Source organism: Vulpes lagopus, chromosome 11, assembly GCF_018345385.1.
Source record: "Vulpes lagopus strain Blue_001 chromosome 11, ASM1834538v1, whole genome shotgun sequence".
Taxonomy (NCBI): Eukaryota; Metazoa; Chordata; class Mammalia; order Carnivora; family Canidae; genus Vulpes; species Vulpes lagopus.
Genome location: NC_054834.1, coordinates 33,855,882 through 34,144,239, shown reverse-complemented (window position 1 = coordinate 34,144,239; position 288,358 = coordinate 33,855,882). Strand labels below are relative to the sequence as shown.

Here is a 288,358-nt window from a genome sequence, read left to right as displayed (position 1 = left end):
AGGGTACTCTGGATTTGGGAAGGAGAAGAAAATCCTGTCTTTGGGGAATGGGTTACTCCCAAGAAGTGTCAGCTCAGCAATCTGCAGTCTGTCAATTGCGTAAAAAAGTGGTCAAACTCATAGACAGAATTTTAGATGATGAACGGAAATTCTTATCATTTGGGCTGCATTAAATGCATATTTAAACCACATAAATACACCCTCAGACTTGGTATGCCTGCGTTTCAGGGTCAACAAACCCAGCCCCAGTTGTACACTTATTATCAGACAGATGCCCCATGTGCCCAGCAGGTCAGGATGTGCGATGGATGGTGAATTTGTGTGGGGAGGGAGGCTGTGAGGTGTTGGCTGTGAGGTGTGAGGGTGCTGCCCCCCCCCGCAACCCCCTTATCACCCTGGCACAGTGCTAATCTCTGCCCCGGGACGGGTCATCCCAGAACTGTGGGTCTTGGGACAAAGGGCCTTGAGCCGGGAGCCGGTTAAAGGGCTTGTTCGGGTTCAGGGTGACCAGAAAACTATTCCGAGAAGGTCCCAGCCAGCAGGTGCCAGCTGGAAAGCCAACAGATGGCTCCTGGGTGCAAATGTGAGCGGTGCTTCTCCGTGGGAGTAAGGTCCCTGCCAACCAGCCAAGTGGGGACGCAGGAGCAAGCAGGGGGGTCATTCAAGCAACAGGCTCATTTTGGTCTGGCTGAGCTGAGTGGTCCAGAAAGTCCAGGAGCATTGCTTCAGCCAAAAGGCTCTTTGATCTGTGGAGGAGTTTCTGGAGCTGGATTTAGCTGTCTCCTCCTCCTCCTCCTCCCCTTCCTCCTCCCCCTCATCCCCTCCTCCTCCCCCTCTTCCCCTTCTCCTCCTCCCCCTCTTCCCCTTCTCCTCCTCCCCCTCCTCCCCTCTTCCTTCCCCTTCTCCTCCTCCCCCTCCTCCTCCCCCTCGTCCCCTCCTCCTCCCTCTCCTCCCCCTTCCTCCTTCCTCTCCTCCTCCCCTCCTCCTCCCCCTCCTCCACTTCCCCCCTCCTTCTCCCCCTCCTCCCCTTCCCCTCTCCCTCTTCCCCCTCCTCTTCCTCCTCCTCCTTCTCCTCCTGTCATAGACATGGCCTCAAACAGCCTCTCCCTCCCCTTTCCCATCTCACCAGCTCCCCGTGTCCTTCAAAACAGACAAACAATATTCCACACAGACATCTGGGGAGATTCCAAGCAGTTCTTTCTCTCCTCCCTCTTAGACCCTTGAACATAAAACACACTTTCTTTAGGCATTTTTACACCTCGCATAGCTTGTGGTGGGCACGAAGTAAGTGACAATGAACTGGTTCTTCCCGTCTGACTATTAGGCAGATACTCAGGGCCGTATTTCTTTACTCTCTCAGGTGGTTACTAACTTCTTGGAGAGGACAGAAAAGCAAGAGTTTAAAAAATGATAAATTTAGTGGATGAGTAAACCACAATTTTAAGCCAAGACAAAGTGGTTATATATGTACATACACACACACTCACATAGACACGCTGAGATATGCACATAGTAGATAAAATGCTTACAAGGGTTTGTTTTTTTTCAATAGCAAGGTCTCTGAGTACATGTAAAATATGATTTGATTTGCAACATGTGACTCGAACACAACCTTTGGGGAATGCATTCCTTGCATAAATTGTGGCGAATGTACAAAAACAACACTTCAATGCTATCAAAATCTTTGGCTGAAGAGTAGTCAGCTACATATATCTTTGGTTTACAAAAGGCTAAACATCCAGATAGATTGCAAAAGAAAAAAACAGTTTTCTAAAACCTTCCTTTGGCCCATCATACTAGGTCCTTATACTTTGGCCCAAACTTTATCTTTCGAATCTTCTTTTTCATTACTCTCCTACACAATCCTTCTATTTCTGTTTATTATAAAGCAGCAACTACACATTTCAAAGTACATATGATATTTATGAGGACTCTAGAGTCAAGGATGAATCTTGGAACTCTCTGTGGTGCTCAGGCCCTGGGATTGGAGGAAATGCAGAGACTGGACTTCCCAATGAGAGGTCATCCATTTCTCTCTCTCTCTTTCACACACACACACACACACACACACACACACACACACACACTTCTGTAGAACATGGCGGTACCATCCGGCACCAATAATTAAGGGGAGAACCCGCTCCATGCTGAGGAAGCAGAATGGATGTCATGGGCTAGTCCCACTTTAAAAGGCATTTTAACCAAATAGGTCTTGGGGATCACTGACTTGAGTCTCATGTTAGGGTCAGAGCAACATGGGTTCAGTCTAACTCAGTGGCTAAAGCCTACTTGGCTGTCCAGTCTTTGGCTTAGGGTCGGTGTGGTGCTTCTCTGCTTTTCATGCTATCCTGAATGTCAAGGCTTGAGTTCTCCCTTTGACCGTGACACAAACTAAGTCTAACTGTCCGGCCACACTTTTTCTCTGTCCAAGTGCAAGCGGATCCCAACTGAAAGCCAAGCACCCATCCTTCTGTGCAGTGGTCCACATCTACCTGTGTCAGGGCATCCAGCACTGTGCTCCACTCAGAAGAGAGTCAGGAAATAATTGAGTAAATAAGAGTTCAATAACTATTTGCTTGGAAAACAAAACAGAAATGTAAAAAGATAATTTGTATGAGAAGCTGAATTTTTAGGTTCTACATCAAATATGTTAAAACCTTATAGACCAGTTTCTGTATAGTGGTCTCTTCTCCCAGTATTTCTGGGAGATGAGACAACTTCTGATCACTGCTGACCCTCCCTGGTAGGGAGGCTCAGAATGGCAAAGCCAACGGATATGAGACTGGAGTCAGGAGCCTTGAGTGTGAGTCCATCACTCTAGGGCAGCCTTGTGACCTGGATCAAGTGAAATTCCGTCGAACCCAATTTCTTCATTTGCTGGTGATAATGAGGTTCTGAGGACAAATATGAGAAACTGATGTGAAACTACTTTGGGCATTGTCACTCTTTGTCACCTTTTATATGGCTTTTTTTTTTCTGCTGATAATATATAAGCAGAAAGAGCTTAACCTATATTCGTATCTGAGGGGTCAACTGGTGGAGCTTCTTATGTCATGCCAAGATGCAAATCAAACCATGCAAAGTGCTGGTCTATGTATTTAGAAAGTTTCTGGAAAATTCACAACCATCTTTGGTAGTATGCTCAAATGGCTCATTACTTAAATCCTGGAAAGGCCTTGCCTGTAACATGGTTTGTACTCCCTTTAGGTCCTACAGTACCTACCAAAACAGCTCAACTCTTACCAGCTCAACTCTGACTATAAATTAGCCCCTCCATTTTCTGTCCACAAGAGCATCTCTAACTTTTTGGGGGGCCAACACAGTATAGGGTGATAGGTTATGAATGGTGACATCTGGCTATCCCCTGGCCTACAAAGGGGGTTGCACCCTTGGAACAATGAGAAGAAACACGGGACTTCCTGACCTTCCCTGAAGTAACCCTCACACTGGACCTCAATAAAAGCATAAGACATTTTCAATGAAAGGCTTTAAGTGATCATTCTAAAGTTGCATAGAGAGAGAAGATTGTGATATTGCGATTTATCATAAGAAATGAATATATATATATATATATATATATATATACTGTTCTTCATTTCCATTTCTGGCAAAGAGCTCCTTAAACCATTGGAATTTCCTAAGAGATGAGAGTGTAAAGAAGTCTTATGTCTTTTGTAATGTTAATGAGGTGGCTTTGACCACGTGTGAAGTTAGGGCTGGTTGCCAGAAAAACCAACCATGTGATTAGAGAGTGGAACTTTCAGGCCCACCCCTTCACCCTGGGGAGGGGAGAGGGCTGGAGGTGAAATCAATTGCCAATGGCCAATGATTTAATTAATCATGCCAATGTAGTGAAACCTCCATACAAACCCAAAGGATAGGATTTGGAGAGCTTCCAGGTTGGTGAGCACATGGACATTTGGGGAGAGTGGCACACTTGGAGAGGGCTTGGAGGCTCCTCACTCATTCCACATACTTTGCCTGATACATCCCTTCACAGTAAAATGTATCTCTAAATCCTGTGAGTCACTGTAGGAAATTAATTGAAACTAAGGAGGAGGTTACAGCAACATCCAATCTGTGGCCAGTCAGAAGCACAGATGACTCCCTGAACTTGCAATTGGCATCTAAAAATGCGAAACTGAGCCCTTCACTTGTGGGATTTGATGTTATCTCTGTGTAGACAGTGTCCAAGTTGAGTTGAATTGTAGGACACCAGTTTGTGTCCAAGAATTGTTTGCATGTGTGGAGAACCCTCCCACCCCAACATAGACACATTGGAGTAGATGGAGGGAGAATTGGCATTTTCTCTAGGTTATTTTCTTGGTCCCTCTGGGGTCAAGTTCTCACTGCTACAAGGGGTTTACCTTGATGTTACTGAGGAATTGGAGGGTGCCTTGTAGTCTTTGCTTCAACCTAAACATTCCACTCACCTTGCTCATCTAAGAGCCCTTTCCTTTGTACTGCTTCCCACTTCCAGTGTCCTCACCTGCCCTCTGAACGCCTTCCCTGTACATCAAGTTGCAAGTTCTTTCTCAGGTCTTGTAAATTCCACAGCCTCATGACTGAATGTCAACGGCAGAGGGATGGGGGACCATCTCTGTGTTTGCCTGTCTCTCAGGATCTAGTCCCATGTATGGGAAGGTAGAAATCCCAGGACTTCTTCTCCAGACTGTGGGTAGTTGCCTTGAAGGTTTGAAAATCAAACACCATCACGAAAAATGATTTCCCCCTTTTTGGTCTTCGGGAGAAATTGTTATTTCTCCATTGACATAACTTTGATGCTCTTTCTTGTGAAATAGTTTCATCAGCTTTATCATGTGGAGGGAGAACTGATGGCTGCCTCTCTGCTGAGTTATTTCACAACCCTTCTTATATAAACTTGACACTGAGGAGCGGCATGTCTAATTGCTTCTCCTTAAATCCTCAGAGGTGGTGGCTGGTGGACATGAGGAGCTGGAGGAATAATCTCAGTTGACATCATCGTAGTCATCATGATGATGTATTGAGTATTGGCTATGTGTCAGACATAATAATAATAATAATAATGATAATAATAATAACTCTATGAGTTGACACTTTTGACTGCTTCCTTTGTGCCAGCCAAGGACACAGAGGCTTTACCTGTAGCATGTTATTATAACTTCAGGATAACTTTATATTTGAAGTACTGTTATTTTTACCTCCATTACACAGAGCAGGGCACTGAAGAAATGGGACTAAGCTGTTGTGCCCATAGTCATGGCCGGTAAGGAGGTAGAGCTGTGTCCAAACCCCGTCTGATGAACTCCAGTGCTTTTCCTATTATTCTGCCTGTGGTTGGCATTTTCTAAGTACAGTTGATTGATTTTCACAAGAACCTTCAGATCCTTGATATCGAAAATACAAGGTGTAGTTATGTGTGGTTGTTAGTGTTTGAGCAAGCACAGCTGTCTACAACAAAGAGCATATGGGCATTCTCAGTTGAAGTTTACCCTAACTGAAATGATGTTTTTAAAAAGCCTCCTTTTCTGAATTGCTGAGTGAATTTAATGCTCCAAATGGGTGCCAAATTGGCAGCCTGCAGGATACATTCCGCTATTTATGCAAGAAATGGACACAGTGGCCGTGTGCTCCAGCCCTAACCTTGAAGGACCTTCTCTGTAGAACATAAGGTTAATGCATCCTCACATCATTCTATCTTGGCCCCCACGAGTCCTGCTGAGGTAGGTGCTAGACTAGTAGTTGTAATTGTTCTAGGAGCCTTGAGATCCGTAATTCCCCAAACCTGCCTATATATCAGAATCACCTGGGGGCTTAAAAAAGTATACAGATTCCTGGACAATTGCCAAACTTTCTGACTTGGAACCTGGCCAGGAACCTGTACATATTTTCAAAATCCTGCCCCAGATTTGGGAACCACTGCAATGAGGAATGTTCTATCCTCTGTGGACTATTGCCTATTTTCCTCCACACAGCCAACAGCTTGCTTACCTACCCTTCCACCTTCGTGCACATACTATGTAGCAAGTGTCTTACTGGTGTCAGAGAAGCTGGAGGAAATGTTAGGCTTTGTCCACTGAAGTCAATATTTACTTGAGAAGCCTTTTGGCACATCTGTGGTACTAGCAAATATCTGTCCAAACTGCTCAGAAAACTAAACCTTAATCAGCAGGTTATATTTAAATATAGCCTCAGCTCCTAAATTGCATTCACATTTTTGTTAGCATATTTTTTTTATTACTTCTTCTCAATTTGTTCCATTGTTTATTTATTTATTTCTCAAGAATTGTTTCCAGATACTGGGAGGCAAACAAAATGAAGCATGGCTAGAAACAGATTAAAAAAAAATTCCAACCCCATTGACAGAAACTAACATAAAAAGCTTTTTGGCAGTTGCTTTAAAGAAATATTATTATGGAACAATAACCTCATCGTGATTACTGTAGAATTGGCAATGTTGCAAACCTATGGAGATTATAGGCAAGAAGGAAGATATAAAATAAGTGGCTCAAATTCTTTTGCAGGTGTTGGGGGAGAAAGAAAAGGAAGATAGGGGAAAATGTGCACATGATCTTCATTTGGATGCTCTTAGCATTATCTCCTTCCTTATTGCCTTAGGTTTTTGTTCATTACGTGTAATCTTTGGGTTGAAGTGTTCTTCAGTTATGTTGCATAGGTTTTTATACAAGCTAGAGTCAGAAATCTGGAAAAATGCACTCTACAAAACAGCTGTATTTCTTCATAGTAAGAACTCTTAACACAATGTTAAGAGGATAAAGGATAACAGAATAGGAAATCGTATCAACAGACCTGAGGTCTATAATACGCCTCTACGTTTTCAGTCTCTCAGAGAGGTCTTACCCTGACATTGTTAATTGTTAGACTTCTCCTTTAAAGAAATGAAACTCTTTTTTTCCCCCATAAACAAACTGTATTCAGAATCTTTCTTAGTCAGCTTGGGCTGCTATAACAAAATACCATACACTGGGTGCCTTAAACAACAAATATATATATCTCACAGTTCTGGAGGCTGGGAGGTGCAAAACCAAGTGCTGACAGATGCAGTGTCTGGTGAGAGTCTGCTTCCTGGTTTGCATATGGTCGCCTTCTTGCTGTCCTCCCATGGCAGAAAAACAGGTCACTTCTCGTATGTGTCTTCTTTTAAGGGCACTAATTCCATTCATGAAGAAACCACCCCCATGGCCTAATTATCTCCTAAAGGCCCAACCTCCGAATATCATCACAGTAGAGGGTAGGGCTTAAACATACCGATTTGGTGGTGGAGGAGAGGATAAATATTTAATCCATAGCAGAATCTTGATATATAGGACAGATTAAGAAGCTGTACTTTTCAGGTGGAAGTGGGGCAGGAGCAGAAGACCTGCCATGCAGCCTCCCCTACCTTGGGCACGTACCGGGAATTGGAGGCCCCAACAAATTTAGTAACTTTGAACAAAAAGAAAAAGAAAACAAAAGACTCAAAATGTACCAAGAGTTACATAAATCTAAATCTAATTGAATAAATCTCACTGAAAACAAAAGAAAAAGTATTGATTATGAAGAACCACAGAAGGAAAGATTCTATCCACCTGTTAAAAATAATGGAGTCTTACTCTTCAAAGTTAAAGGGGAACAGTGAAAGCTTAGTTAAATGAAATCTGCCAAGGCCCAAGGCCTCCTTTAAGCTGGAGTGACTCCCATTAACCAAAAGCTGTGGGATCATTCCTACGTATTACCACACAAAGAAAGTGAGTCCTGGGAGCAGCCGGGCTATTTCCAGAATCACAGTGACAGCAAGCTTATGGGGAAGAGGGACCTAGGAGAGTCAGAGGTAGGAATGTCATCCTCTTAGGGTAGAATGACTGTCAACTAGAAAGTTGAGCACGTCACTGGGTTTTAAATGACCATGGATGGAGAGAGATCAATTTAGGTCAGAGTTTCCATATATTAATGACCTTATCTGGCAGATCTAGATCTGGATACATGAATCAATGTCTTTTCCATGTAATACAATTTATTTTATTTTGTTTTTTTAAAGATTTTTTATTTATTCATGAGAGACACGCACAGAGAGAAGCAGAGACACAGGCAGAGGGAGAAGCATGCTCCCTGCAGGGAGCCGGGTGTGGGACTCGATCCTGGACTCTGAGATCATGCCCCAAGCTGAAGGCAGACGTCCAACCACTGAGCCACCTAGGCGTCCCTACAATTTATTTTGAATGTTAATTCTAGAAAAGAAAATGCTTTGAAGAAATGCATTATAAAAAAATAATTTAATAAATTAATCAAGAATTTTGTTTAAAGATATATTTGTTTTTAGAGAGAGCACATCAGTGCAAGCAGAAGGAGGAGCAGAGGGAGAGAGAGAATCTCAAGAAGACTTCCCAGTGAGGGTGGAGGCTGATGGGGGGGACCTCGATCCCACGACCTTGTGATCCTGACCCAAGCTGAAATCAAGCATTAGTTGTTCAACCGAAGGAGCCAACCAAGGCACTCCAAGAAAGTTTTTGTTTTTGTTTTTGTTTTTTTAAAGAAAGCACTTTGAAGTTGAAAGTGTAGAATAAAGATTTGGGAGGAAGTTTACAAAATACAAAAACTTGATCTTGGGTCGTGAGTTCAAGCTTCACATGGGGTGTAGAACCTACTTAAGTAAATAAAGAAAAAAGATCAAAAACAAATAATTGTAATGAAAGAAAGCTTGGAAAAGGTGTGTGTGCATGTGTACAGAGACAGACAGATAGATAGTGAACCTGACTTAATGATGATCTGAAGAAGATACAGGGCTCTATACAGAGGATACTGACTTTCTGGCTGTTTTCCATCTCCACTACAAAGAATACAAGGAGAAATGAGTTTCAACTAGACCTAGAAGGATTTATATTAGATAAAGGATTTCCTGACAACTGATGGCATGTTAATGTGGGTTAATGGGTAAGGTGGTGGATCTCAGCCTTTCATATACATTGAGGTGTGGTCCTGAGTGGTTATAGGGGAAGAGTGGAGACAGGAACTGGAGTGAATCAGTAGTTGTATGGTATTGGAAAGGTCTAGGCACTGGGAAGATTTTGGAGGCAGTCTCTCTTCCTGGCTTGAGTGGAGATTGCCTATTTCACATACCTCGGACATTCCAATATGAGGCAGTAATGCATAGTGTTTGGAGCACAGCTCCAAGGGAGACAGGCATCCAGGCTTGAACCAGACCCTATCATGTACTAGCTACGTGACTTCCAATAAGCCTCAGGTTCCTTAACTATAAAATAAGCTCAAAGATAGTAACTATGTATTTGAATTGTTATGAAGGAATTAATTTAGATAATATATGTAAAGCACTCAGCATAACACTTAGAACTTAGTAGGTAGGTACTCAATGAATAGTGGCTTTTATTATTTTAACATTATTTGGAGATGAACAAGATAGATTCCCCCATCTATATTCTTTATTGTTTCTTTTAAAAATTTATTTACTTATTTTAGAGATGGAGTGCATATGAGTAGGGGGAGAGGCAAAGAGAGTGGGAGAGGGTGAGAAGCAGACTCCCTGCTGAGCATAGCACCCAACAACAATGTGGAGCTCGATCATATGAACCCAAGATTAGGACCTGAGCCGAAACCAAGAGTCCAAATGCTCAACTGACTGAGCCTCCCAGGTGCCCCATCCTTCATTATTTAATAGATAAATTTATGCAGCTGCTCAGATTTTCACTACCCAACTGCCTCCATTTCCTCCCTGCCTACACTCGCTGAGGAATGGCCTCACCCCACGCTTCATGTTGGCCATTGTAGTGGGTTGAATGGAGCTCACTCAAAGATATGTCCACACCCATTCTTCAGAACCTTGTTTGGAAAAATGGTCTTTGCAGATGTAATTAAGTTAAGGATCTTGAGATGAGGAGATCATCCTGGATTATCTGGGTAGTCACTAAATCCAATGACAAGTATCTCTAAAAGAATGAGGCAGAAAAAGATGTGACACAGACAGAAGAGGAGGCCACGTGACAATGGGGAGATTGGAATGACACAGCCACACATTAGGAACACTGGCAGTCACCTGAAGCTGGAAGAGGCAAAGAATTCTTGCTCGCATCCTTCAGAGAGAGCACAGCCAAGCCAACACCTTGATTTCAGACTTCGGGCCTCTAGAACTGTAAAAAAATAAACTTCTGGTGCTGTATGCCACCCCGTTTGTGGTTATTTGTGGGGCAGCTACAGGAGGCGAATGCAGCCATTTAAGGACAGGATGTTTGCTGATGGGTCTGGTGTGGGAAGACAAAAGTAGAAAGACAGCAAGAAAAAAAAATCAGAAAAAAAATAAAGACAGCAAGAATTTCCCAAAAGCATTCCTCTTTCTCCTTCCCACCAATCCCAGCTCTTGTGATGAAATGCACAGAATGGTTTCCTTCTGCTTTTCCCTAGGAAATGGAAATAAACCTCATTTCAGGCTTCCATAAACACAAGAAGCCAGATCTAAATGTGGGAAATTAAAGATTAAATAAGGGAAACCAACATAGAGGATAAGCTTTTATGACTATTTTCTGGAGCTCCTATACATACAAACATTTGAAAAGCCTAATATGTGTTGCTTCAGGGAATAGGGGAAAGTTGTGACTCTGATTTTTGTTCAAAATGAGAAACAAAACATCAGACTGGATGCTTCAGGTGATCAGAATGGAGAAGAGGGTGGAACTAATTCTGATCATAGTAATAACCACATAATGCCGCCAGGTTCAGGGGTGGGGGTGGTATTTTCTCTATGTCATTGAACTGTCTGCCCCAATCCTGCCAGGCTGGGCTTAGAATCTCGAGTTCCCTGCCTGATGCCACCAGGACCCAACCTCTCACTTTTCTTGTTTGTTACCCTGCTCTCTGGTTCCTGAAGTCAGAAACAGATGCAAAGACAAGAGTCATACATAAATTGTGTGACAGGGCTTCAGATTTCCCCAGGCCCGGTGAATCCACCTCCAAGTCTACCCATATGTATGGTTGTTAAACTGTATTCCTTGCTGGAGAGCAAGATAGGGGTTCATGGGTGGGCCTAGGGAAACAAACCATTACTAATACCATTTTACTCTGGAAAAATGCCTTCTAAACAATATTTACAGATGGAAATCCTGGGTCCCAGGTTTTTTGTATGCAGTGGCAGCTCATGCTTGTTGTCGTATGCCTCCATGGTCACAGTCGGGGCACACAGAGCATGCTCCAGACTCCTGCACCTGCAGACAGGCCTCTTCCCTAAGGTGATGGCTAGCTCAGAATTCTAGCAGTTTGTACGTTTTCTCCAGACATCTGTTTCCTTCCTCTTGACCACTTCTCACTTTCTCTTCTAGCTCCTCTCCCTTGAGGACTTTCTGTGGAGGGTCCCTGACTGTGTGACCCTTTCTATTAAAAGTGCTTAGTGTCGATTATCTGTGAACTCCCAACAATAGCCTGATCTCTGAGGCAGGAATCTGGTTTTGGTGGATTTTCTCTCATAATGGAATGGTTGAGTAGTTGAGAGTTTAATCATTTCAAGTGAGGCAGAAACATTTCACACAGAATGTTTAATTTCTGCCAACACTGAAAAGGTACATAATAATAAAATAATAAATATTATATGTATTGGTCATTTACTGTGAGTCTGATGCTCGACTTTTACACGAATTATTTTATGTAATCCAACAACAATCTTATGAATGGGTACTGTTATTATTCCCATTTCACAGATAAGGTAAGCAAAGACTTGTTAGTTACCAATTAGTTATCTCTATCCTGCCTGAATGTAGAGCTAGGCTATCTTTTCCAGGTGTTCTTGCAACTGGAGATAGCTAGAGGGGTGTGAGCATACCTGGTATGTACCATTGGCCTATAAAAACTCACCCAATCCTGCAACCTGTCTCTCTTTATCTGTTAAATGAATGCAAAGGATCCAGCGATAACTCCAAGGCACCAAAGACTTGTTGGAACCACTAAATAGATGGAGCCTGGGTTTTTGAATGAGCGTTGGGAGCAGAGCACACCCTGGTGACATACACAGAAAATAAGATATTTATTCTAGTTGCTTGTTATATTAGCATACTTACCCTGGTGCCTTAAAGTGGGGGTTTTGTGCTTGGCAAATATCCCAAATATCTGACATTGGCTTATAAATTAGGTAATGGGTAGCAAGGAAACTGATATCAAAGACTGGAAAGGTGGCAACCCATGTTATTCAGTGATGAACCACTTGGTAAAACTGTTACCTCCCTTAATTTGGAAGGCAATTGACATGTGTACTGAAACTGTAGCTCTAGGGGAAATTGTTGGAAAATACCAAAGTGTCAGTGAAAACGTCACTATTATTGACTATCTTCAACAAGGTATGACCAAACCAAACCAAACAAAACAAAACCTCAGGAATCAACTGGCCAGTTTATTAGCTACAATAAAAGGGGGGTAGAAGAAGTCCAGGAATTTGGGGCATTGGATTTGAGAAAAACTAGATCCTAGAAGGTAATATCACTTAGAAAAAAACCTATGAGTGACAAAGATCTAGTGACACTCAACTGAACAAAGTGACTCAGCCATTTGACAAAAATCAGGTTAGGTGCGTCCTTCATGCTTATCGTCTCGGATGATGTCAAGGTAGTCGCCATAGGAGAGAGAGAGAGAGAGAGAGAGAGAGAGGGAGGGAGGGAGGTAGATGGAGGCAAATAAGGAAAGAAGGAAATCAGGTTTGAGGATTGTATCTAGTTAAGACACTGGTTGTGGCTACTGGCTTGTGGAACTGACTGGTGACAAGTACACCAGGAGCCTATGAAGTGTTTGAAAGGTAGTTTTGCCAGAGAAATCATGAGGGTAGGCTTTCCAAAATGTAAAACACCCACTGGGCTTCCAAACTTGCTTCAGTAGGAAGTGGACTCCTCTAAAACCCCCAAGGGAAACATACCCCCGTGTTCCCTTCAGACATGGACAGATTATTGATCGGAAAAAACATAAGTAAATAAAAACATACCACAGATGGCAGGGTCAGAGGTCACAGAGAATGAGGAACAGAGGAGTTTTTCCAGAAAGCAAAATTAGGGTCTAATGAAAATACTTCTCCTACCTCAGGGGAGGGAGCCTTCTTGGTGCTGGTCTAGCTATGAGCAAATGCTACATGTCTCCCTTCTACTCTTTTCTAAATAGGATTTCCTATTGAGAATATCCATCCCCTAACCCATTACATGTATTGGGGAGGGGGGTGTCTAAGTTTACTTTTTAATCTAAAGTCCCAGATCTATAGCCTAGAAGAGGCTGCACCTGGACTTGATACGGAGGGATGTGCATCCTCTGGAGATCTTAGCCTTTTTTTTATTATTTTTTTTATTTATTATTTATGTATTATAGTCACAGAGAGAGAGAGAGAGGCAGAGACACAGGTAGAGGGAGAAGCAGGCTCCATGCACCGGGAGCCCGACGTGGGATTCGATCCCAGGTCTCCAGGATCGCGCCCTGGGCCAAAGGCAGGCACCAAACCACTGCGCCACCCAGGGATCCCCTGGAGATCTTAGCCTTAAGCTGGGTACAGAGACTGGATGGAGCTTTGGGCTTTGGGTTGTCCCCTATGGATTGCCCATGTGAGAGAGTATGGGAGTCTATGAAAAAGGCTAAATAATTGTTCATCCAAACACTTTTCTCAGGGTGTACAATTACATGATGTTTTTATACTCCTTTATGGCTGGGGCAACCATATTACCAAGTCTGTCCAGTAGACTATGGATGGGTGTCATGTATGCCATTCCAGTCTTGACCCATAAAAACCTTCTACACAATCCTCCAAACCTCCTTTTTTCCCTCATTTGCCACCATGGCTTAGAGCATCCAGCAGAGAACTCTGAGGGGACAATGGAGCCTGACAGAAGGAGTCTGGACCTGAGTATCTGTGTGAGGTGAACCCCTTTCCCTTCCAATCTGTACTGGACTAAAACATGAATGAGAAATAAACCAATATTGTGGTAAGTCACTGAGATTCTCAGGGTGCTTTTTTTTTTTTTTTTTTTAAAGCCATTTGCCTACTCTCACTGCTGGAAAAAGAACAATTAAGTAATCTGTCCAAGGTCACACAGCTTCCATGGGCTAGAGCAGAAATGCAATTGAGGAGTAAGCTCCAAACTTAGATCTGTAGAAGAACATGATCCGAATCACTAGGGAACTTTCTCAGAATACAGATTCTTCATCTCTACTCCAAAAATGCTGCTTCTATAGTTTTGGAGGTGGGGTGGAAGGGAGCGGAAGGACTTTGAATCTATTTTTAACAAGCTCCCTGGGCAATGTTGCCCAACAAATGTTAAGGAGCACCAAATGCCTACAGTTACTGTAAAACATATAAGCTGAATCCCTGTAAAGAGAGGTCAAATGAGTAGGATGGCCGTCCAATTTATTGTCCAATGAGAGACACGTCCAAGAGTGAAAAGGAAAGCTATTAATAATTACCCTGAGAAACCAGGCATAAAACAAGACTTTCCCAGGAAAACTGGCACATAAGAGCCCTCACGTATGAGAGCAAAAGATGGGGCAGCTGTGTTCTCTGCTAATAAAAATGCTATTTCCCATTAAGAGAATTTTCAATTTTTCTAGAGAGTACTATCTGCCACCTGCGTAGGACAAATGTGGCCTTCAAACCAGGAGCAAAGCTGAATTCAGGAGAAAAGTCCTGAGGGGAAGCCCCAGATACTTGCTGCAATAATACTAGAGTGTCTTCAAGAGTTGGAGGGTATCCACAGCTGCTCACACAGACCCGGGAACCCCCCACATCTTAGTAAATAAAAGCAGTAGGAAATGGTGAGAACAATCCTGATAGAAATCTCTAAAAATGAGCAAAGTTCAGAGCCAGGATTCAGATCAAGGATGAAGGAAGGGCCATCTTGACTAATTTTCTGAGAACAGATTTTGTGCTTCTCCTTCTGAAGGATCTAGAATGTGGTACCATCCACGCTGTACAAACAATGACAAATAATGTTCAAGTGTAAGAGGAAATACCAGAGCTCGACTAATATTCACTCTTCGGACCACATAAAAATTATTCTGGTGTTCTCAAATAATTTGTCATCATTCTGCCACATATTAGCTGCACATTCTCACCATTTGAACCATCCTAATGGGTGGTTCTCTGAGTCTCAGTCTCTCATCAGTCTCCCCTGGGGGGTAATTATACTTCTCTCTACCTACTTCATAAAGGGTGGTTGGGTGGATCAAACAACATCATAGGTAAATAGTAGTGCTTCATAAACAGTAAAGTTTATTGAAATGAAAATAATATTAACAATAAAGTATATAGTATAGTGTAATAAGTTTCTCAGAATATATGACCATTTTCTGTATGAGCTGAGTTGATCCTTGAAAGAAACAAGCTAATGTTCTCCTTCATGTGAGTCAGACACATGTGTGTGTCCCTGATTCCTCATATGTCAGTCTCCTGGGGCTGCTTGGTAAGAATGCAGATTCACCCCAGGTTTCTTACATCTCTGGGGGTAGGGCTAAAATGCCTATGATTTTGAGAGGCTTCCCAGGAGATTCTTATGTATCATTTTGGGGATGAACTGCTTTAAGCAGCAGGACCCTAGTAATCGTCTCTCCCTGACTTGGAGCATAGCTGGTCATCAAATCTTGTAGTTGGGCCCAAGAGGAGAAACTGGTCAATCTATTAACTTATCAATACCCCTCTGAAGCTGACTGAGTTCTCCCACAGGAGAAACAGGTCATTGCTGTGTGTGGTGTGATGTGATGAATTATCTTCTCTAAATTACTACATGATGCCCAACTGTGGATCATGGCACCTGATTGGTCAGTCATAAAGGAAAAGGAGGGAGGAAAGAAGTTTTTTGCCTCCATCTGCGGAGATCAACTTAAAACCAATCACTTGGTCTTTCCACTCATTTCTCGGGTCTTGCTAGAGCTTATGGAGAGATCAGTAATTTCAGGTCCAGAGAATGAGTGTTCCTTAGACAAGGTCTGATTAGAGGCAAGGAACTGCACTAAAAATGTATCTCACCTTTCTCTCCATTAGATGTCAGGAAGCTTTCATTAATTTTGGACTAATATTTATTTCATTCATTCAACCAATATAAATATTGGTTTCTCATTTGTTATGCGGTATGGCTTCTACTAGACAATGAGGACAAAATTAACGGATCAGAATGACACAGCCTTCAGAATAAGCCAGCTATGGATTCTACTTGCAGACTTGCTTTCTTATTCCAGCCTAATCTTGGATGTTCCTGGGATGGGTAACTTCATGCGTCAATGTAGCTGGGCCACGGGGTGCCCAGATGTTTGGTCAAGCATTATTTTGGGTGTTTCTGTGAAGGTGTTTCAGATGATATTAACATTTAAATTGGTGGAACTTGAGGAAACCAGAATGCCTTTTCTAATACAGGTGGGCATCATCCAGTCAGCCCCAGGCCCGAATAGTGCAAAAGAGCCAGCCTCCCCCAAGCAAGAAAGAATTCCTTCAGAAGACTACCTTCAAGTTTCATCCCCATTATTTACTTCTTTCTGGTTCAAAAGCAAACCAGCTTCAGACTGGAACTGGCTCATCAGCTCTCCTGGGTCTCCACTCTGCCAGTCCACGCTGTGGATTTAAGACTTGCTAGCCTCCATAATCATGTAAGTCATTTCCTTATGATAAATCTCTTTTTGTGTCCGTACACACATCCTATTGTTTCTATTTCTCTGGAAAACCCTGACAATGACATTTCCCTAATCCAGTATGCATGGAGTTTCCCTGCATATTCCCACAAGCAGTTATCTGCTCAACTGGAAGGATAGATGCAGAGGGAGAGGGGGAAGAGACTGGTCAAGAAATCAGGGCATGAGAGTGAGCTATGATTAGGGGAAATAAATGCAGCTTCCATTCTTCCTTTGGGAACCCTTAATACAAACCCATACAGAACATTACAGTATTGTGCATGGGCATGGTGGGGTGGGGGAGAACAGTGAACCTAATTCTGTAATCATGTGGGATGACCCTAGAAGGCCATAGCTCCACCTGATTCTCGCTACTCACCAACTACCTCTGCAAGCACAAATGATCCCTAATGGCCTGTCTTCGATTCCATGGAGTGGTGTGAGAGAGAGTGATAGAGGGCAAAGGGTCCCCACTCCTCCGTGTACTCCCTGGAAAGCCCAGGGACTATCTGGATTATTAGAACCCAAACCAGACAGTGATGTGTGCTCTGCCCTTGATCTGCCTAAATTTATTGGAAGAGAGATCAAAGGTGTCTACCTACTAGGAGTCAATAGTTCCAAAGCAACATGTAACTAAACGGATGAGAACAAACCATCGGGTTTATCATTTCGGGTCACCCTCGGATCCTCAATCTGCCACTTCCCAGCTGAGTGAGCCTGAGTCGGAATTGTTATTAGGATTCAGTGAGAATCTTTGCAGGGCGCTTGGCACAGTGGTTAGTGGGCAGGCGGCCTCTAATTGCCCGTCATGCGGTTCTTCTCCATGAAGAATGAAACAATGGGAAGTTGCTCAGAGGAGGTGAAATTCGGGATCTACTTTGATGTTTATTGTCTTTAAAGATCTGGCGTGGGGTTTGATTTTTGTCTTCAAATGTTTTAGAATTAGAGAAAAGGAATCCCCTAACTGGAAAGTAGCAAGGAATGAGCATCTTTCGGCCTCTGGAAAGCGGTCGGTTTTGAGTGGCAAGATAAGCTTGTGACAGCTGTGAAACCCGTGTCCTTGAGCCTTAAGATATTAAATAATTTGTTGCCTATTTTCGCTTCTAAAAATTATTGTCATTCTCTTAACTCAAACCACTCTTTGCCGTAAGAGTTTGGATGGGTGTTTTCTTTTTTTTTTTTAATATATATATATATATTTTTGGATTGGTGTTTTCAAGCGTGGGCCTGTGGTTTTCAAACTGAAGCGTTTATAGGAATCACCTGGAGAGCTTGTTAAACTGCAGAGTGTGGGCTTTCCTCCTCAGCAGGCCCAGGGGGAGTAGGAGTGGGGGTGGGGGCAGGACCCCAGCATTTGCATTTCCAACAAGGAGATGCTGATGCTGCTGGGACAGGGACCACATCTTGAGAACCAGAGTGATGAATAAAGAGACAACAGACAGAGTGAGAGAATTGCTGGTCAGGAAAAGAAAAGGCTCATTAGCATGCTCACATTGTCTCCTCAGAACTCCTATGGCAATTATCGTCTGCACAATACATCTGGCAATTAATCATGTCTCGCCTTCTGACACCCGTTCTCTTTGCCTGAATGCTATTTACATATTTTTGTTGGGTTTATGCCTAAGAGCCAGGCAAGGGTGGTGGGGGAAGGCCAAGGATGGGACAACTGGTAGGAGGAAGGGGAGGGGACTCCAGGCCCAAAGGGAAGCAGGAAAAGGATAATGAAGCAGACAGAGGACCTGCCTTCGGAAAAGGGGAGTCAGAAGCTGGCCTCAGGCTACATCTTAAGATGCAGGAGGGAGAATGCGAGGAGGGGAATTCACATGGAGGGTGCAGTGTGGGAAAGGCAGGAGGCACCCAAAGAGCTTGATGGTAGCCTCATCAATAAGTCACCAAGCAAGATAAAGGGGAGAAGGGGTTCGAGGAGCATGGGATATACCCTTAACAAGGAGCCCAAACATCGTTGGGCATTTTCTTGTATCCTCTGCAGAATGAAAGAACCTATGGTAGTGAGGAAGGTGTGTGTGTGTATGTGTGTGTGTGTGTGTGTGCTGCTGTGTGTGTTTCAGGAAGACTAAATGGGTTGAGCAGCAGTGTTTACTACTAGGAGGCCACCGTCGTGGACCCAAGGACACCAGTGGGCAAGTTCCAGGAAAACAGAGGACTGTCAGATGCTTGGGAAAACTGCCATCCTGAAAGTGCTCCTACCAAGAGGGATGGAGCTAAAGCCTGAATCAGAAGATGAGCTGGGGTGTGGGTTGATCTGAGAGACAGTTGGGTTCTTGAGATGAATGGTCAGGGTTTTGTTTTGGATTGCTATACCCCTCCCTGTGGTGGGCCACTTGCCAAGGGCAGCTGATCTCCCCTGCCTCTGACAGAGGAGTCAATGTGGAGCGCCAAAGGTCTCAGGCAGGCAATTCATGGGAAGCATCAGCAGGGCATCGGAAATGCCCTAGAAAAGGGGGCAAGGCCCTCAGAGGAGCCATCACTTTTTTTGGACCAGAATTACTCTTTTATAACCCCCCCCAAAAAACCCACAAGAGAGCCTCTGGTAAAAAGCAATGGTCTCTCCATCCACAACCCTACTTTCCAGGAGCAAGCTCTCTTCATTATTTCGATTTTTAGTCCTTTGGATATATCCAAACATCTAAATTATGTATTTATACTCCTTTTTCTTGATTTATCTACATATTATATCTCTTGACTCCCTATATGGAAGTTAAATATTGAACTCACTAACATTATTCTATTTTCTCCCCTTGTATTCCTATCACTGTTTGTTTTATTATTTTTATTCTTTCATTAGTTACTTTCAAATGTGACTCTGTAATCTAAAATTTCTACTTCTAAAAAAAATAAAATAAAATCTCTGCTTCTTATTATGTCATTTTGATTCTCCATTTCATAAAATGAAGGTATTTCCTTTATGTTTCCTATTATTTTTTTCTCTCCCCATTTCATCTCCCACGCTGGCCAAACATTTCTACTTTTACGTTGTGTCAAGTTGGTTAATATTTACTTTTATTCCCACCACAACAACCAAATCTGTGCTGAGTCCCTAGTTGACTCTAAAATTTAAAAATCATTTCTCGGGCAGCCTGGGTGGCTCAGCGGTTTGGCGCTGCCTTCAGCCCAGGGCCTGATCCTGGAGATCTAGGATCGAGTCCCACATCGGGCTCCCTGCATGGAGCCTGCTTCTTTCTCTGCACGCCCCCCCACCCCGTGTCTCTCATTAATAAATAAATAAATTAGAAAAAAAAATCATTTCTCTTGTGCCCTTTCTTTAAACATTTTTAATTTAAAAAAAAGAAAGTTAAAAATCAATACATGCTTTATAGTATGTTGATTGCTCTATTTTATGCTGAAGGCTGGGATTATATTCCTTTTTGGGACCGCCGTGGAAAGATCTATGAGCTAACTCAAATAAACTCTTCCTAGCTTCAAGGTCAAATGAGATTCTTTTTTACATTGTACCAGTTGCTTAAAATCTCAAGATGTTTTTGTTTGCTTAATATTTCATCCATGTCTTTCTTGGATAGCTTTCTGTTTTTCCTGGAGTTGCTAAGTTTTGGTTCCTTTTCTCATAATTCATCATCTCTTCAAGTTGGTCTTATCTTTAACTCATCTTCTCTATAGCATCTTTTTTCAGAGATATTCCCCCACCCCCTCAAGTCCTTGGTCCAACTTAGGCTAGCTTCATAGCTGACATCTCAGGATTCTCCTCTCTGTATGCCTGAGAGAGCATCTGGATGTCATCTCTTTCTTGGTTTACCTCCTGTTTTCTGCATATATCATTGAGTAATTTCTTAAGGGGGATGAACTTTTTATCCTTGAAAATATTTATTCTGCCCCTCACACTTACTTCATAATATGCTGTGGTTATAACTCTATGTTAAAAACTATTTTGAAGACAAACATTTGAACATCCAGTGATTCTGGGGAAACCTGATGGCCAACAATTCTTCTCATTTTTTAAATGACTTGTTTTATTTTCTCTGAGAGTTTTAATATCTCTCTTTTGTCTTTGGTGTCCAAAAATTTCACCATATCAGTGGATAGAAGTAGAAGGACTTTTGTTGTTCTCATTAGCTGGGCTGGCATTCAATCAGCCTTTTCCCTCTAAAGAATCTAGTTTGTTTGTTTGTTTCTTTCTTTCTTTTTAAAATATTTTGTTTATTTATTCATGAGAGACAGAGAGAGAGAGAGAGAGAGAGAGAGAGAGAGGCAGAGACACAGACAGAAGGAGAAGCAGGCTCCATGCAGGGAGCCGGACATGGGACTTGATCCCGGGTCTCCAGGATCAGGCCCTGGGCTGAAGGCGGCGCTAAACCACTGAGCCACCTGGGCTGCCCAAGAGTCTAATTTCTAACTTTAGAAATTTTCAACTTATTTTTCCTTAAAAGATGCCCTTTCCTTCATTTTCTCTGTCCATTTTTTTCTAAAATTCTTGAGTCTGTCATCTAGTCAGACTTTTTTAGATCGTCCTTGAGCTATTTGTTCTGAGAGATTTTCTTGATTTTATTTGCAGTTCGTATGGTGACAATAATTTTTATATTCCCCTTTTTCATATCATTTGATTACTCTGTAGATACTATATAATATCTTTTCAAATTTCTCTGACTATATGAAGTGGAAGAGTTTAGTAGTTGTTAGCTCTTTTCTGTTCTCTGAATTATCTGTGCCATCTCCAGGGTCTGTTTTTGTACGTGTTTATTTTGGCCGTCTGCATCCATGCTGCTTTCTCATATCATACACGAGATAAAACACTGATGTCCTCATTCCTTTCTGTTTAAGAAAGAAGAGCCAGGGCTGATTAGCTGGTGCGTGGTTCCTATGATGCTGTGCAGATTCTAGTTTGGAGCTCTGGGTAGGGTAGAGCAGGGTGTAGGGACTAGAAGGCTTTTCAGTTTTAAGATAAATAGGATTTTTAAAAACTTTTAATTAAAAAGTAAGATAAATGGGATTGAACTTAGCTTTCACACTCCCGTCCCCACAGCCATCCCAGATGCCAGTTCCCACTCCAAAAACTTCTCTCTCTGCCCTCTAGAGACAACTGACCCTGTGGCCAGATGCTCCCCAGGCGTCTATCAGCAAGATCGGCCCCCACCTCTCTGAAATTCTCTTGCAGTATATTCTCAGTTTTTTCTCCTTTTTTTGTCTGTTATGTTTTCCATCTTCTAGAAACTAGTTAAAATTTGTCTTCCGTCCACCCCTTCGTATCTTTACCTCTTATGAGTTTATTCCCTTTTGTACATCCAGGATCTTATTTCAGTGAGTTTTGGGGAAGTAAATATGTGTGGCTAGTACATCATGAACTGGAAAGCAGGATGATAGATTCAGAGATTTAGGTCCCTCTCGCTGGAGGAATTATGATTGTCAGTGGCCAGACTATCCTAGGGAACTCTTAGGGGTTTGAATAGCATTAATTCAGTCAATAAATAATTATTGGGCATTTCCTGTATGTTAGGCTTGATGGTAAGGCCTGGATCCAGAGCATTGAATGAGATGCGGTTCCTGCCCTAAGGAGCTTTCTTGCTTTCTTTCTTTCTTTCTTTCTTTCTTTCTTTCTTTCTTTCTTAAAGATTTTATTTATTTATTTGAGAGAGAGAGAAATAGAGCATGAGCAGGGCAGAGGGGCAGAGGCAGAAGGAGAAGCAGACTCCCCACTGAGCAGGGAGCCCAATGCGGGCTCGATCCCAGGACCCCAGGATCTATGACCTGAGCTGACTACAGACGCTTAACCATCTAAGCCACCCAGGCGCCCCAGGAGCTCACATTCTGATAAGGAAGACCTACACGTACAAAGTATGACACAGGGGACAAGTGCTATAACAAGGTATAGGGTAGGTGCTAGGACGGTGGTGTGGCAGGAGGGCCTATTGGGTTTTGGGCGGGGCCACAGCAGGTTTCTCAGAGGAGTTACTGTTTTCAGAGGGTCTGGCCCTCTAAGAATCATGTATCCTTTAGTCCATAGAGCTCTCCAGGGAAAAGTTAGCCTGTTACCTCCCCTGCTCTGCCTTCCCACAGGAGCTGCCCTCATTCTGGAGGCACAGAATCAAACCGCACCTGCGCCCTTCATAGGAGCATGTGAAACCTAGAACTGAATAATTTTACTGTTTGAATGAAAGCACAAAGTACAATGTGTGTGAAGAGTTTATCCTGAGAAACAGCAGCCCCCTGTGCACCCTTCTTTGCTGCCCTTCCCCCCCAGAGGCTTTTGATTCTCTCATCCACCACTTTTGGTGATTTACTTCCATATTTCTAAGCAATAGGTTTTTACTACCGTTCCTTGATGATCAGTGCTAGACATTGTATACTCGTTTCCTTCTTTGGCAGGTGAGGATGCAGACCTCTTGTAGGACCACCTCCACTTTCACCGCCCCACCCCCCACTCGCCATCCTTTAAATAAGCCGATATCACCATTTTCTATGAAATCAGTTACATTTGTTATTACAACTATGTGAGATTTTGCCAGTAGTCCAATCGTGTGCTATGATTAAATTTGTTTTTTGGCTTCCTGATTTTAAATGCATCTTTTCATTCATTTCCTTAATTTCCCAGGTCTCCAGCTTGATTTTCCTACCTGTTTCTTTAGATCTGGGATAACGGGGGGAGATATATATCAGTGCCTAAGAGTGCAAGTCCTGGAGTTAAATTCACTCAATAAACATCATTTTTTATTATTTCTTATAAGGCAGTGATAAGGTTTTACAAATGGTCAAACATATTAAAGAATCTAGAAATTATGTGCTTTTCCTGGAGACTCTATCCTGGAGACTTTTGCCCTCCTCTTCCAAACTGCCTTCTTCCCAGTAGTCTTCAAAAAATTCCTTTCATCTTCAACTTCCCTCTTTCTGTTTTCCTGTGGTGGACTTTCTATTTCATGGTTCCTAGTGTCTCTGTTCCCCAGTGTCCTCCTGTGTCTTTCTGGAACATGTCTTCTCAAAGCTTCCTAAGAGAGAATTTATGGGAGATAAATTGTTTAAATCTTTGTATGACTAAAAATGTATTTATTGTATCTTCATTTTTAAATGGTAGTTTGATTTGAAAGAGCATTATTTTTTTTTAATTAACTTTTATTGGTGTTTAATTTACCAACATACAGAAAAACACCCAGTGCTCATCCCGTCAAGTGTTATTTTGACAGCCATTTGCTTTTAGAAATGTAGGCATTTTCCATTTTCTTTCTATTTTTTATTTATTCTGGTACAATATACAAAACATGAGATTTTACCATTTTAAGTGTACAATTCAGTGGCATTGTGTACATTTACAGTGTTGTGCAACCATCACCACCATACATTTCCAGAACATTTTCATCATCCCAAACAGTAACTCTCTACCTATAAAACAATAACGTCCCATTCCCCTCTTTCCTCAGCTCCTGGTGACTACCATTCCCTTTTCTGTTTCTCTGAATTTGTCTATTCTATATACTTCGTATAAGTGGAATCATATAATATTTGTCCTTTTGTGCCTGGATTATTTCTCTCAGCATGATGTTTTCAAGATTCATTCATGTGTTATAATTTCATTCCTTTTTAAGGCCAAATAATATTCCATTTTATCTATATCTATGTATTGATCTGTCATGGGACATTTGGGTTGCCTCTAAACTTTTAGCTACTATGAATGAAGCTCTATGAACATTGGTGTACAAATATCTGTTTGGGTTTGCAGTATTTAATTTTTGGGGGGATATACCAAGTAGTGAAATTGTTGATTCGTTTTAATTCTATATGAAATTCTTTGAGGAACACCAAACTGTTTTCCACAGTGGCTATACCATTATACCAGCAATGCATGAAGATTCTAGTTTCTCCATATCTTCACAAATTTGTTATTTTCCATTAAAAAATCTATCAAAACCACAATGAGATACCACTTTAGACCCACTAATGGCTGACATATATTAATATATTAGGATAAACATATTATTTATGCTAATATGAAATATTAATATGAAATATATCTCATTGTAGTTTTGATAGACATTTCCCCATTGACAAGTCATGTCGAACATTTCTTGTGTTTATTGGCCATCTGCACATATTCTTTTTTAAAAAATATTTTATTTATTTATTCATGAAAAACACAAAGAGAGAGAGAGAGGCAGAGACACAGGCAGAGGGAGAAGCAGGCTCCATGCAGGGAGCCCGATTTGGGACTCGATCCCAGGACTCCAGGATCATGTCCTGGGCCGAAGGCAGGCACCAAACCCCTAAGCCACCCCGGCATCCCATCTACATATATTCTTTAGAGAAATGTATATTCTAGCCCACTGCCTTTTTTTTTTTTTTTTTTTTTTTTGGTCAGGGTTTTTGTTGTTGTTCTTGAGTTGCAGGAGTTCTTTATATATTTTGGATATTAATCTCTTATCAGATATATGATTTGCAAATATTGTCTCCCCTTCTGTTGATTGTCTTCTCACTCTCCTATAAGTATCATTTGCACAAAAGTTTTCATTTTAATGACGTCTAACTTTTTAAATAATATTTATTTATTAGAGAGCACAAGTGGGAGGCAGGAGCAGAGGGAGAGGGAAACAAGCAGACTCCCTGCTGAGCAGGGGGCCTGACACAGGACCAATCCCAGAACAAAGATCATGACCTGAGCTGAAACCAAGAGCCAGAAGCTCAACCGACTGAGCCGCTCAAGTGCCCCTAATGACTTATTTATCTATTTTTGTTGTTGTTGCCTGTGCTCTTGGTTTTATGCCCATGAAATCATTGACAAATCTAATATTATGACTATTATCCACTGTGTTTCCCTCTAAAATTTTTAAAATTTCAGCTCTCACATTCAGGCCTTTGGTCCATTTTGCATTTACTTTTATATATGGTATAAAGGGTCTGTCTTCATTCTTTTTCACAAAGGTACCCAGGTTTCTCAGCACCATTTGTTGAAAAGACTTCTATTTTCTCCATTGAATGATCTTCTCAAAAATCTTTGTTAAAAATCAGTTGACCATATATGCCCACTGTCTTTTAACTACCAATGTTGCCATTGAGAAACTTGGTGCCATCCTGATTCCTGGTTCTTTGGAAGTGACCAATCTTTGAGTTTTGTGGAGATTCTAACCTTAGTACTGGGAAATTTCATGATAATGTATCTTTATTGAATCTTCTTTTCATTCATTTTTATAGGTACTTGTTGGGGGTCTATTTCAGGAAATTTTTCTTGAAGCTTTTCTTTCTTTGATACTTTCCTCCCATTTTTTTAAGGTTTTATTTATTTATTCATAAGAGATACACAGAGAGAGGCAGAGACATAGGCAGAGGGAGAAGCAGGCTCCCTGAGGGGAGCCCGATGTGGGACACGATCCCAGGACCCCAGGATCATGCCCTGAGCCGAAGGCAGATGCTCAACCACTAAGCCACCCTGGCGTCCCTCCTCCCTTCCATTTTATCCATTTTCTCTCTGTGACTTCTGGTGCTATGTTTCCTATCTCTACTATTTCTTACCTTTTTTTCTGATCTACTTTATGAGAAACTCCTTTGGTTTATATCATACAACTCCTCTATTGGATTTTTTTTTAATTAGGCTCATGTTTTACTTTTAAAGAACTTCTGGTAATTTTCTGATTGTTTCTTAACATTGTATTCTTGTTTTAGGAAAGTAATATATTCTTTTAGCTTTTATTTTATTTTTTTAAGATTTATTTGTTTGAGAGAGAGAGAGAGAGTCTGCAAGCAAGGGAAGGGCTGAGGGAGAGGGCAAGAAACCCTCAAGCATACTCCCAGAAGCCTGAGATCATGACCTGATGGTAAAATCTTGGATGCTTAACTGACTAAGCCACCCAGGCACCCCTATTCTTTTAGCTTTTAAATAGCATTTGACATTTTCTTCTGTTCCTTCAGAGTTTATACATGTTTCTTCTGTTTATTTTGGGTTCTCTTCTGTTGGAGATTTTCAAATGTGTGGGGATCTTTGCTACTTACAAGTAAGGCCCTAAAATATTGATTAAAAGTCTATGATGGGAGGAAGGATTGTCTTTTCAGGGGTTTCATTTTAGCATTATCAAATGGAGATGGATTTTTTGTTGTAGGAAAGCCAGTCACAATATGGTCTTTTAATCGTGTTCCCTCCTCATCTAGACCACACACTCCTGGAGTTTAAAGATGTTTCATAAATCCTTTTATTCCCTTCAATAACTATCATTACATTTCAGGAAAGGATTGATATTTATTGATTCAATGATGGTGCAATGATAGAAAAAGAAGTAGAAGCTTCAGTCAAACAGTATTTTTATTAAAACAAGAAGTGCCACAGTCTTCTCCCTCTCTCATACCCCAAATTGATTGGTCATTTTTCAGGTATAGACCTAGTCTAAAATAATATATATTTACATAAGACCTACATCTATATTTTTGAGTTTTATTTTCAGGATGGTGGGTAGAAGTGGACAGGGAGTGATGGACTGAGGGAGAGAGCCGACAGTCAGTGACTAAATTCACCCAGGAACATAAAAAGCTATTCTTGGGACACCTGAGTAGCTCAGTGGTTGAGCGTCTGCCTTCAGGTCAGGGCATGATCCTGGAGTTCCGGGATTGAGACCCACATCGGGCTCTCTGAGAGGAGCCTGCTTCTCCCTCTGCCTATGTCTCTGCCTCTCTCTGTGTGTCTCTCATGAATAAATAAATAAAATCTAAAAGAAAAAAAAAAAGCTATTCTTGGTCCAGAAAATTCTGAGAATTCACAAAAGGTGGCAGAGGAGGGAGTGAGACAAGTGAGGAAGGTGAGTTAGTCAGAGAACACAGTGGAGCTGTGAGGCTAAGTAGCTTGGCATCAGGTACACAGTTCTGAAAGTAAATACTGGGAAAAGCAGAAATAAGTGTTGGCCCTCAGAAAATGCGAGGGTTGGGGTGGGAATGGGTCTCTGGTTAAATAACTAGAGTGGTTCTGTGGAATAGCATTTTCATGTGTATTGTCCTTTGTTCTAATTCTGTTCTCTTTCTCATGAGATGATCTTGGCAAAATATAGACAGTAGAAAAAAATGATTCTAAGGTCAGATGTCATCCCTCTTGGAGATTTTTGTTTGTCCTTCATTCTAGCAACTGAACTGCTATTCTAACTAATAGAGTGGTATCCTGGGACCTGGCTCCTGATATCATTAAAGAAGCACTCAAGAGAAAGTAGCCCAAACTGGCCTCCAACTATGCAAAGAGCAGAGCAATAATTATTGATGTGCCACTGGCTACATCCTGTAAGTTCTGCAAAGGGAGGGGAGGCAGCCCAAAGATGATTCCAGGTTCACTGAGGTGAGAGTCCAGCCCAGCAGAGCTCCTCTCCCCTCAACAAACATTAAGCATTTCAAAAGAGGAGGCTTTCAATACAAAATTGGGGCATGACATTAATTTCTAAACCATGTCTCTCAGACAGGTCCTCTCATTTAACTGTATCCTACTTCTCCCCTCATCCTGCTGTCAACACTACTGTTTGTTTTCCTCTTTCTCTGCTTGTGTTTGCAGCTCACACTGAGATCCATTTCTAGATCTTTGACCTTAGCTCCCCTCTAGAGTGGTTTGGCCAATTTATCTTAGTTCCTCCTCCCACTCAGTTCTGCCTCTAGAAAGGTAATTTTGCTGATGTGCAAAAGTTGACACTTTTTTCCCTGAGGGCATATACTTTGATTCCTGTTAAGGAAAAAATATATTAAGGGAAGAGCACCAAACCCTTCATGAATGAAGAAAAAATATCTGCTTAAAACTCCAGTATAATAAAACAGACTTTAAAAGAATGATTATTTTGGATTAAAAAGAAAAGTTTTTGTAGATTATGTATAGCATTAAGCACAAACTAGGAAATGGAATAATGTGTTTCTATTCCTTCAAAAAAAAAAAAAAAAAGAACTTGACGGATCATTTGTTCTGTAAATATTTGTTAGCCAAGAAAACTATCATCTGTTGAGCATGCTGCTAACGTAGGAAGAACTACAAAGGTAGATGAGATCTAGTTCCTGCTCTTTCAAAGCACAGAACTGAGGGAGAAAGACAGGAAACTAAGATGTCATATGATGGAATGCTATGAAGCCAGTGTGCTCATGACCTTGAGTTTCCTAGACAGTATCCATTTAAAATACTCTGTTGCCCATATTTCTGGTCAAAATATATACATTAATTCTTAGTTTGGAAGGATGATCTCTTTGGCTCTAAGATTATGTACAATGTACTTTGTGAACTCCAAGGAGGAAATAGTTCATTTGGCAGAGAGAATCAAGCAAGGCTTCAAGGATGACATTACTTTATATCTGGATTGGAAGGGAAAAGAACTTGACAAGCAGGTGGGGAAGAAGGGGAGCATGGCAGCGAGAGGGAAATGTGAGAGTAAGGATTCTTGGAAGAACTTTCCAAGAATTAATTGCTTTCCATAGATAGTTTCCTTTCTGTCCATAGCCAATCCACATACCTTAATTTATTGGAACCTCAAACATCCCTGTGTGCTATCTTGATATATTATGAGTCCCAAGTCTTACATATCCCATATAAAGGAGTCCCTGGGACCATGAAATTTCCAGAACCTTAGAATTTCTCTAGGTTCTCCCTCCTACCTATGATATTATCAGCCTGAGTAACTGCAGTTTCCATGTTTGTCTTCTGTCCCATCCTCATGGACATTTGGTTGGATTTAGATTCTAGTTTTACTTCTGATGCTGTCTTTGGCACTCCCTTGGCCCTCAGCTCTGTAGCTGTCAGATCAAACGTTCATGCATACCCCAACTCTGTAGGTGGTTTATTATTGGTAGACAAGAAAGAAAAGCAGAAATGGACAGATAGGCAGGGTTTGACTCTGTGCGCATGGCCTCATATGCCTTGCTATAGACTTTGGGGTTTTTTTGGGCGATGTATAAACATTGGAAAAGTGACATAGTAAGACTGCTTAGTGACCATGGAGTCAGAATGAGTGGAAACAGTTGCAGGGTCACAGGGGGATTCGGAGCCTGGAGCTCTGCTCCACAGGAGAGGTGTCCACCGCAGGTGAGCGGATCCTTGCACTAGCATGAAGCACCTGCTCCGTGCTTGGGTGGGAGCTGCTTATTCCCGATTCTAGTTGCCAATCATCTTTCTCTCATCCTGTCTTGTTGTAAACATGATATGAAGCAACTGATTAATCATCCTATTTCAGTATTCCCTTCCTGAGATCACTTCACTTGAGAGTCCTCAGGCTCTTCAGAATCTCTTTATAGGTATTCTTCAAACTTACCCTGTCTTTCCTCCTCTTCCTGCCATTTCTCTCACTGATTCCTGACATATAGTCTGCATTCCGGCCAGACCAAACTATTAGCTGTTTCTGTACACAGGCTGGTTTCTACCTGCTTGCTTTTGCTTATTTCCCTCCTGCTGTCTCAAATGCCCTTCCTTCTATCTCTGCTCCTCGAAACCCTGCCCATCCTTGGGAACTTAGCTCCGGTGTCACTTCCTGCCTTAAGCCTTTTCACATTCCCTACAATGCTTGAGATCTCTTTCTCCAATGCACCTATGACCTTTCTCGCCCTCTGCCTAGCATGGTGGTTTCTGTCTGTATGCTTGTGGGTTTGCCTCCAGCAAGGACAAGAAACTTTACTTGTAAACCTCACCAACAATGCCTGGCCATGGCAGGCCCTCTTCTGTAGGAATCTGTGGATCTACTTAAAATAAGGCTAACCATTCTCATCAGGCTGAGGGGAACTTGAATCTGAACAAAATAAAAAGATGTTGATAGAAAACACCTAACAATGGATATTACTGGCAATCGGTTGGAATAAAACTTTCCCAAGCCAAATATGTGTGTCTGTGTGTGTGTGTGTATATATATATATACACACTTTTGTTAAAAGATTTTATTTTTAAGTCCTCTCTACACCCAATGTGAGGCTCAAACTCACAACCCTGAGATCAACAGTTGCACACTCTACCAACCGAGCCAACTACACACTCCATGTATATTTTTTTTAATGAGAAAAATACTACTTAGTCAGATGTAGCAAAGATTCTTTGATTTGGAAAAGGCAAGGGACTGCTTCTACTGTTATGAAAAAGAGAACTAAGTAAAGTGGCAAATGAACCAACTAGCTGATTCCTGCATGAATCATGAGACAGCACTAGAATCTGAAGCAGAAACTGAGTCAAAATTTTAGAGAGAAGATATCAAAAATTTAGTAGAACTAAGTGAATAAAAAAAAAAGTTTCGTACAATTACATCATTATTTTTGTCAATTTTCTCCCCTCCGAAATTCTCAGAGAGTAGCTTATGTAACTCATTTAGATTTAATTCTCAATCTTCTAATTTGTTCAGTTGTGGCTCTTAAATATCCAGTCCTGTTGTTAGCAAAGGCCAAGGACTGTTGTGAAACATCTCAGCAGAGTTTTAAGACCAACCAGAATTCTCTTAACATTCCAAATACTAAGATATTGTGGCAGAAGCTTTCTAGTGTGACCTAGCTCCAAATTTCTCTTTAGTTTGTTCTTACTCCTACCTAGAATCCAAAGAAAGGACCTTTGATCTGGTTCCAAATTTCTTGCCTTTCAACACCACTTGAACCTGAGCAAATGACATCCTTCCTTATAAAACCTGACATATATTTACCTCTAAAAACTCAACATTAGCAATTCCAATCTTCTGGTTGTAAAGACTCCTATTCCAGCGTGGTGTGCCTATCTCACGGAAATTCTAAAGGAAAGGCAAAATTGCATAATCTTTTCTTCCCTGGTCCAGGCAACAGGAAGCACCAACTGTTCTTGAGGATCAGAATAGATTTTTGCTTTGGAAGCAGCAGAAGGGAAGTAGACCTAGAAGAGTCATTTGGATGATTCTTTACAAAAGTAGGGGTAAGAGAAGCTGCTATTTCAGTGGGCTGGGTTCTGCTCGGTAAACAGAGGATCCTTCACTAGAGGATCAGGCTCCATTTATGCCACCTCCTGTGATGCCAGAGCTTCCTGCCAGCATTCTGGAATTTGAAACAAAGAGTGAATTTCTCTAATATTTAGGTCCAGTGTTTGGATCCTCATCCTCGGCCACAGAGGGTGCTGCTTGTGCTCCATTTCCCCATTATCTCACCTCTGCATATTAGGGAGAACTGACCGAGATGGAGATTCACACGCAGGCAGTTTATTGGACTGTGTTCTTGGGAATAATGCCTGGAAGGGTGGGAGGAATGAAACTGTGATATCATTATAACAAAGGTCTCGCTCAATCTCACACGGTGCTTCAAAACTTGAATGGCCATTCAAAAATATCCCAGATGAGGCAAGGGTCCAGGTCTTTTGCCTCCACACTGATCAGTTCTTGCCTCTGGGCAATCCCCAGAGAAGGGTTGTAATCTTGGGCAAGGCAGCTTCCTGTGGTTAAGGGCAATTCTCCAAAGGAGGCTCTGGACGGCCCACCCTATAGGCTCTAAGGTAGGAGTCCAGCTCAATGAACCAGCTAGATGGCATCTTGGTGGACAGAGAGCTTACTACCCATAGTTCACTTCAGTTTATTAGATGCAGCCAGACTAAATTCATATTTTCCCTTTTCACCTTTCTCTCACTTCCACCTCAATACGCAAACACATGTTGTTGAAAATGGGAAACCAGCTTAGTCAGGATTGAGTCAGCCACTAGGTACTAATTCCCACTTAGTCAGGATTGAGTCAGCCACTATGTTGAGGATGAAAGCCTTTCCTACTTACAGATGAGCGGGAAAGACAAGACAAGCATAGACTCCAGAGAGCATACCCCCCGCCCCAAAAAATCACCTTTAAAAAGCAGAGATTGAAAGATCTAATATGCAGTGGCCAGATAAATTAAGTTATATAGCTCTATTTAAACAAGAAACTTGGGGCACCTGGGTGACTCAGCTGGTTGAACATCTGACTCTTGGTTTTGGCTCAGGTCATGATCTTGGAGGTTGTGAGATGGAGACCCCACTTTGGGCTCCCTGCTCAGTGGGGAGTCTGCAAACAAAACAAAACAAAACAACAGCAACAACAACAACAAAACAACAACAACAACAAAAAAAAAAACAAGGAGAAACTCCAGGGTGAGGAGAAGGGTTAAATAGGTAATAGGGATTACGGAGTGTACTTGTTGTGATGAGTACCGTGTATTGTATAGAAGTGTTGAATCACTATTTTATATACCTGAAACTAATGTTACATTATATGTTAACTAACTGGAATTTGGGTTAAAACTTTTTAAAAGATTTGCATGAGGTGAATCACCAAAAAATTTTAAATGTTAAAAAAAAAACCAAGAAACTCTAACTCATTATCAACCTCTTCAATTATATCACTCGTAGCAATGACTATGGTTCTAGCAGCGTTATAGAATATTTATTAATTCATTCTTTAAATATTTTAAAAATTGATTATTTTATGCTAAGTGCTGAGATAGATTTCAAGAAATCCAAAATAACAGTTCCTACTATCAAGGGGTTCAAAGCTAGTGGGGGAGACCGATAACATAAGACCACAGAATAAGTGCTTGTTATCAGGCTTGCTAGGCACATGGAAGGTTCTTTATTAAATAGTAGAGGGTATGAGAAAAAAAAAAAAGACTTTCTGTTCTGCATTTCTGTTAACATTGAATTTAACAACAATTAAAATGGGCTTTTTTCATGTCTGGCAGAGTGGTCTAGAATTTAAGCTTAAGATTTAGTTAAAGCTGTCTGGCTTTCATTTGAAGAGAAAAAATTACATTATGGTATAAAAGATAATTAGCTTTAGTCGATGAGTAGGCAATGCCCCTCTCAGATTATCCCGGAGCGGGGTTAGACGAACTGTTAACATGTTTTGGAGCTCTAGGAAATGCTGAAACACAACCTGTCTTTCCAAGTTTCTACCTTTGTCTTTACTCATTCTCTTTTATGTACTTTTGCCCTGGGGCTTCAGAATGAAGTGACTTCTTTATGCAGCCAAGTCTGTGGTTCCAGTTGCAAGGTATGTTTCCTGGCTCTCCAACATTCTGATCTTAGACTTTGCATCTTATATGGGAAAATAAACTTCCCATAACACACACCACTTTGTACTTTACTGCATAATTTACTTATTCATTGTATTTATTCTCTTATTTCTTGTCTGTCTAACCCTGTTGCAATGTGAATACCATAAGAGCAAGGATCTTTGTTTGTTCATGGTCAGAGCCCTGCTGCCTAGGACAGTTCCAGGCATGTAGTTTGTACTTTGTATATATTTGTTGAATGAATGAAAAAAAATATAAAGGAAGAAGGCTTTGCACAGATCACTGATGATTATATGCTATGAACAGAAGAGTCTATATAATTCCATCATCTGTACCCCCTAAATAAATTAAAATGTAAAATTCAGGTGTTCACTGCTTGTCCACAGAGTGACCCATCTATAGCTTTTGAACTTCAAGGTTATCCTATATAATATGTTTTATTTATTGCGTGTCTTGTCCAAACTTCCCAGATCAGGCCCATTTCACTGTCTATGACTTAGGCCCATTATGATACATACAGTTTACTCTACATCACTTGGATCTATTATAACTTCTTTGAGACTATCAGGTACATATCTGGAGAAATAAAGCAAATCAAGGTGGAGGCAGAGAGAAGCTTGTTACGTTTGCCCATCCAATATCACAGAAAAACACCAAACTTCTAGAGGATACATAGCTGATGACTGGAAATACTCCCTTGGTCCAGCTAGTTTCCCCTGCTACCTTACTGGCTGGAATCTGCCTCTCGTCAGAGTGCCAGGGTTGTTTTGCAAATACATCTCTCTGGCAAAGAGACTACCTTGAGATTTTGACCTTTAATACAGTATTAATAGAATCTTCTTTCTCTTATGCAATGTAATTGAATAAAAAGACTAGAACGGTTTCACTCTCTGAAGTTCAAGCAACGTATAACTAGTGTGCAAAAGTAAGGCACATGTGCAGAAATATAACTCACTTCTGAAGGAAATGATCCTTTTGTGGTTAGCAAATAAGGCTGTCTCAATGCAGAAAAGTGGCTTGCTTCAGAGCTAAAATCCCTCAGATTGAGCCAATTGAAAAAAAAAAAAAACAGAAGTGTGTGCCAGAATGAATTGTAAAGCTCTGAAAATAATTTTTTGGAGCTACAAACACAAGCAAAACAGTGAGTTTGATTTATTAATGTGAACAAATATCATCGTAGAGATGTGTTTTAAATTGATTTCAATAGAATTTTTTGGAGGTTTATTTATTTATTTTAGAGAAAGAGAGCACAGGAATGGGGAGCTGCAGAAGGAGAGGGAGAGAGAATCCTCAAGCAAACTTCCCACTGAGCAGGGGGCCCTACGCGCAGCTTGATCCCAGGACCCTGAGATCATGACCTGGTGGTGAAATCCCGAGTCGGATGCCTAACTGACTGAGCCCTGATATCACTGGTTTTTAAGCCTGGAGTCAGGATGTAGGCACTAGAGACTACTAATTCCCAGGATGCAATCATTGAGAAAGATGGACCATTATCAAGAAAGAGAGATGAGTTGGGAGTCTGGCAACTGGGAATCCAATACAGCAGAAACAATTTTGAGCCTCCATGTCTGATACGTGGGAAATGAACCTGTGTGGGGAAGTGGTAGGCAGCATCACCGCATGTGCCACCTTACGTGAGGGTGGGCTATTCCAGGGGTCTCCAGGTCATGCCTGGCTGAAGTACCCAGGAGAGGGCAGCAACCGTGGGAAAGTTGCATGGCCTAAGGATGACCTTAAGTTGACTAACGCAGGGAAGTTGCTTCTTGAGCTTATGTTCCCTTTTGCTGATATGATCAGTGTGTCCCAAGCCTCCTGAAGACCTGCAGAAAAGCAATTAAGGACGGAGACATAGAGACATGAAGCACAAATTTTAGAACCAGATGACACCTCTGACACCCCTAGAGATGACATGTGCAATGTCTTTGGGACAATTAGAAGGAGTCTAATGCACCCCTCACAGAACCCCAGAGTGAGCTTCCTGGTAGCCGTTGCCACCTCATAGTATTGCCTGTGAAATAATCCTCGTGAACTGCTCTCTCCACCCCTACCCCTACCCTCCCCCCAACCCCTGCACCATGGTGGTTCTTCAGTGTTACTACAATGCCCATCATCCCCACTTTCGGTGTGCCCATGTTGTTTTGCAGCCCTGTGAGAATAACCTTGTTTCAACCAAGGACTCTCAGCCTTCTCAGTCCTGAGGACAAGACTTTTCTCAGGCTTCTATCCAGCTCAAGCTCCACAGTTGAAACTAATGGGTACAGATGACCCAATGAGCAGCCTAAGAATACGCTTGGTGGGCCAGCAAAAAGACAAATATTTGTGAAAAACTTTGCTAATTCCTATATTTTACTTAGTTATTGCACTAGTACTGCTTTTATTTAATGATGTATATGGGAAGGGCACTGGAGTACATTCTGATCTTTTTTCAGTGCTTTAGATTTGCAGGAGTCTTTGTCTCACCCTGAACCCAGCACCTTAAAGCCCCTTATTGTCTTTTCTCTGAACTTGTCTAGTTTTTCCTTAAATTAGCTTTTTTCCTTTGAGTAAGGGAAAATGACCCACCTTTGCTGCTTTTCTCCAGATTCTGCTTTTCTTTTCTTTTTTTTTTTTTTAAGATTTTATTTATTTATTTGAGAGAGAGAGAGCATGAGCAGGGAGGAGGGCTGAGGGAGAGGGAAAAGCAGACAACCCTCTGAGCAGGGAGCCCAATGCGGGACTCAATCCCAGGACCCTGGGATCATGAAGATAGATGCTTAATTGACTAAGCACCCAGGCGCCCCAGATTCTGCTTTTCTTGAGTCATTCCATCTTTGCCTGCTTTTATGTTGTCCTCTCCTCTGCCCCCTCTATAGAAGTTATAGACACCCCCATGGAAAATACATTAAGACGAATCCTATGTTGTCACATGTTCTGTTTGTTTCTTGTGATAACCCACAACCTACCCCCCGCCACACACACACACACAAAATAAGTACATGAACACTTATCTGGCGAGCTCCTTTCTACAGCTAAAGTAGGATGGCTATACTATTATAATTCCACACCCCCAATTCCATCAAGCAGTTCTTTAACATGAAGAACTGTTCTTTAAAAGAATAGTTCTTTACCTGGGTGTCCTACAGCTCAACTCAATTCTGATAATATGTACCTGGAGATAGCATCAGATCCCACAGGTTAAGGGCTCAGTCCCACAAGACTCCTCTTCCTCCATCCAACCCCCAACAGGCTATAGATTTGAGGTGCTAATGACCCCCTCCCTGGGTTAGGTTAATTTGCTAGAATAGCTCACACAACTCAAGAAACATCTTCTTAGATCACCAATTTATTATAAAAGGATATCATCCAAGAACAGCTAGATGGGAAGCACGGGGAAAAGACATGGAGCTTCCATGCTTTTTTTGAGTACACTACTGTCCTCAAATGTCCACGTGTTCACCAATCTGGAAGCTCTCTGAACTCTATCCTCTTGTGTTTTTGTGGAGGCTTTATTACATAGGCATGATTGATTAAATCATTGGCCCCTGGCAATCGATTCAACCTCTAGTCCCTCACCCTTTCCAGGAGGTTATGGGGCTGGAACTTTCAGTTCTAATCACATGGGTGGTTCTGCTGCCAATAAGCTCCCATCCTTAGGTGTGGTCCATAAATCACATCTTTTTTTTTTTTTTTTTTGAGTCTGCCTTCGGATCAGGGCATGATCCCGGGGTCCGGGAATCCAGTCTGCATCAGGCTCCCGCAGGGAGTCCGCTTCTCCCTCTTCATGAATCACATCATTAATAAAAGATACCTTTCTCACTCTTATGACTTAAGACATTCTGAGGATTTTAGGAGCCCTGTGCTAGAAACAGGGACAAAGACCAAATATATATATTTATTATAAATCAAATATCCCAACTGCAAGCACCTTCCTACAGATATCTCTTCCTCTTCTCCAACCCTGCCTCCTTTTGCTCCATCTAGACTGTTGGAGTCTGAGATGGGTGTGGGATAGGGAAGAACAGTTTACCAGAGATTGTCTGAAAACCTTCATCCTCAGACCATTGCTGACCTACAAACTGGCATGGTGACCCAGAAAGTTTGAGAAGATGCGTATTTTTACCTGTATAGGGCGATGAGAAAGTGCCATACTTCACACTTACAAGACCAGTAGAATTAGGTGTGTAGTCAACAAACACTTGGGGAATACATTATATGTGTCTGTGTATGTTTATTTTATGTGTGTGAAGTAAAGACAGAAAGGATTTAAATATATTTGTTTCTTATTGAAGGATCTGTTCTGAACCACAGAATATTTCACTGAAATATAAAAGGGTATCCTGATTGAAAATGGCTCACATATAATTCTTCCTCATCACACCTGCTCCCTACATACATATAGGCAGGTCCATACCATCAAAAATGTTTTTTAATTTACTACCTTTACCAGTTCCTGGTCAAACATTTGACACTTTCAATTATTTTAGTTTTTAACAATCTAATAGGCAAAAATCTGGTTCACTGTCATTTTAAATTATACTTTTCAGGTTATAGTAAAATTGAATACATATTATTTATAATTTGAATACATTTTTTCTATCTCTTGCCCCTTTTTTTAAAATTAATTTTTATTGGTGTTCAATTTACCAACATACAGAAAAACACCCAGTGCTCATCCCGTCAAGTGTCCGCCACAGTGCCCGTCACCCATTCCCCTCCAACACCCGCCCTCCTCCCCTTCCACCACCCCTAGTTCATTCCCCAGAGTTAGGAGTCTTTATGTTCTGTCTCCCTTCCTGATATTTCCCAACATTTCTTTTCCCTTCCTTTATATTCCCTTTCACTATTATTTATATTCCCCAAATGAATGAGAACATACACTGTTTGTCCTTCGAAGATTGACTTATTTCACTCAGCATAATACCCTCCAGTTCCATCCACGTTGAAGCAAATGGTGGGTATTTGTCATTTCTAATTGCTGAGTAATATTCCATTGTATACATAAACCACATCTTCTTTATCCACTCATCTTTCGATGGACACCGAGGCTCCTTCCACAGTTTGGCTATTGTGGCCATTGCTGCTAGAAACATCGGGGTGCAGGTGTCCCGGCGTTTCATTGCATCTGAATCTTTGGGGTAAATCCCCAACAGTGCAATTGCCGGGTCATAGGGCAGGTCTATTTTCAACTCTTTGAGGAACCTCCACACAGTTTTCCAGAGTGGCTGCACCAGTTCACATTCCCACCAACAGTGTAAGAGGGTTCCCTTTTCTCCGCATCCTCTCCAACATTTGTGGTTTCCTGCCTTGTTAATTTTCCCCATTCTCACTGGTGTGAGGTGGTATCTCATTGTGGTTTTGATTTGTATTTCCCTGATGGCAAGTGATGCGGAGCATTTTCTCACGTGCATGTTGGCCATGTCCATGTCTTCCTCTGTGAGATTTCTCTTCATGTCTTTTGCCCATTTCATGATTGGATTGTTTGTTTCTTTGGTGTTGAGTTTAATAAGTTCTTTATAGATGTTGGAAACTAGCCCTTTATCTGATATGTCGTTTGCAAATATCTTCTCCCATTCTGTAGGTTGTCTTTAGTTTTGTTGACTGTATCCTTTGCTGTGCAAAAGCTTCTTATCTTGATGAAGTCCCAATAGTTCATTTTTGCTTTTGTTTCTTTTGCTTTTTTGGATGTATCTTGCAAGAAGTTACTGTGACCAAGTTCAAAAAGGGTGTTGCCTGTGTTCTCTTCTATGATTTTGATGGACTCTTGTCTCACATTTAGATCTCTCATCCATTTTGAGTTTATCTTTGTGTATGGTGAAAGAGAGTGGTCCAGTTTCATTTTTCTGCATGTGGATGTCCAATTTTCCCAACACCATTTATTGAAGAGACTGTCTTTCTTCCAATGGATAGTCTTTCCTCCTTTATCGAATATTAGATGACCATACATTTCAGGGTCCACTTCTGGGTTCTCTATTCTGTTCCATTGATCTATGTGTCTGTTTTTGTGCCAGTACCACACTGTCTTGATGACCACAGCTTTGTAGTACAACCTGAAATCTGGCATTGTGATGCCCCCAGCTATGGTTTTCTTTTTTAAAATTCCTCTGGCTATTCGGGGTCTTTTCTGATTCCACACAAATCTTAAAATAATTTGTTCTAACTCTCTGAAGAAAGTCGATGGTATTTTGATAGGGATTGCATTAAACATGTAAATTGCCCTGGGTAACATTGACATTTTTACAATATTAATTCTGCCAATCCATGAGCATGGAATATTTTTCCATCTCTTTGTGTCTTCCTCAATTTCTTTCAGAAGTGTTCTATAGTTTTTAGGGTATAGATCTTTTACCTCTTTGGTTAGGTTTATTCCTAGGTATCTTATGCTTTTGGGTGCAATTGTAAATGGGATTGACTCCTTAATTTCTCTTTCTTCAGTCTCATTGTTAGTGTATAGAAATGCCATTGATTTCTGGGCATTGATTTTGTATCCTGCCATGCTACCAAATTGCTGTATGAGTTCTAGCAATCTTGGGGTGGAGGCTTTTGGGTTTTCTATGTAGAGTATCATGTCATCGGCGAAGAGGGAGAGTTTGACTTCTTCTTTGCCAATTTGAATGCCTTTAATGTCTTTTTGTTGTCTGATTGCTGAGGCGAGGACTTCCAGTACTATGTTGAACAGCAGTGGTGAGAGTGGACATCCCTGTCTTGTTCCTGATCTTAGGGGAAAGGCTCCCAGTGCTTCGCCATTGAGAATGATATTTGCTGTGGGCTTTTTGTAGATGGCTTTTAAGATGTCGAGGAAAGTTCCCTCTATCCCAACACTCTGAAGGGTTTTGATCAGGAATGGATGCTGTATTTTGTCAAATGCTTTCTCTGCATCTAATGAGAGTATCATATGGTTCTTGGTTTTTCTCTTGCTGATACGATGAGTCACACAGATGGTTTTACGAGTGTTGAACCAGCCTTGTGTCCCGGGGATAAATCCTACTTGGTCATGGTGAATAATTTTCTTAATGTGTTGTTGGAACCTATTGGCTAGTATCTTGTTGAGAATTTTTGCATCCATGTTCATCAGGGATATTGGTCTGTAATTCTCCTTTTTGGTGGGATCTTTGTCTGGTTTTGGAATTAAGGTGATGCTGGCCTCATAGAACGAATTTGGAAGTACTCCATCTCTTTCTATCTTTCCAAACAGCTTTAGTAGGATAGGTATGATTTCTTCTTTAAACGTTTGATAGAATTCCCCTGGGAAGCCATCTGGCCCTGGACTCTTGTGTCTTGGGAGGTTTTTGATGACTGCTTTAATTTCCTCCCTGGTTATTGGCCTGTTCACGTTTTCTATTTCTTCCTGCTCCAGTTTTGGTAGTTTGTGGCTTTCCAGGAATGCGTCCATTTCTTCTAGATTTCCTAATTTATTGGTGTACAGCTGTTCATAATATGCTTTTAAAATCGTTTGTATTTCCTTGGTGTTGGTAGTGATCTCTCCTTTCTCATTCATTATTTTATTAATTTGAGTCTTCTCTCTCTTCTTTTTAATAAGGTTGGCTAATGGTTTATCTATCTTATTAATTCTTTCAAAGAACCAACTCCTGGTTCTGTTGATCTGTTCTACAGTTCTTTTGGTCTCGATTTCATTTAGTTCTGCTCGAATTTTAATTAACTGTCTTCTTCTGCTGGGGGTGGGGTCTATTTGTTGCTTTTTCTCTAGTTCCTTTATGTGTAAGGTGAGCTTTTGAATTTGAGTTCTTTCCAGTTTTTGAATGGATGCTTGTATTGCGATGTATTTCCCCCTCAGGACTGCCTTTGCTGCATCCCAAAGATTTTGAACGGTTGTTTCTTCATTCTCATTAGTTTCCATGAATCTTTTTAATTCTTCCTTAATTTCCTGGTTGACCTTTTCATCTTTTAGCAGGATGGTCCTTAACCTCCACGTGTTTGTGGTCCTTCCAAACTTCTTGTTGTGATTAAGTTCTAATTTCAAGGCATTATGGTCTGAGAATATACAGGGGACTATCCCGATCTTTTGGTATCGGTTCAGACCCGATTTGTGACCCAGTATGTGGTCTATTCTGGAGAAAGTTCCATGTGCATTTGAGAAGAATGTGTATTCAGTTGAGTTTGGATGTAAAGTTCTGTAGATATCTGTGAAATCCATCTGGTCCAGTGTATCATTTAAAGCTCTCGTTTCTTTGGAGATGTTGTGCTTAGAAGACCTATCTAGTATAGAGAGAGCTAGATTGAAGTCACCAAGTATAAGTGTATTATTATCAAAGTATTTCTTCAGTTTGGTTATTAATTGGTTTAAATATTTGGCAGCTCCCACATTCGGGGCATATATATTGAGGATTGTTAAGTCCTCTTGTTGGATAGATCCTTTGAGTATGAGATAGTGTCCCTCTTCATCTCTCACTATAGTCTTCGGGGTAAATTTTAATTTATCTGATATAAGGATGGCTACCCCTGCTTTCTTTTGAGGACCATTTGAATGGTAAATGGTTCTCCAACCTTTTATTTTCAGGTTGTAGGTGTCCTTCTGTCTAAAATGAGTCTCTTGCAGACAGCAAATAGATGGGTCCTGCTTTTTTATCCAGTCTGAAACCCTGCGCCTTTTGATGGGGTCATTAAGCCCGTTCACATTCAGAGTTACTATTGACAGATATGAGTTTAGTGTCATCATATCTATTCAGTCCTTGTTTTTGTGGATTGTTCCACTGAACTTCTTCTTAAAGGGGAATTTTAAGAGTCCCCCCTTAAAATTTCTTGCAGAGCTGGTTTGGAGGTTACATATTCTTTCAGTTCCTGCCTGTCTTGGAAGCTCTTTATCTCTCCTTCCATTTTGAATGAGAGCCTTGCTGGATAAAGTATTCTTGGTTGCATGTTCTTCTCATTTAGGACCCTGAATATATCCTGCCAGCCCTTTCTGGCCTGCCAGGTCTCTGTGGAGAGGTCTGCTGTTACCCTAATATTCCTCCCCATAAAAGTCAGGGACTTTTTTTTTCTTGCTGCTTTAAGGATCTTCTCCTTATCTTTGGAATTTGCAAGCTTCACTATTAAATGTCGAGGTGTTGAACGGTTTTTGTTGATTTTAGGGGGGGATCTCTCTATTTCCTGGATCTGAATGCCTGTTTCCCTTCCCAGATTAGGAAAGTTTTCAGCTAGGATTTGTTCAAATACATATTCTGGCCCTCTGGCCCTTTCGGCGCCCTCGGGAACCCCAATTAAACGTAGGTTTTTCCTCCTCAGGCTGTCATTTATTTCCCTTAATCTATCCTCATGGTCTTTTAATTGCCTGTCTCTTTTTTCCTCAGTTTCCCTCTTTGCCATCAACTTGTCTTCTATGTCACTCACTCGTTCTTCCACCTTGTTAAGCCTCGTCGTTAGGACTTCTAGCTTGGATTGAATCTCATTTAATTGATTTTTAATTTCTGCCTGATTGGATCTAAATTCTGCAGTCATGAAGTCTCTTGAGTCCTTTATGGTTTTTTCTAGAGCCACCAGTAGCTGTATAATAGTGCTTCTGAATTGGCTTTCTGACATTGAATTGTAATCCAGGTTTTGTAACTCTGTGGGAGAGAGGGCTGTTTCTGATTCTTTTTTTTGAGGTGAGGTTTTCCTTCTAGTCATTTTGCTCAGTGCAGAGTGGCCAAAAACAAGTTGTATTGGGAAAAGGAGAAAAAGAGAAGGAAAGAAAAGAGAAAAAGAAAAAAGAGAAAGAAGAGAAAAAAAGGGGAAAAGAGAAAGAAAAAGAAAGAAAGGAGAAAAAAAGGGTGGGATGGGGTGGGGGAAGCAATCAGAAATCAAGAAGAAAGAAAGAAAAAAAAGCACAAAACAAAACAAAAACAAAAAAACACGGGGGAGTATCTTCGGATTCTGTATACTTTAAGTCCCTTGACTTCCCCTGGAACTGGTCCGTCTCGCTGGTCTTCTGGGGGAGGGGCCTGCTGTGCTGATTCTCAGGTGTTAGCACTTGGGGGAGCTGATCTGCCCCTGCCTGGTGCAGGGCTCGGTGGGGGTTGTTCACCCCGTGAGGCCCCGGGAGGAAGCCACAGTGGCGGGGGCAGCTCTGGGACCCTGGATCCAGCCCCCGCAGTAGCTCCGGGGCTCTCCTTCTGCAGGGCCTGGGGGCTCCGGGGCGGGGCCGCTGATCTGCTCAGTTCCAGGCAGGAGCGTCCTTGCTGTCCTGGGCCCTCCCGGCCTCTGCCTGTCCCGGGGGAGGCCGGATCCTGGGCTGTGTCCCGGCGCCCTGTGCTCCGGGGCCTGCGCTGTTGGATTCGCGCTCCTGGCGGTGCAGTCCCCTCCGCGGAGCCGCCGCCCGAGCCCCTCCGGCTGCTCCGGGTCCCGCCGAGCGCTGCAGCCCTTAGGGAGCTCGGCGCACTCTCCGGGGCGCAGGTGCCTGTTAGTGTCCCAGGGAGCCCGAGGGCATCCCCGCCTTTCTGGGGATCCTGCTCCAATTCCCGGGGAGCCCCTTTCCGCGGGGAAGGTCGGTGCAGCTCCTGCTCCTCCGGGACGGGGCTCTCCTGTCCTGGGACACTCGCCCCGGCCTCAGCCCGGCTCCTCGCGGGGCCCCTCCCCTTGGAGGCCTTTTGTTCCTTTATCTCTTTTTCCCCGTCTTCCTACCTTGATAGAAGCACGAACTCTTCTCACTGCAGCGTTCCAGCTGGTCTCTCTTTAAATCTCAGGCCGAATTCGTAGATTTTCAGGATGATTGGATGGTTTTCTAGGTAATTTGTTGAGGACAGGTGACTTGGGGACCCTACTCCTCCGCCATCTTGCCCTCTTGCCCCTTTTTAATTGGCTATTTGGCATTTGCTTACTAATTTATAGGGATTTAACATATGTTAGGTATTAATAAATATATTGCAATCTTTTCTCCTTGTGACATATTTTATATATGGTGTCTTTTGTTGTATAAAAAATTTTAAATGGACCAATCTACCACTATTTTCTTTATGGCTTTTTGACCTTCTTTATAAATTATGTCTTTACCCCCAAAGTTGGAGAAATATTCTACAACATTTTCTTCTGCCATACGTTTTAGATTCATCTGGAGCTTATTCCAGTGAGTGCAACTAGGTGTGAAGTTTTTTTCAAATACAATAGTAATTGTTTCACATGATATAATTTGTCCATTTTTCCAACTGATTCTAAGTGTCACTTTTATCATAAACTAAGCTTTTATTTATATTTACCTGGGTTTGTAGTTGGACATTGGTTAAGAGTTACAATTTCATATTCCAAGAAAATTTAGCATGTAACATTCCACATTGAAAAATATACAAGAATGTTTAAGAAAAATGTGGAGAAAACTCAGATTCACAAAATTAAAAATGACAAAAAAAGAAATAACCACATTAAAAGAACCATTACAGATGACTCAAATCTATGCAAATGAATTTGAAAAGCTTGATAAAAATGAATAACTTTCTGGAAATTTACCACATTTACCAAAAGTGACTCCAGAGGAGTTAGGAAATCTAAACAATCTGTAGATTGTGTTGTAGAAGAAATAGAGACAATTGTCAAAGAGCTAAAACTCTACAAAAGCAATAGGACAAGATAGTGTTGCAGGTGAATTTGATAAAGCCATTAAAGAGCAGGTAATTCCAATGGCTTTCAAAAAGTGTTGCTTTGGAAAAGAAATGAAACTACCACATCCTTTCTCTAAGACAAATATAACTAAAGATAAATCCTATTTCTAAATTCTGATGCACAATAATCCTACATAAAATATTTGAGAATAGAATCTGAAAGAACATTAAAATAACAAGTAGTGTTTAGCTCATTCAGGAAGTCAGGAATGGTTCAAGGTTAGGAAATCTATTAATATAATTCATCAAAATAATAGTTGTTAGGAAGAAATTATTGATTCTCTCCATAGAGATTCCATCTCTCTCCATAGATTCTGAAAAAGCTTTTGACAAAATTCAACAACCATCTTGACTTAGAAAAAAAAAGCCATAGATTCTGAAAAAGCTTTTGAGAAAATTCAACAACGATCTTGACTTAGAAAAAAAAAAGCCACTCAGTAGGACAGGATAGATACTTTTATAAGATGAATAAATAAAGCTATCTCAACCCCAAAACTGAGATTATTTCCATTAAAGTCAGAAACAAAGACAAGGATGCCCATAATCCATGTAGAGAAGATACTTTCCAATGCAAATAGAAAAAAAAATCAGAAGTATAAAGTTGAAAAGGAAGAAATAGACCTATTACCATTTTCAGACAATATGAAGACTTACAGGAATCAAATGAAAAACTACAAACAATAAGAAAGTATAGTAAGGTAGTAGAATACAAAATTAACATAAAGATCTTTAAGATCCACCAGCAATAGCCACCTAGAAGTTATCATGGAGGTTAAACCCTTCCAATATTACAATAACAAAAAGTAATTAGTAATGAACTTAAGAAATAATAAGATTCATGTGAAGGAAAACTTAAAACACTTTGAGTCCCAGAAGAAGAGAGAGAAGATACAGTTTTTTTTTTTTAAAAAGGCATTATTTGAAGAGATAATGACTAAGAATTTTCCAAAAGTAATGGAAGACATCATTTCACAGATTCAAAAAGCCCTGTGACTCCAAAGCAGGATAAATGATTACACCTAAAACACAGTAAAACACCCAATGTGAAACCTGAATTTATTGGGGGTGGTGAGTCCTCTGTGATCTTGTGTTGTTAGAAGACAGGAGGTTGGCCTCTTTTGATTGTCCAACTAACCTTTCAGATCTCCCAAATGATCTTCTGATGCCAAGACCCGGTCTGGTCTCTGAGTCTTTTTACTGTGTCTGCTGAGATGTGGCCAGTGAACTGGTTTGCTCTCTAGGCTGCCTTAAGACCCGGTAGTTCTCACTTAACTATGTCAATCTGCGTCTGCTCTCACTGATCCTGGACCTTCCATCACAACCTTCACTAAGTCTATCCTGTGGTTTCTGTGATCCAGTCACCATGCTTGTGCAACAGATGTTCTTTGGCAATTCCTCTGATTGTCAATTCAGTTGTCTTTAATCTAGTGGTTAAGGGCACAGACTTTGTAACTTGACTGTCCTTGTGTTCAAATCCTGGCCCTATTACTTGCAGTGGTTGGGACCTTGGGCAAGATCATTAACCCGTCTGTACTTCAGCTTTCACAATAAAATGTGTAAACATGACCTACATCATTTAGCTGTTGAAAAGACATGATACGATCATTTCTGCAAAGTGCTCAGAATTGTTCCTGGCGTGCAGTAAATGTTAACTATTATTACATTTTTAAGCTTTGAGAAGGGCCAATAAATAACACCTCATCTCTCCCTTTGAGTGCTGAACTAATTAAAATAAATGCAAATAAAATAAGTGGAGATCAAAAAATCTTTTTTGTTCTTATAGTGTGTTATTGTAAAGAATGCTATCTGTCCTTGGGAAAGTGGCTTCTTTAAAGAGAGTCTCAGGAGTAGAGAGCCTTCCTCAGTCATAGGGGGCAATGAACTGGGGCAGGTCTGTGCCTATAAAATTTATAGTAAAGGGAGCATAACTGATACTTTTATGACCAGAGGATCTCTTCTTTCTATGATCTATTACAGCAATTATTGCCTGTATAAAATAATTTGGCAAATCCCTACAGCCCAGTGCCACCATAGTTGAGATGGTCGGATGTTGTCACTACTCGACTCCCGTGCTATGAGCACACTTGGCTATGTCCAGGCACACTGTTTAAAACGTTGATGGCATACCGGTGTGTTCCCACCCCTCTGGAGCCAGTCTCTACGCCTCCTTGTCAGAAGGCTGCTTTCAAGCAGCTATAATCTGCTTTGCCTGCCAGTAAGATAGCAGGAAATGCCTGGAAAGTTATGAGTCCCCTGCTACTCTCCACCCTCCATCCAGAATGCCCTATTACCTATGACTGATGGGTAGGAGATAGAAATACTCCAGCTCCCTTGCTCGTGATATAGATGTCTTCAAAACTCTCCTGTAAGATGGAACCATACTCTGGATGGGACTCCTCTTTCTGACTCCACTTCTCCAGGCCTCAAACTACCTTTACTTACACACAAATCATCATCTGAGGATCCGACCTGAGACAGAAACTTATTTTATTAGAGTATAATGCTGTTTGTATTTTTTCTTATTTTCAATTGTTTTCCCATGTTCAAGGGGTGCAGCAAAATGTTCCATTCAGATATAAGCAGGACACTGATGAGGTGCAATTCTTTTACTTCTTCATATTCCCCATGATATTATTTTATGCACAGTAGGGAGTAGACTTTTTTACTGCTTTCTCAATTGACTCTTTTTTAAAAAGATTCTTTTTAATTTATTTATTTCAGAGAGAGTAAGTCAGGAGAGGGGCAGAGGAAGAAAACTTCCAGCTGACTCTCTACTAAGTGTGGAGCCCCATGTGGGCCTTGACCTTACAATCCATGAGATCACTGACCTGAACTGAAATCAAGAGTCCAACACTTAACCAACTGAGCCACTCAGGCATCCACTATGGATTCTTAAAAACTGACATCAGGTAGTCTCAAACTATACGAAGAAACAAGTTGTTTGGAGAATGTGCATATTTATCATGCAAAGGACATTATTCACAGTCATTAGAATTTTAAAGTTATCTTCTGAATATAAAAATATGTTACACACATTTATAAAGATCTCAGGGAAAATTTAGGTTGATATGAATATTGTATGAAATTATTATATGGGATTGAACAATTCAGTACATGCTCTTAGAGACATTTTAATGTTGAAGTTGCTTTTAAGAATTATTAACTAGTGAATAATTAAAATGTTGTCAGAATGGATTCAAGGCCAATTAGTTTAGTTGCAGATAAAAGGGCCTAAGAAATCCATGACTGCCAACAAGGGCAATTAATAGGATTTATTTGCATGGTAAAAAAAAAAAAAAATTCAGCATGGGTACCAAAATGTACTTCTTCTAGAATATAGCAATTTAGCTTTCATGCCCAAATTGGAAATATAATACTAACATAAATGAATCCAATAAGGAGGTGCAGTTAAGTAATGGCATAGTAATAATATCTGACATTTGTATATGCTTTATTTCTTTTCAATTAATTTTATAGCTCTTTTATCCAGATTACTGGACCTAAAACCTGTTTGTAACAGTTTATACAGGTTCTAGTGTCCTTCACTTTGAATGGATTGATTTATGAATTTCAAACAACCAAACTGACATTTTTACACCAAATAAACTGGTTATTTGGCTAAACCCACTGACTCGACCTATCGCCGTGGTGACAAGCAGATACTCTCTGAGACAGTGTTAGTCAATCTAATGCTTTACTTCAGCCAAGCCCAGCCCCTGGGTCTCCAAAACTCAGGTTCAGAACAGGCACCTGTGCTGGTACATGGCCCCAGCTCTGCAGTCTACAGAAGCAACTGGGCAGGGGCTGACATCATGCTTGGGAGCTCTCCAACACGCGTAAGTGAGCTTGCATCTTCATTTACTCCTTTACTTCTTTATACTTTTTATCCTTTTGCGCCAAGACCTGTCTTTATGCTCTTGCTCTCCTATGTGGTTCTGTCCACCTGGCCCCTTCTTTTCCTCTCTGTCCACCCACTGCTGTTAGCAACGTACTCCATTCTTGCCTTATGCTAGGGTCACATCACAAATATATTTGGCTAAACAAACAAACAAACAAACAAAAACCCAAATATATTTGGCTAAATAAATATAGGTGCTTTGCTTAACAGTAGTAGTAGTCGTTGTCATAGTAATTTTTATACTCAGACTCCTGGTATTTCAAAAACTATAGTCAAATGGTATCATCAGGCATTTAATAAAACCCACAGGTATCTTTTGGTGATTATAGTAACCTAAAGCCCACCAGGGATATTTAAGTTTCTTTAGCATTCAAACAATTTGAGCAAATATAGAGCATTAAAAATTTTTTTTGAAACAAGTCTAGGAAGTTTTCTATACATTCTTTTCTATACATTTTTAGAAATAGATTCTCTCTTAGTAAATTGGAGATGCTATTTGAGGGTATTTTGTGAACAATGTGGTCCCCAAAATATTTTGAATTGAAATATTCTGATGCCTAAGCAGAAGTATTCATTTTTCTGAAATTAAGAGGTAGCTTTAATTTTTAATATACACAATAGCATATATATAACCTTTTATTATCTAGTCTATTCTAGCCCTAAATGTTTAGCCCACTTCACAAGTCTTCCAATAAGATTTTATCATATGGTTACCAGAGGGGAGGGGTTTAGGGGATGGGGGAAAGTGAAAGCGGGTGGGAGATACAGGCATCCATTTACAGAATGAGTAAGGTACAGCAGAGAGAACATGGCCAATGGTGTAATAGCATTGTCTGGTGACAGATGGTAGCTATACTTGTGCTAAGCACAGCGTAACAGCATAATGTATAGACTTGTCGAATCACTATGCTGTACACGTGAAACTAAGGTAACGTTGTATGTCAACTATACTTCAATTTAACAAAAAAAAGAAAAGAAAAAGAAAAAAACAGTACTATCATAACTTTGTTTAGAGATTTATTCACTGGTCACCTAAGGAGGAAAAATTTGCTTTCCTTTTTCCAGTCAAGGCAGTGAGGGCAGCCACATGGACATATCTTATTTTAGGGCCATAAGAAAGCATCTTGATCTACTTGCCCACATGGATTTTGAGCTAGAAAGAGAAGCTTTTTCTCAGAGCCAAGTAAGGCTTTTATTCAATTAGCTCAGTGCTCAAGATAAAAGTGCTAGGGAGATTTTTTTTTTCTTTGTGGCAAGGGAACGCCAAGGTCATTATTTGGAACCTAGGCTATGACATTAAAAAAAAAAGATATTCCTTAAACAATATCAATCTATTTCCTTCTTTCCCTGAGGACACCTGAAGTATTACCCAAGTACATGTGAAAAAGCACTAGCTAACTTCACAATTTATAACTTGCCCCATTTGTAACAAATATGAAGTCTTATTGGATTCATCTTTTGGTTTGTGTTCTGTTTTGGCAAATCACTCAAAAGGCTGCCAGAGATAATCTCCCCTGAGAAAAAGATACTTCATATCATTACTCTCCTCCCAAACTGAAACTCTGGATCATAACTATCTGGTGTAATGTCCTTTCTTAACTCAATTTCTGGCATGAAATTTACACCAGGAATTAAGGTAAAAGGGCTTTTACCAGTTGTTTTCATGTTGAGTTAGAGTGCTTCTCATTAATATTTAGTTCTTTTGCCCCTTTGGAAGCATTACTTGTTCGTCTGCATCGTGATGGGATGTCAGCCACTCTTAGATCAGGTCTAGACAGGGCAATCATAGTGGCCAAGGTAAATTCAATATTCAACCATTTAAGTGGATGACTGTGTACTGGGCAACCTAGTAGACAGTGTGATAGTTTGACTCAGATTTTGTTATTGAGATAGACCAAGAAGCTTTGTCAGCCATGTCATGATCTTTTAGATATGGCAGGAAGTTGTTTCTACATGGCCTTAACCACCATTGAAGAAAAGAAATCTCAAATGCTATTAGAACAAATGGGCTGAGTCAGAATGTTAGGCTACTAGTCCATGTAGACACACAATCCTTATTTTTTTAATAATAATAAATTTATTTTTTATTGGTGTTCAATTTGCCAACATACAGAATAACACCCAGTGCTCATCCCATCAAGTGCCCCCCTCAGTGCCCGTCCCCCATTCACCCCCACCCCCTGCCCTCCTCCCCTTCCACCACCCCTAGTTCGTTTCCCAGAGTTAGGAGTCTTTATGTTCTTAGACACACAATCCTAAATAATATCTCTCATGGAGAATTTACTCAAGTGCCAGATGTGACTCAACTCAGTATTTTTCATGTATTAACTCAGTGAACCCTTACAATGACCTTATGAAGTAAGTACCATTTTATCCCTACTTTACAGATGGAGAAACTGAGATACACAGAAGTTATGAAATGTATCCAAAACCACACAGCTAGTAGGTGGAAGACTCAGGATTTGAGCCATGTGTGGTACTGACTTTGATAGGATCTTCACATGGATGCCACTGATGCCGACTCCTATTGGCGCAAAGCATGGAAGATTAAGAGCATATCCTGTACCATTCATTAAATTCTCTCACATTTTTGCTGGTAAATCAATTGTTTTATTTTCCACTCAGGACGGCATTGTGCCATTATGGGAATTATCTTTGAATTACTTTGAGCGACTCATCACCTGGAGAGTTAGTTTCCTTATCTATAAAATGCATGTAGAAATGTAAAAATTGAATATTATGGCAAAAAAAATCAGACATCCAATTTTTAAAAAATAAGTTGTTAGGTATGCACAGCATTCCATAGCTGACTGATGCTACAGAATTTAAACAAATGCCTTCAGAAATGGAAATCCATTTCTTTGCTCATATGGTTTCTTATCTTTACAGCTGAATTTCCTGGCTTTGATCACTGTAATAAATTCAGCTCCATTCTTCATGCCATATTTTTCATAGGATCTATTTGTGTTTTCAATAGCAATACACATTTGGGAATTTTATCTTCTCTCTGCACCCCTTTCACTAGAGTGTAACCTCCTTGAGGCCAGAAGTTTTGTTTAATTTGTTCTTGACTTACCACAAAAATCTGGCGCATAGTAGATGCTCAAGAATTATTTACTGAATACATCAATCTATAAACACACATATCCAGATTTTAGAGGGAATTACAATATTTTAGCTATTAGCCTTCAGAGCCACAGGATTCCGGGTTAGTATTCCAACGGTTTACCAATGATGTGACCTGGAAGCAAATGCTTAGGGTCTTTAAAATGCAATTTCCTCATGTGAAAATTAGGGATAATGTTCTAAGTCTAAAGCAAGTATGAAGATTAGTAGGTCCCACAGGCAAAGTGCTGGCTGATGCCCCAGCTGCTGGGAAGGCTCAGCCTCAGCTCCCACCTGCCCTGTGATCTCAGAGCACTTCTTAGTTAACTTTTTTTTTTTTTTTATCACAGGCAGGGAATGTGGATCTCATTTTGCCAAAGGAGGCAAAAGAGGCACAATTGGCTAAAGGCCGTTTGGAAAGCTGGCTCTCCTCACTCTAGGACACCCAGGGCTGACTTGGAATTTAGAATATACTTTGGGAGTTTGAGGGAGGTAGTTATGTACAGCGTCTTTATCAGCTCCTTGTGTCTTTGTGGTGACCTTCAGCAGTGGAGAAAGAAACCTGGGTTATCAACCCATGGCTTGAACTTGTACCTATCTGGCAGGGGGCAGGACGGTGGGGATTGAGAGACGTGATATAAGAGCAGGTGGCGACATGCTCAAGGACTTTAATATGTTATTTATAGCTCACTGCATTGGTCACAGCGATTTCCACTGCGACTTTCCTCTGGAATTCCTCAGGCTAGGAAACTGCTTCAAAATCTCCTTTCTTAAAGAAAACCTGACCTTTTGCTGACAGTGCATTTGGCAGGTTAGGGCGGTGTCTCGGCAGCCGACTCCGGATGAACACCCCCATATGGTGGCAGCTTGCCTTGCCTTCCTGCTCCTTGCCGTAGGGGATGCTGGGCCGGGGAGGGAGTGTGGGCCCATATGTCTGCAAGATAGTCTTATGGGTACCAGAGCAAAGTCCCAGCCTTAGCCAAAGAGAAGCGCATATGTGCTGCATATTCAACGCCTACTGGGATAGGGTGGTGAGGGAAGGGGAATGCTGAGAGACACATAGCAGAAACCTTTGGATTGATGTTTCCAAGGAAAGCTGGCTTCAGGCTGTCACCAGCATCATCCTTGCACTGGCAGCATGACTGCAGAGAAAGAGCAAACTGATGATGAGTCTTGGCAGAGCATTTCCGATTACTCAGTTTCTGCAAAATATGACTCTGGATGCTAGCGTTTGGCGTAACACTCTTAACTATCACTTCAATGCCATTAATGCTCCACTGCTGCATGAACCATACAGCCATCTGTTTAAGAGGTTCCTGCTGTGGTGACACATCTCAAGGAAGATGCTCTCAGAGCATATTGGACAAAAATGTGACTTTAATGCCCTGATTATGGCCAAGGCAGTGAGAGTGACAATGGTTCTTCTGTCCTTACTCAGATGGAACTGGCCGCCGCTGGTATCTCAAGAACAGGACAGTGAGTTGGTGGAGGAAGGCAGGACCAGACAGGGCCCCGAGTCAGGAGAGATCAGTGGGCCACATGGAAAGAGACAGGCCCACGCAGAGGATCCAGAAGAAAAGAGAAGTGCACGCTAGTCTGAGATGTGGGCAGGCACTCCTATGGACAGAGGTCCAATTCACAGATGAGGTGAGGCAGCCAGGCCCCAGGGCATCAGTTTCTGGACATTTATTTCCTTTACTGCAGGATTCCAGCCAGCAGCTAATGGTATGAGCAACAGAAAGTGACAGGGACCCAATGGTGTCAGGCCAGGCAGAGCTGGATTGTGGGATCTGTGAGGCAGGGCTTTTGTCTACATCCATATCTCATACCAAGGACAGTGCCTGACATGAACACACACCTAATAAATATTTGTTAAATGAACGCTTGGAAGAAAACAGAGCAGAAGTCAAGCCAAGCCACCCAGAGAAAGCTAATACAGAGCTGGGCGGGCAGGCCAGGATTAGGTAGGTGTGCAGGTGCTCAGGATGACGATAGCCCATAGGTCCAAGGTAGCAGAACCAATGAAGTCCAAACCCCACGAGTAGATAAGCTGAGGTTTATAGACTATCTCCTGTCATGAAATGAGTAACTCAGGAACTGCCAGGGGTAAGGCCTTTGGTTACAGGAGGATGCTCGTGACCCATCCCCAAGTGCTGACAGAGATTGATGGCCACAGATGAGCCTTGGAGGTGATCTCCTGAAGCAGGAGGTGATTTCCTGGCAGGCTTCTCCTGTCCTATGACATCCTTTTGTGACTATGGCTCTATCATGGAGGACACAGGCACTCAGGATCCACATTCATAGCATGACAGACTTAGAGAATTTGAAGGCTGGAGGGGATTTTGAAGGCCATTGAATCCAACCTCCTTGTTATACAGATGAGGAAATTGAGACCAAAAGGAGATTAATGACTTGTTGGACAGAGTCTAAAGTATTTTCTCTTTTATTCTGTTTTCCATCCTTATGCGGTTTTCCTTTTGTTCTGTGTCCCTAATAGATTGAAGCTCCCCAAGGAAGCTATTTTTATAATATCACCATCTCAAGTACACATGGCATAATTTTATGGACCAGCAGTCTCAAATACAGATGTTGGCCTGATTGACGGAATGAGTGAGCAAATAAATAAAAGATACATTTTTTTTTAAGGGCTAATGAGTTGCTTTGAAATTCTGATTCTTTGCATAATGAAAAAGCTACTAAGGGCTCAGCGTAGCTGCTCTTCCTTTCTTGCAGGTCTAGTCTTCAGGATTCAGAAGTTGTATTTCAGGTAACACCATCTCTACTCCAGGGCCTCGTAGCAGAACCAGCAGAGATGGCCCTTGGGGCTTATTATCTCTCAGGACTGAGGATTCAAGCCCAGGCAGGAAGGGCCTTTCTATCGTAATTTACAGGAGTCATAAACCATAAAAGTCACACTTTGTTCTTTTGTTTGGGTTTGTTGGGTTTTTTTTATTTTTTTAGATCTAAAATTGTGATTTTATTAATTCAGTTTTTGAAAGTTATATGGCATAATGTTAAAAATGAAAGCATGCCCTTAATATTCTTTCCAGCCCTACAGTTACTACACATAAGTAAAATGGATATTTTGTGAATGACAACTTCATCATCCCTGTGAAATTTTATAATTTTGTAAGTTATCCTTTTAAATCTAATTAATAGTACGCCAAAATGCACTAGGAATTATTAGGCCATTTGGAATCTAAAACACAAAACATAATGCAAACTCACAGATAACAGAAAATAGATTTGTGGTGTTTTAGGGGGCAGAGGGGGGCGGCAGAGAGGATAAAATGGGTGAAAGTAGTTAAAAGGTACAAACATCCAGTGATAAACGTGTCCTGAGGATGTCATGGAGCATAAGGATTGTTGTTAATAACACTGTATTGCATATTTAAAAGTTACTAAGAAAATATATTTTCAAAGTCCTTGGGCAACCTGGGTGTCTCAGTAGCACTGCCTTCATTCAGCCCAAGGTGTGATCCTGGAGACCTGGGATCCCTGCATGGAGCCTGCTTGTCCCTCTGCCTGTGTCTCTGCCTCTCTCTCTCTCTCTCTCTCTCTCTCTCTCTCTGTCTCTCATGAATAAATGAATTTTAAAAATCTAAAAAAAAAAAAAAAGTCCTCATCACGGGGGCACCTGAGTGGCTCAGTTGATTAATCATCTAACTCTTAATTTTGGCTGAGGTCATGGCCTCAGGGTTGTGGAATTGAGCCCTGGTTAGGCTACACACTCAGCATGAAGTCTGCTTGTCCCTCTCCCTCTGCTCCTCTCTCTGTGTACGCACTCTAACTAACTAACTAACTAACTAACTAAATAAATAAATAATAAATAAATAATAAAGTCTTTTTTTCTTTTTAAAAAGTCCCATCACAAAGACAAAAATTGTTATGCCTGGCAACAGATAGTAACTAGACTTATTGTGATGATCATTTTATGGTATGGAATCATTATATTTTACCCTTGAAATTAATATGATGCTGTATGTCAATTATATCTCAATTTAAAAAGTAGTCAATTCCAAGGTTGAAGGAAGGCAAAGACAAACAAAGAAACAAACCACCTCAAATTCTTCTTCAAAATAGTTAGCTGTTTTTTATTGTTTTTTGAAGATTTTATTTATTTATTTGAGAGACACAGAGAGAGGCAGAGACACAGGCAGAGGGAGAAGCAGGCTCCATGCAGGGAGCCCGATGAGGGACTCGATCCCGGGTCTCCAGGATCACGCCCTGGGCCAAAGTCTGCACTAAACTGCTGAGCCACCTGGGCTGCCCCAGTTAGTTGTTTTCAAGTGGAAGCTCCACATTTAGGAAACAAAGTCTAGCACAGTAGCCATGTGGGCTAATGATCAAGCACATTGGCTTGAAACTAGGAGGGGACATTCTGGCATACAAGGCACCCTGAAAAATACAGGCCCAGGCCTGACTCAAAGCATAATTTAAGGATGAGGCCTGAGCAAAGCTCGCCAAGGGCTTTTGATATCGATCAACCTATCTACCTACTACCTACCTACCTACCTACCTACCTACCTACCTACCTACCTAATTTATCTATCCATCTATCTATACATACATATACATAACATATATATATATGTATATATCCCATTTAATTAGCAACCACGTAAGAAGAAAAGAACAAAATATCAGAGAGTAACCCCTCAGCACGTGTCCCAAGGAAAGCAAAATTTCCTCTGAAGTTTCAATTTTGAATAATCTCCACCCACTCATGCCACCCCTTACCTCTACCAGTCTCCAAATAGTCCACTTCCACCCCCTTTAGACTGCTCTCACAAAGGATCTCTTCAAGTCGTTCACACTACACCTGTAGTTAACTGGTAAGGCTTAATACTTACTCCCATTGGAGAACTGGTTGAATTTATTATTTTTTTTAAGATTTTTTTTTTAGATTTTATTTATTTATTCATGAGAGACACACAGAGAGAGAGAGGCAGAGACACAGGCAGAGGGAGAAGCAGGCCCCATGCAGAGAGCCTGACGTGGAACTCGATCCTGGGTCTCCAGGATCATACCCTGGGCTGAAGGTGGTGCTAAACCACTGAGCCACCCATGGGTGCCCCTTTCTTAAAAACAGTATTAATACAGGAGTGACATCCATTGAGTAAAGCAGGGTCTCTGAACCTCAGCACTGTGACATAGTGGGCTGGGTAAGTCGCCATCGTACGGGCTACCCTGAGTGCTACAGGACGTTTCACAGCATCCCACTAGATAATAGTATCACTCTCCCGAGTTGTGACAATCAAAATCGCCAGACATTGCCAAATATCCCTTGGAGGACAAACTTGCCCTGACTTGAGAATCACTGGGCCAGAGAACAATCCAGGTGTATCAGTAGGTACTAGGTGCTTAGTGCACAATGATAGATCCTGTAGGAGTTCAGAGGTCGGGGAGGCCACAAAATCTGGAGAACTCCATATGCAGCAGAACCTGTGGGACCTGGATTAAGAAGAGGAGGGCATTAATTATTATTTTTTTATTATTTTTTTATTGGAGTTCAATTTGCCAACATATAGCATAACACCCAGTGCTCATGAGGAGGGCATTACTGCCTTCACTCACTTTGTTGTCCTCTATTTGTAGAGTGATTAGAATTTTAACAACAGTCAAAGGATAGGAATGATTCTAATGATAGAATTTTAGGCCTGAGCTCATGCACAGTCAAAGTGTTTGAAGAATTAGACAGACTTTCCTGGTGTTTCCCAAATTCACACCCTCACCTACAAGTAGAAATGACTCCAAAGGAGCAAACCCAGGTCAGAAGAGGGACGCTGGAGACAGCCAAGGCAAATTCCAGAAGCCAGGTGCCTTGAAGGGCTGCTCTGTTCCCAGTGCCGTCACAATACTCCAGAGCCCTGTGACATGCGCAAAGGACAGCCCTGGCCCTCCCAGTCACCCTCCCTTTAGAACCAGCCACAGTTTAGAAATAGTGTTGCTGTTTGAGGTGAAACAATGAAAGCCCAACCACACAACAGGTGCAATGCCAGCAGACCTACAAGGCCTTCACTAGGAGACATTTCTGAAGTCTGCAGGTGTGTGTAGGGGGGAGTGTAAGTGCAATGATTAATTTTTAACTTCCCCGTTGGTGAGGACTGAATCAGAGGACAGCGTTTCTATGGTGTCAGACAATATTCCCATTTAGGCTAGGGTGTCAGCTGACAGGTACCAGGTGAGTAATGCCCCCGGGCAGTGGCACCCCTGTAACTCTGTGCCATGTGCCCCCCCTGCCTCCACCCCCGGACACACCGGGGCCCAGTTTTAATGACACCAGGATCCAGTGTTTCACACTTGTCCTGCGTGACTGTTCCTTCCAGCTTCCATTGTTCTACCTTTCTCTCCACAGCAGCAGAGGGTCTACCGTTTCGCATTATTAACTCATTGCCATGGTTTCCATTTGATGTGCGATGATGTCACAGCTGATGAGGACTAGACTCTCCTTTTACTCGGATTACAACCGGCTACAGTGCCCTTTTCACACCCTGCCATACGACTAATGCTCACAGCGATCAGTTCTCTTTCACGTGGGGCTCACCTTTCACTGGATCTGTGATTTTCCATTGATCCCGAGTAGGGGGTGCTCAGAAATGAAAAAAGCCATGTGCAGGATCAGAGGCTGGCATCCAGGAACGGGTTCGGTTCATCATCGCAGAGACAGCCCCCGTGGGCAAAGGCAGTAAAAATTAGCGACAGGAGATGAGAAATCCTACATCTTTTATGGACAAATAGAAAACCTTTAAAATAAGGGTCAGTAAAAAGACATGAAAACCATCTATCACCCAGCCACACAGAGCTGACCACTGTCAACATTTTCACTCACATCCTAGACTTTATTTTTAAAGATTTTATTTATTTATTCATGAGAGACACTCAGAGAGAGGCAGAGACACAGGCAGAGGGAGAAGCAGGCTCCCTGTGAGGAGCCTGATGTGGGACTTGATCCCAGGACCTCGGGATCACAACCTGAGCCGAAGGCAGATGCTTAACCACTGAGCCAGCCAGGCGTCCCCCTAGACTTCATTCCAAACATGAGTGTGACAGGGCTGGGAGTCCCTCAGTGGAGATGGGGTATGTGGACATCTCCTCACCCTTGACCAGACATAGATTAGTGTGTTTTCTTATCCACGTGCCCAGGGACTTTAGCATTCTGAGTGAGGGAAGAGGGAAGACACGATTCATGTTTACCTGGGGGAAAGAGAGATGAGGCTTTCCTGGGTCCCACTGAGTAGTTTTGAGCCACTGTGGAAAAAAAAAGGGGGGGGGGTTAGATATGATCAGTTCTGAAGGAGCTAATTCTCCTGAGACTCTGGGATTCAGAGCAAAAGCAGCCTTGCTCTGGTGGCCTAATTGGCAAAGAAGGACACAGAATAGAGGGGAGGCCCTTTCTCCCCAAGGCCACCACACACCACCATGACACTGAGGTTTCAGAAAGGAGAAGGAATTGCTTTTTGGACATTCCCACTAGGATTACTCCCAGGCACCTCATAGTCAACATGTCCCAGACCAAACTCACCCAATGTGTTCCCTTTGCTATGCTCCTGCTCTGGGAATGTCACCACTACCCCCTACTATATAAGTCACCCACCTGGGGGTCATCCTAGCTTCTTCCCTCACTCTTCACCTCCATAGTGCATCAATCATCAAGGCCTACTGACAACACTCCAATCATCTCACAATCCAACCCCACTGCCACTGTCCTTGTTCAGGGCAACATCTGGATTTCCATAGCTTTCCAGAAGGTACAGCAGACTCTCATCTCAGCCATCCCCAGTCCTTTCTTCCCAGTGCTAGCAGAGTGATCCTTCTAACATGAAAATGGAACCATGTCGCTCTCCTGCTCAGTGTCAGTGCCGCTGTAGCCTGTATGTACTTGGCACCTGAGGCTTTTCATAGCCATCCCTTCTTGTGTGGCCTTACAATTTACCTCAACCTGCCACTGTATCCTACTCACTTCTCATGCTTTATAATGTCAAACCAGGTTTGCTCCCCCATCACATCATGTTTTCTCTTTCTTCTCTCCTTCTCTCTCATCTGTATCATTCCATGCTTACATTCCTAAAAACTACTCTCCTTTCAATTTTCTTTTTAAGTCTCACCTTTAAAACCCTCTCTGGCTCTTCCAGGGAGATTTAAGTATGCCTCCTCCTGGGTTCTTTTTATTTTAAAAAGATTTTATTTATTTATTCACGAGAGACACAGAGAGAGAGGGGCAGAGACACAAGCAGAGGGAGAAGCAGGCTCTGTATGGGGAGCTCGATGCGGGACTCGATCCCAGGACCCCAGGATCACGACTTGACCCAAACGCCGATGCTCAACCACTGAGCCACCGAGGAGTCCCCTTCTCCTGTGTTCTTATTGTAGCTTATTCATAAATTCATTTTAGTTCCTTGACATTCTACTGTCGCCATGGGTTAGCCAGCCTATGTCCCACTAACTTAGAAACCGCCTTGAGAAGAGGAACATGCCTTTTGATCTTGAGGTCTGTACATTTAACATTGCAATTAGCACACATGAGGTGCCCAGTAAATATAAAATATTTATATTTCATATAAATTAAACTACATAAATATATAATTATAATTTCTAATTATATAAATATAATAATTAATTATGAATTAATAAATATAATAATATATAATAAATATATAATTATAATTTATAATTATATATATAAATATAATATAATAATATATACCACCTACTATATTAGTCACCACCTACCACTTGGGGGTCATCCTAGCCTCTTCCCTCACTCTCCACCTCCATAGCCCATCAATCATCAAGGCTATATATATATATGAACAAATGACAAACAAAACCCCAATTCTAAGCCTAAACGAATAAACCCAACTCTTAATCTTGTCTTTGACCTCTCGTCTTCATGTGAATATTGCACATCAGCATATGGCAGATTTTGCATGCACTTGTTAACCCAACATGATGTTAAGACTCATGCAAATTAGAAGCACAAGCTTCGAAGTGTGACCACCATGAGTTCAAATCTGGATTCGGACATTTATTAGCCATGTGACAGTCAACCTACATGAGCATCTGTTTTCTACTACCTGTACCTGCAGTATGGCTTTATAATCTTAGTCCTGGCCCATCTATCTGTGGAGCCTGGCTCTGTACTGATGTGCTGCTCCCAATACAGATCATGTTTGTTTCTCTTTCTATTTTTTTTTTTTTGAAGATTTGTTTATAGGGGCACCTGGGTGGCTCAGTGGTTGAGCATCTGCCTTTGGCTCAGGTCATGACCCCGGGGTCCTGAGATTGAGTCCCTCATTAGGGTCCCTGCAGGGAGCCTGCATTTCCCTCTGCCTATGTCTCTGTCTCTGTCTGTGTGTCCCTCATGAATAAATAAATAAAAATCTCTAAAAAAATAGATTTGTTTATTTGAGAGAGAGGGAGAATGGGGGAGGGGAGAGGGAGAGAAAATCTCAAGTAGACTCCATGCTGAGTGCAGAGCTCGACACAGGGCTCAGACTCACGACCCTGAGATCACTACCTGAGCTGAAACCAAGAGTTGGATGCTCAACTGACTGAGACGCCCAGGAGCACCTCCTGGGGGCTCTTTCTATTAAATGGGGACGTTGCTATATACTTTACAGGGCTGTTGGGAGGATAAAGTATTATATTTTATGTAAAGCATTCAGCATAATACCTGACATGCAGGACTTGCTTTCAAATAATGAGAATTATTTCTTTCCTTTTTATTTTAAATTTTGTTTTATTTTAAAATATTTTATTTATTCATGAGAGACACACAGAGAGAGGTAGAGACAAAGGGAGAGGGAGAAACATGCTCCCCGTAGGGAGCCTAGTGAGGGACTCGATCCCAGGACCCCAAGATCATGATCTGAGCCAAAGGCATGTGCTCAACCACTGAGCCACCCAGGTGCCCATATTCTTCCTTTTTAGATTTTATTTTTCTACTGTGTCATCCAACCACTGGAAAAGGTTCCTAACCTTTTTAGTGTCAAAGACCCTACTATGAGTGTTTGCACAAAGACACAAATGATACACAATTCCACAAGTTTCAAGGAACTCCCAGAACAGTTTCATGGAATCCCTGTTGATAGAAGGTGGAGAAAGAAATATGTACCACTCTAGCTCTATTTTGATTTGACAGAAATATGAGATGTAGGTCAAAATTGTCAATAACAAGGTGAAAGACCCCAGATGCATCTAAATTTCTTAATATGTCCGGCAAAATGCCATCAGACTAGGATACTATTTGGCAGCTGGGGCGTTGATAGGTTTGACAAATTCAGCCCAGGAATTTATCCTAACTTTCTAGTGGATCCTATTTGCTCCTTTGTTGTGCAGTGGCCAGTGGTTCTCTTAAGAGTTTAAGACAGTTAAAGTCCACAGGGATTTGTTTGCCATCCAGTCACCTAAACTGACACTAGCAAATAGTGCCATATGGGAATGCTTTAAGTTAAAACATGTCCCTGAAACCTCATTAAAAAAAAAAAAAAACCTTCAATCCTTCTCACTTACAACAAGGAAGAAATCACACATGGTAAAGTGTGTTACTGAGAGATAACACACATTAAAAGAATTCAGAAAAACTGGGCACACTTCCGGATCTCCTCCTGTCAGCTGGAAATAGTCCACTACCAGTGTGTGGGAATGACACTGACAATGTGGCAATCAAAACTTAATCAGTCTTCATATTTCTAATACAATTTGTGAGCCACCGGTTTGTTTTATGTCAATAGGGGCACATAGAGTTTTTCTTTTTAAAGAAATTAATCTCTTACAATAAATGAAATGTACTAGGGGCTCTCTTGGTTTATTAGACTATGATGACGAAAGGTATACAAAATTAGAATCCTTCTCTTATGTTAGTAATTACTCAATAATTTGAAAATTTCATGTGTTTGGGTCTTAGCATTTAAGATATATTAATAAAAGTATAGCCATATAATGTTTGAAGTAACTGTAAAGCACTTACATTTCCATGCTCGTTTGGGAAGAGGTGTTCAAGGAACACTCCCTCGAGCCCCTCATTTGGCCTGGAATTCATACTTTAAGCAAGCAGAAATGAGCTCTTGCAGGATTGGCAGCCATTCCATGCCAACATCCAGCACTTTCTAGGTACCATCACAGCTTTAGTCTGTTAGACCCAAGACAAGTAAACATCTATTGCCTGATCTGAAAGTGACAAATATTCAACCCTCCACTCATCCTTGGCTGCTGTGGTAGAGACTACTCACTGCTCCCCAATATCCATTCTTTTCCTTTGTGGGAACCCCCTTCTCAAGCACTGACAGAGCACACAGCTGACCAGCAGAAGACCACAACTCTCAGCCTCCCTGCAACTACATCTGGCCACGTGCCCAACTTCCCACCCATGGGAGGCAAGTAGGAGGGGTCCGTGCAACCTCGTTGCTGCATCACATCCTTGAAATAAATTTGATCCAATTCTTATTCCCTTCTTTTTCATTCCCAAGGATTAGAACGAAGCTGAGTGTAAACCAGTTTTGACCCATTGGGGACTAGAATGGCATCCTGGGGGTTGGCTGAGCAACAGGATAAAAGGAATCTGGATCCTTGTACCATGCAGAGGCACAGCCACTTCCATCTTGGAAGGCTTGCTGACCTCTGCTGTGTTGTGAGAGAAAACTAAACTTCTGTCTCATGTAAGTCGCTGCACTTGAGCTTCTTTGTTGCAGCAGCCTAGTTTGGACCCTAAGGGAGCCACCGTCCCATTTCGATGATATGCGGTAGCTAGGTAGCCTGTAAGATGGCCCCCACTGATCCTTGCTTCTTGGGATGCACACCTTGTGTGATCTCCTTCTGTTGAATATGGGCTTGCCTAGTGACTTTCTTCTAACCAATGGAATATGGCAAAGATGATGGGATTAAGTTCCAAAAAGTTTTAGCTTCCCTCTTGCCAGCAGATTCTCTCCTTTGCTGGCTTCAATGATACAAGCTGCCATGTTGGAGAGGCCCTTGAGATATGAGGCTGAAGGTGGCCTTTGGCCAACAGCCAGCAAGAAACTGAGATCCTCACTCCAACAACACACATGGACCTCGATTCTGCCCACAGCCCTGAGAGCCTAGAAACAGATCCTGACCTAGTCCAGCCTCCAGATGACTGCATGCCAGGTGACACCTTGAGAGCAGTTTGTGACCGACCCTGAAGAGCTGGCAGTAACAAAGCCGTGCCTGAATTCCTGACCCACAGAACCTCTGAGGCAGTAACTGCATTGTTTTGAGTTTTGTGTTAATTTGTTATGCAGCAGTAGTTAACTAATGCCACGGAGACGTAATTTTACTTCCATATGATGGTAGGTCACAGACGTAGTATGTTGAGGTCAGAAAATTAAAATATCAGACAGAGAGGTGAGCTAGACACGAAGGTTGGAGGTCCCCAGGCATTCGTTCTTTGGTGTGATCACTGAGTTCCAAGCCATGATCTGCTTTGGAGGTCTGTAGACTTGATTTATTGGCAAGCCCAGAATTGTTCAAGCTCCAGGGAGCTTAACTGGCTAAACAAACTCCCAAGAGGGTTATATCTAGATCAGAATGCTAATTTGTTAATTTACCTTGAGGAATAAAACTGTCAAGTGGATCAGATAAATTACATCTTTATAAGTTGGAGCTTTTGGGTTTAATGGCTTCTTCTTTTCTCCTTCTAATTGCTCCCCAGAAAAATCTCAAGCAAACACACACACACACACACACACACACACACACACACACATAAAAAATATATGTGCACGTGTGACAGAGGGATAGGCTAGAGATAGAGCTAGAGACGTATCTTACACGTTTCCACATTCAAACCACACTCCTGTGAGCACAAATGTTGTTCTCCTGGTATGATGATTCCATTGATTAGGTCACAGCTCACTGTTACAATCAGCCAGGACTTGATTAGATTTCTGCATCTGGTTAAACCTGCTGGAGCCCGGTAGACACCTGGAAGCCCAGGTGAGCATGGATCTTCCCACCTGGCCCACTTCCTCAGAGCAGAGTCTTGCTCAGGCATAGGATGGCTTCTCATCCACATTCCTTTGGGGTCCCGGGACAGAGCTGCTGAGGGCATGAGTGCCATCCATCTGTGGCACCCTTGGTGCCTGCACTGGCCTTCTCTTTGCTCCCACCTACGGCTTATGGACAATGACTCCTTTGCCCGTTGCAACAGGTACCTCATGCCCCACCTCACATTCCTTCTGCCCACCTTTTATTCCAGCCACCTTTTATCCCAGCTGTGACAACCAACCTCAGGCAGGTGTAAACCTGACGGCACATTGCCTCAGCTGCACCTGCTTATTTATTTTTTTTATCTCACCTGGGGCTTTTGGGAGGCCTTTAAATGAGCCACCTGCAGAAACCTGGTTGGTACTCACACTGGTGCAACCTCAAGAAGTGGGAGGTCAGGCCCCACAAGGCAACCCTTGACTGATGGGAGGAAGATGCCATGGGATAACTTCTGAAGTTCATTCCATGTGGCTTCTTAGAAGTTTCAAAGATGGAATCAAGCCCTTGTTGCCCACGGAGATGACCACTCAAGAGTATCCCCTTGCACTTTTCCTACCCCCTGTTTAACCCTCCTCATTCTCCACCCCTAGGATGGCTTTCCCTAAGATGGCTTTCCAAAATCAACCAACTGCATGCAAGCCCTTCAGTCTAGCTCTGCTTTCTGAGAACTCCTCTTGGAGGCTTATTTTGTCTGGGCTCTCCTACGCTGATGCCATCACTTACTCATGTCCCTGACAGTGGTTTGTGGATGTCTCTGACCTCTGGCTCTGTCCCTACACTGCTACTGGTGCCATGGTCCCACACAATGAGGATGACCCGTCCACTGCTCCAACTGTAGACATTGCTTTGATCTTTTCTAAATGGCCTCCACTCCACCTCAACATCTCTGCTGGAAATTGATATGACCCCCCCCCCCACTGCTCCATTTCTGAAATCTTACACATGAGTATTCCATCCTTATACAGTTGATCCTTGAACAATGGCAAGAGTAGTTTGAACTGCTTGGGTCCACTTATATATACATATATTTAAAAAAATAGAATGTGATCCTATAACTTTATTTTCTTTTCTTTATGATTTTCTTTTTTAAAAAAAGATTTATTTATTTATTTATGCATGTTAGACACAGAGAGAGAGAGAGAGAGAGAGAGGCAGAGACACAGGCAGAGGGAGAAGCAGGCTCCATGCCGGGAGCCCGACGCGGGACTCGATCCCGAGACTCCAGGATCGCACCCTGGGCCAAAGGCAGGCGCCAAACCGCTGAGCCACCCAGGGATCCCCTCTTTATGATTTTCTTAACATTTTCTTTTCTCTGGCTTACTTTATTATGAGAATACGATATATAATACATGTAGGACACAACATATGTGTTAATCAACTATTAATGTTATCAGTAAGGCATCCAGGAAACAGTAGGCTATTAGTAGTTAAGTTTTGGGGGAGTTGAAAGTTATATGCAGATTTTTGACTACACAGAGAGGGTGGTGGTCAGTGTCCCTCACCCCTGTGTTGTTTAAGGGTCATCTGTACATTCATCTCTCCCTCTTTGTTCTGTTTCCTCTTCGCCCCATTCTCCAATCTTTAAACCTCATTGAGTCCTCTGGTTCTTTGGCCACACTATTTTCATCCCCTGCGAGTTTCTTTCCTTTCCCTAGCCATTCTAAAATTCATGCTTCACTACTTCAGCCAACTCTCCAGGAGGCCTCTTTGCTTTTTTGCTCCTAAATCTTTTGCCTTCTGAAACTCACTTTTAAACCATCCAAATCATCCAGTGATTCCATTCATAAGCAAGAAGCTAAACACTGTTGCCCAAGATCATCCTGTCAGGCAGTGCCGCTCTAGATATAGTCTCCAAATGCAGCTGGACATTTCTCACTGTCCATCCCTGTCCCATGATGTGTCCTGCTTCCATACTATCATAGCGTCGCTGTGATTTGACACACATGCAAATCACCCAGTGCGTATTTAATGAGCACCTCTTACATTGCAAGAGTTGCAGTAAGTGTTAGGGATGGAATGCTGAATGACAACAATGGTCCATGCCCTTTATGATGCTTATATTGTACTGGAGTCATGGTACCATGCGTGGCTATGTCCACCATTAGACTGACCTGGTCTTATCTGTACTTTGGATCCAAAGTATATGGCATATAGTAGGAGTTCTATATATTTGCGTCATATAAATGAACAAATGAATGAAAAAGATAGACACTGCCAAAAACTAAGCCTACCTACAGTGTCCACATTTTCCTATTCAATGCTCAAAGGGTAAATCCGTGTCAGTGTGACTACAAGGTGCATGAGGAGAAACAAAGCACCATTTGATTCTCTTCACTACCCCCAAGTGTTATTGTCATTCTCCATTCAGAAACCAAGTGTTTAAAAGTCTGCAGAGGAGTGTAGGACACCCCATGCCTAGACTCGTGATTTGTGTGGCTTCCTTGACCAATGTCTGCTAAGTCTGTATATTTTGGTCCTTGCTCACATGCCTTCCTGGGGGTTTTTTCCAATTAGCTTCTCTCTCTCTGCTCCAGACAGCAATTCCTGTGTTGGGGTGACAAGTGCTGGAGTATCTAGGAACCGTGTAGGTTACCATCCAGTTGCCTGATGGTTACAGGAGACCTCCCTGGCCAACAAGATAGGGGGAAGGAAGGTAAAGCAGCGAGGAGGGGCTTGAGACAGAGACTATGTCCATGTCCAGAATGATTTTATTTCAGAGTCTTTTTACCTAATTACTACATTGGTGTGGTAAGTGAGCACATGGCCCCAGAAAGCTGGGTAACTAGCAATAATCAAGCAATAGGGGTAAAGGGAAGAAGGGCAAAGAGAAATAATGTGCCCTGATATGAACCATCACCTCCTCTGTAAGCCTTTCCCGGCCACTGACTGTTTTAACCCGATGCCTTCCAGGTCTGGGTTGTAATGATACCCTTTGCCTCTCTCCTTATCACAGGAATATATTGGTTTTTCTTTGTATATTTCCTAGACTGTGGGCACTTTGAAGATACATTTTCATAAGTACCCCCAGGGCACGGCTATGACTAGTTATTCATTCCATGCTGTGTTAATTATTTTCATCCCCAAATGCCTGACACTAAGATCAAGGAAAAAGGATCCCAAACCCAATTCATAATACATTAACATTTTTTTTTTTGTTATTTTAAAGGTTGGTGAAGAAATGCTCAGAAAAACTGTTAAAATTAATTTCTTTTGTACCATTAAAGTACATCCATTTTGTTTAACTTTCCCTCTTTTTCTGATAGGCATGTGATTAAGGTGAGGAGCGTAAAACTAAACCGTAATTGGATTACATGTGCCAACTTTAGAGCGTTGGTGTCAGATGCCAAGGGGCACTTTTCAAATGCATGCTTCTGACTCAGAAAGCCTGGTTACTCCAGGGAGAAAGAGACGCAAAGCACAAGCATGGATTGTGGCTTAGATTTCAGTTGAGCACAAGGAAAAGGAAGGAAACCGAATTCATTACAGAGGGTGACAGCCCTGAGGGTGTGGGAACCAAACATAGAACTTTCCAGCCTCTTCTTGACTATACCTGCCCGCACCCCTCCCCCCCACACACACCTCTTGTCACAGCCAAAGTGATCTCCTTTCCTGACACTCAAGCTGCCCCTCCCTCCTCACTTCTGCACTTGCTGTTACCTCTGCTCAAAAGACTCACCCTCCCCTTCTCCATTTGCCCTGGATAAGTGGCTAAATGGGCTGGGTGGCTTTAGAGTTTGCCCTAGTTCACTCTGTACTGCCCCGCCACTCAGCACACAATATTCACTTTCCTGGTTTGATTAATCATCACCCTCACTTGACCACAGACTTCTTGAAGGTGGGGACCATGTCCATCTTGGTCACTGTCACAGCCCCAGCACCCAGCTCATATCTGGCTCATGGTAGATGTAAAACTAACACTTGGCAAATGAAGGAACTTCCAGATTCTCCCTCTACAGATGACTCATCCTTCCAAACTAACACCTTTTCCCACGTTTTTTCCTGGACCTTCTTCCCATCTATCTTGGACTTAGGGGTGCCAGTCCCAGCCATACATCCTACTGTAAAATTGCCCAAACCATTTAGACATCAAAGCCCCTTTAAAATTAGAAGGTATTGGACCCACCATTTGCTTCAATGTGGATGGAACTGGAGGGTATTATGCTGAGTGAAGTAAGTCAATCGGAGAAGGACAAACAGTGTATGTTCTCATTCATTTGGGGAATATAAATAATAGTGAAAGGGAATATAAAGGAAGGGAGAAGAAATGTGTGGGAAATATCAGAAAGGGAGACAGAACATAAAGACTCCTAACTCTGGGAAACGAACTAGGGGTGGTGGAAGGGGAGGAGGGCGGGGGGTGGGGGTGAATGGGTGACGGGCACTGAGGGGGGCACTTGATGGGATGAGCACTGGGTGTTATTCTGTATGTTGGCAAATTGAACACCAATAAAAAATAAATTTATTTTAAAAAATTAGAAGGTATTGGGATGCCTGGGTAGCTCAGTGGTTGAGCGTCTGCCTTCGGCTCAGGTCGTGATCCAAGGGTACTGGGATCGAGTCCCACATTGGGCTCCCCACGGGGAGCCTGCTTCTCCCTCTGCCTGTGTCTCTGTCTCTCTCTCTGTCTCATGAATAAATAAATAAAATCTTTAAAAAAAATAAAAATAAAAAAATAAAATTAGAAGGTATTGATAGAACATTGGCAGGAGGTCAGGAGATGTAATGGGGACCTGGTTGGTATTTATGCCAGAAAAATGACAGATGAAACAAATGCTATAATAAATAATTAAAATGTGATCAACTTGAAGGTTTTTTTTATGGTTTTTAACTTTATGTGACAGTGAAAAACATTCACACGCAATTCTACATGGATTGCTAGGGAGGGTATTTTGTTTGCAACGTAGGGTAGAGGTAGGCAGTCTGGAAGACCTAGAGTTCTGAGGGGACATACAGTAGAAGAAGGAGGGGAAAAGCAAATGGAGAAACAGACAAGCACACCTGGCAGCTGGCTGACCAGGAGACCATCTTGGGGAGTAAGGTCCCAAGGGACATATGGTAATGAAGTTATCTATGATGTGAAGGGCCATCTCCTTGCTCTCCACCACGAAATCTTCCGTCAAATCTCCCTAGCACACTAATGCCCCACTGAGTGAATTTTCTTCTCTTTTTTTTTTTTTTTGAGTGAATTTTCAATTATGGAAATTGAGAAAAAAATTTGTCAGTAATGGCCGAGGACTGACATAGAAGATGCTGCAGAGGAGGGAACTTTCTGAGAGCCTGCTGGAAGGCACAGTGACACATCTAGAGGGAACACAAATCTGGCTTCAGGAGCCTTAGATGAATCGTGATTACCATTGAAAGTTATCTTGAGGAAGTAGCAAAAGATAGAATTACAGTACAAAGCATAGATGAAAACCAGGAAGTTTTTGTCCATCCTTCTCAATACAAAGCTACATTATTCACTGGTACTGTTCCCAGATCTCTTCTCTGTCTTTCAGAAATTCTGATGACTTATGTCTCTAAATTTCTGTGTCATTCCTTCCTTTGTGACCTTTTTCTCTGAACTCACTGAGCTATTCATAGCTTCTTCCACCTTTTTATTCCATCAACACAACAAACATACAAGGGGCTAAACATAAAATGAGGAATATTCTTTAGAATGTTATGATGATGGAGAGAATATTTAAGTTTTGATATTTTTGTCCCTTTCATAAAATTTTCACAACAAAAATCAGAAAATTGGAATATTTACAAAGAAAACAAAGAAAAATCTTATTTTATGTGTCCATATAAAATGTGACATAAGAAATACAAACATTTTTGGAGCACCTGGATGGCCCAGTCGGTTAAGCATCTACCTTCAGCTTAGGCCATGATCTCAGGGTCTCCCTCTCGGGCTCTCTGTTCAGCAGAAAGCCTGCTTCTCCCTCTCCCTCTGTCTCTCCACCTGCTTGTGCTCTCTCTCTCTCTGTCAAATAAATAAATAAAATCTTTTTAAAAATGCAAACATTTTTAATGAAGACCATGTTTTGGGTCTTTTTTTCATAGATTGTCTTAATTGTAGGAATGACATTATTGAAGCAAAATTCAACTGTGAAGTGCAACATTAAATCTATATTTTCTTTTCATCGCAAATACCTCCTATTGTACACATGTGTCAAGAGAAAAGGAAAAACCCAAATTGCATCTTTTGCAAAATCTCGGTACTCTTGACTTAGATTATTCCACGATGATTCATTGTTTTACTTTGGATACCTTGCTTCCAGGCATTTTTAGAAAGCAAAGGTATAACCGTCATTTTGATGTGTTATTACTTTGATTATTTGATTGTGGCACAGTTTGAGAATCTCAAGACTCTTCTCTTTGTTTGAAAACATCCTTGTAGCCACAGATCTTGGAGGATGAGTTTGTGTAGTATAAATATTTAATATATAAGAAACATTAAATATTAATTTATGTTGAAATTTTGAGACAAGATATATAGCATATAGCAGCTGTCATTGAAGAGATGACATGGATCAAACAACTCTATGCTGCTTGTTCCTGAATATAGAAGGTGAACAGTCTTAAGTATTAATCTTTCAAGGAAAATTTTCTTGGGTGTAGCTAGGTTATTACATAATATTTAGAGCGATTATATAAAAGCATGTTTTGCCATTTCTCTTTCTCAGAACATCTAGATGAAAAACAACCACTTGCATTGGTCCAATTTACTTTGCTTTCTAGAGCATCGGTTAATGTCTTGAGGCACAATAATAGTGTTTCAGGAAACTCAGTTTGGGAAATGTTTCTAGGCCAGGACAACTCTAACATGGACCTTGAGGATCGCTACTTCCTGGGATTCATGATTTGTGTAATATCCTCCCCTTGAGTGTGGGTAGGACTTGTGACTTACTTCTAATGAGCAGAGAACAGCAAAGTTGATGAGATGTCACTTCTATGATTAAGATATGCATAAGATGATGACTTCTGTCTTTCTAGCAGACATTCCCTTGCTGGCTTTAATAAAGAAAGCCATGTTGAAGAGGCCCAAATGGCAGTATAGGGGGAATGTGGCCTCAGTCCAAGCTAACAAGGAACTGAATCCTATTGAAAACCATGTGAGCTTGCAAGCAGAGACTTCCCCAGTTGAGCCTTCATATTGGACCCCAGCGCTGGCTGACAACGGAATGAAGCTCAGTGCGAGAGATTTGGAAACAGGGAACCCAGGCAAGCTGTTTGAATTCCTAGGTCACATAACTGTGAGATAATAGATGTTGTTATAGTGGGTTGTTTTAAGCCACTAATGTTGCGGTTATTTATTTTGTAATAGGTAACAGATACACCATCCTGACTTGAGTTCTAAGTCAGAATTTAAATATTAATGTTGAGAACTTTTCAGTTTTTATAAGGATATTCATGAAGGATATTCATAAGGATATTCATATTTACTTGGAAGCCAAGTAAAATCTGAATTACAGGGGAGATATTTTCCTTTCCTCTTTCTCTCTTTGAGCAAATGCTGGTTCTTCTGAATGACATCAATTGATCAGTTATGGATACTAAATGATCCTGCCTTAAGTTGACCCTTTTAAAGTAAATGACTGAAATATCAATCCTCAGGGGTCAACCATAGGAGAAGGCCCAGATGTTCTCTGGACTTTAAAAGGAGCTAGAAATTTTGTTTCCCTTGTACTTTCCCAGCTCCTTTCCAGGCAGCTCCCACTGAAACAGCTTTTCTGGATTCTCTAATTTCTAATTAGGCAGCTTCAGATATAAAGACAACAAAGGCTAATGTTTATCAAGAATACACAAGTGCAAGGCACCTGGGTGGCTCAGTTGGTTAGGTGTCTGACTTTGGCTCCTGGGATTGAGCCTCACTTTGGGCTCCCAGCTCAGTGAGGAACCTGCTCATGTTCAGTCTCTCTTTCCCTGTCTCATAAATAAATAAATAAATAAATAAATAAATAAATAAATTCTTTAAAAAAGAATACACAAGTGCCAGGCAGTGTATTATGTGCCTTACATTAATATGTTCGTTCAATGCACATAGCAACCCCATGAGACAGGTAAGCATAACTCCCTTCACTGTACATGTGTGAAGACAGGTTCATGAAGTTAAGTCTTATCCTGTCCTGAGCAGCTCCTTATTCAAGACTGATGGTATCTTGATGGTAGATGGTTCCTAACCTGGTGTATACATCACAGTCCACTAGGTTTTACAAAGCACACAAAATCAGAATCTATGCAGTACAGAGAGTATTTTGAAAAATCTCCCTAACGAATTTGAACACTCATCCTAAGAACTTCTTGTCCCATAGATGTGGGAAATGGACTAGAAGTCAGTAGTACCAGGCTGTTTCCATGCCCACACACATTTCAACCAAACCATTGGCTATAGTTTACAGTAGATCAGCAAGGGTTCCTCACATACTTATGAAATTAGGCTATTTTATAAAAAGAATGTGCTCATCTGTTGAGTGGCCACAACCATTTTAGCTACTGCCAACGTGGACTAATGCCACCATGGAGACTTCTGCTGATCTGGGAGGAACACTGCTTTTGGGCGGATGCACCAGCAATTCTGAAAAATTCTTTGTCAGTGTTTCATTGTCATTCTTGGGAGCAGCTCCTTTGAAATTAGAGTTGATATTAAAAAATACAAGTCCACAGCCTGTTCTGGACTCTTGTAAGTATGTAGGGGTGCAATGGGAGAAACTTCAAAATATGAAAGAGAAAGCTGCTGACTCATTTTATTTTCTTGGCTTGACTCCTGGATGATTATCCCACCTTCCTTGACTGGATCAGAGGGTTCACAATTATTGACCAAGGTGAGAAGGCTATTCTCATTAAAGCAGGAGCATTTTTCTTTCAAAGCATTTGTATTCCTGGCCTATAGTGTGCTATTATTGTTTATGGCATCATAGAAGCACACAGGAACATTTGTCCTAATGATAGTCCATTAAGGTAGAGCATCAGAGAGCAGACAGGTACACTCCATACTCACCTGGGCTATCACCAAAGCAACTGGTATATTTGAAATTCTTTCCATATTTGGTTATAAGTGCCATAAGTTCTTTATTTTGAATTCTTTATAGGAGTATGTCATGGTGCCATGACATACTAGGTTTCTCCCTATGGATATTTTCCCTGGTTCTCCTAAAAAGGATAAAAATTCTTACTACAAATAATGTAAACTACAATTCTTATTTTAGAATAAAAATCTCAATTTCTCTCCCTGTCCCTCTTTCTCTCTCAACTCGGAGTATACAGACAGGGGAGAAAGGACGGCTTCTCTCTCGAGTTCTTCACCCCAAGCACTGCCACCATGTTAGAACACTTTGAAGGGACATAAAAACTCATGTGATAATGATGACGATAGATGTCACAAGTGACATGCAAAGAGAAGATACTGACAGACCGCCAATAATAAAATGATACCCTGAATTTCTACAGCTCTATTCTTTGATACATAGGGTGCTGACAAATAATAGCAGATTTCCTCTACCAGCTAAGGCGATGAACAACTCATTGGGAAAGCCAGCATTTGTGACAGAGGCTGGAGAAAGAGTCTCTCTTCCCCTCGACTCACGTATTTGCCTTTTAAGAATGACATTTTGAACAACTTTCTCACCTATATGATCTGGTTCCTAATTCATCCCTTGATGGGAGAACAGAAGATTGATGCCACAGACTGGCGAGGCCATATCCTGGGGACATTTGGAGTCTTTTGATGCCCTGAAAGTTAATCTTTCTCACAAGACTGCCTCTGTCATTGGCTAATACTTGTACTACAGAGCACTTTTATCTTGTTGCCCTATGGTATAAAATGTGGTTCTAGATGATCATAAAATTGGTTTAAATGCAATTATTTCAAGACTAGTTAATGGACATTTATTATTTAACAGTGCCTTTAAGGTCATTTGCAGCCAGGAAGGAAAAGCTACCTTCTCCATCCTCTCTACTTCACTAAGAAATGTTACGTTCATTACTAAACATACTCGCTAATGACTTTGGCTTATTTGTTAATTTGGGACTTTAGTTTCTTGATAAAACAGTGGTGCAATTATTTGGCTACCTTAGTTGGTAGCAAAGGGTTTTGTAAAGAGAAATCTTTCACTCTCATTACAGCACTGTTTCTGAAAGGTTATAAGCTGCTATTTAGAGGTGTTCCTAGATTTCTCCCCACATGAATTCATCTTTCAAGGTACCCTCCTCAAGGTTATTATCTCGCCCAGGCAGAGACTGCTATTATAGAGAGCCAGGGAGCTTTCTCCTATTCACTAGTGACCTCTAAGATGTCTTCACCAATTATCGTTTCGATTCCAGTCTGTCGAAAGCCACTGCCGGTAAAATCTATAACGGTTGTTCCAGCTGGACTCATGTTTGATTCGACAGCAGTTCAGCCCTCCCAACTGTTAGGAAGTCCCAGGGAGTGTTTACAACATCAGCCTTCAGATGGCTGCTCAGCTCAGGGTGCTCTGTTTTCTCAAATGTAGGCTGGGCAGGGGACCAGGGCTTTGAGGGAGGGAGAAGGAAGGTGGCATCTAATGAAATTCCATTTTAGATCTCAGGAGGTGGAAAGGCTCTAGGAGTTTAATTAGGCTGCCGTCATCGTCAGGCTTCATTCTGACATAGTGAAGCGACCCTGAAATCTTTCAGCTCTCTGCAGCAGCAGGACACCCACCCATGGACCTCATCCAGAGCACAGCCCATTAGAACAAGGAGGGACCCCAAAGGGTATTGACTCGAGTACTCTCTTCCCTCACACCCTTCCCCCGAAGAAACAGAGAGAGAAGTGATGCAAGGTCAGTCTGTTTGTGCAACTGCCAAGTCTCAGAATGTGGGACATGGTTCTGGCCCTCTACAGCTGCCAGCCTGGTAGAGGAAACAGAGCAGCCGACCAGCCCCTCTTCTGACCTGGGTAATAAGTGCTATTAAGGAAGCTTGACTGGGGCCCTGCAAGCACGGAGGAGGGCATTTAAATGTGACTGTGGAGCAGGTCGCTGAATTGCTTCTTGGCCGAGCTCATTTTGAGGGATGAATTAGGATCATCTGGTAGGAAGGGAGAGCCTGAGGGGAGGAAAACTCAACTTCCACATCCAGCAGTTACTCTTATGATCTCAGACTAAAATCTCTCCTTAAAGTATGTGGCAGGAAAGCCTTATGCCAAGGGCACACAGGATAGCAAGGCCATCTTCCTTTCTCAGACCTTTCTGACCTCGGACCCCTTCAGTCTTCAGCAGGCAAGAAGACTTGGGGAGGAACCATTCATGATGGTGCTTGTCAACAGCAGCAGGCCCTGGGAATCTGGTGATGTTTGTTTTTGTATTCGAAGTGACAGGTGAGAACAAGTGCTCTCCATGGTCTTCTGCCCTGAAAATCAGAAGACTTTGCAAACTGGGGATTTCTCTGATTGCACTGGGCTTTTGCACAAGCTGGAAACATGTGTGCCTGCTTCAACCACCAGCTGTCTACAACAAGATCAAGGTCCTTTTCTCAGACGTATGGGCTCTATATTGTTATAGCTTATTTATTAGTTATTAATGTATACCAAGTATCTTTTTGGACCATATACTGCACTAGAAACAAATATACAAAGATGACAGGGTTATAGTCCCTAAGACCCATAGAGTTCAGCAGAAGAGAGTGGCAAGAAAATCAATGATGACAAGGACAGTATCATAAATCTCATGATAAAAGCATGCATTGAATGGACATGGATGAGGCTGGCCGGGTGGGAGCAGTCAGAGAGGGATTCCCAGAGAAGACTATCCTTGAGCAGAGATTTTGAAGGAGAAAGAGGAATTAAATGCATGAATATGTGTGTTTGGCTCTTATGTGTGGGTGGAAGGGATATGGTTAGAAGTCTTCCGAACATACCGATTTTGCTAGGCCACTTTTCAAATACTCTGAATATAATTCTAGCTACTTAGCACTTAAAAAAATAATCCCAGAAGGATTATATTTATCTTTTAGTTTTAAAGTTAAATACCAATGAAACTTGGTTTCCTCGGGATGCCTGGGTGGCTCAGCAGTTGAGCATCTGCCTTCGGCTCGGGTATGATCCTGGGATCTGGGATGGAGTCCCGCATCAGGCTCCTTACAGGGAGCCTGCTTCTCCCTCTGACTATCACTCTCTCTCTCTCTCTCTGTCTTTCATTAATAAATGAAATCTTATTTTTTAAAAAAAGAAACTTGGTTTCCTTATACAGTAACTTTTTAGGATAATTTTATAGTTGGAGGAGATGCTAGAGTGTGTTTACTCACACTCCTCTTGTTGCCCAAGTTTCATATGCAACATCCCTGAGAAAGAACTTTTCAGGCATTCTCACATATTTTACTGATAATAAAGTAAAAATATAGAAAGAGTTTGGTAGATTTGAAATTCATCTTTATATCCAAATGAACATTAAGCATGAAGGGTTAAGAGCATGGATCTAGAACCAAATTGTCTGGTTTCAAATGCTGATACTATGACTTTCTAGATGTTGACCTTGAGCAAATGACAGCCTCTATTACTTCATCTCATCACCTCTAAAATAGAGTAATAGCATATCCACTCTATGGGATAATCTTTGAAGTAGATTTAACACAGTACCTGGCACAGAGTAAATGCACAATAAGTTGTATACACATAATAACCAACTATCATCTATCTATCTACCGACCTATCTATCTTACAAAAACCCAATCCCTTCGCCCATCTTAAATACACAGCAGGATCACCTATAGTTCCTCTCCTTACGCTTAAATTCACATTTGCTCTCACTGAGGTCATGATGAAGCCTCAATTGAAAAGCACAAAAATAAACTTCATTAAGAAAAAGATAACACTACTTATATGCTTTCCTAATAGTTTATGCTGCAGGAAATGAATACCTTTTGGGAGATGAATTGTAAAACTGGGAACCTGAACTCTATAAGGAAATTGCAGGGTAGATGTACAAGGAGGGCTTTATTTTGCCCTTTCTGCGTCCCAGTCCGTGCTCTTTTCAAGGACTAAGTGACCGATAATGCACATGTCATTGACAAGCTGTATGGCAGCAGTGAGATGTATGGGCAGGCTGATGAGGACATAATAATTGTCTTGTCACTCCCTAGTGCTCACATAAAAACTTGCTGACATTCTGGCCGACCTTTATCATATCTGAGTTTTCTTCTCTCCACTCCCAACACAGATATAAGGATGGATCAATATTCATGTCAACCAAACTGCAATTTGATTAGCACTGTGTTAGGATCTAGAGGGGACACAAAAGTCTCAGATGAAATCATGTAAGCACAACACAAGTAAGTACATGATTCATTCCTATTATGTTGACTTAACAGTAGCTATGGTCCCTGGGGAAAGAAAAATAGTAATGTGAGTTACAATAACCAGAGAAGATTTCAAGAAGTTGGATTTAAGATTTAAGATTAGGTGTTTGAGGGTCAGAAAAAATGATTTAAAGTTGAACAAGGATAAGAAAGTAGACCTCCTAATAGAGTGCTCACTCGCATATGGTGTTGGTCATGCTCTTCCTGGTCAAGGCGTATTAAAATATTTATCCCAGTCTTTAGATGTTGAGGGGTTCCACACTGACAATAATGTTTGATCTCTTATGACCACATTGAATGACTTCAACGCAGGCATGAAGCCAAGGAGGAAATGAGGGGGCGAGCAAAAGTGTAAGAGCAACCTCAGCATGAGGATCACAGCAAGAGAGCTACAGGATGAAGCTTGGCTAATCTGGAGTGCAGAGTTTTCTGTTGGGGGTATGCGCATTATTCACAAATTGTATTTGGAGGCTAGAGCCTCTTCAGAGAGGAAAGGAGGTAGTACCTGAGTAAATGAATTCTGTGAACAAATCACCATCCTTTTCTCAGACTCTATCATGGGCTGTGGAAAGCTAGGGTGATACAGAGGGAGACGTTGTGAACTTAGTCTTATTGAAGGGAAGGGTACATCATATAAGACCTATACCAGCTAGAGATGATGAATAATGGTCAAGAGAAAAGAGAAGGTAAGAGAGAGAGAAGGGAGGACAAAATAGGAAGGAGGAGAAAGTAGGTAAGGAAGAGAGACTGGGGTAAGGGTTGGGGGAGAGGAGGTAGAGTGGATTTTTCATCTGCTGGCCTTCATGGTCTCTGGGTAAATTGATTTAAAGGCTCAGGCCTGCAGATGATTGATAGGTATGTTTGTTAAATGATTTCATTACTGTTTCCTTATGTTTGGAATACTTCATTTAATCAAAAGGTAAATTAACTCAGGAAAATTGTTCTGTTGGGTGATTCAAACTCATATACCTCCACTAATAAAACTTCACAGATGTTAACACTTCCCAATATTTGCTCCAGATCTTTTTTCTTTTTAAAGAAAGTATTCATTGTACAAGATGTCTTGACCTCTCCTCTGAGCTCCAGATTCATCTGCAAATTGGATATCTCCAAATGGAGGTCTCACAGGCACTTCAAACTCACTGTGTTCAATTGTACTCGTTACCTTCATCCTAAAATCTGCTTCTCTTCCAGTATTCCCTTTACTAAGTAAGGAGGACACCATCAATTCTAATGGTCCATAAGCTTGTTTCATACACTTTACCTGCCCTGCCATCACTTTGGCCATGAATGCACAGGCTGGTGCATCCATCCTCCCTTTCACCCTTTTTCAAGTGAGTCTTTGTAACCATAGAAACAATTTTGGTCTCCAACCTTAAGCAGATAATGGGATATCATTGTAGTTATAACAACTACAATGTACGTATTATTCTCCGAAACCTTGTTGTTTCTCTACATATTTTGAAGGGTATTGTGAAGTGTATTTCAGGCAACAGCAGCTTAGATCAAGGATCTTGGTATCTTTTTCCTATATTCTTCCTATATTTTCAGAGAAAAGGGCAGGAATACAAACCTGATCAGTCCCTGTTAGCTTCAAGTCCAAAAAGAAGATTTCACCCCAAGGTCCTATCATCACATTGTCATTTTGCATCCCTTCTAGGTCCTAGCACAGTGCCAGTCAAGGAGAAATGATTTGAAGATTGAGAGATGCTTCTAAGGCATATTGTTTTCTGTGTCTATTGTGTGGAGCATGTGACTAACATTTTCTGGCATGTAATTTCCTATCCCTATAATACTTTCCTTTCTTCAACCCTACCCTCCTATATCAGATGTCGTTTTATTTAAATGTCTTCCCTGACTCTCCCCACTGCCTTTGACCCACTAGGGTTGGGAGCCATTCTGTATGTGTCCATGGAGAACACTCCCCACCTTCACGTTGGAATCCCTACAATGCTGTACAATGTCTGCTTCTTTGATTGCCTCCTCAACTAGAAGACAGCCTCTGGGAGGGCAGGGCCATGCATGTTCTGTTCACCATTGATCTCCCAGGGCCTACCAGAAGCTCTTGCACTTAGCAAGCACTCAGCAGGTACTTGGAGATTGTATTAAGGCTTTTCAACAACTCTCAGATCCCTTCTACCTTTACCCCCCTTCCATTCTACCTATACCTCTGATGCTGGCCAGCCTTTCATCATCTCACATGTAGATTATGACAAAACCTTTACTCACCTGCCCTCCTCAAAATCCTCATTCTCCCAAATCATCACATACACCAATGACAGATTCTTTTTTTTTTTTAAGATTTTGTTTATTTATTCATGAGAGACACACAGAGAGAGAGAGAGAGAGAGAGGGAGAGAGAGAGAGGCAGAGACACAGGCAGAGGGAGAAGCAGGCTCCATGCAGGGAGCCTGACGTGGGACTTGATCCTGGATCTCCAGGATCAGGCCCTGGGCCGAAGGTGGTGCTAAACCGCTGAACCACCTGGGCTGCACGCACCCCCCCCCCCCCCCAGTTTTAAAGATTTTGTTCCAATGACAGATTCTTATGCTCGTACTCTTTCTGCAGCTTCCTTGAAAAGAGTCTGTAATGTTTTTCTATCATCTATTAGATTAAGTTCAAAGTCCTTTCATCATTCCAAGATTTATGTTCCAAGCTTACCTAAGCATACAAACTCAGGTAATATCTATCCCCAAATATAACCTTTTCTCCCTAGACAGGCTGATTTCCTTACTAATCTCTTATACATGCTAACATTATTAGACTTGCCTTGCTTACTCTTTGCTGTTTCCCCCAACTGCCTTCTCTTGTCTCCCTTCTAACCCTTCTCATCTTTCAAAGCTCAAGCCCAAGCTCACCTCCATGAAGATTTCTTTCAACCATTAGGACTCCTTGATTTGTTTCAAATTTCATTGACAATTTCTTCAATTCAAATTTAAGATGCTTGAAGTCAAGAATTGTGCCTTGGAATAGTGTATCAGCACCTGCCCTATCATATTAGATTGATTGGTATGTTATTCTTAAGCCTGTTGACTGATTGATATACCAGAGAACCAGTCCCAGGTATTCAGACATCCAAAAAAGTCATACAAGAATGGATTAAGGTACTTAAATTTAAATACTTTCAAATTAAGTGTTACCCTGTTACCCAATGGAGTAAGTAGAAGCCCCATACACCTCAACGGCATCCCAGTAACTATTTCTTAATGGAAACACAAGAATTGCAAATTGTGACATTTGTTGTGGGTCCCAAGTGTGGAGGAGGGGGAGGTGGACATGGGGATGCCGACTGGTGTTGTTATACAATCAAGGCTTGCTGAAAGTGCCCTCCACCCTCTATCACTAAGGAAACGGAGGAAGGACTTTTATTGATGGCAGGGCTTGTGAAAAGAATGAATCACAAATCCTGCCCTCTGGGCACTTGAATTCAGTAGGGGCGATAGAGGAACACACAAATAACTATAATCCAAACATCGTGTGTTAGGTCTAATAGGTGTATATGTAAAGATAAACTACAGAACATTCCAAGGTCTTGGTCTGGGATACTAACACAAAATGGAAAGTCAGGAGGAAAAGAGGCAATTGTGAGGAACAAAGATGCCACATTTGGTTCTGCACCCATTTGAGGTTAAGGCATTTAAGTGGAAATGGTGGGAGATCATATAAGAGTGGCCTGGTGGGAACGTAATTTGGCGAGTTGGAAGCACAGAGGTACCAACAACCGAAGCACATGGAGAAGTCACCCAGAGGTTCTGGGTGCGTTTTCCTACGTGTTATTTTTTCATCGCTAAATCGATGTTAATAATACTTGATTTCCACTCCATATGAAGCTCTGAGAATTAGTCTTAGATCTTGCAAGTGCTTTGTTTATCCTATACTGGTCAAAGGAGTGGGCTTTCATCTGGCTGCTAAACAGTTCCTGGGATGCTTTGATAGAGGGGAAGGGCAGGAGGTGCCTTCCCCCCTAACCCCCACCCCACCCAACACACTCAGGGTGCCCCGGCTGAAGGGATGTGGTGCCCCGCCTACCTGCGACCCTGCACGGGGGAGGGGTGCAGGGCACCCACAGAGGCCACACACTTGGGAGTTGCCTGAAATGATCCAGCCGCTGTCATTACACAGTTGTTCTTTCAAACCACCAAACTGTAGACCAAAGCATCCTGGAACCTAATTAAGAAAGTTCGAATCAACTCATATCAGCATCATAATAGTTAGCTCAAGGGCCGGTAATGCCTTGGTCTATTTATACTGGGGTGCTTTTGTTTAAAACACTTTTATATAAGATGCCTCATATGTATACCTACATCCACTCTGGCTAGATACAGCTGCCCTTCTGTGAGCGCTTTCTAGATGTGCAGCCCAGGATGGGAGCTTTATAGACACAAGGCTGGCTTCGTAGGTGTGCAGCTGCACAAGACCCTAGGCTCAGAAAGACCCCCACTTGCCCTAATGCTCTGAATCACTTCTGAACTAGGTGCCCTTGCATTTTCATTTTGCTCTGGGCCCTGCGTATCCCCTCGTGGGTACACGCACTGTTTCCTGTAAGGCTGACAGCTGCCTCATGCGGTAGGATACTGGATGCCGTTTCACAGATAGGGAAACTGAGGCTCACAGAGTAACTTGCCAGGATCCTCCATGCCCTCAAGCTGGTCTTGCCCTGCTGGTCTGTGTGACTCCCAAGCCTTTGTTCTCAGCCTGTGCTGAGATGAGTATTCATCTGAGGGTGCTGGGGGCCTCCCCCCATCACACCCCCAGCCGAGCATGTGCACCTGCAGAATTCTCATAAGCAGGCTCTGTGGACAGGGCCTGGGAATATGCATTTTTGCTCACTGCCCACGTGATCCTTGTATACACTCACGCCTAAGGAGGAAAGCTGTACCTCAGTGGCTGGCAACTCTTTTTGACTCGGCCTCTGTACAAAATACATTTCGTACCAAGACGCAGTACACACACACGACAAAGACGTCACAAAAGAGCCTTTACCTTACCACAGGTGAGGCCCTGGTGAGGATTACATTCTGTTCTAATTTCTTTTTTTTTTTTTAATTTTTTTTTTATTTTTTATTATTTATTTATGATAGTCACAGAGAGAGAGAGAGAGAGAGAGGCAGAGACACAGGCAGAGGGAGAAGTAGGCTCCATGCACCGGGAGCCCGATGTGGGATTCGATCCCGGGTCTCCAGGATCGCGCCCTGGGCCAAAGGCAGGCGCTAAACCGCTACGCCACCCAGGGATCCCTAATTTCTTTTTTTTAATGCTCATTGTGATTCACGGTCTAGATCACAACTCGTATTTTGGAAAACATAATGTCCAGATGCACAGGAAATATTACCGAAGGCTTGAGTCTAACACTGTAAGAAATCGAAGTAGAAAAGGAGCTACTCTTGCATTTAGGGCTGCTTAGAGGTTTGAAACTTCTCTTTAGGCGATTCTTAAAAATCTGATTAAAACGAAGGCCCTATGTTACAGAACAATTTACATATATGCATCGTTTCACATATCTTTCCAGGGAGTCTCTGGATCTCCGTCTTCCTCAGGCTCCAAATAAACATCCTTAATTTAATTGTAGCTCTATGCAGAAGCAAGAGTAAAAGGGTGAGCAACCTCCCATCCTTCCGTCATTGGGGCGGGGCTTGAAGTCCCAGCTGTTTATTTCCTTTTAGTCTCAAGGTCATAAAGATTGATGCCCATTGGCTGTTCTTTATTCTCTAGTTATCTGATATCATGGGAATGCAGTCATTAGAGAAAAATGTTTGCCAAGGACTAAGGATGGCTGACCCGAAGGATATTTCCTTTTTTGAGTAGGCAGCGGTCATTATCATGGTGGCAGAGGTCACCAAAAGCAAAGGGTGGGAAGAAGAAAAGACTTCTATGGTCCCTGACTCAGGTGGGCCCCACTGGTTCTGGACCAAGAACTGGGATGTGGAGGATCTAGCATTTTCCCTGAGTGTGTTGGACTCTGACTAAGCACAACCACAGTGCATTTCAGGAATCCCTGACATAGTCCAAGAGTGGTGTTGAGACTTTGGAGCTGCTTGGGCAAGCCTAGAATATTTCGCTTTCTTTACAAGAAGGCTATGCCTCTTCCCAGTGATTGAAGAACTACTCGGTGGCAATTTGGGACTTCAAGTGGAGAAAATGCCTGGGGAGATGCTGTCTCTGAACCCCAACACTAAACTACGGACTCGTCCATGGAGAGTCATGCTGTCAACATTAATGAAGAAGTGTGTTTGGGTGGGCACACGTAGGAGTGGTGCAAGGAGAGCTTGAGGGAAGCGCTGTAGAGTAGTGCTTTCAAAGTGTGGTCCTTCCATACCCTGGCACCAAACCTCAGATTGTTCATTGTCCTTTGGCGATGAGCTAAGTACAAACCGACAGTGCTCAGAACCATATAGAATTTGGGGTACCTGGGTGGCTCAATGGTTGAGCATCTGCCTTTGGTTCAGGTAGTAATCCTAGAGTCCTGGGATTGAATCCCACATTGGGCTCTCTGCAGAGGACCTGCTTCTCCCTCTGCCTATGTCTCTGCCTCTCTCTCTGTGTCTCTCGTGAATTAAAAATAAAATCTTAAAAAAAAAGACACATAGAATTAGAGTGATTTTATGTCTATTGAAAAACAAAAAATAAAAGTTTAAACTTTTGTATGTCTATGTTTACATTTATTTATTTATTTTTGTTTAAATTTTTAAACTTTTCTATGAATTTATTTTCACTGTATTTTATTAAAATGACAGTTTTTGACAGATTTGAAATTTGGGGGAAGAAAACCTGGCCCCTTAGCGTGATAGTTTGAGAAGCATTGTTCTAGAGCAAAATACACATGTTCAGAAGCCTGGGAGAGTAATTCAAAGACTAGAGCAATGACTCCTCCCTCAGAGTTGAGCCATATATAAGTGAATACAATTTTCAGTGGCATTTTGGTTGCCATGTGGGAGGGCTGGGGAGAACGATCAACGCTCTATTCTGAGGACTTGTGACATCACAGAGGTTTTGTATTTTTACCATAAACAGGAGGGAGTACTCTCATGCCTGTATTTATATAAGTATATTTATTTATATTTGTATTTCACAAGGACTTTGAATACATTTTATAAGCATTTACTGGGAAGTGAAAATTACTATCTCCATTCATTTTACTTTATTTTAAAAGATTTTATTTATTTATTTATGAGGAACACACAGAGAGAGGCAGAGACATAGAGGGAGAAGCAGGCTCCCTGCAGGGCACCCGAGGCAGGACTCGATCCCAGGACCCTGGGATCACGACCTGAGCCAAAGGCAGATGCTCAACCACTGAGTATTTAAAGGGTAAAGAAATCGAGGCACAGAAAATAAGCATCAGTAAAATATGCTGAAAGCAGCAATCAGAGCCAAAGTTCCAACCATCCCCTCCACCTGGTATGGCCAGCTCCCACTTCCTCCCCAGAGGAGATTCTGGGAGCGGGGTAGGGATTGTGTTCATTTATTGTTTGTTGGTAAAAGGTCTTGCTATCACAAATAAATGTGTCTATAAAAATAACAGGCAGCAAAGCAAACATGTCTCTTCAGTAATGCATTAAAGTATCTCACCAAAATGAGTTGCCACATGTTGAACTGCAAAACATTTTTTTTCAGTACAAATAGTTGTGGTATTATTTTGGGAAAGAATGTCAGAAAACACACAATAATACATTTCAACTATAAATTAACATTGTATTCCGCACTCAGGGAAATAGAAAGTTTTGTGACTTTTCTTTTTTTGGGTCTGTGGACCCAAGGGAGTGAGGCTGCTAGAATTCAGAGCAGACCAAAGACAAGGAGAATTGAACAGTCCCACTGGGAGAAAACTATTAAGGAACTGGAAAAAGCAAGCTGAGGTTCCCAGCATTATTTTAAAGCTGTCTCAGCAGAGGCTCATGGTTCTATTCGGGGACAGACAACTTTTCACATATAAGTATACTGAGTTGAGTCCTTAAATGTTTTTGGATGTGAATGGTTCTTTTGGATTGCTTAAGACTTTGTGGCCATCAAGCAAACCTACATGTCATCTCCTGTCCACAGCGTGTTCCTTCTTGCCTCCATGCATTTGTCATTACATTCTCTTCAGAGGATGGCTGATTCACAATTCTTCACTTACATGGGTCCTTTTGTCTTTTAAAAATACAGCTGAAAGCTCTGCTTCCCAGACATTCTTTTTTCGAATTAACCCCATGTAACTCTGACCCATTTAGTTGTTTCCTCATGGCTCCAATAGATGCATTCTGTACTGTATTTCTACACAGTTGTTTTTCTTTATAGGTGCCTTTGGCTTTGTGGAATGTGTGTGTGTGTGTGTGTGTGTGTGTGTGTGTGTGTGTGTGTGTGAGATTCTGCTGGCATCACAGTGTGGTGGAGTCTCACATATTCTATAACTGTGTGACTTTGGGCAGCTTCCATTGGATTATTGTGGAGATGAAGCAAAATGATGTATAGGAACTGCAGAGTGCTCAGTAGGTGTTAAATAATAGGAGACTTCAATGGTGTGTGTGTCTGTGTGATTCTAGTACAAGGCTTAGTATGTGAGATTGTGAGATCTCACTTCCTGACTGCTGATTGTTGTTGTTGCAGTGGCTGTTGGGGTTGCCTGATAGAAATGGCCCACATTTACTCTTCTGAGATGAATAGATGGTCATTCAAACTGACGCTGGCCTTCAGGACACCCCTCATCCTTCACTAACTACTTACCCTCTTGGGTAGGTGATGATGAGGTTAGTGAAGCTTACACAGCTTGAGGTCATTGTCTCCTTTCCCAGCATTTCTAGGGTATAATCACCGGTGAGAAGGAGGGGGAGGAGGAAGAGGAGGATGGTGAAGACAAAGATAAAGACGAAGAAGAAGGAGGAGGAGAAGAAACAATAAATAACATTATCAAGAGACAACTGCAATGCTTAGAACTGTTTTCTGCATTTTACGTGTATTCATTTCATTCATCCTCAGAACAACTTTGTGAGAGGGACTAGAACAGAAATTATGGGACCAGGGCAAGTCCCATTGTTTAACAATCATTCATAATTTCAGGGTGGTGAAAGCAGGGCATTAAACCAAGCACGGGGCTCTTAGGAGTGTAGGGCACTGGCTGACCCCATGGGTCACGAACCCACAAAGCCAGCCCTGCCTACCACCAAGGTACTGTGGTTCCTAATTGGGACAGTTTATTTCTTTTTGTCCCATTGCCAAAGAGGGCCAAATCGTTCCTAAATCTTTAGGTTGGCCCACCCTTGCCATCATTTCCTCAGTGCACTGACTGAGGCATTTTCTCAAACTTCCACAGACTTTAACTGCTAAGCAATTCTAGGTGGGATTTCTGTGTGGTGTGGTGTCTATAAGTGTGCACTGAGTCAATACACAGCATCATTTCCAGCATGATCGTTGCTTAAGCAATCTGACCTCCTCCCACTCAGAGAAAAAAACCAATGCCTTTAACAATATACTTAGCCTGAGAGCTCTCTCCCAATCATCATCTGGGCAGCTTCCCCCCATTTCTGCATATGGGTGTCCTCCTGTATTACCTGCTTACACACACACACACACACACACACACACACACACACACAGCCTCCAGGCTATAAGTTACATCTTTTTATTATTTCTTTCCTAATTCTAGTTTGCCCTTGGTTTTCACTCTAAACTGATTTCATCCATATAAAAACATCAAATAAGCTACATAATGCAGTTTGACCTGAATCTTGCCTCTAGGGCCAGACCTGATTTTATTTCACATTTATAGCAAATCAATTCACAACAGCTATTCACAAATTTTTCTGTCCTTAACTCTCACCCCCGTGTCTCAGGTGGACTTATGTTCTCATACTCGGAAGGCTGACAATGGTTTTTAGGAAGAGTAAAATGGAGCAGAGATGAGAGCCTGGATAGGGGAACCAATGATCCTTAGGTAGATGTCCAGGTTGTACATGCGAGAGACTCATAGATGAATGAAAGGAGGCCAGGGTTCAGGGTTGGAAGGCCCAGGTTTGTCACAAAATATATGCTACTAGGCAATTATTTCACCTTTTAAGGCTTGGTTTCTTCTTTGGGGAATAAACTAAGAATATTTGTCTGCTTACCAGACTTTTAGCATGGATTACAAGAGATAATATAGACAAAAGCTTTAGAAAATACATATAAGTATAGGCTCCTTTAAAAAAAATTATTTATCTATTCATGAGAGACACAGAGAGAGAGGCAGAGACACAGGCAGAGGTAGAAGCAGGTTCCTTGCAGAGGACCTGATGTGGGACTTGATCCCAGGACCCTGGGATCATGACCTTAGCCAAAGGCAAGCTCTCAACCATTGAGCCACCCAGGTGTCCCAACATATTCTCCTTGTAATATAGTTTATCTTTGTTTATTTTTGTTGAGATATAACATGACATTATATTAGTTTCAGTTATACTATATAATTATTTGTTTTTGTATACATTGGGGAAATGATCATCGCAATAAGAGACTAGTTAACATTCATCATACATAGTGACAAATTTTTTTCTTCTTGTGATGAGAACTTTTAAGATCTACTGCCTGGCAACTTTCAAATATGCAATGTAGTATTATTAACTATAGTCACCATGTTGTACCATGACTCCATCCCATGACATTTATTTTATAATGGAAATTTGTACCTTTTGATTCCACCCACTTTACCCCCTGGGCCCTGCTCCCAGCACCTGGCAACCGTCAATCTGTTCTCCATATCTATGAACTTGGTTTTGGTTGTTTGATTTTTGATTTAATTTTTGTTTTGTTTTAAATTCTATATGTGAAGGAGATCATAAGGTATTTGTCATTCTTGTCTGGCTTATTTCACTTGGCATAATGCCATCGAGTTTCATCCATGTTGTTGCTAGTGGCAGGATTTCTTTCTTTTTTTATGTCTGAATAATATTCCTTTGTGTGTGTGTGTGTGTGTGTGTGTGTGTGTATTTTCCTTTATTCATTCATCTGAAACAACTTCAGTTGTTTCAATATCTTGGCTCTGAAAAATTGTGTCGCAATGAATGTGGGGGTGTATATTTCTTTGCAATTAGTGTTTTCATTTTCTTCGGATAAATGCCCAGACATGGAATTGCTGAATCATATGGTAGTTCTATTTTTAATTTTCTCAGGAACCTCCATGCTGTTTTCCACCAATTTACATTGCCACCAAGAACACACATCCTTGCCAATGCTGTTATTTCTTGTCTTTTTGATAACAGCAATTCTAGCAGGTGTGGGGTGACGTCTCATTGTGGTTTTGATTTGGACATCCCTGATTAGTAGTGATGTTGAGCACCTTTTCATGTACCTGTTGGCCAGTAAATCTTGGCTCTTAATGAAATTGATGATGATATGTACTAATGCTCCTCTTTGAAGCTTCTTTTTCACTTTTGTCTGCCTCTAGGGACCTTTGGACACTTAACAATTAACACTAAATTTTTTTCCTTAACTCCTCATGTCATTCTATCAAGATGCATGTTCCTTAACTGCATGAGCCACATGACCATGTGTGGAAGTGATTATTAAACAATGAAAGCCTCTGTTAAAATAGTTACTTTTCAAGGTTTTTTTTTTTTTTTTAAGATTTTATTTATTTATTCATGAGAGACACAGAGAGACAGAGACACAGACAGAGGAAGAAGCAGGCTCCCTGCAGAGAGCCTGTGATGCAGGACTCCATCTCAGGACTCAGGGATCACGCCCTGAGCCAAAGGCAGATACTCAAAGGCTGAGCCACCCAGGTGTCCCACTTTTCAAGGTTTTGTGCTTATTGTAGAGAGCCTGTCATCTTTCAATGTTTTAAGTACTTCTTTAAAGCACGACCCACCTTGATGAAGGCAAGAAAATATTCTTGCCACTTTTACATTCTTAATTTTTGATAAAAATGTGAGATTAATTTAATCATTTATACTACTTATCAAAGTTCATTTGGAGTCTTTGTTAAAAATAAACCCCCAAAAGACAAAGACGTACCACCTCTGAGAATACACAAAACATGTGCCATAGGCTCTGTAGACCATTATAAAAGAGAAGCTCCAGAAGCATAACATAATATCACAATATACTTTCTCAGTGATCACTGGAAATGTACAGCTCAACTTCTGCAATTTAAGTTTTGCTGTATTTATGCAAAAATTAATTGCAACAGGCTAGTGCCAGACCTTGTGCATAGCTCCTCCTAGACTAGCATTAAGCACATAGTAGGTGTTCAAAAATATGCAGTTGATTTGTGGCTTAGTGTTAGGTGGGATTAAGGTTTGATCTGACACAGCAGACAGCAAAAGAATAGTTAAAAATATTACAAAGGAAATACATTTTTTTTTTTGCATATAAGTAAACCCAGATTCTAGCCATGGTAATCTGAGATGCATATTCCATGATTTAAATACTTTTTATTTTATTTTATTTTATTTTTTGGTTAAATACTTTTTAAAAGAGATGTTTATAACTTTAGGAATTTGGATCCTTGCTTTAGAATGAGAAAAAGAGGATATTGGCAAATAGTGGAAAAAGTTAATCTGGGAGCCTTGTCAATTGAGCAACTAAGCAATGTGTGGCAAATGCCCAAGGGGTGACAATGGAGAGCCAGTTTGGAAAGATCAAGGGACACTTAACCTGGATCCTTCACTAATGAGTAGCAGAATACAAAGGTTGTCTGAAAGAAATTGGGGGTCTGAAAACCTACAATCAAATTCAGAGAAATTATGAAATCTCTGTTTCATTCTTCAATTACTGTTAATTCAGTAACTCCCATTTCTAGGCACTATAGCAGGCCTTGGAGATAAGAGCACTGGGAAGACAGCTCCCAGGGCCTCTCTCAGTATTATGAGAGCTCTGCAGGAAAAGTGGAATATTCCACCCAAGTGAGTAACAGGGAGCTTAAGTTTTATAGGACAGACAGAAAAGAAATTTTCCAAAACCGTTTTTTTTCCTGAAAAAAAAAATCACTAAAATGATTATAAATATAGATTCCTCTCTATTACATGGTCCTTGCTGAACTACCAAAATATTGACAGTTGGTCTGGGGTTAATGGAAATAGGAAGCAAACTAGCAGTGATTGAAGGTAAAGTAGTTCATAATGACGAAATGTAGAAGGTATACTGGTGTCAATATAATAAAGCTCGGATAATATTACAGAATGTAGATCCAGTACAAGTCACCCGGTCAGGAAGGCATCTTTATTATGGTTTTAAAGTACCCAACCTACTTGTGGAACCAGTTGAAGCTGTTTATATAAAAGCTTATTGGAGAAAGGCCAATATATTAAGAGAGAAAGCAATTACCTGTGGATTGGAGAAAAGACCTAGCGACTGCAATTCATTACTTTAAAAAAAATTAAATCTGGGTGCTTATGTTTGTTAAAGGAGAAAAATAACCAACGCAGAACATAAAATGTTATTTGTATTATGGGGGCCTCTGGTTTTGAACTGCCTAGACACAGAAAGTGCTTACCAAAATGTAAACTTCATGTGGGTGGGGACTTTTGTCTATGTTGTCTACTGCTCTTTCTGAAGAGCTAAGAATAGTGCCAGGCATTAGCAGGGCTCAATATTTTTAAGTGAATGGATGAGTAAAAAGCAAAGTAACAAATGGTGTCAGTGTTGCTGTTGGAACGGAAGAAAATCATCAAAATGTATATCGTGTAGCACTTAATGCAGAAACAATTTGAAGAGATTAAATAAACTACAATTATGAAAAGAAATTTATAAAACTGATGTTTTAACACTAACGAAATAGGTACAAAAATATAAGATAAGAGGACAGTTCACTCAGTATGTTGCTGTCCACGAAATCAGATAATCAAATTACAAAGTTGTTTAAAAGGGTGTTGATTGCATTATGCTCAATTTGCAGATGCAAATATCAAGGGAAAGAACCCAACTCTTACTTTAGGGTGGTTCCCATAGGACTTTCAAAGGATTGTTTTGCTTCCCGTGTGACATTGCAAAACTGTAGTTTGGAAGGTACAGCAAAGTGGGTGTATGCACACCTATATGAGTCTCTACGTAACCAGTGTCCTTTTATTCGAACATGATACTGGTAATGCTGATTTTTATCTGCATTTTTTCAATGTTGCCAAAGACCAATGTGTAACTCACCACCGGTAATCACTTCCACGTGTCTTGTCCTTTGTTTTGCTGTCCCAATTTGCACTGCCAGGTGATGCTGTAATGCTCAGTCCGCTGAAAGGCTCTTGCTTAAGGAGGAAGAGCCACCTGATTCCTCTTGACTCCTCCTGGGGCTGATGGGCCAGCTGTGGCACTCCTTCACCTTGAATTTTTTCACCTACCTATGAAGTGCTTTCTCCTGACTGAGTCCTTGCTGTCACTGCACCTTGGCCTCCTGACTGAGTCCTTGCTGTCACTGCACCTTGGCTTATGCAGATACTCATTTAAAAAGACTGTTTTATTGAAATAGCACTGATTGGCAACTCCTACGTATGGATAAAAATGAATGATTCCAGTAAAATCATAGGGTAATAAAATTAGCAGTCCTGCGTTAAGCTATTACTTCACAACAGACAGAACGGAGTCACTGCTACCCAGCCAATAACACTTATTGGGAAGATATTTTATATACTGTGTGACCTCTTATCTGCTCTGATAGTCCATAGGTGGAAACTTTTGTGATTCTCCTATACTCTGTTTTCAATTCCTACATGATGCTTCTTAGGATTCAAGAGCATGCAGAAAGGCAGGAAAATTTACAGCATAGAACAAGTCAATAAAAGTCGTTTAGGAAACCGGGTACCTACTAATTGCTATGCACTGTGCTAGGCCCTGGGCAAAGAGAGCTAAGTAAACTGTATTCCCAAATCATGGGAATAAAAGGCACAACTTAGGGCATATAGTCAATGATACAGAAAAGCGTTGTGTGGGTGACAGATGGTAGCTACACTTGTGGTGAGCATAGCATACAGAAAGGTTGACTCACTACCTGTACACCTGAAACTAATGTAACATTTTATGTCAACTATGCTCAAATACAATTAAAAAAAAAAAAAGGCATGTTCCCTTCCTTGACCTAGCTCACAGTTGGATGGGGCACCAGCCGGGTACACAGAGCCAGGAGAGTACCAGCAGAAGGATGTTCACAGTTTGGAGGTGGTGCCAAGTGATTAATTAACTCTGTAGGTGTAGGGAGGGGCAGGGATGTCATGGAAGCCTTCCAAGAGAAGGTTCTTAAAGGCCAAATCTGAGTCCATCAGAGATAAAAGAGGGGAGGACATTCCCAGAAGAGAGAACGGATGACACAGAAGTGCAGAGGAGTCAAGCAATGTGGTGTGTTCCGGGAATTCCAGTGTGCTGTTGCCCAGCCTAGAGTGCTTGGGGGATGGCAAGAGGTTAAATACTGCGAAGACCGAGACGATGTTTGTGAGATGTGGAGCCCAACCTAAACTCCCCCTGAGATGACTGGGGCTTGACGTGGACAGCCATAAAGGCAAGCCTAGAGTGTAGAATCACAGGACTCTTCAAACCTTCTATGACCATATAGACAATGGAAAAGGCAGCAGCTTTATAGAGTTTTTAAGATCAAATCCATCTTTTCTCTTGAGGTCCATTTCCATTTCAGTGAGTCTACATTTTATGGGTTGACGGTTGACAGGCGATCAAAATTCACCTTGTTAACCACAGGAGAACAATCAGGACCTTTGATTTATTTATTTATTTATTTATTTATTTATTTATTTATTTATTTATTTATTTAAGAATGGATTGTTCTTTTCCTGGTGGACATTAGCCATGTTTCTCTTTAGCTGGGACAACTCTTTGTTACCTTACAGAGCTGCTCTGTGGGTTAAAGGAAAGACTGTAGATAGCCTTGTATCCTAGTGAAACAAAGTAGGTTCTCAATAGTAAATACCTGTTGATTGGCCAAGTCTATCAGATATTAGATACATTTAGAGCATGTGATATAAGAAATGTACAGTGTTATGAATTTATTAAAAACTCTGGCAAATCTGTCATATTGGATAAATTCTTTGTTTACAAAAGACTGTAATCTGTTAATGCTCATTTGTACGAATGCACCATATTTTTCATTGAGCTCTGTAAAAACATGAACTGCTGGTAACTATTAGGTGAAGAATATTTCCTTTGAACTGTATAGTGCTTGGCATGTGGTAGGGTGGTACTTAATATAATGTTTGTTGGGTCCAAGGGGGGAATTTTTAATTTAATAGTTTCTAATCGACACTTTGGATTCTTCAGCAACTAAACCTGTTTATTTTCCATTTTTGCTTTATAGAGAAGTGTTGTCCAAAAGAGATATGATTTAAGTCACATATGTAATTTTATATTTTTCAGTATTCACATTTGGAAAAGTAGAAAGAAACACATGAAATGAATTTTTTTAAAGATTTTATTTAGGGGATCCCTGGGTGGCTCAGTGGTTTAGCTCCTGCCTTTGGCCCAGAGCGCAATCCTGGAGTCCCAGGATCGAGTCCCACATCGGGCTCCTGGTGTGGAGCCTGCTTCTCCCTCCTCCTGTGTCTCTGCCTCTCTCTGTGTCTATCATAAATAAATAAATAAAATCTTTAAAAAAAAGTAAATATTCTATTTATTTATTCGTGAGACACACACATACACACACACACAGAGAGAGAGAGAGAGAGAGAGAGAGAGAGAGAGAGGCAGAGACACAGGCAGAGGGAGAAGCAGGCTCCATGCAGGGAGCCCGATGTGGGACTCGATCCCAGGACTCCAGGATCACCCCCTGGGCCGAAGGCAGGCGCTAAATTGCTGAGCCACCCAGGGTTCCCCTAAAACAATTTTTTTAAAAAAGAAATACTTGAGCTGCATTTAGATTTCAGAATATTTGATTGAGGGACCCCTGGGTGGCTCAGTTGGTTAAGTGTCCAACTCTTGGTTTCCACTCAGGTAGTGATCTCAGGGTTGGGAGATTGAGATGAAGCCCTGCATGGGGCTCTGTGCTGAGTGAGGAGTTGGCTTGAAGATTCTCTTCCTCTGCCCCATCCCCCCTCATGCATGTACTCTCTCCCTCTTTCTAAAATAAATAAATAAAATCTTTTTTTTTAAAAGTATTTAGTTGAAAGGGCAGGTTTGTATATCCAAGTGTTTTCTTAAAGATTTAAAATTCACCAATAACTGAATCAAATATGTTTTTAAATTATTTAAAATTAATTACAAGGGAAATCAAATAATAATTCAGTTCCCTAGCCACTTTAGTGACATATCAAGAGTTCAATAGCCATGTGTAGCTGATATCTACTGTATAGGACTGTATAGTTCTGGAAAATTGCACCCCGTAAGGCTGCTGATGGACAATGCTCTTTTAGCACATTTCAGTGGAGGTTTAGAATCTTATAGATCCTTATTTTTCTTTTGCTTTCTCAGTACTTCTAACTTTTTTTCTGGAACCTTTTCAGGTATTAGGGCACCTGAGGTCAGAAACCTCTAAATTAAAGGTTGGTTAATAATCCTAAAGAAAATTACTTAAAGCCTTAAAGTATTCCTTTTGTCATTTCCTCATAGTGACAGGCACAAGGAGCTATATTCAGTGACACAAGAAAATTTTGCTCATGAGCATTCTCATTATTAAGGACTGTACCTAAATAAATTGTAATCTATCCACAATACTCCCTCCTGCCAGCTTAGGGGGAGGATAATCCATATAGGTGCACACACTCAATGCCTCAATGACTTTTTTCTAACCTATGCTAAATGGATTTTCATCATATACCAAGCCTAAAATTGTAGGCAGGAATAAGGATTATTTGAATGCCGTTTGGGGGGTATAGCACGGTTTTCTAGTCTATTTTGGTAGCCAGCATTATGGACTTGAGTTATTGACCCGATAAGACTCCCTTTGAATGGAGTGCCACTGTTAAAAAAAGCTGTCTTTATGGATTGATTTTACTTATCTTTTTTAAGATTTTACTTATCTGACAGAGCACAAGCAGAGGGAGCAGCAGGCAGAAGGAGAGGGAGAAGCAGGTTCCCTTCAGAGCAGAGAGCCTGATGCAGGGCTGGATCCCAGGAACCTCGGATCATGACCTGAGCCGAAGGCAGGTGTTTAACCAACTGAGCCACCCTCCTGGTGTCCTACAGATTGATTTTAAAAAACAGTAAGTATCCCTTACTATTACTATATAATTTTCGGTAAGTTTCAATATACAGTTCAATATAGCAAACATAGCTAAGGGATTTGCCCATGACTTTTAACATACGCTTTAAAGTCTTGCAAGACACTGTGCCAGAATCTTGGCCTCTCCTTTGAGCTCTGTCTCTAATTAGCCATTAAACCTTACAGGTATAAAGAACCTTATGGAGGTGGACCTGTGGGTACCGTAACTGGCACATGATTGAACAGAACCACGTACTCCAGTTATCTTTTTCTATACACCATCAACCTGGTACATCTATGATCTTAAAGAAGTCAGACACATGGACTTTTTTTTTTTTAACATGGAAACAAGTGTCTATCTGAGCTAATACCAGGATAAAGACAGGATACTATGTGAATGGACATCGAAAAGCAAACTCCAAGCTAGCATTTGAAGGAATGATTCCTATTCCAATGGGGTTGAGTGCTGTTTCACAGATTCTTGTTTATTCCCATGTTGACACAGGGACTATCGAAACACAAGGTCCTCCAGTGGCTGCAGCAGTCAACGGTGCTGCTGACACTGCATCAGCAACCCCTATAGGCAGCAGTGGCTCTAGTTGATCAGGATAGTACAGGCTTCTGCCCTGGCAACTTCAGTACATCTTGGTGATTCAGGATCTCCGCAGAGGGACTGTGCAAGCTTGGCATTCTCAGTTATACACCATAATTCAGGATGCAGCCTTACAGTTCCAAAGCCTCAATCTTATTTGAGTAGTGGTGAGAACACCAAAGGGATCTTGTGATTTTTATTTGCTTTGCGAAATTGAGAAGTGTTTACAAGACACACTGCTACAGAAATAAATACATAGATGGTGTTCAAGAGGTGAATATTTACCAGATGATTGCTTTTTTTTTTTTTTTTTATCCTCGGAGTATCTTTGTATTTGCTATTTTGGGTCTTTTCGGAACATGTTTTAAGGGTCAAGTGTTAAATTTGCAGAAACAACCTTTAATGAGTCAGGATAAAAACCATCTGGTGCAGGGATTCTTCAAATGGATGAACTTCAGGAGAGAGGGCGGGTAACTTCCCATCATCTTAAGATTCCCATCGGAGGCTTAGGGAAGCAGCTCAGAAATTGGGATGTACCTCTTTTCTATCTATTGCCCCTCTTACCTTTCTGCCCAGCCTTGCAAGGAAGCGAACGAGAAATACTGGAAAGAAGAATAGAGAGATGATAAGGGTTGGTTTTTTAGAAATCAGTTATTTATTTTTTTGGTCCTAGAGGCTGAGTGTGCAAAATGTAAGCTCCCAGATAAGGCAGGGAGAAGCGGCAGTGCCTTTTCAAGGGCTCCCGGGCCCTGGACAGCGCCTTGCGCGGGGATGTCTAAGGAAATAAAAGTGGCAGGTGGGCGGAAGGGTGAGGAAGCCACCTGGAGGGGGAGGGGCTGGGCCAGAGTCTAAGGCAGCTCTCCACCCTCCCCAAAGCAGCTCGCCTCGGTGACACTTCCTTGTGTCCCAGGAAGTGACGATCCGTCAGTGTAGACGTCGGGACTCCGGGGCTCAGCGCCCCGGGGGTGCTGCGGTGGGCGCCGGGCCCCCCCCAGGGCCGCCCGCTCCCGGCTCCCCGCTCCCCGCTCCCCGCTCCCCGCTCCCCGCTCCCCGCGGCGGCGGCGGGCTGCCCGGCCCGAGCATGTGCACCCCGCGGGGGCTGCGGGCGCCTCCGGGGCCGGGGGGCGGCTTTGCGCCGTGGGCCCGACTACTGGGGCGCCCCCGAGCCCGGGGCGACGCGCACCGAGAGGGGCCCGACAGCTCGGGCGCGGCGGCGGGGAGCACAGGGTCGGCCCGGGGACGGTCCCGAGGTGCGACGCCCCCGCCCTCGCCGCCGCGACGGACAAAGGGGCGGCCCCCGCCCGCGGACCCCACACACGAGCACAAACACAGCCCGCGGGGCCCCGGGCGGCCGAGCTCTCCCGGAGGCGGGGGCGCGGCGGGGCGGGCGGGGCGGGCGGAGCGGGCGGGCGGGCGGCGCGCGCGCGGGGAGGGCGGGGCGGCCCCGCATCCCTAATGAGGGAATGAATGGCGAGGCCCCTCGGCTGGCGCCCGCCCACCCGCCGCCGGCCGCCCAGTGCCTCGGGCCGCCGCGCGCCGCGCCCGCCGCTCCGCGCGCTGCCGGCTCGGGCCGCTCCTCCGGCGGCGGCGGGGAGGGCGGCGGGGAGCGCGGCGGGGAGCGCGCCGAGCAGCCGGGACGGGCGCGCCGGGAGCCCGGGCGCCGCCGCCGCTGGGCCCCGGGCGCGTGGCTGCGGCTCGGCCGGGCGGCGCCGCACACCTGCGGGGGGCGCGGGGCGGCGCCGCCGGGGCCGCGGCTCCCCGGGCGCGCCGGGCGGGCTCTTGCGGGGCGAGCTCCCCGCCCGCCCCTTCCCCGCCTCCCGCTCCCCCCGCCCCTCGGCGCCGCATCCCGCCCGCCCCGCCGCCCGGCCCGCGCCCGGCGGCCGCCCTCGCCCGGAGCCCGCCCTCGCTGCCGCCCGCGTCCCCCGCCGGCGCCGCCGCGGGAGGCGGCTCCCCCTCCCCTGCCTCCGCGGCCTCCGCCCGCCCGCCGCGGCCGCTTGTTGCACCGCCCCGCGGCCTGCGGGAGCCGCTCGGCCCGCGCCCCGCGCCCCCTTCCGCTCGCCGCGGGCCCCGCGCCCCGGCCCCGGCCCGGCCGGCGAGACCCCGGCCCGACCCCGCCGCCCGCTCAAGATGTCGGCGCGGACGCCATTGCCGACGGTGAACGAGCGGGACACGGAGAACGTGAGTAGCCGGGGCCGCCCCCCCCACCCCACCCCACCCCACCCCCCCCCCGGGGGGAGCGGCGGGGCCGAGCCGCGAGCCCCGAGCCGCGAGCCCCGAGCCCCGAGCCCCGAGCCCCGAGCCCCGAGCGCGCCGCGGCGCCGCCTGCACCTGGAGCCCCGCGCCCCGCGCAGCCCCCGCGGCGCATCCAGCCGCGTCCGCGCCGCCGGCCGCCCGCAGGGCGAGGGCGCGGGCATCCCGGCCCTGCCCCCGGCCCTGCCCCCGGCCCCCGGCCCCCGGCCCCCGGCGCTGCCCCGTGACTCTGCTCTTTGTCGCCCCGTGTCCCACTTCGGGTCGCGGGCCGCGCCGGGGGCAGGCGGCGGCGGCGGTGGCGGCGGAGCGCGCGGGGCCGAGGCGGTGCAGCCGAGCTCCGCGGGGGGCGGGGGCGGGGGGCGGGAGCGACGGTCCCCGGACGGCCTCGGCGGCCCGGGTCGCGGCGGAGACGCCCAGGAGCCCGCGGAGGCCGGCGCCTTCCCGTCCTCTGCCTCCAGCCCGCGCTGACAATTCAGGGCAGGTTTTACTTTAACCACCTCTCCTCCTCCTCCTCCTCCTCCTCCCCCCCCTCCGAGTGTCACACGGTGCATTTCTTTGAAGGGAGGCTTTTTCTGCATCTTTGATCAAATTGCCCTCCGGAGTTGTTTTATCTGGATGCAGATGCCCCTGGGGGCTTCAACTCCGAGGCCCGGATCGGTTGTATTCCCACCTTCTGAAAAGTGCAAGTGTGTGTGTGTGTGTGTGTGAGTGTGTGAGTTTCTTTGTAGAAAAGGTTTCCCCCCCCCCCCACCACCACCTTTTTTTTTTTTTTTTTTTTTTTTTTTTGACCCTCTTGACTTGTGCCTAGGGCCTTGGCTGATTTTCCGAGCGGTTTTAGAGGGAGCTGGAGGGAACCACGTTTGCAGGGCTGTCCAGAGCCGGCGGGTTGTGTGGTGGCTCCGACTCCAGCCCCTGGTGTAGCAGTGCCCGGCGCAGGGTTGGCAAAATAAGATCCCAAGTGCTCCTGCGTCCTTAGACAAAAGGTACGAGGGCGAAGATAGCAGCAGCTCACCTCTGAGGCGTCGGCGGCTGGAATAAACAGACTGTTTCATCTCGGGCGAGTAGGGGAACGCAGACACCCAATATAATTACGGGAAAGGGGGAAGAAATCCTAGTAAGAGACTATTGTTAGAAGAGCTGGGAAGGTATTTCAGAGCGTGCTTTTGTCCTCCCTGGTATCGTGCATGGAAAATGCACAGTGTGAGGCTGCTGCTGCCTGAGCGTGAATTACAACTTGGTCTTGCAGCCCAAACTGTTTTTTTTTTTTTTTTTCGTAAATACATCATGGATGCGTAATTTTGACGGAGAGGTTGAAGGTGGGTCAGGGGAAAAGATGAAAAATTTGGTGGCCGTTGATCTTAAAGTCGAGTTTTTGAAACAGAAGGTCTGCAACAGCAACTCTGAAAAGATCCCCCTCAGTGTGTCATTTCAGTGTGAAGGAAAAGTAACAGGGAGGATGACCTCTGTTTTTATTAGCAGAACGCTTGTGTTAACCTAGGAAGAGTGGAAAAATACATTGTTTTTATTTTCTTTCGGGGTTTTGAATAGTAGAGCTCTTCCCATACTTGCATGAATAAGGTACTTTTTAAGGATATGAGATACATGATAGGAATAGGCATCGAGGAATAGTACAAAATGCAGCATCACGTGTAAGACCCTCCCCCCCTCAAAAAAAAAAAAAAACCCGGTGGATTTTTAAGCTAAGCAATAACCCTGTGATAAATTTTGTTGTACCTGCCGAAAATAATTATGCCATAGAAACTCATTTGCTCTGGTTCTGAACGTGTTATTTCAAAGTCACTTTGATGGTCTTGTCCCCTGCCCTTGGGTTGTACGTGAACTGTATCTCCATGTAGCTTACTCTGTCCAGTTCTCATTTTCTCCTACTTGCCTGATACCTCCCAATTTGGGGAAGCATCTACTACACTGTGGCTGTTGGTTCATCAGTAAATATGCACCCAGCTTTGTTTTTGAGCTGGAAGGGACACAGAAGTATTATTTAAGATAAGGCCTCTCCCCTCAAGGAGCTCACGGGAAAAGTAAACATAATCCCAAACAAACAGTGTACAGTAGAAAACTGCATAAATAGGCCTAAGCTGGTTTGTAAGTGCCATAGGAGTTTATCAGAGGGACCACCAGGGATGGCCATTAAGTCATTGTTGGTGTCTCTCTCTATCCTCCGGTTAGCAGTAAATGTCATAATCCTTTCTGACTTACCCTCTCATCAGTGAGATAAAGAACACACCTGCTTGTTTGCCAGTATGTTAATGCAGTTGTATGGCATTCAAAACGTGCATTTGTTTGTGGTCGTTTTCAGTTCAAGTGACATTTTTAAAAATTGTTGGGAAAATTTATATTCATATGACCATAAAGACTTCCAGGTCCTTTGTAATATCAAGGACATAACTAAAAACGGTCTAACACTGCTAGAAATGTTTTGACTTAAACAGATATGGCACTCTACAGAACCATCTTTGTATTGTATTGTCATTTGCAGTTAATATGAAATTTTGTTTATGTGAATGTATTTGGATTTTGTATCCTTGGGAATGTATATACCTACCCCATATAGGTCGCTAATATATGTTGAGGATACATTAGGGCTTTCAAAAGAGGAGTGTTTAGCCCTGATCTCCTGTTACTACTGCGGTATGTAGTAGTAGCTTTTCTTTCAGAACATTCTGTGTGCACTTCTTCAGGAGTTATTAGATGAGGGATTTGTGTGTTGATAGGCCTGAATTGGCTAAGTCCCACAGAATAACCGATGATGATAATGCAATAAACACTTCATAGTCAAGTAGAAAAGACCTGACGTTACAGGTCACAGAATTAATTTATGCAAAATGTGTTTGATGTTAGATTGTAAAGAGTCCAGAGAAAGAATGGATGTTTGAATCTTTTTTTTCTTCTCTTAGAATATACTTGGATAGTTCTAGCATGAATGTGGATAATATATTACCATTACACTTAGGTACTTTTAAATGAAGCAAGATAAACTTGTTTTTCTGTGTTTTAGGAAAACTCTTGTTACGCCGATTTTTTTTCTGGATCCAAAATGCCCAGACCAGCTTTCTGTGGCAAAATTTTAATCAGTATGAAGAAAATTGATTTGACCCCTTCTTGGGATGCTTTGGTTAAATTTATTTAGAACCTTTTAATAATAAAACTGTTGAAGGTGATTCTTTCGATCTGAAACTACCTCTGATGACTATCACAAGTGCTAGTGGATTTACGGTGGCCATCAGTGCTGTGTCCTATGGGAATCGGTGTTCACGATGTGAAAGGCAGAAGAGAAGCGTGCCTTTGCCACTACCCTTGGGTTGCTCAGGACCCTGTGCGTGCCACACAGGTCACTGCGTACTTATCACACTGTGTTCTAATAGCTGACTTACTTTGTCCCGTTTATTTTGTATCCCCAGCACCCAGCACAGTGACTGGTAGTAATGTGTAACACATCAGTGCTGGAACATTCCCCTTTTGGATTTTTTTCATTTATCATCAAAATATCTTAGGGACACTGGGAAGGGTAAGCATTGCATGCTACAAGCAAAGGGAGAAGCCTTCAGAAGGTTAAGTGGTTATCATCTCTGACATCTTCCACTGTTGCTTCTTGGAGGTGCATTTTTTGGTTAGTTTTGGTTTTGTCTTAGGAATTTTATTTTTTTATTTATTTATTTTTTTAAGATTTTATTTATTCATGAGGGACACAGAGAGGCAGTGACATAGGCAGATGGAGATGCAGGTTCCCTGCGGGGAGCCTGATGTAGGAACTCGATCCCAGGACCCCCGGGATCGTGACCTGAGCCAAAGGCAGACAGACGCTCAACCACTGAGCCACCCAGGTGCCCCTGTCTTAGAAATTTTAAAAGAATATCCGAAATGGTACGAGGAAGAACAGGCTATGCTGTGCTCATCTCTGTTTTGAACCTGTGCCATTTTGTCCATCTGGAGTGCCCTGCTCTTTCCCCTTTATCCCCAACTCACAAATCCTTTATGGTGTGACTCATCTTTCTAAGAAAAATTCTGAGTTGGTTATAGCAAGTACTGCTGTCTGCTGGAGCTGAACATCTGTCTTTGTATGACCCGCACTACTGGTCTCCAAGGTGAGTGTGCAGGACAATCCATTATGAGAAAAACATCGCTACCTCCTGTTCCTCTCTGGCCAAAATGCTGTAATGAATTACTACTACTACTACTTTCTTCTTTCTTCTTCTTTTTAAGGCCCAGGTTGTTAAAATCAACCCTATGGTGGGAATTAAGATGGTGGAGGAGTAGGGGGACTCTAAGCTTGCCTCCTCCCCTTAAATAACAGCTAGAATTAGCCACATGGTTTTTAAATTATTATTTTTTAACCATTTCTTCCTCCTTCTCAGACTTTCTTTTGGAGGTTGTTTTCCCTTTGCCCAATGAACGCCTTGAAGTTCTTTTAGTAAAGGACTGTTAGTCATAAACTTTCTTTTTTAAATCTGAAATATATTTTGCCCTTATTATTCAATGATAGTTTTGCTCAGTCTCCAATTCTAAGTTGACAGCTATTTTCATTCATTGTTCCAAAGATAGTATTCTGTGGTCTGCTGATTTCCATGGTTTCTGTTCAGAAGTCATCTGCCATTAACTAGGTGATCTTTTCCATCTGTCTTTTTAAGATTCTGGTTTTTCTTTAGGTGTTGGACTTTCACTACAGTGTATTTAGGTTTTTGTTTTGGTTTGTTTGTTTGTTTTTTGAGAAAGGGAAGTAGAATAGGGAGGAGGGGCAGAGGGAGGGAGAGAGGGGCTTCACACAGGGCTTGGTCTCACAACCCTGAGATCATGACCTGAGCCAAAATCAAGTTAGACACTTAACCAGCTGAGTCACCCACATGGCCCTGTGATGGATTTCCTTTTTTCCTTCTTGCTTCTTATGTCTGTGATTTCCTGTCTGATTACTTCTAGATACTTATCAACTATTATCTTTTTGAAAATTACCTTGTTTCTGCTCTTTTAGAGGTTCATTTGAGGACTCTGATTCAATTCTGTTAGGCCATAACTCCTCCATGTGCCTTAACTTCTCAATCATTTTTCCCATGAGTTCATTGTCTGTCTGTACTACAAGCTGCATGATTTGTTTGATTTATAATCTGTGGATTTATCTCTTTCATCAGTTCTACAATCAGTCATTCTCTCTTTAAATATTAATTTCTTTCGGTTCTCTGATTAGATACGTTAAAATTTCTCATTCTACCCTACATATGTCTTAAACTCTCATTTCTTCCCCCATCTTATTGTTTCTCTGTACTACAATGTATAGTATAATCTGCAGTGCAGTTATGGTATGTAATGTTTAGATTTTATCTTTCAGTTGGCTAAATCTCTTCTGCTGTATTTAAATCACTATTAATTCCTCTGTCAAATTTGTGTTAAATTGTAGTAAAAAAAAAAAAAAACCCACCACATAGCATGAAATCTCTTTTTTTTTTTGAAAGATTTATTTATTTATTTATTTATTTATTTATTTATTTATTTATTGAGAGAAAGAGAGGGGGAGAGGGAGGGAGAGAGGGAGAGAGAGGCAGAAACACAGGCAGAGGAAGAAGCAGGCTCCATGCAGGAAGCCCGACATGGGACTGGATCCCAGGTCTCCAGGATCACACCCCGGGCTGCAGGCGGCGCTAAACCGCTGCACCACCAGGGCTGCCCTGCATGAAATCTCTCTTAATAAACTTCTAAGCATACAGTAGGTGTTGTTAACTGTAGGCATACAGCAGATCTCTAGAATCTCTAGAGCTTTTTCATCTTGCATGACTGAAACTTTATACCAGGGAATAGCATCTCCCCATTTTCCTTTCTCTCCGGCCCCTGGCAACCACAGTTCTACTCTCTGCTCTTATAAGTTTGCATTACATACCTCAGTTAAGTGGAATCATGTGGTTCAGTCTTTCTATGATGGGCTAATTTTACTTAGTGTAATATCCTTAGGGTTCATCCATAATAAAGCATGACACAATTTCTTTACTTTTTATGGCAGAAAAATTGTCCATTGAATGTATATAATACATTTCTTTATCCATTGATGTACATTTGGGATGTTTTCATGACTTAGCAATTGTGAATAATGCTGCAATGAACATGGGATTGCAAATATCTTCTTGAGGTACTGATTTCAATTCTCTTGAATAAATATCTGGAAGGTGATTATATACATAACTTATATGTTATGTGTTAGCTCTACTTTGAATTTTTTTGAGGAACCTCCATGTTGTTTTCCATAATGGCTGCACCATTTTACATTCAAACCAACAGTACCCAAGGGTTCCATTCTGTCCACATCCTTGTCAACATTTATTATTGTCTGTTTTGTTTTTTGATGTTGGCCATCCTTATACATGTGAAGGGATAGTCTCATTGTGATTTTGATTTGCATTTCTCTTGATGATTAGTGATGTCAAGCATCTTTTCATATACTTGTTGACCATTTATACATTTCCTTTGGAGAAATGTCTAATCAAGTCCTTTGTCCATTTTTAAAAATCCGAATTGTAAGAATTCCCTGCATATTTCAGATATTAACCCCTTTTCAGGTATATGGTATAAATGTTTTCTTCCATTCTGTAGGTTGTCTTTTCACTGTGAAGAATGTTTCCTTTGCTTTGCAGAAGCTTTTTAGTTTGATGTAGTCCCATCTGTCTATTTTTCTTTTTTGGTCTTGATTGCCTGTGTTTTTGGTGTTATATTCAGGACGTCATTGCCATGATCAATGTGATGAAGCTTTCCCCGTATGTTTTTTTAAAGAATTTTATAGTTTCAGGTGTTATGTTTAAGTCTTTAATGCATTTTTGAGTTAATTTTTGTGTATAAGCTAAAAGGTCCAATTTCATTCTTCTGCATGCAGAGATCTGGTTTTCCCAGCACCATTTATTGAAAAGACCATCCTTTCCTACTTTGTGTATTTTTGGTACTCTTATCAAAGATCATTTGACCATATATACAAAGATTTATTTCTGGGCTGTCCGTTCTATTCCACTGGTCTATATGCCTGTCTTTACACCAGTGCCATACTGTTTTTTGTATTGTAACATTGTAATATGCTTTGAAGTCATAAGTGTGAGGCCTTCATCTTTGTTCTTTCTCAAGATTGTTTTGGCTATTCAGGGTCCTTCTGGCTCCATGTGAATTTTAAGATTGTTTTTTCCTGTTTCAGTTAAATATGGAATTGGGGTTTTGTTAGAGATTATGTTGATCTGTAGATCTCTTTGGGTAGTATGGACATTTTATCAATATTACATCTTCCAAAACATAAACACAGGATGTCGTTCCATTTATATGTGTCTTCTTTAATTTCTTTTAGCAGTGTTTTGTAGTTTTCAGTGTACAAGTCTTTTGCTTCATCAGTTAAATTTATTCCTAAATATTTTACTCTTTTTGATGCGCTTATAAATGAAGATTGTTTTCTTTTCACATCATGTGTTGCTAGTGGATAGAAACACAACTGATTTTGTTTGCTGATTTTGTAGCCTGTACCTTTATTGAATTAATTTATAGTTCTAACAATTTTGGGGATTTTTTTGGTAGAAGTCATAGAGTTTTCTACATATAAGATCATGGTATGTGCAAACAGAGCTACTTTTACTTTTTCCCTTCCATAGTGTATGGCTTTTGTTTCTTTTTCTTGCCTACTTGCTCTGGCTAAGATTTTTAGCACTATGTTGAATGTAAAGCAAAAGGGGGCATCCTTGCCTTGTTTTTGATCAAAGAAGATAAGCTTTCAGTTTTCACCACTGAGTATGATGTTAGCTGTGGACTTTTCATATGTGGTATTGCTTATGTTTCTTCTATTCCTCATTTGTTGAGTTTCTTTTATGATAAAAGGATTGATGCATTGTCTGCATCAATGGAGATGAGCCTGTGTCATCATTTGTTCTGTTAATGAGGTGTGTTACCTATGATTACTGATTACCTTTGATTTACTGATTACCTATGTTGAACCATCCTTGTATCCTAGGGATAGATGCCCCTTGGTCATCATGTATGATCCTTTTAATGTGCCGTTAAATTTGGTTTGCTAATATTTCACTTAGGATTATTACATATATTCATCAATTTATTGCCTTGTGATTTTCTTTTAGTGTCTTTTTCTGGTTTTGGCATTAGAGTAATGCTGGCCTCATACAAACAGTTTCCCTCTCTTCATTTTTTGGAAAAGTCTTACAAGTGGTCAGTCATTTGGGGTTGATTCTATTTTAAGTGTTCATTAGAATTTATGAGAAAGCCATCCAGTCCTGGGCTTTTCTTTGTTGGAAAGTTTTTGATTACTGATTCTTTTTCTTCACTTTTTGGTCTGGTAGGTTGCATGTTCGTGGGAATTTCTCCATTTCTTCTAGGTTATCCAGTTTGTTGGCATATGATTATTTAAGGTAGTTTCTTGCTATCCTTTCTAGTTCTGTGACATCAGTTGTAATGTTTCCTCTTTTACCTATGATTTTAATTTGGTTCTTCTCTCTCTCTCTCTCTCTCTCTCTCTCTCTTTTAGTCTAGCAGGGATTTTTTCATTTTGTTGATATTTTCAAAAAAACTCTATTGACTTTTTTCTATTTTTCTATTCTCTACTTCATTTATTATTACTATAATCTGCTATAATTCCCTTCTGTTAATTTTAGGGTTAGATTTTTCTTTTTTGTAGTTTTTTTTAAAGATTTTATTTATTTATTCATGAGACACATACACACACACACACACACACACACACACACACACACACACAGAGGCAGAGACACATGCAGAGGGAGAAGCAGGCTCCCTGCAGGGAGCCTGACATGGGACTTGATCCCGGATCTCCAGCATCGTGCCCTGGGCTGAAGGCAGCGCTAAACTGCTAAACCGCTAAGCCACCCGGGCTGCCCTTTTTTTGTAGTTTTTTGAGGGGAATTTTGAGAGCGTTCCTTTTTTTTTTTTTTAATGTAGTTTTTTATTGCTATGAACTTCCCACTTAGTCCTACTTCTGCTGGATCCTGTAAGTTCTTGTGTATTGTTTTCTTTCTTTTCTCCAGAGAGTGTGTGTGTGTGTGTGTGTGTGTGTGTGTGTGTGTGTTATCGATGCTGAGGCTGAGGCTTTTACTCTGTACTACCACACAGGGTGTAGTGGCTCCTTCCCCTACTGCTTCTTAGTCTTCAAGTTTTCTTCCTGCTTGTTCAGCCTGAGGCGCATGGCACATGCCTTCTTGGGCCACACATCCAGGGGCTTGTACTTCTTACCCTTGTAGAATTTCCTGAGGTTCTCTTTTGGAGTCTGGCTGATGAAGGTGAGAACATGGGCAATGGATTTGCGAACAGGTTGGATCTTGGACAGTTTGGAAGCCATGTTGCCTGTTGCTTTGATGATGCACAAGTGGGACAGTTCCACCTTCAGATCTTCCACCTGTTTAAGCAACTCCTCCTTTATCATGCTGCAGAGGTTTTGAGTCTTGATTTTGGCCATTTCTGCACAATCTGCCACCACTGCCAACGGAAAGAGGAATGTATTGTTTGTATTTGTCTCAAGATATTTTCTAATTTGTTTTGATTTCTTCCTGACCCAGTGGTTATTGAAGAATATGTTGCTTAATTTTCACATATTTTCCAATTTTTTTCTGTTACTGGTTTCTAGTTGCATAAGATTAGTTTGGATAAGATACTGAATATGATCTCAGTATTACTAAGTTTGTAAGATTTTGTTTTGTGACCTGACAGGTGCTCTATTGTGGAGAATGTCTATATGCATTTGATAAAAATGTGTTCTTTTGCTCTTCAGTGAAATGTTCTAAATATGTCTATTAGGAACATTCAGTCTATAGTGTTGTTTAAGTCCTTGGTTCTCTTCTTGATACCTGTCTGGATGGTCTACCTATTATTGAAAATTAGGTAATGAAATTTCCTACTGTTACTGTGTTGCTGTCTATTTCTCTCTTCACTTCTGTCATTGTTTGCTTCATATATTTTAAGTGCTCTGATTTGGGTCTTTAAATTTCCTTCATTGTTATATCTTCCTGGACAGTTGACCCCTTTATCATTACATAATGCTCCTATTTGTTTTCTCCCTGTCCTGTAGTTTTTTTTTTTTTTTTTTGTCTTTCTTAACATCTCTTGCTGTCTTCCTGTGTGTGTGTTGATTTTTTTTTATAGTGACATGCTTTGATTTCTTTTTCATTTTCTTTTGTGTATCTTCTCTAGGTATTTTCTTTGTGCTAACTAATTTTACAATTATAGCATTCTGTTTTAAGCTGGTAGCATTTTACATAAAACATTTTACAATTATAACAATCTGTTTTAAGCTGATAGCAGCTTCAATCTCATACAGAGATTCTGCTTTTACTTCTTCCTCCCCCACACTTTGTATTGTTGTTGTCACAAGTTACATCTTTTTGTGCTGTGTATCCATTAACATTTTATATAGTTTTATAAATACTTTTGTCTTTTAGCTTGCCTACCAGAATTAAAATTACTTAACATGCCATTGTTACATTATTTTAGTACTCTGTATTTGTGTATGTATTTCTTACTAGCAGTGAAGTTTATATTTTTATATGCTTTTTATGTGGCGGTTTAGTGTCTTTCTGCTCAACTTGAATGACTCCCCTATGCATTTCTTGTAAGGCGGGTCTAGTGGTGATGAACTCTCAGCTTTTATTTATCTGTGAATAAAAATTTATTCCTTTTTGAAGGATAGTTTTGCTGGATATAGTATTCCTTGCTGGCAAGTTCCCTCCCCTCCTCTCCCTGGCAGTTCAAATATTTTATTGCACTCTTTCCTGATTTGTAAATTTTCTGCTGAAAAATCTGCTAATAAGCTTATGAGAGTTCTTTATTCATGACAAGTAACTTTTATCTTTCTGCTTTCAAAATTATGTCTTTGACTATTTGATTATGTGTTTAGGTGTAGACATTTTTGGATTCATCCTATTAATTTCTGTTGGGTTTCTTGAATCTGGAAATCTGGATGACTTTTTCCTTTCTCGTATTTGGGAGCTTTTCATTTTTGGGGGGGGGGAAAAAACTTTCCTTCTCTCTCTCTTTTTTTTTCTGGGACTCCCGTAATGCATATTTTGATTCTTCTGACTGTATCTTGTAATTCCTTTAGGCTTTCTTCATTCTTTTTTCTTTTATTGTTGTTATTGTTGTTCCTGTGACTGGACAGTTTCAAATAAATATTCAGATTTGCTCATTCTTTTTTCTGCTTCATCAAGCCTATGATTGAACCTCCCTAATAAATTACTGTATTCTTAAATTGAGCTCCAAAATTTTTGTTTGGTTGTTTTTTATATTTTCAGTTTCTTAGCTGAAATTCTCATTTTGCTCATGTATCCTTTTGTGACCTCATTGAGCATCTTTATGTCAGTCATTTCAAATTCTTTACCAGTAATACATATACCTCTGTTTCTTTAGTGTTGGTTTTGGAAATTTAATTTCTTCCTTCAGTTGGGACATTTCCCGTTTCTTTGGGGTTTTTTTGTTTTTTTGTTTGTTTGTTTTTTTATACCAAACCCTTTCCTTTTTATTCATTCAAAAGAGTCCAATGCACAGATGTCAGATATGAGCACTGTCATTTTTTTTCTCGGAAGAGGGAATCCCCTGTTTCTTTGTGTTCCTTATAACTGTGTTGATGTCCACACATTTTAAAAAAAAAAAAAAAAAGGCTACCTCTCCCAGTCTCTCTAAACTGGCTTCATTCTGGAAAGATTGTCACTATTCGGTCCAGCTGGAGAGTCTCAGGGCTCTCAAACCTTTTCTATAGCTGAGTCTTTTCTGGACACATGCATGTAGATTCCTGAGTAGAGGGATTTCCTGGTTTCATTTTTTAGGAGCCATAATTGGTTGCTTCCTTTGGTATCTGCCTGCTGTACTGTGGTTTCTCTGAAGGATCAGCACACTGAGCAGCTTGCTTTGTTTTTAGCATACCCTAGGCACCTAGCAAATCGAGGTTCCCATCAGCACCCTGTATTGCACTAAACTAGCAGTATGTTGGATGCATGTTCCACTCTTCTCTTTCTCCATTGTTGAATTTTTAATTTCATGAATTTTACTTCTCATTTCTAAAAGTTTTAAGTTCTTTCTGTCAAACCAGTCTGACCTATTTTATAGTCTCTTGGTCTTTGTTTATTTTTGTGATTTCATCTTCATTTCCTTAAGCATTTAACATATAGTTATTTACTTCCTATATCTGGAAATTCCATTATATGGAGTCCCTGGGGCTTTAGCTTTACTATTTGTATCTGTTAATTCTCATCCACTGTGGCTTGTTTGTTGCTGTATTTGCTGAGCTTTGTGGGTAAACTCATATTTGCCTGATTTTTATCTGTGTGAAACGTGGGGGTCTAAATTGAGGACACCTTCCTCCAGAGAGGGTTTGTTTTGCTCCTACTGATCTGGGACTTTTTTTTTTTTTTTTTTAAAGATTTGTGTTAAATAATCCCTACTCCTTGTGTGGGACTCAAACTTAAAACTCCAAGATTAAGAGTCACACACTTTACTGACTGAGCCAGCTAGGAGCCCCTGTCCTGGGACATTCTAGTTTCCTAAAAGGGTCTCAAGTCAACGAAGGAGTTTAAGTTCTCCAACCTTGTAGTGAGTCCAAAGCTTAGTATTTGGATCCCAGGGCAGTACTGGATTTTGTAGTTGCTTTCAGCTGGAGCTTTTTAGTGTTTATTTTCCCCTTGGATGTTTCTCTTCAAGCCCAGCAGTAAACTTTTAAAAAGTATGTCTTATTTTGGAGAACCTTCACATTATCTTGTCCACTATGGAAAGACTAGAATAAAATGGGTATCCAGAAGCATCCATACTTATGTGATTTTACTACCTTAAATTATACATCATTTCTGAATTTCTCATCTGCTCCCTTAAAAATGTGGACAACTTTCTAACTTGTGTATAAATCTTCTAGATCAAAAATCTTAGTAGATTTTGGAAACCATTTGATACGGTTCTTAAAATGGTTTTCAGAAATTGCTGATTGTCCTCAGGAAGGTGCCTACTAACATGACTTTTTCTTTTTTTAAGATTTTATTCATTTATTCATGAGAGACACAAAGAGAGAGGCAGAGGCATAGGCAGAGAGAGAAGCAGGCTCCCTATGAGGAGCCTGACGCAGGACTCAATCCTAGGACCCCGGGATTGTGACCTGAGCCAAAGACAGATGCTCAGCTACTGAGCCACGCCATGTCAGGCGCCCTTACTGACATGACTTTTGTAAAAAACTTTCACATAAATGGTGGATCGATTGAAATATGAATACAGCCCTTGAAGTCGAGTGTCAACATAAACTGAACTTAGAATCAGCCCTTCAGATCTCAGTATCACAAGTTAAGCCAAGATTTTAAAAATTAGTAAATATATTAATATTGCATAATGGTGTTTTACTAATCACTGAGAAGTTTGTACCATTGAGGGATCCCTGGTTGGCTCAGTGGTTTAGTGCCTGCCTTCAGCCCAGGGCGTGATTCTGGAGTCCCAGGATCAAGTCCCACATCGGGTTCCCTGCGTGGAGCCTGTTACTCCCTCTGCCTGTGTCGACGCCTCTCTCTCTCTCTCTCTCTCTCTGTTTCTCTCATGAATAAATAAATCTTTAAAAAAAAGTTTGTACCATTGAAATTTAATATATTTACAAAATTTTCATCTTTTTAATGTTATGTGTTTTAATGGAATACATGTGTAATTTATGTCAGTATTCCCGTAGTAGCCCATACTTAAAACTTTTAAAGATGGGGGTACTTGATCTAAAGTTTGGAGACCATTCTATACAACAGAATTTATCATTGTTTTAGAATTCTCTGTGAGTAAACTTTTTCTTTCTACTTAAATTGAAAATACTTTGAGGTCAGGAACTACTTTCAGTATTATTTCTGCATATCCTACATTACTTCCCATAGTATTTAGCATATTTTTGGCATTCAACAATTTAATAAATCAAGATCTAGTTTATTCATTTATCCTTTAGTGAGTTTATGAGCCAACTTGGGAGACCATTTCAAATTTAACCTCCCTAATAATCCCTGCTCTGTCCCACTCTGTTGATACTCAGTTTCTCTAGGGTGAGATCCAGGAATCTCTTTTTCAACCTCGCAGTTAATTCTTTTTTTTTTCTTCACAGTTGTTCTCTGACTCGGCGTTGGAAAAAAACATTGATTTATGTGATGATGATGATGATGATGATAGCACTATAATAAATCTCATTTTTTGGTTAAAATGAAAAAAAGGCCTTAATGATTGCCTGTTAATATCATAGAAAGTAGGGTTGGAGAAGTGATCAATCATTCCTTTCAGTGGGGGGTGACAGCAGTAGGAAACAACAGGGAATTGTCTGTCTCAGAGGTAATAAGGTACACGTGTGTGGCATTTGTAGGTGTAAGATTGAGGAAGGAGGTAATGAGGAATTTCATATTCTTCCTTTTCTGGCTTTATGTGGTTAACCATATTGAGGGAGGTGGTGGCAGCAAAATCAGAGTTCACAGTACGGTGCCCTTTTTTCTGAGAAAGTAGTATTTAATACTGTTTTGACCACTGTATCAGTTTAGTTCAGGTTGTAAACCAACCAGAAGTTGAGCAACAATCCAAAGTTTTAATGAACTACCTATAAAGGTTATAGTAATAGGTTTATTTTAAATCTTGAAAGCATGCCCACCTTTCATTTTGTGATCAACAGTGCTACTTTCACAATTTCAAAAGAGGGTTTGCTTTTATTTCCTTTCCTATTTGCTTCATTTCAATTGGAGATGAGAGGGATACAAAGGCAAATGAAACCTGTTCCTGCTCTGGAGGGACTCAGAGCCTGACCGGGGAGATAGACGCAGAGACAAACCAGCACAGTAGAAAGTTACAGCCCTTGTCAATCTGAGTGGTCAGGACACAGAATAAAGAAGGAAAGGGGAGGGGGAAGGGATGCTCAGGAAAGGTTCATGGCCTTTGAACTAAGACTTGAAAGATAAATACTCCTTTGCCAGGTGGCTCTGTGGAAAGGCGAAGAGAATACTGGACTGAAGGAACATCATGCACAGAGGCCGGGGAGGGGGGATGGAGGGGGGGTGGAGGTGGGGTCATTGGTTGAGAGGAGGGGGTTGTAGCCTCAGGGGGAGCCCTTAGGGAGGGGACAGGCAGGGACTGTGAGCCTCTGCAAGAACTGGGCGGGCGGGTGGGGGGGGTAGCCCTTAGACACTTAAGGGCCAACGTGATTAGATTTGTATTGTGTATGTGCTTGAGGGTTTTAGAAACATGCTAGTTTTTACATTTAGTGACCTCGGGCTCTGGGCTGACTCAGTCGGTAGAGCGTGTGACCCTCGATCTTGGGATTGGGGAGTTCAAGCTTCACACTGGTTTTGGAGGTTACTTAAAAATAACACCTTTAAAAACAACTTTGAAATAAATTTCGTCTCCCGCATTCGCAAGATCCACAATAGAGCTTTGAGTACGGTATTTATACAAACGTGGTCTGGCACCTCAGGAGAAGGACTTAGCAAAGGGAAGATGCCAGTGCCAGTGCCCAAGACTCCCTCCTTGGTAGGCTCCTCTGAGCCTTGTACCCAACCAGGTTTTCACTTTGGCCTTCAGACACGAATCTGCCCTGTCCCCGCAGGGGCTGCAGGAGCAGTCTCAGCCAGGAATTCTAAGTGGTTAGGGAGAGCCCTGGCTCCCTGATGGCTGACCACCTGGGTGTCTAATCAAGTTCCTCATCCCCCTCCCCTTGCTGGTGTCCCCTGTCGAAGTTGTTGGCCTGCCTTCAGCCAGCGTCCTCGTAGGCCAGTTTAGCAGCAGTTCCCTGACTCTGAGGGCTTGTCTTAGGAACTTTCCATCCACTCCCCTCCTTGCCTGGTGCCTCCAAGCTCAATCCCCAGCTGTCATCACTGATTCAGAACTGATCTCTCTCCCTATCGCAATACCTGTTGCAATAATCTTAAATAGAGCCTTCCTTACCATTTATCAAGTGTCAGAATAATTACTTCTTTAACACCAGTTAAGGAAAGATTCCTGTTTTGTAGTGAAATCCCAAACACAGTTTGCTGTGATGGTTTGTACTGGGAGTGCGGTGAGAGAAGCCCACAGTAACCGTGAAAGTATTAGTAGAGCAGAAAGTAGAGCCTCTCCAGACTTAGGGCAGAAGGATAGTGTGACATAAAGGGACTAGGACAGGGATTTAGCAAAGGCTGGGGGTGGTGATTCATTATTCTTTCATGCTGTCCTGTCTGTGATTTTGATAGATGTGGCGACCTGAGGGGGATGATTATTTAGCCAGTTTATCTTGGGTCAGTCATTTAACCTCTCTCTGTTCCTTCTGATGATTACTGGTACATCTCATTTTGCTACTTACCTATAAACCTGGAGTGCTCTTTTCTTGTGGAGATTATTTCTTACCTGAACAGCAGGCACTATTAAATCATGCCACAGATCCTCCTGGCCACTCTAAATTCTTTCTGATTTCTGCTTAAATAGCAAAAACTAGAAGGAAATAAGTTATGTATCAGTGGCCACTTGTGTAAACCCGGGAAATCACTCTTCAGTAAATTCTTAAACATGAGTGCCCAAAGGACATGCTAAGTAGGGAAGCCTTGAGGAAAGAAGGTTGATACCAACTTGGGTGATTGATTACCTCTGCCTTTATCTTTTCCCTCCCTCTCCAGGAGGGGAGAGAAATCAAGGGGAGGGAAGCATATGTCTGGAAGGAAGGAGACTCTGTTCTCTGTTCAGTCACAGGTGAATTCCTTACCACGCTACTGGATCTATCTCGTATGTGCTTTGTGATGGTACTTTAAAACTATACCATGATTTCCTAAAACCTGTCCCACATATTATGCTGCAAACTGCCTGAGACCAAGAACCCTGGTACTGATTCCCATGTCAACCCAGCCACGGTATCTGGCATAATTGACTTTCAGAAGTTTTCAGAACTGCTTGCTGTGTTACGTAAAAAACAGCAAGAAAATGTCAGTAAAATGCATTCCCCCCTTTCTAAGTACTTTAGCACCGTCCTGTGCATGTAATAGCTGCTTGATGGGTGTTTAGTAAATATATACAATTAAGATTCACTCATTCTCTGGAAAATTCTGAAGTATTTTAAGAATCTGAGATGATGCTGTGTAGATACAGTATTTGCTTTTTACATTCTGGTCATTTTTCTTATGAACGTCTGAGGGGTTTTACAGGGAGATTTCCTTTCACTCCTGGTATTCATGTTCATAACTTAAAGTCGTCAGTTAAATTTTTATTGTACTTTAAAAAATTTATGCAGAAAGTGTATTGACATTTAAGTTGATATGATTATTAGCTTATGTTAGAGAATAATTACTGGATTTTGTTAGATTTTCTAAATATATTAGAACCCGAAGGTCTTACAATAAAGCTTTGACTACTAGAGTGTTAAATTAAATCAAATCTAATGATTTAAAGAACAAACATCCATTGTAATTTCTGGCATGAGTTTGCTGTTAGGTTTTTGTGCTCATGGGAGTGAAAGAACTAGGAAGTTTCTGAAAGAATTTAATACCTTATTTTTAGATATAATTTAAGCAGATGTTTTCTTTTTATCCCCTGGGGGCTCAGTCGTGTTAGCTCTTAATATCTTCTGGCAAGCAGTAGTGAAAGACCTCCCAGAGGAGGTTTTGGTGGGGGGGAGGGGAGTATCTCTGGAAGGAGTGCCTCTAGAAATAAAATACAGGCTCAGCCGCTCCCTGTCTACCTCCTGAAGGGGAGCGATTGCCCTTTGTGTACCCCAATTCTGATGTAAAGGCCATAGAACTTCTGGGTTAAGGGCATGTGCTCTGAAGTCAGACTAGGTGGGTTCAAGTTGCAGCACTGCCATTTATGAGCTCTGTGATCTTGGGAAGCCACTTACTTTCTGTATTCCTTGGGGTTTTTATCTGGAAAATGTAATAACAGGGCCTACCCTTCGGGTTGTTGTGAGGTTTAAATGATTGACTATGTCTAATGCCCTTAGAACACTGCCTGACACTGCTATGTAAGTGTTAGCTGCTCTTGCTGCTGCTGTTATTAGAAGTATTACTACTTTTACATAAAAGAAGTAAGTATGCCAGAGTTTTAAGTGTTCACCTCAGGGTTACTGGAGTATACATGATTTTAATTTTTTTAAATTTCTGTATTTTAAGTCATGAGTCTATATTCCTTTTTTATACCAAAAAAAGTATTAAAACTATAAATTTACAATGGGCAGTATAATTTTCTGGTTTGCTGGAATGCTTGTATTCATATAAGAAACCCAAGTGGGAAGCCAGACTATCTGCAGGTGTCTTGGTGAACAAGGTATCAGAGCAGGTGCAGGGGAGAATAGGTGTGTAGCGGCATCGATGTTCTCAGGGAGAACAGACATACCTGTAGGCTTGTGTAATGTTAAGAGCACCAGCTTGTAGACAAGACATCCCTGGGGTTGATTTATTTCCAGCTTAGTCATTTATAAGGAATATAACTATTACGCACATATCCTTATCTGTAAAATGAGAATAATAAGTATCTGGTTGGGTGGGTTGTTGGTTTTCAGTTATCAGGTGTACATTACATAGTTTGTAATAGCAGGTGGTCAGTGATGTTACCAAGGAAACAAAGACTCAAAATGAGGAAGTTCACATTTGCTCATGGGGGTGGATTCTTTTTCCTACCCCATGGTCCTAAAATGCACAACTAAACTCACATTCTCTGGGGTTCCCTTTTTTCATGCTTACCATTTTCTTCCTGTCAATACATTCATTCCTCAAGCTGAGTACAAATATGCTTGGATTGATTACTGCTATGCTAATGGACTCTCTCTCTTGAGACTGCATTGAATTTACTGAACCCAAATATAAAGGCAAGTCTTAAATCAGACATTTACACATTGAAGATAATTTTGATAATGTCATCGTGTATGCTGGAATATAGTGTCTTCTTTTATCTTTTCTGAATCATAGTGCTTATATTTTTGCCCCTTACAAATTATAGAAGATAGCTCGATGAGCAAGGTTTTGATGGAGTTAAGAAAAGTACTTCTAATTCTGTGTTTGTCCTCCTTTTCTTTTAAGGAAAACACATTTCTCTTTTTCTTCTAAAAATAATACTTGATGTGTCTTTTTTTTTTTTTTTAACTCAGAGGAGTTAATTTCACTTAGTCAAGTTTCCCTCATTGTTAAATTAGAAATACAGTCCCGTGTTCATGTACTTTTAAAAGAAAGAACATTGCAGTTTTACCTATATTATTACATCTGAGTTCAATTGGGGAAGCAGAGTCCTGTGAGCAGTATAGATTAAGGCTTTTACTATGGGATTAAAGTTACACAATAAAGTTACCCAATGGCTTAGTATTCTGTATATGATTGCTGCTTTGGAGTCTGGCATTAAGAGGCTGAAATCCACTGGAATGATGAACGTGAGGTGGGAGAGAACAGGACATGGTGAGTCTGTAAGGATGAAAGGGAACTCGTTTCTATCTCTCGCTGCTTTCCAAGCTCTGAGCTGGTGACCTGCAGGATAAGCTGATGCCCTTCATCCCAGAGCTGCCTGAGCATCTGGACCGGGACTCACAGCAGCCGAGGCAGGTGCTCCAGCGGGAGTTGGAGAGCTATGAAACCTGACTGCTGCTCCATGCTCACAAGACGTGCCAACAGATCATCTATACCAGGCATGAGCTGCAGCTGTGTCTGGCTGGGCACTGACCTTCAGAGCATATAAACGGCCACTGTTTTAGTTCTGCCTTCCAGATTTTGTGCAAGTTTCTCTTGTGTCCAGTATTAACCCAGGACCATAGAGGGAAGGGGCTTTTGGGAAATAGAATTCCAGCGTAGCTAAAATCACATACCAGAAGGCATCACAGCCCACCTCATGTCACCTTGGCCATCCCTTTGAAGTATGGGATTTGGCCACACTTCTCTTGACCATAGTTAACTTCCAAATGAAGATAATAGCAAAATTATGCCTTTATCCAATATGATGCACCCATCCTAGGTGTACCCAAAATAGGCTAACCCTCTCCTCAAAAGAAGATATGAAGTTCCTTTATCCATTGTTGGGTATGGTCCTTTCTCTTCTGAGTCACATTCTTGTTTTTGTACCTGGTAACCTCAGTATTGAAATACAAAGCTAATGTTAACACTGCAGCATTAGGTGACAGGGAAATGGGGAAAGGGCATAAAAAGAAAGAAAGAATTGGTTAATTTATACATAGATTGATACCAAATTAAGAGCTACTCTTAAATATTACAGTCCTTGTTTCTGCAGCTGGTCACATGGTCACAGATGGTATTTGTAATTACCTTCTTCTACTAATTCCATGTTCTCTGTGCCCTCAACAAACACCTGAGTGATTATAGTTCCTTGCCTGGTGAGGTAACTCCAAACGTGATTCCTGAAGAGTCCGGGCCATCAGAAATCATGTCTCTTTTGGGTATTGTAATTTTCCATTGACTTGTCTCAGGACAAGGGAGTAATAAGAGGTGCCCCAGAGGATCTCCTGCATTTGAACATACTCTTCCTTAAGCCATTATGTAATAGCAACCCAATTTCCTCTTGATAGTCAGGATCACTCACCTTAGCCAGTATAATAACCCCCTTCTTTGCCTACCGATTCACACTGCTATGCAGCAGTCTCAACTTGCAGTGTAATGGACCACTGCTGTGACACCTGATGGAAACATTCCCCTCTCAGATACTAGCACTTGTGTGCTAGCAGAATACAAAGTTTCAGAGACTAGAAAGAAAAAAAAATGTTCTGGTGGATCATGAAGGGTGAAAGGGAGAGGAGCTGCTTCAGTTTCTATCTCTTGATCCCTGGACCTGTGAATCCTGGCTATAGGAGAAATAGTCCTATGTTTTAGTCACTGATTCAGTGTACATATTGCATCCTGGAAGATGTTACCCCAGCTCTGCAAGGTGTTGCCACCCAGCTGGCATCATAACAGTCTTTAAAAGGCCTTTCCACTGGTTTCTTAAGTAGCTGCTTCAGGGTATTGGGGATATGATAAGAACAGTAAATTCTTCAACCGTGGGCCCATTGCCATGCTTCATTTGCTATAAAAATTAGTTCCTTGCCTAGAAGCTGTGTGGAATATCATGATCGTGGAAATGTGTGCTGTAAGTCTACCCATGGTGGTTTTGCCATAAGTATTTTGAATAGAGAAGGCATGTTCTTATCCAAAGCAAGTATTTATTTCACTGAGATCAAAACACTGCCCCTTCTGTGATGAAAGTGGTCTAATTCAACCGACCTGCCACCAGGTAACTGGCTAACAGTACCCCCTCCTCCTGGCAATTTTGGTGTCATTCAGGGAGCTCAGTCATATTCTCTGCAGTTGGCAGATTAGCCTTGGTTGAGTTGTTAGTCCATGTTACTAGGAAGATGGGTGGCTAGAGAAAGGGGCTGATATCTTTAGCATGAGTCATCTTTGGTGAGTATTCACAGGGGACACAGCTATCTCCACACTCTGTGCTCATTCAGGGAGACCTATTTACATCCTTCTTCCTTGTCATTAATTTTCAAATCCTGTCCCTGCTAAGTCCTTGATCATTCAGCCAAGCCATTAGTGCCAGTCTGTGAATCTGTAGATCCATACTTTACACTCCCTTTGTAGGCAAAATCAACAAGCAGGTGCAATGCTTAGTCCCGCCCCCCCCCCCCACCCCGGGCATTTCCCCTTCACCACTGTTCCTTCAGTGCCACCCAGAGTGGGTCTGTGGTGCTGCAGTGACTGACTTGTGTGTAGTGCCAGCATATCCAACTGTCAACGCAACCTGGACGTTTTTGTTACATTTATCAACTGGTTTCCCCAGGAGAAACCACAGATGGGGTCCACAGATGGGGTTGTAGACAAAATAAGCAATGCAGCAGTAGTGTGGTTCAAGGGGCAGCTCCACCACTTGCACATGCGACTTGACTTGTGCCTTCAGAACTTGCTCAAGCCCTGTCTAATATATGATGCACGTCCATTTGATGGTGGAATGTTGCTGTGGGAGCCCAGGTTTTATTGGCTTGATGAATCAGATAACACCCAAGTCATAATGGGAAGTTCACATTGAAAGGTGGCCTGTGACCAGCTCTGTTCAGTCTTTCCTGCCTCCCCATGGCAAGCCAGAAGGTCCCCTCAGTGAGAATAGTTATCTACAGATGATGGCCTAACTTTGCTCCAAAATGTTGAAAGTTTGCCCTGTGATTTACATGTTGGGGCTCAGTACTTGATTTCACAGTCTTCAAGCACCAGTGAGTTTTCTGGGTTCCAGTGATAGAGTAGCTTGATGACAGCCCAGCACCTGTTACAGAGCCCTGTTTTTCTGGCCCCTGTTAAAAACTGGCAAGCTTTCAGGTTACCTATACTGGTAATGAAGTATATCTTGTTTTCAAAATTCATACGCATGGTGTCTATTTTTTTAAGGGTAAGAGGGACCAGGTGCAGCAATTTGTTCTTCACTCTGGGAGAGAGATCTCGACAGATCCCAGACTATTAGATTTCCAGGAGTTTCACAGAGGAGCCAGACCCCTGGATTTCTGTGGGATTTATTACCTACCCTTCGGCACACATGTATCTTATCAAGGTGTCTAGAGTAGTTGTTAGCTTCCTGCATAGCTGGTCCAACCAGCATAATATTATCAATATAATAGACTAGTGTGATGTCCTGTGCAAGTAAAGGTAATTAAAGTCCCTGATCAGTAGGTCAGTGGTTCTCAACTAGGGACAGTTTTGCCTCCCGGAGGACATTTGGCAGTGTCCAGAGACATTTTTGGTGTCACCACTCGGGGGCAGGCATCTGGTGTATAGAGGCTCAAGGTGCCGTTAAACACCACATGATGCACAGAACGGAGCCCTGCAACAAGGATTACGTGGCCCACGTCTGTGGTGGTAAGATGATGAGAAGCCCTGGACTAGACTGTGACAGAGGCTGGAAGTTTGAAGTGCCCTGCAGTGGCATAGTGAAGAGGCTGCGAACTGCTTCAAATGTTCTTTACTAACAGGTACAGAGAAAAAGCATTCACCCACGCAGTGACTGGCTGCATACCAGGTGCCAGGGTTTCATGGATTCGATCCAGCAAGGAAACCACATCTAGAGTAGCAATTGTAATTGATATTACCAACTGCTTAGGTTTTGATAATTCATTATCATTTTCTGAGATTTTATCTGTCTTTCGCTCAGGCCGGAGAGAGGAGTTTGAATGGAGATGTGAGAATTGGCCTCACTGCATCTTCATGGTGGTACTAATCTCTGTGGCCCCTCCATAACGCAGTCCTGCTTTTTGGTTTACTGTTTTGCCAAGACCATGTAGTTCTGCTCTCTTTCACCTGCCCTTTCCTGGCATTTTAGCCCTTACATTCATTCACAGGCTCAGGAACCAGGGTTTAGGTTCTGGCAGGTGCTGAGTATATAAATTCCAACTGGCTATTCCAGAACTGGGAAAGTAACCACAGGATGGATTTGGGGACCCACTGGTTCCACTGTGAAATGGGCCCAGTCCAAAAGTTCATTGGCCATCTGATTTCCTTAAGCTCCTGCTCTGACTGGTTTAACAGTGGAGTTTTGGGTCTTGAGGAATTACTGTTAGTTTGGAGACAGTTTGGATTTTTTCCCCCCACATCCTCCAATGCATACTCACTAGTAAAATGCCACAGTTCCCTTTGAGGGAGAGCTAGGAGGAGGATTTGTAGTTTGCACTTTGGGGTAACTAGGATTGTCTTTCTTCAAAGACCATTCGAGGATTTCTGGGCTTTTGAACTAACTCAGCTCTGGGAATTTTTTGAGGGACTGTGACTATGTTTTGATTTAAGTGACAGTGGGAACTGCAAAAGCACCTGACCTAGACCTGGAGCAGAACATTTCTATTTTCCAAATCTTGTACAAATTTCTCATGGCCAGTAACTCAGAACCATATTGGGAAGGGGATTTGGGGGAAACATTGCAGCTTAGCTAAGTTGACAGTACCAAGCCACCACAGTTATGTTGAGCACAAATTACTCATGTTGATCATGGGTAATTTGACTTTTCAAATCAATCTGTGTTGCTTATATATACTCATCAATTACTGCCTCAGTTTATTACTCATTTGGAATAGCTGAGATCAGGACCACTAAGTATAACTGTGTACAAGTCCAGGAGCATCGTTCACATGGATTAGAGTATATAAGGTGTGCCCCGGGGTTGCACAACACAGCAGCCTTGCTAGGGTTAACATGTGACTCAGTGTGTGACCAACACATGACAAGGATATTCCTGGCTTCTGATGATTTGAGCTCTTTTTGATCAGATCAGAATGTTAACTGGTGATGTGCATTTAGAAGGTTGTGGCTTTTAATAACTACTCTTGCAAGGAAGTAATATTGTATAATTTGTTTAGATAGCACATTGGAGTTTTTTTCCCTAAATTTTTGGACAGTGTTCAAAACAGTTTTGGCAAGCTCCCTCTTAAAAAATAGCTAAATATCTATATATTTTATTACATGAATGTTTATAACAATTGAGTATATTCAGTGTTGAACTTTGTGGTGTGATTAATTTCCTTAGTATGTAAGCATGTAATGGTCACATGAAAACCAGACATCTAAGTTACAGTTAGGTAAACAGTTGGCGGCCCATTTCAAATTGAGGTAACATTTACATACATAGAAATGCGTAGAATTTTTTTGAGCACAGTTCCGTGTTTTGATTAAAGTACGTATCACCCCCAGTAGAGATAAGGAACATTTACATTATTATCCCAGAAAGTTCGCTTCTGCCTTTTTCTCATCGGCACACTCCTCTAAACACTCAACACTGCTAGTTTCTATTACTACAGATTAGCCTGTTCCAGAACTTCATTTAAGTGAATCAAGTAGTGCATTGTTCTTACTTCTTTATCTTGTCTGTCAAATTCATCCATGTCATATATATTGATAAATTATTACTTTTTGTTGCAGAGTAGTATTCTTTTTTATGGATATACCAAAATTTCTTCATCCACCTTCTTGTTGATGAACATTTGGGTTGTTTCCAGTTTGGGGTTGCTAGGGATTAAGTTATTATGAACATTCTTGTACAAGTCTTATTGAACTTATATTTTTATTTGTTTCAGGGAAACATGTAGGAGTGGAATTGTTGGGTCACAGCAGAGGCATATTTTTAACTTTTTAGGAAACTAAAAAAATATTTCCAAAGCAGCTATAAAATTTCATACTCCCACCAGCAATATATGAGAATTCTGTTTTTCACCAACGTTTGGTGTTGTCAGTCTTTTTTATTTTAGGCATTCCAGTGGGTATATAGTGGTAGCTCATTGTGATTTGTGATTTACTTTTCCCAACTGACTAATGATGTGCAGTTTTTATTATGCTTATTTATGATGCAATTTGTATATATTCTTTTCTGATGTATATGTACATGTCTTTTGCCTGTTTTTACGTTTGGGTTGGCTGTCTTTTTGCTCTTGGTTTGTAGGAGTTTGTAAAAATATATTTTGGGTATTTTTTTTTATCAGAGAATATGTCTAAAATTCAAGGAAAGGTCACCGTTGGAGATAAAAGATTTGGAGTTTTAGGATATAGATAATACTGAAAGTCACATGACTGAGTAAATTCACTTAGAGAAAATGTGTAGCTAAAAAAAATGGGAATACCTATACTGTGGTGCACTGAATTGACATGTTTCCTCCCTTCTTGCTTCAAACATATGTATTAGCTTAAATACAATTTTTTGAAAGCTTATTAACTATTTAACTGAGCGGGGCAAAAAGGAAGAGAAATCAAATCCAGAATGGTGAGTATAAGCCAACAGCATGACAGTACTCAGGGTTTTGGATCCATTGTAAGCATTGTGAAATAAGGTACCAGAATCCTCATGAGAACTAGAAATGTGGCATCAACACCACCTGTACAAGGGGACCGGAAATGAGCCTCCTAGATGAAGCCCAAAGCCTACCTAGATAGCTGTATCTCCATGCAAAGAAAAATAGGAAGAAATGTTATTCCTGGTTGACAGAGGTGCCATCTATGTAACACCTGAAGTTTTAAGGAGGAAAAGGTTACTCTAAAGAACTAAAACAACTCTATGCTGTGTGTGGATTAGAAACCCCAGACTGAGAAATTAACATAAAAATAGCTCCATATCTTTGGTAGACTTCTGGTAGAAACCAATGAAAAAGTGCTTTAGTAGAACTGCTTTCAAAATCTATAGCTCATAGGAGTGTCATACACACAAAAATTTTTATGGATGACATGAGGAATATACCATCTTTTCGGAGAGTTAATGAATACAAAAAAAAAAAAAAAAGGAAAGAAAGAAACACCCAACAAAACAGAGAACTAACACTTTAAGAAGTGAAAATAATGGAACAATCTGAATATAGGTTTAATATAAGTTTTAAGGCAGGAATAAAAATCATGAACAAATACAAAAAAATAAGCTATTTAGAGAGCTATGTAGAAATTCTAGAAATGAAATATAGTCATTAAAATTGAAAACTCAGTAGAATGGCTAAGCAGCAGATTATACCTAAGACGGACTTCATGGACTGGAATGTAGATCTGAGGAAATGACTTAGAATGAATCATAGAGAAATAGACATCGAGAATACTAAAGACCAATTAAGAAACATGGAGAATGGAATGAAAAAGTACAACTTGCATTTAATAGGCATTCCAGAAAGAGATTAGAAAGAAAATCTTTGAGAGGCAATCTTTGAAAAGGTGATAGCTGAAAATTATCCAGAATTCAAGAGATATATGTCTTCAGATTGATATACACTGAATATCTAACAGAATAAATAAAAAGAAATCCATTGGAATCGCAAACTCAAAATAGAAAGAAAATCTGAATAGCAGTCAAAAAGAAAACATGATTTCCAAAGTAACAGTGGTTAGATGAACAGTATAGTTCTCATCAACAATAAGAAATATATTAAATATATAACATCTATACATATTGTGGCAAAAAAAAGAAAAACTATCAACCTCAAATCCTCTTCTTAAGTAACAATCCTTTAAGAGTAACAACCAAAAAAGATTTTTTCAGACAAAAAAGGCCAAGAGTTTTCTATCTATATACTCTTAAACTGCTAAAAAAAATGTAGTTCAGGAAGAAGGAAATAGAAGAAAGAAGTTGGATGTAAGAGATTAGAACAAGCAAAGACATTCCAAGTTGATAAATATAAACACTGTAGAACTAACAAAGAGCAATTGCTTATATTTAGGATGTTGGGAGAAAATAGAATAGAAATGATAGATATGAGTAACATGGAAAATGGCAGGAGAAACATTGGTGCTGAAACTTCCGAGGTCTTGGGCTGCTGGAGAGGAGGATGTGAAGTGGATTATTTTAAAAATTTAAAGCATATTATGCATTTTAAAATTTAAAAGAAATAGAATATATGCCAGCTTAGAGCAAGGAGAGAAATTGAAGTAAATTAAATACAGAAGAAAGGAAAGGGAAACAAAAGTTAGGTAAAATAATCACAAAATAAAAGAGGATTAAAATCTGTTTAAAAGAAAGGGTTTCTCAGCTTGATAAAGACTAATAAAACCTCACTACAACTATTTAAAAGTGAGTAAATCTGTTTGACAATGAAAGGAAGAAAAAGATGATAAAAATTTGTTATACTAATGTTAATATCAGAGCAATAAGATGAAGAACATTGTTAGACATAAAGAAGCTAAGTACCCTAAATTATCAAAGATAATGTTAATGAGCTATATTCAGTAATCTGTAAGTATATAACCACATGGCCCTCGAATAAACAAAGCCCCCCAAAACTGCTATGTTAAAAAATTGATAAATAGATGGTTTTTAAAAAACATCTGTAATGATAAAAAATTAGAACAAAAATTGAACAGATGTAGTAGGTTTTATTCAGTAGACCTCTATAGAATTGTGTGCTCCAGACAGAATATACTTCCCTCTCTGAACATAGAATATTTCAGCTAAAGTACAATTATGATGAAAATTTATAACCCTGATTGCATGTTTTAGAAAATAAGGAGCTAAGAATTAATTAGCAAGTTTTAGAAAGAAAACTAAATAGGTTCAGGTCAGTTTTGCAACTTAAAGAACAGGTTAAACATAAGGAAAATAGAAGGAGAGACATAAGGAAAATTAGAGCAGACGTTAATGAGATAGAAAAAAAAAAGGAAACTAAGAAAAATCGGTAATACCAAAAACTAGCTCTTTGAAATGAATAAGCTAGAAAGGGGTGTTGAGGACAGGGCGCTGGTGGGTGCCAACATTTTGCGTTAGAGAAGAGGAACAAAGGGCACTGGGAGTAGCTTGGGAGGAAAATCTGGAGAGTGTTGTGTTGCAGAAGCCACAAGAATAAAGAAAAGGGTCAACTGTGTCACAGGCAACTTGGATTTTCTAACAAGACGTAACTGGTAACCCTGACAAGTCTGGTCCCAGGGAAACAAAGGAAACAAGCCTGGTTGGAGTGGGTTGAAGCAAAGATTGAGAAGTGGTGGCAGCAACTTACATATGCAAAACCTTTTTTAAAAAAATATTTATTCATGAGAGACACAGAGAGAGGCAGAGACTTAGGCAGAGGGAGAAAGAAGCAAGCTTCCCACAGGCAGTCTGATGCGGGACTCGATCCCAGGACCCTGAAATTCCTACCCAAGTCAAAGGCAGGGGCTCAACCACTGAGCCACCCAGGTGCCCCTAAAACCTTCTTTTAAGAACTTTTGATGTGTAGGGAAGCAGAGAAATAGAATCGTAGTTGGAAGTGAGGAACCTATCGTCCTGGGAGAATTTTCTCTTTTAAAGTGAGATAACGGTTCGCTTGGGTGGTTCAGACGTCCTGTATGTGAATGGAAGCCAGAGCATAGGAGGCAGTTTTGGTCTTTGCTAACAGCAGGGCCATTTCATGAAGGTTCTGGAAGGACTGGAGTTTTGATGAGGATGGAACCATAAGCATCTCTGCAGTTGTTTCTGTATTATTAATGAACTATTATTAAACAGAATACCATTTGGCAAGTGGGGATGGGAGAAGAAGGAGAAAGCATAAAATGAAGTTTTAGAGAAGGGTAAGGTGAGTGTACTCAGAGTATAGAGGATTGTCAAAAGATTGAGTCCTCATTTGGGATTGGAGGCCAAAAACGTAAGTGAAATCAAGTGGCCACTTGTGTGTGTCTCTGACAGAGGGCATTGCAGGTGCAGGTGTAGAGCAGGAGCACAGAGGGCTTTCACGACGATGAGGGCTTTCCAAGCACATAGGAAAGAGGGAGTGGAAAGCAGGGCAGTTGAGGATGCTTGTAAGGCAGTGGTTGTAGTAAAGGATCCTGGCACACCCCCTGCCTAAGGAAGTCAGAGAGGATGTGGCAGGAGTGAATAGTAGTGAGCTTGGGGAGGGCTAGTGGATCAGAGGTTTTAAGGTTGAAGAAGCTCTGAATATTCCAGTGCAAGATATTGGGGACTTGGGGACAAGAGTTAACTGCATCAAATAAATGGGCTAAATGTTCTGAGCCCATTTCTACTTAGAAAGGGTACTTGAAAAGTAAAAAAGTCACAAAGAACAAAGGAGCATGGATTGATTATAGTATTTATTTCAGCACATGACAAGATTTAAATATTTTCTGAGGGACACCTGGGTGGCTCAGTGGTTGAGCATCTGCCTTCAGCTCAGGGCATGATCCTGGGGTCCTGGGATCGAGTCCCACATCAGGCTTCCCCAGGGAAGGGGATGCCTGCTTCTCACTCTGCCTGTCTCTGCCTCTCTTTGTATGTCTCTCATGTATAAGTAAATCTAAAAAAAATTTTTTTTTTTCTGGAAAGGTCCATACTATTCTTAAACATGTCAGAAAATTTTTCTTAATATTGTCTGAGTTATAATTAAGATCTGCTGGAATAGTATAGACAAGTTACAGACAAGTGGTTAATGAAAATCAGGCATGGGTAAAGAGGAAGAGACAGTGTATTAATGGATAAACGAGTACTCTGCATTTGGAGTTTGACCAAGTAGCTGTTTTTGTTTGTCTTTTTAAATATTTTATTTATTTATTTGTGAGAGAGAGAGAGAGAGGCAGAGACACAGGCAGAGGGAGAAGCAGTCTCCTAATGGGGAGCCCAATGCAGGACTAGATTCCAGGACCCTGGGATCATCACCTGAGCCAAAGGCAGATGCTCAACCACTGAGCCACCCAGGTGTCCCTGGCCAGGCAGCTTTAATTATGTTCTGTTTACGTGTGGATGTTCTAGATTTCAGAATTCTCTGATAAAATTTGTATAAATAAATAAATTAAAAACCTTTTGGAAATGGAATGAGATTGCCAACCTTTTTGTTGAGTAAGTGGGGAAAACTCACCATGAGCCATCAGCACAATTACTTAAAGAAAAGGACAGCTCAACACCAAATGAATACAAGGACATGACCTCAAAATAACAGTTGGTTCTTTAAAAGAATGTTTGTCAGTCTTACACTCACAGGCATTTACGTACACACCCAAATAGATTTTCCTGAGTTTGCCCAGGACCTGTGCAAAACTCTACCACGTGGGTACATTTCAGAAACACCTGGCTTGGGAGGACTTAGGCCTGTGCCTTTTGGTGAGACTGTTATCAACAAAAACAACAGCTAAGGTAGAATTTTAGCCATAATGAGTGAAGGAATTTGAAGGGCCACATGATAGAGCCATGTGAGGATTTCCATCAGATGGTCAGGATCCTTTCTAAACTCCCACCTCCCCTAATCCAGTTACATTCTGTATAGATCCATATCCTCCTTCCACTGCATTTCAGTAGGTAGCTTGGCCAGAGGCAGACATGAGGCCAATGTACGTATGTCTTGGTTAATTTGGACAGTCACTCAATACTCTGCCTGCAGAATGTGGTTCATAGTGTGATGCTCACTAAATGTCTGAGATGAACTTAAATAATTTCTCCAAATGACAACTAACAGTGGAAGGAAAAATCCTTTCCTTTCAAGCAGTGTTGCACTTTTTGATTTTGCTGAATAGTAAATAAGACCTGCAAACATGGGCACCTGGGTGGCTCAGTGGTTGAGCATCTCCCTTTGGCTCAGCGTGTGATCCCGGGTCCTGGGATTGGGTCCCACATTGGACTCCCCACAGGAAGCCTGTGTCTCCCTCTGCCTGTGTCTCTGCCTCTCTCTCTGTGTCTCTCATGAATAAATACATAAAATCCTTTAAAAAAAAAAACTTGTAAATACAATGAGTAAAATTACTTAAAAGAGATGACATAAAAGCCTGAATTATTTACCCGAATTAATTACCTGAGTAGTAACAGCTTACATTTACTGAATGCTTACAGAGTACCTCACAATGTTGTGTATTATTCATCCACGTACTCCACAAATATGTATTGAGTTCCTCCTTGGTTATTCTGGGCACTGCTTCTAGTTAGGCACATGGGATGTAGAGGTCAGTGAGTCAGACACATTTCTGCCGTTACAGGAAAGTCCTATGAAAACGGTACTATTTTTAAAAAATAACATAATTTTAGATAGTAAAACCATATGAAGAAAGTAGAGTTAAAGTGTGGAGAGAAACCCAAAAGAAGCTCTTTTAGAATTGGTGCTCAGAGAATGCCCCCTGTGTGGTTGGGTGACAGTTGAACTATCTCTTTAAAGAAGGTATTGTCATCACACCTTTTTCCATGTGTGGTGACCCAGGAATACCCAAGTTCAACAATCTGCCCAAGGTTGCACAGCCATTAAGTTGTAGAGCCAGGATTCAAGCCAGGCAGCCTGACTCTAGAACCATTTCTCTTAATCACCATGCTGAAGGCTGTAGAAAGGAATAAGCAAGTCATGCTTTCACTGGGAATATTTTATTTGAACCCAGATATTTTTTGCTTTAAAAAAACCTGATAATCCTGGGCGCCTGGCTGGCTCCAGTGGAGCATATGACTCATGGCCTGGGGGTTGTGAGTTCAAGCCCCACATTGGGTGTAGGATTACTTAAAAATAATCTTAAAAAAAAAAAAAAGCAACACTGATAATCCTATTTAGGTAGACTGAGTGCTCTCCTTCATTGTGTGATCTTTTTGGCCATTTCATTGTCCATCAGCACTTCTTTTAGAGCACAGCAGCAGAAAAGAGAAGGACTACCAAGTAAAATAGATTATGTGCTTATTAATTAAAAAAACATTAGCTTGAGGAGGGACAGAGCAGAAACCATGGCATTAAATGGCTTTTAAATTACCTTGGGATTTAATTTCTTTCTATTCTCTATGGTCTTCATTTAATACAAATACTTTAGAATTTTTTTGTTTCTTGATTTTTTTTTTTTTTTTTTGTCCAGAAGTTTTTTTTGTAGCTCAGAGTGAAACTATATTTAACTAAAGATTGTGTGTAGTTGGAAGAGTGTCAGTGACCAGATCAAGGGAGCCCAGACGTAGGCCTATATATTTTTGGATGTTCGCTCATTCCTTCTACACAAGCGCCGGTTGTAAGCCAGGTTCCCATACAAAGTGGTTTGCTTGGTATAAGATAAATCAGCACTTTCTCTACCCTCGGGGGACATACAACTAATTATTTAGTTATAGTGATAATTGCTGGAAAGGTGAAAGTCCAGATGTATATGCAAATTGTTTCCTACATATATTCTCTAAATAGGTCCCATATGGTACAAGGTGGGTAAAAGAAGATTTACAAATTACAGTTCGGGTGGCCCGAGAAGAACCATTTATGTTGGGAAACAACTCTAGCTGATGGAAAGGTAGTACCCTATATAGTATACCTATCTTAGTAATTGCCTTGTCATAGCAAAGCTGTATTAGTTTTTCCTACTAACCTTGAATATATAGGGCCATTTCTCATAATTATGTTTATCCCTTCAGCAATTAATATTTATCAATTGACAGGTTATCGATCAATATTTGTTAAATTAAACTTAACAGTGTAATGTGGAACCATAGTGTCGTCTTCTTATTCCTGAGATAATACTATTTTTTTCATCTATAAGACAGTTTATTCAAATGCCAAAGGAGAAATTTTCAAAATAATTTTCCTCTTTAATTCTCATTGTCTTCCTTACAAGGTTGTGGGGTGGTGTGTTTTGTTTTGTTTTGGCTTTTTTGTTTGTTTTGGAAGGAGGATAATTCTGCTTATATTATAATTTAGGTCAGTACAAAGCTAGCTATTTTGTGCAAAAGGATATAAAATCCCAAGTGTGTACTATTGGGCTTTCATAGATCGATAAGATATTGTTTGTAACAGCTCTTGCATCAGGAATGGAATAGTAGATGTAAAAAATGAGTATAATTCAAGGGGCAGATTACAACATTTTAATCTCATCAGATAGTCTTCCATTTCTTGCTCCTTTAAGCCAGAGGGTAGATGATCAGTTTTCTTAGCAGTGACCATCACCTAGAGGCTGTGAATGGCTTTGATCAGCCAACAACTGGTTGCAGTTGATGCCACAACGGTGAGGTCATTTTGGGAGCCACCAGAGCCCCGTTGGTAATATCTGGAGAATACGACTTTAATACTTGTTGTGGTGAACGACCCACAATCTCAGCTTGTTGGCACTGTCCTCGGGGTTCTAGAGAATAGAAGGAGACCCTGAAAGAGGAAAGAGTGCTTGTGTTTGCTCTGGTCAGTGAGGTTTGGTGAGCCCCTGGTCTGGGGTATTACTGCAGAGGGGTATTTGAGCAACAAAGCGTAACTGGGAGTGGCAGGAGGCAAATGCCCATGTCACAGAAAAAGAGACCAGTGGGATTTCTCCTTGTCCGTGTCCTGAAGATCCATCTTCAGAACTTTGATCTCATCCTCTTGGCATCTTGCTTTTGGCTATTGGCAAGACTGACCAACCATGGCCCTCTGGCACGAGCAGAATCTGCCCTGTAAATGATGAGCGGGTGAAGAGGACACGTTCTCTGTAAGTGCTCAGCTCCTAGAGGGGTCCTCCCTTCCTCTACTCTCCAGTGTCTAAGCAGAGCTACAGTGTTGCAACCTTGTATTTATAGTTCATCCTTGGAATGGGGAGTTTGATCTAGACTTTCTATTTGCTCAAGAATAGTGTGGGTGGGTTCCCCTTGATTTACCTTTCCATTTCTTGGAAACAGAGCTTGAATTGACAGCTAGGTATAAGTGTTCATAGGTTCACAGTCCCTTTTCAGGTCTTCAGCAGCTTGGAGGAGGTGGTGAGTGGTTAGGGGATGAGACTATGATGCAGCGGGGCAGGAGGGAACAGGTGACCTCAGGTAGGGTGTATTTTTCTTAGAACAGTTTTACTGAGTATTAAGGATTTGGGAGTTACATCTAGCCCATAGGGGGATGCTCCTTGGATTTTGGTCTTTTAGGAATGAGCAGATTTATCATGCTTTTTACTAGTTAGGAAGTTGAGTTGGAAAAAGTTAAGGTAATCTTACCATGTGATTCTTTTTTTCAGGCACCAAATATTAGTCTTCTTGCCATTTCTCCTGTGGTCTGCCTAGGCATCTGGTCATCATCCTTCCTACTTAGGGTCTATTAATAAGACCCCTCTGAAACTGGCCAGTTATCATTTAATTTAAGTTGGAGTTTGAAGAATGGGGTGTGGCTTCATTAATAAATACTAAAGTTTGTTTCTTTTTAAAAAATATTTTATTTATTTATTCATGAAAGACACACAGAGAGGCAGACATAGGCAGAAGGAGAAGCAGGCTCCACCCATGGAGCCGATGTGGGACTCGATCCTGGGATCCCAGGATCATGCCCTGAGCTGAAGGCAGACACTCAACTGCTGAGCCACCCAGGTGTCGCCTATAACTTGTTTCTTTTCAACTTTATTGTGGTGAGTTCTACAGAAGGAGTTACGCTGTCGTTCTATTTGTCCTCGAAGCTGTACTTCAGATATGAATTTTTAAAAATGTCTCTATGTTTATAGTAATAAACACCTGAGGGTGAATCCCAATAATGCAACTAATTATTAGATTGAATTTTGGGGAAGTTATTCAACCAGTCTAACAATTTATAGTGCATAGTGGACATTCAGTAAATGCTGCTTCCCACTACCCTTCACCTATTCTCTTAGGTAAAATGTCTTAAATGCTTGTTTTATTATGCTGAATGTTTAACATATGTGCATATAGAACAATACTCCAAATATTAATAAGTTACATTAGGAAAAGACATTGTTCCCTTTACTCTGATTTCCACATTTCCCAGTCCCCTAGTTCCCTCCCTAGACAGAACTACTTATGTTGTGTCTCTTAGGTAATCTTCTGGACATATTCTATGCTCATGCTTACTGAAATCTGTGATGCTTCCACACATAAGCATATGCACATTGACAGAGAGCATACCATATATACATAGTCCTCTACTGATGGACATTTATGCTTTCTGTCTTTTGCTATTACATAAAGTGCTGCAGTAAATATCTTTGTATGCATTTATTTTTTAAGCTCATTTGTGACTCTGTAAATTGCCAGAAGTAAATTTCTAGCCCAATGATTATAGGAATTTCTTTAATAATAGATGTTGCCAAACTCCTTTAACGTAGAATTTGTGTTAGTTTTCACTTTGATCTATGATATATGAGTGTGTGTACTTGTACTACAATATACTAACCAAACTCTAATCTGTCAAACTCTAATCTTTGCTAATCTGATAAATGAAAATTAGTATTTCATTGTACTTTTAATTTATGTTTAACTTATGATGGACTATGCTTTCATATGTTTAAAAGTCATGCATATATCCTTTTTTTTTAAACATTTTTTTTAATCTTTATTTATTTATGGTAGTCACAGAGAGAGAGAGAGAGGCAGAGACATAGGCAGAGGGAGAAGCAGGCTCCATGCACCGGGAGCCTGATGTGGGATTCGATCCCGAGTCTCCAGGATTGCACCCTGGGCCAAAGGCAGGCGCCAAATTGCTGCGCCACCCAGGGATCCCGCATATGTCCTTTTATGTGGACTACTGATATCTATTCTTTGCTTCATTTTCTCATGAATATTTTTTTGCTGATTTGTCAAAGGTTTTAGTATTTAAAAATTAACCATTTATCTGCCACATTACAAATACTTTTTTTACTCCATCTATTGTTTATCTCTTTACTTGATTTAAGGGGAGTTTTTAAAAGAGTCCAGTGCATTGTTCTTTAAGTTTATGGCATCAAATTTAACAAAAAAAAATTTTCTGGCTTCTGTTGTGTGTCATTCTCAGGAAAGAAAGCATTTCCCCGACTATAAAAATAGCTGCTAGCTTATCATTTATTTTTTTCTAGTGCTTACTTTTGTGGCTTCTTTGTGTTTTTTGTTTTTCCATTTATATCCTTAATCATTTAAAGATTTATTTTGGTGTAGGGAGTGATGCATCACTCCTAGAGATCCAACTTGTTTCTGGTGTTAAAATACCACTATTTCCTTATTGACAGGAGAGATTGACATTGGCATTGACGTATCACTAATTCTCCATTGTATCTGTCTATTCCTTAGGTAAATCTTGGCAAAATTTTGTCACTTGGAAATTCGGTACAGTTTCCTCTCTCTTTTATTGTTTTGTCATCCATGGATCACAATTTAATTATAATGACTTTCTGCTTATCAGTAAATCATGATTCATAGCCTTCTAGAACAAGTCTAGAAAGAAGTGGGGGAAAGTTCCTTTGTACCTATTCTGTATACAGCTGTTTTATATGTGAACTTAAAGAAGTGTGAGCTGCAGTGATTCAGAAAGTCCATCATATGCACACCTACCTGAAAAATTTGCAAACTAGATAAAAGCAAATCTGAGAAAGAAATACAGGGGTTCAAAAAAAAAAAAAGAAATACAGGGGTGTGAGAAGCTTTAATTGAATAACGTAACCAATGAAAATCATAGATCATTCTAATAATGTGGTTTTGAAGCTCAGTGCACACTCCTTTAAAATATAGAACAGGCACATGTAAGAACATATTTGGGAAAAAAGGCAGAACAATTCTTGGTGCTTTTTAAATAAAACATCCTATGCTAGTTGCACCTGGCAGCTGTCCTTCCAGTATCGCTAATCCAGCCCCCCATACTTCTGACTGCAAGTACCTGGCCATCGAGCGGCTTTCTTCTTGGTGGCCTTCCCTTAATCATTTTCTGATCTCATCTAGCCTTTCAGTATATTGGCCTCTACCTCTCCCTATCCATCAACTCTTTTTTTTTTTTTTTTTTTTGTCTTCCCCTTCACTATCCAACTTAGATTTTATGGGCCATCACTTCTGTAACTCACCAATAACTGAACTCACGTTGCTGCTTTCTCTCTGTTGGTACGTGTCTGTCAAACTCCAGACCAGGATGAACTCATATGTCTGCCTCCTCAGTAACCAGTCTGTGGGCATTTGGGTATTGTTGGAGAAAATGACTCAGTGCAGGGTGCCTGGGTGGCCAGTCAGTTAAGCGTCTGCCTTCAGCTCAGGTCATGGTCCCCCAGGGTCCTGCTTCTCCCTCTCCCTCTGCCTGCTACTCCCCCTGCTTGTGTTCATGTTCTCTCTGTCTGTGTCTCTCTCAAATAAATGAATGAATGAATGAATGAATGAATGAATGAATAAATAAATAAATAAATAAATAAATAAATGAAAATTTTTTAAAAAGACTCAGTGGTGCAGGTGAGAGCCACGATGAATTTGTGGGTACCATTCTCATCTCAACTGTCAGTACTGCCCAGCAGCAGCCCCTCTAGTCACCTCTTTGGGTGACTCATTTTTCCTTTTTCTACAGAAACTGTTTCAGATCTTTGTTACTCTCTGTGAACCTGTGTGGCCTCTCTTCACTCCTAGCAGATGACTTTACCTCCAAGCACAGAGAGAAAGTAAGCCGTCAGACTGGAACTCCCTCAACTTCCTACTATCCAGTGTTTGAGCGTTTCTACATCTAGATTTGGCTTCTCTTCCTTCCTGCTTGTTACAGGGAAGAAGTGTCTTTCTTCCTGCTTAAGGGCAGTCCCTCCATGTGCTCTGAATCTTTCCACTTTCCTGCCTCATCAGCTTCTCTCTCTCTGCTGGATCCTTCCCTTGAGATTGAAACATGCTCCAGTCTCTTCTCATCTTTAAACAAGCAGATAAACAAGAACCTCCCTGGAGCGCACCCTCTTTCTTCCCCAGCTGTCACACTGTTGCCCTGTCTTCAAGGTCAACCTTGTCAGGGGCGTTATCTGCACTCACTACCTCCGTATCATTCCCCATTGGCCCCTCAGCCCACTGCACCTTGACTTTTACCCCTAATACTTTTTACAGAACCACCAGTGGAATAGACACAGGAGAAAATAAAGGAACAAAGAAAATCTGATGAATATAGGAAAAATTAAATTAAACTTCAAACACAAACAAAATTTAGAAACACTCCAAATATGTCAGTAATTAACAATGAACTTGAAGGGTTAAACTGTGTGGCATGACCTATTTCCCTAATAGTCTAGAAAAGACAAAAGTATAGTATCAAAAAGCAGATCACTGAGAGGAGGACATTGACAGGGCAGGCTGGGCACAGGAACTTCTCACATGATCACCTATTTTACATGTTAATTGTTGTGTTTTGTGACTTTACATGTTTGTCACAACTATTGTATGCTTACATTTGGTGAATTTCATTGTGTATTATTTACATCACTGTGAAGCTGACAAAAAAGAAATTTAATAGAAAGCAGTGTAATATAATACTTGGCTCCCAGTGAGTTCATATTTACAAGTCCTAATCATGTAAACACAATACTTTTTAACTGAAAATTTGATTATATTGCATTAGGAGGATGACGGGAGGAGAAGGAGAGCTAAAAGATCTTAATCCTCATTGACCGTTAATAGGAAACTGAGAGAATGTCTGTGACCGATGAATCAAGAAGTAGCAATGCAAGCAGTATGTTTAGAAACATCGAAGCAAAAATTGGAAGGAAAAGCTAAAGGAAGGACTCTAGGAGGCAAACTTGGAGTTTGGAGGGTGGTGCAGGGGACTGATGTTTTCTTAGTAACCTCTTAGGGTTCCTTTACTTTTTTGACCATGTGCCTATATCATTTTAATAAAAATTCATTTCAAAATTTGGGGCAGTGCACTGCTAGAAATAACTAGAAAGACCAGAAATGGGCTTAGTTTTGACTCTAGCTTAGCTGATTGGAGACTGGGAGATTGATGTGATTGGAGGACTTTTCCTGGGAGGTAATGTCTAAGCTGAATGTGAAAGGGGGAGTTCCAACACACCAGGTGATTCATGCAGAAAGTCAGGAGTTATCAAGGATGTTTCCTCTCTCTTGTAACTTTGTTAAACTTAAGCACTACTTCCAAAAGATGATTTATTGATTTATTGCATTTCCTGTGTTTATATTCATGGCAGAGGTGGAAAGATGACACATATAAATCTTTCTTTTGTATACTTTCCTCTTCTTAAAAAGCATTGCTGGGGGTCGCCTGGGTGACTTAGTGGTTTAGCGTCTTCCTTCGTCTTCCTTCAGCTCAGGTCCTGATCCTGGGGTTCTGGGATCAAGTCCCTTATCAGGCACCCCACAGGGAATCTGCTTCTCCCTCTGCTTATGTGTCTGCATCTCTGTCCTCTCATGAATAAATAAGTAAAATCTTAAAAAAAAAAAAAAGGCATTGCTGGTCTACTGGTCTATTTAGCATTACTGTCATGTTGAGTGCAAGAATGTTTGATGGACTATCCTTGTTTCTGGTTTTTAGGCATATCACTTAGTACTACTCCGTGTTTTTCAAATTTGGTGATAAAGTGTAATGTTTTTCTCATATAGAGTTAACTTTTCCTTCTGGTCATATCCCTAATTGACTATAATGATAATTCTTTAATATGTTGTGTGGTGTTGGCAAAAATAGTCTTTTGGTTCCTTAGACCTCTGTTCATAAACTGTATTGGTCGCTTTTTTTCATTGGTATCATCCTTTTAAGGTTTAAAAATCATACCTATTTTGGGAGGCACCTGGGTGGCTCAGTTGGTTAAGGCTCTGACTCTTGGTTTCAGCTCAGATCATGATCTTAGAGTCTTGGGATCAATCCCCGAGTTGGGCTCCTGACTCAGCAGGGAGTCTGCTTGTGTGTGTGTGTGTGTGTGTGTGTGTGTGTGTGTGTCTGTGTATGTGTGTGTCTCTTCCCCTCTCCCCCCTCCCCCTCTACTCCTCTACCCCCCTCTCCTGCTCACAAGCTCATGTTCTCTGTCTCTCAAATAAACAATCAAATCTTGGGATGCCTGGGTGGCTCAGCGGTTGAGTGTCTGCCTTTGGCTCAGGGCCTGATCCCGGGGTCCTGGGATGGAGTCCTGCAACAGGCTGCCCACAGGGAGCCTGCTTCTCCTCTGCCTATGTCACTGCCTCTTTTTGTGTCTCTCATGACACAAAAAAATGACATTTTTATCTTAAAAATAAAAAATAAATCTTAAAAAATAATAAACAAAAAATCATACCCATTCCTAAAAATAATCAGCTAAAACATCACTTATAATATTGAAGTTTGAAAAATTATGCAGTTACTTATTCAGGGCAGGCATGGTCACCATACTGTGCAGCTCTGCCCTTTGCATTCATGCAATGCATAAGACAGTAGCTATCAAAGTTTTGGAGGCATTTTGTTTTAGTAATGACTCTCATCAAATCAATTGACATCTCATTGAAATAGGTTTTAATATGTGAGATAAAATAGATTTTTTTCTATTTGTAATTTAGCTGGGATATTTACAGTAAGAGATAATATACCAAGTGGGTCCATTCCATGCAGTAACCACTGTTTGATTAAGAAATATAAGATATAGTGCTTTACCACTTAGATGCTCACAGATTTAGTAGGAAGTAGTTTAAAAAAAAAAAAAAAAAGCAACCACTGTATATAAAGTGCGTATAAAGAAATGTCCTGGCTGCCGTAGGAACACAGGAAGAGAAACCACAGGCCTTCCATTTTCAATAAGCATTCTTTTTCTGCTATTTAAAAGTTTTTGTCATTCATAAAGCTGCTATTTTCACTGAAACCATTCACTATTTTGCCACTTGAAAATTCACCTCGAGACATGTATGTGTGTGGTTGTTTTGAGAGAGTGGTGTTAAAATCTCTAGTCATGGTCATGGATTTGTGTACTTTGTTCCATCACTTTGCCTGTTGGAACTCTAGTTATTAAGGACCTACATAATTATATTTAGGATTATTATGTCTACCTTCCATGAGTTGGCTCTTTTATCATTAGGTGGTGTGTCTTTTTACTTCGTTGCTAACAGTACTCCTTGTCAACGTTGAAGTCTGATTTGTTGGACATTATTACAGCATCCCTACTTCTCTTTTGCTTGGTGTTTGCGTATACAGTGTTTTTCTTTCCCCATAATTTTACTTTCTGTGTATCCATACTAGCAGTGCATCCCTTGGGGACAGTGTACATTTGGGCCTTTTTCAAAAGTTCACTTCATAATCTCTTTGAATTGAAATAATTAGTTTATGTTAAATATAATTATTGATCTGTTTGGTAAGTCTATAATTTGCTCTTTTGTTTTTGTCCCATCTGTTTGTTGTCATTGTGTTATTCCTCTCTTCCCTTCTTGACTACTTTTGAGTTAATCAGTATTTTTTAGTATTCCATTTCAATTCCTCTTTTGACTTCTTACCTATGTCTCTGCCTTTCTTTTAGTGCATTTTATTCAGTGGTTGCTCTAGAGATTAAAGAATGCATTCGTATAGTATTTCAGTCCCCATAGGGTTAATATTGTACTCATTCAGGTAAAATGTAAGTTTTGTAGAGTATTTAAATTCTCCTTGCCTTCGTATTTCTATTTTCACATATACTCATGTCTGCTTATGCTACAAACTCCATTAATATGGTGTTATAATTTTTTCTTTAAACAGTCATATGTCTTTTAAAGAAATTAAGAGATTAAAAAAATACATACTTGTTTATACTTACCCTCATATTTCCTTATTTCCAGAGTTCTTTATTCCTTTGTTCCTTTGTGTAGATTCAGGTTACCATCTATGGTCATTTCCCTTTAGGCAGAAAAACTTTCTTTAGCATTTCATTTACTGTATGTCTTCTGGCAGCAAATTCTTTCAGCTCTTGTTCATCTAAAGATGTTTTTGCTTGCTTTCTTGAAGAATATTTTCACTGGATAAAGAATTGGGGGTTTCAGTTTGGTTTTGGGTTTTTTTCAGCACGTCAAAAATCTTGTGTAGTCACCTGACCTCCATTGTTTCTAATGAAAAGCGAGCTGCCATTTGAATTGTCATTCCTTTGCATGTATTGTGGCTGCCTTAAGGTTCCCCCTCCCTGCTCCAAAGACATGATTTCTAGCAGTTTGTCTGATAAGGAAACAGGCACATAAAGGTTAAACAGCTTGCCAAAGAATGCATAGCTAGTGAGTAGAAAAATTCATGTCATTTCAGTTGATATTGAAGACACGAGAAATTCTATTATTGAAGAATTGGAATGTGGATCCATGGGACATAGGGTTGAAGAGCTAATGAAACTATGACCTTTAATTACTTTGAATATGCTGCACACTTCCGGCAAGCTTGAGTGGACAATTTGAAGAAGGAAATGCCAAGATCTAAACTTGTGGTTTCAGGGGACCAAAACTTGTAGATATTCTATAATTAAGCTAACATAATTTCTTATACCTAGTAGCCCTGGGGCTGAGATAGTTCTTAAACTCACTGTTTAATCCAGCATGAGCTGAATTCATATCCTTGCTAGGTTTTTTATTTGAGAGTTAAGCTGTTGATAGAAAGGAATGAGATCAGTTATTCCAAATTATTCTTCAAAGAGTTTCTTCAGGAAAAGAGTTTGCTCCTGAGTGGTGCTGTGGCAATCCTAAGAAAAGATGGGCTTTTGAGGGAGGTACTTTTTGGATGGGTGTTTTATAATCAGTTACATAAGAGGGGCACCTGAGTGGCTCAGTGGTTGAGCGTCTGCCTTTGGCTCAGGTCGTGATCCCGGGATCCTGGGATCAAGCCCCACATCAGGCTCCCCAGAGGGAACCTGCTTTTCCCTCTGCCTGTCTCTCTCTCTCTCTCTCTCTCTCTCTCTCTCTCTCTCTCTGTGTGTCTCATGAATAAATAAAATCTTAAAAAATATATATAAAATATTTTCTATATATTCTATTTTAACTTATAATTTAAGACTCAAATGCATTCTGAATAAGTTGGGTGGCTCATAAAATGATCATGCTTAATGTTGAAAGTTAAGAGATTTATTTTTAAAAAGGATTTTGGAGAATATGCTACCTTTTCCAACTTAGGTGGTGGGGTGAGAAAAAATAATATTTTTAGATGAGCCCTCTATACTCTCCTCTGCTCTCCAGGTACAGACATACCATACTCATGCTTTTCCTAGAATCTCCTATTCTGATAGTAGGATCATCCAGAAACAATTTAATCCTGCATCCCAAAATATGATATGTTATACTAGGGGTCGTGTGTTATCCAAGGGGCCAAATCCAGCCTTTTGGTGTTTTTTTGTTATGACCCTGAACTAAGAAAGGTTCTTAAATTTTTAAGAAGCTGGGGGGGGGGGGGAATGCATATGCAACAGAGACAGTATATGGTCTACAAAGCCTAAATAATTTATTATGCAGCTTTTTACAAAAAAAGTTTGCTGACCCCTCTTTTTCACTGTACTTGCTGGGGATACAAAAAAGTTAAGGAGTCTACCCATATGTAGCTTATTTGATCAAGAGTTCATTAGGGGGGATCCCTGGGTGGCTCAGCGGTTTGGCGCCTGCCTTTGGCCCAGGGCGTGGTCCTGGAGTCCCAGGATCGAGTCCCACGTCAGGCTCCCAGCATGGAGCCTGCTTCTCCCTCCTCCTGTGTCTCTGCCTCCCTCTCTCTCTCTCTCTCTGTCTCTCTCTCTCTCTCTCTATGTCTATCATAAATAAATAAATAAATAAATAAATAAATAAATAAATAAATAAATAAATCTTTAAAAAAAAGAGTTCATTAGGGAATTGATTATCTAGCAACCCCTTTTTTTGGTTGCAGAGTACTAGAATTTGAACATGTTTGATAAGAATCCCCTAATTGTTTATTGTTCCTTTATGTTTACCTCTGGATTTAAAAATAGTGATTAAAAAAAAAGAAAAATAAATTTAAAAAAATAAAAATAGTGATAACTGTGTGTATCAGCTGGCCTTGCTGTGTAATAGACCATCCAGCACTCAGTGGCTTAAACTGACAAGCGTATATCATTTCTCATGAGTCCGTGGGTCATCTGGGGAACCAGTTGATTTAATCTGGGCTCAGCTGGGAGTGGCTCTACTCCATGTATTTCTTATCTTTCTTCTGGTGTCAGCCTGGGCAAGGCCTTCTCAGGGTGATGGCAGAAGCTTAAGAGAGCAATCTGAAACACAGCAGAGTCTCTTGATGACTAGCTTGGGACTAGCTATACTGTCACTTCCAGCTCATTCTTTTGGCCAGATCAGATCATGTGACTGAGCCCCCAAAGAGCAGGAAACTAAGCCCTACTCTCAGTGGAAGGACATTGGAGAGTTACATGGCAACAGAAGGGCATGAAATTTGAGGCCAGTAATGCAGTCTGTCATAGTTTAATGACAGGATGTGCCTTGCAACTAGCATTGGGAGGTGGGTATTTTACACATCAAAGATCTGCACTGCAAGGAATCATTCCTCAGAAGTTCTTCTCTCCCGGCCATCAGGAGTACAAGGGCCCCCAGTGCCTTCGATTTAGCTTTTATTTACTAGGTGCCTTTGGTGTGCCAAACACTATCTTAAGTTATCTTATCTTATGTTAGGCTTATGGAGCTTCAGGCCTAACAGTGAAAACAGACCACGGACACATACTTAGAAGATGGTGTGATAGTTCTAGTAGTAGAAATTTGTATTGGACATAAAAATAGCAACAGAAGAGAGAGGGAATCACCTCTGCTTTCTGGAAAGACATAGGAATCTTCTTTGAGAAGGAGATAAAATTAAATCTTGAAGGATGGACAGGTCCACATTCCCTGCAGAACAAGTTTAGAGAAGTACTGTTTATGGGAAAGAGTATAGCAACTTGTTAATGCTTAGAAATTGATTATAATTAACATCTCTTGTTTGTGCTCAGATAATAGAAAAGTCTCTAAAAGGCAGTGAATAACTTTGTATTTACCTACTAATTATGTTATTTATTGCAGTAGTTTTCAGACTTCAGTATGCATCAGAATCACCCAGAGGACTTGTTAGAACACAGATTGCTGGGCCCACCCCCAGAATTTCCTACTGGCCTGGAACAGGGCCAGAGAATTTGCATTTCTAACAAGTTTCCAGATGATGCTGATGGTGCTGGTTCAGGGACAACACTTTGAGACTTCTTGATTTATTGAGCCTTTCCTCTGTGTCTGGCGCTCTGCAATGTGGTGAGTATATAAAAATGAAAGGAAAACATCCCTGTCCTCAAATTGCTCGTGGTAGGGTGGCAGAGACAGAGAAGTAAGTGTATAATGATAGTACAGTGGAGTGGGTGATGAGATACATGAAAGCAGTTTGCTGTGAGAATACACAAATGAGGCGCTAGTTCACGATGAGGCCTGAGGCTGCAGGTGTGTGTAAGACACAGAGACAACCCTTTAATTTGCCCTGAGTTGAAAAAAATCTGAAAGTGGAGATCTTGTGTTTTATGGAGTCTTTTACATACATAATTTGATTTTCTCCTGTTTTTTTTTTTTAATCCTTAAATAATAACAAATGGGAAAATGACTTTGAGTCATGCTTTGTGTGAGATTGGTATATGGAGTCATCCTTAATACTGCCTTTAAGAAATTTTCTGCTCAAAATTTTTTAGACAAGCTTACAGTTGTGTAGGCAGGACAGCAAAGGCCAAATCACTTACCTCGCAAATAAAAAACACTCCTTTCTTTTGTCAATTTGTGCCACCCATCTTCAGCTATTTTAAAGAAGTTAGTTGGAGAAAGATGTTAACGTTTATTATGTGTGAATCTATGTTCTCACAAAAACTGCTAGAAACGTCTGTGTGTCAGAATGAGGGCAACACTGAACCAAGAGCAGGAGCATCCGGAGCTGGTTAAACAGTCTGGTCTTGGGATTCCAGGTGCTGAGCCTGCCCTTGAACAGGACCCACAGTGGTTGTTGCTAGTGTGGGACTGCGAGACACAGGGGTCCTTTGCTGGAGAGTAGCGCTGAGGAGGAGTGCAGTGGGCATCAGGTCGGGCAGGCAGGGCTGAGGCTCTGGGTTAGGCCTGGGGAACTGAGTGAGGGGCTTGGGCAGGGGCACATTAGGATGCCTGAAACAGGCAACTGGGTGGTCGATTGACTGCACTGGATGCCAGCAAATGGAAGAGTGAGTGTGACAAGTAATGGGGCCAGTTTGGAGAAACAGAACTGTATTTATGAACTTGTTTGTCTTGGCTTTAAAGACGGTCTGCCCTTTTAGTGAAGCAGTCCTGCGCTGTGTTGTCATCTCAGCTTAAAGGGGTGATATACCCTTAGAGGAGTCATGGTCTGTATGGCTTCTGTCTATCTCTTTATTATTTTTTAAATCAAAAGCTCATACCTAGGGACACCTGGGTGGCCCAGTGGTTGAGCATCTGCCTTTGGCTTGGGGTGTGATTCCAGGGTTTTGGGATTGAGTCTGCATCAGGGTCACCACAGGAAGCCTGCTTCTCCCTCTGCCCGTGTCTCTGCCTCTCTCTGTGTGTCTCTCAGAGATAAATGAGAATAAATAAAATAAATGAATGAATAAATAATAAATCTTTAAAACAAACAAATAAATAATAAAATCTTAAAAAAAAAAAAAAAAGCATATACCTAGGAGCTCCTGAGTGGCTCAGTTGATCCAACTCTTGATTTTGGCTCAGGACATGATGTCAGGGTTAAGAAATCGAGCCCCACATCGGGCTCTGTGCTGGGCTCTGTGCTGGGCGTGTAGCCTGCTTGGGATTCTGTCTCCCTCTCCCTCCCCTTTGCCTCTTCCCTCCCACCTTCTCCCCCCTATTCATACACAGGCTCACTCTCTCTGTATAGTTATGAAGAAAATTTCATTTTTTTAAAGATTGTATTTTTTTGAGAGAGAGACAGCAAGCATGAGAGAGATTACAAGCAGCGGAGAGGAGTAGAGGATAGAGGGAGAAGCAGGGAGCCCCACGGAGGACTGGACCTCAGGACCCCGAGGTCACTACCTGAAGGCAGATGCTTAAGTGACAGCCACCAGGCGCTCCTGAACATTTTATTTTAAATAGTTATATTCCCCCCCGGCAAAGTGAGCGAAAGTCAAGTAGAAATTGTAAACAGAATCCTCTCACTTAAAAATCATGTAGCCTGGGCAGCCTGGGTGGCTCAACGGTTTAGCGCCTGCCTTCGGCCCAGGGCCTGATCCTAGAGACCCAGGATCGAATCCCACATCAGGCTCCCTGCATGAAGCCTGCTTCTCCCTCTGCCTGTGTCTCTGCCTCTCTCTCTCTCTCTCTCTCTCTCTCTGTGTCTCTCATGAATAAATAAGTAAAAAAAAAAATAAAAATTAAAAAAAAATCATGTAGCCCAATGTATTTTCATTGAAGTTGATTTATTAATGAAAATCATTTGTAGTCTTTTTTGTTTGCTTTTTGTTTGTTTTTCATTTGTAGTCTTTTTAACTGTCCTTTTTAAAATGTAATTTCATTAACAGTGAAATCTTGTAACCTTTCTCATAGCATACGTCTGTGGATGGATACACTGAACCGCACATCCAGCCTACCAAATCTAGTAGCCGACAGAACATTCCCCGGTGCAGAAACTCCATTACGTCAGCAACAGACGAGCAGCCTCACATTGGAAATTATCGTTTACAAAAAACAATAGGGAAGGGAAACTTTGCCAAAGTGAAATTGGCAAGACATGTCCTAACTGGTAGAGAGGTAAGTTTTCATGCTTTTTAATATTTACTTGGACCTCTCTGGAGTCTTGTTACAGATCTTTTCTGTAGCTGGTGCTGGGAATAAATGACATTTGAAATATAGTAAACACTGAGGTATGTGTGAATGGAACATCTGTAGACAGAGCTATATTATGGCACAAAAAGTTGGCCTTTGAACATTTAGAAAAGACTCATCCCTGCATGTAGCATCTCTCATAAATCAGATGTGCTACAGATGAGCTTTCCTCAGGCTTCTGTCTTCATTATATGGTTTCTATAAACATTTCTGACTACCTTTGTTCCCCAACCCAAGCACAGGGCCAGAGTTAGTTCTCATTAATTACTGCTTCTGATAAATTAGGTATAAATATGTATAAAGTCACCCACTGACTTTTGTCTGTTTAGAGATCATATTGTACCTACGGTTGAAAACAGATGTTTTTCTCAGGTAATAGGAGAATTGGGTTTCTAAAATCCCATGTGTTTTAAATTATGTGTATGTATATAGCAAAAATGTGTGTATTTAATAATTATTACTAATATTTAATAATTGGTATAGTAAAAACCAAAAAACAGTTAATATTACCTCATGTTTCCTGGATCCAGTTAAGACATTATGAAGATCTCACTTAGAATTTGTTTTTAATAAGTTTTTCTTTAGCTCTGTACCAGTTAATTTTAGTCCTCTCTGCCCATTCTGGCTCCAGAAACTGTTCAGACACAGGCTCTATTAGGCAGAGACTTAGATTTAATCCATTTGGTTAGTCTGCTGCTATAAGCAAGCTCTGGAGTTTGAGTTCTCTAATCATTTTATTCCCATGATACTTAAACTACTGAAAGCTTGTAGGCCTCTTCCCTCTGATAATTGTGACTTATTAAGATCATAAGTAAAAGATTAAGATACCAATGATTTTTACTTTAAAGGGGAGAGACGTGGAAAAAATTCTAAAACTGTTGTTTTATTGACTCAGAATCAGATATGCTAAAGAGTTAGGTCAATGGAATAATACATCATAAGGCTGCCAGATTGTCTCAACTTTATCATCTAGTTATGTGAACACCAAAGACAACTAGATTACATTTAGTTAGGAATGAAGACTTTTTACAAGTTTTTAATCCATCAAAATACGTTTTCTCAAATATATAGTTTAATGATTCTCTTTTTCAGGTTGCTGTGAAAATAATAGACAAAACTCAGCTAAATCCTACCAGTCTACAAAAGGTATTTAATTATTTTAATAGTAAGTAATTAGAATTTGAGTTTATCAACATACGGTATTCTGTGAAGTTAGTTACCCTGAATTTCCCATTAGGTAAAATTTTCATCAGTGTATGAAGACATGATACACAAAACATAATTATATTTAATAATATTTCAATTATATTTATCAAGTAGTTGTTTGAGAAGTATCTACCACTCAAATGCATACACCATATGAAAGGAATTTATGCCTTTTAATTCAATAGAATAAAAATTTTTTTTAGAATAAAATTTTGTAACAACTGTTTCTAAATACTCAGGATTCTGCTTTGTTTAAAAACCTACTTATAGTTACTATTATCCATAGGCGATTTCCTTTTATTGCTTCACTTGCGTTTCTTCCTTCTTCCATAGGAACTAGTCCCTCAGCTAACATAGAGTAAAAAATTTGAGCACTTCTTCAAAGAGTGCAAATAAAAAACAGGAGGAGGAAAAGGAGTTAGGGTGGAGATTGCCCTAGTTAAACCTGGGAAAGCTATTTCAGATTGCTTCATTATTTATGTTGGAAAAGTTTCTCAGATAAACATTTTAGCACATTAAAAATGAAGCAAATATTTTAACACTTAGGCCATATATGTTAAGTTTGTATATGACGAATTAGTATAGGATTGTGGTTTTTATTAGACTGTAATAGGATCGTGGTCACATATGTAATTGTGACAGATAATTTTGAGTTCCTAAAACAGAATCTGAATGTAAGAACTTTGTAGTATAATGTGTTTAACTATACCTTCTGTGACTTTAGTATTAAATTAAAAATTTGGATCTTTGATATCAAGGCTTTCCCACTTGGCTCAGTTGCCAGATAACTCATTTTATGTATTTTTACTCCGAGATCGGTCTTTGTACTACTTCCTGAGATTCCTTTTAAATTTAACAATCAATGTAACTTTCATAGCATTGATATTTCTGATAAGGGAGAACAAAATGTTTGCTGCATTCTTCTTTTTCTCTATGAAATCGTATACCTTATGGATGTCTTCTGGGAGAAACTTCTAGCACCAGTCTGTTAGCTAATCATGATGTAGTTGTATGAGTTACAAAAAGGCATCCCCTCTGGGCAGATAAATTATCCAAAGATGCTCTTTTTTCCTCGGCTGGCACCACAGTGGAACATATTTTGCCACCCCTCTGCCGAGAATCTTTTAAAAATGCACAAAGTGCTTAACTGTGCCCAGTGGCCTTGTCCATCGCCCATCTGGCTTTTCCACTCTTCCTCCATTAATCTGTGAGTTGCTCTGGTAAACGGAGTGATTTTAAGTGACATTTAGAACTACTTGAGGCCTGTTTTGCTGGTTAGATACACAGTAATATGACCCCCACAATGCCTTTCTCAAAGGGACCCAGAGAAGGCTGTAGAACCACAGTTGCACTTGTTGAAACATGCAAATGCGAAGCTGAATGTTGCTTTATTTATCTGAATAACTAAAAAATGTACTTGATGACAAGTAATTTCTGTTGTAAATTCTGCTAATGTTGCTGATGAAGTGTTGCTTTTCCAAATAGGCATATAAAGAATGATGGCAATTTTGTTTTCTTTAATCTATGAAAATCAAGGAAAGCTCGACATTCACTAAATGTAGCCTGTACACTGTGTATATGTCATTTTTTAAAAATAATTTTCAGTTATGCTCATAGATTTGCTCTCAGTTAAGAGTTTTGAAAATAAACAAACAACAGATCAAGGTTTGGTTAATTCCTATGCATTGTAGAACATTCAGCATTTGGCCAGTAGGATCTCCCAGTCAGTCATATCTAAAAAATAATAATAATAATGGAAGGAGAAGTAATCTGTTTGGTTTCCTTAGCATTGACAGTGAAGTCCTATAGGTTAGAAATAACCAAATATGTTGTCCATGTCATAGATGTACTTATTAAAAAGCAGATAATGATAACATATATTTGAAAGAAGGATTCATTTTAATCTCGTTTCCAAAAGTGTTTCATTAAATCTTATTCTGGATTTAATCTGAATTTAAGCTGATTCCCATCCTTTATGTTCTCTTCTGTGTGCAACATATTTATAAGAAATAGTACTTTCCTTTGCTAACATCAGTGATAGACAAAGTAACCTAAATTTGATATCTCAGCTGTTCAAACCTTCTAAACTATAAAGCTCTCAAAAACAGTTTGGTCTTCGAAATTGTTAAACATATTTGGCTTCGAAGTTGTTCAAATAATATTCCCATGTTATTTGTATCACATGTTTTGAATTAATGATATCCAATTTAATGAGTTTACATCATTTAAAAATTATTTGAGTTCGATGCTGTATTTACCTCTTCTTCTTTGAGCCATGAGTCTCACCTAACATTTTAATTAGTTTTTTGGGATATGGTTTATGAACTTAAAAGATCCTGGGGATCTTTTAAGCAGTGTGGATCTTTTAAGCAGCCTATTCATGTTGGAAGAAAAGCAAAACAATGAAGCAATTTTATTTATAGTTCATGTCTCGAAATGTAAGATTAATTATGATTTTCTCAGAAATGACACTAGGTTTTTAAACTTCGATACATTAGCTTATAAATGGATGACAAAGTCTTGTGTTAGCTGCTTTCAGCTATTAGCCATATGGGTGCAGTTTATGTTCTGCGTATTGTTTATTAATTTGCATTCACATTTTCTATTGTTTCACTATGTTGCATTATAGTCCCAATTCACAAAAATGGCTCAGTGGTTCTGAAGTGATTTGCTGAGTAGTAAAGTCTGAAATGAGAATGGAAATAAGACTGCTATACCTCAGAATTATGTCATTAAATAATAAAGAGGGCTGCAGCATTACACTGACCTAGACTGCGTATCTGTGCTAGGACAGTGGTTTTGTACAAGCAAGGAAAGTACAAACAACTTTCAGTAACTGACATCTGACAATTAGACTTATTAAGTGAATAATCTGTTGACTCCTAATGTCTGGTATGTTATTCTTTGTGTAAAATATTGTCAAATGGTGACGTAAGCTATTTAAGCTTTGGTGAGAGGATGCCTGGGTGGCTCAGAGGTTGAGTATCTGCCTTCGGCACAGGGCGTGATCCTAGGGTCCAGATCAAGTCCCACATCGGGCTCCTCGCAGGGAGCCTGCTTCTCCCCCTGCCTGTGTTTCTGTCTCTCTCTGGGTGTCTCTCATGAATAAATAAATAGGATCTTTAGAAAAAATTTCAAAATTACATAAATTTTGGTGAGTTTTCAGCTAAAGCCCAGCAACCTCTCTGGTAAGCTAGTTAAGTTTTCCAGACCTTCTACAAAATAGTTTTTGCCATGGTGACTACAGGTGGAGAGGAAGACAGAGCCATGGGAGCAATATTCAGAATTAAATTTCTTTTAGCAAATGATCAAGAAACCAAACTTGTAAAAGCAAACATAATTATTGACACATATTTTTATCAAGGAGAAAACCGAGGAAGCTCTTTGGCAGTATTCCTTAACAAATATCTCTGCTGGACATATGTTGAAATACCAGTTACATATGCATGCTTTATTGCATATTTCACTTTATTGTTCTTTTCACATGTGCGGGCCATTTGAAGGAAAAGTCTTGACCAATTCTTTTGTGTTTTGGTGAAAATCTAAGTGATAAGAGTTATTAGCATTTTGTGAGCTGGGTTGTAGACTGCAAAAGTTGTCTTCGAATTAGTAATGATGAAACACCAGGAGGGCCCTTTTTGAGAGAGTGTATATGGGGGCAGTAATTCTGCAGGGACTGGTACTGCCATGTGAATAAATAAGATTATACCTAATACTCGGTATTTCTTTTGCCATGAAGTTAGTGGTTAGCAACACACCTCCCTGATCTTGATTTGGCTTTGAAGGAAATATTGAAAACAGATTATCATGAAATCATGGCTATTAAAAGATGTCTCTTTAGTGTACAGTGTGAAGAATTGGTGGAAAGTATAACTTTCAAACTGAAATATGATGGATTTTGAGGGAAAAGGTGTTCCTTTCCTTTAAAAGGTGATACCAATAATTTTAATGTATAGCCAGAAATTTGTTGAAGATAACTAGATTTTCTGGGGGGGAAAAAAACTGTTTCATGTAATCCATTGACCAAAAATTTTATGTTTCTAAACCATGTTGACCCTCTCTTGTTATTGGAGAGAAGGCTCAATGACCAATCATTTGGCACGTTTAACACACAAATGCTGCATCCAAATATGAAAGATACTTTCCAGAGCAAGCTAATCAAAAAAGTATATTAAGAATCCATTTGCTATTATCCTTCCAATCGAAACTTCCGGTCTTCCAACTTTTCAGTGTGATAAGATTAGCAGCCTAGACTAGAATCTGTCTGAGAGCTGTACATAATCTTCAGGGAGAAATATCTTTGTAAGGTAATCAATTAGAATGTCGCTGACACATCATCTGATGCTGGTTCCTTTCTCCAGTCAATCTATGATCATGACTTAGGGTTTTTTAACTCAGTAGAAATGAAAATTTTTTAAAAACTTGAAATGGAAACTGTCTTATGGTTCAGGCTAAGTGCCACTGAGCCCAGCTACATGTGTTCATTAATTCTTAATCTAACAAGAATTTATTGAAAGAAGATTGTATTTCTCCATATATTTTCTTCTATTTTTTTGGCTCCTCCTTTTGTGTTTGTGTAGAGTCATTGTCTTTTTTATTGGCCTTGATGTTAGAACCCCGCAAAGCTTGGTCCTCTTTTCTTTCTATATTCTCTTCCTAGGCTGTCTCAGCTGTGGGCAGAGTCACAAATTTATACCTTCAACTCAGACCTCCCCTAAGTTTTCTTGTAATCTCTCAAAGATAGCCCAAACTTTAAATGTCCAAAACTGAACTCTCCATCTCTGCCCCACTTACTCAGTACCTTGCCCACCTGGTGCTCTTCCAGCATCCTCTCTCAGTGAACGACAGTGTCCTCAAGTTGTGCAAGCCAGAAGCCTAGAACAATTCTTGACTCTGCTCTTCCTTATTCTCACCCTCTAGTCTGTCCTTGAGATGTGCAGATTTTGTCTTAACACGTCTTTTGACAATGCCTGCTTTTATCTTTTCCCATCACGACCACTCTAGACAAAGCTACTATTCTCTCACCTGTGGACTACCCCAGTAGGCTTCTAGCTGGTCTTTCTCCATCCATTTTGCATCCCTCCACACACATGCACAAGCACACACACAGTTTAAAAAGTCATCAAGGATACAAAATACCTTCATTTAAACTTTTAGGTGGCATTCCATTTTTGGTGTTGTGGAAATCAAATTCATTAGCAACATGTGTGAGGCCCTACCTCCTCTTCCACTTCTTGGCCCACCAGTTCCCCACAGCCTCTGCCCTGCCTCATCTCCTGTTCCTCCAGCTTCAGTACTTTATTTCGTCTGCTGCTGGTCGTACTCTTCATCCCAGCCACCAGGCCTTTGCATCTCTTCACCCCAGCCTCCACTTAAGGCACACCACCCCCTTCACTTAATTCTTACTCATTCATTTATCACATTTCAGCCCTTAGAGACCTTTCATCAGGGACTCCTGTGCTGTCTCCCCAACAATGTTAAATCTCTCTGCCCTTCTTAAAATTAAGTACTCATAACCAAGGATTACTCATAAAGAATTGCTTTAGTTTTTATTTATTTTACTCTTGACAGTAGTTTTGTTTCTCATTTTTGTTTTTTTAAAGATTTTTATTTATTCATTCATGAGAGACACACACAGAGACAGAGACACAGGCAGAGGAAGAAGCAGGCTCCATGCAGGGAGCCCCATGTGGGATTCGATTCTGGAACCCCAGGATCACGCCCTGAGCCGAAGGCAGACGCTCAACCGCTGAGCCACCCAGGCGTCCCATTTGTTTGTTGTTTTTGATGCTTCTATTCTGTCTCTGACTCTTAACACCTCTATTCTAATTGCTTGGCCTTTACTGGATGTAAAGCATACATCTATTTCTGTATTCCCAAGAAACTACAGAATATTTATGGAAGTGTGGACACGGAAGAATTTTCTCTTGGAAATGGAATTGGCTAGGAATCTGCATCACCTCTGAGCTTTAGACTAAACCACCTGACTGTTTTGGGTTGTGGTTTTGTTTTTGTTTTGTTTTTTTAAGATTTCTTTGAGAGAGAGTGTGTGAGTGAGCTCAGGATGAGGAGAGACAGTGAGAGAGAGAGTCCTGCAGCAGACTCTGCACGGAGCATGGACCCTGACGTGGGGCTCAGCCCCAGGACTCTGAGATCATGACCTGAGCCAAAACCCAGAATTGGCCACTTAACCGACTGCACCACCCAAGCGCCTCTCATTAGGCTGTTTTAAAAGTCATATTGTCATTTTGTTATTTGAAGAGTCATACTCTTATTTTTTCCTAAATTGGGCAGTTTGTTGACATAGTAAACTGGCCTATTTATAATTTTTGGATGGGGACTTCGAAATGTCTTTCCCATTCTAAAAAAAAAATTGCTTTCTTTTGACATTTGTTAGACTAAACTGTTTCATGTCTAATTTTTTTTTAAGACATAAAATATTACAGATACAGCTGAAGCCGTATGCATTATTTCTGGGTTCTATTCCTATATTTTCCTACCTGGAAATACCTGCTGTTCTGAATTTGATCTTTCTTATTCTCATTCAAACTAAAGACACTTTTCATATGTGTATTTCTATATTATTTATTTTTAAACCTCTTAACCTTTTACAACTTGCTTTTTTCACGTAACATTGTCTTACAGTCTTAGTCATGTTAGCCTATATAGTCTAGTTCATTTATTTTCACTACTGTAATTGCATACCACTGTATAAGTATTATACATTTACCCACTTTCTTATTAACAGATACAGTATAGTTTGTGTATTTTTGTTGGTGGTTATGTAGATTGTTCCTGGTGTTTTTGTGTCTCACTTTTTTTTTCTAGATAGCTTTTCGCTTTTGCTGTAGAAGCAGTGCTGCAACGATCATTATTGTCTTTGTCTTTTTGTGAAGATGTATGTAAAAGGATATATCTCTCCAAGCAGAATTGCTAGGCTGAAGGTCATGCATATCCTCAACTTTACTAGATAATGTCAAATTGCTCTTCAGAGTGGTTGCACAGTTTGTACTTCTGCTAAAACTGTATGAGATTTACTGTTGCCCTGCATTTTTGCCAACATCTTATATTATCAGATTTCTTAATTTTTGCCATCCTTATGGATGCACTATGGATGGTATTTCCATCATTTCTAATTTAAACTGTTTTTGAATTTGATCTATTTTATGTTTAACATCTTCTGTCTGAAATCATTTGCTATCTTAAATAGTACATTTTTTTTAAATTTTTTATTTATTTTATTACAGTCACAGAGAGAGAGAGAGAGAGAGAGAGAGAGGCAGAGACATAGGCAGAGGGAGAGAAGCAGGCTCCATGCACCAGGAGCCCGACGTGGGATTCGATCCCGGGTCTCCAGGATCGCGCCCTGGGCCAAAGGCAGGCGCCAAACCGCTGCGCCACCCAGGGATCCCCTTAAATAGTACATTTATTTTGCACCAGCTTGAGCTCAGAATTGAGGCCTTGGGAAGGACTCAAGCAATATAAAATTGGTACCAGTTTATAATAAATAAGAATCTTATAATCTTGTAATCTATCTAGATGATAGATTACTTGGGAAAGTGGCACAGCTTGTCATTTAAAAAGCATTTCCTTCTCTTAACTTTGCAACAAACAGTTGACTTATCAGTTGTCAAGGTTGAGAAGAAATACGGAATGATCATTTTATTATTTTAGTTAGAAATCATCTAATATATATTCATTTAATTGTATTCAGATCTCTTTTTTCCAACTACCATTTCACGGGATAAACTTAAGAAATTCACTTATGTTGTTATTCTGCTATTAGCAATAACTTTGTAAAATATGTGGTGTGTCTATAAGATGCATGAAAGCTGAAAAAAGGAGTGAAATGATGATCCTAGAAACTTAAAAGCTGAAAGTTTAATTTATAGGTTTCTGTTAATAAAGTCATGTCATATATAAAATCCCTCAATAGATGGGCACCTCTGAGGGCATCTAAACGTGGACCCAGCATTCTCTTGGAACTGAATGTCACTTGTAGGGTAAAGTGGTGCCCACACATCTCATCAATAGACTGGTAAACAGCTATCAAAGATAAGGATAGGATTTTTACAGAGATTACGGTGAAGGCAAAGAAGGGCTCTTGCCCCTCACTAAACCCAAATCAGAATCAAACACTGGAAAGGCCAAGAAGGCTGTGTGGGAAGGCACAAGAAGATCTGAATGTCACCCTCCTCCTGTTCTCAGTGGCTGATGACAGCCTAGAAGAGCTCTCCCAACAGGAACAAGCCTGAACACTCTGCTTTTGTCAAGTTCCCTGTGGCCCCAGTGTTGTTCTGCATCTGTTTCAAGGCCAGACAAGCAGTGAAGGTGTCCTATGACCTTGATGAAGCCAAGAGCAACCCGGTGAGCGGGTCTGGTGGAAGGAAGATAATGTGCATTTGACTGGCCCCTGACTACGATGCTTTGGGTGTAAATAGAACGAGGATTGTCCAAGCCATGTCCACATGGCTACTTCTAAATAGAACAGATTTTCCCACCTTCAAAAAAGAGAGGCGAAAGGAATAAAAGAGGTACGAAGGAAAAGAACAGTTAAGAGGAGAAACAGAAAATGCTCATAAGTGAGGCAAATACTGATGAACACTAATGGGGTTTGACTGACCCTGACCTTCAGCCCTAACCAAAAGGACTGAATTGGGAAGTACATCTCTGTCTTGTTTACTCACTTCAGTTACCTGGCACAATGCCAAGAAGGAAACAATCCAGGCCTCTGAACAACTAGAATAGCTGTCATGAAGTCTCAACAGTAAAGGCCCCTCCTGCCTCATAGAGAAAACTCATCTCAGGCCTTCACCCGGCACTCATCTCTTTAATTCAACACACAAAATAGGAACAAACTCTGGCCTTAATTTCAGCCCACAGCAAAGCTGAAGTAGTAAGTTTGGAGAGTGTTAGTGAATTTGGAGCATTCCTGCTAAGTTTGAGAATGCTATAACATCAGGATGTCACAGTTTGAAAATGAACAAGAAAAAATGAACTAATAATTAGAATCAGAAATTCAAATAGTAGTGTGGGACTACCTCATGTATTTGCAAATCTGTTTTCCTGGCTTGTATGTGACGTATGATACCTACAGTAATCGACTTTTTTTTTTTTTAACAATAACTGTCCTTCTCAAAGTAAACTTCTTAGCATGGTCTAAATTTTCAGCTCTCCTTCTTCCCTCAAACTTCTCCACCTTTCCTAAGGAAGAGCAACACTGGTAAGATTAACACCGTTGCTGATAAAAGTTTGCTTTGGGCTAAGAGATCGTGTATCTTTGGCTGTCTGTCTGTCTGTCTGTCTGTCTGTCTCTGTCTCTCTCTTCCTTTTACTTGGGTAGCTGTTACAGAGACTCTGACATTAATTAGTCTTGTCCCTTTCCTGTGTGCATGGAGCCAGCTGGAATATTGCGGTTTAGGGAAGGGGTGAAGGGAGTCATGAAGAGGAGGAGACATCTTAGACCTTTACTAAAGCCATGTGCTACTGTTGAGTTGGCCCCAATTCTCTGGATTTTTAGTGTTAATGACCCAAATCTAGCTGACAGTTGAAGTGTTTCTTTGGGAGGAAGGGTAATTAGCGGGTCAGGATATTTCATTATCCTGGGTCAGTATGCCCCTTAAAACACACTAATCACTTCTTCAATAGCAAGCACTCTTCCTCTTTCCACAACTGCCTATCATTTTTAGCCTACACACACCCAACCCACACAGACCCATTCATGCTCTTGCTTATTGTGTTTTTTTCCACACTCGTTGTCAGTGATAACTGAAGGAGAGGAAACTAAGGATAGAACAATATATTGAAGACATCTTTGAGATACAATAACCCAATGGCTGTGTATTATTTTTTCACCAGAATAAAAAATTACTTTCTGATGAGAACTTTGGCCCTTCCTGTAACTGTTTCTCTGGCTTCATCTATCCTCAGATGGCAGGACAGTAGCCTTCTACTCAGGCACGTTTTTGTTAGGCACCCCAATTTTCACAAGATAATTTTATTTTATTTTTCCACAAGATAATTCTAATCCTCTCTCTAGCTCATCTCTGTTCTTGGAAGAACAGAATGGCTGAATTCTAGGTTTCAGTCAGGGACTGCATTCACAAACTCAGTGCCGCTCAAAAACCCAGCTTATGAAATAAACAACCAATCAAAAACCAGTACTTACGGACAAATGCTTGAAGGATATGTAGTCTAGCCAGTTTGCTTCCAAGAGTAAACTACTAAATTTGCCAATAATCGCATAAAAATTAATGAGAATAAGCTCAAGATTACCCATGTGACAATACTGTCTCCACTCTTGTAGTCTGATGTGCTTTCTTGAGGCAGAAGAAAAGGAAGAGGAGCTGGAATTAGAGTTGGTGTAGCATGTTCATGCTGTACTTCCTAGACCACCTTCTGGAAGTACCTGTGCCAGTGAGAAAGTAAGGTGAAAGCCCTTTTCCACATGCAATAAGGAACTGTTAATGGGAAAAGTATATTAAAAGGAGGAATTATTTAAAAATTACATTGACATTTAACATTTAAATTAAACAAAATGCATAACCATTAACCAGTCTTTTCACTTCAGGCCAAACTTTTTTCTCCCCCCTCCTAGTTTGGGTCTGTTGATTGACATTCAGCTTTGTTTATCTTGCACAGATCTCACCCATACCACTCACATTTGCTGCTATTTCCAGTTTTTGTTTTGTTTTTTAGTTTTTTAAATATTTATTTATTCATGAGACACACACACACACACACACACACACACACACACACACGGAGGCAGAGACAGAGACAGAGGGAGAAGCAGGCTCCATGCAGGGAGCCCAATGTGGGATTTGATCCCGGATCTCCAGTATCACGCCCTAGGCCAAAGGCAGGCGCTAAACCACTGAGCCACCCAGGGATCCCCTGTTGTTTTTTAAGTAACAAAGGGAGGATTTAAAGACACCCAGGAAAAGGAGCACCTGGATGGCTCTGGTTGAGTGTCTGCTTTTGTTCAGGTCATGATCCTGGGGTCCTGGGATTGAGTCCTGCATCGGGCTCCCTGCAGGGAGCCTGCTTCTCAACTTCTGGCTATGTCTGCCTCTCTCTCTGTGTCTCTCATAAAAACATAAATAAAATCTCAAGACAGCCAGGAATGATCTGAGAGAAAACCCCTAGATTTTCTTTTAATCTTTGACATTTATCTTGCCAGCACTTAAGTGGACAGCAATTTCTTTAGCAGATTTTATCTAGTATTATTCAGATTGGTTTGTTCTGTTAAACAACAAACTTTAATTCATTGGTTTATGTAATGTTTAATTGTATTGGACAGACTTAAGGCAATCCCCAATGACCCTCACTTCTGGTGTTCACACTTTTATATAATTCGTTTTCCTTGAATTGCAGGACCTCTAACCAATAGAATATGGAAAAAGTGGTGCGATTTCATTCCCATGATTACATTATGTTAGATAAGACTGTCTTGCCAGCCAACTTGCCCTGGAGATTATCCTTGCTGGCTTGATAAAAAGGTAAATGGCCATGTTCAAGAAGCCTGCTTGGCAAGGACATGTGAACAGTCTCTAAGAAGTAAGGGTGGCCTCCTCTCAAGGGCGCACAAGAAGCCGGAGTCCTCAGTCCTATAGCTGCAGCCTAGGTTAGGTTGGAAATGGATTCTTCCCCAGTCAGGCCCCAAGAGGAGAGAGCAATACCTTGTTGAAAGCCAGGGGACCCAGTGAAGCCCTGACCAGAAACCATGAGATGATACATGTGTGTTGTTACACCCTGAGTGTGTTCTAAGGAAACTGCCCACCCAGAACACCCGAGATCCCACCGGAGAGCTCCACTCCTGCTGTCAGTCCTCAGAAGTCCAGGCAAGGAGAGGGGATAGTTAACTGGATTCCAGTGGCTGAGGCCACCCCACTCAGGCCAAGACCCTCCACCTCCCTGACACCTACAAGGAAGAAGTGAGGGTATGTGACTTCTGGCTCCCTCTGCTTGGGGCCTCCAGGGCTACTCATGGGAATAAGCCATTCTCTGATGTTGCAAAGTAGAATCGACAAGGTATTTGATGAACAATCCATGTTCACTATTATCCACAGGCATCTGGTTTTATTGGAGATTGTAACAGGCTCAAAAATTGACTTGAAAAGACTCAGGAAAACAAACAACTGATTAAAAAACTGGTCAAATGATATGAACAGGCATCTCCTCAAAGAAAATCTATAGGTGGCAAATAAGCATATGGAAAGATGGTCAACACCATCTGTTATTAGGAATTGCAAATTAAAGCAACAGTGAGATACCACTACACACCTATTAGAATGTGAAAATCGAAAACACTGAGAACACTGAACACTGCTAAGGATGTGGAGCAGCAAGAACTCTCATTGCTGGTGGGAATAAAAATGGTAGACGGTTTGATAGTTTGGAAGATAGTTTGATAGTTTCTTACAAAACTAAACATACTGTATAATCCAGCAGTCAGACCTACACAGGGTTTATAGCAGCTTTCGTCATAATTGTCAAAACTTGGAAGTAATCAAAATGTCCTTCAATTGGTTCATGAATAAATACACTGGTACATTCATACAATGAAATGTTATTCAAGTGCTAAAAAGAAATACTCTTATCAAGTCATGGAAAGACACGGAAGAACCTTAAATGTGTCATTACTAAGTGAAAGAAGTCAATCTGGAAAAACCACATTCTATATGATTCCAACTATATGATCTCAAGAGGCAAAACTATAGAGAAAGTAAAAAGATTAGTGGTTGCCAGAGATTTATGGAGAGGGAAGGATGAATAGGTGGAGCACGGAGGCTATTTAAGGAAATGAAACTTCTGTGTGATACTGTAATGGTGGATACATGTCATTATACATTTGTCAAAACCCATAAAATTTACAACAGCAAGAATGAACCCTAATGTAGACTACAGAATTTGGGAGATCGTGTATCAATATAGATTCATCGATTGTAACAAATGTATCACTCTGGTGGAGGATGTTGTGGTTGGGAAGGCTGTGCATATATGGGAACAGGAGGTGTGTGGTAACTATACTTTCTGCTCAGTTTTGTTGTGAACCTAAAACTGCCCTAAAAATAAAACCATGTGTTCACATATATGAATGTATATATAGATATATACACACACTTCGGATGCTGTATTCTCCACCTAATCCTGGTCCATGTACCTGAGTAGGACAGTTTGGTCAATGGACACCTGTCTGAGACAGGTGTTCAGTTTTGACAAGAGCCTGGTGGTGAACTAATAGCTACTTTTTAAAACCTGTTAGCCATTTTGGGGAGGGAATGAGTCCAAAACCCTATGGGGCCTCCTCTGAGTAGAGATTGTTTCCCTTTGTCAGAAGCTCCAGTCAGCAAAGTCATCATTAACAGAGACTTACAGCTCAAAGGGTCATTAAGGGCTGTGGGGCCCAAAAATAGAAAAGACCAAGCAGAGTAGACACTCAATATTTCTTGAGTTCTAGGCCTTCAAGTACAGAATTAGGAGTGGAGGGCAAATTCAGTGAAACCTAATAAAGTTCAAGGTATATATACACCGCTATCAAAAAATTAAGCTTCTAGGTATTTAAGGAAACATGTCAAGAATATTCATGGTAACACTGATTGTGAAAATATTCATGTAAATATTCATGGGGCACCTGGATGACTCAGTCAGTTGGTCATCTGATTCTGCTCAGGTCACGATCAGAGGGTTGTGAGATTGAGCCCCGCATCAGGCCCCACGTTTGGTGCGGAGTTTGCCGGAGATTCTTTCTCCTTCTCCCTCCCACTCTTCCTCCCCCAGCTTGTGTGCACTCTCTCAAAGAAATAAAATCTTTAAAAATAAAAAAATTAAATTTAAAATATTGGCAATTATTCTTAAAAATAATAAAATCTTGGGATGCCTGGGTGGCTCAGTGGTTGAGTGTCTGTCTTCAACCACGGTCGTCATGGTCCTGGGGTCCTGGGATCAAATCCCACATCAGGCTCACCGGAGGAAGCCTGCTTCTCCTCCCTCTGCCTGTGTTTCTGCTTCTCTCTGTGTCTCTCATGAATAAATAAAATCTTAAAGAAAAAAAGGCTTAAAGAAAACAAACTTTCTCTAATAGGTGCTAGATGGATATAGAGAGCTGGGGAGAGTCGGGCAAAGATCAAATTTGGTGTGAGACATCAAGTCTTGGGTTTGAATTTCTGCGAAAATATTAAGTATTTAGATATAAAGGTTAGGATAAGAAGAATGCTCTGGAAAATTTAAATTTAGGAGACACCAGTAAATTGATATTTAAAGTCATGATAAATCACCCAGCAAGAGCATATAGAGTAAGAAGACAAGGAGGCTAAGAGCTAAATCCTGAAGGGCACCATGTTTAAACATTGAGTAGAAAGGAGAGGATCCAGCAAAAGGCTGGACAGCCAGTATGGCAGGAGGAAGGTCTGGAGGATAGGCTAGCAGAGGCCAGGAAAGAGATGGTCTCCAGTGTTCTGAACACTGAAGGTTGAAGCTGTGTGCTCTTTGTCTCAGGACTGAAATAATGACATAGACGAACATGAATTTTATTTGCTTCGGCATTCTGTTTATTGATGTGCAATTTTTAAATGTTAAAATTACAGGCATCATAGATTATATTAAAATTTATATGAGTGCATATATGTGCACACACATAGAAAGACTTCTGTACTGCCTGTATTTTGTGTGAATTATCAAGGATGGCTAGGGCAAGATTTCTATAGTAGATAAGCCTTAAGTAGGTTTTCCTACTGGTGTAAAGTTTTTTGAGGCATATCAACACATTATATTTCTGTATTTAACTTGTGTTAAAATATACATAAGATTGACTCTTAACCATTTTTAAATATAGAGTTCAGTGGTGTCAGGTGCAGTCATCACTACTGTCCATCTCTAGAACTTTCTTTATCTCCCCAAACTGAAAATTCTGTGCCCATTAAACAGTAAACCTCTCTATGGGGATGCCTGGGTGGCTCAGCGATTGAGTGTCTGCCTTTGGCTCAGGGTGGAATTCTGGGGTCGAATCCCATATCGGGCTCCCCATGGGAGCCTGCTTCTCCCTCTGCCTGTGTCTCTACCTTCTCTCTGTGTCTTTCATGAATAAATAAATAAAATCTTTTTTAAAAATAACAATAATCTATCTCTATGCCTCTGTTACTCCAGGCCCTGGCTATCTTCTATGTCTGTTAGTTTGACTATCTTACTTCTAGGTACCTAGTGTGAAATCATACAATATTTCTCCTTCCTTGAGTGGCTTATTGGATTTAGCGTAATGTCCTGAGGGTTTGTTCCTGTTATAGTGTATGTCAGAATTTCTTTCATTTTTAAGACTTAATATGACTCCATTGCATGGATATACCACATTTTGCTCTTTCATTCATCAGTGGACCTTTTAGCTGTTGTGAGTAATACCATTGTATTATTATAACATGAGTGTACAACAAATCTCTTTGGGTTTCTGTTTTCAGTTCTTTTAGGTGCATACACTTTAACCACATCCTTGCCAAGACCTGTTATTTTCTGTGTTTTTTAAAATTTAGTAGTAGCCATCCTGAGTCAGAAGTGTTGCTTCATTGTGATTTTGATTTGCGTATTCCTAGTGATTAATGATGTTGAGCATCTTTTCATGTTCTTCCTGGCCTTTGTATATCTTCCTTGGAAAAAACAACACCTCTGAAAGCATTAAGCTTAGATTTTATTCTGATAAAACATATGTCACAATATGGACTTCTTGGAATATCATTAATTATTGATTCTTCTGTTTTCTTGAACTAGGTGCTTGATTTGACTTGCTTAACATGTACTCAAAGACAACATAGGAAAAAAAATGTCAGGTCACATTTTTTAAAAAAGGGCCCTATATTGTATATTGTAGAATGGGGATTCTTAACATTGGAGTTTTAAAAAGTGACTTATTTTTGGTATGCTTTGGTTTTATATAAAGTGGTAAATGTAATTTTATTGTCCTTTACTATTATTATGCAAGTTGCCCTAAAAATATTGTGAAAATAGTTATTTCCTTTTCAAATTGTAGTTAGTGTAGGTTTATAGCACTTAATCTTTCACAAAGTGTCTGATCAACCAGTAGAGATGACTAAAGAATCAGTACCACACCCCCAAGGAATGTTGGTTTTGGATAAAAATCAGTGAAGAATCATTTAGTTTCATTTCCACAGTATTTTTCTTTTATTCCCAGTAATGAAGAGTAGTCAAATAAAAATGTAACTTTTATTGTATATGGTGTATTCACACACACACACACACACACACACACACACACACAAAGAACCATCTGAATTTATCTTGTTAAAATTGTCTTGGAAATCAAGTGTCAGCAAAGTTAGAACTGAACCTGAGAATCAATTCTCTTGTTCTTTCTTATTAGCTCATTACCAGGATCTCCTAGTGTCTTGTAAGAAGATGAATTTCTTCAAGTGAATAGTTTTAACAGAAATATATCTACCTGTTTTCTTTAACAGTTATTTCGAGAAGTACGAATAATGAAGATATTGAATCATCCTAACATAGGTATGAAATTTATATAAACATGATGAAGTATATTCTTTAATTTGAGGCTATTTTAAGGATGTTCTATATAAAAGGAGTGATAACCTGAGAAGTGATACTTTTGGTAAAAATAGATTATAAGTTAATTGAAGGCTGCAGACGGCTATTTTCTACTACCTTGCCTGTCTTATGCTTTCCACTAAAATAGTATATATGAGTTGGAGTTAATGCATATGAATATTTTTTGGATCAATCAATTGTTCCAAATATTGATTGCATGCTGTTGAGGTATTTATAAGAAATAAATTTGAGGGCAGCCCGGGTGGCTCAGTGGTTTAGAGCCACCTTCGGCCCACGGCCTGATCCTGGAGACAGAGGATCAAGTCCCAAGTCAGGCTCCCTACATGGAGCCTGCTTCTCCCTCTGCCTGTGTCTCTGCCTCTCTCTCTATCTGTCTGTCTCTCATGAATAAATAAATAAAATCTTTAAAAAAAAAAAGAAATTTGATAATATGCATTTGGATTTCACCATAGTTTATAGGCAAAATAAATAATTTGAATTTTAAAGAAAATAAAATTGAATTCAGTTTTAATTAATTTATTCTCATAATTTTTGGTTTTCCCCTGTATTTATAAATAAATATATTGAGAACATATATAAAGTCATTGTATGAAAGATTTAAAAAGTATGTATATTATGTGAAGTCATTGGATAAGAGGTAAAAAATAATTTTTCTTTTAATCTGCTCATTTCCTAAACACCTGTTTCTTTCACATTTAAAAATCTTCTGTTTATTTGAGATGTTAATGTGATTATTTGTGGTGTATAATTTCAACCTCGTAAGTCTGGTAACTTGGTGGGTTTTTAGCCAGAAACTTTTATAACACTACATAATTACGGAATTTTTTTTTTCTACCCAAGGTTGTTTAACAATTTATGATAGGTTCATTATAATACAGTCTCATTTTAAGCTTTTGTTAAAATTTTGTTCTGATTTTAAGCTTTTCCTTTTTATTATATTATTCTCATTAGAAAACGTAATGGTTTTTTAATCCCAGAAATTTAACTCTTTTGACCCGCAGTTGGTTCCAAATGACTCTGTGGTAAGTAGTTTTCTTCCATAATAGTAATAACCCTTGAGAGAATTTTGTGGTTTAAAATTATAAGTAATAATTTTTAGGAAATACTCAGATTTTCCACTGCCTTAGGGTTACCTTAAATTTTCTTAAAGCAGATCCAGTATGCACTAAACAATTACAGAGTGATATCTCTAATTTCTTTTTTCAGTAAAATTATTTGAAGTTATTGAAACAGAGAAGACCCTCTATTTAGTCATGGAATACGCGAGTGGGGGTAAGGATGAGAGGGATGGAAAAGTTATCTCTGATGAGACATACAGAATTATCAACACCTGAAGGTTCATTGTTAACACTTATGTCTTCACTGTTGCTAATGAATCTATAAAATGCCTTTAAGTGATACATCTTACGTACAATTCAGTGTTTACTTTCAAGATCTATTGGATAATAATTGTATTATAATACAATTATAATTGGATAAGTTGAATTTTTAGCTTAGTTTAAAATTGCCTAGGGATATTTTCCTAAACTTTAAAATTTGCATTTTATCTATGAATGTTTTGATTCTCTTATCTAAATATTCTATTATTGTGATTAGAAGTGCTTGGCTATGAGGAAATTTCAAATTCACAATGTATTTAATAAAGTTTATAGTATAAGTATGCTTTAGGCCAGATGTTTTATTTCACTGATTCATATATGACAGATTCTCAATATACATTCATTTTCAAGATAATCCATAAAATGTTTGAATTTAAACAAGTATTGATTTGAAGATTGAGTTGACAGAGAAGAAATAAGATGCATTTGTAGAATAGAATGTATACTTTGCATGGTGTCAAAAGTGGAAGTGAATTTTAAACATTGGTGTATAATCATCTTCTGCACTTTCCCTCAAACAAGAGGTACATTGGCTCAAAATCACTGTTGTGTTAGGCATAGGGCTTTCTTAGAAGCACATTTAAAATTTTTTGGAGATAAATCATTTAAGTAAAAAAAGAATGCCTGAAGGTTTTCAGCAATTGAAAAATTAAGAATTTAAGCAATTAAAAAAGAGGGAAGGCAGCTGAAATTATTTAAATCACTTTGGCTAATTAACTCTTTTGCTAATCAATAGAAAAACTTAGAGTTGAATTTAGTGTTGACTCCTTTTAGCTAATAAAAGAATATAGATTTTATGGTAATTCAGATTTTATGTAACTGGGATAAAGAGGATTTATTCTAGTCTGTTGTACCTAAACTAGGTATTTTTATACTGTTTATACAGTTCTGAAAATTTTACTACAAATATTACATATATTTTAATAGCTTTTTTGTTTTTTAATGCAGATTGAAAGTTTTAGTGGGCTTGGTTTCCTGAAAGTATTTTGATGTAGGTTTTTTGACTTAACCTGAAAACCTATGTCATCAAGGTTTATTATTACAGGATTTTTTAAAAATATTAATACAGCCATGTGAATTTACACAAAAGGTAGCTCTGTAATAAAATTAGTGAACCTACAGGTACCACATAATTAACTATTTCTCTATTTTTCTGTCCTTCAGTTACATTTATGTAACAGTTTGTCGGCGTGGGAACCCTGGGTGTTATTTTTAGTTCAGTTAGACTCTTTCTTTTCTTTCTCTAAAGTCTAGAGAAAGAAAAGGGCTATACATGCTTTGATACGAGAAATTACAGACTACTAAAAGTCAGTGGACGCTTCTGTTTTTGTGAAGGTCCACCACAAGGCTGTGTTAATATGTATGCTGTTTAACGATAAATGGTAAGTACAGTCAACTCTCTATTGGTACTAATGAAGGGGGGCAATAGTTAAGAGTCACAGAAAACACAGGGTGTCATCACTCTTCTCCTTCAGTAACGTAGTTGGGGGAGTTATGGGGTACAGCCTACAGAGGTGCATATACACACTGGAATTCAGCCCAAACCAGGTGCTCTCTTGTTCAATTTTGATTTCTAGTGATAGGTTTTCTTTGAGTCTGGCCATCAGTGATCCTCTAACAAACCATCATGGTTCTGTGGTGGTAAATATAGAATTGTTTCCTTGCCTTTTTAATCTATAAATGGCAGGGTAACTTTTGTAATCAACACTGAATATTTTTCTTCTGAAATTTCTAAACATTTTAGGATTGAATCTGACACGAACGAAGAGTTGGGTCAAACGGCTGCCTCTTCATCAGTATTATTTAGATCATTTGATTCTGGTTCACTAATGGGGCAAAAGATCTTTGGTGATTAGGTACGCGGGGAACCCCTATATGATTTTGAACCACATTAAATCCAAAAGAGCCTATTAAAAGTAGGTGTTGGGGCTACTCTGAAACGGTGTGTTGATTTTTTTTCATTCATGCAAACAATATTTATTAAATGTTTGTCTGTACCAGATGTTATTATTGTTAGGTGTTAGGAACACATGGGTGAGCAAAGAATGTCCCTGCCCTCAAGAAGATTATATTCTTTTGGGGAAGCAAATCATAAACAAATAATACATTATAAGTGAAGGACTAAGTCTTGTAAACATCTGGGGTGTGGATGTTTTAGGCAAAACTTCAAGAGGAGTCCATATTTTTGAACTCTTGCATATATTTTTCCCAGCCTAAATTCACATATCTAGAATTTACTATTGATAAGTCGACTAGAGCTCCACTCATTCTGTTTTAATCATCCCATTCAATCATTTAAGTATGCTTGATATCATATGTTGTCTGACATTGTAGATGTATTAGTTTCATCTGATGTACATCATTACATATTTGGTTTTTAATGTTTTACTTATATATTTATAGGATAGATATTGCATATATATGATTTTCTGTATGCATAGATACAAATATATAATTTATTGAGTGCTTACTATATGTCAGTCACTGTGCTAATAAGCACATGCATTCATGCATTATTTCATTTAATCCTTACAACAGCTGTGTGAGATAGGCACTAGATAGGTATGAGAAATTACAGACTACTAAAAATCGGTGGACGCTTCTGTTTTTGTGAAGGTCCACCACAAGGCTGTGTTAATATGTATGCCATTTAACGATAAACAGCATACATATTATGCTTAATATGTATGTCTTAATAAAGTTAAGTCTTCATAATGTCTCCCAGTAGCTACTTAGTGCTAAACCAGGATTTATACCAAAATTGGTCTGATTCTAAAGCCTAGGTTTTTAACCACTGTCCTGTATTTACAAGAACTCTTCAAGCCATTTTGTGAGTTTTTAATATACATATATATCTATATAGTGTAAATTATAAGGGCGTAAAAAATAAATTTCTCCCTTACACTGAGATATTGTACTTTTAATATTGTAACTAAATAATTTGGGTTTTTTACTAGTATTGACTATAGGAAAATGAAAAAAAAAACTTCCAGCCATGTAAAGTAATGGAACTAATATGAAATTTGTATAGTTTCTAGTTTAAATTATTTCAACAAGTATGTATTGTCTATCCACTTTGTGTTCTGTCACGGGTGTGGGGAAGATATGATGACTGAAGCTCACTTGGAGTAATGGAAGATGTACACAGGATGATTTAATTCTGTATAATAGTTAAGTACCAAAATAGATGAAATGAGTATAATGAGAATAGCATAGTCAGAGTATAGGAAGGAAGATGATGAAATCAATGTGAATGGAAGTAGTGAGAAGGAATTTGATCATAACTTCATGACAAGTAGAATTGAAGAGACATCCAGCGTAATAGGACTCTTGTTATTTTGTCTGACACATAGGCCCCAAATACAAAGCCAGATGTCATTTTTGATTGCTCACACTTTGGCTTCCCTTTATTAGAATGGATAATAAAGAGTTGACTGTATTTTTGTGTGATACTTGAAATCAGAAAGCAAGTTTTCTCGGTTGTGTTTTTGTGACTTATTCTTTAAAAGAGTTTTGCTAAATCATAAGCTGCTACGGATACTCAATTTTATGTGTAGCCTCCCCCTTTTTTCTCTTCATGTAATAGTTTGTGATTTATGTAAAACTACCAGAAAATTGTGGGCCAGAGCTTCTCTAAAAACAAGGCCACAACTTGACATTGCTTATATTGTTAACTGAAAATCGATGTGTATTTTACTGCCTGCTTTACCTTTCTGATTCAGGTGAAGTATTTGATTACTTAGTTGCCCATGGAAGAATGAAAGAAAAAGAGGCCCGTGCAAAATTTAGGCAGGTATGGAAAGTAGTTTCTAACTTTGTTTTGCTAATGTTTTTAGTGATATACAATGGACAGTATCACAAACTGGACTTCAGAGTATGTGGTATTTTAAAAAGAAAAATTCCTGCTTTCTTACACTTTTTAAGAATGGGAAACTGAAGAAGAAATTGTTCTTCCTGAATTTAAATTTAAGATAGTTGCATATGGTTATTTTTAGATGTTCATAAATAGTGGAATAGGTGAGTCTCATTAATTCATTGATAGTTTTGGAAATACAGACTAGATTAAGAAAGAAAAGAAATACTTAATCCTTTATCCAATAATTATTACCAATGATTAATTGCTTCAGGTATACAGTATATACACATACTACTTAAAGATGGTATTGTAGTTTCTTTTGTCATTAAGGATGTCTTGGTATTAGAACTCATATCTTTGTAGGTTTAAAGCCTTTGGTCAGTTTTATTTAGTCAAGTAGGCAAGAAACCTTACAAATGTGAAAGAATAAGGTAAGATGTGTATATTTCTGGTTCAAATTGAACATGACTTGTTATAGAAATTATAAAATAAGAAAAAGTAATTTAAGGGGTACCTGGGTAGCTCAGTTGGTTAAGCATCTGCCTTCGGCTCAGGTCATGATCTCAGCATCCTGGGATCCAGCCCCACATTGGGCTCCCTGCTCAGCAGGGAACCTGCTTCCCCAGCCCTGCCCGCCGTCTCTGCCCCTGCTTGTGCTCTCGCTCTCTCTCTCTCTGTCAAATAAATAAATAAAATATTTAAGAAAGAAAGAAGGAAATAGTAAAAATCTAGGATTTTACTTCTAATTTTTAGGAATGAAGTAATTAAAATTAATATACTTTATAAATTACTGTAGAAGTGACAAATAATGAATTGTAAATTGTTCAAAAAGTTTACTAAAGTAAAATTTCAGTAGGCAACTTGCTATAGTCCAAACTTTAATGAATTTAAAATATTTCATTTAAAAATAGCTCAGTACTTCTATAAGCATGGCTACTGATCTCTCTGTGATCAGTAGGTTTGGGAAACACTGAACATGGATATAGGGTCTTCCTCTAAGAGGTATTACGTTTATGTTACATAAACAATTAGAAAAAAGTTGAAAGTTCTCGAGGAAAGGCAATTAAAAAACCTGTTTCACTGGGTTTTTTTTACCTAGTGTTCTCCACATTGATCATGAAGTGAGTTTGATAAAACTAGTGTTGATATCTCACAGAGTCCTTCTTTTTAAAACATAATTTGTGAAATGCTTTATACCAAAGATAGGCATAGGCCTTAGATTCAGGATAGATTTGTAGAAACATTCATCCTAAAATACCGGAAATCTAAAGGCAGCTGGTACTGAGCTCAGAACATTGAAGACCTGAGTGGCGTTCAGCCACGTACTGTGTGGTCCTCTGCAGTCCAGGACGGAGGCTCACCTTAGATGAAGCACTGGCCATCACTTTGAATGTCATGGTTCTCTTAGTATCAGTCACGCAGTTGTAGTTAGTAGCCGACCAGTGTGAAAATTACACTCGACGTTAAATATTTCCATTGGGATCTTACTACATTTTATAGACTGCTACTACTCTTGTTCTTTTTAGTCGGCTGGCTGTATTGATTCACTGAAATCATACTGTGTGGAGAAAGAAAACTGTGTTGGGTACCCTGGAATTAGAGAAGGTGACGGTGCCTGCTATTACAGAGAACTTGCCCATCTTTTCTGTTGGGTGGGAACAGGAGAGGAGGCTGGAACACAGATGATTTTATAAAGACACAAATAATTATAAATTGGCTTTTTTGGGAAATAAAGTCTGACTTATTTTTTGAAATATTCTTCATGTTGCAGAGGTTGAGTGTCAAATGCTATTTAAAATGTAATATTATAGGAAATATTTTCTTTATAATTTTATTATAAATATTAAATGTATTTAAATACTAAATATATTAAATATTAAAATGTATATTTTGTAGTCATTTGATAAAAGGTCATGTTTTTTAATTTGCCTTTGAGGTGCATATTCTTCTTTATAAATTTAAGACAATAAATGTATACTTTTTTTGCTCTATGTCATGAAGTTATTTTTTAAACTTTTAACAGTAGGAATGTACTATGTTAGCAAGTACATACGTATATATGTCCTTGACTCTACATTTGATACAGCCAAAGACAATTTAAGAGTACTTCAGCAGCCATGGACCATACAAGTACCTCTGCATTCCTGAAGTTTTGAGGACCTGAAAGAAAATCACAGTATTGATTCAACTCTTCCAATATCAAGACTATTCCTTAAAGCTTGGGAATTCCTGACTCAATTATAAGTTAATTGCAAAGCAAGCCAACATTTGCACATCATGGCAAAACACTGACAGGTCTGGTTTTAGGGTCAGTGCAGGGTTGATTGTAAATCGTGTTTTCAGATCCATGGAAGAACAATCATAAAGGAAGTTCCTATATTCTACTTGATGAGGTACAGAATGTTTTGGGATAGAATCTGACCATAGGATAATTCAGTAAAATTTAGGTTGTGCATGGGGATTCTTGATTCTGGGCAGTGAGTCAGACAGAAGGGAGAACTCTTGCACAGCAGAAATTGTTCCCTGCTAGTTAAGTAATATTATAAGCCACGATTTAACTGATAGAAGCCAGAGGTCATAGAGTTTGGGGAGAATAAAGTGCTTAATACAGAGCATTCTCTTAATTATCTTTCCATTCTTAAGGTTTTAAGGCTCAGGGGATTTTTATTCCAGAAATGCCTGTAGAACTGCTTTCATGGAGACCATTTTGTCTAATGTTGAAATGCATGTTTGATAACCAAATCATTATTAGCATGCCTTCTTCCCTGTTACCAAGACAAAGTGATTCGAAAACCAATATTACTAAAAATAACCTTGTAGTATACTCATTAAGATGTGTTAATATTTATATGTAAAGGTATATATCTCTTGGCTAATAAATGTTTTTAATGAAAATTGGATGTTAGAATTTTAAAGCATATTGCTTAAGAAGGCTAATACTTACAAGTGTGCATCATAAAATTCCTCTGGGGGGAATTTACACTTCAAATTGATCATAATCATTCACAGTTGCTTTGCTTAAAAACATTGAGTGGTTCCGTAGTACCAGCTTAGTTTGGAATGCACTCCCACTATTGCCATTTTCATACCTGCTTTTCAAATACATTATGTTGCTTCAACCTCAGTGTATTTCGCCACCTTACCCCTGCCTCCCCATCACCAGATCGCCCATCTTCAAATGTTACTCTCATTCAGGATGGCTTAGATCAAATATCACCTAGTCTAGACAGCATTTCTAACTGAAATTGTTCTTTATTTGATATGATTCCCCTCACTTCTCTGTACCTCTACTTCTCTGCTTCTGCCTTGTATTATGGTTGCTTATACATGTTCTATACATGTTTTCTCATAACCAGACTTTCAGCTCCTTCAGGGAAGGGTCCATGTAGTGCTCATTTTGTATTCCACTAGCGACCGGCACATTTTCTTGCACATAGCAGGTACTCAATAAACTGTTGAATCAAAATGAACTTAATTGAATGACATATTACTCATTGTGTGTTGATTTTGTTTTGAATTCATGTTTCTGTCTGAACTATTTTAATATATGTTAGAATAATGTTGTACAGAACTATCAATCTCCCTTCTACTGTGAAGGGTTTTTTTAACCCATACTTCTATTAGCATGGTCAAACTTCACATCATCTTTAGACTTTTAAAAATCTAATTTCTACCTCCATTTGTAAATGCCTAGCCAAAATTCAGAATTCATATTCTGTTTCCATTTCCCAAGCTTAATCCTGAATCCACAGGATTGAATGTTCTGTGCATTAAAATGGCCATCCTCTTGTACATCAGCTACAATTAATGTACAAAGTAGTTCTTTCTTTTATTGCTATCTGATTCTTTAAATTTCTGTATTTTATGTAGTGAACAACTATCATAAAAGTGTCTATAATCTATTTCTCACTTGTATCTTTGGCTCTTACTGTTGGGTTCCTCCTTTTATAGTCTTTTATCCCCAAAGAGCCCTATATAATGGCTAAAAATTACAATTACATACAAAATCTAGTTAGGGAAAGAATACTTTGCCTGATTGACCTAATAACAGGTTTAATATTAATTTGATTCCCCCTCCTTTTTTTAAAAAATTGGGTTTCATCTTAAGGCTGAACAGTTTTCCCATTTCTTTATATATGAACAAATACAGGACGATGCCAAATACCCCACTGATAAGTTCTTAGTAAATTGGCCTTACTTAAAAAACATGCCTGGAATACATTTGATAATAATTCCTAAAATAGACTGATTCATATGTGCCAAAGCTCTTATCCCAACGTTGGAATAAACCATTTGATCAGAACTGCAAACTACACACTTGTCCATGTCAGTAGAGAAATGTAGCAGCCCATAAAAATTTTCATGGACTCTGACAAATATTTTACTGTTTTAATAAGAGAATGCTGCTTATCTATACTGTCCACATTTAAAAGTGAACTTTTCCTTAAAAAAAAAAAACAGTGAACTTTTCCTCATTTTAACTTTATTCAGAACTATTCAATGCTACTTTGAAATTTAAGTTGATAATTTATCTCAATTGAAGATGATCATTGGGGGGAAATTGCAGTGTTTTTAGCATAAAATAATTATGTATCTTTTATCCAAATATTTATTTTAGATTGTATCTGCTGTGCAGTATTGCCATCAAAAGTGCATTGTTCACCGTGATCTTAAGGTAAGCCACTGAGTTGATAACAAAAAGCTTAATCATGAACAGATGTTTTTTAGTATTAGAGCCATCTTTGCAGTTGCTTAATTGTGCCTGGCACTCCAAGGAAGGAGTTTTTACATCATCTTCATAGCAACATCATAAAAGGCAGTATTTTCTCTGAGAAAAGAAAAAATAGGAAGGAGAAGTTATATGGTGTTAAAGGCTCGAGGATTTGATTCACCATTAATAAGCTTGTTTTAATAGATAAATCTGGAACTTTGTCCCCACTAAAAATGCCTGAGATCCCATTCTGTCAGAAGCATGGTAGGGCACATGACCAGGTTTGTCTGCTGTAAGTCCCAGAGTTCATTCTCTGTGTTAAAGTTCAAGGAAACAGGGGGAGCCTGTAAATGATTTTGCAAACATCAAACGCATGTGATGAGTATAAATTAGCATATTTTGGAATAAGAAATTTTAACAGTCAGGAAAAGTTTGTGGCAGTCAACATGGGAGCACAGATATCTCTTCAGGGTACTCTCTCATTTCCTCTGGGTTTATACCCAGAAGAAAGATTGCTGGATCATGTGGTAGTTCCACTTTTATATTCTCAAGGAAGCTCCATCCTATTTTCCATAATGGCTCTACCAATCTACATTCCCACCAACTAGACAGGAGTTCCCATTTCTCCACAGTTTTACCAACACTTATTATCTTTTATATTTTTGGTGGTAGCCATTCTAACAGGTGGGAAGTGTTATTGTGCTTGTGATTTACAGATCCCTGATGGTTAGTGATGTTGGGCACCTTTTCATATACCTCTTGACCATTTGTATGTCTTTAGAAAATGTCAGTTCAGGGACTTCCGCTCGTTTTTTAATTGTGATGTTTATTTTTTTGCTACTGAGTTTTATGAGTTCCTTATGTATTTTGGATATCCTTTATTAGATGTAAAGTTTGCAAATATTCTCTCCCAATCCACAGGTTACCTTTCTGTTGATGGTTTCCTTTCCTATGCAGAAGCTCTTTAGCTTGAATGAAGTCTCTCATTTCTTTTTGCTTTGGCTGCTGAGCTTTTGGTGTCACATTCAAAAAGTTAATACTGTATTGTATGCTAGGAAATTTGCTTCAGACAGTAGATTTATTTATATGAGTGTGCCCTCATCACACACACACAAATAACTAAGTGAGGAGGTAATAAGTTAATTAGTTTGGTTGTTGTAATTATTTCACTGTGTATATAAAATAATTTTGAGACATACCTTAAGTATATATGTATATAATTTTTATTTTTAAAAATGTAAAATAAGGGTGCCTGGGTAGCACAGTTGGTTGAGCATCCATCTCTTGATTTGGGCTCAGACATGCTCTTGGTGTTGGGAGATCCAGCCTCACCTGAGGCTCTGTGCTCAGCGGGGAGCTGCTTGACAATTCTCTCTCTTCCTCTCCCTCTGCTCCTCCCCCTGCCTGTGTGCTTACTCCCCTCACCTCAATAAATAAATTTTAAAAAGAAAGAAATGGTATGGCCAAATAGGTGTGATTTTTTTTCTTTTATTAAAAGTAAAAAGTCCTGGAACTGAAATATTTGTCTTTTTTCCCTCCCTCTTTCTCTCTTCCTACAAACTTAACTTTCATCGTTCCTTACCTAGGAGTCTATTTTTCTTTTATTACTTTTCTCCCCATGACCTCTGTCAGTTACTAGTACTAGTTTGTATTCTACTTAAAAATACAGTTTTAAGGGGCACCTCGGTGGCTCAGTTGGCTAAGTGTCTGACTCTTGATCTCAGCTCAGGTCTTGATCTCAGGGTCATGAGTTCAAGCCCCATTGGGCTCCATACTGAGCATGGAGCTACTTAAAAAAAAAACAAAAACAAAAAACCACTGTCTTAAGCACTTGTCAGAAATCTAATCCTGTATTTTGGCTCCATTTTTCTGAGGTTGCAGATTTTCTACTGCTCCAAAATTTTCTATTTCTTAGTTTCCTCCTGCAACTATTTTAAGGAGAAATCACTTCTACAAAGAAAGAGAAAGGAGAGGACTGTTCCCTGGCTGTGTGTTTGACACCCACCTATCCTCTCATTTGCTATATGAACAGAAATCTGAGGAAAAAATGAATCATGTTCAACACCCTGAGTTTCCCTCCAGTCAGGGGACACGTTTTCCCGTGCGCTCCTGGAGCAGACCCCAGAGTCCCTCCCAGCTCAGCTCTTGCAGGGCAGCTTGTGTGCTTCAATATCCATCCAGACCTCATCACAGAAACTAGGAAAGTCCAGCTTGCTCACAGTTGGTCACAGAAATTTACAATGACCAGGCCCTTATTCAGAACATCAAAATAACTTGGTTTTGTCACATAGCCCATCAGTGTTAGAATTTAAGATGAATCTCCCAAATTTATGTGCTATTTATGTCGTAAACGGACCTCATTATTATCACATATATTTGGGTGTTAGATGTACCTCCATTTCTCAAAACCGATATCCCAAGCTAGCATGCCTTAGAAAAGGAAAAAAGGAGGGTGAGGGAGGGAAGAGCTGTGTGGTAGGCAGAGTGCCTGGCTCTGGAGCAATAGAGAGAACTCTGGTTTTCATTGTAGCTAAATTTTACTCCTTTTGTAACCCCATAAAATATATCTACAAAATAATATATAATTCCTTAGGCCATCAGTTACAAAAGAGTTTGGAATAAAACATGTACAAAAGCAAAGACTATATTGAATTGCTTGTATTTACAAAAGGCACATTTAAAACTTTTTTTTTTTTTTAATGATTCAGGATTTTGGAAAACCAGCTTCTAACAATATCGGGGTGGAAATATCACTGCTTTCTACCAAAATATACCTCCAGAAGAGAATCTAGGGTTTTGTTTTGTTTTGTTTTTTTTAAGATTTTATTTATTTATTCATGAGAGACACAGAGAGAGAGGCAGAGACACAGGCAGAGGGAGAAGCAGGCTCCATGCAAGGATCCCAACGTGGGACCCAATCCCAGGTCTCCAGGATCACGCCCTGAGCTGAAGGCAGGCACTAAACTGCTGAGCCACCTAGGGATCCCCTTGTTTTTGTTTTTGTTTTTGTTTTTGTTTTGAGAATCTAGTTTTAGAACAGCAAAAGGAAACTTAAACAAGGTCTAGTGAAGCTGTATTGTATTGTTTAGTTTTACTAAAAGAACAAAACTTTGCTGGGGAAGCATTCTATAAGAGAAGACAAAGGATCGAATTCGGTAGTCAGAGAACCCCTGGCTGGCAGTTATTTTAAGTATACTCTTGAGCTTTGCATTAACCAATGATACTCTATTAAAATAGAGCACTTTTGAGTAAACTTGTTGGTTTAAGCCCCAAAAGGGCTAGTGTTATGTTAACTTGTATTTTTAAAAATAGGTCATATTAAGGTACAGTTCCAGGATGTTTATTACCATGAAGAAAAAAAAATGGGTTTAATGTAATGTGTAGAAGGGGGCACCTGGGTAGCTCAGTGGTTGAGCGTCTGTGTTTAGCTCTGGTTGCAATCCCGGGGTTCTGGGATCAAGTCCTGCTTCAAGCTCCCCGCAGGGAGCCTGCCCTCTCCCTCTGCCTATGTCTTTGCCTCTCTGTGTTTCTCATGAATAAATAAAATCTTAAAAAAAAAAAATGTGTGGAAGAAAAAGTGTTTTAAGTAACGTTTTTCAAATAGTTGCAGGATACCCTTATAAACGAGAGCTTCCTTTTTATAGCATTAAAATTAATCTTATAGGGGATCCCTGGGTGGTTCAGTGGTTTAGCGCCTGCCTTTGGAGTCCCGGGATAGAGTCCCACGTCGGGCTCCTGGCATGAAGCCTGCTTCTCCCTCCTCCTGTGTCTCTGCCTCTCTCTGTCTCTCTCTCTGTCTCTGTCTCTCTCTCTCTCTATGTCTATCATAAATAAATAAATAAATCTTTAAAAAAATAAAATTAAATTAATCTTATATAGATGTGATTCTGAAGAGTTATGGATTGAAGCACCATGCTGGGCTTCTAATTTGATGATATGCTTAAAAATGAAAAGCAAAAGGGGTGCCTGGATGGCTCAGTCAGTTGAGCCTCTGACTCTTGATTTCAGCGCAGGTCGTGCTTTCAGGGTCATGAGACTGAGCCCTCCATGGGGTTCTGTGCTGGGCATGGAACCTGCTCCCTCTCCCTCTGTCCTGCCCCACTCCTCCCCATGGCATACTCTCTCTCTCTCTCTCTGAAAAAAAAAAAAAAAGAGAGAGAAGCAAGAAATATATGTTGATCTGAAACAATTATAATAAATATTTTGCTTGACGTAGGCATTTACATTGTCCTTCTTATTATTTTTCTCTTAGGCTGAAAACCTTCTCCTTGATGCTGATATGAATATTAAAATTGCTGACTTTGGTTTTAGTAATGAATTTACAGTTGGGAACAAATTGGACACATTTTGTGGAAGCCCGCCCTATGCTGCCCCTGAGCTTTTCCAAGGAAAGAAGTATGATGGGCCTGAAGTGGACGTGTGGAGTCTCGGCGTCATTCTCTATACACTAGTCAGTGGCTCCTTGCCTTTTGATGGCCAGAATTTGAAGGTATCCGTGAAATTCAGTACTAATCTTTTATATCCAGGCGTGATCACTTCAGCAGCCAGTCATGAGTGCTTCCTTTGCCTTTTTAAGGAACTACGGGAGCGAGTCTTACGAGGGAAGTACCGTATTCCTTTCTATATGTCCACTGACTGTGAAAATCTTCTGAAGAAATTATTGGTGCTGAATCCAATAAAGAGAGGCAGCTTAGAAGTAAGTACTTTTTTGTACTCCAGATTTAAAGTTCAACAATTAAAATATTCTAAGAACTGAAGCACATTTTCAATAATTCTTCCCTGGTCGTTTTTTTGTTTTTGTTTTGTTTTGTTTGGAAAATCGGCAAGTCATGCAACTTGTTTAGAACTAGTGAAGGCAACATGATTCTTTCGCTACTCAAAAGTTATCACAGTCTGTTTCTTTAAAGACAGTTATTCCTTCTTTGTCCTGCAATGAAGTATCAAATTAAGACAACATAAAAATAGGAATAAAATTGGCTTTTTGTTGAAGAAGGGGGAAAACCTGACCTCTGTGAGAAATTGCTTGCACCAATATGAGAACCGTGTATTTAGCAGTATAGATATTTGGAAGATTAAAAAAAAAATCAGATGAAAGGGTGCCTGAGTGGCTCAGTCCATTGAGCCACTAGGTGTCTGCCTTCATCTCAGGTCATGATCCCAGGGTCCTGGGATCGAGTCCTACATCACGTTCCCTGCTCAATGGACAGCCTGCTTCTCCCTCTCTACCACTTGTGCTCTCTCTCTCTCTCTCTCGGGCTCCATCTCTCAAATAAATAATTAAAATATTTTTTAAAAAGTTCTAATCCAGTATTTCATGACTGTATCTGAACTTAGAAGCTGATATTTAAAAAATTTAAAGAAATCTCTGATAACAGAAAATGTACAATTTAAGTAGAACATACTAGAAACAGGAATTTTATTTCTTAACACACTGTTCTGTTGTCTATCTACGTTCCACATGTCTTATAATAGTTGCTATTATACTACAAAGGTACTAACATGTTATAGCCAAATAATATCAGAGGTTCACACAACCCAAATATCTAACCTTTTTTCCTGCTGACACTGCAATTAAACAACTTATTTCTAAGTATTTCGCCCATCTAAGAATGATGTTTTAACCAATACTAAGATAATTCAGAGATCCAGCATATATTGTTCACTGGTACTCTTTTGTCTTCATTTATTTGCCTTAGTAGATGGGGTACAAAATTCAGAGAATTAATCTCATTTAAACCGTACTTTTTAGTGTAGCAATGGGGCTTTCTGGCAGAGACTTCATGCTGGTTAGGAGGCAACCTTGTAGTGAGCCATCCCTGTGTACAGAGCTCTCAGCTTAGTTTGGGCTTTGTAATTTTATTTCCACAAGTAATTTCCACTAAAATATACAATGCATTTTGGTGGAAGTTAAAATATGGTGATATAAAATAATTTCCCCTGGGAGATTATCTTAAATGCTTTACATCAGTGAATCACATATCGGCTATTTTTTACTGACTTATTTGTTTAAATGCAGTTAGTTCCTTCCCATAATTTTTGTGGGTTTTTTTTTTTTTTTTGGTCCTTTGTGGGTAAAAGGATATGTTAGTAATGTTTTCAGAGAGAGGCCTGTGAAAAAAGAAAAGCCTCCTTTAATGTTACTACTTTTTTAAACTTATTTTTAACCATTATTCATAGGAAGTTATGTGAAACAGTGAAAAAGTTAAAACTGTTGACTCTCACTTCAATTCTAAAATTTTATGGCAACAGGGGACCCTGGCTGGCTCAGGTGGAGGAGCATGTGACTCTTCATCTTGGGGTCGTGAGTTCAAGCCCCATGTTGGATGTAGAGCTTATTAGTTACAAAAAAATAAAGACTATTTAAAAAATAAGTAAAATTTTACGGCAACCTGAGTCTTTCTTAATCCTGCTTTATGACCCACTTCTATCATAGGAATCTAGTTTATCTGAATGTCACTTAATAAAATGTCCTTGGTTGAGGCGTCAGCTTAACTCATGAGAAGAACAAAAAGAACAGACAAAATTATTATAGATATTGTAAATCTCTTAGTTTGTCTAAGTATGATGTACTTAGTCACTTAAAGATGATTAATTTACAGTAGCCACATATTTAAGTCTTTCATCCTTAGCATTAAAATGCAAAGGATTAAAGTATTAGAATTCTGGGTTGAACTTAAAAGCCAAATTATTATACTAAAACATTTGATCATCAGAATCTCAACTTGATGTATTTGAATATAGTCTGGAACCTTCTGTTCCAGCTTATCAAAACTAAGTTTTCCAGCCACAGACCCATGAGCGTGCATTGGAAATATTATCATAAAATTGCAGCTATGGCCGTACGAAGGCTGTCTGCTTCACAGTTCCCAGAAATAACTTTCCAGAGAAGCCTGACACTGTTTAAAAAAAAAAAAAAAAAAGGGGAAGAAAAATTTCTTACACTAACCCTTGAGAAACTCCCCTTGAAATAGCAATGATGTCAAAGATTATTTTAATCTTCTTTTATCTTTCATACCAACTTCAGGAGCAACTATACAGCAAAAAAAAATCCTCTAAAAAAATAGCTGTTTTCAAAACACCAGTCTTGAGTGCATAAACATAAATTTTGGTATAGTAGTAATGTTTCCTGTCATGTTGCATTCTTTTTCTTCTTTTGACTTAAAAGCTTGGGGCTATGTACTTTCTGCTTTACCATAAGCATGAGCTCCTTCCTTGCCAGTAGCAGTGTTGTTTTCTTTGGGTTATGTATCATCCCCTGCTTGTGGCACATTTCAGTTGTTTCCATTGTTTTTACTAAAAATAATGTGATATACTTTTTTCTCCTTTGGGATATATGCTTGGATATATTCTCCAGAGTGTAATTAGTGCGTCAAAGGGTATAAACAGTCTGGTATTCATTGCTAAAAGATTGTGTGTGATCTAAGGTATTTGAAGGTATCTATTCTTTATAGCTTGAATCAGTATTTGATATAATTTCTAATATTTGAGGCCTTTAAGGTAGTTACATAGTTTGTCATAATTGCTTCAATTTGTATTTGCTTCATCAGAGACAATGCTTAATATTTTTAATGACTAGGGTAACTTTGCTCCTTTGTATATAAGCTCTCTGTGTCTCTGAGCTGCTTATCTAATGGAGTCCAGTTAATCAGCCTTGCAAATCTGTATCAGCTTTGTACATTTTAATATGAAATATTTCCTCTCTTAATTCTTATATTTGTAAAAGAATGGAGCTGTATGTAGTTTTTTCAGTGTTATTTGAATATCAAGAGTTAACTGAGGAGAGCAAACACTAGTCTTTCTTCACCATATAACATGTTAATATTTGAAATTCAATTTAAAGAATCTTATGTGGCTATTTATTATCTTACTAAACTTCAGATTTAACTCAGATATCCTCCTGTTGCTTCTCAAACTAAGACTACATACTTTATTAAAGTCTTTCTTAAAGCCTTATATGTTAAGTACCTTATTTATCCCCCATGAAAATAAAACGAATGAAATTAGTTTCACATTCTACTTGCTTGACCTGTTGTCTCTAGAACTAAACGGTTACATAATTTTTTTCAGGTTCTATATATGAAAGCTGGCAGAGTGTGTTCATTGCACTAATAACAGGAAGGATAGTATCACACATGATTTTAAAAGGATTTGTGTTTATGTTATGTACTATTTTTTCCCTAGTTATTGGAATATTGGTGTATCTAGATATTAGAAAAAAAACTAACAATTTTTTTCTGCTATCCCCTCTATGTATGTCTTTAATTTTTGCAGTCCTTAACTGGAGTGGACTATGTTACCTTTCAAAATAATGCAAAATTTGAAGCAAAGGCAAAACTCCTCTTTATTGCCCTTTCTCTGTCATCTGTGTTCCTCCGCAAAAAAATATTTATTTGTGCTTTAACACCTCTTCAGCTGCCGCTAAGATGATCTTAAAAATCTTGCTTGTGTCTGCCAAATACAAGAGGCAATAAAGCAAATAATAATAATAATAGTAAAAATAATGTTTTTAATGCACGTTTTCTAAGTACAGATTCAGAAGCATATGGTGAACTTTTATAGGGGTTGAAACCATTTAAGAAAAATTATTTCCATCTGGCTATCCTACTAAAGTCCATAAATTTTTAATGTGCACCTTAAGTGTAGGGTGTATATTTCCATTATTAGTTTCTTTTTTTTTATTTCTTTATAATTCATCTGAATCAGTTATTTTGATAGAATTTCTCAGCAAGTAGTCATCTATGTTCATTGGCTAAACTCTTGTTCGGTTTGGAATGCTGTTTGACCTCTTGTTTCTCATTTTGAGATACCTCAGGGGCACCTGGCTGGCTCAGTCAGTGGAGCATGTGACTCTCAATCTTGGGGTTATGAGTTCAAGCCCTACATTGGGCATAGAGATTACTTTTTTAAAAAAAGAAAGGAGAGACATCTCAAAGGAAATCTAAAATGGATTAGTTTATTCAGCTGGTCTAGTGCAGTTTGCTGGCTTGGTGATTTGTACCCTGCCTGAAACTACACAGGTCAGGTTCCGTGAACACTCCCCTGTGACGCAGCACCTCCATTTCAGAAGGGGGCGGGGACTGGCATTTCTGCCTTGGCCTCAAAGCTAAAACTCTTTTAGCACACTTTTTTGAATAGTTAATTCTGTTGTGTGTTCAGATTTTTTTCAGGTTTCGTGAGTAAATCTCATTTCCCCAAATAAAAGACAAGTTGCCAGAGGATTTGATCCACATACATATTTTTCCTTGATGTGGACAGATACCTAATGGTCATGAAATGAACACCAAATAAACACAGTGTAATTGAGAAACCTCAGAAAACTCGGATGATCTTTAGTTTGCTTTTAATTGCCTTTCGTCCAGCTATCAAATCTCTTATTGCTCCTGTGTTTCTTACCTAAGTCATGGATATCCTATTCATTCTACCAAACACCTGAATTAAAACCTTAGAACCCTCTTAGATGCCCCCCTTTCTTTCCCTCATTCCCAGAACAAATCCTGTCATCCAGTGCTTTGAGTTGTACCTCAAGCTTTTCTTTCTTCCATTTCCGCAGCCCGCGATTGTCTGTGTCCCGGGCATTCTAGCAACTTCTTCAGTCCTTGTCATTGCTAAGCTCCTCTCAAGTTCACTATACCCAGAACTCCTGTAGCAGCTTTATTTTAAAATACTGCCCAGTTCAAAAGCGACAACAGGCACGTGTGCTGGGAAAGATAGTGCAAGACACGGTCTTTATCCTCAAGGACTCCAGCTTTAGTGAAGGAGACACGCAAGTGCCCTCTCAGTATCTCAGGCCTTCAGAGAAGCTCCCTCTTCTGGACCGCCTCGCCTCCTCTCTGCTGATGCCTCTAGCTCTCAGCCTTTGTACGTGTGTCTTCCACTTAGACAAAGACACCCTTCAATCCCACAGTGCCCATCCAGTTTCCCTTCTTGTTTCTCCCTTTCTGCCCTGACTTTTTTGTTTTGTTCTCTTTTTAAATACTTTTATTTTTAAATTTTTTTTATAAATTTATTTTTTATTGGTGTTCAATTTGCCAACATATAGCATAACATCCAGTGCTCATCCCATCAGTGCCCGTCACCCAGTCACCCCCACCCCCGCCCACCTCCCTTTCTACCACCCCTAGTTCGTTCCCAGAGTTAGGGGTCTCTCATGTTCTGTCTCCCTTTCTGATATTTCCCACTCATTTTTTTCTGCCCTTTTAAAGAAGCATCTCTGCTTAGAGTCAGCAGTGCCAGGCCCCCAGCAACCACCCCGATGAAGCCACCTCCTCTTTGCTTCTCAACACAGCACCTGCTTTTTGAGCAGTCACCTGAGTCGACAGGACACCACTGTGCCCTCTTCTAAAGACTCTTACCTTGTTTTTCAGGTCCCACTGTGCAGATTTTCCTCCTCCCTTGACGTGGTGGGTTACTTTTCTTCCTAACCCTTAAATGTTACTATTTCACAGGGCTCTGCCGTCAGGCCGTCTTCCACTCATTCGGACTCTATTAGGTTTTCCTTGAGAATCCCACCCGCTCCACAGCTTCCATTATCACGTGTTGGCTGTCTCTGAATCTCCATCCCCAGCCCAGATTTCCCTTGAGCTTCTCTGGAGTTTACAGAACGTGTCTGTTTAGATAACCCATAGCATCTCTAACTCAGCTACCACAAAACTCAGCCGCGTGCTTCCCCATCCGGCCTCCTTCTCCTTCCGAGTGTGCTTTCTCAGTGAATGCTGTCAACCGCTGCTCAGTTGTCAACTGGGAACCTTGGCTCCATCTTTTTCTGAATTGTCTCACCTCATCATACCTCCTCATATCCAGTCACAAAGTTTTGTTGATTTTTACCAGCCAGATATTGAAAATGTCTCTTTTCCCATTGCCACTGCCTTGTTTGAGTCAGACTGGCACCCTCTTTCTCCTAGATTCTCGCTAAAGCCTCTTAGCTGACTTCTGGGCTTCCAGTGATGAACCCCTCCAACCCACTCTCCGCACACTGCCCAGAGAGACTTCAGAATTGCACCCTCCAAAGATGTCCCTCATGTGATTGAAAGAAACCCTCCAGTCCCTGTGAATTTTCTCCCCTCATCTTGCCTCACCACCCACCTCACTACATATGTTCCAGGCTTACCAAACCTGCTGCAACCCAGACAAGCACCACCTTCGTTTGCCCTTGGGCTTCTTCACACCTGCTGCGCCCTCTGCCTAGGTCCCTCACACTCTCCCTTCCAGGTCCTTGTTGAATGATGAACTCTTACTCTTCCAGAATCTGACTCACCAAAAATTTGGCCATTTATAAATCTCTCTCCATTAGTTGTTATTTTCAGACTCTTAACATTGTCATCTTAAACTTGAGAACATCACTGAGGACTTAATTTGAATTTATTGAAAAACCAGAATAGGGGGACCTGGTGGTTCAGTGGTTGAGCATCTGCCTTTGGCTCAGGTCATGATCCTGGGGTCCTGGGATCAAGTCCTGAATGAGGCTGCCCATGGAGAGCCTGCTTCTCCCTCTGCCTATGTCTCTGCCTCTCTCTCTCTCTCTGTGTCTCATGAATTAATAAATAAAATCTTAAAAAAAAACAAACAAACAGGAATTTATGTCTAGCTGATGTCTCTTAGTTTCCTTCTTTGCCCAGACTCATTCATCGTAGTATCAAAAAACATGCAAAGAATTCCCATTAAAAAGTAGTGTGTTGTGGGGCACCTGGGTTGTAGCTCAGATGTTTGTCTGCCTTCAGATCCGGTCATGATACTGGGGTCCTGGGATCGAGCCCCATGAATTCCCATTAAAAAGTAATGTGTTGTGGGGCACCTGGGTTGTGGCTCAGGTGTTTGTCTGCCTTCAGATCCGGTCATGATACTGGGGTCCTGGGATCGAGCCCCATGAATTCCCATTAAAAAGTAATGTGTTGTGGGGCACCTGGGTTGTGGCTCAGGTGTTTGTCTGCCTTCAGATCCAGCCATGATACTGGGGTCCTGGGATCGAGCCCCATGTTGGGCTCCCTGCTCAGCGGGGAGTCTGCTTCTCCCTCTCCTCCTACTTGTGCGCGCTCGCTGTCTCACTCTCATATGTGCACATGTGTGTGGAGCGCGGTGGAGTTGGTTCTATTTATTTGGAACATGTTTAAAGGCTTTCATTTTTAAGCCTCAACTGAGTTGCCACCTCCGTGGGCCTCCCTCAGCGCGGTCCAGCTGTGGAAGTGAGTCACTCTGGGTGTCAGGGAGTAGGTGGGCTGAATTAGAGCTTGCCAAGTACTGGCGGGATTGCACGTACTGTGTAGCTCTCCTGACGTAGTCCTTTGTATTCTTTAAGATTCTTACATATTCCCCTTCCAACCTAGGAAATTCTACCAACAGCATAATTTTACTTTTGCAGATACTGGGGCCCAACTGCTGTTGTCTAGGCTTTTGCCAGACATACTGTTTGAGAAGAGGGAGTTGAGGAACAGGAAGGACCTTAACATTTTGGGAAATCATGTAGCTGGTGTTTGCAGCTCTGCTTTTTCCCTTTCCCTCCCCCAGTGTGGACCTTCCCCAGTACTTTCCTTTATTGATGAATAATCACTAAAGACTAGTGACAGCATTATTATTTTTTTGAGTTTATAAAGGGTCTATTTCTATTTAAATGAGCTGGATAATGTACTTAAATTTTTTAATGTGAATATATACATTTTCTTTATCCATTCATCTGCCAGTAAACACTTAGCTCAGAGAAAGACAAAAACCATATCATCTCATTTATATGTGGAATCTAAAAAAAAAAAAAAAATTGAGAAATGAGAACAGATCGAGGGTTGCCAGAGGTGGGAGATTGTGGGTGGATGAAATAAGTAAAAGTGGTCTAAAGGCACAAGTTTCCAGTTATAAGTTGAGTCAGGGATGTTAATGTACAACATAGTGACTGTGGTTAATTATACTGCATTGTAGGTGTATTTGAAAGTTGCTAAGAGAGTAGATCTTAAAACTTTTCATCATGAAGAAAAAAATTATAACTGAGTGAAGTGATGGGTGTTAACTTACTGTGGTGCTCATTTCATATATTTCATAATATTTATATGTTTTTATATCACATCATTATGTTGTATACCTTAAACTAATACAAAGTTTATATGTCAGCTATATCTCAATAAAATGAGGGGGGAGGAAGAAGAAAGTTAGTGGTGATCTTTTAAGAGTTACAGGTCTGCATAATTTTAAACATATTTAATTATCTACATATTTTCACTGAAATATATGTCATGTGACCAGAATCTTTGGAAAATCCCTCCCATCCAGAACCGCAGTGTTCTTACAGATCCCAGTCCTTAGAGGCACACTCTGGAGATCTGTCTTCTAGTGAATGACTTTAACTAAATATAATTAAGTAAGGGGAAGGTATCTGGGCAAACAATTAGCCTCAAAAGGATCTCTGTACGGAATGTTACTTTTCTGTTTAGTAGAATATTAGCAAGTGAAGTCTAAAAATGGAGAATATACTTTGCAGGGCCTGGGCAAAGAATATCAATATATCAACACCTAGAATGTTCCTGAATGAAAGCCTAGGATTCAGTAGTAATAAAATGTTAAAAAAAAAAATTCCAAATTAATACAGAATCATTGCCCCAGAATTATTCCCCACTAGTTGTCTTTGTGTGTGTGTAGTAAATAACACATGAATTTATACTCTACGCTTTTAAGAATACATTACAATATTGTTACCTGTGTGTCCACTGTTAGACAGCAGATCTCTGGCACTTGTTCCCCTTGCATGAGTGAGACTCTGTACCATTGAACAGGTCCCTGTTGCCCCCTCTCCCAGCACCTGGCAAACACCATTCTACTTCGCATTTCTAGGAGATCAGCCACCTTAGATACCTCATGTAATGATTATCTGTCTTTTTGTGGCTGGTTTATTTCACTGAGAAATATCCTCAAGTTTCATCCACAATATATGTATGGATTGCATTTTGTTTTAAGGCTGAATAACATTCCACTGTGTGTATATTTTCTTTATCATTCATCTATCAGATGTGTCGGTTGGTCTACATCCTGGCTATTGTGAGTAATGTTTCGATGAACATGGGTGTGCAAATACCCTTCAGTATCCTGTTTCAGTTCTTTTGACTATATACCCAGAGATGGAATAACTAGATTATATACATAGTTGTACTGTTAAATTTTATGAGGAACCTCCATACAGTTGCCAATAGCAGTGACACCATTTTACAGCCATACCAACAAGTGCACAAGGGTTCCGGTTTCTCCACATGCTCACCCATGCTTGTTATTTTCATTGTTTTCCATGGTAGCCATCCTAACAGATAGGAGGTGGCACCTCATCATGGTTTTTATTTCTTCGATGATTAGTGATGCTAGCATCTTTTCATATGCTTATTGGCTCTTGGTATATATTCTTTTGGAGAAATATCTGAGTTCTTTACCCTTTTTTTAATCAGGCAGTTTTTATTTTTACTGAGTTGTAGGATTTACTGTACATATTGTGAGTATTAATGGTTGTGAATATTTTCACATTCCATAGGGTGCCCCCATTATTGTGCCTTTTAACAAAGTAGGACTGACTCTTGTTATAACATCACTTAAATTTGACTCTGGTAATTCACATCAGTCTCTGTCTTCACCCAGATTCTTGTTCATCCCTGACTCTAGGCTTCCATTTTGACCATTCTCCCCTGCCATATTCTCTGAGCTGTCTTTATTGACTAAACCCTGACTTCTACTCCCCATGATCTCTGCTTTCTTTTTCTTTTTTTTTTTTTTTAAGATTTTATTTATTTATTCATGAGCGACAGAGAGACAGAGACATAGGCAGAGGGAGAAGGAGGCTCCCTGGGGGGAGCCCAATGCGGCACCTTATCCCAGGACCTTGGATCATGCCCTGAACCAAAGGCAGATGCTCAACCACTGAACCTCCCAGGTACCCCATCAAACTGGAAACTAACTTTAGATTGAAAACCTTATTCTTGTTGAGTGAACCAAAATTTCACATTTCCTAAAATAGAGCTAAAATAAGTGGTGGAATATTCTGATTGGCCAAACATAATGTAAAGTTTATTTCCTAGCAAATAATGAAAGATCGGTGGATGAATGTTGGTCATGAAGAGGAAGAACTAAAGCCATATGCTGAGCCTGAACCAGACTTCAATGACACGAAGAGAATAGGTAAGTATTTAAATACTGTGCGATGTGCTGTCTCTTTGCTATAAGAGACCTGTAGTCTACTAAAATAGTGTTTAGAAATATAAATAGAAACAATTCTTATTTGAAAAATACTTGCACTGTCATCTTTTCTTTCCATAAATATGCACCAAACATTACAAATTTCAAGTTTGTCCACATGTACATTATAATCTAATTCAGTTGTTGACAACAGTAATATAAAAATTAAAATAATGTAGATGAACCTTGTTCTTTTCTTTCAGCAATCCCCAACAGGAGGAATGACTGGTTTAAGTGTCAGCAGTGATCAGATTAATAAGTATCAGTAAAACATAGTGTGTATTTTAACCAAAAATGTGGAGGCACTTGAGCCAAGGGGATGAACACTTTGGCTCCCCTTCCTATTTCCCAGTGTCTTGGCAGGGTGCTTCCTCCCACACCCATCCAGCGCTCTGCTTCCAACCTGTTCTCTTCACTACCAAAGCCTCAGAAACTCACAGCTGAGTCATCTTGACTGTGCTCCTGACTCGAGAGCAGAGGGGCAAGGAAGGGTATTCGAGGGGGTTAGGAATCCGAGCAGAACAACTGTGGAATCCAGCCTTTCAAAGAAGAATCAACCTGCCTTCAGATCAGAAAGCAGAAATGTTAAAAGATGGGAGAAATGACTCCATGTGTGGCTGAGGGTGTGTTACGAGATTGACAAAAAGAGAGAAGAAGGGATTTTGTGAGTGTCACAGATAGTGTGTCTGGCTGGACAGAGGCACTCAACTCAGGAACATGTTAGGTAGTGAGAAGTGGACTAGGCGCATGAGTATGGGTCCCATGATACAGATGGTTTCTGCATGAAAAACTGAATGTATAGGATCTAAGTATGCAGTATCTGTATATTAATCCAGAACTTTTTATAGTTAACATTACACTTTAAAATTTCAGAACTTAGTTTTCAGACTTTATGTTAGCAAGCTTCCTTATATTTTTTGGTTTGTTTATAAAAATAAACCCATTTTCAGAAAATTTCTTTTTATTTCTAGACATCATGGTCACCATGGGTTTTGCACGAGATGAGATAAATGACGCCTTAATAAATCAGAAATATGATGAAGTTATGGCTACTTATATTCTTCTAGGTAGAAAACCACCTGAAGTAAGTTCTTTACCTTTTTAAAAAGGTTAATGTTAATTATTTCTGGAGACAAATGACAGCTAAGATATAATTAATGTTAGCACCTTTATTCTGTGTGGTATCAAAAATAATATAAAGACCCTAACATTTTCCTTTTAGGATTCAAACTCAAGATGCTAAGTTAGGAACTGATTTCATTTTCAAGTGCCAGGGGAGACTTTGCTCTGAAAGAGCAAACCAGGTGCCTTGCTTAGCTCTGAGAGGCACACATAGTCTAGTCTTGGAGCATGAAATCCCCCAGAGTTGTGTGTCTGAAAGCAACGGGCCTGCCAAAGGTAACATGGTCATTCTGGGTATGCAGGAAACACAGGAAGAGAAACTGAGGAAGGGACAGCATTTAAAACAAAACATATATTTGAAATGATTTGAAAGGATGGGAATAGGAAAAGGTTGTTTGGTGACACTTAACCTTGTAGAGGGAGCATCAGGTGGCTTTGATACTTGCAGTTGGGAATTCACAAGGCCAGGAGAGATCTATAGTAAGGAGATAGATTCAGGAAATAACTGTGTACAGATGGTGGTTGAAACATAAAAGCAAATGATCCTTTAGGACAACAAATACAAAGGTATAAATTGAGAGTCAAGAACAGAGCCGAGGGCATGGACAGTTTGTTAACAATTAGACATCTGTGGGAGGCATTTTATAGAATAGACTGAAATTATTTTTAATTAGATAGTAACTGTTAGTGAAAGCAGTACATTCAGCTGACATTTATTGACTCTGTTCTGTCCTGGAAACTATGCTGCGTACTGCGACCAGGAAGACGAGAAAGTCTGTGCTCTCGAGGAGCCCTTGATCTGGAGGGGAGATGTGCAGTCAGCAGGGTGATTTAGTGTGCTGCTGCTCTGATCAGGGGCAGGCATGGGTCCTCTGGGACATAGAGAAGGACAGGCACCCACAGTAGAATTAACAGGGTGTGGTAACCTGAGGATATGAGAGACCCTCAGGTTTCTAGCATAGGTGACTGGTTTTTACGATATATTTCCCAGAATATTTTTCAAGGGGAAAATGGGAAGTTCATTCTATTTGGGATGGTTGAACTTGAGATCCCTGTTGGGCAGGGCTGTTCAGGAGACATTTGGCTTCTAAAGGTCTGGCTTGGAGGGAATGACTCCAGCAGCATTAATAGATTTGGGAGCTGTTGTCAGAGGAGCACACCCATTAACATGCCAACAGCTGTTCTAAGGACTTTATTCACTCCTATTAATTCATCTCATCCTCTCTGGCTCTACTAAGTGGGTACTGTTACTCCAATGGAGGAGAGAAGTCTCAGTGGAGGCACTAATAGTTGGAGAAGTGGTACCAAGGAAACCAAATCAAGAGAATTTTAAGAAGTGGGAAATGGGGGCGCCTGGGTGGCCCAGTCAGTTAAGCAACTGCCTTCAGCTCAGATCATGATCCCAGAGTCTTGGGATAGAGTCCTGCATTGGACTCCCTGCTCTGGGGAGCCTCCTTCTCCCTCTCCGGCTCTCCCTGCTTATACTCTCTCTGTGTCAAATAAATAAAATATTTTTAAAAGTTGGGAAATAGTATAATTGGTTATGTCTAAAGTCTTTGACTTTCTACTTAGGTTTTAGATTGCACTCCTGGTAGCTTTAATTTTCCTATTAATTGAAATATAAAGGAAGCACTAGCATTACAAGTATACAACCCAGCCCATGCGTGAATTAAAACGAAGTTTGAATTGTATTGAGTATAAACTAAATGAGGCTACTAGAAGTAGTAAGAGCCTGAAGTTTGGAGCCAGTTCACTGGGTTTGAATCCCCACCCCTCCTCCATCCCAGCACAGCCACTGACTAACTGTGCAGCTTGGATGCTGTCCTTAATTTCTCTGTGCTTCAGATCCCCAGTCCATGAAATGAAAATAATAGTACTTACCTCTGTGGGTCATTGAGAGGGTTAAATGAATTTATATTTCCACAGTTCTTAGAACAGTTCCTGGCACATTACAGTGTGCTGTGTTGTCTGTTACCAATTTCGTCAATATTACTTTGCTATTTGCCATTACTATCTTTACATATGAATTTAGATTTTCCATTGGGATGCCAGTGATTCAGTGAGAAGTTTGCCAGCAACAAAACATCTTTTGTGTTACAAAGAGAGGGATAGTGTATCAATCTCTGATTTACCATGCTTATCTAAATAGATACACTTCTTAATCAGAACCAATAAATCCAATTTTGCTCCATAAATGTGGGAAAAAAATGCATGTGAAGTTAAAATTTTAGACTTTATCCTAAGTTTGAATCCCAAAGATGTCCCTTGATTCTCTTCACCGCAGGCTTTCATCTATAAAGTTGAGGTTAATAAACAATCGCATTGTTGTAATGACTAAACAAAGCAACATATGGAAAGCTACCGTAGCTACCTTAGCCTACCATATAATTACCACCCAATAATTGGTAGCTATGTTCGATGTTTTGACTAAACTAAAGATCCAAAGCCATTTGTACAAAACCACAGAAGAGCACGTGTACTCATGGGAGCACATGCTGGCCAGTTCCCTGCCTTCCTGGTTGCCAACTTGCAGTTCTGTATCAAAACTTTTTTTCTTGGGCAGCCCTGGTGGCGCAGCGGTTTAGCGCCGCCTGCAGCCCGGGGTGTGATCCTGGAGACCCGGGATCGAATCCCGCGTCAGGCTCCTTGCATGGAGCCTGCTTCTCCCTCTGCCTGTGTCTCTGCGCCTCTCTCTGTGTGTGTGTGTCTCTCATGAATAAATAGATAAAATCTTTAAAAAAAAAACAACTTATTTTCTTTTCAATGCTGATTTCTCTTTGTATGGCTTGGAATAGGTTAGAACATCAATCAAGAGTATATATTGTTTGCATAAACACTTTAACATCTTTGTGCTCTTTTTTCTTATAGTTTGAAGGTGGTGAATCGTTGTCCAGCGGAAGCTTGTGTCAGAGGTCACGGCCTAGCAGTGACCTGAACAACAGCAGCCTCCAGTCCCCTGCTCACCTGAAGGTCCAGCGGAGCATCTCCGCAAACCAGAAGCAGCGGCGTTTCAGTGATCATGGTGGGGGGAAAAGTCAAATAAGTGAAAAGACAGATCAATACTACCCAAACTTATATTCACTGAGCATTGTACACTCACGTCTTTATGTGCTTGTGTCATCCGTTATCACGGATTTATATTAGTGCATGATTAATGTAACCCCCTTTTTAGGGACTGACCTAATTTTTGTAATCAAACAGTTTAATGTGAGTTCTGGGTATAAAATATGCAAATAAAGATATTTTTAATTTAGAGTTTTTGTTCGTGAGGCAAAACTGTGTCAGTTGATTTTCAGCTCATTATACTCTTTAATTTTGTTATAGCTGGTCCATCCATTCCCCCTGCTGTATCATATACCAAAAGGCCTCAGGCTAATAGCGTGGAAAGTGAACAGAAAGAGGAGTGGGACAAAGACCTAGCTCGTAAACTTGGCAGCACAACAGTTGGTTCAAAAAGTGAGATGACTGCAAGCCCTCTTGTGGGGCCAGAGAGGAAGAAATCTTCAACTATTCCAAGTGTGAGTAAATACTCCAGAATATTGCAATTTGTTGTGGTTGTTGTCAGATATTTTTGGTACAATCTTTGAAAAACTTTATCCTTTTCTAAAAACATGTTTCAAAATTTTAAAGTGAGTCATACATTTAAATAACATGCAAAGGAGGCCAAGCTTCTCATGATTGCATTTTAAGAACAAAAAAAAAAAAAACCAAAAAACAACAAAAAAAACCCCCATGAATTCTTAAAATAACACTTTACCTCAAAATAAGACTTAAAAACCTCACCATAAAGTGGTACATTAAACTTTCCTGCCTCATTTTTCCTGTTTGTGATAATTACTAAAAACTGTATTGGTACACTTAATTTTATATTTCAAGTGAGTGGTTCAATGAAGGAAGACTTCATTTATAAAGTTAGCTCACATTATTCAATTAAAGTAGCAAATTTGTAGGGGCCACCTGGGTGGTTCAATTGGTTGAACATCCGAGTCTTGATTTTGCTTCAGGTCATGAACTAATGATCGGGCTCCCACACAGTGTGGAGTCTGCTTGAGAATTCTCTCTCTCTCTCAAATAATCTTAAAACAACAACAACAAAAAAAAAACCTCAGCAAATTTTAGAAATTTTAATGGGAGCTAGAAGATAGATTGAGGCCTTCTCTTGTAAGACTATTCTTTATAGGAATAAAGAGAAAATATAAAAAAGAAAGATATATGAAGGATAGAAGTAGAATTGGAAACATCTAGATAATACAGATTTAGAAAGGACAGGGCACACAATGAAGAGGTAGAAATATTTGAAGAAATAACAACAAAGAAAGATGAAAAAACTTCATATTAAAAAGATTCAGGGGCACCTGGGTGGCTCACTTGGTTAAGTGTCTGTCTTGAGCTCAGATCACAATCCTGGGGTCTTGGGATCAAGCTCCGAGTCAGGCTCCCTGCTCAGTGGGGAATCTGCTTCTTCCTTTGCCCGTCCCCTGCTCATGCTCTATCGCTTACTTTCTTCCTCAGATAAATAAATAAAATCTTTGAATGAATGAATGAATGAATAAATGAGGTAGAGGGGCCCACTGGATGGCTCAGTCGGTTAAGCATCTGACTCTTGATTTCAGCTCCGGTCATGGTCTCAGAGTCAGTCATGATCTCAGGGTCGTGAGATCAAGCCCTGCCTCAGACTCTGCACTCAGCAGGGCATCTGCTTCAGATTCTCTCTCTTTCTCTCCCTCTGCCCCCACCCATCCTGTTCACTAGCTTGCTTGCTCTCTCAAGTGAATGAATGCATGCATACCAAAAGATTCTGGTAGAAAAATTTTGTTCTGAGCCACTTAGTACTAAATTTATCTTAATTTACTATATTAATTTTGGCAGTATGAGAAGCCAAAATAATATAGCTTGTTTAATTTTAGCAGTTCAGAAGTATCTCAAGTAAAATTAATAGTTTACCTTTTCTAATCTCTTACCTTCTATATCCAGCTTCCAGTATAACTAGTGTTATCATTTGGGATGAATTCCTTTATAGATTTTGCTTTTTAAAGAAAACAAAAATGAATATATACATACATACAAGATTTATTTTTGTAAAAATGAGATCATACTATATCTATGACATTTTAATTTTTCTTAAAATGTTATCGAGTCCTTTTACAGCAGAACGCCTAGGTCTCCTACAGTCTTAAAACTTGCACATTATTTCATCTATATTAATAATAAACCTGTGTATCATAATTTCTTCAATTATTTGTGGAGTGTTCAGAATTTCGTTTTTCAGAGTATTCATTCTTGTACACTTAGGCTATTATTTCTGTTAAATACATGCTATTATTATTATTTCTGTTAAATACATGCTCAGAAGCTTGGTTTCTGGGTGACATGTTTCACCTCAGGTGGCTCATCCGACTCCTCAGTTTGTGTGGCACATGGTCCCCTTGAGTGTGCAGCCTCCATCTTTACTCCCTTCCCCCCCATCCAGAGCCCGGGTGCTAATGTGTGCTAATGTATGCTCCTGGCTAAGTGTGTATCCTTGGAATATGCACATTTAAATTTTTTTTTTTTGATGCACATTTAAATTTTTAATAAATACTGCCAGGGTGATTTTAATGGCTGGAATAATTAGAGAGTAATTATATCTCCACAAGCTCATCAACAACTGGATATTATCGATCTTTAAAATCTTTGCCTGAGGGGCAAAAAAACAAAAAAAAAATATCCTTTTTGTTTTTAATTTGCATTTCCCAGACTGTGGGTGACATTGATGGCGTGGCCCACAGAGCGTAAAATGTTTGTCATTGATTCCTCACAGAAAGTTTGCTGACCCCAGAGTGCAAAAGCCAAATACGTAGCTTTAATCCTTTTTCTTTGAGGCGATGTCCAGGATGAAGGACCTTGAGCATTTATAATCTAGGCTCTGTCATGTTATAAAATATTGATTGAAAAAATTAACATTTTTACCAGTGAGTATTACTTGTCTATAAATGAGATCTAATAGAAATATGTAATCTACTTGAATAGCATGGCATGGCTTTTCACATTTCAAGTTTTTATTTAAATCCCAGTTAGCTAACATACAGTGTAGTATTAGTTTCAGGTGTACCATAGGGTGATTCAGCACTTCCACACAACAACTGGTGCTCCTCAAAAGTGCCCTCCCTCATCCTCATCACCTGTTTCACCCATCCCCCACCCACCTCTCCTCTGATGGCTTTTTACTTTCTGATGGAAAAATAAATAATACCCTTAAGATGCATAGATAATTTAGTAGGTGATATAGTTTAACAGTGTTTTTAATGTGTATAAAACCAGGAGGCTTTTTAAACCAACAGTAAAAGCTCTTATTTGTAAGCTTGATTCTATTGACAGTATTACCTAACATTAGTCTACCGCATGACTTAAGGGTGATATTGGCAGTGGAATGAGTTCTGAGATAAGTCGTTAAATGGATGTAATGGTTGGTGAAATTTGTTGGTGATCAAAATCACCTCTTTTATTGTTCATCTCCCACATTAGAGAGTCTAAATGATGGGAGTGTTTCTATTTGTGAGAGATCTTAGGACTCTTTCTGCAGTAATACGCAGGAAGAACAAACTTAATATTTTTCCCTTCAAGAAATTCCCATCCAGGGATGCCTGAGTGGCCCCAGTGGTTGAGCATCTGCCTTCAGCTCAGGGCATGGTCCGGCGTGGTCCCAGAGTCCTGGGATTGAGTCCCGCATCAGGTTCCCCTGCAAAGAGCCTGCTTCTCCCTCTGCCTGTGTCTCTGACTCTTTCTGTGTGTCTTTCCTGAATAAATAAATTAAATCTTTAAAAAAAAAGAAATTCCCATCCAAAAATTTTGCATGTAGGAATTGATGGTAATAAGCTCTTGTCTAGCCTAGAAACTTGGAAGCCAAATGTTGAGTTTTGAAGATGCAAATATATTACACTATTCTTTCATCAAAAAGACAATAAAACTTGTAAATGTGATTTTCAGTATTATCTATTGTATGTAAATAATACAAAATATAAAATTTTGTATCCTGTAAAAAATACTGTCAATCACCTTTTTTAAAAAAAGATCATCTTTAAAAAAAAAAAAAAAGGAAAGAGCTACTGCTACTTTCAGGGAAACTCAGAAAGGCTGAAAATGCTATAATGATTATAGTATAAAACATTTTATATAAAAATTATAGTGTAATTATATAAAATGCAATCACTTTAGTATAAAATTAGCCCAGAGAAATTGCCTACACAGGGCTGGTTTCTTGGGAAATGCAGGAAAATGTGTATATCCACTTTAGGGAAGTTGCCAAACTGAAAATTCAGAGGTCTGCAAGGGTAGTTTTATATCTAGTCCCCAAATCCTAAACAGACAGAACCTTACTGAAGATCAATTCTAAAGGTTATTTTTGTAGCTGACCCTCTGTCACATGGGATCAGTGAGCCTGTGTTTCTGTAACTGTTGCATGATCGCATCCTAAGTGTGCCTGGGAGGCTACTGCACCTGGTATCACTGCCATCTGAGGGGCAAGGATAGGGAGGTGGTGCATGAGGGTGGTGAGCCCAGAAGGCACGGTCTTGAAGGAGAAACCGGTCACCTGTCACTCTGAGAAGCAAAGTAGTGCTACTGAAAATGGCCAGAAACAATCAACCAGGAATCTGTTCACATTTAAGTTACTTACTTGACAATTTAGCCAAAATGATGAAATTATTGAAAGTAAAGGTTCTTTAAGAACTGTTACACAAGCTAGTTTCATAATGGATCTCCATCACAAAACCTGCTTCTTTGCCTTCACTTAACATGGACAGTGTCTTACCTAAAAAATATCCTTAATAATATTCCTCTGTTTGGCTATACTTTTACAGTTTTTGTGTTTTTTATGTAGATGGTGACAAAATTCCTTCCACCCAGGAAACTGCACTGTTGAAAAGTTTGAATCTTCACTTAAACAGTTTTGTTTAATGAAGGCTTTTAAATAAGGCTTTTTTTTTTGTTCCTCCAAATTTAGTCGAGGCATATATCTACTAACCCTCTAACTCTCATGATTAAGCAAATTTTAAGTTAGTTATGTATTCCAGAGAACAGTGAAAGCTAGATTAGCCAGAAATAGGGAATTGTTTTTCTCTTGGAGTGAGGATTAAACAGAGGAGGATGTGTCCCTTTTAGAACTCATTCCTAGGGCAGCCCCGATGGCAGCAGTTTGGTGCCACCTTCAGCCTGAGGTATGATCCTGGAGACCCGGGATCCAGTCCCACGTCGGGCTCCCTGCATGGAGCCTGCTTCTCCCTCTGCCTGTGTCTCTGCCTCTCTGTATGTGTGTGTCTGTCATGAATAAATAAATAAAATCTTAAAAAAAAAAAAAAAAGAAATAATTCCTATATAGTTTAGTACTAGTAACTAGTCAAGATTTCAGCAGGCACAGCAACAGGGGTTACAGATCACTGTTGCGTGCATGATAAGGAGATCCTGTCCCTTTTGCTTATTCTCTTACTCCAGAGCTTGCTTCTCAGACTTGGCTTGCCCTCTGGCTAAGACCTGCAATGAGAGAATATCCTGAGGCACCACACACCCCTGTTGGTGGCCGCAGGAGGGCATGCCTCTGACCCCGGGAACTTAGCCTCCTTAACATTACCATTGACTGGGGGATTCCCTGAGCAGGTGAATGGCAGCCTGCAGGCTTCCAGGAGCCACCACTGTCACTACCACAGGTTTCCAGTGTGTTCCAATATTTCTTGGGGAGTTGTCTCTTGTTCCTGGTCCCATAGAGCTGCCTGTACCATTCCCTTGCCCTTCTCCCTGCCACCAGCTCATAGGGGAGAGAATAAAAGCCCAGCTTTCTTGCTGCTTCCAAACAACTGCACCTCACTGCACCTGCAGGACAACAAGCTAAAACCTTAATGAGCTTGTCATGCTTTGCCAGTCACTTCTGCCATCTAACAGAGGGAGGGAGGGACGTGTGAGATTGAGCTTGTTAACATAAGGTTCTGATAAAACTCTATCATGGATTTTTTTTTTCAATGTCCTTTGCAACTTAAATTCATTTATTTGACCTTCCACAACTACAGTTAGAATTTTAAGATGGATTTTTTTTTCTTTTTAAAGAGCAATGTATATCCTGGAGGTAGCATGGCAAGAAGGAACACATATGTCTGTGAAAGGACCACAGATCGATATGTGGCGTTGCAGAATGGAAAAGACAGCAGGTAAATGTCACAGTGCCACGTGGTACTAACTTGGTTGTCATCGTGCATTACTGCTTGTGCTAAAACACCTGTAAACAGCTGAATGGGTCAAGAGGAAAGGGAACTCGAGAGTACAGTGGCAACTGACCATTCTTACTAGGGCATCTCCCTTCTATACCGGAATGGAAGAGTGGGAACATATTTGGGAAAACAGGATCTCTTAACCCAAGAATTGCTGAATAAAATCTGATAGTAAATGTTTCCCTGTAACAAAGCAGATCATACCTTCCAAATCTGATCTTCTTAATTTGAATCTTATTATATACCTACTGCTTCCTTTGTATCCTCTTTTTTCAGCCTTCTCTTCTTACCCTTCCCCCTCCCATCAAGCTATTATTGTATCGAAACCATGAAGGTTCTGTTTTCCTTCCTCTAAAGAAAGCTGTCTTGGTTGATCATTGGGAACCATGGAATTCTCAACATGTTTTAAATTACAACAAATCATATTCTATTTTAAAAATGTAGCTTCTTTTCATTTTGAGTTGTAAAGGGCTCTTCATCGATATAGTACAAAACAGCTGGGAGCCTGTTCTCATAAAATTCTGTTCTTAGCTCCATCCCTTGTCATCTCAATGGACTGGGCAGACCATGCTTAACATTTGTTTCCTTCCAATTAATAGACACATGAAGTAAGTGTTACTATAAGGCACACGAAGGTAAACATATATCTTCCTTGGACATAAGATCCTTGAGGCTAGAAAAGGAGCTGAAGATTGATTTCTGACTTTATTACTTTTCCTATACCAAGTCCTAATCTACGACATTTAACCTATTGATTAATAATACGAGCTGAAAGTGTCTTGATGATGTTCCCAGAGACAGTATTTTTGCTACAATTATGAATTCTTTATTATATAAGGGAAAATAAACCACAGCAACACATTACACCAAACTGCGACTTTTGGAAAGTGGAAAAGGTCTCCTCCGATCATTAATTTCATACTTCTCAGATTCACATTTATAGAGCAAGGGCGTATGCGATCTTTTCCGTGGAAGGTGGTGATAAATTCACTCTACGTTTTTTGGCAAGGATATTGGTTTGTTAGTCACTAAGAATGCCACTAGTGTTAATTTCTTTTAAGTGTCTCAATCATGAAAGGTGTAGTCAATTTAGTTTTTAAAAATCTATTTCTTAAATGTTAGTAAACTGTGATTTCTCTTCTCTTTTACATTTCTATGGTCTTCTCAACTGTTTTCTGTCGAAAGCCTTACGGAGATGTCCGCAAGTAGCATATCTTCTGCAGGCTCTGCTGTGGCTTCTGCTGTCCCCTCAGCACGACCCCGCCACCAGAAGTCCATGTCCACTTCTGGCCATCCTATTAAAGTTACACTGCCAACCATTAAAGACGGCTCTGAAGCTTACCGGCCCGGGTAACGTGCTGGGTGCATTTCATTTAAAAACATAGCACTGTGTAAAAACACATGCTAGGCACCATCACATCGAGAGCTTTCTGAGAAGATTCGGTGTTTGTAGTAGAGGGAAAGGTGGAATTGTAACCTGAACACACCACACTCGACCTGTTTTCAAAAATGTTGTATATGATTTAAATAATTTTCTAGAGGAATTTTCTTTAAAGATTTTGTTTTAAATCCATCCATAAAGTATTGCTGCCCATTTGTCATTCAGGTAAATTGAATTTGTTTATGGTTAAAAAAATATATATAGGAGACTGGGAATGGAGACCTCTGGGTAATTCTAGCTACTGCCAGTTACTTTTTTTTCTTTTTTTTTAAATCAGCCTTTTTATCAGGGAAAGAGATGATCTCAAAGAACCCTTTTAGGTATATGAAATTATACGCCTGTTTTTCCAGGATTGGTCTGCATTAGGATTCCTCAAATTCAGGAGCACCTTTAGTTAGGTTTGTTACTGACGTCCGTAGTGTTGCACGTAGCATTGTGCCATCCATGAGGCCTGCGTGTAAATACAAAATGGTTCATTCAGAGGCTTTTTGAGGAGTGACAACATTCATGTTACACAGTGCTGAATGGTTTAGTTTTTGCAGCATCCCCGGTTTGGCATTCCTGATACTGAAGAGTGTTTGTATCCTGGTGTCAATAACTTCATCTTAATAACTGTATATTTATAAAAGGCATTTAGTTGCAAACTGAAATGTTATCCCCCTCCATACAGCAGTACCCTAAATACAGTTACCCCCCGTGCCTCTCTAATGGAAACAGGTGAAATAGAGCCTCGGAAAGGTAGCCCTGGCAAGTTTTTGATAGTTTTTATTTACTTTTTAAACTTATTTTTGTTTTGTTTTTGTTGTGGTAGTTTTTAGAATGAGTGCAAGTTTTCTCTGTCGTTCTTCTGAGTAAGATCTCTTAATTCGTCCCAACAGTGCAACCCAGAGAGTGCCTGCTGCTTCCCCATCTGCTCACAGTATCAGTGCCACCACTCCAGACCGAACCCGCTTCCCCCGGGGGAGCTCAAGCCGAAGCACTTTTCATGGTGAGCAGCTCCGGGAGCGTCGCAGCGCTGCTTACAACGGGCCACCCGCGTCACCTTCCCACGAAACGGGCGCGTTTGCACATGCCAGGAGGGGCACGTCAACTGGTATAATAAGCAAAATAACATCCAAATTCGTTCGCAGGTCAGTACCAATGTACTGTGGTGTTTTGTTTCCTCTAGGAATTACAAAGGAGACTTCATGATTTTCTTTCACCTTTGTGATAATTTTCCAAAATGGTTTCATGGCATTTCACTAGAGCTCCTCTTTTACAGAAGTTTGAAGAAGAAAATCGAGGACATAGAGTATTCTTCCCTCAAAAAAAAAAAAAAAAAAGAGCAAGATAAGAATTTTTTTAGTTCTGTAGAATAGAGAAAGAGTAAAACTTGATATTAAAAAAAAGTGTGTTTTAATAAACAGATTATCCCCTTCTCAAAAGCCTTGATTTTCAAAAAAGGAAATAATGGGTTTCCATTTGTCCTTCAGAATAAGAACCATTTGTCCTTCCTTCCTTTTTAGAAATACTTTTATTTTTATTTTTATTTTTTTAGGAATACTTTAAAAAAAAAGGAATACTTTTAAATCGCTCACTAGTAGTATATAGTTTACCCTTTTTTTCTTCCTTGTGAAAAGCCTTTGTACTGGAGTCACATAGATTACACATATAATTTAACATCGTAAAAGCTTCACATCAAAACACAGCAAACACAAAATGAATACGAGCTACGAGCTAGTAAACTTCTAATCAAAGAGCATAATTGTGCTCTTTTCTCCAAAGTGAGCTTAAGCACACAGCACACATTGATTATAGGAACTGCTGAACACAGTGCAGGTGGATGTCCATTTGATCTATTATCAAGTCCTCCTAAAAGCCTGCAAAAATCCTATATGTACAAAGCCCTGTGCTAGGTGCCCAGCAGGATACAGAGATGAATAAGACAGCATCTGTGTGCTCCAGACTCATGCAGTCCCGAAAGGGGCAGACCTGTAAGCAGCCAGCTGTGATAGAAAGCAGAATGCGTGCTGCAGAGGCAGCTCAGACAGCATGTCGGGGGAGGCCAGAGGAAGGCACGGCTGTCTGTATTGGGGGGAAAGCTAAAGCTCCATACCATAGAGTTGTTTGAGCAGGTAAGAAATTACGGGGTGGGCATTATTATACATGCTCTGAAGAAATATTTATTAAATACTTAATTGTCCAGGTTATTAATGTTCCTAGGATTTCAAAAAATGGATGCAGAAAAGAGAAGAAACAGCTTTAGTCTCTTGCCTTTTCTTGGAGCTATTCATGGACCAGCTTGCCCAGGATCACACGGCTGAATTCAAAACTTTAAATAGTCAAATGCACCATCAGTTTCTAACCTTGTCAGCAGTGATGTTGTACCGTCTGGGCAGTGACCATGCAGCATGACACCTTGAGAGAGAAAGCCCCAAAAGCTCACCCCAGAGTCAGCAGGACGCTTGGTGCTGCCTGGCCATCCGCAGAGTCCTGGTTAGATTTCTGCTAAAAATTGGGTGGAATTCGGCTAACTTTTCAAAGCCCTTTTGAAAAGCTGGTACTTTCTCTTGGTTAAGCCAGGGTTAGTTTTGAGGTGAAGGAACATAGTTCTGAGTTTAAAAGCCTGATTACTAATTGTACATTAAGCAGTATATAACAAAATATTTGTGTTTACTTTGCAACGAAGTGTGGATTCTAGAGGGAACATAGGGAAGAGCCCTGGACGAGAGGTCAGGACAGAATGCCAGAGCAGGAAAGTGGTGTGGAGACGGTCTGTTGGGATTCTGGGAGGGAGGGTTGCCCGAGAGCCATTTAACAAATACGTGAGGAGGGGCACGTGGGTGGCTCAGGGGTTGAGCACCTGCCTTCCGCCCAGGCCGTGATCCCAGGGTCCCAGGATCGAGTCCCGCATCGGGCTCCTGCATGAGGCCTGCTTCTTCCTCTGCCTGTGTCTCTGCCTCTCTTTCTGTGTCTCTCATGGATAAATAAATAAAATCTTTAAAAAAGAAATACGTGAGGACCTGCTGCTTGCAGGGTACCCTGCTGGCACAGTTGATCCAGCCCAGAGTGAGACTGACGCGGTGACGGGGCCCCTCCGGGGCACACGTTCTGGGCCGCACTGCACACCGTTGAAACATTCTGCTCGCTTGTGGCTTTTGCTTTTCCTCCTGCCCCTCCTGCCCCTCCTCCCTCCTGCGGCTGTTCCTTCTCAGGCCGTTTTGCTGGTTCTCTTCAGGTTCCCTTGCGTTCGGGCCCCTGGCCTCTCAGTATCAGACCACCCCAGGGCTGCGGCTCTGGCCTTCTCTCTCCTCTCTGGGAGACCTCATTCAGGCCGATGGCCTCACATTCCATCTTACGTTAACAACTCCCGAACGTAGGTCGTTAGCCCAGATCTCACCTCTGCCCTGTAGCCGCACATGGCCAGTTATCCATGCAGATGTGTGACAGGCTCCCACACAGCCCACCCTCTTCCCCAGACCATCCTCCCTCATGCTTCAGCACATTAGGTAAAGGCGACACCTGCCTTCTGGTTCTCAAATCCTCGAGTTATTTCTCAGAGCACACACCTGCTGGGCCATGACATGGCTCTGCCTTCCCAGCATCTCCCGGACGGAGCTGCTTCTGTCACCGCCACCACAGCCTTGTCACCGAACCTGCTGCTCGTCTTCCACCTGCTAACAGGGCTCCTCACTTAGGCCCTGTCCTCTCCTGTGTTCCGTGATGTTGGGCTGCACGTGAAAGCCCTCGGCTTGCTTTCATCCCGCTCAGAATACAATTCGAAGCCCGCACGGTGGTCGGAGGCCCTACATGGTGTGGCCTCACCTTCTCCCCACCTCCCCTTGCTGGCTGCACGCCGGCCACATGTGGCACCTGAGGGTCCTCAAGCACACCAGGTCCGCCCCTGCAGGGTTTCACATTTGCTATTCCTTCAGCCTGGAAGCCTCTTCCCCCCACTCCCGCACGGCTGGCCGCTTCTGCACCTTGGAGTGGCATGTCCCTTCCTCGTCCCCCTCTTAAAAATCAGAGCCTCTTCCAGCACGCCCTCTCCCTGCTTTGTCTTTCTCCAGAGCACCTGACGCTGCCTGATGGAATCCGCACTTTATCTGCTTGTTCCCTGCTAGGTCTTCTGCTGCAAATCGAGTGCCTCCAGTGACACAGAATATGACATTCAGTAAACATTTGTGGAATGAATGGTTGAGTAGTGTGGGAGACAAATTTCAAAAGTAAACGAATAAATAAGGTTATAATGAATCCTAGTACGTGCTGTGAAGGAAGCAGGGCCTGAACAGAGAATATGCCAGGGTTAAGGGTATTCTGAGTTTGGCCTCTGAGGGGAGCCAACAGGAACATTTTTAAAGCTCTTCGATGCTTTTATCAACTTCTGAACAATGTCTTGTAATAGAGGGTTTGAGGGGGCAGCTGGGGAGAAGAGGCCAGGGAGGAGGTTCTTTGCTATCCTTTGTCAGCAGTGGATTTTTCAGTGTCTTTTGATTTTTAACATATTTTAATTAATTCTGGGTTTGGTTAGAGAAGAGAAGACATTCTCAGTTCTCCTCTGAGGTCACTTGTCACCACGTGAACAGCTTTGGCTCTACAAATATGTTTGTGTTCACCGCCGTGCACACAGTATTCCCTTCTGCAGCATTTTGTAACCTAAGAGGGGGCTGTGGAGTATCCCACAAACGACTTCATGCAGGAAGACAAGCAGAGCGTTGGCTTCCATACCAGGAATGAACCTGCTGAGTTCTTTAGCAGCTGACAGACTGGAAGTGCAGTGGATCTTTCTGCATGTTCAGCATCTTGAGCTTTTGGGAGGGTTGGAGGCTTGGAGACAAACTGGGAGAATTTCTTGATGTTCAGGAGCAATTCCAGCCTTCTTATTCTCAACTGAGTTCCCAGACGGTCAGTCTTTCCCACCTGGCTCTTCTTAAAGCCACCCTGGGTTCAAGCCCTGCCTCTCTCTCTCTATCTCTCTCCCCCCCATCCCTCTCCTTCTCCCCTTTGCCTCCCTCCCTTCCCCATGCCTAATGCCTGAAAAGATGGAACCCATATGCTGGCAGTCCGAGTGGCCAGCACCCCATTGGGAGTGCTCCAGGGCAGGAGCCACAACACCTCATGAACTCCAGAACCAACTAAGTTGATGTGCCAGTAAATGCTTTTAAAAATGGGGGGGAAAAAAAGGATTTTATAGGGAAAAGAGTAAAGGAATTTGGGTCGTTAAGCTTTAAGAAGGGAAGGATAGGGAACAATTCGGAGTTAATCATTCACGTCCTCGAAAACCATTATTACAAAGAGGAAGCCAGTTCATAAGTTTTCCTGGGCCAGTAAAAAGGCTGTATGCCGAAATGACCACATGAGAGAGTCGTCTTCTGGTCTTAGGAAAGAACTTTCCAATTAGGAAAGTGATTTACACTAGAGTTCTCTATCAAGGGAGGATATGGATGTACTATTTGAAAAGCCTTAAAAAAAAAAAAAAAAGCCTTTCAAGTAGCATTGAGAACCATTTGCTTTGTATAGTCCATAGAACTACTGTCTAAACTGGAGATGGCATCACAATTTATGATTTTTTTTTAGCCACAGCTCTCTTATTAGGGAATAACCAAATCAGTTCAATTGAGTATATATTGCTATGTATATTTGGCCGAGGTTTTTTTTGGTTTTGTTTTGATTTGTTTTGAAGTGTTCAGGGTTGGAGAGCCCTGCTACACTGCATGTGCTGTTACAGCCAGCTGGCTGGCCATCCCCCCGGCTGCCCCTCTCCGTGGCCGCTGGACCGTTTGAATCCATTACCAGGTAGCAGATGTTCCTTGAGTCTGCATCCAGGAAGGCAGGAACAGGGTGGGAACGACGTGATGAGTCACTGGCTGTTTCAACAATGATAGCAGGAGAGGTGGACCCTAAGAAGTGTTTCATTCCTAATGTTTAAAGTTCAGCAGCAGCAGAGTAGGTGTCTGCTAACAACAGCAGCTTAGAAAGCAGAATATAAAGGACAGACAAGCCCCATGAGATGCACGCCCCTCTCCGTTGAAGCAGTGGTCACTGCCCTTCCCCAGGGGATGGGCTGCCCTCCGGTATGTCAACACAGCTTCGTGTGGCCGAAAAGGTTCATCTCAATGTTTAATTTATGTCAGTGTACTCTAATAAAGATAGACACCGAATCGTTACACTTCCCAATGAGAATGCCAGTTAGTACAGATAGAAATTGAGAAACGCCACTTGAGTGTAAGAATACATCTTACCTGTCCTTTCTGATTCAGAGAGGAAAAGGGTTTTTACACAATGTGTTTGCCAAGGGAGGCCTGTAGGTAAGGATTCTACGATGCAGAAGGCATTCATATTTTTAACTGCCAGTTTAAGTTTTAGAATGTAGCCTATGGGTGTGTTTCATTAATTTGGGGAATGAGGAAAGTGGCACTGATTTATTCCCATTGCATTCACTTTACGTAAATGACATTAAATGTTCCTGGAATGGTTAAAATATTAAGAAAACAGTAACTTGAGGGTGTAAGTTGGATTATTTTTTTCCCAGCGATTTAACAGTATTTTGCTATCCCATGCCATCTCAATGCATTCAAACTGGTGTATAGCTTGATGCACTCCTATGTCAGTATTTAATTACATTTGAAAATGACAGAGTAGTTAAAATTTTGGTAGACTAAAAAAATACTCATGACATTCAACAGAAGGACAATTAGTAGAGTTTTCCTGGTTTTATTTCACAGGTGGATATCCAGGTAAGATCCATGTTTCTGCTTAAGATTGATTTCATGTTTTTACACTCACCTGCTTGGATAGGCTGTTGGTTTGCTATAACATTTTACCATGTGCATGAATCATTAGTGTAACATCTGAAGTTAATTTCTTATTTAAAATTTGGTACTTATTTTTAGACACACTTATATATGTTGAACTTTATATCTAACTACAAGGTTAATTTATATATTTTCTAAATTGAGCGACTACTAGAATTACAATTAATAACAAATACGAAGTTGGATCTTGCTGCTGAAAATTATTAAATAGTTTTAACTATAGATTTGAACTGCACTCAACCAAAAGATAAATTCTGACTTTAAACTTGTGACTGGGAATTGGAAGATCCTGTTTAAAGAAAAAAAAAAAATCCTAAAACCATCAACCTAGCATCTCTGCTCTGACAATACCCAGTAGACGCTCAATAAAATGTCAGTTAAGCTGGTGACAATGAAAACGTGCAAAGCAGTGTCAGACTGAATAGTAACAGAAAGTGTCATGCTAGAAGTTTGCTTAACACGTTAACTTTAAAATCATTTTAGATATAGGTTTTCTTGATATATTTTTCACTCTTATCATTAAATCTCAACCTTCACTTTGTTTTGAGGGATCCAAGTGAAGGCGAAGCCAGTGGCAGAACAGACACCTCAAGGTGAGGAGCCACTATTAATCCTTCGCTGCTAGGTTCCCGTGTATGGAAACGTGCTTTTGAAATACTTACAGGACCCAATAAACCTGAATAGAACTAATAACTAGATAGTATGTGTATTTTACATTTTTATATTGGGTTGGGTTTTCTTAATGTTGCCTAGCGTTTAATGAAGTTTAAGTTAATTAACTTGAAATTTGTGTTTCCTAAACATTATTTTGACGTGTGTGCTTTGTAGAGAAATAGCCTTCCTGTCCTATAAAATATGTCCTAGCAGAAGAAGTAATGAATTAAAATATATTGATCCTTTTCTCCCTAAAGTGGTGTAACTGATATTAAATTAGGTAACACAGAACACTGAGGTACCCAAATAACATAGGAAGGTTTAATATTCGTAATGTATTTTAGGTGAGTGTTCAGTGGTAGACCACATTTTAAGACTCTTGCCCTGCCTTACATACTTGGTTTTTGACAATCAGTTATGGTTGTGAATCTCCAGGGCAAGCCCAATCAGAATCAGGTGGGGCGCTTGACAAAACAGGTGCCTGGGCCCCTCCTCCAGGGATTGTGATTGGGGTTGTGGTGGTGGCATGAGGTGCTGATGCTGTTGGTCAGGGGACCACATTAATGACTTGTTAGTATGTGTGTTCATATTGACAAATGGGAAGTTGAAGAAATGAAGGCATCAAATTATTTGGAATGTACACCTGCATTGAAGGATCCCATATAAATCACAGAACCTTGACAAGCAGCTCCTCAGTAGGGCACAGATGCCCTGGCTTCATTCAGGAATCATTTTTGACCAGCTGAGCACAAGCCCCAATTTAATTTCTACCTCTTAAAATTAATTGAAATATAAAACATAACAAGCTTTGGAAAACCTTCATTAGGCATTCCTATGTGATATATATATTTTTTTTCAAACTATATTTGTCACAGTAGTTGAAATGTTTCTTTATTGAGTTAGGTGTTCAAGTTACCAGAATAGGCAGCCATAGGGAGGCAGAACAAATATTTTCTTCTGCCTACAAAATGAGCATGAAGGACGTTTGTTTTTAGCCCCTCCCTCACTTACTCCTCACTTCAGAGCCTCTTCCTGTGTCTCATCCTGCCTTTCGGCTAAATTTCCCTCTGAGACACGTAGCAGTATAGTGAGTGGCACAGGTGGCCACTGATAACTGCTGCTTACCTGTGGGCACTCTATCCTTTTCATGGGATTCTGTGTCCCTTCTGTTCGGTTGTTGTTGGGTTTTGTTTGCTTTTTTTTTTTTTTTTTTCTTTTTGCTCTTTAGCAAACTTATTGAATACCTACTACCTATAACTAGCTGGTCATTCAATTATCACAAAAGCCAGGTGAAAAGTATCCATTCTACAGTAGAAGAAACAGGAAAGAGCAGGAGGTCCTGTCATGTCAGAGGCATAGCCTGGCGTGATGGTGAAAAGCAGGGGCTCTCAAGCCAGACCCCATGGGTTTGAGCTGAGTCCTACCACTTGCCTAGCTGTGCGACTTAACTCTGGAGTCAGAGTAAATGAGTAAATAATGCATGTTAGGCGCTTGGAACAGTAAGTGCCCAATAAATGTTTGCTATTATAATTAGTATTAACATTTTCAGGAGCTTTCTACGGTTAATGTCACCAGTGGTGATGTCCTTGAGATACATGTAGAAAAACGTCTTGTATATGCCTCTTGTCTCAAGGTCACCAGGTGACCTTGGTGGAATGGAAGGAAAACTGATTCCTGGTCTTTGCTTTTCAGCTCATTAGCTCTATGACCTTAGAAAAAGTAATATAAGTTTCCTAGCCATCAGTTCTGGTTTTAAAATGAGCATTCAATCACATGTTCTCTTGGGTCCCGTCCAGGCCTAGCGTGCCGATTCCATAACTGGAATTGTACATGTGGTTCTGATAAATGACTCTCATGAGATCTGCATGCCCAAGGCCAGTGATGCAGTGGCTCAGAGTCCGTGAGCAAAAAGAAAAATGGTAGAGAAGACAGTGAAATAAACACTGTCCATATTCATCTAATAGTCTTTAGAAATTTAGTTTCTCTACTTATTCCTTTACTGATTTTCTCAAGCTTGCGTAGTTCGCAGAGCTTTGGGCTCAGGTACCTAAGAATGAAGAGGAAAACATATATATATAAATATATACATAAAGATTCATAAATACAAATATATGCAGGAATATGTATTATAGATAATATTGATATAAAGTATTATGTATGAATACAAAATGTTTATATAGTAGGTTATAAACTCTTTTCAAAGTATTTTTTTCTTTTAAATAAGTGAGATAGATTCACAAGTTAAAATTGCAACATCTGTATATGGAAAATTGCTCCACAATTTTCTAGGGTCTTCTGAATCACAAATAATCTATTTTACCTTTCTGCGATTATTTGAAATAGGTTTTCTGGTTCTATACTGTTTATGGGAGACCTACCATCAAGACAATTCAATAAGATCGATTCACTTAACAAACATGTGTCCATCAGCTCCCGTGTGCCCAGCACAGTTCTAGAGGCCTAAGAGAGATCAGTGAGCAAAACAGACAAAACTCTTGCTCTCCTGGAATTTACAGTCTAGTGGGTAGAGTCAGACAGCAAATAATGAACATAATACGTACTTGAATTAAGTGGTATGTTAGAAAAATATAGTATGTTAGAATGTAGCAAGTGCGATAGAGGAAAAATAGAGCAGGGTCAGGAGGGTTGGCCATTCCAGGGGAGAAGCTGGGGGTGTACTAGGGTGCTCGGGGTAGACCACACGCAGAAAGTGAGCAGAGATTTGAAAGAAGTAAAGGAGTTAGCCATGTAGCTCCCTGAGGGAAAAGCCTGGGGGCAAGCACACACCCCGTAAGTTCAAGGAACAGTGTGGAGGTCAGGGTGGCTGAAGAGGAGTGAGCAGGGGCGAAGATAATACAAGATGAGGGGTTGGAAGTAAGAGTGGGAGTGCAGTCACGTGGAACCTCAGAGACTACTTGAAGGATGTCTTCAGCAAAATGCTGAAAGCATGAGAGGGCCTGCTGTCTACACTTCCACGTGTGGTACGACCTGACATCTTCGCTTCCTTTGCAATACAACGTCCTTTGTCGGCATCATCAGATGTCAATGATCCCTCTGTAGCCATTACCACTGTCCTTGTCCCCAGTCTTTTTCCTACCCAAAAAAGGTAGAAGAAAAGGAAATTCATATTTTTAAAGATGTGTACAAGTAGAATGCTAGCAGTTTGTTTCTGTAAATGTACAGAAAAATGGAGAAGCTACTTTTGCAGCCTAAACAGAGAAATATGGAAGGAACTGACAAAGCGTTAAGTTCTTCACTTTCAGCTGTAAACTTGTTCCCCACAAGCAAAACCAAAGCAGGTGGTGTCCTGGGGTCTGTTTGTGTGAAAGCCAGATGACGCAAGCATTTGTACCTACCTGAAGGTAGTCTGTAAAGGGGGTAGTTCCATTAGGCACTGAATGATGACCCCTTAGATTCGTGTGCGCTCTATATGTTGGCAAATTGAACACCAATTAAAAATAAATCTATATTTAAAAAAAAGGATTTCGTGTGCGCTTTGACTTCTTGGCTGAATGGGATTTTTGTTTCCGTTCTCTCCCTCTGCCCTCTTCTTCTAGAAGTACATCAGGGGAACCAAAAGAAAGAGACAAGGAAGAGGGCAAAGATTCTAAACCACGTTCTTTGCGATTCACGTGGAGTATGAAGACCACTAGTTCAATGGACCCCAATGACATGATGCGAGAAATCCGGAAAGTGTTAGATGCAAATAACTGTGATTATGAACAAAAAGAGAGGTTTCTGCTTTTCTGTGTCCACGGAGACGCTCGGCAGGACAGCCTTGTGCAGTGGGAGATGGAAGTCTGCAAGTTGCCACGACTGTCACTGAACGGGGTCCGCTTCAAGCGGATCTCGGGGACGTCGATCGCCTTTAAGAACATTGCATCTAAAATAGCAAATGAGCTTAAGCTGTAAAGAAACTCAGACGTACAGGATCAGGGAAGATACGTTCACAGACGAGGTACAGTTTTTGAATGTATTGGTGATGCCTAGCGCGATTGGCCTGTGGATCTCCCCGCGTAGAATCTGCCCTTAACGCAATAAGGATATACATAGTTACGAACTGTACAATTAAAGTCAGTATGAAGTATAGTAAATACCTGTAGCTAAAAAAGTAGGTTCCCATGTACAGGTAAGTATATTGTGGATTTCTGTTCATTTTCTGTTCATAGGGTTGTATAATAAAACAGATGATTGCTTAAAAAACTTGTATAGTTGTCGAGATTTCTGCACATAAATGTATGTTTGATGCTCTCAGTTGGAAATGTTCTTCCTGTTATTTACATCCTGGTGGGTTTTTTAACTTCTTACCTCCATCATGCAATTTTGAAAATTGTGTCCAGAATTAAAAGTGCACAGAAATAGTCTTTAAAATTGTAGCATGGACTTTTAAAAATTATTTTTAAACCATATTTAAATTTAAACCAGAAGCTGATAAATAGATCTGAATTATTATTCATATACACAGAATTATTCCTGCTTATCTTTGCTCTTATCCTTGTTCTCAGACAAGGTTTAGTTGAGAAAATACAAAATGTTTACAGTGTTGGCACTTAGAGTTTTTAAAGTAAATTACATGAAAATAATAATAAATAGGTTTGCCTTGAGCTAGCTAAGAAGTACTGGGGAAAAAGTTCAACCTGTACCAAATTTCTTTTAAACTTTAAAGTGTTTTCTGGCCCACTGCTAAATGTAGCAGCAAAATTAAAAAGAATCAATACTTCATCTGGCTATTATAAATGTAAACTGTCACTTAGGTTTGCTGCCTTCCGAATCCCGCAATGTCATTCCGGAAACATGATAATATGGGGACTGTCTCGTAGCACAAACTCATCTTCACAGTGTTGATCGATGCATCCAGTTAAGACATAATGCCACCTCAGGAACTAACTGGCATTGGGAACATTCACCCATTCTCATGCCGTCCTCTTCATCCACCCCCGACACGGTAATATCTGTAAGTACTTAGGAGGCTTTTGAGCAAAACCTACTATTTATAGCAGTGTATCATCGATTTATGCTTACGTGGTCCTTCAGTTTGTTCCCATGTAGCCTGTTTGTTTTTAATACTTTGCCAGATTTTCCTGTATTTATTCTACATCGTTATGCCTATACCGTGCAGCTTTGTAATTGGGCATTCGCCTCCTTTTCTTTCATGATCAGTGATCTATGCGATGTAAAACCACTAGTAAAGGTACATTTTAATACTTGTTATTTTTTACTGAATTAGCCTTGGAGGTTGACTGTGCAATGTTACTTAATGTTGTAATTACTGTAATATCAACATATGGGCCCCATCTGCACACTCCTGAGAAATAGAAAGTGTGTTCAAATTTTATCAGTTTAAAGGAGAATAAAGCTGTGATAAATACTGTAATTCTGACCTACATGAGAAAGCTCTGCGTGTAGGTGACGTGCCATTCCACAGTGGCTTCCGGACTAGGGTGGATTTTACATTCTGTACTGTACTGTGACGTAGCTTTCTTCTGTAACGGTTCTGTTCTAAAATGAAGTGTATTTTTGCCTTAGCAAAGGATGGTGTTTGGAAAAAAAAAAAAACTGTGTAGCCCCCTTTTAACCTGGTGTTTATTCAGAAAAATTGATGCAAATCTTTATTCACTTTCACTGGTGCACACTGAAATTTTACTTGAACAGTTCTCATAATAAAGCACTTGTCTTCTGCTCTTTATCAGAATGTGAATTACCTGTTTTCTAGCACAAAAGTATTCTGTACGGGGAGTTTGTTTCATGTGTTAAATTTAGTTAGTAGGGGGTGAAGCTATGTAGGTTTCCAAAATGTCATTATGATGAGAAAAATTGGCTCTTTTATAGGAATTCCTATCATCAAAACACTTAAAAAAAATAGCCATCATGCCTTTCCAATGTAGCAAACTGATGGGGATGGGGATTGTTTTTTGGGTTTTTTGTTTTTTGTTTTTTTGTTTTTACATTTTCTCACTCTGGTTAACTCTTGTATGTTTGTAGCAAGGAATTTTACTTCAATATTTTTCTATGAACTGAAAATGAAATCTTGATATTCGCTTCAGATTTTCCCATTTTATATTACAACATAGCTATTTTTTTGAAGGTTTAGAGGAATTTTACAATACATTTGCATAAATAAATACCAGTTATATTCACTGGCTATGTGATATCAGGGTTTCCTTGGTTTCTGTTTAAATATTATTTGACATAACATCCCTAATATCAAATTAATTATTTTATAGAGGCTGGGATACAGTATTTAATTTGATAAATAAAAATTTGACTAATAGGATGAAATATACTCTAGAACCTTGACCCAGTAATATTGTCTCAGGTAGGATTTGATTTTAAACCTGAAAAAACTGTGGGGCATCTGACTGGCTCAATTGGTGGAGCATGCAACTCTTAATCTCAAGACCATGAGTTCAAGCTCCACGTTGGGAGTAAAATTTACTTTTTAAAAAAGACCTTTGGTAAAGTGCTTTTCACCAACAGGATCATTTCACAATGTGGGCAACAAAATGTGATGCGTAAGACACCGATTTACTGTAAGTAAGTGAGTCCATTAGAATATATATCCATTAATCAAAACGGTCTTTGCCTTTCTTTTTAAGTGAATTTGCAGTACCATGTCTTAAGATCAATGAAAGAATTGTAAAGGTAGTCCCTACTTCTCCCAAGATTTTGGTCCATTTTGGAAAGACAAAACGTAAAACACACAAAACCAAAAATGCACACCCTGATAGGAACAATGAAAGTGCTCAAACAAGCACAGACAGTAGATGCCATAGGAATTCAAGGAAAGGTGAGTTTTGTATAAGGGGGAGAAAGAAAGTCCTTTTGAGGATTTTGAAGAGGGATAAAATTTAAGAGGCAGAATGGAAAAGATCTTTCAGGAAGGAACGTGTGAGAAAAGGTTTGCAGCTAGTAGTGGCTGTAAGACATATGTTAAAAACAAACCACTTAGCAGGGCACCTAGCTGGCTCAGTCAATGGAGCATGAGACTCTTCACATCGGGGTCATGAGTTCAAGCCCCACATTGGGGGTACAGTTTATTTAAATAAATAAATAAATAATTTTTTAAACACTTATTCTGTGAATGATAGCATTCACATAGGTTGATGAATACCAGGTTTGGGGATGCTGAGTGGCTCAAGGGTTGAGCATCCACTTTCAGCTCAGGGTGTGATCCAGGAGTCCCGGCATTGAGTCCCACATCGGGCTCCTTGCATGGAGCCTGCTTCTCCCTCTGCCTGTGTCTCTGCCCCCCCCTTCTCTGTCATGAATAAATAAAAATCTTAAAAAAAAAATACCAGGTTATGTTAAAGCACAGATCAGCAGCCTCAGCTTGGACTTTACTTGTGGTTAGAGGGGAGCAATAGAGAGGCCTTTTAAGCCAAAAAAATACTAGTAAATTGTGTCTTAAAGAAAAGCAATTCATTAATTTATCAACTTTGTTGAGGACCAGCTTTGTTAAGGGCCACCAGATTCTAGGTTCTGGGAAAAGAGCAGTAAAAAATAGAAAGAATAGAAATTTGTGAGCTGGTTGAATGCTAGAGCCAGGAAGATCTTGTCAGAGATCTCTTCAGGGTCAAAAAGGGTGAAAGTAGAATATTTGAGAGACATCTCAAAAGATGTATCATGAAGATAGCAGGAGTAGGATGTGTACTATAAAAGGATGAGTGGGTGGCAGGGAGAGCTTCCCGGCATGTGATTCAAGTTTCAGCCTGCATATCAAGACTTCCACTTTCTTTTTTTTTTTTTTTTAAGATTTTATTTATTCATGAGAGACACACACACAGAGAGGGGGGCAGAGACACAGGCAGAGGGAGAAGCAGGCCCCATGCAGGAAGCCTGATGTGGGACTCAATTCCCGGGACTCCAGGACCACGCCCTGGGCCAAAGGCAGGCGCTAAACCACTGAGCCACCCAGGGATCCCCAAGACTTCAACTTTCATCCAACATTGGTAACAAGCACCAGAGTCACCCTTAACCTCAAACAAAAAAGGGACAAAGTATATGAAACAACAGATGCATACAGTGTTTCCACTTTGATGAAATTTTCTCAGGACATTGGCTATCAGTCAAGGAAGGACAGTGGATCCTGTGAAGAAGCAGATGAAGTGAACCCTATGGTTGTTCCAGCTATTTCCCTTGAGAGAGTTTCCAGGCTGTGGCACAGGGAGAGGGAACCCAAGTGGAACCTAGCATTCACCTTCCTTAAGGAGCTAGAGCTGGGGCACCTGGATGGCTCAGTCAGTTAAGTGTCTGCCTTCAGCTCAAGTCATGATCCCAGGATGCTGGGGTTGAGCCCCATATCCGGCTCCCTGCTCAGAGGAGAGCCTGCTTCTCCCTCCCCTTGCTCTTGTACTCTCTCACTCCCCCTCTCAAACAAATAAATGAAATCTATTTAAAAATAAAAAAAAATAAAAAATAAAAAGCCAGAGCTGAGAGACCAGGGAAATCGAGAAAGCTAGAGTCTGGAAGGGGGAGAGCTTTATAAAAACCTTAAAGATCTGCAGAGATCAAGCATGTGAGAAAACTGCATAGGCTAGTTTTCTTCTAGCCACTTGGAAGTATTAGAACAATTGAAGCATATAGCAGTAGTGCCCTTTCCAACCAGTCTTAGTGAAAAAAGGGTCAGGGAATCCCTGGGTGGTGCAGCGGTTTAGCGCCTGCCTTTGGTCCAGGGCGCGATACTGGAGACCCGGGATCGAATCCCACATCGGGCTCCCGGTGCCGGTGCATGGAGCCTGCTTCTCCCTCTGCCTGTGTCTCTGCCTCTCTCTCTCTCTCTCTCTCTCTCTCTCTCTCTCTCTCATAAATAAATAAAAATTTTTAAAAAACCTCATAGGTCACTGGGTATTCAGAAGTTTTGCCTCCGTAGTGGAAACTATTTGGGTCCTGCATGACAAAACTTACTCAGAAGGATAACTGAGTAACTCAACTGTGTCTCAGAACAAAGTTTGAGAGTATTAAGAGGAATACAGAATGTGCATTCACCAACATGGTAATATGCACAATATCTAATAGCATCCATTCAAAAGATTTCCTGCATGCAAATACGAGGGGAAGTACAACCCTTAATGAGGAGAAAAGTTCATTTGACACCAGAAATGGCAAAGGTAGTAGAATTAGTAGACAAGGATATAGTAGACAAGAATATATTGTAATAACTATATTTCTTATGTTCAGAAAGCTGGAAAAAAGATTAAGTAGAGATATGAGTGGTATAAAATAGCACAACTCTGACAATCTTGAAATGAAAACTGCAATTTCTGAGAAGAAAAATACACTGGATGGAATCAGATGAGACATTGCAGAAGAAAAGATAGTGAACTTGAAGACATATAGTGATAGAAACTATCCAAAATGAAACAAAAAAAAACAACTGCGAAAAGATGAGCAGTGCATCAAATGTGCTAAAGGGCAGTTTCAAGCAGCCCAGTGTTTGCACAGAGTGTCTGAGGAAGTTGAGGTGGGAAGGGGCACCTGAAGATACAATGGCTAGAATGTTTCTCAATTTCCTAGAAACTATAAATCAGCAACCCATGATGTTTAGCAAATTCTGGTTTCAAGAAACAGGAAGAAAATGGTATCAAGGCATGTTAAATTTAATCACTTTTAAATTAATGATAAAATAGGGGCACCTGCGTGGTTCAGTTGGTTAAGCATCTGTCTTTGGCTCAGTTTGATCTCGGGGTCCTGGGATCGAGCCCCATGTCAGCTCCCTGCTCAGTGGGGAGTCTGCTTCTCCCTCTGCCTCTGTTCCTCCCCCCACCTTGCCCCTCTTCTGTTCTCTCTCTCTCAAATATATTTTAAAAAATCAAAGTAAAATTTAAAAATCTGTGATAAAACAGTTTAAAATCAGTCACAGAAAAAAGACCTATTATGGAAAGAGGAACAAAGAGAAGAATGACAGCAGACTTCTTAACAGAAACAATGTGAAACAACAAATACTGGAGAAAATAAAACTATCAAACTAGAATTCTCTACTCAAATACGATATTTTTCAAAAACAAACATGAAATAAAGACTTTCAGATACACAAAAGCTAAAAAAAATGCATCACCAACCAACTTGATGCTATAAGAAATGTTAAAGGAGGTCCTTCAAGCAGATGGAAAAATATACCAGATGGGGATCTGCATCTACATAAAGGAACAAAAGGAGAGCCAAATTAACAACTATGTTTAGAGCAAAAATAGTAACAATGTTGTAGGATTTGTAACAGAGAAGTAAAACTTACATGAAAATGTAGCACAAAGATCTGAAGATTTTTGCAAGGTTCTTATACCTTATGTATAGTGGTAAAATACCACTTCAGCATATTTTAAAAAAAACACTGAAACATACATAACAGAGTTACAGCTAATGAAATACAGAGGAGATAAACTAGAATTAAAGAACAAAAGACAGAAAAACAAATGGAACAAAACAACAGATGGGAAAATAGAAAACAAACAGCAAGTGGAGGCTTTAAACCCAACCATATCAATAATTACATTAAATATAAATGGCCTAGGGGTGCCCAGCTGGCTCAGTTGAGTGTCCAACTTCTGATTTCAGCTCTAGTCATGATCTCAGGGTTATGGAATCAAGCCCCATATTGGGTTTGGTGCTGGGCGTGGAGCCTGCTTAGGATTCTCTCTCCCTCTCCCTCTGCCCCCCACCCCAACCACAAGCCCCAACTAAAAGGCTGCGATTGTCAAATTTTATTTAAAGAAAAAAAAAAGAGCTCTGTGCTAATTATGAAAAACTTACTTGAAATATAAAGACACAAATAAGTTAAAAGGGTCAAAGAATGGTTAGCTACCTGATTTAGAGGTAAAATAATGTTTGCTTTCAGGCTTAAAAATCCTGAAGTCATAGACTAAAGATCATCAAGCTTAACCACTCTATTTCACAGGTCAATAAATCGCAACTCAGCACAATAACTTAGATGCCAGCTGAGGTTCAGAGCCTCAGAATGGAACTGTCCTGTAGGTAGGAGATAACAACGTGTAACCTGAGTAAGAAGCTGGTAAATGCTTATTTGGGTATTTTACCAGCAAAGATGTGATCAGTAAATGAAATAAAGAATATATAATCACAGTTCAATGATTACTACTTGGGTGGGGGAATAGAAAGTAAATTTGTAGATGTTTTCGAATATGAAAATCATAAACCCTGTGTCTGTTTGGAAACATGAAAAATGGAGTCTCTTCCTTATGAGAGTATATCATTTAAAATTTTATTCTTCTAAATATTCTAAATTATTCTCAAAACTTAGATTATGTATTTTTATAGACACTTGTCAACATGACATAATTTTTTGTAAAGTCAGCACTATAAAAGTTAAATGGTTTTCTTAATTCATGTCATGGGCCTCTATCATCATTTGCATTTTCTGTGTATATAACTGAACACATTTTAAAAATCTATTTATAAGAGAGGGAAAGACATATGAGCAGGGGGAGAGGCAGAGGGAGAAGCAGACTCCCTGCTGAACATAGAGCTGGACTTTGGGCTCGGTCCCAGGACCCTGAGATGATGACCTAAGTCGAAATCAAGAGTGGGAGGCTCAACCAACTAAGCCACCCAGGCTCCCCACCACAGTACAGTTTCATGAGTATAAAACAAGAGGTATGTGAAAGAAGAAAACACGATGAGAGTGAATTATCTGGGGGTGGGGGGGGAAGTGCATTTAAAAAAATACAGCTAAGCACTGGGTGTTATTCTATATGTTGGCAAATTGAACACCAATAAATAAATTTAAAAAAATAGAGCTAGTACATACTTCAACTTTTTCCAAGGCTCTTAGCATATGCTGCATATTATGACAATAAGCCCCAAAACCCACTTGTACATATGGAATCATATGTAAGAACAAGGAAAATTTCTACCTCAATAATGAAAGCTCTACCATACGATCACTGCAAATTGACACATTCTATAAAATTTCCTAAATCAGGGATCCCTGGGTGGCGCAGTGGTTTGGCGCCTGCCTTTGGCCCAGGGCGCGATCCTGGAGACCCAGGATCGAATCCCACATCGGGCTCCCAGTGCATGGAGCCTGCTTCTCCCTCCGCCTGTGTCTCTGCCCCTCTCTCTCTCTCTCTCTGTGACTATCATAAATAAATAAAAAAAAAAAAAATTAAAAAAAAAAAAAAAATTTCCTAAATCATTGCAGCTCACTCGGCTTACATTCAGTGGTTTGGATGGTAACATGTTTAAAATACAGACCAAATTTGGGGAAATGTTTCAATCTTGATTGTTATTTTTCTAAGGAAAAGTAGTTTTAAAAGAAAGTTTAGCGATATTCACTTTGAAAAGCTGAAATATGAAGTTGAAAAAAAAACTGACTTTTGAGAAACACTAGTTTCAGATCATTTTTCGGGTAAGTTGTATTTTAACCTAGTTGGTGCCATGAAAGTTGTAAAACAGGTAAAAACAATAGAAACCCCCACCTGTTTAATGTTTGTGAGAAATCAAATTTCCTTGAACGTTTTATGTCTGACTCGCATCTTTTCATATATAAACAAGGCCAAGTTCATGACAGATTCTCAAAAAGCTACTATGATCAAAGTGGAACCTGAGTTTTGTCAAGCTGATTATTTTTTTCTTTATGCCATCGTTAAATTCTTCTACAGGAGGTATTCAGTTTGATATGATTATACCCACTTGGGACAAATTTTTCAATTCTAGTTCGTACAATTATTGTTATCCATGCCTAGGGTAACTGAAAACAAACTTGGTCCAAAAATCAAAATACCGTGCATAGGAAGTGCTGCTCTGACGCTGAATCTCCTATCGGCTGGCTCCCCAAACTGGTCATGCCGCTGCTGCCTCAACAGCAATGGGGACAAGGCCAGCCTGCCCTAAATATTCACAGGGCCAGACACAAGAGTAGAGGATCATTGTTGTAAAGCCCACCCTCACCCCCCACCCGGGCAGCTCCATCCTGCAGCAGGAGGGGCTTGAAGCAGGAGTATGTGGACAGTTGATGAATCTGCCTGTAGGTCCTTTAGCCAGTTATGAGTCGGACAAGTGTGTTATCATGGAGTTCACTCGCTTAAATCAGATAATGCCTTGCATGATACTCAATAATATCAAAAACGGAAGGAGAGGGAGGGAAGGTTACCTACTATAATGTTTTTCTTAGCGAATCCATGCTTATTGTTCATAATTATATTTCGTTTTCCTTCCCATGTCAAAGAATTTTCTAGACATCAGTATTTACTGTTTTGTCTGTCTCTTGCTGCCTCTTCGTCTGGTTCAGTTTTGCAAAGGACACTTAGAGCAATTTGGAAATGTCATCCTTTGAACTCTTCCATGCCCTTTACTGATTTTTCCATCCAGAAGTCATAAAATAATCCAGGAGGGTAGTAAAAATAATCTTTATGCTTCTCCTGTTTAAAGAAATGGTAAAATGTTTTCTTCCTTTTCTTATTAAAATGACCGGTTCAATGAGTATTTAGAAAATAAAAGTTGGGCCTGGCTCAGGATGGCAAGGTGGGAGGCTGCTGCACTCACGTGCTCCCTCTGACTCCCAGAATCTGCAACTACACACAAGAGCGGTTCCCTCTGAAGGAAAACCAAAACCCAGCTGAGTGACTCCTACACGTGGGGCAGAAAAGGGGATGCGAGGCACCCCACCCCCTGCTCTGCAGCCCACAGTCAGAAAAAAATCCACTTGCAGCTTCTCCCTAAGAGGCAAAGAGTTTGAAAACCACACCTGGAACCCCAGCTTTTAAGACCTGAAATCATAAAACTAGAACAAGCAGTAAGCTCCTTGACCTAGGTCTTGGTGACGACTTTTTGGAATTGACAGCAAAAGCAAAAATAAACAAGGAGGACCACATCAAACTAAAAAGCTTCAACTCAGCAGAGGAAAGCATTAACAAAGTGACAAGGCAACCGACAGAATGAGAGAAAACATTTGCAAATTATATCTAATAAGGGGCTAACATCTAAAATATATAAAGACATAAACTCAGTAGTAAAAAAAAAAATCCGATTAAGAAATGGGCAAAACCCAGTAATCAGAGCTTCCTCCTGACGTGCCCCTTTCCTGGTTTCATGGAGTTTCCTCACAGCATGGCCCCCAAGCGCCAGTCCTTGCTTGCACCTCAAACGAAGAAACTGAGGCTGCCTCTGGCCCCCAAGCCAGAGGAGACGTCGACCTCTCAGCACTTGCCGAAGGGAGAAAAAGAACAGCAAGAAGCAATTGAACATATTGATGAAGTACAAAATGAAATAGACACACTTAATGAACAAGCCAGTGAGGAGATTTTGAAAGTAGAACAGAAATATAACAAACTCCGCCAACCATTTTTTCAGAAGAGGTCAGAATTGATCGCCAAAATCCCCAATTTTTGGGCAACAACATTTGTCAACCATCCATAAGTGTCTGCACTGCTTGGGGAGGAGGATGAAGAGGCGCTGCATTATTTGACAAGAGTCCAAGTGACAGAATTTGAAGATATTAAATCAGGTTACAGAATAGATTTTTATTTTGATAAAAACCCTCACTTCGAAAATAAAGTTCTCTCCAAAGAATTTCATCATGAGAGTGGTGATCCATCTTCAAAGTCCACTGAAATCAAATGGAAATCTGGAAAGGATTTGACGAAACGTTCAAGTCAAACGCAGAATAAAGCCAGCAGGAAGAGACAGCACGAGGAACCAGAGAGCTTCTTTCCTGGTTTACTGCCCGTTCTGATGCAGGTGCAGATGAGTTAGGAGACGTCATCAAAGATGATATTTGGCCAAATCCATTACAGTAGGCACTTGGTTCCTGATATGGATGATGGAGAAGGAGAAGAAGATGATGATGATGATGATGATGATGATGAAGGATTGGAAGATATTGATGAAGAAGGAGATGAGGATGTAGGTGAAGAAGATGATGATGGGGGGAGGAAGGAGAGGAGGATGAAGGAGAAGATGACTAATGGAACACTGATGGATTCCAACCTCCCTTTTTTAATTTTCTCCAGTCCCTGGGAGCAAGTTGCATCTTTTTTTTTCCCCCTCCTCTTGTGCTCATTCGCCCTGTTTTTTGAAGTCTCTTTTCTCTCCCTTTATACCATGGTTCTCAACTTATTTTGGGGGAAATACCTTGAGCAGAATACAGCAGGAAAAGAATCTCTACCCCTTTCTGTTCCAAATTCATTTTTATTCCTTCCTGTCTCAACAAAAACTTTATGGAATCAACACCACCGTGCTCTGTGGGAAAAAAGAAAGACCTTCTGCTCCCTAAGCTCTGCTGGAAGCTGGAGGATGCTAGGCCCCTGTGTAGTAGTGCATAGAATTCTAGCTTTTTCCCTCCTTTCTCTGTATATTGGGCTCAGAGATTACACTGTGTCTCTATGTGAATATGGACAGGTAGCATTTACCAACATGTACCTGTCTACTTTCTCTTGTTTAAAAAAAGAAAAAAAAAACTTTAAAAAATGGGGTTACAGAAGGTCAGCAAAGGGTGGGTTTGAGATGTTTGGGTTGGTTAAGTGGGCATTTTGACAACATCGCTTCTTCTTTGGCATGTTTAATTGTGATGTTTAATGGACATCCTTGCAGTTTAAGGTGACCCTTTTAAAATAAAACTCTCCTAATGATGAAAAAAAAAAGAAATGGGCAAAAGATCTGAATAGACATCTTTCCAAAGAAGACATACAAATGGGGTACAGGTACATGAAAACGTACTTAATACCACTATTCATCGGGGAAATGCAAAACCACAGTGACATGTCAGCTCACACCTGTTTGGAATGGCTGTTATCAGGAGGACATCAAACGCCAGCCAGGACGCGGAGGAAAAGGAGCCCTTGTGCATTGACGGTGGGAATGTAAACTGGTGCAGCTTCTACGGAAAACAGTATGGAGGTTCCTCAAAAAATTAAAAAATAGGACTACCTTACGATCCAGCGATTCCACTCCTGGGTATTTATCCAAAGGAAACCAAAAACACTAACTCGAAAAGGTATCTGCACCCACATGTTCATTGCAGCTTTATTCACAACAGCCAAGACAAGGTTGCGACCTCAATATCCATCAGTGGATGAGTGGATAAAGAAACTGGGGGCGTAAATAGTGTGAAATAAGTAAGAAAGACACACACTGGGGCGCCTGGGTGGCTCAGGCAGTTGAGCAACTGCCTTTCGCTCAGGTCATGATCCCAGGGTCCCGGGATTGAGCCTGCTCAGCAGGGAGCCAGCTCCTCCCTCCTTAGCTCCCCTTGCTTGTGCACTCGTGTCCTCTCTCCCTGTCAAATAAAATCTTTAAAAAAGAAAAAAAATGAGCAGCCTGGGTGGCTCAGCAGTTTAGCACTGCCTTCAGCCCAGACCATGATCCTGGGGACCTGGGATCGAATCCCACATCGGGCTCGTTGCATGGAGCCTGCTTCTCCCTCTGCCTGGTCTCTACCTCTCTCTCTCTCTCTCTCTCTCTCTCTGTGTGTGTGTGTGTGTGTGTGTGTGTGTGTGTGTGTGTGTGTCTCATGAATAAGTAAATAAAATCTTTAAAAAATAAACATAAATAAATAAATAAATAAATAAATAAATAAATAATAAATAAATAAGACAAATACCATATGATCTCACTTGTGGAATCTAAAAAAAGAGAGAAACAGCTCAGACCAGATTGGTGGTTGCCAGATGGGAGGAATAGGGGTGAAGATATATTAACCTGGGTACAAACTTCCAGTTTTAACACGTAAGTCATGGAGACAGTCTACAGCGCGGTGACTATAGTTAACAACACTGTGTACTTGAAAGTTCCTAAGAGATCTTCGAGGTCTCATCACAGGAAAGTGTGACCCTGTGTGTGATGGATTTTAGCTGGACTTCCTGCGGTGATCATTTCACACTATATATAAATATTGAATCCTGACATCGTGTACCCGAAAGTAATACTATGCCTATTATGTCTCGATTTTTTTAAAAAACCATGGATACGCCACACACACAAAATTACACGTCGCCATCCGGAAACTACTGTTACTATTTTGCTGAGTGTCCCCCAGTCTGTTTCCGTGGGAAAATTCTGCGTGTAGCTAGAGTGAGCTTGAGGATCCGGCCCGATGGAGGGACGGGCAGGAGCGCAGGGGACAGCCCCCACGGCACTAGATTTGGACTGAGCTCGGCCTGGACAGCAGGGCCCAGGCTGCATCCGGGGGCATCCCCCCAGAAAGGGGAGCTCCCAGAGAAGAGAGGGGTCAGGAGGGAGGGTGGCCTGTCTCAGCAGCATGATGCAGAGTCTGAGTCAGAGAGCTGGGCCCGCAGCAGCAGCTGGGAGTCTTACAGCACGGCACCACTTACCTGTGAAACTTTAAAAAAAAAAAAAAAAGGAAAAAAGTCAAATCCAAAGAAGAGCAAATACGCATATATCAAATCATCATGTTGTACACTTTAATGTTACAATTGGGGGCGCCTGGTTGGTGTGTTGGTTAAGGATCTATCTGACTCCGTTTCTGCTCAGGTCATGGTCTTGGGTGATGGGATGGAGGACCCCCCAGTCAGGCTCCATGCTCAGTGGGGAGACTGTCCCTCTCCCTCTGCTTTTCCCTGACTGTCTCAAATAAATAAATAAATAAGATCTTTAAATATATATATGTATATGTATATATGTGTGTGTGTTATATTTGGGTTTGTCAATTGTACTTTAATAAAGCTGGTGAGGGAGAGAAAAGAGAGAAGGACCCCCAACAGAACCCCCACGTGATCCAGCAGTCCCACCCTGAAGGATATACTTCCTCAAAAGAGCTGAAAGCAGAGACCAGAACAGGCACTTGCATATCCAAGCTCATGGCAACCAAGAGTCACAGAAGTCGAAAGGTGGGCATGTCCATTGACAGGTGAACGGATGAACAAAACTTGCTACACGTGTACATTGGAATAGTAGCCTTCCAGAGGAGGAAACACAGACGAAGCTTGAAGGACATCGTGCCAACTGAAACAAGCCAGTCACAAAAAAAGAAAAATACAGTACAAAAAAAAAAAAAACAAAAACAAAACCTGGAAGATTCCATTTCAGTGATGTAGCTCATAGTCAATTTTGTAGAGACGCAAAGTAGGATGGATGTGGGCTGGGGGCTGGAGGCAGGGGAAGTTGAGAGTTGATGTTTAAATGGGCACAGATTTCCACTTTTGTACAATGAAGAGCATCCGGAGACTGGTTGCACGACAATGTGAGTGGACATATATATTCTCAAGAGTTACGGTTGTTTCCTACAATCAGAATCTATCACTCAATGTCCTCAGGTTCACCTAGTGGGCCTCTTTTGATGTTCTTTCAAGATAGGTGATCCCAAATTTGTATACCTTGGGGTTGCCTCGTAATGTCTCCTTTTGTCCTCTTTTAAAAGTGTGATCCTGTTTGTTAAAGGGATTTTACTTAACTATGGAAAGAAATGAATCCATGAAATGAAACCAAGTAGAGCTCTTAGAATTTGTCTGGCACTTTGTTAAGCCCCTAGTCATGTTAGCTAGCTAAATACAATAGAATTTTGCTGTTACTGTTTTTCTTATTTGTTGCCAATATTTCTTACTTGCGGGGCACCTGCAGTGGTTTGGGCATCCGCCTTCAGCCCAGGTCATGATTTCGGGGTCCTGGGATCGAGCCCCACATGGTTGGCTCTCTGCTCAACGGGGAGTCTGCTTCTCTCTCTCCCTCTGCCCCACCTTGTGCACACACACTCTCTCTCATAAATACAATGTATTTTTTAAAGATTCTATTTATTTATTCATGAGAAACACAGAGAAAGAGATTGGGAGGCAGAGAGAGAAGCAGGCTCCCTGCAGGGAGCCCGACGTGTGGGACTCGATCCCGGGCCTCCAGGATCACGCCCTGGGCGGAAGGCAGCGCTAAGCCACTGAGCCACCCGCAGGCTGCCCACAATATTTTTTAAAAAATATTTCTCACGTGCTGTTTGTCTTTTATTACTTTTATTACTCTTAATGGTGGCTTCTGAATTACTGGTCTTTCCTTTATAATTTCTTCATCACTCTCAACCATAAAAAGTCTTCTTCAATCTTGAGATTTAATAAATACTTTCTTGCAGTTCAAAAAAAGGGAGAGAGAAATGAATCCAGACTGAAAGATTTTTAAATCCTTGTCTACTTTGTGTTCTCAAAATATCAGGGACAGATAAACGGCCTGATAAATCATTTCGTTTATACCCTCATCTCTCTGATGAAAAAGAAGCTGGCTTCAAAGATGTTACAAGTGACAAAGTCTGACCCTGGCAGGCTGCACACTTGGGGTTCTGGAAGACGAGCTCGCCAACATTTTCATCAACAGCAACCCCTTTCTCATGTCTCCTTGTGGACACAATTCTAGAAAAGTCTGGTCTATCAAGCGGCCTTTAAGTCATGAAACATTTATCAATCAAAGACTCTGGTCTGTGTGAGTTAATCCCTGCTGCCCTGCTGCCCTGCTGCATGGATATAACCCCAAGCAAAAGCACCGAAATGCAGTACCATTTCTTTTAAAATTGTTGGTAAGTTGAAATGGTTGTTAGTTCCAGGTGTTACCGGAGAGATCCACTAGAGGTCAGAGCAAACTCCCCTGGATGCAGTGCTTAGGGCCTACCACCCACAACAGGGGGACCCTAAGACCTGTCCCTACAGCAGACACCCCCTCGCCCCCCAAAAGTGCTTTGCCTCCTGGCTCACATTATCTAGATTTAACCAAGAGCAAGTCTTCTTTCTGCTGCCTACTCACAGATTCGGGGCTAATGTTCTTCACTGCTTCCGTTGGATTTTGCACTTTTTAAAAATTCTTGGATTATTTAAATCCTTCCATCTGGAAACAAAGACACCTTAATTTCATGCCATGGGATCCCTTGTATCCAAATGCGATGCTTTCATAAATTTTCCTGGAACTTTATGGAATTTTGCACTTTTAAAATATTGTATGAATCCACCAGGGCCAAAACTCCATAAAGATACTAAAATGACATCCAAAAATAACATAGTCTTTTATAACCGACTTTTTATACCATACGCTTTTTTAAATTAGAATACTGTGATGAACCGACAGCTTTTCGCCAAGTTCATTTATTTCAGGTATTTGTAGTCATTAGTTATTTTTTGGTGTTTGAAATGTCATAGGTTGCCAAAGCCACCCTTAAACTGCCCATGGAGCCTTTGGACAAAACTGTGCATTTCTTTTTAAGTACCTTCGCTTTCTGGTAACAAGACAGGTCCCAGAAATACAATCGCTGGCTTCCTAAGTCCCAATTGATATTAGAGACCAAACTGTGAAGACTGGGGGGTGTTTATCTGATTTTGTGCCACTGGGATGGTGTGACTTGTTGGGCGGTTCAGGGACAGAGATGGAAATACACACAGTAGGTTCATAGCCATTTTGGGGGGCACCTGGCTGACTTAGTTGGTGGAGCATGCCACTCTTGATCTTGGGGTTGTGAGTTCGAGTCCCACACTGCGTGTAGAGATTATGTTAAAAATAAAATCTTTAAAAATAATAATAAATTCAGGGGTCTCTGGGTGGCTCAGTCAGTGAAGCATCTGCCTTTGGCTCAGGTCATGATCCCGGGATCCTGGGATCGAGCTCCCAGCTCAGCAGTAAGTCTGCTTCTCCCTCTCCTCTCCCTCTACCCTCTCCTACTTGTGCTCTCTCGCTGTCTCTCTCAAATAAATAAATAAAGCCATCTTTAAAAATTGTTCATTGTCATTTTCAATTTAGTCCTAATTGTACATCACACCCATAATATTTAATTTCTTTTTTATATCCCACCTCCAGACCCCAATATTCACATTCCTAATCCTATAGTTAAACTATAATTACACTTCGTTTTCTTTGATCATAGACGACTCATGTAATCATCACTCTGAAGCTCTTGATTTATAACAAACTTAACAGAATGACTGATTTATGTACTTGCCAGTAAAAGAATCAGATCCAAAATAGCGATGCCAGTATTAGCACTTATTATAAAACTGCTAAATGAAATTCAAATTTGTATTTGTTCCTGCCTTCGTTCTTAGAATACAGCATAAGATACACAGTGAAATTACTTTGGTCCAGAGAACTCTGAAATAATTCCTCACTCCTGGGTCATGGAAGTTCTGTCCAAATGATTCCATTCGTTTTCAGTTTGGAGGGGTCAGAGGTTGACAGTTCGGAGCTCTCACTATTTTAGCTTCTATTTTCAGCCACTGGCAAAAGGGATCATTTTATTAGTTCACATCATGAAGATAAATAGAAATACTTCAACAGCTCCATCTTCAAAGTACTAAATGAGAATTTCACACTGTCTGGCTCCCCCACAATGACTCAGTTATAAGTGCAAGATTTATATATGCGCATTCTGAATAAGGCCGGACAAGCCTATTCAGACTTCCACTGTCCAATTTCTCTTAATATATTTAGAATCTACAGTTTCATGTCTCTGATTAGATTTTCATTGTACTAAATCCTCTTCTAATATGAGAGCTTTTTTGATCATCTGCCTCCTACCCCACCCCCGGCCCCAGCCACCTTTTCTTCTCTCAGTCATATATGATAGCTTTCCCTTCTAATCAATATATCGTGTGTGCTAAGCATTGTCCTATCATGCCAGGGATCTAAACGATGCTTTCTTTAGTTTTACAATATATGTGAGACACGATGGTTTTGTGTTGCTGTTTTCTCAATATAATACCATTTATTCAGATATCTTAATCTACCTCCAGGAAAAATACACACATACTGGAATATATTTCTATATGTATTATTAGAATGGCATACTATTGGCAAAGGGCAATATATACACTGATGTGGGTTTTTCAGATTTTGTCAGAAATATTCTTTTGGGGTGCCTGGCTGGCTCAGCCAGTTGAGCATCTAACTGTTTTGATTTCAGCTGAGGTCATGATCTCAGGGTCAAGGGATCGAGCTCTGTGTCAGGCTCCGCACTCAGCGTGGAGTCTGCTTGTCCCTCTCCCTCTGCTCCTCTCCCCCTACATTCTTTCTCTCTCTTCCAAATAAATAAATAAAACCTTTTATTTAATTTTATTTATTTATTCATGAGAGACACAGAGAGAGAGAGAGAGAGAGAGAGGCACAGACACAGGCAGAGGGAGAAGCAGGCTCCATTCCATGCAGGGAGCCTGACGTGGGACTCGATCCCGGGTCTCCAGGACCACACCCAGGACTGAAGCTGGCGCTAAGCCACAGAGCCACCTGGGCTGCCCATAAAACCTTTTTAAAAAGAAATTTTCTTTTAGAGGATCCCTGGGTGGCTCAGTGGTTTAGCACCTGCCTTTGGCCCAGGGCGCGATCCTGGAGTCCTGGGATCGAGTCCCATGTCGGGCTCCTGGCATGGAGCCTGCTTCTCCCTCCTCCTGTGTCTCTGCCTCTCTCTCTCTCTATGTCTATCATGGATAAATAAATAAATAAATCTTTAAAAAAAAAAGAAAAGAAATATTCTTTTAACTCATAAGATCATAATTCTGGCCTTAGTCATCTACACGTATATCTTCCTTTTTTTTCTCAGTTTTAATTTCAATTCTAGTTAATGTACAGTACACATATGTTTTTCTATTATCAGTATTATTAAGTGAAAATAGCTAAGTAATTTTCCATCTTCAGTGGCTTTTGGAGAAAAGCAACCAGATTAGATATAATTCCACCATAGCATTGAAAGATTATTCCAACTGTTATATATGTCACCCTGAAGCGTTATCCGCAGGAGACTTCTGACTCTGTTGTAGGAGGATTCAATCGACTCCCAATCTCCATTATGCAGATATAAATCTGTGCACACACAATCCTATTCTATGCTGTCAAGGCGCAGCAGGTGCACAGAAGCCTTGGGGAGGGACTGGCATTCCAGAGACAGACCAGGCTCTCGGAGGTGGGCAGCCTCTGAAGCTTCCATTCCCGGACCAGTCACTGAGCTGAGTGTGGGCTCGCCTGGCACCCAAAGGCGACTCCTGCGGGGCAGCGAGGAGAAGAGAGCCAAGCTCTCAGTGATCGGGGGAGCGGGCAGGCTGGATCGGAATCTGGCAGCGCCCCGGACAAAAGCACGCACAGCACTCAGCCCCGTGCTTGTCCCCCTTCCCCTGCGCAGGGGGTGCGCAGACAGGAGGGAGCATCCTGGCCCCCGGAGCATCCCGCACAGTGGTCCAGCCCCAGCCCGGCCAGAGCCGCACCCTGAGGCTGTGCTCCCAGCCCGCCCACCCACTGGGTGCCGACAAGATCCAGGCCTCCGGGCCCTTGACCCTGGTGGCCTAGGAATTGGGGTCTGGGACTAACAGGAGGCGAACTCACCGGGGCCGCGGTCGGGCCCAGGCCGGCTCGCTGCACCTGCTGGGTTCCCAAGTCAGCCCCTCGCGGTAGCCCCAGCCCAGGAACACTTGGTCTCTCTGGGAAAGGGAAAGCCAAATTTCGGAAGAGACTTCAGAGTTCAAGAGAAACTATTCATAGAAGATTCCTGGTTTAGGATTGTACCAAATCTCAGCTGTAGCATCCTTCCAGGGGGATCCCGTGATTTTTGCTATATCTGCCTGGAGTCTTCGCTCTTTAGCTTTGGTGAAGAAACCCAAGCCCCAAAGGGAAATAAAAATGTCATGTGCCGGGCAGCCTGGGTGGCTCAGCCGCTTAAGCACCTGCCTTCATCCCAGGGTGTGATCCTGGAGTCCTGAGATGGGGTCCCATGTCGGGCTCTCTGCATGGGGCCTGCTTCTCCCTCTGCCTGTGTCTCTGCCCCTCTCTGTGTGTGTCTATCATGAATAAATAAATAAATAAATAAATAAATAAATAAATAAATAAAAATCTTTTTTAAAAATGTGCCTTAAGTTCCCAATTTTGGGGCTCCTGGGTAGCTCAGTGGTTGAGCGTCTGCCTTTGGCTCAGGTCATGATCCCGGAGTCCTGGGATCGAGTTCCGCATCGGGATCCCCCCAGGGAGCCTGCTTCTCCCTCTGCCTGTGTCTCTGCCTCTCTCTGTGTGTCTCTCATGAATAAATAAATAAAATATTTTTTTTAAAAAATCCCCCCCCCAAAAAATTTAATTTAATTATTTAAAAATTCCCAAATTTGCATCCTGTGGGATCTGCACAATAACCACAGGTAGATATTTTTAAAGAAAATACTTTAAAACATGAATGCAGGGATCCCCGGGTTGCTCAGCGGTTGAGCGCCTGCCTTTGGCCCAGGGTGTGATCTTGGAGACCTGGGATTAAGTCCCACATCAGGCTCCCTGCATGGAGCCTGCTTCTCCCTCTGCCTGTGTCTCTGCCTCTCTCTCTGTATCTCTTATGAATAAATAAATAAAATCTTTTAAATAAAACATGAATGCAGACGTTAAATTTCTCCCTTCTGTCATGCCATTTATTTTTATCACCTTTTGAATTACAAAATATTTAACATAGAAGACTTCAAATTAAAAATAATCTTGAAAAAAATGAAATAAAAAAATAAAAATAGTAAAAATAATCTTGAAAACATATGTTTTTTAACCTTAGAAGAGGTGGAGGTTGACCATCCTCCCTTTTTGAGCAGCTCAAGAGCTGAGACATGGCTGAAATTCCTGCACTGTTTCAAGTTCAGTCCTTGGAAAATTAAACTTGTTACATCTGTTTCATGGTTTCTAACCAGTTCTTATCTGCTCCAGAGATATATTTCTTTTTTTCAAAAGATTTATTTATTTTATTTTAGAGATCAAGAGAGCACAAGCAGAGAGGGGGAGCAGCAGAGGGAGGAGAGAGAATCCTTGGGCAGACTCTCCACTGAGCACAGAGCCCGACATGCAGCTTGATCCCAGGACCCTGAGATCATGACTTGAGCTGAAATCAAGAGGTGGATGCTGGGGTACCTGGGTGGCTCAGTGGTTGAGCATCTGCCTTTGGCTCAGGTTGTGATTCTGGGGTCCTGGGATCAAGTCCGCACTGGGGTCCGCGTAGGGACCCTGCTTCTGTCTCTGCCTCTCTCTCTCTCTGTCTCTCATGATTAATAAGTAAAATATATTTTAAAAGATTTTATTTATTTATTCCTGAAAGACACAGAGAGGCAGAGACACAGGCAGAGGGAGAAGCAGGCTCCCTGCAGGGAGCCCGATGTGGGACTGGATCCCCGGTCTCCAGGGTCACACCCTGGGCTGAAAGCAGGTGCTAAACCGCTGAGCCACCCAGGCATCCCAATAAGTAAAATATTTTTTTAAAAAGAGTTGGATGCTTAACCTATGGAACCACCCAGGCGCCCCCAGACATATATTTCTTTTCGAGCCTAAGCTTATTTTGTAAAAATAAACCAAGGGTTTTTAACAACTTGAATTCGTAAAACTTTAGGTCTATACAGATTCCATCCCCCTCTATTTTCTTTCTTTCTAAATTCACACATGCATTACAAAAGATTAAAACAAAGTCTTTATATGTCGACAAATGGAAACTTTGTTTTCAATTAAATATCTTGCAATTTATTCCAAATATGCAGTTATTTTTAAAACTGTAAGCATTTTTTTTTAACTCAGTAACTGATAATATATTTTCATGAACCTTAAGTCTCCAGCATTTTTGCTTCTCCACAGGGCAATCTCCTAATTTTATCAGTGAGGAAAGATTCCTGTGGATTAGCACTTAGCATCCTTTCTACCCCCCTTCCTGGGCAGAGGCTAAGAGATGAAGCCATGTTCCAGAGTGCTTTGAGCACTAGAGGGAACTTGGCAAGTTATAATCAGGTGCACCCTGGAAAGCTCTGGAAGGCAGAGTGGGGTGAAAGCTGTGTTTCTGCTATTTTTGCTGTTCTGATAGCACAATCCTGCAGGTGTTGGATTTTTCTGTGCCAGAGACCAGTGTCTGGCACAGAGACAGGTGTGTGTGTGGGGGGGGGGTGTCCATGGTTGGAGCCAGAGCTCCCCGTGGGGGTGAGGTGTCCTTGCAGCCAACAGCTCACAGATGGCTTCCTGCTGCCCCGGCTCCTTGACAGTGCACAAGTGACAGCTCTGTTCTAGTAGTTACTCTGGAAGTGACCCAGCATATAGCCTGCTCTCCCAGCCCTTCCGGTCATTTGAAAGCCCTGAATTCCCTCTGCTGCATTCTGTCCCATGTGGCCATCCAGATGGGCACACGGTGGGAAAGCCGGACGAACCACAGGACTCCTGGGGCTTGAGGAGGGGTGGGCAGTGGAGGCCGAGCGGGCACCTGCTGGGCCTGGAGAAGCAGAATAGAATGGTCCCAGTGGGGGCTCCTGCAGAACTAAGGGAAGAACAGAGAACACCTGCCAGGCCCAGAGGGCGGAGACAGCAGTGTGGGCATCTGCCAGGGAAGGAATTTTTCTGCTCTCTTCTCTATGTTGGCCTAGGAAGGGTCAGGAACCAGTCTGCAAGCTTGGGGAGCTCAGTGGCATTAGGTGGGGGAAACAAAAGAGAAACTTAATGCTTCCTCACTCTCCTTTATGCACAAGCATGCGCACACACACACACACACACACACACAGAGCCTCTATCAGGTCTGAAGGAGGAGAAGGGATGAACTTTAAATCAAGTTCAAGGTGGGGCGCCTGGTTGGCTCAACCAATTGGTTAAGCATCTCACTCTTGATTTCAGTTCGGGTCCAGAGCTTGAGATTGAGTCCAGCAGGGAGCCAACCTGAGGTTCTCTCTCTCTCCCTCTCCCACTGCCCCTCCCTCTGCTTGCGTGTACAAGTGTGCACACAGTCTCTCTATATAAATGGATAAAATCTTTAAAACAAAATTCAAGGTCAAGGCTCTGAGTATTACATGGCGTTGAACACTGTAAGATTTAAAATTATGTAAACCAAGGTGCACCTGGCTGGCTCAGTCAGAGGAGCATGTAATTCTTGACCTCTGGGCCATGAGTTCAAGCCCCATGTAGGGCATGAACCCTACTTAATAATAAATAAATAAGTAAGTAAATAAATAAATAAATAAATAAATAAATAAATAAATAAAATTATATAAATCAAGACCACGTTTGCAACCTTGGAACTTTTTGTTACCACTGTGTGATCAAAAAACCTAAAAGACTGCCTAACTTCTCACCCAGGAGCAAAGGAAGCACTTTCCATCTGAATAGCCTCTAAAGAGACGATGGCAAGCAACATAAAGATGGTTTCTGATTACATCTCTTCAAGTCCTGCTTGCTCACTGGTTGTAGAGATTTACTTGTGGATCAATTTTCAGTTATTCCAGTGTTTTCCTTTAACAGGCAAGCTAAATGTTGTGGTATTTGAAAGCAAAAATGAATTTTTGGGACTTCATCAAGATAAAAAGCTTCTGTACAACAAAGGAAGCAATTAACAAAACTAAAAGGCAGCCTACAGGGGATCCCTGGGTGGCTCAGCGGTTTGGTGCCTGCCTTTGGCCCAGGGCGTGATCCTGGAGTCTCAGGATCAAATCCCACATCAGGTTCCCTGCATGGAGCCTGCTTCTCCCTCTGCCTGTGTCTCTGCTTTTCTCTCTCTCTCTCTCTCTATCATGAATAAACAAATAAAATCTTTAAAAAAAAATAAAAGGCAGCCTTACAGAATGGGAGAAGATATCTGCAAATGATGTAGCTGATAAAGGGTTAGTATCCAAAATATATGAAGAACTTATCAAAATCAACACCCAAAAAAACAAATAATCCAATTAAATGGGGCTGAAGACATGAATAGATAGACATTTTTCCCAAGAAGACACACACATGGCCAACAGACGCATGAAAAGGTGCTCGACATCGCTCACCATCAAATCAAAACTACAATGAGATATCACCTCACACCTGTCAGAATGACTAAAATCAACAACACAAGAAATAACAGGGATTGGGAAGGATGCGGATGGAGAAAGGGGAACCCTCTTGCACTGTTGGTGGGAATGCAAACTGGGGCAGCCACTCTGCAAAACGGTATGGAGGTTCCTCAAAAAGTTAAAAGTAGAGCTACCCTATGATCCAGCAATTGCATTGCTAGGTATTTACCCAAAGGATACAGAAATACAGATTTGAAAACAAACTGAGGGTCACTGGAGGGGAGGAGAGTGGGGGGATGGGGTAACTGGTGATGGGCATTAAGGAGGGCACATGACGTAATGAGCACGGGGGATTCTGTAAGACTGATGAATCACTGGCCTCTACCTCTGAACCCTATAATACATTATACGTTAATTAATTGAATTTAAATAAAATTTTTTAAAATACAGATTTGAAGGGGTATGTGTACCCCAATGTTTATAGCAACATTATTAACAATAGCCAAATTATGGAAAGAGCCCAAATGCCCACCAACAGATGAATGGAGGGACGCCTGGGTGGCTCAGTGGTTGAGCATCTGCCTTTGACACAGGGCATGATCCTGGAGACTTGGGATCAAGTCCCACGTCGGGCTCCCTGCATGGAGCCTGCTTCTCCCTCTGCCTGTGTCTCTACCTCTCTCTGTGTGTGTCTCTCATGAATAAATAAATAAAATCTTTTAAAAAAACTGATGAATGGACAATGAAGAGGTGTTATATATACAATGGAATATTACTCAGCTGTCAAAAAGAATTAAATCTTGCCATTTGCAATGACATGGATGGAACTATAATGTTTTATACAAAGCAAAATAGAGAAAGACAAACATCGTAGGATTTCACTCATGTGGAATTTATGAAACAAAACAGATGAACATATGGGAGGAAGGAGGGAAACCCTAAGAGACTCCCCCCCCCTTTTTTTTAAGATCTATCCCATTTATTTGAGAGACAGAAAGCACATGAGTGGTGGGAGGGGCAGAAAGAGAGGGAGAGAAATCTTCAAGTGGACTTCACACTGAGAACGAGACCTGACCTGGGGCTTGATCACGGACCCCTAGATCATGACCTGAGCTGAAATCAAGAATCAGCTGCTTACCTAACTGAGCCACCCAGGTACCCCCAAACCAGCAGAGACTCTTAGTGATAGAAAACAAACTGAGGGCAGCCTGGGTGGCTCAGCGGTTTAGCGCTGCCTTCAGCCCAGGGCCTGATCCTGGAGACGCAGGATCGAGTCCAATGTCAGGATCCCTGCATGGAGCCTGCTTCTCCCTCTGCTTCTCCCTCTGCCTGTGTCTCCGCCTCTCTCTCTCTCTGTGTGTGTGTCTCTCATGAATAGATAAATAAAATCTTAAAAATATAATAATAATAAAAGGAAAACAAACTGAGGGTTGATGGAGGGAGGTGGGTGGGGGATGGGCCAGGTGGGGGATGGGTATCAAGGAGGGCACTTGATGTGATGAGCACTGGGTGTGGTATATAAGTGATGAACCACTCCTGCAACCAACATTATACTTCATGTTAACTAGCTAGGATTTAAATTAAAATTTGGAAGAGAAAAAAGGAATTGTTGTGATATTTGAATAGTATTTTGTATGAGCGAAAACCTTGCATATTTTACCTTTGTATTTGATATGCAGTCTGTTGGGGAGAGGAGATTCTGATGTCAGGTTTTTTTGTTTTTTTGTGTGTTTTTTATTTATAAGTAATCTCTAAACACTCAGTGTGGGGCTAAACTCACCAAGAGTTGCATGCTCCACTGCCTAAGCCAGCCAGGCACCCCTGAAGTCAGTTTTATACTCAGAAAAAGGACTGTTAAGACCTCTTTCTTTTGTATATATAAATTAATAGTTACTTTAGTTTAAAAAAAATCCACAAATCTAGCTTCCCTTAACCTTTGTTTTATTTACTAACCTAATTACTGTAAGGAGGATTTTTACCATTCACCCAATTTAATTATCTTAAACATTTTAAATGACTTTTACAAGCTTAATATATTTAATTTTCAAGTATTTCAGCTATGTACAAGGCTATATACTTCTTACAAATATAGTTAATTAAATTTATTTTTAAAAATATTTTATTTATTTGACAGAGAGCACAAGCCGGGGGAGTAGCAGACGGAGAGGGAGAAGCAGGCTCCCCACGGAGCAGGGAGCCAGATGGCTTGTGGGGCTCCATCCCATGACCGAGGGATCATGACCTGAGCCACCCAGGTGCCCCTAGTAAATTAAATATAAATCCTTTGAATGCAAACGTGTAGCTCTAAATCAATTACTTGATTATACATTTTAAGTTGGAATCTTAACACTAGTATTTGAATATCCCAATAAGCTAAATTGTAAATATTTTATGTAGTTATAGCAACATATCCAAACCATTCTTAAATGTATCATGCACTTGAATACTATTAAAATATTAATGAAATAAATAACCCATATTATTTTATACTTAATTCTTAGTTTCCAAGAATTAAAAGATATTTACTGGCAGAGAGGGCCACTGGGTGGCTCTTGATCTCAGCTCAGGTCTTGATCCCAGGGTGGGAAGTTCAAGGCCCGCCTTGGGCTCCCGGCTGCGCATGGAACAGACTTTTATTTATTTTTATAATATTTTATTTATTTATTCATGAAAGACACAGGTAGAAAGAGGCAGAGACACAGGCAGGGGGAGAAGCAGGCTCCATGCAGGGAGCCAGACGTGGGACTCCATCCCCGGTCTCCAGGACCACACCCTGGGCTGAAGGCAGCACCAAACTGCTGAGCCACCCGGGCTGCCCTGGAACCGACTTTTAAAAAGAGAGCTTTTACTGGCATAAAACAGTAAGGCTTTCCCCCAGAAGTTTAAGATTCGCCGTGAAGGGGTGCCTGGGTGGCTCAGCGGTCTGGTTCCTGCCTTTGGTCCAGAGCATGACCCTGGAGTCCCAGGATCGAGTCCCGAGAGGCAGAGAGAGAAGCAGGCTCCATCAGGGAGCCCGATGCGGGACTCGATCCCCGGACTCCAGGATCACGCCCCAGGCTGCAGGCAGTGCTAAACCACTGAGCCACTCGTGGATCCTCTTTCTTTCTTTTCTTTCTTTCTTTTCTTTTTCTTTTAAGATTTTATTTATTCATTCCTGAGAGACACAGAGAGAGAAGCAGAGACACAGGCAGAAGGAGAAGCAGGCTCCATGCAGGGAGCCCGATGCGGACTCGATCCTGGGACTCCAAGATCATGCCCTGAGCCAAAGGCAGGCGTTCAACCGCTGAGCCAGCCAGGCGTTCGTTTCTTTCTTTCTTTTTCTTTTCTTTCTTTTCTTTTTTTCTTTCTTTTCTTTTCTTTCTTTTTTCTTCTTTCTTTCTCTTTCTTTCTTTCCTTTCTTCTCTCTTTTTCTCTTTCTTTCCTTCTTTCTTTCTTTCCTCTCTTTTCTTTCTTTTTTCTTTCCTTTCCTTTCTCTTTTCCTTTTGTGTGTGTGTGTGTGTGTGTGTGTGTGTATAATTTCTGATCCTTCCCCAGTCCGTCGCTGGTGCGCACCCCGTGCAGAGCGCGCCATCACCAGCGCCCCACCACGGCCTCGGCGGCCCCCCTCTTCTCACCGCCTCGTGGCAAACGACGCCTCGAGGGCCGGGTCGGGCGCGTCTGGGACTCGGCTGCGAGCCCCACCTTCGGGATCCCCCGCTGGGGTCGCCAGGTGGGGTGGGGCGTGGGGTGGGGCGTGGGGTGGGGCGGGGGCGCAGCTCCGAGCCCCGCGGCCTAGGGGCGCTGCCCCCCGCGTTCCCCGTCGGTCCGTCCGTCCGGGCGGGGGCGCAGCTCCCAGCCCAGCGGCCAGAGGGCGCTGCCACCCGCGTTCCCCCCACCCCGTCCGTCTGTCCGTCCGTCCATCCGGGCGGGGGCGCAGCTCCCAGCCCAGCGGCCAGAGGGCGCTGCCACCCGCGTTCCCCCCACCCCGTCCGTCTGTCCGTCCGTCCGTCCGGGCGGGGGCGCAGCTCCCAGCCCAGCGGCCAGAGGGCGCTGCCACCCGCGTTCCCCCCACCCCGTCCGTCTGTCCGTCCGTCCGTCCGCCCGTCCGGGCGGGGGCGGGGGCGGGGGCGGAGGCGCGGGCGGGGCGCGGAGCTCGGCGTCTTCTCGCCGCGCCCTCGGCCGCAGCGGCCGCAGCATCATGACGGCGGGAGCCCGGCTGCGGGGCAAGGCGGCGAGCGGCTTCCTGCGCCGCGGGCCCCGGGGCCGAGCGCGGACGCCGGCGGACGAGGAGGCGGCCGCCCTCCTGGAGCCGCCCGAGCGCGGGGCCGAGGCGCGCGGGGCGGGCGCGGGCGCGGGGCGGGCGGGGGCCCGGGGCGCGCGCGCGGTGCACCTGGCGGCGCTGCCCGAGCGCTACGAGCCGCTGGAGGAGCCGGCGCCCGGCGGGAGGCCCGCGAGGAGGTACCGGCAGAAGCTGAAGAAGTGTGGCAAGGTGGGGCCGCGGGGCCGGGGCCGGGGCCGGGGCCGGGGCCGGGGCCGGGGCGGGCCGGGGGCGGGCGGGCCGGGCCGGGGTCGTCCCCGCGCACCGAGGAGGGCCGGTCCCGCGCCGGGAGGTGACGGGACAGCGAGTCCAGGCAGGGAGAGGAGCCAAACCAGAGCCCGGGGGCGGGGGGGGCGGGGGTGCGCCCGGGACCCGCCGCCCAGGACATTCCCAGCAAGCCCCCGCGTGCCCCATCCCCCCCCCCCCCAGGTGCACTAGGTAGGACAGAAAGCCGCGTCCCTATTTTACCGCTGGGAACACGGAGGCTTTCGAGCGGTTGGGTGACTTGTGCACGGTGACCCAGCTGGGAAGCAGGGAGCTGCAGGCCGGACCCGTCGGGTCCCCGGGCCTCCGGCGACATCCTCTCCAGGGTATCCCACCCGCCGGGAGCTGTGTGGGTTATTCTCCCCCCAAGCGCGTTCCCCGAGGTTATTTCCAGGGCCTGGGAGCTCAACAAATACACAGAGAGGCGCTTGTTGGATCTACTTTTCCCTTCTGGCAGCTGGCTGTCGGGGTGCTCTGGGACCTGCAACGTCCTTGCAAGGCCTTTTGCCTTGGAGCATGGGGGGCGAGGGGGGATGTAGAGGGGCGCGCGAGAGAATATGAATATGGGATCAAAGGACAGTGTCCTTCGCAGGGATCAAACCCCAAGGCAGTGCCCAGGTCCCTCTGCCTGGAATCGCTGGAGGCTACTTCTGGCCCCGCTCCCTGGGGCCTTGAACAAGGCCACCCAGAAGATCACAGAACTCATTGTGTCCTGGCCAAAGGCCTCATCTGATTCAGTTCTCGTTATCTGTGTCCATCAGTGGCCTCTTATCCTATCTAAAACCATCCAGTCTCCACGCCTAGAAAATTCCATGCATCATCCCCCATAAAAGCACATCAGCAGCTCTGGGCGCAATATACGGCCCGGCAGTGATGCAATCTATTTTTTTTTTTTTTATTTATGATAGTCAGAGAGAGAGAGAGAGGCAGAGACACAGGCGGAGGGAGAAGCAGGCTCCATGCACCGGGAGCCTGATGTGGGATTCGATCCTGGGTCTCCAGGATCGCGCCCTGGGCCAAAGGCAGGGGCCAAACCGCTGCGCCACCCAGGGATCCCCAGTGATGCAGTCTATTACTGGCAACTCCGAAGTGGGGACTTCCAGGCTCAGGGTCATGCTGGAAGTGACCATCCTCTTCCTGGTCTCAGTGGAGCACAGATGCCACCGTTGGCCTCTTGGCCGGTGAACCAGTAAAGGTGGACATCTCAGGTCAGGGGCTGGCACCTGAAGACGGGTTTCAAGTGCTCAGTTCAGCTAGGGGTAGAAAAACAAATGGAATGCCACCTACCCTAGTGAAGTCCACGCCTCCCGGGGAGCTCCTGGCATAGCCAGGGCACCCCACGGAGCCCCAGAGTCCGGAGGAATGAGGGTTTAAAATCAATGGTGACAAAATAAAATAAAATAAAATAAAATCAATGGTGACATGAGAACTTAGCAGAGAGGATTGAGGTTTCACAGGTAAATGACGAGGTACTACTCACACTCACTACGATGGCTGTTATTTAAAAAATAACAAATGGGGCAGTCCGGGTGGCTCAGGGGTTAAGCACCTGCCTTCAGCCCAGGGCATGATCCTGGAGACTCGGGATCGAGCCCCTCTACCTGTGTCTCTGCCTCTCTCTCTCTCTCTGTCTCTCATAAATAAATAAATAAAATCTTAAAAGGAATAAATGTTGGCAAGGATATGGAGAAATTGGAATTCTGTGAATTCCATTGCTAGTGGAAATGCAAGATGGTGCAGCTGTTGTGGTAAACCGTTTGGAGGTTCCTCAAAAAAGTATGCATGGAACTGCCATATGATTCAGCAACTCCACTCCTAGGTATACATCCCAAATAATCGGAAAGAAGCACTGGCGTATACACACATATATTCGAGAGAGAACATATTGAACAGTCCCATGATCATAGCAGCGTTACCCGGAGTAGCCAAAAGATGGGAACCACCCAAATGTCCATCCGCTGATAAATGATGAACAGAATGTGGTGTGTGCATAGGATGGAATGCTATTCGGCCGTAAAAAGGAATGAACTGTTCTGTGCCACAACATGGGTGAGAGGCAGGCTGGCTGGGTCCAAGGAGGGTCCTTGGCTCTGTGCAGGATGACACTCAACACTTGAGCCAAGAAGAGGTTAGAGCAGAGGGTTTTTTGTTTGTTTTTTCTTTTTTAAGATTTTATTTATTTATTTATTCACGAGAGACAGAGAGAGGCAGAGACATAGGCAGAGGGAGAGGCAGGCTCCATGCATGGAGCCCGATGTGGGACTCCATCCCAGGACCCCAGTATCACGCCCTGAGCCCAAGGCAGATGCTTAACCGCTGAGCCACCCAGGTGTCCCCAGAGCAGAGTTTATTGAAGACGTAGAGAATATAGATACAGAGTGTCTTGGAGACCTGGGAAGAAAAAGGAGTTTTGTCTGTGCTTGGGGCCTGGAGCCTGAGGATAATGGTCTGGTGCAAGTGTCTTCTCAGTAATCCAGGAACAAACAGGTGTGTTTGTGTATCCTCCTCCATTAGACAGGTAGACCCTGGAGCCAGGGATCTCGATGAGTCAGTGGTCTTGGTCAGGTCCCTCCTTAGGTGTTACCTGTTGTGCTGCAAGACTCCAAAGCAATGATTAAATGCTTGCCCTTTACAGGGACGACATACATTATCTATTCTATAAGGTGTGTGTAGGGTGAGGGTGTGGGTCCTGGCGAAGATAGAAGCAGGAAAAATAGGGCAGCCCCAGTGGCGCAGCGGTTTGGTGCCGCCTGTAGCCTGGGGTGTGATCCTGGAGACCTGGGATCGAGTCCCACATCGGGCTCCCTGCGTGGAGCCTGCTTCTCCCTCTGTCTGTGTCTCTGCCCCTCTCTCTCTGTGTCTATGAATAAAAAAGTAAAAAAAAAAAAAAAAAAAAGAAGCAGGAAAAATAAAGAACACTTTTTCATGGGACCCCTTTATTTCCCTGTCTCAGGTGAACCTCTAAAATATTATGCTAAGTGAAAGAAACCAGACACACGAGATCACATGCTGTGTGTAGGATTCCATTTATATAGAATATCCAAAATTGGTTAAGTGCAGAGGGAGGGAAGGAGATGGGTGGTTGCCAGGGACTGGGGAGAAGCAAAAATGATGGGCAAGTAGGTAACAGGTGTGTGCAGCTCTTCCTTTTGGGCTGATGGAAATGTTTCCGAAGTGGGTAAAGTGCTGGTTGTACAACACGGTCCATGTGCTGGATGCCACTGAATTTTTCACTTTAAAATGGCTAATTTTTGTTTTGTGAATTTTTTTTTTTAGTTTAAAAGATTTTATTTATTTGAGAGTGAGAGAAAGAAGCACAAGCAGGGGCGAGGGGCAGAGTGAGAGGGAGAAGCGGGCTCCCTGCAGGAGCCTGAGTCGGGACTTGATCCCAGGATCCCGGGGTCACGACCTGAGCCAACGGCAGACACCCAACCACTGAGGCACCCAGGCGTCCCTCCGCGTTCTTGTAGGTGTCGGGGAAGGTAACCGGTTAGGTTCCAACAGGGAGGAAGGAAATAGCCCACCCCTCTTTGCTGAAAATCCAGGGGAACCGCCAAGCCTCCCTAGCAGTGTGGGGAGGTGAGTCTTTCCCTTACGGGGCCCAGTGGAATAAGGAGTGACTCAAAGGCTCCCCATTGTTAACGGGTGGCTTTTCCTTCAAGGAAGGGGGTTTGCAGTTCCTATTCATGTGTTAACCATTCAAGTCCTGCGCCCAAGTCCCTTCCTGTGTCTGTTTAAAGAAAGGCATTTGGCCTTTGTGGGCCACAAAAGGATTTCTTCTCTCCTGCTGTCCAGGGGTCCCAGCCCATCCCTGTGTCCTGCAGCTCCAGCCTCGGGAAGGAGGCTGGGGGCTCAGGGGCTGTGTCCTGGCCTCTGGCTCCTCCGTCAGAGTTCCCTGGGGACTTGTCAGGAATGACACTAGTGTTCACCTGGTGCTTTCACTGTCGTGGAAGTGCCATTTTCTGGGAGGAGGGAAGGAGCAGATGTTTGCTGTTCTGCTTCAGCATGCCAGGTGCTCTGCTGCGCATTGTGTGGGACCTCTGAAGTGTCCCTAAAACCTTGGAAAGCTGGGAGGGGGGAGGCAGGAGTCTCGCCTGGCACTGCCTGTGCAGGAGTACATGGGTTGAGGCGACTCACCCCCAAAACTTAGCTTAAGAGGAGAGCTGGCCTTTCCCAGGCACCCCTGAGAGCCACAGGGGCAGTGTGGATAAGGGAAGTCAGTAAATTTTGTTCCGCAGGCAGCTAGGAGGGGGTGAGGGGGGGATACAATGTGTGGAATAATAGCCTTTAGCTCAAGAGGGAGAAAAATTGTCCTCATGTCCTCAGTTGGTGGCAGCAGGTAAGGTCAGGAGCGCTGGAGCCAGGCCGCCCGGCTCAAGCCCTGTCCTGCCGCCTGTTGCTTTTGTGACCTTGGGCTGGGCCCACGTCTTTGCCTCCGTTTCCTCTTCTGAGACATGGGCTAAAACTAGGGTTCCGGGCAGGAGCAAGCGGGTTCATGCTCGCAGAGATCTCCGAGCTCACCTGGCTCGTGCCAAGGCCTTTGTGACTCTTTGGCTGTTGTCCCAGGGGGTGAAGGAGAGACCTCGCAGGACGGCTGATTTTCTGATTCGTTTTTTAATCAGGCCTCAACAGCTCAGAGCAAAACCTCGGTCTGTAGCCCCCGGCCGAGCTCAGCTTTGTGCCTGCGTCCTGCCCACATCTCAAAACCCAAGACGTGATCTTTATATTCAGGGGGAAGCAATCCTTCCCCCTGCGGATGGGTTTTGGTTTGGGTTTTTGTTTTATTTTTTAAAGATTTTATTTATTTTGAGAGAGAGAGAGCACAAGCAGGGGAGGGGCAGAGGGACAAGGAGAAGCTGACTCCCCTCTGAGCAGGGAGCCCGACTCGGGGGCCCCCTCCCAGGACCCCGGATTCACTACCTGAGCCAAAGGCAGATGCTTCACGTGAATCACCCAGGCATTTTTGGTTTTGGTTTTTCTGAAACTGGAGAGGGCAGGGAATCCCTGGCTTCCCTGGGGGTTAGTTGAATACAGAGGACCCCCAGAAAGTGTGCCATCCTGTGACAGCTGTGACAGATTACCGCCAACACAGTGGTTTTAGGACACCAGCAGTTGCACATGTCTGGAGGCCAGAAGTCCGAAATCAATCTCCCCCGTGCTGACGTCAGCAGGCCGGTTCCCATGGAGGCCCAGGGAAAAACCAGTTTTGTTGTTCTTTCTTGCTTCCCGAGGTCCCCATCCTCCAGCATCACCGCCAGCCGCGTCGATCTGCAGATTTTTCCCTCTGCTTCTGTCGTGACATTGCCTCCTGTCTGACTCCTCTTGGACAGTTGTGCTCCTTCAGATCCGTGTAAATATATAGGAGGCCCACCTGCATAATCCAGGAGCATCTCCCCATCTTAAGACCCTTAGTTTTTTCTTAAATCATAAGCTATCCATTATTACTTTTAATTCTTTTCTTTTTAAGTTTTAAAGATTTTATTTATTTGAGAGAAAGAGAGAGCAGAGGGAGAGGGAGAAGCAGGCTCCCCACTGAGCAGGGAACCCGAGAGGGACTGGATCCCAGGACCCAGGGATCACGACACCTGAGCTGAAGGCAAATGCTTAACCAGCTGAGCCACCCAGGCATCCCCTTAAGACTCTTAATTTAATCACATCTGCAAAATCCCTTTTGCCATATAAAGCCACGTATTTATAGGTTCTTGGGATTGGGGGGCATTCTTCAGCCTCCCACACTCCCCTACGTCCCCCACTGCTTCTCTGACAGATTATTTGGGCTGAAAACTTGACTCCCATCAAACAATTCAAAACCTCCCTCAAATGACACTGAGATGGCCTTTGATGGACATCTCACATTTCTTTCTATCACTTTTCTCGAACCTGCGTTCTTCTGACAGTGTTCCAACTAATGAGCTATTTTAGTAGCTTTTTTCTAAATTGCAAAGATGAAGTGACTCACAGCTTTTGAAAATATCACGCTGAGGAAAATGGATGTACAAATGCCAAAAATGTCAAGTTTAACGCAGGCCATCCGTGACTCCGGCGGTACTGCTTATACAGGACTGTAAAGCATAACAGTACTTGCTCCCAGAGAACAGTCTTTTGTTATTGGTACTTCAAGGAGTTAAGTAAAATTCTCCCACTGAATCTTCCTACACATTTATAGACATGTCTCTCGGCAACATCACATTCCCTCACCCACCCTCCACATGTACCCTAATACCCCACCGAGAAGTTGACAGGCCATATGCCAGGAATCAGGGTCTGGAGAAGCCATACATGTTACCTGGCTCTCTCCCAGGTTTGGCTTCTTACTTAGCCTGAGAGTTTCCAATGGAAAGTCCCAGGCCCTTTCTGGGTGCTGGGGATACAGTAGTGAGCCCAAGAAAGTCCCTCCGTCCGGGAGAGGGGGAGGGTCAACCTACTAGACAGACAGGTTTTCTAGGCAGTGGTGACTCTGAGGGTTGTGATTATGGTCAAGGATTGTAGGTGAAACCAGGGATGTTAGGTGCTTGTTGGAGTTGGAAAAGTCCGGGGGGGGGGGGGGGGTGGTGGCTGAGAGACAAGGTGTGTGGTCAGCCTGCAGGGATGTCGACATTGAGAATGACAATGGGAGTTAGGGGTGGGAAGAGGAAGGAGGGTTGAGTGGGCAGCAGCACGGCTGCTATTGGTGGGATGGTGGTCTCGAGTCTTCTGTTGCAGTTCCATTTGAACCTTGATGCCCCCCCCCCCCAAGCCAGGCTATGCAGAAAAGGAGTGAGTAGCAAGAAAGCACAGCGGAGGCCTCAGCCTTCAGGAGTTTATACTTGTGCTGGAGGACGCAGCAATCAGAGAACAGCAGGAGCCTCTAGAGCCAAACATGCCTCTTGGACCCAATCTGTCCTGGGAGATGGAGGGACAGCAGGGTGGGCTTTTGGATAAGGTCAAGGAGGGGACCCTTGACCCCCCTTCAGATGATGCAGTGACTTGGCTGGAACAGAGAAGAGAAGTAGGCTTTGGTTTAAAAATAAAGCCAAGGGGAGCAGCCCTGGTGGCACAGCGGCTTAGCACTGCCTGCAGCCCGGGGTGTGATCCTGGAGACCCGGGATCAAGTCCCACATCAGGCTCCCTGCATGGAGCCTGCTTCTCTCTCTGCCTGTGTCTCTGCCTCTCTTTCGCTCTCTCTGAATAAGTAAATAAATCTTTTAAAAAAATAAATAAATAAAATAAAAAAATAAAACCAAGGGTACCCAGCTGGCTCAGTCACTAGAGCATGTGACTCTTGATCTCAGGGTCACGAGTTCAAGCTCCATGTTGGGCATGGAGCCTATTGTGAAAACAACAAAAAGACACAACTGGTTTGGTTTTAGAGCTAGCACCCTCACCACTGTTCCCAGGATGTCCCAACTACCTGGACATAGGCAGTGCTTGAAAGGACTTCGCAGCGGGGCACCTGGTGGCCCAGTGGGTTACGCGTCTGCCTTTGGCTCAGCTCATGGTCCCGGGGTCCTGGGATCCAGCCCCGCATTGGGGCACCCTGCTCAGAGGGGAGTCTCCCTCTCTCCCCCCTCTCTCCTTCCCTCTCAAATAAATAAAATCTTTTTTAAAAAAGAAGAAAGAAGGAAGAAAGGAAGAAAGAAAGAAAGAGTACTTTGCAAGATGGTAATGTGTCTTCTGAACCCCCACATGTTCTCGAAGTGGGGGTGGATGTGGGAACATGTGCTAATTTGCCCTGAGAGGCTGGGGGAGGAATGGTCCTTTGTGCAGGGATCAGAGTTGCCTCACCCGGCCCTTTGCTTTTCTCTTGTCTTCTCAAAAATAGAACGTCGGGAAGGTGGTCATCAAAGGTTGCCGCTACTTGGTCCTGGGCCTGCAGGGCTTCGCCGCCGCCTACTCCGCCCCATTCGGGGTGGCCACCAGCGTGGTCTCCTTCGTCCGCTAACGGAGCTGCGCGGCCAGCGGGCCCCGACGACGGACCCCGAGGACGGGACCCCCGCGGATCCAGGACCATCTCCGACCTGAACCCACCAAATCCTCGCAGGAAAACGATGTCTCTCTTTGCTGAACTTGGATGAGTGCTGTGAATGGGACGTCCCTGCCCATCCGCTGAGCTTTGCACGATTCCAGGACACAGGTGGCCCCGACAGACAATTCCGCAGAGAGTTAGACCCCTAATTCTGGTTTGGTAGCACCGGAGCCTTCAGGGGGTGGGGGGGTGGGGGGTGGGCATCGAGGCAGACACCTGACAGATGGGAGCACTCTGGGGCGGGGGTCGCTGAGCAGTGCTTACAGTGGGGAGAAAGGATTTAGACCTGGACTAAGATGATCTGTTCTGTTCTGGAAAGATCACGGGCTGATACAGTGCTCAGCACTCCCGGCCCCCGGCTGCCTCGGTTCTGGGGGCAGCAACGGAGCTGCTCGTCTGTTGTGCGCCCCATCTCCTTTCTCCACCCCGTTGTCGCCAGGAGTTTAATTATGGGCTTGAGAAGAAGGAAGGAAGGAAAATCTCTTTGAAGGTTGTGATGCTTTGAAAAACTGTTTATGACGCCATGTGACTGTGGAAAGCAGATAAAGCTTGTGATTCCCACCCCCACCCCGGGCCCTGAATGTGCAGCTGGCGGTGAGGTGAGGGAAGCGGGGAGCTCAGGCACAGGCTGCTGGGCTGGAGAGGGTGCTTGGAGGAGTCGCCCCCGTCATGCCCAGTCCGGCCCAGTCCAGCCCAATCCAGCTGGGGGTTGGGAGCTGCCCCCCTGTGGCTGGCTGCTGGGAGGGCCACTGTCACCTGCTCCTGCCAGCTGTTGGCCGCCTCTCCACCAAGCCACCAAAGGTGCTCTGTCTTGGGAGAGAGGGAGACACTACGTCTGGCAAGGAGAGTGTGTGATTTAGAGAAGGACCCAGTAAGTAGGAGATGGAGGTGCTGGAAGTTGAAACGAGAAAGTTGATGGGAGGAAAAGAGGAAGTATGGGCGCCAGGCCTGGTTTATCAGCCCTAGAAACTCTTAGGTGGCTGGGTTTTTGGCTCCGGGTGGGGACCAGGGATGCTGGGTGGCTGCAGGTGCCATGGCTGGTGCTTAAAACCCCCCTGAGGCCCATGAGCTCTCATTGGCTGCCTTGGTGGCATCCTTCCTCTTTGGTGCTGCCAACCGTTGTCCGCATCTCACTTGGATTCAGAGGCTGGCGCCTCACGGGTCTTGGGCTGGATGCTCCCCCCTAGATAACCTAGGACCGTTCGTTGGCCAGGGAGGTGAGAGAACAAGGGGACTCCTCTTACCACACCCCTCCGCCAACCCCCGTGAGAGGCCACCGTCCCACTGTTTTCAGAATATCCAGAAGTCTGGATAGTCGTTGCTGATCAGTCTGCAGGGTAGGTGGCAACACCTGCGTGTTGCCCCAAGAAGTTTCCCGGGCCTTGCCCAGGAGGCCTCAGGGCTGCTGCCTCGCTGGTCAGGCCAACCAGCTGGCACCAGGGAGTGGAGAAGGTAGGAAAGACAGACAGATGGACAAGAAAAAGGCACCCCCCGTGTAGGAGAAAGTGGTAGCGAGGCTCTCTGGAGGCCCATGTCGAAGATGAATTTGGATCCCGTTCTGCATCATTAATATTTGTGAGGAAAAGAGAAAACAGATGGTCTTGTTTTAACTCAAATGATCAAAGTTGATAGTGGCACATTTTCACAAGATAATTACAGCTTGCCTGGTCACACTGGGATTTGGGGGGTGGGTGTTGGAAAGAGACCTCAGTGGAAGAAAAAGCCAAGCATAGTTTAGTGGGAGAGCAGGGCCTGGGCAGCCACCGGAGATGGGAAATGGGAGACGGGAGATGGGAGGAAGGGGCTCAGGGTGGGCTTGGAGGATGATGCGGACCCGCCCCGGAGAAGCCCCCTGAGTCCCCAGAGGGATGGAAAAGTGACCAGGGAAGAGACTGGAGCTGCCGAGGCCTGGCCCACAGAGACCTTCCCCGTCCCACCCCCAAATTGGAGACACTATCAGGCCCTAAAATCCGAGTAGTCTGATTAGGAATTAACCTAGATGTTTCACCAGTCGAAGCCTTGCGGGGATTGTCCCAGGAGCCAGATTCACATGTACAGTGATGAGCTTGTCCGCAGGGTCACTGGGTGCTTGTTTCCCCGCCAACAGGACCTGCAGGTTGCAGATTACCTTTTTGCCTTTTTCTCTGTCTTCAGTTTTTGATTTTTTAAAAATGTCCGGATCCGCGCCCTACTGAGGATTGAGGTTTAGAGCTTTGCCTTTAGCGCTTGACCAAGAGGCTCCTTTTGTATCCTTTGCTTGCCCTATGATGTAAATAAAACCCTCAATTTGTACAATGTTTCTGCGCGTGCAGAGTTTTTCTCCAGCCTTGCCCAAGAGATGCCTGCAGCCTCCAGTGAGGCTGACTTTGTTGGGCAGGAGAGGTCAGGGACCTCCTTGGAGCACCTGTGCACCCCGGGGCCCAGGGGGAGGAAGAGAGGCCCAGATTCGTCTAGAACTTGGCTGAGGTGTCAAGGTAGGGGGTGAGGAGTTCTCTAGAAACCCTTCGGCGTGCAGGAGGAGCCTCAGCTCACGCATCGGTTGAAAGTGAAAAAAAAATTTTTTTCCATATCATTATTTTTAATGTCCAACGTTTATAATATGAGGGCCAGGGCTTTCTCCTCAACTCAAGTTTATAAATTTTCGATTGGCTTGTGAGGCCAATAGGGATACTTCTTGTCTAACTTGGTTTCTGGGAAGACTTCATTCAGGTCCTCAATGGTCATCTGATCAAATGGAATTATGTTCTTCATCTTCTCCAGCTCTTTTTCATATTCTTTAATCCTGGCCTTTGAGAGGGACAAAAACTCAGCACAGCTTTTCACATCTTCTTTTTCCTCAGCATCCACCTGGACAGTGTATTTATCTCTGGCACAGGAACCTTCAGGGCATTAAACTTCTTCTCAAAGTCATCTACCAAGCCAGTCTTTGCCACATTGGCCTTGTAGTAAGCCCAGTCGATAGCAGGTGGTTTCTCAGGAAGAGTAGCCAACCTGGAGGTAAGCATCTCATTCCAGGATTTCAGGGAGTTGGCAATGGCCTTCTGGTTTCGGGGTATGATCTCCCCAAAAGCTACCCAGTCAATGGTTTTTAGAGCAAGTTTTCACCCAGCCATCTTGAGATCCTTCACCGACCCCAGCGGCCCACAGTCCCGAAAGTGAAAGTTGCCAGAACCTCCAATTGTTGGAAAATACTGCTCTCTGTGCTCTGGAGCCAAAAAAACAGCAACTCGAAGACCAAGTCTGGGTGGAAAGAAGGAAGATAGTGTATCACTTTGCTGGGGGAAGGAGGCTGCAGCTGCCTGGTGCCTCCCAGACCCCAAGCCCACCCAGAGGAGAAAGGCTGAGGGTTTTTTAGAGGAAAATACAGGATCTGCGTGGATTTGATAGGAACCTGAGCCGTGCTGCGAGCCGTGGTCACCAGGTCTCCAGGTGGCCTGGCGACTGACACTGGCTCTGGCCATGGGGTGTTGTTACCAACTCTCCTCTATCCCAATCCCGAGCTCTTGGAACAAAGGATTTTACAGAAAAACTGTGAGGGGGGAGGGGGAGAGGCTTCAGGAGCAAGGAAGAGAAAGACTGGTTCAATTTAAAGTCCCTGGGCATGGAGCCTGCTTCTCCCTCTGCCTGTGTCTCTGCCTCTCTCTCTCTCTCCGTGTGACTATCATAAATAAATTTTAAAAAATTTATTTAAAAAAAATAAAATAAAATAAATAAAGTCCAGGGCATCCCTGGGTGGCTCAGCAGTTTAGCGCCTGCCTTTGCCCCAGGGTGTGATCCTGGAGACCCAGGATCGAGTCCCACATTGGGCTCCCTGCGTGGAGCCTGCTTCTGCCTCTGCCTGTGTCTCTGCCTCTCTCTCTCTGTCTTTCATGAATAAATAAAATCTTAAAAAAATATTTAACAAAAATAATAATAAAGTCGAGCTTTATGTCCCTATAGGGGTTGCAGGGTTTTGATTGAGAGCCTCCTGTGGGACCAGGAAGCTGCGCTTTTCACTCGTGGCTTAGGAGGTGACCTGTTCCTTCTCTCTGAGTTGGGAAATGCTGGCCCTCTGGGCAGGGGGCGGGGGGTGCTGCAGGTTGCAACTGCCAGCAGACTCCCCAGGTGGGAGTCTCAGGTCTGGGGGAGGTGGCTGGCAGGTGCGGGTCCCATGTAGGGCATCTGTAACTTGCCCTTTGACTGAGTCCCCACAGAAACGGTGGGAAAGGGCTTGCAGTAAGGCAGGTACTTCTTTTTTTTTTTTTGATATTTTATTTATTTATTCATGAGAGACACACAGAGAGACCGAGGCAGAGACACAGGCAGAGGGAGAAGCAGGCTCCATGCAGGGAGCCTGATGTGGGACTCGAACCTGGGTCTCCAGGATCAGGCCCTGGGCTGAAGGCGGCACTAAACTTCTGCACACAGTTGTGCTGTGTGAGTCTTCTGATGCCACCAAGCAGGTGTCTGACACTGGTTGGGTGTTCAGCAGTTTAATTCCGTGTTAACACCGTTCCCAGGAGAGAGCATCGGGTCCCACAGATTGAAGGGCTTAGTCCTCCTACCAGATGGACCCCCACTTGAGACCCTACTAGCAAGTCCAAGTTGCCAGCTGTGCTTTTGGTTAACCAGCTACAGATCGGAGGCTCCCACGGCACCTTCCTTGGCTTCCGTTAATTTGCTAGAGGGGCTCACAGAACTCAGAGAAACATTTTACTCACTAGTACCTGTTTATTATAAAAGGATATGACTCCGTTATAAAAGGACATAACTGAATGGAAGAGATGCACAGGGCAAGGTCTGGGGAGAGGGGACGGGGCTCCCAACCCTCTCTCCCCAAATCTCCAGTGTGTCCACCCACCTGGGAAGTCCCTCGAACACTGTTTTCGTGAACACTTCGTTATGTAGGATGACTAAGCCAGTGCCCATTGCTAATAGAATTCAATCTCCAGGGGGTGGCTCAGTGGTTTAGCACCTGCTTTGGCCCAGGGCGTGATCCTGGAGTCCCGGGATCGGGTCCCACGTCAGGTTCCCAGCATGGAGCCTGCTTCTCCCTCCTGTGTCTCTGCCTCTCTCTCTATGTCTATCATAAATAAATAAATAAATAAATAATAAATAAATCTTTAAAAAAAAATTCAATCTCCATCCCGTCGTCTGTCTGCCCTCCCAGGAGGGAAGTTCCAAACCTCTAATCACAGGGTGGCCTCTCCTGCCAACCTGGTGGCCTGCCTCGTTAGCATAACAAGACACCTTGGCTCTCCTCTGGAGTTAGAAATTCCGAAGGGGTTTTTTGGGAGCTTGTGCCAGCATCAAGGACCAACACCGACTATGTGCTTCTTCTTATAAATCACGATGGCCCAGGCAGGTGAAGAGAAGCCTCTGGACTCCCCTCCCGCAGGGTGGGGGGCACCTGTGTCCACCTGCTGTTGGGCCTAGAGCAAGGCAGCCCGTGGGAGACCTTGATGTCTTCAGCCACTTGGGAATTGCCCCCGCTGTCCCCCTCTGCCCAGCACCTGCACTTGGTCAGAGGACCAGGAAGCCTCCAGAAGCAGGACTAGAGCTCAGGCCGCCTGCACCTCGTCGTCCTCCTGGGCTTGGCTGCGAAACCCTCCCAGCAGGTTCAGCTTCAGGGAGCTGCTGCTGCTATGGGGTTTGCCCCCACAATGTCTTTTTTTTTTCCACTCCTGACTGCAGGAGCACCGATAAACTGATGTAACTCTGTGATGCCATCATCCCCAAACTGTTTTTGAAAACTTTATAGATCTCTCCGTAAATGTCTTTTCTAATACAAATTATATGGAGTTATAGGGGGCGCAGGCCTCAGCATCCGTGTGATGGCTGTATTTGAGAAATTCTGTGGTTTGGCTAAAAGGTTGAAGGGGGGCGAATCTCAAACTCCCTTGACCCCTCGTGGGTAAATGTGGGGAAAAAATAATACATGAGATTTTTTTTTTTTAAGGGGCAAGTTTTTGAGCCAAACCACTCCACCCACTGAACTTCATAACCAAGGGGAAAGGAGGTCTCTTCAGATTTTCTAGAAGCCTCAGTGCCAGAGCCTGGTAGGTATGAAAGCCACAAAGGGGCAGGGCTGGGAGGGGTCAGGGAAGGGCAGGACAAAGATTTGGTTGCATGCGGGGGATGTGCCAGGCCCAATCTCCCTGTGGGGGTGCTCGGGTGCTCAGGGTTGCTCGGCACCTTGCACCCTACAGCTCCACCCAGGACTCAAATTAGGGGCAGAATTCAACACCTCCAGGACTGGCTCTGCTGTGTTTTGCTGCAGGCGTTTTTCAGGTGATTCACTTGCATAACCTGTTGACAAGGCCCTAAACAAGTGCGTCTGGCTCAAAGCTGACACAGAAATGAGGGCAAAAGTCCAGACCGGGCTCAGAGCGTGCCCCTCCTTTCACTTGCTCTTTAACTCCACGCAGATCCCTTCCACCCAGACCTGCTTTCTTCCCCCAAAATGGGGGGAAACGATTTGTGTCTGTTCCCGATCCTACAAGAGGCAGTTAGAATGACTGCTGGAGTAGTAAGTGGTGACATAACACCTTTCCTTTAAAAAAAAAAAAAGATTTTATTTATTTATTCATGAGAGACACACAGAGAGAGAGAGAGAGAGAGGCAGAGACACAGGCCGAGGGAGCAGCAGGCCCCAGGCAGGGAGCCCGATGTGGGACTCGATCCCAGGTCTCCAGGATCAGGCCCTGAACCAAAGGCAGATGCAAGACCACTGAGCCACCCGGGCTGCCCCATAACACCTTTTCTGTTTCATTTGGGAGAGACTTCTCTGCTGGGGGGTGTGGGGTGAGGGTGAGGGGGTGGGGGCGGGAGGGGTTGGGGGTGGGGTTGTGGGGGGATCATTTTACATGTCTCTCTTCTTTCGTGTCGGAAAGAAGGAAAGAGCCCTGAGCCTTGCCCGTGCTCCCAGGAGCTTGGGACTCTGCCTGTTTCCGGGGGCTCCTGATGCTCCCCTGGAATCCGTGCGTGCGCTCCCCGGGGCTCGGCTGGAGTCAGGGAGGAGGGCCAGACGCTGGCAGTCTCTTAGCTGTGAGGGCCTGTGCCCCTGGCTTCACCCCACCCTTGTCATATTTGATTCTGATGAGGGAGACAGAGGACTAGCTGAGGACAAAGCAGGTGGACGAGTCCTTGAAACAAGGAGAGGGACCTTCCTCTACAGACTCAACTGCCTCGACGGTCATACTTTGCTAAGGGCAGAAGGCAATCCTAGCCTGGCCCCCAGGAGTAGAAGGAGGAGGAGGAGTAGCAGGGGTAGTAGTAGACTCTAAGTCTACTTTAACATATAAAAATTCCTTTAGAAATTTCCCTTTATCTCTAAACCCCCAAGATACATATTGGCAATCATGCCTCAAGCACACAGCCCACCAATACACATCTGAAGGGTCTTATGACTCAGGTTTTATTTTGTTTTAAGATTTTATTTATTCAGGAGAGACACACAGAGCGAGAGAGAGAGAGAGAGAGAGAGAGAGAGAGAGAGAGAGGCAGAGACGCAGGCAGAGGGAGAAGCAGGCCCCATGCAGGGAGCTCAACATGGGACTCGATCCCCGGACTCCAGGATCAGGCCCTGAACCAAAGGCAGATGCAAAACCACTGAGCCACCCAGGTGTCCCATGACTCAGGTTTTATTAGACGGTAATAAGTGACCTGTTCACAACAATAGCTAGGACCCCCTCAAGGTCCTGGAAACCTTGCTTCCAAAATTCCTTAGAGAATAAGGAATCCTTATTCTCAGTCCTCAAACCCCTCCCAGCTCCCAGGGGTGTAATCAGCCACCCATCAAGGCAGCCGCTCTCCCTGCCCAGGGGTCCTGTCCCCGGGGCTTTAATAAAACCACCATTTTGCACCAAAAATGTCTCAAGAATTCTTTCTTGGTCATCGGCTCCAGACCTCCCCCCACCAGACGTCGCCTCATTCCAAAAGTTTATCAATCCTGTGGCCAGGAGGCCCCGCCACCAGGGCCCAGGCTGTGCTTTCAGCCACTTCCAGCTGCTGCTCGCTGCCCTCTGGGCCTGTTACCCCCGAGGGACCACGAGAGAGAGGGACCTTGCACCATAATCACAGCCCACATGCACCCCTGAGCCCCTAACACGATCAGGCAGGGAGCTAGAAGCCCCCCGGGAAAGTCTCAGCGGTGCCACCAGCCATCATACCATGGATGTCTGAAATGCTGAGATTACTTAGCTGCTGCTTTACCACAGCCAAGGCACAGGATGTACAGACTGCTTCTAGTCTATTCTATTTATTTTATTTTATTTTTATTTTATTATTTTTAAGATTTTATTTATTTATTCAGGAGAGACACAGAGAGAGGCAGAGACACAGGCAGAGGGAGCAACAGGCCCCATGCAGGGAGCCTGATGACTGACTCGATCCCAGGACCCCAGGATCACCACCTGAGCTCTCTGATCCCTTATGGTGTATCCCACAAGCTTCTCTTTTATTCTGCATTGGGTGAATCACTCCACCGCCTGTGCCACCAGCCCCCACCGAGTCAGGATGCCCCCCACCTGATCTCAGCACCCCACACCGAGGGCAGGACATGCGGCTGGGCCGGGGAAGGGATCAGGGACCCCAGGTCAGTGTGGTTGAATTTACTGTCTGTTGCCACACTTCCTTCGTGTGGTGTGATTCCTGCAGCCATCGTCGCTGTTCCCACTGTGTTTCCCCCCAGCACCCAGGGCCCCTGTACCCGAGCCCCCAGGCTAGCAGGAAGCCGCCCTGCATGACGGGCACTGGCATCCGACCACCTGGCTTCCCGTCCTCCAGCCCTGTGACCTCGGACAAGTTCCACAGCCCCTTGGAATCTTAGGGTTTGCTTTCTTTTGTCGAGTCGAAGAAGTAGGGGCAGCTTGGTGGCTCAGTTGGTTGAGCATCTGCCTTCGGCTCAGATCGTGACCCTGGGGTCCTGGGATCGAGTCCCGCATCAGGCTCCCTGCTCAGTGGAGAGTCTGCTTCTCCCTCTGCCTCTGCCCCAACTGCTCTCTCTCTCAAATAAATAAAATCTTAAAAAAAGAAAAAAAAGTAGAGGAAATAGTGTCTACTTCAGAGGCCTATTTAGAAGATCAAATATGTTAAGACCTGAGTGTACAGGAATTGACTGGTGTCCTTAGGATGGTCTCTGCCCCCAGTTGAAAGTCAGCTAGTTGTCCCAGACCCAGACCTGGGGGGACATGTGCCTGGGTGCGGGGTGGGGGGTGGGGGGAGACCCGGGGCCAGCAGGGGTGGGGATGCAAGAGGAGCTTCGGCTGCTTGCATTTTGATTTAGTTCGGTTCTGGTTTCCAGCTTGTCTGGGCTCAGGAACAAGACCCTGTGGGCAAAGCATCCCCTGATGGGAACCCAAACTGTCCCCTCAACCGGCAGGGTCAGGGTCGGCCCTGAGCCAGCAAGACCCCACCCACCCGGGATTCACCCCCAGACAATGATGTAACCTTCACTGCCTACCTGCACGTGGGCACCCACCTCTGCCCCACGTTTTCTTTCCATAAACCTAGAACTATTTTTGGTCTTTTGGGAAGTCTTTGAAATGCTAGTCGAGGGGCGCCTGGGTGGCTAGGATGGTGAAGCCCCTGCCTTCAGCTCAGATTGTGATCCCTGGGTCCTGGGATCAAGCCCCATGTTGGGCTTCCTGCTCAGTGGGGAGTCTTTCTCCCTCTGCCCCCCCCCCCGCGCCCCATACTCTCTCTCAGATGAATAAATACAGTCTTAAAAAAAAATGCTAGCCCACTGTCTTCCCTGGGGTGGCCTCACTGAAATAAATTCCTCTCTTGTTTCACCACCGCTCCTCTCTCCGCCTCTGGATTTTGTCAGCGGCCAGTGGCCCCACCTGGTCTGTTTGGACACTCCCCTTCCCCAGCCAGGTGTTCCCACACCCCAACGTGCTACAGGGGCGGGTGGGGGGCATTCAGCCTGCTCGGCCTCCACTCTTAGTAGTTCTCTCTCCCCCTCAACTCATCCTTTACCTGCCGGAATGCCTTCCAGCTACCTGGTGGGAGCAGAGCCCCACCTTCCCTTTGCTTAGAACAAAGGAGCTGCCGCAGAGCGGGCGTGGGGGCAGGGGCTCCTGAGCAGCTGACCCAGGCTGGTGGCTGGAGGTGGCCGGAAAAGGTTTGTTGTAGCTCCTGGGCTTTCCCAGCCCTTCCAGGTGGGGAAGGACTCTGCACTTTCACCCTGAACTCCATCAGGTTTGCAGCTGGCTGTTTCCCAACACCCAGACTGGTCTTATTTGTGGCCTGGGGGGGAGGTGCAGGAGTCTTGTCAACTCCTTGGGCACAGTGTTCCAAGGACACACACCGGGAAAGCAGCTCAGGGCTCTCAGGAGGGTGCCAGGGGCCCTGCAAATTCACTAATAACAACCATGAGGCCCCGCAGAGCAAGTATGCACTTTCATTAATCACCCAAGGAGCCTCGTCATTTGTGTTCTGCTCACGTATTCAGCAAATCAGCTCTGTGCACCTGCCGTGTGCCCGCACCGTGCTGGGTGGCCGGGCTGCTCCACTGGGAGGGGGTGGTTGTGGCTGTGTGTTCTGGAGTCACACTGTCCCGGGCCGGAGGCTTACATGCTGGTGGCTGTGAGGAGGTTGTAGAGAGCAAGATGGAGTGACTCATGTCAAGCAGGGGCCTGTGCCGAGCAGTGACACAAGGAGTAAAGGGTACGGGAGCGACACCAGCACCAGCTGACGACACCCCAAGCCCAGATTGACCCCAATGCCTCCCAAAGAGGAGCACTTTTGCAGTAAACCCTCATGTTCTTCGGACGTGACCTTGGTCAAAAAGGCAGCTGCAGCCAAAGGCTCTGCCCCAGGGATCTGCGAACAGAACCGAGAACCTTCCCTGCTCAAGCATGAGAAGCGGGAAGAGGCCAGAGCTGACCCGGACAGGACCGAGGCCTGGTCTCCACCGCGCGCCCCCAGACTGACTTTGCGTTGGGTTCGCGAACTTTCTGAAACCCTTTTATCTCATTTCTTGTGTGACTTGCCTTATGCTCTGCTCTGCGTGCTGCCCCAGAAGGCAAGTCTTTGGACTTGGAATCCTGAACCCACTTTGTGATGATGTCACCCCAGCCTTGGACCCAACTCCGCTGACGCTGCGGAAAGACCCATCTCGGGCGTGGTGCTCGGCACTGGCTCACGCACGACAGGGGCGCCGTGGGATCAGCCCCCCAGGAGGAGGCAGGACCAGGCAGCAGATGCAGAGCCACAGTAGGGGGCATGGCCCTGGGACGGCCAGGCCTCTGTACCCGCGCTGGCCCGTCTGTGGATGTGGGCTGCCCTCTGCGCAAGGTGCCTCTCCAGAGCTCAGGCGGGGCTTTAAGGTGCTTGGAGCTGGGGCAGCCCTGATGGCTGGACGGTTTGGCGCTGCCTTCGGCCCAGGGCCTGATCCTGGAGCCTCGGGATCGAGTCCCGCGTCAGGCTCCCTGCATGGAGCCTGCTTCTCCCTCTGCCTGTGCCTCTGCCCCTCTCTCATACATAGATAAATAAAATATTTTAATAAATAAATAATAAATAAATAATAAAGTGCTCAGAGCTGACAAGCCCTCTGCAGACACTGCAGCAGGTGGGGCTGAATCCCCCCAGGAAGGCGGATCTGGGCAGTAGCACATCTGCGTGTCCACCGCACTGAGTCCGCATCTCACTCCCTGCGTGGCCTTGGGCAAGAGGCTCAGCCTCTCTGAAGGACAGTTTGCCTATATGACAAAAGGGGGTGATAATACCCACCTGGGGAGGATAGGAATTCCTACCATAGCAAAACCTGTAGAACGAGCTCAGTAGGTCATTGTTTCTGGAAATTATTAAAAAAAGAAGTAAGGTCTGCACTTGAGGGAACTTCTGTTCATTTCTGTAGTTCCAGACCATGATGATCCAGTGTGAGGAGTGCATGCCTCGGGAGACCAAGCGGCCACTCAGCGGCGGCCCCTGGCCCTATCTCGGGAAGGCTCCCCCGAAGGTAAGGGACCCTCAAAGCTGGGACCTGCGCCATGAGCGGGAGCTGTCTCGGCAGAGGGGGAAGGGGGTGGGAAGGAGAGAGGGTTTCAGGGGAGAACCTGTGCAAAGGCCCAGAGGAGAGAGAAAAGTGAGTGGTGGTGTGGCGGTGTGGCGGGCCAGGGGCCTCCAGGGGGTGGTGGGGAGAAGGCAGCAGCCCCTGCTTGCGGCCTTTGCAGAGGAGGCAGCTTCTGCTACAAGCAGGCCCCGGCCTGTTCTCCTGGCCGCGGGTGTCCAGGGCCCTGGAGGTGGGGGCTGCTGCTGGCCAGAGAAGTGATGTGACTTCCAAGGCCAGGAGGTGCTGGGCCACCAGCTCTTCCTGGGCCCTTGGGCAGGGGATGTCCTGCCTGGCTGGGACCTGGGCGGCACCCTCTGCTAACACAGAACTTCTTCGGAGGGAGAAGGGATCTGGGTCTTCCTCTGCGCTTGCTCTCAGCCCCAGAAGTAATCAGAGCACTGTACAGAGAGTCCAGAAGGCAATCGGCTCTGTGGCTTTGACCCAGTCACTTCACTCACCACTCTGGACCCGGGATGGTGGACGCGGACAGTGTGCGTTATTAGGATCCCGCTGCTCTGGGGCCCTGAGTCTGAGGGATTTTCTTGCAGCTTCCCTCTGACAAAATCCTGTCTCGTTTACTTTGATCTTGCTTATCTTTTCTCTCTTGAGCCCCTTCCTATTCTTCCTCCCTGTCGACCTCCTAAGGAGCTCTCAAGGCCACTCTGACAATCGGCCTGCCTGCCAGCAACTCTGCACGCCCCCCTCTCCCAGAAGGAAACAGAAACAATAGGAATCGCTTCCCCAGCAGCCGGTGTCCCAGGTCAAGAAGAGGGATCAAGTTGTTTTCTGGCACTGCTGGTGCTTTCCCCAACCCCACCACACCCTCTGTCCTGCTTCCCTCGTGACTTGGCTTCCCCACTAGCAGAGGCTGAGGCCTGGCCTTTGCCCCAGGCCTTCTGTCAACCACCCAACCCTGTCCTTGGAATCTTGCTTCTCAGGGCCTCCTCCTCCAGGAGACTTTCCCTGATCTCAGCAACATCCTGCAGGTCCTGTGTCTTAGCCTCCATTTAATTCTGCTCTGGGAGAGCATGAGAATGAGTTGTTAACACGTGTGACTCCCCAGCCTGATGTCTGCGTATAGTGGGTGCTGGATACGTGGGGGGCAGAAAAAGAAGGAAGAAAAGAAAGGAAACAGCATGAATCTTTTTTTTTTTAAGATTTTATTTATTTATTCATGAGAGACACACAGAGAGAGGCAGAGACACAGGCAGAGGGAGACACAGACTCCATGCAGGGAGCCCGATGTGGGACTCGATCCCGGGACCCCGGGATCACACCCTGAGCCGAAGGCAGATGCTCAACCACTGAGCCACCTGGGCGCCCCCGCCTGAATCTTTATAGGAAGCTTTGTGGTGCATCTAGAGCAAAGCTGGTCCCTATTTATTGTTTTATGTCCAACAAAAAAATCACAAAACATATATCCCTGTAGTGCATGTGAGCCCGACGACCTGACAGGCCTGCTGGGGACCAAGGAAGAAAGCTCCTAACGAGGCCTCCCTGGGCGACTGTTGCCCAGCACTGGCCACTTGAAAGGAGGCTGCTGCCGTGCTCGGCTGCCCCTGGTGCCCAGGGTATGGAGTGTGCGTGGGTGGCAGGGAGCGGGGACACCGACCAGGCAGCTCGGGGGGGTCTGGGCGTGGGGCCTCCCAGGAATGATCTAGAAGTGAATGGAGTTTGGCCCCAGTGCAGCCTGGCCTGGATGAGGAGCAGCGGGCCGGCGGGACGCAGGGGGAGAGGGGCGGCACGTGGGGGGTCAGGCCTTCCTGCAGCCCGGGCCTGGGGCCTGGTGATGACACGCTGTCACTCTGAGTGAGTGAGGTGCCACTGCAGCTGCGGACCACAAGGGCCGGTGAGGGGCTGTCATCAGCCCCTGTCCCGGATGAGGAGGCTGACGCAGGGGAGGTGAGGAGCCCCCCACCCCCACCATGGGAGGACAGGACTCCCTCCTGGCCAGGACCCTGCCGGCCACTCTGTAGTTCTGGGCACCTGCTGGCTGAGGCCCCCCACACCCGGAAGGTAGGCTCCGCGGCCGCAGGACTGTGGTTCGCGGGGTCACCCTAGTGCCTCACCCGGTGCCAGTTACATAGCAGGAGCTCAGTGAACCTTTGCTGATGAGCAGACGGAGGCCCAGACAGCTGGGGTGGGGACAGAGGCCCAGACTGCCCAGAGGGAGCTGGGGACAGAGACCCAGATCACCCAGTGGGGGACAGAGGCCCAGAACACCCGGGGTGGGGGGACAGAGGCCCAGATCGCCCTGGAAGGAGGAGGGACAGAAAACCAGATCACCCAGCGGGGAACAGAGGCCCAGATCTCCCTGGGGCGAGAGGGGGATAGAGACCCAGACTGCCCAGGGGGGGGACAGAAGCCCAGACCTCCCGGGGTGGGGGGAAAGAGACCCAGACCGCCCAGGGGGTGACAGAGGCCCAGACTGCCCAGGGGGACAAAGGCCCAGATCGCCCTGGGGCGGGGGGACAGAGGCCCAGACCACCTGGGGTGGGGGACAGAGGCCCAGATTGCCCTTGGGGGGGACAGAGACTCAGACTGCCTAGGGGGACAGAGGCCCAGATCGCCCGGGGGGGTGGGGACAGAGGCCCAGATCGCCCTGGGGGGAGGGGAGGACAGAGACCCAGACTGCCCAGGGGGGGCCAGAGACCCAGACCGCCCAGGGGGGACAGAGGCCCAGACCGCCCAGAAGGGGGACAGAGGCCCAGACCACCTGGGGGGTGGACAGAGACCCAGACCATCCAGGCCGCAGGAGATGCTCTGCTGGGTGATGAGCTGGGTGATGAGCTCGAGGATCCCAGAGGAATTCCTGGGGCTTCCCCACCAGCCTGAGGTCACATATGTGAGTCTCTGCTTGGGACCTTTCCTGCCCCTGTGCTGTATCTAGGGAAGTCCGAATAGGGTGCTTGGCTGCATGGTGTCTTTCATTTATCAATTTCTTCCTCTTTTTTTTTTTTTTTAATTTTATTTATTTGAGACAGAGAGAGAGCATGAGCGGTGAAGGGAGGGGCAGGGGGAGCAGGAGAAGCAGGCTCCGCATGGAGCAGGGAGCCTGACTTGGGACTCGATCCCAAGACCCTGAGATCATGACCTGAGCTGTAGGCAGGCACTTCACCGACTGAGCCCCACAGACACCCCCAGTTTTTTCCTTCTTTCACAGGCCCAGTCACCCGTGTCTGTCCAGCAGGGGTTCCCTGAACATCACTCTGTGCCTGACACCGGGCTGGGATGGCACACTAAGGGCCAACACGGTGGCGCCCGCTCCCATGGATGTCAGCAATGAGGGTAAATGAAGGGGAAACTCCTGATGGGTTCTTAGTCTGGGTTGAGGGAGTGGCATTGGGGTCCACTTCACAGTGAAAAGTCCCCCCGAGCCGCCGTGGGGACAGAGTGGGCCTGGGGTGGGCATCACTGCCTCTTGCCTGGGCTGTGAGAGGAAAAGAGAGGGAGGGAGGGGAAGAGAGGAATCAAAGGATTCCCTTGGATTCTGGCCTGAGCAACAGGGAAGGGGAAGTCACGGCTGGGGGGAGAAGCCTAAGAATGCCAAAAGTCTTTTGAGTTCAAGGCCAAGACTGTTTATTTGTTGAATTTCTACAATGCCTCTTTGCTGAGCCAGAAAATACAAAGTGCAAGGCCAGGCCCCAGGGTTTTCTGGTGCAGCCTTGGCATTTCCTGCAACGTTGTTGTCATTTTTACCCTGGAACCCAAGGGTCACGTGACTCCCCAGTCCCTGACCTTGGCCTCCTGGGGCAGGCCGGGACTCACTGTACACACTCTCCCTGCTGGTGTCTTCTGGCACTGGGGTCTGCTGAAGGGCATGTCCCAGGCCCTCCAGGCGGGAGGTGTGGCGGGAGCCTCCTGTGCACGCACGTGAAGCAGGGCTGTGCAGAGAAGAGTAACGCGCTGCCTTAGTAAATGCTTACCCGGCTAGGTGTTTAATATTACAGGCATGTAATCCTCAGAACAACCCAAGACAGAGATATTATCCCCGCTATTTAAACAGGAAAACAGAGGCCGAGAGGTCTCGCCACATGCAGAAAGCCTTGAGGAGACTGCTCAGAGGTAGATTCCTAACCCTACCTCCTTTGTCGTGTTTTTCTTTCCAGGGGAACCTGAAACACTTTTTCTGCTCTGGTCCCCCCACCTCCCCCACCCCCACCCACCCCACATATCTAATTCTGATTATCCAAGTGGACTTTACACCAGATAGCCCTGAACCAGTACCTGTCTTCCCCTTGGAGGGTCACTGGGTCCTCTGTGTCGGTTTTTCCCAATCTTTAGCCAGAAGCTTGCAAAGTGACAATTGGCCCTTGTACCTGAGCAACAAAATGTCTATGCTGTGGTTAACATCACCTGCCATGTCCGGATTTACTCGCTTAGGTTTCATGTTAGATCACTGAGCAAGCCACTTGCCTTAAAAGGGTGTGACGCTTTCAGTGGGGTCTTTGATAGGCGTGGGTCTCAGGGACCATGGCTCTGAAGTTCACTCCAAATATTGGGAATTACCCTGCTTATAGTTATCGTAATCATCTCCCCGGTGCATTGTATCCTCTCAAAAAACTTTCAGTGCCTGTTTGCAGCCGCTAAGTACCAAGCAGGTGATCTCCCTAGCCTGGAATGTCAGAGAAGTGAAGGAAGCAGCTGACAAGATGTGTGAGGTTGTGGCCTGTGAATATCACGCAGAGGAGAACAGAGAACCAGCAAAAAACATCATGACCTGTGAATATCACGCAGAGGATCCATAAAAGCTGTGAGAACCACAGGGTGTAGCTGAAAATGGCTCCATTGCCTTCAATTTTGATCACATCTCTCCATTATGCGGAAAATCTGATCGAAGGGGGGAAATCGTTAAAAAGAATATGACAGGCCCCCAAATGGCATTGCTTGGGCCAAGTCACCAAACCAGGGCTTACTACCCAACCTAGCTGCAGTTTCGACCTTCCCCAGAAATTTAAGGATCCTCTCCACCCCCCGCCCAAAGGAAGACGAAGTAATCTGCATGGTAAGACCCTCATGGTAAGACCCTGCACCTTCCTCATGGGAAACAGAGACTGCCTGGGGTAAACCTTTGCTAATGTGACTCCTTGTCCCACCTCTGGGATTCCGTTTCGGATGTGGTACGCATATACAGTGGAATGGTACTCGACCATCAAAAGGAATGAAATCTTGCCATTTGCATTGATGTAGATGAAACTAGAGGGTATTGTGCTAAGCAAAATTAGAGAAAGGCAAATATCCTATGATTTCACTCATGTGTAATTTAGGAAACAGAACAAATGAATGTGTGGGAGGGGGGAAAGAAAAGGAGAGAGAGAGAAAGGCAAACCATGAGATTTTTAAAAAACATTTTAAAAAATATTTATTTACTTATTTTTGAGAGAAAGAGAGAGAGAGAAAGGATGGGCAGAGAGAGAAAGGATGGGCAGAGGGAGAAAGAATCTCAAGTGACTCCCTGCTGAGCATGGAGCCCGATTGGGGCTTGATCCTATGGCCCTGAGACCATGACCTGAGCTGAAACCAAAGGTTGGATGCTCAACCGACTATCACCAAAGACTCTTACTTACATGAAAAAAATGGAGGCTTGATGGTGGGAGGTGGGCCTGGGGGTGGGCTAGATGGGTGATGGGTATTAGGGAGGGCACTTGATGTGATGAGCACTGGGTGTTAAATATAAGTGAGGAATCATTAAATTCTACTCCTAAGACCAATATTACACTACATGTTAACTAGCTAGAATTTAAATAAAAATTTGGAAGTAAAGAACAAAAATAAAATCTTTCCATTTTATACAGCTCCTCAGACCTCTGCCTGCCAACTTGCTAGATGGGATGCTACCCAATTCATGAATTGCTCAATAGAGCCAATTAGAGGGTTTTTTTAAAAGTTTTAACAATAGAGCCAATTAGATGTTAAAATTTACTTGGTTGAATTTTGGTTTTTGTTGTTGTTGTTTTCTTTTTGTTTTGTTTTGTTTTTTGTTTTACAAAGGACAGCCAAGGAATTTCTACTTGTTTTACTTTAGTAGAATCTTGTTTATAAATTAAGGTTTATAAAATCTCCCATGAGTTTCACCAGAACTCAGAGAGATAATAATTCTTGAAAAAGCATCCGCCTCATGGAAGTCACATAATGTTTGCTGCAATATGTTTTTTTTTAATTTATTTATGATAGTCATACACAGAGAGAAAGAGAGAGGCAGAGACATAGGCAGAGGGAGAAGCAGGCTCCATGCACCGGGAGCCCAATGTGGGATTCGATCCCCCGTCTCCAGGATCGCGCCCTGGGCCAAAGGCAGGCGTTAAGCCACTGCACCACCCAGGGATCCCCTGCAATATGTTTTAAAATTTCTGCTCTATGGTTTAATCATAGAGTATGTGCATAATACGTTTGATGATTGACGAAAATATTCTTGTTGTTAACCTTAATCCCTTGGTAACTAGTGTTGGGAAATGGATAAAGGGGAAGAGAAGAGGGGTTGATTTTGACACTTCTCTTCTGTGTCCTTATGGGCTTTTAGAATTTTCTCATTAATAGTCCTAATGATGTGGGGTTGCTGAGTGTAATGATCAAGAAAGAATTCTTGAGATGTTTTATGGTGCAAAAAGGGGCCTTTATGATAGCACAGGGGCAGCACCCATGGGCAGAAAGAGATGCACTGTGATTGTGAGGTGGGACTGATTATATATGTTTAAGCTGGGGGAGTAAAGAGAATGGAAGTCTCTGAAGGGATTCCTGTATGTTAAAGATTACAGGATTCTGGAGGTCTGGCTATTGTCAAGCTAAGGTTGCTTTTAGTTTCTAGCAAAGCATTAACATTAAGGTGGCTATGAGCTCCTTGAGGAATGCCAGGTATTTTTCCATGGGGTGCCAGTTGTGAGGAAATTTAATTTTATCTACATTTCTCTTGGCTTTGTTCTCCATATCACTAATAATTGGCTAGAAAGTCCCAGTCTCTAGACTTACGGGCTCCCAGCATGACACTTGAAATCTACAAGGCTTTCCCCACAGAATATTAAAATCCTAAGGTACATACATCACTATATATACACATGAGTGGAGAAAATGGGTCTTTTCCTCATTGTTCTTAAACATTAAAACAAATTGCAAGAACTCTGAACTCGAAGGAAATATCTAGATGCAATGTATTTAGATTAGGAGAAAAGCAGGATGTGAGAGTGTTTGTTATCATGGCGGCTTTTAATTAGGGGAATGAGTTGGATGGAAGATGGGCTTTCAGGCCTTAAAGAATAATTATTCCTCCAGCAAAAGGAAGTAAACAAGGTCTAGATGTGGCAAGGTCATCTAACTGGGTATCTTAACCAGATCACCCTAATTCTGACTGGGCATTTCCTCCTTAAACAGCTCTTAATAGCCATCCTCGTACCATGGCGAGCTCCCCATTCAGAAGTATGCTTTTGGGGGCCCTTTCTCAACAAGTAAGGACTCTTTCTCTCAGCTCCAGGCAAAAGTTATTTCTCCTTTCTCTGAATCTTCACGTCACTAGACTATTCCAACTTCCCACAGGGCCTTATTCACTTTTCACCTTATACGTACTTGCTTGTAGATTTATTTATACTGTAAAAAACCCAAACAATCCCAGAGGCCCAAGATGGAGTCACTTATGCCAGGCCCAGAATGCCTCCCAGTTTGTTTTGTCAACCTAGGGAGTTTGGCAGGTAATAAATGCTTAGTCATAATTCATACATATCAAGATAACAGGTTACGGTGAGCAGACGACACTAGGAGGGGTAAGTGCATGGCGTAGGGTTGGGCTGGGCATTACTAAATCTGCTTGTTCCCCATCCTGGTTATTGAAGGAGAGACCTACAAAGGAAAATGTTTTTCACACTGTCAAAGGCCACAATGGTTTATCCAAAGCAAGAGAGTTTATTTGGTTTTTCCATTTGTCGTGAAAAGCTTTAAATAGCAGCAATTGTGGAGTTTGGTTATAAAGACGTGTTCTCCACCCAAGAGCATTCCTTCCCCAGAGCTTCTCTGTTAGAAGTTTTCATCTAAAGTCAGCCAGAAAAATAAATAAACAAATAAATAAATAAAATAAAACCATCCAGGATTCCTTCTGTTTATGTCAACAACTCTTTTAGCACATCATCCAGATGAATTTGTTTCCTGTTGTGGGAGGGAGGATCGAGTTCAGGCCGAGATGGTTGACTCCCCACCTAGTGTTCACACTCTGTACGTATCCATGAAAACAGACACCTCTGGCCTACATTTCAATAGACAAGCTGTGCTGTGTGTGACTTCTCTGTTACCTTGTTGGGTTGATGGAGTCTCTATAGCAGGACTTGGTGAACCCAATTTATTTTATAAATTAGTTAATGATATCAGTGTTGTGTTTCATTGTCTACTCTGACAGGAACACGACAAAAGTTCTAGAGAAAGATTCCGCGCCACCACCACCCCCAACACTTTTCCTCATTCTGTCTGAGCAAACTGCTCGCAGGTTCTTCTGACTTGACTAGCCTCAACCTTGGCCTAGAAAGACATGAACGAGCACTAGCACAGTTTGTAACAGCTCAGAGCTACATCTCCTGGATGATCCTCACTCCCCTTAAAGTGCCTGCCTGAGGAAACTTGCTGTTTGTTCCCACCAAGGCAGAAAGACAGGGCCCCTGCCTTACAGCAGCTATTGTGGGAGCCTAACTCGATGAGCTCAGGTAGTGAATTCAGGGGGTTTCTTAGGGATCAACCCCCTTTACCACTTGGTTGTACTTTCTCACTTCCCTGACCAGCGGTCTAGCATTCTCCCCTAAATGCCTGCTCATGGGGTGCCTGGGGTGGGGGGCTCAGTCCATGAAGCACCTGCCTTCTGCTCAAGTCGTGATCCCAGGATCCTGGGATCGAGTCCTTCATTGGGCTCCCTGCTCAGCAGGGAGTCCATTTCTCCCTCTCCCTCTGCCACTCTCCCTGTTTGTGCTCTCTACCAAATAAATTTTTTTTTTTTAAATGACCACTCACTTCTGCAGATTGAAGTGCAGATTGAAGTTGAGGTCAGTTATGCTGGACTCTCTTCCTTATTGCAATAGTTGCTACTGATTAAAATCTGTCCTTACCAGTCAGTGTCCTTTGGTGTCTGGTTTTATTGAATATCTTTTTTTTTTAATTTTTTAAAAGATTTTACTTATTTATTCATGAGAGACACAGAGAGAGAGAGGCAGAGACACAAGCAGGCTCCATGCTGGGACTCGATCCCTGGTCTCCAGGATCACGCCCTGGGCTGAAGGTGGCGCTAAACCGCTGAGCCACCAGGGGCTTCCCTGTTGAACATCCTTAACAACGTAAATTCAGCTATGAACATCTTTTTCCTTTTCTTCTTCTTCTTTTTAAAAAAGATTTTATTTATTTATTCATGACAGACACACAGAGAGAGGCAGAGGCATAGGCAGAGGGAGAGGCAGGCTCGCTGCGGGGAGCCTGATTCAGGACTTGATCCCAGGACCCCGAGATCATGACCTGAGCTAAAGGCAGACGCTCAACCATTGAACCACCCAGGCGTCCCTAAACCTTCAGTTTTAAGGTAAACATGTTGTGGGGATATCATGGACAGTATGGCAACTATAGTCAACCCTACTATAGTGTATATTTGAAAGTTAAGAGAGTAGACCTTAAAGGTGTTCATCACAAGAAAGAAAAAAATTCTATGTGAGGTGATTTTTTTATGTGAGGTGATTGACGTTAACTTATTGTGATCATTTCAGAATACATACATAAATCATTATGTGGTCTACCTTAAATGAATACAATGTTATATGTCAAGTATATCTTGATAAAACTGGGGGAAAATGGGAGGGATCGCACACATTGCTGGTGGGAATGTAAAACGGGGCAGCCACTGTGGAAAAGACTTGGCAAGTCCTCAAAACCATTAAATATAGAGTGACATAGGACCCACTCCAGCATATACCCAAGAGCATCAAAGACATATGCTGGGGCAGCCCAGGGGGCTCAGCGGTTTAGCCACCTTCAGCCCGGGGTGTGATCCTGGAGTCGCAGGATCGAGTCCCGCATGGGGCTCCCTGCGTGGAGCCTGCTTCTCCCTCTGCCTGTGTCTCTGCCGCTCTCTCTCTCTCTTTCTGTGTCTCTCATTAATAAATAAAACTTAAAAAAAATGCTGTCACAAAACTGACACACAAATGCTTATGGCAGCACGATTTATAATATAATACCCCAAAGTGGAAGCTGATGAATGGACAGACAAAATGTGGGATATCCATACACTGGAATATTATTCCTCCACAGGAAGGTATAAAATACTGATGCACACCACACCAGAGAAGGACCCTGAAAACATTCCACTAAATGAAATAAGGCAAACACAGAAGCCACGTGTTGTAAGATTCCATGAATACAGAATGTCAAAAACAAACAAACCAGCAAAAAAACAAAAACGAATGCCCAGAATAGCTAAATCCATGAAGATGGAAAGCAGACTAGTGGTTGCCAGGGAATGAGGGCCGGGGAGAGGTGTGGGGCTTCTCTTTGCAGTGATGGAAATGTTCTGGAATGCGGTAGAAGTAAGGATTGCACCATACAGCGAAGATACTAAAACCCACTGGGTTGCACACTTTAATTACTTTTTTATTTATTTTTTTAAAAAATATGTTTATTTATTTATTCATGAGAGACAGAGAGGGAGAGAGGCAGAGACACAGGCAGAAGGAGAAGAAAGCTCCATGCAGGGAGCCCGATGCGGGACTCAATTCTGGGTTTCCAGGATCCCGCCCTGGACTGAAGGCGGCACTAAACCGCTGAGCCACCAGGGCTGCCCTATTTACTTTTTTAAAAGATTTTATTTATTATTTATTTGAGAGAGAGAGAGAGAGAGTGAATGAGTGAGAGCGAGAGAGAGCACGCACAAGCAGGGCAAGAGGCAGGCTCCCCGCTGAGCAAGGAACCAGACCCGGGGCTCCAACCCAGGACCCTGAGATCACAACCTGAGCCAAAGGCAGACGCTTCACTGACTGAGCCACCCGGGCATCCCTGGATTGCACAGTTTAAAATGGCAAACTTTAGGGCAGCCCGGGTGGCTCAGCGGTTTAGCGGCACTTTCAGCCCAGGGTGTGATCCTGGAGTCCCCGGATCTAGTCCCACATCAGGCTCCCTGCATGTAGCCTGCTTCTCCCTCTGCCTGCGTCTTTGCCTCTTTCTCTCTCTGTGTGTCTCTAGTGAATAAATAAATAAAATCTTAAAAAAATAAAATAAAATGGCAAACTTTATGTTATATGAATTGCATCTTAATTAAAAAAAAAAATAAAGAACACAACTGTGCTTGCAACCCAAGTGTTGGAGAGTACTCACACCTGTGCCACTATTTTCTGGCCATACTTACTAAAAATGTTCAAGACTTTTGCAGTTTAAATAAATACACAGAATGAAAGACAGCCTGGGAAAGAGACGTTATTTTGAGGCTAACCCTAGGTAAGGAGCCACTCGCCTAATCTTTTTCTTGGGGCAGTGAGTGGAGAGAGGGAGGTGAGGGCGATGGCTTTCTAGGGGCTGCGATTGGGTTTGCAGAGGAGGCCCCAGCAAGGCCAGTCTCTCCCCTTCCCCGGAGGGCTGTATCCTGCTGTAGGGCTGTATCCTGCTGTAGCCTTCAGCCCTCACTCGGACCAGGGCACATGCTGCTCAGATGAGAAGCAAATCTGCCCACAGCAGCCAAAGAAAACAAACGCAGAGAGAAAGCAACCGAAAACAGAGAGGAAGTAGGATTCGGCATCCTGGCTGCTGACATCCACAGGATCCAGGCCGCAGAGACACGGGGCCCTGGCCACCGAGGCTGCCCGGGGACTTGGGGGACACCCAGGACCAGACTGGCCAGACGCGAGGAGGGCCCTGGTCCTCGGTGTCCTCGGCCCAACCCCCCAGCTTTGCCCTTGACCACAAAGGGACATCGGTGTCCTTCCTGTATAGGGGTAGAGGCCAACGCACCCCTTGGGTTGTCTCTTTTTATAAAATATACACTGAGATTTCACTGGGCCCGAGAGACACAGGTGGTCCCCCAAGTCCCGGCTGGTGGAAAGCCACCTGACTAGGAGTGAGGCGGGAAACAAAGGCAGAAGGATATGCAGATAAAAATTAAATGTCCTTGGAGCACCTGGGTGGCTCAGTGCTTGAGCATCTGGCTTTGGCTCAGGTCATGATTCCAAGGTCCTGGGATCGAGTTCCGCATGGGGCTCCCTGCATGGAGCCTGCTTCTCCCTCTGCCTGTGTCTCTGCCCCCCGCCCCCCCCCCCTCTCTCTCTCTCTCTGTCTCTCATAAATAAATACATAAAATCTTAAAAAAAAAAATACTTGGCCTGCAGCTGGCTCTTAGTCCCGACCCTTCACTGTGCTGGGCCAAGGGAAGTTGTGCCTTAGCACTTACCCTCCAGGAAGGAAAGGAGGGCCTCCTTCCATTGCCTGCAGAACCTGCTCCAAGCACTTCCTCCCCGCCCTGCTCTCCAAAACGCTGATCACACTGCCCCCTGGTGGAACCTCTGGCAGATCCAGGGCAACCCCAAAGACCCAGAGGGGTTGGGGTGAACCCCGCAAGCCTGGGACCCGGGGTGATGCCTGAAGTGACAGGCTCACAGTAGGTCCCGCTGATGGTTGTCATGCAGAACAGAGACTCCACATTACCTGCTATTTCAATGTTTGAAGACAAGCTAGAAGCTGTCCTTGTCTATTGGAAAACCAAAACTAAAACTGGAAACCAACTGTGTAAGCCAAAGAAAACAAGCAGTGGGAGAGTTTGGGCTGCAAACCAACAGGCAGCCTTGATTTCTGTGGAAGAGACCAAACATCCATAACAATTCCAATACATAAACAAAGAACAATCTTGGTAATGGAAATATCTTCCATAAAATATAAAAATCAAAACCATGAACATTTCGCAAGGGGAAAAAAAAAACCAAACTTATTCACCTGCTTCTGAATTTTTCCCATATATTTGCTCATTACACCAATTTTTTTTTTTTTACTTCTTATATTAAACAACAGAAACTAGGTTTCTTTTTTCTTTAAGATTTTATTTATTTATTTATGAGAGACACAGAGAGAGGCAGAGACACAGAGGGAGAAGCAGGCTCCACGCAGGGAGCCCAACATGGGACTCAATCCTGAGACTCCAGGGTCACACCCTGGGCCAAAGGGAGGCACTAAGCTGCTGGGCCCCCCCGGGCTGCCCAGAAACTAGGTTTCATTAAAAATTATGGGAGGACAAATACAAGATAGAAATAATTATTCTTTTTATTTTAAAAGATAAATAAAATAAATTATTTATTATTAATAATAATTATTATTATTAATTAAAATAAAAAAGATTTTATTTATTTGATGGAGAGAGAGCATAAGCAGAGGGAGAGGGAGAAGCAGGCTCCCTGCTGAGCAGTGAGTCCTCAGCAGGACTCGATTCCAGGACCCTGGGATCATGACCTGAGCTAAGCTTAACCAACAGAGCCACCCAGGCACCCTGAAAAAATAATTTCCATAAGTTATCTTTTCCTGCTATTTGGGAGGGGGGAAGTCAATTCATCCTCACATACTCTTTTTTTTTTTTTTTTTTCTCATTTAAAATCACATACTCTTTCCTGTGCTGCCCTGATCATCACGCCAAACTGTTTCTTTCTTCCAAAAGCATTGCAGGGCTTTTCAGGACTTTCTATTCCTCTTGGGGGTCTTCCTCTCTTCTCTGTTGGTAAAGCTCCTGTGCATTCTTCAAGACCCCGTTTACATGTTGCCTCCCACCAAAATCCAGATTAGGGGATGTGTCTGCAAGTTTTCAGGCCATCACAGGCTCATCGCCCCCCAAGCTGTGCTTTCAATGTTCCAAGCCCCCGTCTCTAGTATAACAATCATTTTGCTCGGATTGTAATGATTCGTTTGAGCATCTTTTGACGTGGGGAATCCACCCAGAGGTGGGCTGTGTCTCGGATGAGGCACAGAGCTTTGAAAACCCCTTCTAGGTTAGAAGCTGGTAGGGGCCTGTTTGCTGTCCGTTTTGTTTCCCCAGAGCCTAGTACACAGCCAGACTCATCTAAGTGGGGGGATTTCAAAATATATTGTAAAAACACTTTTACTTTTGAATTTTTGGAATTTTTTTGAGTACTTACTCAAAGTGATTTTCATGGCTCAGAGGGCAAAAGGTGTAAATATCCATACAAGTGAAGTTTCCACCTCTCCCTGGTTTCCAGTCGCTCAGTTTCTCTTCTTATCAGTAAATAGTTAACTCGTTTTTAAATATCTTCTGGATGAAGTTCATGTTCTTTGACACAGTGAAATTCTTTCTGCCACCTGGGCTTGTTTGCCTTCCCAGCCCTCTCCCCGCACCCAGCTTTTGCCCTCTCCTCTCCAGCCTGCACTAAATTTAGTTCCTCAGAATACTGTGATCTCTGTCACCCCGTCTTGCCACCCTTTCTGTCATTAGCAGAACATTTCTGGTCAGCCCAGCCTCAGCCTCTCTGTCGCAGTGCGGACCCCGTGTCCTGAGAGCTCCAGGAGCCCCCATCCCTCCAGTTCTCCTGATTGCCTGTTTCCTTTCTTTATTTCTTTTTTTTTTTTTTAAGATTATTTATTTATTTGAGACACACACAAGGGAGGGGAGCAGAGGGAGAGAAGCAGGCTCCCCACTGAGTGTGGAGACCAATGTGGGGCTCGATCCCAAGCCCCGGGATGATGACCTGAGCCCAAGGCAGACCCTTAACTCATTGGGCCCCCCAGGCGCCCAGGATTGCCTGTTCCTAATGTGTGTTCCTAGCAGGTTCCTGGGCCTGGAGGTCTAAGACTCCTTAGTCATTATTAAAAACTAAAGACCAAGGGTGTCAAATAAATAAATAAATAAAATCTTTGAAAATAAGTGAAGATTAAAGACCAGAATCTGGGGCCCCTGGGTGGTTCAGTAGATTGGGTCTCTGACTCTTGGTTTTGGCTCAGGTCATGGTCTCTGGATAGTGGGACTGGGCCTCACATCGGGCTCTGAGCTCAGCTCAGAGTCTGCTTGTCCCTTGCCCTCTGCTCCTCCTCCTGCCCGCCCCCCCTTCTCTCAAATAAGTAAATAGAATCTTTAAAAAATAAAAATAAAAAAAAAATAAAGACCAGAGTCTAGCACACTGAAGGGCTGGAATGAAAGTTGCTGTCTCCTGGGCAACAATTGGCCATTGTCCTTGTTCTGGAAACCTCCTGAGTGCTCAGCCTCAGGAAGTTCTGGGACTGGGGTTTGGCAAGCGAGGCATAAGCTTGCCGGGGTCCATCCCAAACCATCGGGTCACATCAGTGTGCACGCTCGTGGGCATGAGGCCCTATTTCTTAGGATGAATGAGAAAAGCAGCGCAGACATTTTCGTTATCGGCCTGCTGTGACTCTCAGCAGCAGAGGTCAGGGTCCCCGAGTTCAGTCACCCCATGGACACAGCAGAGTTAGACTTTCTACTTTAAAAGGCTACAAGGCAGATATTCTGAACCTTGATCAATCCTCCTGATGTAATTTTTTTAAAAAAATATTTCATATATTTATTCATGAGAGACTCAGGCAGAGGGAGCAGCAAGCTCCATGAGGAGGCCAGATGTGGGCCTCGATCCCGGGACTCCAGGATCACGCCCTGGGCTGAAGGGAGGCACCAGACTGCTAAGCTACCCAGGGGTCTCTTGATGTAGTTTTTGAATGTGGGTGAGGTCCTGAGCCTACAGCCAAGAAAGAATTCTTGAGATGTCTTTGGTGCAAAATGGTAATATTATGAGAGCTCGGGGACAGGACCCGTGGGCAGGAAGAGCTGCTGCCCTGGGGTTGTGAGGAATGGTTGATTATACACTATGGGGGAGTGGCAAAGAGAAGGGAGGTGCCCTGAAGGACTTTCCTATGTTGATGGAGCACTCAGGATCCTGGGCCTGGCTATTCTGAGGCTAAGATTGTTTTTCCCTCTAGCAAAGCATTAACATCAAGATGGTAAGACTTCTGGGGCACCTGGGTGGCTCAGTGGTTGAGCGTCTGCCTTCAGCTCAGGGTGTGATCCCGGGTTCCTGGGATCGAGTCCCTGCAGGGAGCCTGCTTCTCCCTCTGCCTGTGTCTCTGCCTCTCTCTGTGTCTCTCATGAATAAATAAATACAATCTTAGGAAAAAAAAAAAAAAGAGAGCTAGAAGTTTCCTGGAGGAAGGTCACACAAATCCCACTCAAGAGTTGGTGGGGTGGTTGTGGGGTGGCAGCTTGTGCTTTGTCCTTAGCTTGCCTTCTGCTTCCTCATTGCTCTCAGTGGGGACATTGCAGATGGACAACCCGCTATGTCCAGAGTCTTCGCCACTCCCCCAGCCTTTCCAGCGGAAGGTACAGCTTTCTCTCAAACTTCAGCCCCTACACTGAATGCCAAATTATTCCATAGGATTGTGAGTCCTGTAAAATGCAAGGTGTTATGAACATTTACCATTATTATTATTATTATCATTACTCAGACTTTTTTTAAAAGATTTTATTCATTTATTCATGAAACACACAGAGGGAGAGACAGAGACACAGGCAGAGGGAGAAGCAGGCTCCTGGCGGGGAGCCCGATGTGGGACTCGATCCCAGGACCCCGGATCACGACCTAAGCTGAAGGCAGATGCTCAACCACTGAGCCACCCAGGTGTCCCTATTATTACTCAGATTCTTACACAAAACTTACACATAGTAACTCTAGGATGTCACAAAAGCCCACCTATGTATATATTTTGTACAAGGACCCAAAAGCACTAAAAAGAGGCTACTTTGTGTGTGTGTGTTTAATTATCATTTTATTTACTTAAGTTTCAAGTTAAAAAATCTCCTTAAACTTTTTATTTTTAAGATTTTTTTACTATTAAGTAATCTCTACACCCAATGTGAGGCTTGAACTCGCATCTCCTGATCTCAGGGTTGTGACCTCAGGGTTGTGAGTTCGGCTTCCATAGCCTCTGAGCTCAGTGTGGGGTCTGCTGGAGATTTTCTCTCCTTCTCCCTCTGCCTCTTTCCCCACTTGCATGCTCTCTCTCTCTCTCTCTCTCTCTCTCAAAATAAATAAATAAATAGTTTTTTAAAAAGTCACAAGCTTCACCCATTGAGCCAGGCAGGCACCTCAAAAATCACCTTTTAAACTCACTCTACATGGTTTATTATTCTTCATCATTCTTTGTTTTTTAACAATCACTTTTACACAGCCTTTGATTAATGTTTAGCCTTAAAGACTTCTGAATTGCCTTGGTAAATTTAATGTTTTTCCTCTAAATTCTTCAATTATTTGACTAACAAAGTCAGCTTTCCAACAATTTCAAAAAGTTCTTATAATCTAATAAATGAAAAATATTAATATGGATATTTTTAAGTTCCCAATAGGATTATTTACAAACTCAGGACATTTTTTACTTATGATGTTTAGTCACCAAAAAAAAAATCTAAGTCAAGTAAGCAATTACATAACTTAATTGGAATCTCAAGGTTAATCTTTTAGAAATTCTTTTTCCCCCCCAAGTTTTTATTTACATTCCAGCTAGTTAACCCACATAACAGATGTAGAATTCAGGTGTAGATTTTTTTTTTCAGGTGTAGAATTTAGTGATTCATCATTTCTTTTTTTTTTTTTTTTTTTTTTTTTTTTTAAATTTTTATTTATTTATGACAGTCACAGAGAGAGAGAGAGGCAGAGACACAGGCAGAGGGAGAAGCAGGCTCCATGCACCGGGAGCCCGACGTGGGACTCGATCCCGGGTCTCCAGGATCGCGCCCTGGGCCAAAGGCAGGCGCCAAACCGCTGCGCCACCCAGGGATCCCTGATTCATCATTTCCATGCAACACCTGGTGCTCATCACAAGTGCCTTCCCTAACGCCTATCACCTATTTCAGCCATTGCCTCACCCACCTCCCCTAATCTTTAAGATATTTTAATATTTCCCACTATTTTCTAATATATTAAACTCTCTTAAGTGTTACAAATACTTGAAATACCAAGTATATGAATATTCCTCTGATTAACACTAGTATAATAACTTACTACTGCATTATGTCCCGGATAAATTCTAAGTCTTCCTGTTATTTCATTGAGTAAGTTTGAGTTTTGGAGTTCTTATTGCAGGTGAATGAGATTTTAAGTTGAACAATCATTTTGATTAAGATACGGGCCTCTGGAGCTGTGGACACCCGCAGACTAGCAGGTGGAGTCCTTTAACCAGCTATTATGCCAGTAAAGAACTTCAAGTACATGTCCTATTTTTTAAAAATATTTTATTTATTTATTCATGACAGACACAGAGAGAGAGGCAGAGACACAGGCAGAGGGAGAAGCAGGCTCCCCGCAGGGAACCCGATGCGGGACTCAATCCCTGGTCCCCAAGATCACACCCCAGGCCAAAGGCGGCCCTAAACTGCTGGGCCACTGGGGCTGCCCAAGTACATGTCCTATTAATGGGGTAGTAGCCTCTTCCCTGTTCCTCAGGATTCAAGGTATGTAATAGCTGATTCTTACTACTGATGATTTTGTAATTTCAGCCAGGTTGCCCCAGTGCTTGATTGATCTCAAGCAATCAGTGTACTGCTTCATTCCATTTTTTATTATTTTAGGGGCACCTGCCTGGCTCAGTCAGTAGAGTATGTGACTCTTGATCTTGGGGTTGTAAGTTCAAGCCCCATGTTGGGTGTAGAGATTACTTAAAAATAAAATATAAAGGGCGCCTGGGTGGCTCAGTTTGTTAAGCGTCCAACTCTTGGTGTTAGCTCAGGTCTTGATTTCAGGGTTGGGAGTTCAGGTCCCCCATCGGGCTCCATGCTGGGCATGGAGCATGCTGGAAAAAAATATAATAAAATAAAATCTTTTAAAAAAAAGTGAGCTTAGAATAACTTGTGCTAGAAAGCAAGAAAGTGCTCCAAGATTAATGAGGTCATAGAATCCATACTGAGAGGCCTTCTACTGGTTAACCCTGGACAATTTTATTTTTTTATTTTTTTAAACATTTTATTTATTCATAGAGACACACATAGAGAGAGAGAGAGAGGCAGAGACACAGGCAGAGGGAGAAGCAGGCTCCATGCAGGGAGCCCAATGTGGGACTCATCCCAAGTCTCTGGGATCACGCCCCAGGTTGGAGGTGGTGCTAAACCCGCTGAGCCACAAGGGCTGCCCACCCTGGACAATTTTAGCATCAAAAATATTAATGGTACTTTGAAAGTAATCCATGAGTCAATAATGATACCAGAAATAGAAATGGGGGAGGGGAACCTGCTCTTTACAGAAAACATGCCAGTAATAAATGTGGAAGTGATATTTTAAAAATCACTGTTTTATAATCATCAACATAATCCTTGTTACAGCATGGATCATGGATGGATGGTACACAATCAAGTGAAAGTTTTCTGTAATACAAAGAAATTCAGTTAAAATGTCAATTTACAAAATTCTTTCATAATTATATAGATAATTAACAAACTTAAGCATTTGACCAACTTTAGCATCCCTATAATTGGACAAACTGACCTTAGATGTCTCCTAATGTGTTGCAATGAAAAGTGCAAAATTTCCCCTGTGTGTTCCTCTTACAAAATGTTTCACCTGAATCTAATTGTGGAGAAACAAATCACACCGATGCAGATTATGGAACATTTCATGAGAGAATGACCCGGACACTTCAAAAACATAAATGTCAAAAGAGACAAAAAAGGAAAAGAAAAGGAAAAAATTGTGCAGGTGAAAGAGTCTATTTTAGATTAAAGAAGACTAAATAGACATGGGAACCAAATACAATGTATAATCCTTGATTGATTCTGAATTTTAAAAAATATCTATAAAAGTCTGGTAACATTTGCAGACAGATATGGGCTGTATATTAGATAATATTATATTAATGTCAAATTTCTTAAATGTGATGATGGTTTTTTGATCATGTAGGAGCATGTCCTAATTCTTATGAGATGCTAGAATACTTAAAAGTGAGTGTCATGATGTCTGCAACCCATTTTCAAAGGCTTCAGGAAATATATATACATACATGAAGGGAAAGAGAGATAAAGAGAAACAAATGTGGCAAAAGTTAAACATTTATAATTTAGATGAAGGATGTATAGGTAGGTGTTGTATCCTATTTCTAACTTTTCTGTAGGTTTTTTTTTTTAGTTCTCTTTACTTCCAACATGGGGCTCAAATCACAACCCCAAGATCAAGAGCCCCATATTCCACTGACTGAGCCAGCCAGGTGTCCCTTCTCTGTGGGTTTGAAATATTTATAAATTGTAAATCACTGATCATCAGGGCAAATATAACTATGGGGTCCTATAGAAACAGAACAGGGAAGAGAGAGACATGTCCTTTGGGGTGCATGGTGGCTTGGTAAGGAGCAATTCAGGGCATTGTGAAGAAGGAAGCCAGGATTGCATGGAGTAATAAGTGAGGGGGTGAGGAAGTGTTCATAGACAGTCTGTAGACAAGCAATTCGAAAGTGTGATTGTAAAGGGGAAGAGAAGGGACGGGTCAAGGAATGTTTGTAAAAGATGGACAACCCTTCACTGTGGTTAAATGTATTTTAGTCAGTGGGAGAAAGGGTTTGAAGGTTCAGGAGAGAAAGGAGGGGATGTGCTAAGTCAGTAGATCCCAAGGTAGGAATGGGATCCTGAGGACAAAAGGCTGGTAAGTCTCAGGCAGAGAGTAGGACATTCTACTCACAGAGCAGGAGGAAAGAGAAAAGCTTGCACCAAAGGAGTTCATGAAAATGTATACACTTAGGAGCAGGGGAGTGAGGAAGCCTTTCCTGGTGCCTTCTATTGCTCCAAATCTGGAGGCCAAGTCATCTTCTCACAGAGAGACAGGGAGGTGGATGGAGGAAGATTTGAGCAGAGTGGAATGTAGAAAGCTGGAGAAATGACTGCTAAGAAACATGGGGTTGCTGGGGATTGTTCAGTGAGTCTCCTTTCCTGTGTGCACATCCCACTTATAATTTCTTCGAGTTCTAATTTGGCTACACACAAATAAATTCAAAATGGATTAAAGACCTAAATGTCAGAGCCAAATCAAAGTCATGGAGAAGAACACAGGCAGTAAACTTCCTTGACACTGGCCATAGCAACTTCTTTCTAGGCATGTCTCCTAAGGCAAAGGAAATAAAAGCAAAAATAAACTCTTGGGACTACATCAAAATAAAAAGCTTCTGCACAGAAAGGACACAATCAACAAAACTAGAAGGCAACCTACAGAATGGGAAAGGTATTTTCAAATGACATGTCTGATAACGGGTTAGTATCCAAAATCAACACCCAAAACCCAAATAATCTAACTAAAAATGGGCAGAAGACACAGACATATTTCCAAAGAAGACACACAGATGGCCAACTGACACATGGAAGGTGCTCAGTATCACTCACCATTAGGAAAATACAAATCGGGACGCCTGGGTGGCTCATTGGTTGAGCACCTGGCTTTGGCCCAGGGTATGATCCTGGAGTCCTGGGATCGAGTCCCACATTGGGCTCCCCATATGGAGCCTGCTTCTCCCTCTGCCTGTGTCTCTGCCTCTCTCTCTGTGTCTCTCATGAATAAATAAAGAAAACTTTTTTTTTAAAAAAGGAAAATACATATCAAAACTACCATGGGATATCACCTCACACCTGTCAGAATGACTAAAATCAACAACACTAGAAATAACAGGGATTGGCAAGGATGTGGATGGAGAAAGGGGAGCCCTCTTGCACTGTGGTGGGAATGCAAACTGGTGCAGCCACTCTGGAAAACAGTATGAAGTTTCCTCAAAAAGTTAAAAATAGAGCTACCTCAAGATCCAGCAATTGCACTAAGTATTTACCCAAAGAATATAAAAATACTAATTCAAACATACACCCTGATGTTTTTATTTTTTTATTTTTAATTTTTTTGCACCCTGATGTTTATAGCAGCATTATCTACAATCAGCCAATCATAGAAACAGCCTAAGGGTCCTTCAACTGACAGATAAAGATGTGGTGTATATACACAATGGAATATTACTCAGCCATAAAACGAATGAAATCTTTCCATTTGCAATGCCATGGATGGAGCTAGACTATATTACGCTAAGCAAAGTAAGTCAGTCAGAAAAAGGCAAATATCCTACAATTTCACTCATATGAGGAATTTAAAAACAAAACAAATGAACAAAGAGAAAAGAGAGAGGGGCAAACCCAGACTCTTAACTACAGAGAAAAAACTGTGAGTCACCCGAAGGGGTTGTGGAGGAATGGGTGAAATAGGTGATGGGGGTTAAGGAGTGCCCTTGCCGTGATGCGCATTGTGTGACCTATGGAAGTGTTGAATCACTAGATTGTACACCTGAAACCAGTATTACACTGTATTTTTTAAAAGATTTTATTTATTTATTCATGAGAGACACAGAGAGAGAGGCAGAGACACAGGCAGAGAGAGAAGCAGGCTGTCTGTGGGGAACCCAATGTGGGACTGGATCCCAGGACCCTGGGATCATGACCTGAGCCAAAGGCAGACACTCAATCATTGAGCCACCCAGGTGCCCATATTACACTGTACTGTTAAGTAACTGGAATTTAAACACAAACTTTAAAAAAAGAAAATCTAATTGGGCCACTTTGTACTATCCAATATGGATTTTTCCTATTAAATAAGATTTTGGATTGAGTTGCTTCATAAATGTTCGGTTCCCTTGTTGTTACTTCTGGTTTCACACCAGGGTAGTAAAGATGGATTTGAACAACCCAGGAATATAACAGCACAGTTTTACAGGAATAACCTTTGCTCAGAAAGGGCTCTGGGTGTGGCACCAGCAGGAGAAGAGATGGCTAGCATTGTCAGTGCCAGATTCTCCTCCGCTTGCTGGGGACAGATAGACTAGATTTCGTATCCCTTCTCCTCTCTTATGCAGCCACAGAACGTCTCACATGACCAGCGTCGATTGTCTCTTGATCTCTCCCCACATGTGGCTCTGTGGTTGGCTTCCGGCTAACGGATGTAAGTAGGTGGGCCGGGCACCACTTCCAGGACCACCCAGTATAAAATCTCCCACGCAAGAGCCTCTCCTTCCTTCTCCGTCTACTGACTGAATGGAGAGGTCCCCCAGTGTCTAGGAATAATCCAGAAGGAGCCTGGGCCCTGGAATGGCTGCATGGTGTGGGCTCTGTTGCTGGCCTGCACTGAACTGGGATCTAAGTGAGAAATAAACCTGTATGTTGTTAGACTGTTGAGATTTTGAGGTTGATGCAATATTTTAGCCTACGTGACCCATACGATTTGTCATAGGAGTTGAAGGTCGATCATCATCACACTCTGATAATCTGATCTGCACATCTCCCTAGGAGAAAGGTGCTGCTGGGTTTACAACGTGTAGGAACTACTTGCTCTGGTAGATCCGTCTGACAACTGCAGCATTTTGGGGCCCACAAGCCTCGCAGTGGAAATGTCTGCAGCAGGACAAGACCCAAGGGCAGAGAGGCTTCTGGCCAGGCCCCCAGGATGACCCCAGCCCCCTCTCCTGGCCCCTGCTCACCTCCAATAAAATACCCTCCTGGGAAAGCTCGCTGCTGCCTGGACACTTCACTGCTTGCTCAGGCCCACATCTGAGGATAGAGCCCTGGCCTCCTTCTAGAGCATGCGTCAGAAGAGCTCAGGGGGTTAAGTGTCTGACTTCGGCTCAGGTCATGATCCTGGAGTCCTGGGCTCAGTCTTCATCTGGGTCTCTGCCCCGGGTGGAGTCTGCTGGTCTCTCTCCCTCTGTCCCTCCTCCTCCTTGTGCTCTCTCTCTCTCTGATAGATAAATACAATCTTTTTTTTAAAAAGATTTTATTTATTTATTCATGAAAGAGAGAGAGGCAGAGACACAGGCAGAGGGAGAAGCAGGCTCAATGCAGGGAGCCAGACTTGGGACTTCATCCCGGGACTCCAGGATCATGCCCTGGGACCAAAGGTAGGTGCTAAACCGTTGAGCCACCCAGGGATCCCATATAAATAAAATCTTAAAAAAACCCCAACCAACCCACAAAGGTCAAGTTACCTGTCCAGGTAACCATTCCTTCTTTGATGTCCCACAAATAACTCACACTCATGGTCTACAACATCATCCTTCCCAGATCAGCTTCTTCCCTTGAATTTTTTGATCTCAGAGAATGACAAGCCCCACCTGTACCCGGACAGCCAGGCCAGAGAGTTGGAGTCACGGGGGACTCCTTCTCTCCCCCGACCTCACTGTTCTGTCTGTCACCACCTCTTGTGAAGGGTCTCCCCACTATCTCTCCTGCCCACGTCCCCGTCTCCACCCCACTGTGATTTCCCCTGATTTGGGATCGCTTAGGCCCAAACGCCAGCAGTTGCTTCTCATCCACCCACTTCTGCGGTTGCCCCTTCCCAGAGCAGGTCAGTGTCGCCTTCCAGCACCCAAGTCGGACCGTGCCCCATGCTGTTCAGAATTCTGATGTGTCTCCACATTAAGGTGAGACAAGGAGCATCTCGATTTGGCCCCCACCCAGCCGTCCTGCCTCGACTCCTGCCACCTGCTGCATCCACAGGGACAAGCTCATAGAGCTCAACAGCTGGTGGTCACACCTTCCTCATGCTCCTTCGTTTCTCCGTGCATTGCACACGCCTCTCCTTTGGCCCAGAATTCCCTTGTCCACTCCTCTCCCAACCCTCCATGTGTTCCAGTCTCAGCCCAAAGCTCCCTCCCCTGAAGATACCGCTGTCCTGAGTTACAGCTGCTTTTCTGTCTCTACTTCAGTGCATCTTGTCCAGGCCTGCGCTGTCATTCTCCTGGTCAGGAGCTCCCTAAACTCCTGGGTGCTGGCAGCTTCTTTGAAATTTTGCATACCTGGTGGCCAGTCTAGGGCAAAGCCTGGCGGATGACCAATAAATGTGTGAAGGAACAATGTTAATAAGGAACGTTTTTCCCTGTCTGGGAGCTCCCGTCAAGCGAGGAGGATGGACTTACAGACAAATCCACCTGACAGTAGACTCCTGCTGGACGGAGGGCTCTGACCCTCTTGGAGACTCCGGAGAAGAGGAGGAATCAGGTGCACTCCGCATTCACAGCACCACGCTGGAAAAATAAATCTGAGGCTTGGCCACTGAGCATGATGAGAACGTGTGGTTACTGAAGAGGCTGATTCCACTGGTCTGGGATATCATCTTTTTTTTAAAGATTTTATTTATTTATTCATGACAGACACAGACATGGGCAGAGGGAGAAGCAGGCTCCCTGTGGGGAGCCCCATGCAGGGCTGGATCCCAGGACCCCGGGATCACGACCTGAGCCAGAGGCAGATGCTCAGCCACTGAGCCACCCTTCTCAAACGTTCCCAGAACAGCGTCACAATTTAAGGAACGGTGTTTTGAAAAATAACCTGAAATCTGTAAGTCTAAGAAAAGCCCCTGTTCACCCAACAGCCTGCGTGATGGCAGCCGGTAAAGGTGAGCACAGCCCTGAGAACAAATTGTATCCGGTAAGCGGGCGGCTGGAGGGGCAAGAAAGAGCCAGGCTCGGTCCCATCTGTGCAGAGGTGACCGGCCCGTTAAAGGGACAATGTGTGCGGGTGGGGAGCGCAGGTGAGCATCGACCACAGGTTGGTCCCTAGAAACGCGGTCGGGCCGCTGTGCCCGCTGGCTGGCGACTATAGAAGCCTGGATTGGGATCCCTGGGTGGCTCAGCGGTTTGGCGCCTGCCTTTGGCCCGGGGCGCGATCCTGGGGTCCTGGGATCGAGTCCCGCGTCAGGCCCCCGGCGTGGAGCCTGCTTCTCCCTCCTCCTGTGTCTCTGCCTCTGTCTCTATCATGAATAAATAAATTAAAAAAAAAATTTAGAAGCCAGGATGGCAGCCTCCCGCGGAGAGGGGGGTACAGGCCCTCTGCTCTCGGCTCTCGGTCCGGGAAAGGCGTTTCTGCAGGAGATACGCGCCTCAGAGCACAGAGGAGGGACCCCTAACGCTGCAGCCCCCCCCCCCCCAGGGCGAGCTCTGGAAGGTCGGGGCCCAGCCTCAGCCGAGGCCCGGAGGGTGTTTATGGCAGGTGGGGTGCGGACCACTGGGGGGCACTGCGGAGGGGGCTGGGGTCGTCCCCCCAGGGGCCGGAAGTCACGCCGCCCTCGGGGCTTGTCTTTTTTTTTTTTTTTTTTAAGATTTTATTCATGAGAGACACAGACACAGGCAGAGGGAGAAGCAGGCTCCCTGCAGGGAGCCCGACGCGGGACCCGATCCCGGGTCTCCAGGGGCACGCCCTGGGCCAAAGCTAGGTGCTCAGCCGCTGGGCCACCTGGGCACCCGGGCTGCCCTCGGGGCTCGTCTCTCCGCAGACGCTTCCACCCAGGGCGTGAGAACGCTGCGTCCGTCCAGGCAAGCAGCTCCCGCGTTGTAAAGCCTCCGGGTCCGCCGCCCGCGGGCCGCTTCCCGGGCTGGGTCCCGAGCGCCCCATCCGGCCGCCGAGGCGGGGGCGGCGTCAACACCGGTTCGCGCGCGGGAGCAGGCGGCGGAGCGGCCGCGTTAGAAACGGGGTTGAAGGGGGGCGGGGGGAGGAGGGGGGTAGGGGGCGGGGCGGGGGAGTGGCGGGGCCGGGGGCGGGGGCGGGGCGGGGAAGGGTGGGTGACGGGTCTGGAGCCCGCCGGGGGCGGGGCCGGGGCCGGCAGGGGGCGTGGCGGGGGCGGGGGTAGAGAGTAGGGGCGGGGCGGGGGGAGTGGCGGGGGCGGGGGAGTGGCGGGGCCGGGGGCGGGGGAAGGGTGGGTGACGGGTCTGGAGCCCGCGGGGGGCGGGGCCGGGGCCGGCAGGGGGAGTGGCGGGGGCGGGGGTAGAGAGTAGGTGGCATGGAAGAGGGGCCGGGGGGGGGGGGGACAGTGGGGCGGGGCGGGGGGTAGTGGCAGGGCCGGGGCAGAGGGGCGGGGCTGGGGCGGAGCCTGCGGGGCGTGGCGTGGTCGGGGGCGTGGCCCAACCGG

At 42.3% G+C, this 288,358-nt stretch overlaps 3 protein-coding genes, 1 long non-coding RNA gene and 1 pseudogene across 6 annotated transcripts; 3 read left to right on the top strand and 2 right to left on the bottom strand.

Annotated features, from left to right (window-relative positions):
- The first annotated feature begins 99,067 nt into the window (after positions 1–99,067).
- On the top strand, positions 99,068–214,891 carry MARK1 (microtubule affinity regulating kinase 1). Of its 3 annotated transcripts, XM_041721932.1 has the most exons (18): positions 99,068–99,246; positions 146,761–146,964; positions 148,132–148,185; positions 164,709–164,757; positions 166,024–166,089; positions 169,919–169,989; positions 174,671–174,727; positions 179,016–179,252; positions 179,340–179,459; positions 189,802–189,901; positions 190,930–191,042; positions 193,949–194,102; positions 194,405–194,598; positions 200,156–200,256; positions 201,502–201,666; positions 202,636–202,887; positions 209,100–209,144; positions 212,763–214,891. In XM_041721932.1, exons 1-18 carry the CDS (start codon positions 99,196–99,198, stop codon positions 213,115–213,117), a joined length of 2,388 nt encoding a protein of 795 aa, XP_041577866.1. In that variant the 5' UTR covers positions 99,068–99,195; the 3' UTR covers positions 213,118–214,891. The 3 variants fall into 3 exon arrangements, with proteins under 3 accessions (XP_041577866.1, XP_041577868.1, XP_041577869.1); XM_041721934.1 differs by lacking the exon at positions 209,100–209,144; XM_041721935.1 differs by lacking the exons at positions 166,024–166,089; positions 169,919–169,989; positions 174,671–174,727; ... (9 more) ...; positions 209,100–209,144; positions 212,763–214,891 and adding an exon at positions 165,795–165,980.
- On the bottom strand, positions 108,446–108,769 carry LOC121471333 (60S ribosomal protein L35-like). The gene has a single exon (XM_041721936.1). It carries the CDS (start codon positions 108,767–108,769, stop codon positions 108,446–108,448), a length of 324 nt encoding a protein of 107 aa, XP_041577870.1.
- An 8,360-nt stretch (positions 214,892–223,251) lies between the features above and the next one.
- Positions 223,252–224,604, top strand: LOC121471925 (annotated as a pseudogene).
- Positions 224,605–240,997: 16,393 nt separating this feature from the next.
- C11H1orf115 (chromosome 11 C1orf115 homolog) lies at positions 240,998–251,724 on the top strand. The gene is made up of 2 exons (XM_041722500.1): positions 240,998–241,329; positions 249,224–251,724. The coding sequence occupies exons 1-2, from the start codon at positions 241,039–241,041 to the stop codon at positions 249,341–249,343; spliced, it is 411 nt and encodes a 136-aa protein (XP_041578434.1). The 5' UTR covers positions 240,998–241,038; the 3' UTR covers positions 249,344–251,724.
- A 13,295-nt stretch (positions 251,725–265,019) lies between these two features.
- LOC121472232 lies at positions 265,020–265,774 on the bottom strand. Its single transcript, XR_005982819.1, has 2 exons — positions 265,692–265,774; positions 265,020–265,348 (listed from the first exon to the last, which is right to left on the bottom strand). It is a non-coding gene; the product is annotated as an uncharacterized LOC121472232 (long non-coding RNA).
- Positions 265,775–288,358: the final 22,584 nt, after the last annotated feature.

Excerpts from the sequence above, each read along its gene's own strand:
- MARK1 (XM_041721932.1), top strand. The coding sequence starts at position 99,196 with ATGTCGGCGCGGACGCCATTGCCGACGGTGAACGAGCGGGACACGGAG. Across the intron at positions 164,758-166,023 it reads ATTGAATCATCCTAACATAG|TAAAATTATTTGAAGTTATT; the intron begins GTATGAAATTTA and ends TTCTTTTTTCAG. Across the intron at positions 202,888-209,099 it reads ACATCCAAATTCGTTCGCAG|GGATCCAAGTGAAGGCGAAG; the intron begins GTCAGTACCAAT and ends CTTTGTTTTGAG.
- LOC121471333 (XM_041721936.1), bottom strand. The coding sequence starts at position 108,769 with ATGGCCAAAATCAAGACTCAAAACCTCTGCAGCATGATAAAGGAGGAG.
- C11H1orf115 (XM_041722500.1), top strand. The coding sequence starts at position 241,039 with ATGACGGCGGGAGCCCGGCTGCGGGGCAAGGCGGCGAGCGGCTTCCTG. Across the intron at positions 241,330-249,223 it reads AGCTGAAGAAGTGTGGCAAG|AACGTCGGGAAGGTGGTCAT; the intron begins GTGGGGCCGCGG and ends TCTCAAAAATAG.